A 216,773-nucleotide genomic window follows, 5' to 3' on the forward strand; every position below is an offset into this window, starting at 1 on the left:
CTCGGTCGCGTATTCCGTCAAAGTACGCGACCCCTGGCGTATGCCCACCAGCCTTTGCCCTGCCTCCAGCTCGGATGAGGGGATCTGTTCCACGGCAGGGCCGAACCCAGAGTCCCCCCCACGAAGACAAAAAAAAATCTCTGCTGGGTCCAGTACTGGCTGGTTCCTTTTGTCACGGATAGGCGAGGGAATGGACCCAAATGCAGAGTTAAAAAAACCCAAGAACTCCAAAAGGGAAATTCAGACTTTAATAACAAACTGAAGAACAAACGCAGATAACCAAAAAAATGCCTCGCAGGGCAAATCCCAAAAACAGAAAACAGAAAATCCAAAAATCACAAAAAAAGCCAAACAGGCAGGGCAGAAACCGGGGGACAAAAACAGGCACAGGGAAACACGGGCAAACTCTCAGGCAACACGGAGGCAGGAACACAGGCAGACACTCGGTGCAAAACACACACGGAAACACAAGCGAAAACACAAGGAACCAGCACCCGAGTCAGGGAAGAAGAAGACTTAAATAGACAAGACCCTAACGAGACACAGGAGGGCACAATGCACAATCAGACCACAGAGGGAAGGGATAACTAGACACAACTGAAAAACAATAATAGAATAATTGGAACCAATAAAACAATTAAACAGGGAGAAGGAACAAAACTACCGCCATCTGGCGGCCCAAAAAATGAAAAAGAGAAACAAAAAGACAGACATAAGGTGTAAGATCACATATATGTGATTAGAATGTTCATAACTGAACATTCTAATGTTGATGTAACAATCATTACTGGTAATTGAAAGCAATGGAGTTCTTGAAAAAAAAAACATTTAAAAAACCTATTCTGCAAAGTTAAAATTGCAGCAATTTTGAAATAGCAAATTAAATATTCATATTTCTTTCTTATGTACTGAGGGAAAATGAATGACATTGCAAAAATACATGCAATCTCCGGCTCCAATGCAAAGCGATTACAAATGTGAATTTAGCTTTATTTCGCTGTTCATAACTGACCATAGAGATACTGGATGCCTTCAATGTCATCTTGATGCAGGGAAAACTTCTCCACATAGCTGTACATGGGGAACATGAGGGCCTCCTGGACGGTGGAGTGGTCCAGACCCAAAGCGTGTCCAAACTCATGAGCTGCTACCAGGAACAAGCTGTAGCCTGAGGAACAGTCAGACAAACACACCGTCACGCATGAGTCACGTATCTTTAATGCACCTTTAATCTTGAGAGAATCTCGTGAAATCTTGGTAGAGGGATATTACCATTCAATCTGAGCGCAATCAAACAATTGGTGTGAGGAGTGACTTGTAAAAGTTATAAGGAAAGACTTCAGAAAGAAGTGGGGTACCTGATTTAGACAATGAAATTGATTAAAAAAAACGTAAAAAACAAAGTGAACTGGAGAGGGTATTTCAGTTTGAGTTCTGTCAGAAACCCGAGGGGGGCATAAGTGGAAGTGCGCTAATGCTACATGCTACATGGATTTCAGGAAGCTTCTCACTGTCTGTATGTGACGTAGCTGAGATGGACAGAACGGCCCGACGTCGTATGTTCTCAGAGCGTTTTGTGATTTGTGTTTCCCCGTGAGAAGGACAGGGCGGTGCCCGGCGCGCTCACCCTTGTCGGGGCAGAACCCCCACTTCTGGTCGCGGTCGTAGTCGCCCGTCGTCGCACACCACAGCTTCCCGTCTCTGCGGCCCTCGCTGGTGCAGGAGTCGTACGTGTTTCCCAGGAACTTAAAGGGGAACTGGCAGGGCTCTCCCTCAGAGTTTCCACCAATCACAGCCGTGTCTGCCATAGGGAGCGCATCACATTATTATTATTATTATTATTCATCCCTGGATTAAATATGCATTTGAAATACTTTAATTGTTTAGATGCTAGTTAAAATTGAAAAAAGCGTCAAAATTTTTTGTTACAAATGTTGGTAAAAATATTTTCTTTTTACTGTTGTCAAAAGGCTTACTCACATTTTTAAGTAATTATTAAACCCAGATCAGTTGTTTTTATAGCAAAAATATTTGTCTTGGCAGCCTCATCTAGGGATATTTTTAGAACACTTAGTCACAAGAATCACTAAATTCTGATTGTTTTATGCAGATTGCCTCAGGCACTGTTATCTGAAACCGCAACGTAATTTGTTCACACAACGGAATACTGTGGTGACTGACAGCTAATTTCAGTTCCACCCACTGTGAGGTTCATGAAGCCTCACTTTCCGAACACTACCATTAAGAAAAGGCTGACATTGACCTTGCCTTCCAAGCATATGACTGCACCCAAACCAAGCCAAGAAAATGTGCGCCACACCATTACGGAACTACTATTGTGTTCATGTGGTTACGTTCCCGCTGTCTACAAACAGTCCACACTAATCCTAACCTAACCCTAAACCTAACCCTAAACCCCAACCCTAAACCTGAACCCTAAACCCAAACCCGAACACTAAACCCGAACACTAAACCCGAACCCTAAACTCGAACCCTAAAACCCCAAACCCGAACACTAAACCCCAACCTAACCCGAACACTAAACCCAAATCCTAAACTCGAACCCTAACCCCAACCCTAAACCAGGCTAAACCCCAACCGAACCCGAAGCTAAACACCAAACCCCCTACCTAAACCCCAGCACTAAACCAGAACCCTAAACCAAACCCACAACCTCTAAACCAAACCTAAACCACTACACCTAACCCCAACTCTAAACCCGAACCCTAAACCCAAACCCTGAACCCTAAACCTGAACCCTAAACCCGAACCCTAAACCTAAACCCGAACCCTAAACTCGAACTCTAACCCCGAACCCGAAACCCCACCCCGTCTGCCCCGCAGCGCCCCCTCACCGCGGTTTGGGCAGAAGCCGTATTTCTTGTCCTGGTCGTAGTTCTTGGTGGTGGCACACCAGCGGTAGCCATCGCTGCGGCCCTCCGTGGTGCAGCTGTTGTAGGTCTCGCCCAGGAACACGAAGGGGAACACGCACGCAGCCCCGTCGCTGTTACCGTCAAACGTGTACAGCACTGAGGGAAAGGAGGGCAGGGAAGTGCATGTGTGGACGCAAACCCACCACAGACTCATCTAGAGTGTGTACAAGTACAGATTTCCCAGCTGCACAGGCATAATTCAGAAGGCCCAAGACTAAAACAACAGCAACGGAGAGGGAGAGAATCCTTTAAACTGAGAACATTAAAAACTTAAAATGAGCATTGAGTGATTGCATTACACGTTATTTAAGAAAATTAGTTCAAGTTCTGTTCGATTAACAGTAAAATTTCACATGCAAGAGGATGTGTTAATATCCAACACACTTTTTGCATTGCTACTTTTCTGTTACTTTCAGTGCATTTTGTGTCACTTTTGTGTTACAAATATACAATTTATGTCTTAGAAATGGAGACTTTTAACACTGACTGTACGGAAAGTAACACAAAATGTGTTGCCCTTGACTAGGAGGTGTGTTAAAGAAAAGTACACATTAGGAGTTGTTTTTAACACATTTGTTTTGAGAGTGCTGGATCTCTTAAAGCAAATTCATCAAGGGAGGGTTCTCTTCTGCTTTAAGCTCTGTTTCCCCAAAATTCAGCTGCAGACTCACGTTCGCTGGGGCAGAAGCCGTACTTCTCGTCTCTGTCGTAGTCCGCTGTGGTGGCACACCAGGGCAGGCCGCCAGAGCGCCCCTCGGTGGTGCAGGTGGAGTATGACTTCCCCTCGAACACGAACGGAAACTGACACATCGCACCCTCAGCGTTGCCATAGTACGTCTTCACCACTGTAAACAGGAGTCAATTTTTTCATAAATAAGTTTCAGCAGGTTTACATTTATGTCCTGTGAAAGATGTTTTTTTTTTATATTTCAGAAAAAATAAATGTTCTAAAATGTTTTTGAAATTGCCCCAAAAGTGCAAAACATTTACATTGGAATGGATTCTAATATTGGGTCATCACCAAGAAACATTTGCAAAGTTGCTCAATCATGAGGGCCTTGCTTGTGGATCCACCAGAGTCACGTGATGATGATTTGTGATGAGTCCGGCTTTGTATGTTCTCAATATTCTAATTCAGCTATATCCACATATGAGACTGGTAACCAGTTAGTTCACATGGACGCATGTGAACTCACTAACTGGCATGTCATAATTAAATATAAGAGAGCGTAAATAAAGATGCACATTGCTTGTTAAGGACAGTGCGATGAGTGTATCAGGAGCAGTATTCATGATGCTTCCTCACCCGGTCCTTTTCCAAGGGTCCAGAACTCATCGTCGTCAAAGTGGGCGTCGCCCTGAACCCCCTCCCCTGGAGGGTAGGCGTGGGCCAGCAGGCCGTCTTTGCCGTCAAATGGGTAGGGATCTCCGTGATCTGGAACAAAAACCGAAATCGCACGTCGCTCCCATCCTTTTACCTGCTGTGTAACTTCCCATCATGCACTGAACAGGCACTGAGTTTTTTATCGCAATCTCCCCTGAGGTTCAACATTAAAACTGTTTCTGTCTCTTTCTCAGACAGGGGGCTGATCTACGGTCAGTATTCAGCAGGGTTGGAGTTTCAGTTCCATTTCAGTTCTATACAGTCAATTCAGGAAATTAACTGAAATTCAGTTTGTGAACTGAAACTCACGGAATATTTTCTAAGGTGGGCTGCTGATTGGTTGGGCGCATTCAGGACTGTGATGTAGCCTCAGTATAAACTATGTGCACTCAGCTTGTTTGGGCATTGAACTAGAATTTTGCTTAACTCAGCTGACTGCACTGAAATGGTTTTGAAACTCAACCCTGGTGTCCAGAATGATTTGGCAAAGTCGTAATTGAACCTCAAACTTAAAAGCTGCCCCTGGAACAGCAGGTAGAGGCAGCTGTTAATCAGGTCCATTTGGGCAGCCCCTTAAGCACCAGGTCTTGGGCTCACCTGCTCTCCCGAAGGACACCATGATGTCAGCGGTCCCGTCATAGAGGCGGGTGAACGTCAGTGGGGTGACCTCACTCCACACCTTGAACGCTCGCGCAAAAGCATCATCGATCACGGAGCCTTCCATGTCCGGAGAATAGTTCAAGATCCTGCGGGACGCAACCATAGACAACGTTCAGTTAACCTGGAATGGACCATTTCTGAACAAGCACACAGTGTCCAGTTATTCTGGGAGAGATCGAATAAGTAAGTCCTAAACTTGTGTCACAGTGCATCTACCTTCTAACAGACTCCCTCAACCCCTCCTGAACTATAGCATGGGAACCACTGCAAAATTGGATCTGTAATATGATACAGGATCTATCAAAGGGATTAATGGGAGAATGGAACGTCAATTTGCCCAGTAGCACAACATCAGTAGAGTCACTGATGGACCAGGGAACAGATCCTGTATGTGATTGGACAGCCCTTCCTCTGCCGTCCCATACCCCCAGTACCTGTAAGTGATGTCGTTGTGGTCCCATTTGAGGTCACCCGCGAACGTCTGATAGTTGCGGATGTCAGGGACTCCACAGCGGGGCTGTTTCATGGCGGTGACTGTGGGCTGGTCCAGCTCTCCGGTCTCTTCCAGGCCTAACTGCTGCTGCAGCATCTTCAGAGCCTTGGACTTGGACATGGATGGCTCCAGGCCACTGCGGTGCTGAACATTCATGTAGCCAAACCGCCGTAGGTAGTCCTGAGAAGGACACAGTCATTTCCCTGGTCAGACAAATCGCTTTGACACTTTAAAGAGTAGGTATTTTGGAATGTTTTTTTTCTTTTTCTTCAAATAATAAGTCAGTGTTCTAGAACATTGCTTTCAATCCCCAGTAGTGATTGTTACATCAGTATTAGAATGTTAAGTTAAGAACATTCTAATCACACATTTGTGACCTTACATCAAAAAAATCATACAGTCATTTCTACTGTAATCTAATATAATCTGGTCCTCTCACATGTGATATACATAACTTTAATCGCATACAGCCAAATTCACTGAAATCTAATAAACTCTTATCATTATACAGTGAGATAAATATTTCTGTCTGATTGAGTCAAATTGACTATAATCAAATTTAATCCGGTCTAATTTAATAATAGCCTTTATCTAGGCAAATCATAAATCAGACCTGGGATAAATACTTTATTTGAAATATCTTAACCCTTTAGGCACTCATTACAATTCCTGCACATTAATGGCAATTTTAGATTGAACATTAAGGAAACTCAAGGATCAATGACAGTTTCTGCAAATTTTGTCAATGCCTCAATAGCTTACGTATTTCAAAGATGAATTTTACCAAGGTTTTCCGATAAGAACCTGCATCAAGTTCATGTCACTAAATGATTAAAACCAATATCTGATTAGACATTGGCTTTTTATTTTTTATAACTGAAAAACCAAATTAACTCTCAAACAGTTTCACACCTGCACGGAAATTCCAACAGCCTATATAAATTAATGTACATTTTTTTTTGCCCGCAGATTAACAGTCAACAAACAAATTAATCAAAAATAAGACACTAAACGACACCATAGCAACCACATGCAAACCCCAACAGAACATTATATGAGAGGAACTCACGTCCGCCAGCTCGGTGTCGGTCCTGTTCTTGAGTATGTCTCCAGGGAAGGTAACAAAGATGGATTTGAGGGGGAGACACCACCCTCCCAGGGCGCAGGTCCCCAAAACAAGGAGAGCGAGGACTGTGGATCTCATCCTGACTTCTTTGCCCCCAGTCTTCTTCGGTGGGATAATGCAAAGCTCTACTCGGGAGAGCAGAAACACTCTGAAAAGGATTTCACAGCAACACTATACAGCAGATACAGAACTCCTCACCCAGATATCTCAAGTTATCTGGAACTTAATAAAGATTTTATTTTTTCTGATGTTAAGGTTCTGTTTCTCTCCTTTGCTTCTGTTTTGGTGTGTTTCTGTCCTGGTCCTTCTGTGCTCTGTCCCTGCAGCTGTGAAGTCTGTATTTATGCGCTGTGAAATGTGTTAGTCACTTTGACACGCCCCCGTCTGTGTGTCTCACATCTCCACTCCTACTTGTGTCCTCTGGGGGTGGAAATCATATATGCTTACATACACAACCCCCCTTTTCAGTTTTGTTTAAGTTAAGGGAAGGGGGATTTTCTAAATGTCTGCCTTATTTGGTATGGTTCCTGGATCTGTTTTGGAAGGCAGTACTGAAATACCTCAATATGAAGTTGCAACACATCATACACAGATATCAAATTTCTGCTTCAAACAATTCAATAACATAGTTCTACTCTATAAACTTGCTGTGTATAAGAACAGTACTTTTTCTCCAGGTTAAGGGTTTAAATCAAGTGTATGTTTTTCTTCTTCTTTTTTTCACATAAAAGGTAAATACATTCCCTGTAGTGTGGATTTCAAAACTCACTCAGACTGGTATCATCTGGCATTTGGGCACAGATGATGACACAGCGATGGACTGTTGCCTCATTCCTGGATTATTGTAATTTATCAGATTGCAGCACTTCTGGGTTTCACCACACGGTGTTGTGCTTCAGAGGAGCACTTTTTTCTTTTCACTGTGTTCAAAAGTGTGCCAGGAAACTGTGGCAACGCGTAATCTGTGCGCGTATTTGTGTGCGCGCACATATCCATGCGTTTTGTGTATGCACAATTGCCCTGGTGCTGAGTGAGGGGAGAAAGCTGTGGACCCTTTATTCAGTAATTACATCGGGGTCCGTGCTATTCCCGCAATATTCAGAACAATGCTCAGTGAGATATTAATTTAACATTGTATCGTGGTAAGGTCAGTTTAAACGGTTCTTTCGTCCATCAGACACACACGCAAACGCAGAGGTGGCACCGCTAACCACTGGATTAAGAGGAAGCCACCGTAAGCGGAGCGGATAGTCAGTTTACTGAGCGCATGAATAAAATACTGCCAAGTGCATTTTTGAAAGCGTCCGATTGTAGCTCCCAATGTTTGTCAACATAGCGTCGTTTTGTAAGGTTAAAGGAAGCTACCTAACTAGGTGTCTATCCAGTTGTTAGACATTTATAACAACAGCGACTCTAATTCTGGATGGGAATTGTGTTTTGAAGACTAAATGGTATGATAGCTAGCGAACAATCACTATCAAATACAATACGTACATCATTGGCATTGCATTCGGTTACACCACCACCAGACTAGCCCAAAATGTTGGATATGCACTTTGACACAGATGTGCATTCAAAAGCTATGCATTGACGATGTAGTTAGAGAATGTTTCGTCTGCACCACGCACGTTATAAGGAGAGCTAGCAAGCTAGAAGTCGCTAATGATAGTTTATTGAAATGTGGCTAACTTTGCACTAAGTGACTTAAGCTCATTAGACCATGTACATTCTGCTAGCAAATGCTCATCAACAGCTGCAATGCAATCCACACACCACTGAGGGTGTGTGTAGCATCCTAAAAAGTAACATTATTAAATGTAAGCAACTAAAGATACACATTAAAGCCTTCAAAACCATTAATGTTAGCTTCATTAAAATCAATGTTGATGCCAATATGTGCGTGTATGTGTGCGTGTGTATATGTATGTCTCTATATGAAGGTGTTAGTGTAAAAAGCAGGTTTCATGTTTTGTCTTGCGTGGAATATTCGTTTATTTAAAAACAGCGGACATTGTGAGATTTACATAGCTTCACTCTTGCCAGTTTCCTTCACCCCCAGGCACGCGGATATTTCAGTAAATTCCAACAGTATGAGGGAGGGAAGCAGCCAAGCTTGGTTTCACCTAAATGTGGTCAGGTGTTAACTGATGTGGTTGGCAGGAATGTGGGAGTCTGCTGATGCTAAACTGCTTAAGATGTGGTCTGTGGTATATCGCTGTATGGTTTCCAATCTTACCTAAAAAGGAGAGGTATCAAAGTAGAATTCAAAAGAAGTGTCATTAGCATTTTGCTTTGTGTAATGCGTATGATAAAACAGCTTATTATATTTTCCCCACATCCCCTCCACTGAATGTGCAATAAATAAACCGGTCACAGGTTTAGCAACACGTTGTGTACACACCAATTATTCATAAACAACATCGAGATGCATCTTGAGCAAGGTACCTGAGCCATGTTCAGGGGAAAATGCAATCAAATGTGATTGTAACAGAGCTGGTCTTTGCTTTTAAGAATTAAAGTTTTTTTTTTTTTTTTAAAGACATTTGGCAAGTTAGACAAAAAGCAAACTCTACACAATGCCAGTCCATAAGGCTGCACCAAAAAATGCCTCTGCCGTTTCCTTCAAAATGGAGGGCCAACCCACCCCGCACACCAGGGCTGCCCTCTGGTTTGAAAGGCCATTTTGTCGGAATTAAGTTAATCTTTCAAAGATGGACAGTCTGTGAAGGCAAGGTATCTGAGGGTAGCTTATATTTGATAAGTTCCTCAGTTTACCTGACTAACAACATATAATTATTATTTTTTAGAACATATATGAGATTGTTGTTGTTGCCCAGATTAGTGTGATTGCCTTCAAAAATAAGAATACATCTGATGTTGCCTAAAATTCCAAAATTAATGTATCTTAGTAGCCAGCTGTCTGTAATGCCTACAGGTCAGAATAGCACTTATACATGCAAGTGTCATGGTTCTGTGTTTGTCTGGGTTTCCTTTTTTGGGCTGCCAGATGGCGGCACTTCAGTTTGTAGTTCTGTTCCTTTTCCTTGTTTAATTGTATTATTGTTTTCAATTATTCTATTGCTGTTTTTTGGTTCTCGTTTTCCCTTCCATATCTGTGGTCTGATTGTGCATTGTGCCCTCCTGTGTCTCGTTAGTGTCTTGTCTATTTAAGTTCTTTGCTTCCCTGACTCGGGTGCTGGTTCCTTGTGTTTCTGCATTCGTTTTCGCGTGTGTTGCTGCATGTGTTTTCGTGTGTGTTTCTGCATGTGTTTCCACCACTGTGTTTCTGCATGTGTTTCTGACTCCGTGTTCCACCCGCGCTCTGTCCTGTGTTCTGCCCTGCCCAAGTTTCTGTTCTGTGTTTTTTGGGATTTTAGGATTCTCTTCTGTTTTCTGTTTTTTGAAGTTTTACTTTGTGTTTTTTGAGAGTTTTTTGTGTTTTTTGCCCTGCGAGGCCTTTTGTTCCCTGCTTTTGTTCCTGATTTGAAAAGTAAAGTCTTCGTTTCTATTTACTGTTTGGAGTTTTTTCAGTTTTTTCCCCTCACTCTGCATTTGGGTCCTTACCCCCCGTTTCCGTGACAGCAAGTTCTACTTCCTGCCTTAAAATTCTGCCTCATAAGTTAGCAGTTTTGTGAAATAGAAGGAGCCTAGTTTTTAACCCTTGTCCAATAAATTGAAATGAACTGTGTAACTGGCTATAATCAATTTGTCTGTGAGACAAAAATTACATCACAAAAACAATTGACTGTTTAAGGTGGAAATGACAATGTACAAGCTGATACACAATTTAATACATTTGGATAGCTCTCAAGTAAAGAAATGCGGTGTCACAGAAAACAATAAAATAAAAACTTCAATCATTGATGAGGCCTGTGTCTGCACGCTGGTAAACCATCTCAGTATAGGACGGAAGCCCGGTGGTGCAGTGGGTAACACTGTCGCCTCACAGCAAGAAGGTTCTGGTTTTAAATCTAGCCTGGGCCTTTCTGTGTGGAGTTTGCATGTTCTCCCCATGTCCCCGGGAACTCGGGTTTCCTCCCACAGTCCAAAGACATGCAGGTAGGCTAATTGGAGACTCTAAATGGCTCCTAGGCATGCATGTGTGAGTGTGTGTGCGCCCTGCGATAGATTGGCGGCCTGTCCAGGTTAGGCTCCAGCACGACCCTCCCCAGGATAAGCAGGTATAGATGATGGATGGATGGAAGAAAAGTCTTCTGCAGTCATCCATGACCTCATCAAGAAATATAAATAAAATGTAATATAACAGAAATTATTTAACTAATTAAATCATTCAGAGCAGACGATAGCATGACATTTTTAAAAATGATATAGCCGTTCAGATCGACCCCTAGTACAATATTTGTGCTTCTGTCTAATATACATGATAATACTGAATGATATCAACCAGAGATAGCAATGATGATCAAAATGGCTCCATTAACACTGCAATGGTAATTTAGTTGTGTTTGACATTCTCAGTTGTTAACCGTGTCATTTCATGGTGAGTCACCCCTACGATCCCACAGTCGAAGAGGAAGATGACGTGAAACTATGCTTCTCATATTCTGTCACTAAATATACATTATCTTATTGTGATCTGCAAGCGTTGAAATAAAAATAACCCCCTAGTGTTAGACACTCTATCATTTGATGTGGATGCAACAGGTGTGAATGAATCATATGGATTCCCAAAAATAGGGGTATATCATTCTCTTCCTCTCCGCCTCAGCTGAGGTGTGGTGAGCGTTTGGGCGCAAAATGGTTGCCGTGAATCACCCAGGTGGCCGCTTCACATTGGAATTCCCCCCTTATCACATTTTTATTATAAGTATGTCTTTTAATCTTCCAATCGTATAATGAAGTATAGCTCTTTTGCAACACACAGTCAACATATTTTGATTGTACAGCTGTTTTATCGGGTATTCATCTTGTACCTCCACCAGTCAGTTTTTCTACCTGTGACACTTTGTTGTGTTGCTATGCTAAGAATTTTAAGTATTTATGGAATTATTTACACACAGGTTTCATCATGCCCAATCCAGCACTATCATCATCATCATCATCATCATCACTATAATCTTGGCCAACACTGATGCTCTGTCCCTGCAAGTGACTGTGTGTTTCTCATAATTTACTAATACAAGCTCTCTCTCTCTCTCTCTCTCTTCCATTTTCATACACACACAAACACACACACACACACACAGAAAACAGCAGGATGCTATATACAGGGAGCTAAATGAAAACATTCTGTTAGCTGTGCAACAGTAGAGCAATGACATTTCCTGACATCACCCCCTCAACTCATACTTCCTGTTGGCAAACGGAAGTATTAATTTTACACAGTGGTTCATTATAAATTACGTCACATTTTCACAAAACGTAAGTAATATTCAATTAATATTCAGGATGCCGATTGGTCAGTTCATCACATGGAAAAGCACATTCTCCTTGACTCTGCAGATTGATGGGTCATTCTTAGAATGTAATATCAAGCAAACACACACACAAAATTCTCCCAGGGGTCCAGTGTACTTCACACATCCTAGACCAGGCATTTCAACATAGAGGCCTATTTCACCGTCCAGCTATGGCTGGTGATGCAAGATGTTTGCGATGACCACACTTCCCTTGTTTTGTGTGGCTGACGCAATTCGTGTTGAACAGAAACATTATTTCTAAAATCACATGTAGGGTGTTGGGCCACCATATTGGGCCAATACATCCCGTATGCACCATGTCTATCATGTGTATTGTCCATTAGTATCTGGAAATCTGCGGTTGGAATATGACACCTTTCTTCATAAGAGCGACTCTTAGTTGATTAGTTGATGGAAGCAAAAAATGCTTCCCCAGGCATCATTCCAGAGTCCACCCTTAAATGTTTGATTTGGTTCAAGTCCATTGACTGAGAAGTTTATGCCAATGAATACGGTCACATAATTGGTGCAGGGAGGAATTGTCATCTAGAAAAGAAAGAAATACTCATGAGATGAAGTCGATCACGCTGCACCACAGTGTAGTACTGGGTGAATGAGGTTCCCTGAAACCCAAAATGGGGCAGGGCAGGATTGCTCTCAGCGAGTCACTGACTGAAACCAATCGGCGCATTCTGCTGTGAGAGAGCAAGAGCTTTCAATCAGTTCAGCCTAATAAATGCCTGACAGCTCGTTGTAGCTCATAATAAAACCCCACCCTCCCATCACCACCGTTTGACATCCACGCTGCATGAGCGCACCCGGACCCAGAACTCTTCCTTGCTGGAGCGCTTTTGGGTTTCCCCTGGTTTACCCAAAGCCTGTTTTTTTGCCCAGGCTTTGCACCGAGCTTTGCTGAGTTGTGTGTGTGATCTGGTCACCACAGAGTTCACGCAGGGCTTCCAGGAATCAAGGCAGCCCACATGAAAGAGCCCGAACACCATCCCGTCCGCACCGAGTGACCCCGGGCACGTCAGCGGGGTACGGCTGCGGCAGCTGCGGAGGGGGAAGGTGACTGGAGCGATCGCCCCCCACATTAAAGACGGAAATCTGCAGAAGAGGGCAGATTTTTTTCTCCCCTCTCTGCACTGAGGGCGCTTCTGAACACAGCCTGGAGGTCCCCTGTTTTCACTACCACTCCTCCCCCTCAGCTGTTTTCTCATCCCTCTCTCCTCTGCACTCCCCTATATGTGAAAAAGTGCAAAACAACAGTTCAGTACTTTATCACCAGTCCAATCAAAACTTGGCCCACTCAACTGCCTGGGCTGTCAGGGACTGAACCTAAACAGATGTCAGCTGAGTTTAAACTTAGCACCAAGAATGGTTTTTTAAAAATTAAACAGACATTTTTTAAAAATCCACAGTTTCACATCCTGCATGCCTAGCCCAGACCTGAAGATCCCAAAGGCCCTCACTAAGAGGTTGGCCCTTGCCACATTCCATTGTCTATGTTATGCTTCTGTTATGCTTTTGCTTTTTTGTGGTACTTTCTGTGTCCCCAAAATCCCTAATGTTATTAATAAATAAATGTTAAACAACACAGCTTCTGTGGTGATAGAGATTTGTATGAACTAAATTGTGATTTATCCCTGAAGCGTGACATGTATTTTACTTGCTGGACACCTGAGGTCTGTATCATGAAGCAGTATGATTACTGAGTTAGCTGGATAACTGAGCTAGCTGGATTACTGAGTTAGCTTGATCACTGAGTTAGCTGGATTATTGAGTTAGGTGGATAACTGAGCTAGCTGGATAACTGAGCTAGCTGGATTACTGAGTTAGCTGGATCACTGAGTTAGCTGGATTACTGAGTTAGCTGGATCACTGAGTTAGCTGGATCACTGAGCTAGCTGGATTACTGAGTTAGCTGGATTACTGAACTAGCTGGATTACTGAGTTAGCTGGATTACTGCATTAGCTGGATAACTGAGCTAGCTGGATAACTGAGCTAGCTGGATTACTGAGTTAGCTGGATAACTGAGCTAGCTGGATTACTGAGCTAGCTGGATTACTGAGTTAGCTGGATAACTGAGCTAGCTGGATTACTGAGCTAGCTGGATTACTGAGTTAGCTGGATAACTAAAATAGCTGGATTACTGAGTTAGCTGGATAACTGAGCTAGCTGGATTACTGAGCTAGCTGGATTACTGAGTTAGCTGGACAACTGAGCTAGCTGGATTACTGAGTTAGCTGGATAACTGAGCTAGCTGGATTACTGAGCTAGCTGGATAGCGGCACTGAGTAAAACCTGGAACCCTCCCACATCTTTACAGACATTTAGCAGACACTCTTATCCAGAGTGACTTACTCAATTTTTTACACAGCGTTTACATTGCATCCATTTATACAGCTGGATATATATAATGAAGCAACGCAGGTGAAGTACCTTGCTCAAGGGTACAACGGCAGTGTCCTGCCTGGAAATCGAACCTGTGACCTTTAGTGACCCAGTTCCTTACCGATTACACTACACTTGGAACATGGACTGAAGTAAAAAGATCTGTTCCAGGCCCCTGGATTAATTTGCACTGGACTAGCAGACAAGTGTTATTACCAAACCTTTCAACAGTTTGGGTACACATATAGGGCTTCATTCTGGCATGCAAATCCTTGGATGGTGTACCAGGCCCAGCCACCAACCAATCACACGCTTTCTTTCATCTTTTAGTATGACATGATATGTGACGTATCCATTGTGCACATTTCCTTTCCCGGTTTGTCTCCAGTGTTACGCACACCTCACACGCACCGTTAATTCTGCTGTTTTATTACAGTCCAGTGGCGGCTGCTGAGCTGATACTTGACAGGGTGGAGCATTTCCCCTTAAGCTGATGATTAGTCACAACCTATTTTAAATTGTTGTCCTTGATTACCAGTGCAGCGCCTGATTCACTAAATACCCAATGCCATCAGATATATTCTCCTCAATTAGGCTATTAGGCGAGTAATGAAATTTGTGCGCATTTTATCGACGTTACTTAAAATCGTGGATACATGTAGGCAGGCCGCAGCTATGAATTCTGAGGCCCTGGACAAAATATGTTGGGGGCACTGGGGCACTTACACCCATATCCTGCCCCCCCCCTCCACCCCTCACCCCCCCTCACCCCTACACCAAGATATGGGGTATCCCCATTTCGGTACAGAGCAGATTTAAAGTTGTGACATTCCGCATGTGAGAAAGTGCCACTGTGGATCAGGCTGGGTAATTGATAGGAAAAGTCCCACGGGAAGTGAGTCAGCAGAGTAACAGATCAAGGGAAGATGACTGACCAGTAGAGAACAGCTCACTGATGCTATTGGTGGAGTGGGGGAGGGGTGAGAGGGCCCGGTGATGAGGCTATGCTAGAAATCCCCAAAATGACTGGGTCTGTTACCACAAAAGCAGCCACCCACTACACTTCCCAGTCCCATGTAAATGGTAAATGGACTGTATTTATATAGCGCTTTTATCCAAAGCGCTTTACAATTCATGCCTCTCATTCACCCATTCACACACACACAAACGGTGAAAGGCTGCCATGCAAGGTACCAATCAGCTCATTGGGAGCAATTATGGGTTAGGTGTCTTGCTCAGGGACACTTCGACACACCCAGGGTGGGGGATCGAACTGGCAACCCTCCGACCGCCAGACAACCACTCTTACCTCCTGAGCTATGTCGCCCCATGTGACTGTTAACATTTGTTTTTCTTCACAGGTACATTTCAAACAACCACCGAAACAAAGAAAAAATTACTTGTGTTTGCTCTGTTAATGCAATATACTTGAGCCTGGATCCACTCGATGTGTATCTTAAGCTTATATATAAAAAAGTAGTACTAATTTAATTCTGAGTTTATAAAACTGCTGTTATATTGGTATGATGTTAGATAGATTACATTAGACCCACTTTGATCATTTTTTGCTTTTTCCTTTGGTGCGCTCAGTTCTAGCAATGGCTGAACTGAAAGAATGGTGTGTGAACACAACAACAAACACATGAATATTGTGGCAACCCATATTTAGAGAAACAGAGAGGGAATGCAGGATGTTTTTGCAATCAGACCATTCACAGAAGCTGTTTCGTCATTTCAGTGGATTCACATGGTCTCGTTAATAGACAACAATACCACAGAAGAAGAAGTTCTTCAGAATGCCGCAGATATCGTGTCAAAGATACAGTACCGAATAGGTTTCTACCATGGCTGTGTGGTTCCTGTATTATTCCGCAATCGGAAATGTTGAAAAACATCAACACACAGAAATTCTGCAATATCCAGGATGTATTTATGTGACTCTGTTGTTCTGTTTTATATTCATTTATCATAATATTTTGTATGCAATCAAAAAGCTATGCTAAAACACTGATCTTATAATTGCAGCATTTGGTTATATCCGAAGTGAATCAGGGATGCATGGCAATTTTTTTTTTTTTTTTTTGCATCTCAAGATCATGTCAGGTTAAAGCTCTGTGCTAAAGGTTAATATAAATAAACCTTTCCAAGGAAAACAGGGAAGTACTTTGCTTCTTGGTGAAATCATGTGGGTCTAAGTCATAAAAACGAAGTCCACAATAGACGACAGTAAGCATGAGAGTGAGTGTTTGTGCGCTTACAAAAATAGTCAGAGTAGGCATCCACATGCCCTCAGGTGCTGATTGGCAATAGCTCTCCTGTAGCACTGTGTGGTCTATAGTGCGTGAAATAGTCACAGGCTGTTCTGTAGTACTGTGTGGCCTATAATTTATAAAATAGTCACAGGCTCTCATGGAGTATTCTCTGTCTCATGGAGTATTCTCTATGGGGTATAAACTAGTCCCTGGATATCATGTAGTACTGTGTGGCATGTAGTGTGTAAAGTAGTCACAGGCTCTTGTGTATGTAGCATTGTGTGGCCTATAGGGTGTGAAACAGTCACAGGCTCTTGTGTATGTAGCATTGTGTGGCTATAGGGTATGAAATAGTCACAGGCTGTTGTGTATGTAGCATTGTGTGGCTATAGGGTATGAAACAGTCACAGGCTCTTGTGTATGTACCATTGTGTGGCCTGTAGGATGTGAAACAGTCATAGGCTCTTGTGCATGCAGCATTATGTGGCCTATAGGGTGTGCAATAGTCACAGGCTCTTGTGTGTGTAGTATTGTTTGGCCTATTGGGTGTGAAACAGTCATAGGCTCTTGTGTATGTAGCATTGTGTGGCCTATAGGGTGTGAAATATTATGTGACAGTTGTCACACTCCTTTTAATGTCCTAAAGTTATCAGGGCCTTCCCCTGACAATAGTAGTATTATTGGTTCCAGACCTCTGACTTAATCCAGATTTTTCAAACATGTATTGCCATGTTCCAGACAGATTTTATCTTCTGTTTATTCTGTATATTGTGATATCTGGCCCTTTTCCCACAACTACACCACAAGTATGAATTCTGTAAACATTCAACGCTCAATTACTCTATTACGCTTTTTGTTGAAAACAGCTTGGGTAAGGCCTTGCGGTACATTGCTCGCCTTTTCTGTTCTCTAAGTAAAACCTGCTCCCTTTCTGGGTCCTAGGGGCTCGTCGCTTGACTTTTAACCAACAGACAAGCACCACAATTCAATCAATGATTTTGTGAATTAAATTTGACACCATGAGACACTCTAGTCATCATTAAGCGATGCCGTTGGTCGTTCACTGAGAACGGTTGATATGAATGAAACGCGAATCGTGAATTTCTCGAGGGCATGGTTGGTACCTGGCGCCAAAAGCGGACGTCTGTGCGTGTGTCAGCCAGTGTGTCACCACGACACTCGTTCTGTGTTTGTTTGTGTGGGCTCCATCCCACGCTAATTTTTTCCAGCGAATGTGGGGCCTGCGCTGCCAATTTCGGGTTTTGGACAGGGAGACGTCAGCCTTTGGCCTCAATAATCCTCAAAAAGTCCCTCGTTGAGTAAGCAGGCCATGGTAACCTTTTGGAGAGGAGCACCATTGTGAGACACAATAACAAACGCGCAGCTGAAAGCTTGCTGCAGTCGACCCCACGCAAGGTTCCGAGGAACCGGGCTGCGGAATCACAGGGGTTCCTGTTCTGACCGTGTTTAGGGACTGATGTGGCACCGCGCTATTGGTTACAATGAGCCTGAACGGTGCACACGCAATAACAACTCTTCCGAAGGACTTCTGTTCAGCTGCATGGACGCACACTGACAATGGTACAAAGAACATATCCTTAGCCAGCCAAATTCAAATGAATGCTTAGCCCAGTGGTAACCAGCCCTGTTCCTGGAGGGAACCTGTTCCTCTAATTTGGCACACCCGACTCTACTAATTAGCAGCTCAAAGAGATCTATAGCTGTTGAATGAGGTGTACTGTGTTAGGGGTGGATTGAAAACCAACAGGACAGTAGATCTCCAGAAACAGGGTTGGTTACCACTGGCTTAGCCAATGAATTCAAATTTCTCCATTAGTTATGTTAAAGGCATGTAACTTGTCCTTTTAATCCATAACACAGACATTGTATTAATAATACACAGCTATAAGAACCACAGCATAATGCACAGAAATGAACCATATGTAGTAAAATGTTCATGTTAGTTTGACTCTATCAGAGTTTATATGGGTCCAATAGCGCTCAGAGTACACACTCGTTCAGAGTAATGTATTCTGAATCAGAGCTTTTGTAATGCTGAATGTTATCCAGTGTGCACATTCTACATAGGTCCATAAACAAATACCATAATAAGAGTACCCAGCAAAAAGGTCCAGATAATCCTTCTACTTTAAGGGTGAAACGTGTTGTTAAAAATATGAATTGCGTTTAGATGGAAGGAGGGCTTACGGAGTTCCTTTCTGTCTTTTCAGAATACACTGCATGACATGGTGCATCTCCGGGGCGGACGCCAGGCCACAGATGCATTTCCTGCCATGTGCGGTGTGTGTCAGTACTGGAAACCACAGCTCTGTGTGGGAAACGGAAATAAATTTGAGCAGAGGAGTTCTGCCCTAAATGGCCAGAATGGCTGTCCACCGCTCAGGCCATGCCGCGAAATTTCAGTGCGGCAGATTGCGTTAATTAATCGAGAATATCCAGAAATCCAGAAATCCCCGATCACAAGCATGGCCCGGGTGTGTGCAGAAGTTTCTGGAAATATATGTGTTGACATGGGGAAACTACCGCTCATGACCGACACACCAAATACTTCGCAGAAATTTAACAGGCTGCATATCTTCCAGAAACTCCGGTTTTCATGCAGTGCTGGTTGAGGAGAACAGGAGCACTGAACCATTGAGTTATTCGGCACATTTCATGACCAAGACCAGACTGACCAAGTTCTACAATGCCTTCCATAGGAATCACACTGTGGTATGAGACACATCAGTTAGCATGTACATGAGGCACTAACGTAGTGCTAAAGACGATCACTTGCCAAAGTAATAATGTATAACATTTTGTCATGCACAGTAGATAATGGCGCTAGCTAACTGGCAGCGCTAATTTCCAGATGACCTCCCAGTTATTTAAATCACTAATTTCGCACGGCTTTCCTGGTTGCACAGAAACACTCGTACGCCCAACGCCATTTTTACACCCTCCAGCTTCTGTCGTAAAACATCTGCCCTTAATTAAGACATGACGTCAAGCGCTAAACGATCGCGGCTCCGTGGATGTTTTTGGAGCCCAGGCCTATTTTAGGGGGCCGTTTCCAGGCTGGATACACTCTCTACGGCAGCCTGTGGAGGTACGGAGCGAATCACATCCCGCCTGTTTGTTTTTGCTCCTGTCTGTTACACCCCGCTCGGTGAGGTCACGACCCACGTCACGCCGGACCCAAAGAGCAGGTCTGATGCCACAGCCCTTGCCTGTGGTGAGCACGCAGTGGAGCGCAGCGAGGTTTGGGAGGTTTGGACGCACTTCTCCTCGGGTTGCCGGCCGGCTCTACATGATGATGTCAGACTCTAGTCTCATATTCTATCTGCTGATGGGCGACCGCCTGGGACAGAGGTGTGAGAAACCACGGCTGTGTGCCTGAAAATAGCATCACCGTTAAAGGGCAGAGTAGGGCGTCTGTAAAACAGGCTCCCGGAGGCAGAGCTAGCGCCCGGAGTGGCACGCTAACGTTGCGGTCCGGAGAGGTCTGCTTTCCAGGAGCATTTCCAATCCGTCCACGACTGATCACCAGGTCTGAGTCTAATACACTACACATACACTACTGATGTGTATGTCATATACACTACACATACACTACTACATATACATTATTGATGTGTATGTCATATACACTACACATACACTACTGATGTGTATGTCATATACACTACACATACAATACTACACATACACTACTGATGTTTAGGTCATATACACTACACACAATACTACACATACACTACTACACATACACTACTCATTTTTAGGCAAAATACACTACATATACACTACTACACATACACTACTGATGTTTAGGCCAAATACACTACATATACAGTACTACACATACACTACTGATGTTTAGGCCAAATACACTACATATATGCTACTATACATGCACTACACATACTCTATTACACATACACTACTGATGTGTACGTAATATACACGAAACATACACTACAACACATACACCACTGATGTGCATGTCATATACACTACACACAATACTACACATACACTACTGATGTGTAGTCATATACACTACACATACACTACTGCACATACACTACTGATGTGCAGGTCAAATACACTACACATACACTACAGATATGCATGTAATATACACTATGCATACACTACTGATGTGTATGTAATATACACTACACATCCTCAATTACACATACACTACTAATGTGTATGTCAAATACACCACACATACACTACTACACATACACTATTGATGTGCATGTCATATACACTACACATACAATACTACACATACACTACTGATGTTCAGGTCATATACACTACACATACACTACTGATGTTCAGGTCATATACACTACACATACACTACTGATGTTTAGGTCAAATACACTACATATACACTATGACGCATATACTACTGTGTAGTCAAATACACCACACATACACTACTACACATACACTACTGATGTGTATGTAATATACACTACATACAATACTACACATACACTACTGATGTTTAGGTCAAATACACTGCACATACTCTATTGCACATACACTACTGATGTGTACGTAATATACACTACACATACACTACAACACATACACCACTGATGTGCATGTCATATACACTACACACAATACTACACATACACTACTGATGTGTAGTCATATACACTACACATACACTGCTGATGTGCAGGTCAAATACACTACACATACACTACAGATGTGCATGTAATATACACTATGCATACACTACTGATGTGTATGTAATATACACTACACATCCTCAATTACACATACACTACTAATGTGTATGTCAAATACACCACACATACACTACTACACATACACTATTGATGTGCATGTCATATACACTACACATACAATACTACACATACACTACTGATGTTCAGGTCATATACACTACACATACACTACTGATGTTCAGGTCATATACACTACACATACAATACTGATGTTTAGGTCAAATACACTACATATACACTATGACGCATATACTACTGTGTAGTCAAATACACCACACATACACTACTACACATACACTACTGATGTGTATGTAATATACACTATATACAATACTACACATACACTACTGATGTTTACGTCAAATACACTACATATGCCCTATTACACATACCACTGATGTGTATGTCATATACACTACACACAGTACTACACATACACTACTGGTGTTTAGGCCAAATACACTACACTTACACTATTACACATACATGACTCAAACCCTACATGCCAGCCAGATCCCTCCGTTCTGCTACCTCAGGACGCCTAGCACCTCCCCCTCTTCGCACTTGCACTTCCAGAACACGTCTCCTGTCTGTTCTGGCCCCACGATGGTGGAATGACCTCCCCGTGGAGGTCAGAACAGCTGAGACACTGACCCATTTCAAACGACGACTGAAGACTCACCTCTTCAGGCTGCACCTCTCCCCATCCCTCCCTACCCCCCTGTAAATGACTGTAAGCTTAGGGTTGTAACTAGGCAGCTGTTTCGTAGGTGACTTAGGTGCATTAACTGTCTTAACTACTGCTTGTATTTTTTCCATAGACTGCGTTGTTGCCGTTCTCGTTGTTTAGTGTTAATCAGTTTAACCTTCAGGGTCCAAGTTGAACAATGCGGTTGTTTCCTGCACTTGGACCGGTACTTCTCTCTAGGGGTTTCGCTATACTTGTTCCTGGTTATGGTTATACACTTTGTTGTACGTCGCTCTGGATAAGAGCGTCTGCCAAATGCCTGTAATGTAATGTAATGTAATGACTGATGTGCAGGTAAAAAACACTACATATACACTACAGATGTGCATGTAATATACACTATGCATACACTACTGATGTGTATGTAATATACACTACACATCCTCAATTACACATACACTACTAATGTGTATGTCAAATACACCACACACCACACATACACTACTGATGCTTAGATCAAATACACTACATATACACTATCACACATACACTACTGATGTGCATGCCATATACACTACACTTACACTATTACACATACACTACTGATGTTTAGGTCATATACACTACACACAATACTACACATACACTACTGATGTTTAGATCAAATATACTACACATACACTACTACACATACAATACTGTGTAATCAAATACACCACACATACACTATTACACATACACTACTGATGTGTATGTCATATACGCTACACACACTCTATTACACATACACTACTGATGTTTATGCCAAAAACACTACACATACACTACTGATGTTTATGCCAAAAACACTACACATACACTACTGATGTGTATGTCATATACACTACACATACTCTATTACACATACACTACTGATACATGCACATACTCACCAGGCCTTGGTCATATACACTACACACAGCACTCCTTATACAATACTCTTCATCAGACCTGGGTCTAAAAGAATAGAGCAGAATAGAACAAAATACAGTAGAATAGGTTATTAGCCTCATCCCAGGATTCTTTTTTCCACATGTTTGTATGTTTTAGATAAATGGTTGTTAAAAACAAACACTAATTAATACCAGACCATGGGGAAAATACTGTATTTTAACTACATAATACTTTACACAGGAACATTGTTGTAGATTACAGAGAATATATCAATTTTCACCAATATTCAGAAATAAACAATTTTTCACGATTGTACATTTTTGATAATAACATGAGCAGTTGAAAAACATTCTCAGGAATCTGCTTGAGTGTTTTCAGGTCTTACTAGCATCAGTAGACTTGCACAATTGTTTCAGATGTGCTGTTAATATTTTATACATACTCGATGAACACACATCCTTTTTCACAACCTTTTGCCAATAAACAGGCAATGGGATGAGCACCATGTGACTCCCCTAATTTCTGTCCGAGCAAAAAGTGTTTTGAAACAACGTGGTGTCCTGGTAAACATTCCCATAAATGATACCACCCCTCATTTGTTTTGCACTGAACACATTTGTCCAGTGCTACCGCAGTTCCATTGCATGTTTTGTTTTGGTCAAACACAAGGAAATATTTTAGCATTGTTCTGTGCTGCAGAGCTGCACAATGTCACAAGAACATCCGCCGCAGTTTGGGTCCCACCTTGCTCGTTTCCTGTGTCTGAAAGAAGGCAAGAGCGAGAAACTGCGCCAGAACGCCAGGAAGCCTAAAACAGAACTTGGAAAGGAGGACCAGGCTCTTGTTCATAGTGGCAAACCGCAAGAACTGGCAAATGTGACCCCTGGGAGAAGATTATGGGCCAGGCACTGGCACAAGTGAACTGCCTCCACAGAACCTGTGGTCTGGGCATTTATTCATAAATCTCAGAGTAATCCATGCAACAAAACTGAGGCTAGATCAGCCTACATCCTCCAGAGACCAAGCAGAATAATAATAATAATAATATATATATATATATATATATATACAGTATATTTGGCATAATGCGAGTGTCTGAAAATACTCTCAAATATATATCTTTTTTATTGATTGGTCATTTTAACATACTGTAGATTTCATCATAGTAGCATATATGCTTCTTGAGATTATGACTAGAGACTCATGTCCCCTACAGGGGACAAACATGAATTGACGGGTCTTAGGAGGCAGCCCTGGGCCTGTATTCACAAAGCACATCACAGCAGGAGAGCTGATCCAGGGTCAGTTTTCCCCTTTCAGTATCCTGACCTCATCCATTATGAGCTAAAAGGCCAAACTGATCCTACAGTATATCATCACACCTACCCTGACATTCTTTATGAATACAGGCCCAGTTTTCCTTTATTGGCTAGTGTGTGTGTATAACAATTACATGCACCAGGAGACACATGGTAGTCACAAAGCATTTGAAAATGTACTCATTTTTTAAATTAATATTCTTCTTGAATGTAAAAAGTATTTTCAAGATTTTTTTTTCTAACGATCATGATTCGAGGGTGTTTTGGATCGCTGCTGAAAATACAATTAGTCATATTAGCCTTCCCCCAGAGTTTCCCAACATTCCTTTGTCTGTGTTACATTGTATGACATTATTAAAACATTTTGTTAGCTCTATAACTCTTAATTTATCCCTAAAAACCTCAGAGAAAGCAATCTGTTTTTTTTTTTTTAGATTCTTGTGTCATATGTGTGGCATTTTGCACAAATTTGTACTACATTAATCCTTAAGCTCTTCAGCAATGACGTGATTTCTATTTTGAATTTACGTGTGTGTTGACTGACAGGTTTTCATAGCATTGTCCTGTAGTCTTCATTAGTTTCATTAATGAATGCCAGACAGTTTTCCTCATTATTAAAGAAATGGCCCCAAATGAACTGAGGAGCATCAGCAGTAGAAGGGCACTCGTGCAACCCAGCCACTCATGGTTAGACTGCCGGGTACGGAGGAAAATGGGTATAGCAAATGGCTTGAACAAATATCATCCTTTGGATCAAGCAAATCCTTTCAAAGACTTTGACATGTCCATGGAATTTATGATGACATCACAAGTAATCCTTGGTTTAGACCCAAAATGTCTTACAGTGTTTTCTGGGATAATAAAATAGGGATCATGACGCCAGCTCACCCTGCAAGGATTTCTCAAGCAAGTAGCCACCAATCACCATCAGCGTTGTTCTATTTGTTGTGAGCAAGTTACTTTGTGATTGGTGAAGCTCTGCTCTGGTTTATATGTGAAAAGTGAAAACATTCAATGATGTCACAGCCTATCCCTACTTCATTATCCCCAAGTTTGTTCAGTAATTCCTCCCAAGACTGTTATTCAGTAATGATGTCACACATGATTGGCCGTCTCCTCAACGGTCGGTGGCAGGATTGAGCCCCCCCCCCACCCCCCCACCATTAAGAGTTATATCTCCACATTCATTCAAGCCTTATCAAAAAGAGGTGATTCAGGGATTCCCATCTCTGCACTAGCATTCTACATTAAACATACAAGTGTTCCAAATCAGAACGTTTGTTCCATTAGAACCACCTGATTCCAGGTCTGTTTCCCAGGGTTCCTGGTTGCCAGTGAAGTGAGCAAGTTATCCAGGGACCCTTTCGCCCCAACACTCCATGAGAGTCAGTGTGCTCCATGTCCATGTGAAAAAATCAGCACACTTTCCTACTATTGAGTATAAAACTTGTATACTATTTGTATGCGACTTGTGTTCTCAATAGTAGGCAAGTGTGCTGATTCGGATGCGGCCAATCTGTTTTAGCCCAACTCAGGCCTTCAATGTAAAGCCCAGGACTGTTTCACTAGAAGCAGCTGTAGAGTAAAGCCAAGCATTGTGTCCAGTTGGCAAAACCAGCATACAGGAAGTCTGAGGAGAGATTTATATAAAGTATTAATCATCAAATCGTTTCCCCCCCACATATAATTATTCACAGATTTTACATGTTTTCACGAAAATGTACCATTGTATATCAGTGTAATAACCAAAACAATAATTTTATTGGGTTTTGTTGTCATAGCCAAATTATGCAATTACCACAATTAACTCATCTACGGTGTTTGCGAAGAAAGAAAAGACATTATCATTTATTTGTCTAGACATGTTGACTGACTTAATGCCTTTATACGGTATATGTGTCATCCCATATTTTGTATTTGCCAAGTCAATGAATAACAGCATTTTTTATATGTTCTGCAATGTGTTCAGTGAAGGTAAACTGTAAGAATATGAGTGTAAACAGAGTGTGAGATTGTGCTGCATTCAATGGAAATGGTGAGTCAACGGATTCTGGTTTAAAAGCTATCCATACACAGAAGGTGTAGCCTATTTATTTATTAGAGTCTAGTTTCAGTTCCTCTCCATCTCTCTCACACATCCAGCTTCTGACATACTGTGAAAAATCTCATTTCCTGTCACGCATAAATACAAACTAGACAAATTATTTATTTGGACATTTGACCTTCACAGCCGGAACCGACATCCGGCATAGCAGCAACTACTCTTATCCGTTGTTCTGCTTTATCTAATAGATGTGAGGAATTCATCTGTGCCCAAAAGCTGCCTGCGTTACAACCCAAAGGTGTCTGCATTGTAACGCAAATGTAAGCATAGTACCGCCAAAATTGCTGCCAAACAAAAGAAAGAATATGTTATTTAACATTTAATATTCAATAAGTTTAATTACCCGTTGTCCCAAAGCATTCTAGTTAGTGACTCCAAAATGCACTATACTCCTTCCCATAAATCCAATATACTGCAATATACTGTAACTATTAGATATAGATTATATTGTGATATTATAACTTTGAAAACATAAGTACATTTCATATTCTCCCCCCTGTATCTCATGTTCATTTTCTAAAGACACCTTTATTGGGGGAACTAAATTATTATTTTAACTTAAAAAATTGAACTGAACTGGGTAAAGAGGCAATAATGTAGTGATAATGCACTAATTATGCCAATTTATCTTGTAAATATATAAACATCATGACACAAAAGCAGAGGTCAAAGTAGAAATGACTTTTATATCAAAAGGTATCAGAAATGTAAAATGAAGTACAGTAATAGCTGTATTGTTATTATAAAACTTTATTGACATTTTTTCTGGGCCATTTGACTGGAAAGTGACATAAGGATCTCTTTTCCTGGCATTACCCACAATTACCCACAATACTGAGGGGGTGAGCACCCTGGACATGACTGGCTGAGTGACCTACCTGAGCCCCGAGCATGCTGGGATACCACAATGCCCACATTAAGGGAGGCCCTGACTCTGCTCTGTTTGCTGCAGCTTCACACTGGCCAACCACGACGTCAATAGAGCGGTGTGCAAACAGGGAGAAAAAGCGATACACTGCATGAGCAAGAGCCACAGCCCCCTCCCTCCTCCCCCAGTCCTACATGGCCACTAGCAGGAACCACAGCCACCCCCCACACCCTCCTCCCCCCACCCTCCCCCCCTAGTCCCACATGGCCACTATCAGGAACCACAGACCGCCCCCCGACCCCCCTCCTCATTTGCTCATGGTTGCCAGCAGGAAGTGAATCTGCAAAGATCTTAGCAGCTGACCACACAATAACAACAGCTCGCATGCATAAACAGGGAGAACGAAATGAGCGCATTTTAAACGCTCTCAGTCTTTCCTTGTGTAAAAAGAGAAAGGACACAGAGTGGGTCGTAAAGGCAAATGAAACAAAGCCTCCCTCACGTGTAAATATGGCTATCCACCAAGAGCCACCTGGTCTAGGCGGGCTAGACTCTCAGCACCGAGAGACATAGAGGCTGGTCTAGGCAGGCTAGAGTCTCAGCACCGAGAGACATAGAGGCTGGTCTAGGCAGGATAGACTCTCAGCACCGAGAGACATAGAGGCTGGTCTAGGCAGGACTCAGACGAGACTAGAGCTGTCTACAGCCTGACTCAATCGAGAGACATAGAGGCTGGTCTAGGCAGGCTAGACTCTCAGCACTGAGAGACATAGAGGCTGGTCTAGGCAGGACTGACTCTCAGCAGGAGCTTGTGAAAGACTAGTCTTCTGAGACTTGGAAGACATGGAACTGGGCTGCCTTGACGTGATGATGGATCATCTCATGTGCATCTAGGGAGCACAGTGCCCAGCAGTGTCAACTCGGAGGGGCAGTGGGAGTATTTGGCATAAGATCTGTGGTTCTGGACCAGGATGTGCTGTCCAGAGCCTCTCTACTTCATTGAGATGGGAGGAGACCGGAGGAAAATGACGGAGCTCTTGATTGCCCAGATATTATTATTGGTACATTAACAAGTTTGCTGGGACAATGCCTTCATAACATTTTTTAAAGAGATGTTTCTTAGTTTGTTTTTGCCCTGAAGAAGTTCAGTTTTGGCAACTGCCAACAGTGTCTGATACCCATCCCAGTGTGCATTGGGTGAGAGGCAGGAATACACCCTGGACAGGCCACCACACCTTACACTCGCCATTCACTCACACACTCATACCTATTGGTAATTTGGAGTCTCCAATCAGCCAACCTGCATGTCTTTGGACTGTGGGAGGAAACCGGAGTACCCGCAGGAAACCGATGTGGGCACAGGGAGAACCGTTAAAAACCACGCTGCTGTTCAGAACAGACCACAGTGGGATGGTACACGGCCCAGGCCGGTGTCGAACCCTACACCTCCTTGCTGTGAGTTGACAGTGCTACCCACTGCACCACCGTGCCACCCTGCTGCCTTTCTGCTCTGATTGGTTAATATGTTATAACTTTTCTTGAAAATGTCCAATGCGCCTCTAGCTGACACAATTGTCTGCCAAGGCTGTACATTTATGTGCCTTCATATATCCATTCTATTGCTAAGATACGCTTGCATTGAAGTGTACATGTATGAAAACAGTAGATGCAGAGTACACCTTATTATGTTAAAAATGATATAATTTCACATTTCTCATTTCAAAGAACTTTGTTCAATGCAATAAGTGGAGTATACAGCTGTTTTTAAGACTGGACATCTAACAGAGACAAACACAAGTTATATGAGCAGTAAACCGCTGAAGTCTATGTTGTTGTTGTGAACAGACCGCGGTGAGATGGTGCAGAGCAGCCCAGAGGGAGAAGCTACATTATAAAAGCATCCAAAGTGTTTCGCCACAGAATTAATTTATGGCTATTGCACGGATTCCAGCACTCCATTGTTAGGGTAGTTACGTGCCATGTAAAGATCGTGCTGACAAAGTGGTTACCTAACAGTCAATGAATCATGGAGTGCAGGGTAGCGCTTTGTTGCTCAATATTAGTAGCTAGCGGGCTGTTCCCAGCATGGGTCTTACGGCCTCGTGGAGAATGTCTGTTTTTGTTTATAACACGGCACATGGCACAGACAACAGTCCTGTACACGACCAAGCATGCTAACTGCTATCGGTTAACGCCCTGGCACACATCATAACAGGCCTGAAGCAAATAATTATTTGAAATATTTCAACCCTTTCAACCCTAAAAACAATTGCTAAAGAAACATCTATTTTCACCAAAATGCAGAACAAGGTTCATAAGCTCAAAGTTTCATTTTTTACGATTCTACATTTTTAGAAACTTGTTTCATTGAAAAATTCCAAGGGCTCTGCATGGCAGCTTCACCAACGTCTAAATCTACTGAATTTAGTCTAAAATTAGACACACAAACTCTCCATGTGCGAGTATAGCTCTCTGACATGTACGTCATTCCAGGACAAAACTTTAAATTCCTTAAGAATGCTTAGGTGCACAATTTTGGAAGCTGACTTTGTGTGTGTATATTTCAAGTTTGAATAGGCTCCTTGGTTTTCAGGGTTATCATCATATTTTCATTTTGAGGCAACAAAATCTACATGTTTTCATTCAGAGAAAATAAAATCAACAATCTCTAAATCTATGCCGTGTTGGATGAATATAGCACTGGTACATCAGCTGCTTGTTGCTGGAAATTTTATGAGATTTAATGAGTAATCTTGAGTGAAAATATACAGCATTTCCATAGGCTTTCAATACTGAACAGGAGCTGCGAAACACACTTGATTTCTGTCACCCTACGCCTTCAATCAGGTTTTCCCTCCAGTGGGCCAAAAATAATCTGCTGCAGTCTACATTCGCTGATTTTAAAAAAAGGGCTCAATGTGTTGACAACGCAGGGCCCGAAAAGCCAAAGCTGGGAAAAGGAGAAATGGGAAAGAGGGAAATTCCCAAACTCTTGAAATATCAGGCAGCTGACAGCACTGGGGGTGGGGGTGGGGGGGGGGGGGGGGGGCGGGGGAGTGAGTCAGGGCATGCTCTGCTGTACGGATCTTGTTCAGACTCGTTAAAGTTGGCGATAGTAGGGCCCAGCGCTTATCTGCGTGTGTAGGGGCGCCCACGCTGTTTGCGGTCTGTCCTCTGATAGCCTCTGGAGCACAGCGGCTACGCAAACAAATCCATTCTGGAATGTGCCGGAATGGCGAAACAGGGCCCAAGGCTTCCTTTAATGACGGCCTTAACGTTCGTGATGGGTGAAGGCAGACACCCCTCGCCCACCTCTGGACTACAATTGCCTTTGTCTTTACAAAACTCACTCGGGAAATACCCCACTCCACACGCACACACACACACACACTCACACACCTGCCCTGCCCCCTCAGCTGCTTGCCCAAATCTTTCTTCATCGTATGTTCTTTGCACTCTGATTAATAAATGCAAATGCAGACGCATTAGTTATATCCGGTCTGCACCTGCCTGGGGCAAAGGTACGTGATTCATTGAAGGGGGTGCCCTGCAAAATTCGCCTTTAATGATTTATTGTATGGAGGTTTGATAGCCCCCTTTCCAGTGTGGCCCAAAGCCTTAGGAACTCAAGCCTGGAACCAAAGCGCTAGGGCTGTAGTTCTCCTAGCATTTCCACTGGGATTCAGCCAGGCTGCGGCAGCCCGGCTGTAACCATGGCGACCAATCTAGGTAGCTAGTTATGTTTCCAGTTTTGAGACATCAGCTAGCTAGCTTGCTGATTAGTTAGTGATAGCTAGAGTTTGTGGATGGGTAGACAGACAGCTGATGGGTTGTCTGAACATCAGAATATGTTGAAGTTGTGCGTAATGACTAGCGTAGCGTAGCGTAAGGTTTGCACAGCCGCCCCCCTGACCGTTGGAGAGGCCTTGTAGCGAGGCTTCAGTGTCTGGATAAGCCCTGTATAAGCCCAGCCCTGCACTGTGAAAAGGGCCCAGGAGCCCTGGAACTAAATTCAAGTGCTAGGTTTAGCGCACAGCGGGAAGGGGGCAAACGTGTGCCTCCTCCCTGGTAAGGGAAAAAACCTGTCGTGCTGATGTCCGTAACATGGATTTGGGATCCAATTGCCTGCTCTCACTTTGGGGTAATAGTTCCAAAATCATGAGCCTGTCTATGTGACTGCAGATGATAGGATTCATCTTCATTCTCAACCAAAAGGTCATCAAGCCCCAAAATCTTTGCTGTTTATCCCGGTGTGGCACAAAGTTTCTTAACCCAGCTCTCGATTGTATCCGTGAGACCAAACAGGTTGACTTCCCGACCTTGTGATTCTGCATTTAAACAAGTAAATTTCTCTGCCAATGAGTTGTTTCGTCTGCAAATAATATCCAGACTTCCTCTCGAAGAAGGCGACTCAACGCCCTGCCCCGCGATAGCCACCTTACCTCGTGTGTCATGAAGCAGCTGATTGTGCTCGGGGCCCGTTTCGTCTCACCGCATTCAGAATGTGCGTGAGCTTGTCGCGCAAGTCTTCACTGCATCATCAGGCACCTGTGTTAGACGCTGTGGCGTTTTTTTCCACACAATAAGCTCTTGTCAGCGAATAACACAGAGAGTAAAAACTGCGTTCGGGGCAACAGCCTGAACCACTGTAACCAACCCACTGTGTTTTCTGTCATCACACGAGCCCCATCAGTACAAATCCCCAAACGGCGCTGACAGTCCAGGCAATACCGAAAAGTAATATATTTAAACGTATGGTGGGGAAAAAAATCTATTTAAATATATTGTGTAATATATGAAAAAATGCATACATTAACATGTACATGTATTTCAATATATTTTTTAATGTATGTATAAAACTATTAACACTCTGTGTGTACGCATTTCAAAATATTACTATCGGCTATTATTATATTTGAATATATGTAAATATATGATGTAAAAATATATGTAATGTAATGAATAAAAAATAAAATATAAGCACAAAACAAGTAGTTCCTATATATTTCCATATGTCATTTTTCTATATGTGGTAGGCCATTTTCAGGAATCAAGTGTTGAAAATAGTTGCTCCGCATTTGCACAATCAGTTCAAGTTTTACAAAACAAAAGTCCTCCTGAAACTGTCCATGCAGTCAGTCATCTTGTTAAGTTAAATTAGCAAAATATTTGCTTTCCTTATCTTTAGCAATTACCTGGCGCATAGCATCCACAACCATGTTATTAATTCTTCTCAAAACTGTGTCGTTTGAGAGGGGTATTGGACTGAGCCGATCTGCAGGGCTTTCTCTCAATACAACAGAAACTACGTCCTTGGCACAGGGTAGGAAAAAGTTTTCCCCAACTGTGTGAGGTTCACTAGTCTTCATGATCCAACGAGTGATGACAACTGACGCCACTCGGCCCTGTTTGTTTGCTGTCGTTGCAGTTTTACGCAGCTTTCTGTCCTTGCGAAGCGTTTTGTTTTCTCTGAAAGAAATCAAGCGGTTTCGCTTGTAGCGCTTGTTCGGTTGGCAAGTGCCGTTGCAGTTCAGGCCTTGTGGCTTTGAGCCTCATTAGCTCGTCTGACGCATTGAGGTTTTGGGCCCTCTTCGTGCCCAGTCCGCGTAAAACCGTAGGCGAGGAAATTCAGGTCATAAATTCATTTATTACCTTTTGTTTTATTTGTACTGTCACGTTCTGCTGGTCTTTTGCCAGCATTTGCCTCACTCCCAGAACTACTATTGACTACAAATTTGACGGTTTTTGTTAATGTTCCTTTTGGCTCGCTAGCGTTACGTAATAAGTGTAACTGCAGTAAATGCAGGCGTCTAGTGCGAAAGTGATGAAATATGAAATATAATGAGTCAAAAAATGACAGATTGGTCAAAAAACATGCGTTTTATTGTTTTTCATTTAAAGAATGCAAAAATCACATATCACAAAATCACAAAAATTATCACATCTTTCCATTTTAAAACTTAAAAAAAATTTTTTTTTATTGACAACCAGGGACCTCAAAGGGACCCATAGTTAGGATTAGCTGGAGTGGGTTTTGTGACAGGCAGCAAGAATGACTGCAAGGAGAGTACCAGAAGACATTTGTAAATGAAAAGCAGTCAAAAAACAAAGTAAAAAAAAGCCTTTTCATGCTTTCAAGGCAAAATGAAAACAAGCTGAATTATTCTGTAAAATGTTTTCGGAGTGTGGCTACTGTGGAAATAGGCTGTACCTCGTAGTCTGTAGGGCAGACGACCACAGACAGCTGTGTTCCTCCCACGCGAGAGAGGAGGCATAATGTTTACGTGAAAACTGTTTACACGAGACAAACTTATCAGACGAACGTGGACGCCACAAACCTCAGAGTTTGTGAAACGGGCTTTGCTGCCAGTTCTGGCATCAACATGTGGCTCCAGCAGCACCCTCAGAGTGATTAACGCTGCCCAGTGATTTGATGCCACCTCGTCACCCTCACCCCCCCCCCCCACCCCCACCCCCCCAGCATTTGAGTGGATAACACTGGCCAGTGAGTCGATGTCGCCTCGTCCCCCCCCCAAAGAAGTCCGGAAAGTCCAGAGGAGTCAGGAGAAATTATTTCAACACTGTCAGCATTTCACTGTTAAAGGTCTGATGCCAAACATATGTTTTGAACTATGAAACTTTGGCCCTCTTGTGGTAGGTGTGCTGTATTGCAACAAAACACATCAACAATTTAATTAGTCGTGGGTGATGCCAGTTTTGCTGTTCTTTGTTATGGACATAATTATAATATATTTAGTTAAAAGGTTACAGTTATGTATAGTCACTGAGGTGTCAGTGATTTACCATTAGAATTCATGACACTAGTAAAACATAAACGCGACACATTATGAAAACAAAAACGGTAATCATTTGTGCATTAATGGTGTATAATACTAGAGTAAGGGATACAGATTCTAAATACCTGGCGGGGTTTCGTGAGCTTATGATTGCACTCACAGCCAGAAAGAAATCAAAGCAAATCAAAATAAAATCTAATCAAATTTTATTTATACAACACATTTCATAAAGAAAGCAATTCACTGTGCTTTACACAAGCAGTTTAGATTTTTTTAAAAGAAACAATAAACAAGCATGGAATAAATCAATACTTGAATTTACCCTGGTCTTTAAGCGGCACTCTATGGCATTATACATTCTACTTGTTTTTGCCACAAAATTTTGCTTATAATCACAGAGTCATGCTGGTGGCCCGCTAACACACTTACGGTGGGTGTGTTCTTCTGTCCCCCACCTCCGTTTCAGAGCGTCCATTCCTGGGTGAAACATCTTGGAGATGTTGCAGAAATCTGGAAATCCAAGCGGCCCCGCTTCCCGCCAAAGCCTTACAGGACTTACAGGATGCAGCGGGATGAGTTGGGACCTCTGGTCGTGACACACATGGGAATGTGGACACAGGCCCATTTGTGGTCTGGGGCTAAGCACAGGTGTACTGGAAACGCCAGCCCTGTTTGTTTGCCCGGCAAGTTCCTGTTTACATTTGTGCCGCAAGATGGTTGTTTTCTGTTACAAATCACTGCAGGATGAGCGTTCAGAAGCTAGTGGCTTATTTTTAGCCGCGCCCGGCTGTTTTCCTGCCCTGCGACGAACTCGGCGGCGGCGGCGAGGCTCGAGCCGTTAACCACATCCAGCGGAGCGAGTCAGCAGCGGAAAGTCAGAGAGGAAAAGCCCGGAGCGTCAGAAACACGCTTCAGCAAATGCTTCAGCAGCAACTTCAAAAGCCTTTAAATGTGTGTACGCAGGGTTCAAATTACGGGCGGGATTGGGGGGGGTCTGACCCCCATAATTAAGACTTGGACCCCCCCCAAAAGAGCAAAAAACAACAGGTTGGGGGTGTCGAAACATTTATATATCCTTCTTACCTGTAATCGTAAATATTACCATATATTTTCCATCAGTGGCCAGGGTTTCCCCCAGAAAAGTTGTTAGGCCCGGTATCTTTTGATGGGGGCCCGGCGCGGGCCAGCGACAGACTGATGGCAGGATTAAGGTAGGGCCCTATAGTTTATGTGATAACAGAATCACGGACGGAATCGCGGAATTGAAAATTTAAAAAAGCTATAACACAGATTCCATAGGGCCCTACATTAAGTCAGTGCTAAAAGCTGACTGGAGATTTAAAAATATGACTATGTAATGTGAATGTTGTTATAAATAAGTAATTTATTCAACACACATTTAAAAAAATCAACAACTATTTACAGCATAGCAGAGTCTTACAAAGAATCTGACAACAATACACAGTCTTGGAATGCTGTGTTTTCAACAACAAAAGAAATCAAAGTTTTTGCACTCTACAAAACACTTGTAGTCAAGTCCTCATTGGCTACTGAATCTTACAACAAGCCTTGGAATGCTGGGCACATTTATGGGAAGAGAGCCGGTTCCAACTTATCCTATTCATTGGAATCGTACGCCTCAGAGCTTGTTGATTCCGGTTATCGAAGCCCACGTTTTTACAACAGCTGCGCATTGCAAAACAATGACGTAACGTCTTGGAGGAGGCACGCACGCAGACAGCCTCTCTCAGGTGTTTGTTTTGGACGGCAGCTGTCACAACAAATTTGATCCAGGCTGCCAGCCTTGATACGTTCTGTTGCCATAAAGATTCTAAGACAGCTCAGCAATTTCTCTGGATTAGCGGGTTATTTTTTAGCCTGAAATGCGAACGAATTACTAGATGGCTACACATGTCATGAAACGTGCAAGTAGTTGGCTGTCTCCCTGGATATGAAGTAAATGTTTTTATCAATAAATAATAATAATAAATGCGATTTTATCCATGGAAATAGCTATACAAAAAGGCAAAATAAATGTCGTGGCTGCGATTGCTGTCGTAGATGTCAGAAGGAAATGTCACTGACAAAAAAAAGTTTGCTCTCTTTGCAGTGGTTTGGGCTGGAAACGAGCTGTAAGAGCGGGATATGCACAACACAGCCTACTGATTGACTACTGAATCTTACAACAACGTACAGCCTTGGAATGCTGGGCACATTTCAACAACAACAAAATATCTATGTTACTGACTGTTTGGCTAGCTAGCTAAGTTAGCTAAATGACCACGTTGTCGTGCACATCAATGTCATCAAGCTAACGTTATTAATAAACAAGTGAAGTCGTTATTTCGATGGCGATTAATAAGTCATGTAATGTTACAGTGTATCGAATATTACACTAATGCTATTAGTTTAACGTTACCTACACACTGCTTAAGTTAATATAAAAATAATGTACTTACTGACGAGATGAAGTGATAACGCAGCTCGTAACGAGGTTAATTAGCCTTCTAAATAAGAAATGGTGGCTTGCTAGGTAACGTTAGCTTGTGATAGTTGGAAGCGTCAAGTGTTGAACGTCACTACGCACATTGACAGTAAAGAACACTGATCTCAGACCTGCAGTTTTCGAATAGTGCGTTCATGTTTAAACCAACAGGTGTCGCTGGGGAGCTTTCCAACCGAGCCGCCCCACTGTAACTGTAGTTTAGAAAACATATTAAAAATACATAAAAAAATTTTTTTCTTAATTCCCCAATGCTTAGGCCCGGCGGGTGGTCAACTTAGGCCAGGCGGGCCGCCGGGCTTGCAATACACTGGCGGAAACCCTGGTGGCATCACTAGGGTTGGTCCCTAGTGACGCCATTGATGGGAAATATATTGTAATATTTTTTTTATCTTTCATCTGGAGTTGTCTGGTTTTACATGACAATCCGAGACCTGATTTCAATAATCAATGATAATCTAATTGTTAATTGTTTTTGCTGATAGATGGAATTTACAATAAAAACAATATATTAATAATTACAGTACATAAAGCAAATAGTTGTGGCACCAAGTTAAGCGTTTATAAACGGCCATTAAATATGCTTTCTTTTTTTATAATTTAATATAATTTCTGTAATATAAACACCGTAACACTATTTTAATAATAGTTTCATAATATTTTAATCATTTCTGCAATATAAACATTAAAACACTATTAATGTTTATATTAAACATTTTAACAATAGTTTAATAATACTATTTTGATGATTTCAGTAATAGAAACACTATTTTGGCTGTGAAACGTGAATCCGGTGTATATTGCAAGGAAACCAAGTTTTGAGGTTTTAGGTCCTCAGAGTGAACTGTGGTTGAGATCACATTTTACCATTCAGCTTTCAGTTCCTGAGGCTCCTTGCTGTCTTGCACGCAGCATGGCATATACAAGAACTCCGCAAGTTTTTATAATCAAGAGGTTGACCTCGACAGCCCAGCCTGATGCGTGACACTGCCGAGTGCTTGCTTGTCACTTGACAAATAAATTAGAAAGGATTTCAATTACAGTCTTTAATTTATTGGGTCTGGGCTACAAGGCCCATTACTAAATTAGAAACATCTTAAATATAGCCTTACTCAACACAGACATCAGTTTAATTTAATGCAATTAATCGCTTTCACTGAGCTCCTTAATGATAGCATGGGAAGGCTACAATTTTGTGTACGATGCTTTCAAACCCCTTGTAAAGGGATGTGGTGGATGGTGGAAGTTGTCCAAAACATTTGCTGATTCATTTGCTTTTAAATGAAAGCAGCACATGTGGCTGCCAGGGCCTATATAAAGCTCTATGTCAGTCAGCCCATGACAACCGTACATAGAATTTCTACTGTAGAGGGCAGTATAATATTTGTGATACTGCTCAATATCTTCAGGATAGAGAAATTTCCTCCCCTCTTAAAGACTATGTTTCATGAGAAATAATAATTGTTGCCACAGGTAGTTATTTGTAGCACAACACACCAGATAATTAGATTAAAACAACAACAACAACTGGTAATAAAGATTGCGCGTCTAATTAGGCTTTTACAGGTGATATTGTCACTGTTGATGTTACCCTTTCATTTTAAGGCTGAAGGTCATTTTACCCCCAAGCTTTACTAAGAATTATGCATGTGAAGCACAAAGCTCCATAAAGATCAGAGTCAAATGTGACTGGCTGCTGTTTAGCACTGTAAATCAGCCACAAGTAAAATATTCCTAGCCATGGAACAATTATTTTACTGCAACAGTACATAAAATTAAATACAAGGGACGGTTGTCTGGAATGATCTGTAGACAGGTAATAAAAGAAGTTTGATGATAAAGTTTGCTTATAAAATGTTGGGCAACCTTTTTCACAATGCTACTTAAACTATGAATGCTGATAAAGAAAGCAGCAAATAAAGAATTACCCTTTCATCTCTTCTTCTCCTTCTTTGGATCATCAGTTGTCTGCACCTGAACTGTGAATTGAATATAGACTTGAATATTAGTGAAAATAAATGGATGCTTTATTTAAAATGGATAATCTGCAGGCATTTTACTGGTGTCTAAAGGCTTAAAGTATTTCAGATAAGGCAATTGACCCTAGTCTGGCATGAGCCCTGCAGCTGAAGACATGTGAGCCCTGTAACCATTTCCCGCACTGAAAGCTTGACAGCCTTACAAAATTTCACGAAACTTAAATCTAATCAAGTGACTAGTGGGCTGCAGTATCGCAAGTGGGATCCAGTGACCAGTAGATACTTGGCAGGCCTCTCGGTGGTGCTGTTGTCAACCACGCAACCCTGAACGACTGCGCGCTACCACTAGACTCTCGGTGGATTTCTGGGCATTGCCTAAGGATGAGGCTGTGGGTGATCAATTACACTTTTTACAGCCCTATTTAAAAAGTGGAATCATATCTATCTTTCTATTCAGGTGAAAATAAATCACACTATTTAAAAAAAAAATGCAATTTATCATAAAGACTGAAGTTAAAAATATCTAAAAATTAATTGAGGCTCCATGCAAATTTTTCTAAAGTAAGTTTTTGTAGCATGCATAATGGCGGTGAGCAATCCATTTTCATGGTAGGACTAGATAACACCTATCGTGCCTATGCATGTGAACGGGAATCGCACCTATCGCGAGGCACTAAGTGTTATGAAACTGCTGAGACGTTACAGCATTCCTTTCGCTGTCGCAAAAGTGTTGTCTTCAGTTATCCTACTGAAACTAACGAGTGTCAGGGAAATGCAGTTTTTTTGCGGTCAGAAAAAGGTTTGACCTCACAAGGAGGAAATGGAGGAGTTGTGGGACGAGTTGGATTGAGAACGAACCTGCAACTTGGATGACGTGTAATGATGCATTTATACAAACGATGATTTCGTTAGGGCTAAATTGGCCATAGTTCTCTGTGGAACTGAGATTTTTCTTTAGCCTGCGTTTAGTTTAGAATGTGCTTTTATTTTTTTACGGTATGGGAATCATTGTTATCCACGTAGTGCTTCCGCCACAACAAAGCCCTGTTTCTGGTCAGTTTCTGTCTGGAGATGACATTATTTATGAGAAAACTGCAAACTGAGAGAGGCCAATTGTAGCCTATCAATAGCCCACTCACGTTGAACAACAGAAACTATAAACGACTGTTTTTTGCGGTCCCTCCGCCTTCCCCCCGTTATTTCTTCTTTAAAAAAAAACTCTGCTTGTGCCTATATGACTGCATCCATTTTATGTCGTCTTGGGAGCTAAACCAGCGCCTCTTGAGTGACGTGAGGACAGGGCTGGCGTGGAGCGGCCAGCTTCCTGTGGCTGGGGTGAGTCCACAGGTCTCTCTGTTTGGGTTAATGATGCTGCCTCGCATTTCGGCTTCTTTTCATACTCACGCACACACACACAGGCCCCTTGCTACACTATACCCACCTTTTGACAGCCAGCCACATCTTCGGACTAAGCTCGGAGAATGTCGTGTAATGTGTTTTACACGTTGTGACTGCATTGCATCGGCAATATCAGGTGTCAGAGTTAACCAGTCTGGAACCTGACGTCACTTTACAATGCACTTTAATTGAATCACTGTAATGTATCTGGAGAGATGTTTAATTAATCAAATCCATCCAAGAGTGAAAGAGGATCTTCTCTGGGCATGAGTAAATCTGTGCGTAATTGGCTGTGAGGCTCTACTGCCGCAGCTGAGCGTCTCAACAGCTCGTCCTCTCCTGATGAAATTGAGCTGATGATGGCAGGAGACCTTAACCTTTGGAACGAAGCCTCCGCAGACTACGTGCGTCACAAAACGCGCGTATTGATTTGATTTCTTAAACGGCATTTGTCATTATCATTGTTGCTGTCATTAATTTTCACTAATTCATTTTGATAAAATGTATTTGCCGCAGTATCTGGATGTTGGTGTGCCATTTTTTCAGTTTGGGCATCTGACCCTCAAAAAATCTCTGCACGTCTCCAGTCCACAGGTTTTTAATACGCTTGTTTCACCTGACCACGTTGAACATTAATGAATCCCTCAGGAATGTATTCCTCCTCCATCGCCTCCTGATCTTTGTGTGTCATCCTGTTTGTGGACTCTTCATCCATGTGAACATGCTCAGCTGGGTGTGAACTATGTTTTTATTCTACTGTGGCGTAATCGCGTCAAAATGTGTCACTGCATTTATTAAAGTCCCCAAAGCCCTTTGTTTCTCCAGCCGACTAACGTAATGGGCTGCATTTAGCAGATAACAGGAATATTGCACATGTGGTCTGTTCACAAACGAATATGTCATTAGGCAAGTGCATTAAACCTGACCTTGTAGAAATGTAGTATTTTTTTTACAAGACCAGTCACGTACTAGGCCTATATACACATTGGTCTGTTTCAAGCAAAATACTGTGTTTGGTCCTCAGACTGTCATATAGACTACATAACCTGAAGCCATTTGCACTTCCTCAAACAAAGCACCTAAATTTAGTCTCCTCTGAGTCCTGACATTTTTTTTCCCTGTGCATTAGCTATTATTAGTACACCATCCAGCGTTGTCCTCAATAGGAGATTTTTACTCTCCGATTCTGGCTGTAGACAGTACGTGCGCTCAATACATAATGTCGTGTGGTGTTTCTGATTAGTGACGTGACGTGCCACTAATGAAGTGTGAAGTAAATGGGAAATCGAAGGCCAGTGCAGAAAGTTTTACCCCGACAGACATGGGAGGAACTTGGAAGCTCGGAGGAACTTTGGGAAGGTCACGGTGACATTGTCTTTGCCTGCAGGCCAAGTCTAGGTGTGCTGCTATCACTTTCACAGCTAGCCCTGTGGCTATCTCGTTTGGACCGTAGCGTCGTCAGAGATTCGATGCCCCTACAGCAGGTCTCTTATAATGACCTCGCAGTGCCGCGGTTCTTTAAAACCCTCGGTCACGCTTCGCTTTCCTCTGGAAAGTTTAAAAATTTGCAGAGTGGCAAAGTAAAGAAACTTCTGGAAAAACAAAAGGGCTTTAAAGGTGTCTTGTTGACAGAAAATTAAAACTGTATTTTGTCCATTTGAAATTGGGCACTAGTGACTGCCCCCAGTCATAACTCTGAGAGGATGACGGGTGCCCCAACACCCCCCCCCGCCCCCCAGAAACCGCAGACAGAGATTAATGGTCCACACCTTATATAGCTGAGATTTTAATACATGAGTATGGGAATGGATATAACTAAATGAAGCATTTCAGTTTCACAATCTGTTAGATCTGGGTGAGAAAAGAGGGCTGTATCTTTAAGGATTTCATGCCAAATTCTGCTTTTATTATTATGTGCGTGACATTTCAGCAAAATTTTCTTAAAATATCTAGTGTTTTTTTTTTCAGAATATTTTTAGGTACCCCACAACATGGTAACTTAAATGAACGCAGGCTTCCCTTTTGATTCTCAAAATGCAAGCTGGATTTAGGATAAAGCCCTGCTCAGGGTGCGATCAAGAAGAACATTTGAGGGGAAAAGCCTAACCTGGCAACACTAATCCATTTAGAGCCCTTATCCTGTCAGAAAAAAAAGAAACGTTACCCTGCCTAACCAAAAATGAGCTACATTATATAGCTAATATAACGAGCTACATTAAGTTGGTCTGGCAGCAAAAACACTCCCTGTTCCTCCTTCATTGAGTTGTAGTTGTTTAAGTTACCCACCAGATGTAGTGGTTTTACAGGCTAGGCACATTGATGCAAGTCCCTTGGTGACTTAACAATATTGTGTTTCCAAAGAGGGCTAACCTTGTAAAACACAAAACTCTATTATTTGTGGTTGCCGTGTTGCTGTACATGTTGATTTAAACAAGATGAGAAGGACAAGATGCATTTCATCAGTTGTAGTCCCTGCACTGGTTGCCAGTCAGTTTTAGAACTGATTTTAACATTATTTTAATGGTTTATACATCTGTTTGTATGGCCTTGCACCCAGCTATCTCTGATCTGCTTTTAAAATATGCATCTACTAGGTTCCTCTGTTCTTCAGGGAGGGGCCTTTTAGTGGTTCTTAAGTTAAAACTATGACAACCTCATTGTGACACGCTATTCAGCAATTATGGACCTAGCCATTGGGCCAGCCTTCCAGAAGAATTGTAGGTAGAGATTATAAATGCTTTTAAACATGAACTTAAAACATGCCTTTCTAGAAAGGCTTCATTTGGTTTTTGGAATTTGGTTTCATTTTATTTTAGTCTACCCTGATTATTTCTTCTGATTATTATTATTGCATATTTCTTCTGATTATTGCACATTGTTAGACTGTGCTATAGTCTCTTCGTTGAATCACTCCTCACTCCAGACTGCTTGGACTTGCTTTCTGTTGTTTTATTCTATGTTGTATTTTATTCATGCTTATCTCATGTTTTATTATCAAGCCAGCAGCCATACCACCACACACTCTGCTCCTGCCGACTGGCTGAAGCTAAGCAAGTGTGGCCTTGGTTAGTACTTGGATGGGAGACCACCAGGGAATACAGAGTTGCTGCTGGAAGTGGTGTAGGTGGGCCAGCAGGGAGCAATCTTCCCTCTGGTCAAATAAAAACCCCAATGCCCCAGTGCAGTGACGGGGACACTGTGCTGTAGGAGATGCCGTGTTTCAGATGAGATGTTAAACCGAGGTCCCGACTCACTGTGGTCATTAAAGATCCCATGACACTTATCGTGTTTCACAGAAGGCTACCCCTTTTTGAGAACCTTCTGCTGAAATAGTTCTGACCCCCTCAGCATGCTCTGAAGAAAGAAGCTATTGATGCTTCATACTGTAGTTTGGGTATGTTGCAGATATAGTGCATACTACATGTGCATGTAGATTTCATATAAATGACCATGTGTTGCATTACTGAATAGATTCAGCCTTTATTCTCAACATTTTAATTCACTTTTCAAGTGTAACACACGGGTTCACAGCATTGTTAACAAGACAGAGACTTCTTTGTCCTGCCAAGAAAAAGCAACTTTATCCTCTCCAGCCTTTTTCTGTGTGTAATTAGCTTTTCCCTTCCTGGGATTGAGATTACCATAATGAGCTGTTTTCAGTTTTAAAACTCGGTAGGTTCTTATTACTATGGTGCTTTCATGTGGAGTGCCTTGCAGAAGATTAGGAGCCTGCTTTTTCTTTCCAAAAAATCTAATTATTTACCAATTATTTATTTTAATAAGTTCATTTTTTCCTGGTTTGTTTGCGGGATATCAGAAATCGCATTACTCTTTACTGTAATTTGGGGTGAGAGGATATGAGTTTCATTGTTTTACCACAGGCCAGAAAAAAAATCCAGAAATAAGATTATTTTAATGACTATTAACAGTGCTTTTAAATGCAGTCCCAGTTTTAGTTTGCATGTTGTGCGGGCTGTGTGACTAAAGGGAAAACTGTATCACCTGCAAGCATCCATTGGAGTGGATGCAGGACATGCACACTGCCCATGAGTGAGACAGCAGTTCCATCAGAGCTTTCGATGTGCTGTGATAGGTGTGTTGTGTGCTGCTGGGAGGCTCATCCTGTTAAGGCACTTGTTCTAGCTTGGGGGTACTGACCCCATGGGCCATGCCACCGATGGCTAAGGCTTGCAGGAAGTCACATGACTGGCTACAGGTTCACCCAGGGAGGGAGGGAAACCATTTTATGTCCCATCATGCACCAGTAAACCCCTCTGTTCAGTCGGATAGCCGCAGTCTGTCTGGACATGAAGTCTCTTCTGACTTGAACTGATGGACTGCAGAGTGAAAATAAGCAACTCTGGGTTCCCCCAGGCATTGATAGCGGATGTTCTGCACCTCCACTGGACTCATGAGCACCTCCGTTAAAACATCAGATAAAAGTCAGTAAATCCGCAGACACATCTCCATCAAAGTGGAAAAAAGGCGTGCTAGTGCTATTTAACAAAATTAGTTGTGTAGTCATGCTTGTCCGCCAGAGACAGAGATGGTGTTGCAGTGGGTAGCGTTGTTGCCTAATAGCAAGAAGGTCCTTAGTTAGAATTTCGACCGGATCTTCTCTGCGTGGAGTTTGCGTGTTCTCCCCATGTCCGCGTGGGTTTCTTCCGGGTACTCCGGTTTCCTCCCACAGTCCGAAGACATGTAGGTTGGTTCATACCCCAACGTATGAGTGTGTGAGTGAATGGTACGTGTGCCCTGCGATGGACTGGAAAACTGTCCAGGGTGTATTCTTGCCTCTCGCCCAATGCATGCTGGGATAGGCTCCAGCACCTCTGAGCAGGAATTAGCGGGCATGGGTAGGGGATGGACGGATGGATGTTTTCACCAAGCCAGGTGTAGGCTATGCCAGAATACCATGGCTCGCCACTTCACGTCCCTGCTTACCCTCTGGCGCGTTCCCCCTACGCCACTTTCCTGGAGAGGGGCACTTGCCTGTCGGCACTCCTAAACTGTACAAATGCATTCAAAATCGGGAATTCCAAAGATTTGGATAAAATATTAGTGAAATGTATGTGCTTTGAAGGCTCGTCTCTGTGAACCCAAAAACAAACAAAAAAAACCCCCAAGATTTGAAAGTTTCAAGGATTAGTTCTGAATTTCCGTTTCCATTAGTATTCATTCTATTTTGCAACTAAAGAGTGTTGATTCCTGGTTTCGTGAAAATTGACAGATGGTAATGAGCATTTTTTTCGAAGCATTTCTAAATGTGAAATGTTTGGTCTGAGTGCTTACTGAAATGGAGATGCTAATTTGCGGAAAGCCTCACCTGCACAGAGCTTATCATCGGCCATTTTCTGGAGCATCTGTTGCCTCTAGTATTTTGTTTCCAAAAACATTTATTTCATCGGTGCACCTTATTAAGCAGCTAGGAAAGGCTGTCAGAAACTCCATCTGTATAAACCTCTCCCACAGTATGAGGTAGGCTACAGCAGCTCACTTTAATGTATTATTGTATCAGATTATCCAAACTTTACCATTCTGAAGAACCATCCTCTGGAAAGAACAACCTTAGATTGGACTATAATATTAAATCACTATTTTAGTATTTTCCTGGTTGTCGTAGCATACTGGCCCCCATCGACATTTTTTCAGCCTCAGTGAATTTCCATTTGCATTGCTAATGGGGTGTTTAACCGGCACAGAACACTGGTTGTAATACTGCTATAATCAAAAGTAAGATTTCAGTTTCATTGGCCCACTGGTTAATAATAGGTAGGAAGATCTTGCACCAGCTGGTAGCAGCGTTTCACGCTGTCATGTCGCTGGCATACATTTAGCGTTTACATCACCGCGAGCACCGCCACACCCTGTCACCGCGCAAACATCGGATTTTCGGATTTTCTGGCTGTAGGGTCATCCGAGAGGACTGCGGATGGGGCACTGCACGCATCACTCATTCACGAAGCTGGAAAACGTGTGTACGTGTAGCAGAAAGACATTCAGTTGGAGCAGGGTTCGGTTGTCCTGCGCTTCATTATTAAAGGCAAGCGCTTTTTATCTTCAGAACATTCTGGCCGTAATCACGGCGCCATGCGCTGGAAGCAAATTAATTGCATCTCACTGAAACTTTAAAACCCCATCGTCACTAACAGCGTAAGAAAAAAACGGCGGGGGAAATGAAAGGGGGTTGTCTTATGAGAATAAAAGGATGCTGAAACATTGATGCCGCCTTGATTTTTTTATTATTTTTTTTCTTTCCACGGCAGCCTTCATGAATAATAAATCCGAAGGGAAAAATGGCTAGTTCGATTAATTTTCACAGGGTGGCATCTCCTCTGCGCAGTTGCGTATGAACGGCCTGCTATTATGAGGGCTGCACGCCTGTTTGATTTGTGGCCTAATTGCCTCGACTCAAAATACTCCTCCGTTCACAGAATCCCTCCGTTCTGCTCGGAACTCGAGCGCTGCGTTTTTTTATTCTTTTTACCGGCATTCAGCAGTAATAAACGGAACTTACGCAGAAGGGCGTTAAAGGCGAAATCAAATCAAGGCGACTCAGAGGAAAAAGACGGTCTGTGTATTTGGGTCCATTAAACTGCTCCTCTTCGCTCGAACCACTTAACGAAGTCCTGCTTCCGTGGATTTGTTCTCGCTCGACCGCGCTTGCTTTTGCCAACTACCCTGTGCGTGCTTTATAGTTCATGATCTTTCGCCATCTCTAAGCTATGCCCATGAAACGCACCTGCGTATGTTCACCCCACGTCGTTTGCTGTGTAAACGACAGTGTGCCTGACTGGACAATGCAGTCTGTCAGACTACAACACTAGGTTCGCAAGAACTTTGTCGTACACGTTCGCATGATCGCCTGTTCCGTCTCATCTGGTGTTCAGACGGATTGCCTCGTAAGAGTTAGAAATTATTATAATTTCGGTGCCAGCCAGTGAACTGTGCAGGCAGAACACCCATTTCCATTACGTTTTGAATATTAATATGCTGTGATTGCCTCGGTGCTGTATCCCATTTCTTCCTGAAGTGTAGCACGCATACATGCGCCCGTTAGTGCTTTAGAAGGTGCTAATCAGGAGATACAAATTTAATGTGACACTAATAGCACTCTCATCAGGCTCATAACCCTGGTGAAATTACAAGGCTGGTCCTCAGGACCTTATGAACACCAGGAGGCTTCAGTATAGCTGTTGACAGCAGTCCCACCAGCCTCTGGCTGTCCTCACTCTGAAGGGAATTAACCTGCAGTATTAAAGTCTGAGATGCCCGATTCATGGTTTCTGCAGGATCATGAGGCTGGGAGTGTGCTGTAACAGCAGCAGCAGTAATATCAGTAGCAGTACTAGCAGTAGTAGCAGTAATATCAGTAGCAGTAGCAGTAATATCACTATCAGGAACAGTAGCAGTAACATTAGTAGCAGCCATAGTAATATTGGTAGTAGTAGCAGCAGCAGTGGCAGTAATATCAGTAGCAGGAACAGTAGCAGTAATATCAGTAGCAACAGCAGTAATATCGGTAGTAGAAGCAGCAGCAGCAGTAGAAGAAGTAGCAGCAGAAGCAGTAATATCACTAGGAGGAACAGTAGCAGTAATATCAATAGCAGCAGCAGTAGTGTAGGTAGTAGCAGTAGCAGTAGGAATAATATCAGTAACAGCAGCAGTAGTTTCAGCAGCAGTAGCAGTAATATCACTAGGAGGAACAGTAGCAGTAATATCAGTAGCAGCAGCAGTAGTATGGGTAGTAACAGTAACAGTAGGAATAATATCAGTAGCTGCAGCAGCATTAGCAGTAATATCACTAGCAGGAACAGTAGCAGTAGAAGCAGTAATATCAGTAGCAGCAGCAGTAGTATGGGTAGTAGCAGTAGCAGTAGGAATAATATCAGTAGCAGCAGCAGTAGTATGGGTAGTAGCAGTAGAAGTGGGAATAATATCAGTAGCAGTAGCAGCAAGGCATCATGTTTGCATGCTGCTGCTCAGAGGCTGTGTAGTCTCTCACTTCCTGGTCAGCAGTCAGCAGCTGACTTGCTTCCAGGTGGTAGTTAGGCCAGAGTTCCTAGATAATCAACCTTTATTTAGTACTGAAAGACACACTGAAGGATCAGTGCCCTCTTTTTTGAGAGTGTCGAGATTACTGACAAAACACAAAAAAACACAAGCTATTTACAAAACACAAAAATTATATAATAAATAAGAAATTAGTCAGAGAGTTAGAATGGTAATGTAAGATTAATGAAAACATTCACAATTAAATGTATTTAGGTTTTTTTTTTTTTGTTGTTTTTTTAACGATGACTGCAGAGTTTCCATTGGTCTTTATTTCTTATGACCTGCTGGCTTTTCAATGGCTGGTATTGGGGGAATGAATGGGTTTCTGGTTTACAGCAGAAACCACAAAAAAAGTTACATGAAGTGGATTTTCTTGCTTTAAACCACAAACCCACCGATGGCCCTCTACTGTACCACTCTGCAGTCGGCTGGTTGTCAGAAACTTCTGAGTCAAAAATATCCTTTACGGCACACAAACACTGTCAAAAATGCTCTTTCACTGAAATTTTTTTTACATTAAAAAAAAAAAAAAACTAAAAAGCGAACTGTCCCTTTAAGGAAAATCAGTGCCCCAAATAACACCACATACCCATTCATTTAGAAATGAATAATCATTTGTGCTTGGGACCCTGTGCGTGGCGCTGTTCTGAAACATGAGTCCATCTCTGTCGTTGCCTGGGAAACTTGAGAGAATGAAGAGTCCCTTTTTTTACTGCATCGCAAGAGCGTGAGCTGTCAGTGTATTTGTGTCTTGTCTGCCAAATGCCTGTAATGTAATGTTTGCACTGTCAGTACTGAAAACCTAACATTACCATATGTTCATGACTGTTGCACCGATATGGTTGAACATAACGTTACCTTTATTAGCCGTAAAATTATTGCATCAACTTTACATAATTAACTTACGAGCTAGCATTACACAGATACCGTCTCACATGGATAGCTTGTGGATGTGCTAATGTTTCACAAAGACAATGTTTAACATTAATGCAGAAGGTGCATAAACCTTGTTAAAGCTGCACAGTAATGCCAGGTGTTCCTGTTTTTTTTTCATCCATTAGTAGTGCGTAAGAAATAAATGGCTGTCAACAACTCCCTGGCACTTTAAATGTAGGCTATTATCATGGAATTTAATTTGATTTAATATACTCCGCCAGGTTTCAAAAATTCTAAATCTGGCAACCCTACCACTAAGCCTGAAAAGAAATTATAGGGGAAGTGCATGTTTAGCCAGCACCAGCGGATCATAGATCCAGTCCATTTGTTCAGGGCGATGTCAGTTTATTGTGCCGTTTTCTAAAGCAGGCAGTTATATGAACCTGTCTCCAGGGACCAGTGGGTAGGCGATGCAGGAACAGGGAGTCTCTGTCTTCAGTGTGTTACCTGGCTTCTCTCATTTTAGTGCACAGAACTACAGTATCACTACGCAGAAATATCTGATGAAAGTGGAGATTAATGAGCAGCCACACAATCATTTCATTTTTGTTCTATTTATTTTTTTTTACCAGGGAGGCAGTGCTTACTGCAGCTGTCATAACGGCACGTTCCTGAATGTAAGCATTTCCTAACCCCGTCTGCATTACTCAGACCTTAACCCGAGGAATCGGACTGGATCTGTCATTGATTGGTAAATCCTAGGTGCTCAGCGAGCTCCGATTGGATTGGTTTGTTTTCAAAATGATGAATTTGCTTAGATGTGGTTTGAGAGTTTCCTGGGGTGCTTTGTGACCTCACAGAATTGTGCATGTATTTATACATGCATACATACATACATACATACACACACACATACATGCATATATACACAGTCAGTGGCCACATTATTAGGTATACCTGATCTTTCATGCAAATAGCCTACTCTACTGAATTATGTGGCTGCAACTCAATATAAAGCAAACAGACATGGTGAAGACATATAGTAGTTGTTTGGTAAGTCATTAGAAAGGCACGTGATCTAAGTGACTGTGGTATGATTGTTGGTGCCAGACGTGGTTGTTCCAGCATCTTAGAAACAGTTGTTCTCCTCGGACTTTCACACACTACAGTCTGTAGATTTTAATGAGAAGGGTGTGATTAACAAAAAACATTCAGTGAGTGGCAGTGCTGTGGGTGAAAACACACATTACAGAGGTTAGAGAAGAACTGGCAGACTCGTTCAAGTTAGCAGAATGGCCACAAATTTAAAAAAAATTAAAAAATCTGTTTACAACAGTGGCATGCAGAAGGACATTTCTGAATGTACAACGCGTTGAGCTTTGAAGCGGATGGGCTACAGCAGCAGAAGAACATGCTGGGTTCCAGTCCTGATAGCTAAGTACTGGAATATGAGGCTCCGTTGGGCATGGGCTCACCAAATCTAGACAATTGAACATTGGAAAAATGTTTTCTTGTCTTGTCCAACGAATCTCGATTTCTGCTGTGCTGTGCTGATGGCAGGGTCAGAATTTGACATAAACAGCATGAATCCATGGATCCATCCTGCCTTGTGTCAAGGGTGCAGGCTGCTGGTAGTGGTGGTGGTGTGATTGCGCGGGGAATGTTGTCTTTGCACACGTTAGGTTCCTTAATACAAATTATGCTTGGGTGTCAAGAACCGGTTTTGAATTAGAACTTGTTCCAAATTTCTAAGAACTGGGAATTAATTTAGAAAACATGTGATCCAAATTTACTTATCTAATCTTGAAAGCATAGTTTCAGTCACGTTTGTAAAATGAGTGCAATGCACTGAGCATTTGTGTGTGGGTAAGCTTCACAAGAAAAAGTAGCCGTACAGATACAGCAAAATGTAATCGCTGCAGTAAATATTATTAAATAGTATTTTGTGCAAAGGAGGAAGCCCCCTTTACTGCAACATTTACTGCAGCCTGATGTGAACCTTCAGTGTTGTACCGTTTTCGATGTCCCCAGTCCCCATCATAACACTAAATGACTTATATCTTAATGTTTATATGGCAAGACAAGGAATAGTATTTATGTTTCTCTTGGATGCAAGTTCACAGAGCAGTTCATCCCCAGAGAGCTCCTGGTAGGAAAACAAGGAAAAAATTTTTTTGCTCCTTTTTACCAAAATGAAGGAAAAGACACCTTAGCATGGCATTGTTGATAATTAACATTTTTGTAGCAGCCTAAATCTGCTAAGAATAAAGGTAGTTCTTGCCTTTGAAACATTTTTGTTTCTTCCTGATGATGATGCGATTCGGAACCAGGATTTGATAAGAATCTGATGCAATAAGCAAAATCGAAACCAGCATTGGAATTGATAAATTCCAAACTATTTTATTTATCGATTCATATTTTGTAAATAGCCATAGTTTTAATATTGGCTTGATATTTCCATAAATGTTCAGTCTAAAATATAAATCATATAGGCTACTGTACTATAATAATCTAGTAAATACCTTTTTAAGTGTGATGCTATAGATTAATAAACTTAAAAATGAGAACCAGCTGATCGGTATAACATGAAAAATGCACGTTATTTTAAAAGTCAGTAAAATCTATTTGGTGGCTTCTCAGATTATATGAAATACATTTTCTCATTTTAGCTGTCTGTTAAATATTTGACGGTTCCCCAAATCATATTTTCATAAATATTAAACTTGTTTTGTTTTATTTAATTGATCTATGGATTTTGCCCACAGGCTTGAAATTGTATTACCTCTCCTTAATAAAAGAGGGCTATAGCATTACTCAGTCAGGTTCACACAACAAAAATCTGGGTAACTTATAAATATTTATTAGTGACCCTAATTGGGGGTGTTGCAGGAGCGGAGTCGATAACCATCTGTATTATATAGCACTTCTAAAATGCCCTTAGTATCAAAAGCATCAGGTATTGAGTTCAATATAATTCCATTAATGTGCTGCATGTGCATTGCAAAGTAACACTCATTTAATTTTGTGTTGCTAAGGATAGTTTAACTAGGTGTTGTACTCCGAATTGGACTTCTTCAGCGGAGGAAGTATAGATTAACCAAAGCTCCAGCTGACCTGCCCAACAACCAAACTTTTCTCTGCCTTCTAGCTTTACATCCTCTAAAATCTCCTCCACCAATACAGAATTTAGGCCTATTGCTCAATATCTAACAGTTTTAACCTCCTGATTCCTCCTTCTCTCTATGCAGATGATTTTGTGGGCCGCTTCAGAATAAACGTTTGACATGTCCACCTGGATGTCCCCGTACTCCTCACCCCCCCCCCCCATCTCCTGTCATCTCGTTCTGCACACCCACTCTCCTACCCGTTCTGATCTGGGGTTTTCCTGCATAGAGAATCCTGCCTCCATCAAATTCTGTGCCGCCTCCACAAAAATCTGATTGGCGTCGGCACAAATGAACATCATAAATACAAGCGTTGCGCTCAGCGGATTTCGATCATTCGTACCTGCATTGCTCTGATGTGACTCCGTATCCTAATCAGCACAGTGCACCAGGAAAGCACCGTATGCACAGGGAGCAGGATCAGCCTTCACTGAGTTCGGTGTGTTTGGTCAGGCAGCCTAAATCCTGTTTTCATTCGCACCCAATAACATACAATATATTCAGAAAAGCTTCCTAAATTACATCCTATCAGTTTAATGTTTTCAGCTTTGCAGATATGGCCTGTAGAATAACCAATTCTTTTTTTTTAAATAAAGAGTTTGCGAGGCGGAGCGAGTCAAAAGACAGTACAGTCATCATCCGATCATTATGGGCTTTAAAAAAGTATAATTCACACAAATATCAAGATTTTTGATTTTGAGCCAGGAAAAACCCTGCTAAAACCCTGCTTTTCAGTAGTGTAAGAACTACATCACTACTGGAAAGTGAAAACAACGGAGGTCTAGAATGCTGGCTTTGCTGAATTTTATGAAGAGACATTCTAAAAAAAAAAAACTACTTTTCAAAGGGTTAGGCTGGATGTCTCCATCATTTGAAGCGTAACCTGGCAGGTTAAGGTGCTGTACATTTCCTCCAGCTTCTCCTCACTGTAAAACCTCCAGTATAGTCTAGGTGAGCTCACTAGGAGCTCTTCTACTGCAGAAAGCCTAGGGGTCACCCTAGATAACCAGCTGTCCTCCTCCTTGAAAGTAGGGGTAGTGAGTCAGGGCTGCATATTATTCCTTTACAGCATCCAAAGGTCCTACCCTTTCCTCGCTGCCTTCTCTGCTCAGCTCATTATACAGGCTCTGGTGCTCTCCAGGTCTGCGCTTTTGTCCTGGCCGGTCTTCCTACTTGTGGCACCAAACCACTGCAGCTAAGAATTCAGAATGCAGGCACACAATTGGTCTACAGTTGTCCCTAGCATGTCCTTTCACTGACCTGCTCATCTCACCTCACTGGCTGCCTTCTGCTGCTCACACAAAAACCTTGGACCTAGCTTACAAGGCAGTGAATGTGACAGCTCCACAATACTTCCAAACCATCTTCAAACCTTCACAAACTTGGACTGATTGGCTGTCCCCTCTATGTGTGGTCGCTTGTCCCACTCAAAATGTCTGTCTCTGCTGGTCCCACAGTGGGGAGATGAGCTTCCCATGGTGGCCAGATGGTGGAATTACTGGCTTTTGTCCAGTGCAGACTGAAGACCCATCTCTACAGATTGCATCTCTTCCCACCCTTAGCATTCTTAATTATTGTTAGGACTGTTTTAACATTCTTTATGCTTTCATATGGATGGTGGCTGAATGAACCTATCATTTCTATTATGGTTCAAGCTTGACATGCTGCACAAGCACATTTTTATTTGCATTGTGGCTAGTTGAGCCCAGCATTGTCAGTTGGCAAAATCTACTTCCTAGTATAGCAGTGGCATTTGCGTCAGCAGTTTGGTGAGTAAAATCATTCTGTATAGATTTCAGAAGGGTCAGGGATTTGGATGGTTTAGGTTTATTCAAAAGCATATCAGTTAATTTACTCTGACATAGTGCTGATTACGCTCCCGCAATGTTACGATCCCATTATTATTATTATTATTATTATTATTATTATTAATAATAATAATAATAATAATAATAATAATAATAATAATAATAATAATTAATCATAATAATTATATTAATACACTGTTGGTTGACTGAGCATGCTTTCTCTTTTTATTGCACCACCCCCTTAACACCCCCCCAATTACCCTAACCTGCATGTCTTTGGACTGTGGGAGCAAACCCACACAGACACAGGGAGAGCATGCACACTCTTCCTGTGAGGCAACGGTGATATCCACTGCTATACTGGCTGCCCACTATGTCCTGAAGCAGACATGCTCCTTGCATGGTACGCTTGCCTATACTGCGTTTCTGTGTTTTATCTGAACTAGGCCACTGAGTATGCAATGGACGGCTGCTGGCACTCAGACACATAAACATAAACACATAATAATTTCAGCTGCACAGTACGAACGAGCCTGCCTCTAATGTTTTGTAAATGAGTATGCCATTATTAAATCACGTACAGAAATGCCAGAAGTGGAATAAAAGCCAAATGTTCTGCTACCCAGCAATAAACCCAATACAAATAAAACTGTATTTTTCCACCTGTTCTCTGTATCGGAAATGGGTGTAGATCATTTAGGATGTGGAGTGGTAAAATCGAGTCCATAAAAGATGAGGAAAAATGGTTTCAAATACATAATAGTCTTAGAAGCTTTCTCCATAATTATAACCACCTACACAGGTTATTGTATCCTGAAAAGTTGGAATGACAAGTTTTTAAAAAAGAAAAAAAAAGAAATGGGTACTGGCGATGGGCACTGAAACTGGTGTGGAGGAAAATCCCTTCTTAGGTTCGGTGGGTGAGTCGGTGATGCAAGAATAAAGACTAGAACTTATGATTTCTTCTAATAACCTTTTTATTCTCTTCAATCAATAATCCTTTTCATGTACGTAGGCCTACGGGAGGTCTCCAGTACCATAAAGACACATAGAGAGCTCTCTTGCATTATGTTTTACATCCTTTTTATACAACCAGATCTCCTCCTACCCTGATGTATCTTCCCTTTAACATAACCAATCCCAGCCTAGGTCAAACCTATGTTTCATCAGTTAGTTTACCAATAACTATTATATAATCTTCCATTTTAATCAATAACAAATATTTCACTGCACACACTTACAGAGGAATGTAAATGCATGACTTGAATAACAAGTATTTGTCCTCATGGTTAACAATTGTTCCATCTTCCAGTTCCAAAGTACATGCACTTTACATGCATTCACTACATGCTGTAATCCAACTGAAATATTGACTCATATACACACCACCATGTTCTAACAAACTATGTTTATATCATTACCGTTGCCGTGATTACTTTGATTTTCATTCATTCATTTTAATAGAATATAATCTATACATTTACTAGATATAGCAAATCAGTTCTTTCTAGGTCAGTATCCTTTCTCTTCTCTTGCAACTCAAAGGTCTTCTGCACAAGACTGTTTCCCAACAGAAGTTACTTACAAAATTCCACTAAGTAAATGTTTACAATTTTCCCTCCTGCAACTGGGGTTCAAAGATTCTCTAGGTAGTATGCATCAGTGTACAAGGAGACCACTGTCTTTCCTTAATTACAAATTCTTAGACATAACACAGAATACCTATTGTTCTTCAGAGATCATCCCATAATCACATACATTTAAATATATTCTTGATCAGTACAATCTTTAATAAGAAGAAATGTAAAAACATTAAAAGAATGAAGAAAAACCATACTTCCACACTGGTTAGGTATTTTTAGGATTTTATTAAATCCAAATCTGATTCTTATTGAATCCGGTTCTTATCGAACCACGGTTCAGATTCTTACCTTATTTTTTGAGGAAGAAAAGAAGCCAAAACTTTTCAAAAGCAAAAAAGTACCTTTATGTTTTGCAGATTTAGGCTGTCTAATTTACATTGACAAATCCTAAATTGTCAATAATGACAAGGTGTCTTTTCCTTCATTTTCTAAAAAAATAAATAAATAAAAAATAGAGCAAAATAAAGAAAGATAATGGAGTTTCCCACAGCTTAGCCACGCTTTAGACTGTGTGCTCTGGTCAGCCAGTGGTCATGCTGGTGTGGTGATGCATGGTGTAACCAGGGAAGGACAGTAGAGTGTCAGGTCCTAGCAGTTGATTTAAAGGAACAGTCTAACTTTTTTGGCTTCATTACCCACAGTTAGACGATAAGATGGATGCCAATTTCATTCTTGTGCATCCAGTACAAAAATATCTAAAGCTAAAAAAATGTTATTCTCTATGAATGGCTGCAGTCAGAGCAACATTAGGGCTTTGAAGTGAAGTGATGGAAATAGCCCTTTCAGTGTCTCCAAAACTGCATTCATTACTCTGTATCTTGCGTGTAAGAATAAAAATAGAAAGAGGTGTTTACTAATGTTGGCGATAGTGAGAGTGGCAGAGGCAGCATACCTGGCAACCCCCAGTTCTGAATGTATCTTCCTCTAAATCAACTCCTGTGTTTTGTTGTTATTTTACTCGTTATACATATGTAAGGTGTAAGTGCAAAGAGCTTCACTTCACAGAGCTAACGTTGCTTCCATCAGCAGCAGTTCACAGCGGTAGCACAGTTAGCATGCAGCCCATAGATATCATCTAATATTTTTGTACTGGACACAAATGGATGAAATTGCAACCAATCTTATCATCTAACTATGGGTAGGATAGCCAAAAAGCAAATTTCCCAAAAGGTTATACTATTCCTTCAAACCTCTTTATAGACTTTTTTTAATGCTCAAATTTAAAGAATTCCACTTGTTTTGCGAACGTGACTGAAAATGTGCTTTCAGGATTCCATAAGTGAATTTGAGACTCACAATTCTTAAGGAAATCCCAGGTCTTGGAAATTCGGAACCAGTTCCAATTCAGAATCGGTCGTCGATACCCAACCCTAACTGGAAGTGACCCTAAAGACCGGTCCAAATTCACCTCCTAATCACTCCGCCTACACGCTAACGCTCATTTTGCTCGTTCACGAGAGTCGCCATCTTGTACACGGGTTGTCCCAAAACTGAGCGAGCCAAATTTCAGCGAGGGGTAGTGACCGTTCGACCCTCCGATAATCCCTCAATGATGAGGACATTAAAGTGCTGGCTTAAAAGCGAGCGCTGACCCAACATGCATTGCATTGCTTAATGCCATTACCAGAGTCGTTAAAGCACGACAGAGCTAACCACATTTGAATGCCATTTGACTGCCGTCTCAAGTCTTTTCTAAAGACGTGTCACAGTCATCTCTATGTTGCCTTATCAGCATATAAATGCTGTATGAAATTATACAAATTTTGTTGACTAAAGCCTACTGATAACACCTATCCAAACTGTGGTAATCATTATTTGTATTGCAAATGTGGCGGTTAAATGTCACTCACTGTCTCCACAACTGTTAAGTGATATTCTTTTAAGTGGTGACGATTTAGTATCGATAATAATTCATTCTTTGTAAATTCCGATCTGTAAATTCCGATCTGTAAATTCGGAATCGTTGGAACAGACCGAAAGCGCGTCCCACCCACGTGCTGCTTTTTAGGCCCCCTATCGCTTCGATGCCTGCACCTCGCTTGTGAGAGACCCTTATGTAAGTGGCACTTATAATTAAGCGCAGCTCGAAACAGTGGGGGAGTGATTAAGAGGTGAACTGCGACCGGGGGTAAGGGAACGTGAACGGGGAAGGGGGCACAGCAGAACAGGCAGGATTGTAGCATTTATTTTACCGATAAAAGATTAACCAGCTGCATCTGTGCAGGATTCCACCGTGAATAATTTACAGGAGGCTTTTAATGTTGATGTAGGTTTGGTAGGAAGACCTTCCATTCTCAGTGCGGGAGTCTACCGGATTTCATCCTGAGGTGTATTTCCGGTGGCTCTTTGGCAGGCAGGAGCAAAGCCGGTGTTGGTGACTTTTTCATGACAGACTAACCTTTACTGCAGCAGGTTGAAGGTTAGTCTTTCACTCACAACTTATTGCAATATGTTTCACGACTGACGATCTCACTGTTTTGTAATACATGGCACATGCACATGTAGGCTATGAGCTGATAAATGGCTTCCTTGCCAGTTCACAATATATGCTTAGCAACGTGTTTACTGGGTCTGCATAATAAAGCATAAATGAGGAAGAGCCCCGAGACACAGACATGCTCCCAATGTGAAAAGGGAAACTAGAGCCGCTACTGCACCTTTGCAGAAGATAAGGCACAGATATGTTCTACTGTGCCTTTGCAGAAGATAAGGCACAGATATGTTCTATTGTGTCTTTGCAGAAGATAAGGCACAGATATGTTCTATTGTGCCTTTGCAGAAGATAAGGCACAGAAATGTTCTATTGTGCCTTTGCAGAACATAAGGCACAGATATGTTCTATTGTGCCTTTGCAGAACATAAGGCACAGATATGTTCTATTGTGCTTGCAAACATAAGGCACAGATATGTTCTATTGTGCCTTTGCAGAAGATAAGGCACAGATATGTTCTATTGTGCCTTTGCAGAAGATAAGGCACAGATGTGTTCTATTGTGCCTTTGCAGAAGATAAGGCACAGATATGTTCTATTGTGCCTTTGCAGAAGATAAGGCACAGATATGTTCTATTGTGCCTTTGCAGAAGATAAGGCACAGATATGTTCTATTGTGCCTTTGCAGAACATAAGGCACAGATATGTTCTATTGTGCCTTTGCAGAAGATAAGGCACAGATATGTTTTATTGTGTCTTTGCAGAAGATAACGCACAGATATGTTTTATTGTGTCTTTGCAGAAGATAAGGCACAGATATGTTCTATTGTGCCTTTGCAGAAGATAAGGCACAGATATGTTTTATTGTGTCTTTGCAGAAGATAAGGCACAGATATGTTCTATTGTGCCTTTGCAGAAGATAAGGCACAGATATGTTCTATTGTGCCTTTGCAGAAGATAAGGCACAGATATGTTCTATTGTGCCTTTGCAGAAGATAAGGCACAGATATGTTCTATTGTGCCTTTGCAGAAGATAAGGCACAGATATGTTCTATTGTGCCTTTGCAGAAGATAAGGCACAGATATGTTTATGTGTGCTTTTGCTAGAAGATAAGGCACAGATATGTTCTATTGGGTCTTTGCAGAAGATAACGCACTGATATGTTCTATTGTGCCTTTGCAGAAGATAAGGCACAGATATGTTCTATTGGGTCTTTGCAGAAGATAACGCACAGATATGTTCTATTGTGCCTTTGCAGAAGATAAGGCACAGATATGTTCTATTGTGCCTTTGCAGAAGATAATGCACAGGTATGTTTTATTGTGTCTTTGCAGAAGATAATGCACAGATGACTCTATTGTGCCTTTTGGGCGAAGTAAGCCAGATAGTTCTATTTCACTTTGCAAAGATAAGGCACAGATATGTTCTATGTGGTCTTTGCAGAAATAAGCACGATATGTTCTATTGTGTCTTTGCAGAAGATAATGCACAGATATATTCTATTGTGCCTTTGCAGAAGATAAGGCACAGATATGTTCTATTGTGCCTTTGCAGAATATAAGGCACAGATATGTTCTATTGGGTCTTTGCAGAAGATAACGCACAGATATGTTCTATTGTGTCTTTGCAGAAGATAATGCACAGATATGTTTTATTGTGTCTTTGCAGAAGATAAAGCACAGGTATGTTCTGTTGTGAGGAAAACACTAGACATTAGACAATCATTGCAATCATTACATTAGACAAGTGTTGCTCACCTCAGGAGGACTGTTGTATGAGACTGTACTTGTAATGATTGTCCACCAGGGGCAGTAGACCACATATCCGAGTGCCTGAGTGGGGAGGGTAACCAGTATCAGGCTATGCATTTCAACAGCTTCTATAAAGATGTAATGAGTCTCTGGCCAGTTCAGCTTGTTCAGATTTTTCAGTTTAATGCCATTCACCTCATCGTATTCACTCACTCTCTCCTCCCCGCTTCTCTCTCTCTCTCTCTCTCTCTGTCTCAGATTAATAGCCACTGAATTCAAATACATTCCTCTCCTGGCTCGGAAAAATCTATACATTCTATCGACATACCGAGTAACATATATCACACTGAAATGGGTAATAAATGTTATTGTTGAGTTTTGCCATTTACGGGAAAATGGCCCGGGGTTTCTATATGCACTGGAGTGTTACAGGAAAGCAAAATGAGTCTGTCCTCCAGATACACAGAAATTAAATGTGTGCAGTCTGACCAGCGTTTTAAAGTGGAGCTGCTCATTTTGATTTCCTGCTTGCCTGGTGCCTATTTCTGTAATTCCTCCTTTTCTTCTCTGAACTCCACGTATCATTACGCCTTTATATGATATAAAACCATTTACAGTAAAATTACTGCAGAGCACGTTGCACTGGAAAGTTTACTGAGGTAATGAAGCAAATGACGTGGTCATTCAGTGATGATTAACATGTTATTTTTAGGGCTGTATCGAATGCCGTTTTTTGCCAGTCAAATTTTAGCCAACCTCTTTCGAACGAAGCTTCAAATGTCTGTGATGTGACGTCATCGTTTTGGCCTGTTGTTTCGGGATACTGTACTTTCTACTCAGTAATATGAATAAAGAGATGATGAATATGAGAAACTGCAAGTCACACTTTTGTAAGTTTAACACTCTTTAATAGACATTATTTATTAAACATAAGAGCATCAACATAAAGAATCCAGTGTCTGACATGCAATAAATGGCCTAATGAAAACCAACGTCTTATAAACCTATGGTCTATACTAAACGAAGTTGCAAACTATGCTTAAATTGTTTAGAAAAATAAATAAACTTCTTTATGCCTAATAGCAGAGATTGTTTAGTCAGAAAGGCCATCGGCTATCTTACCAAAATGAAAAGTCCTTAAAGCCTGATAATAAAGTAACGTTGCCACACTCATCTGTAGCTGTCAAATACAGTCCACGAATGCATAAGTCACGCATTAAGAATATATAGACTAAAAAAAATAACAGTCTGTGGACAAAAAAATAAGAACGAATACTCCTTCTGGGAAGGAGGTTATGCCTACTTTTGTTTATTCCTTCACTCGTTTAATGTTGTGGGCCAAGAACACACGTTTGTTTGACATTTTCTGGCATAACTGAGCTTAATTCTCGCTTTGCTGACAGTGAATCCTGCTTTAGAAAAAATCCGCTCGGTGTTGAGGTTGCTGGGATGCAAAGAAGGCATCTCGCTGCCACAGATAGTTTACATTTATTTGCGCAGTAGGCTAGGCTAAACTAAACTTACAATAACTAACAATATTGTATATTAATTTACTAAGATAGCCATTTTAAGAATTCAGAAATAAACTTACAGTTTTCAGATGGTTTCCCAAATTTGTTGTTGAGTGATATGGTACACAAGTTTTATCTTGCATATCTGCCACTTCGCTTTTTATCATCATCAGTGAGCTTAAAATGCTTCCAAACCAGGGATTTTTTGGACTTTTTTTTTTGTCCAGGACTGAAAATCACAAATGGACGTTATTCATAGTTTTTGCGCAAATTTATGACGCCTTGATGGAGAGCAACACGAGGCTTCCGTTACTGAAATTCAAAAAGTGCTAATGTGTTTATTGGCAAAATTGTTTATGTTAAATGATAATAAATCGTAGGCCGCTTTAACCTCTAAATTTATTTTATGACAGTACCAATAATCTTAAAACTGCAACTGAGCACTCATCCTAATAATTGAATGCTTATTTTCACAGTCGAATGCCAATTCAATGATCGAAGCTTTAAATTTTTCAGTACAGCCATAGTTATTTTACACACTAAATGCTTTACATGTAACATTGAATTTAAGAAATTAAACAAAGTACTGTAGATATCAAAGCAAACACATCTTGAGCCAGGTGCAAGCACTTTGTGGTCCATAGATTAAATACATATTCATCAACAGGTTGATTGTGTGCTGGAGGTTGAATGCATTTTTGGGGGAAAAACAGTATGGAGGGAAGGTGGACATTGAAACTCCTCATCCAGCGATTCAGGTCCAGTGCACAAGCATCAGGACTGGGGAGTCCGGGGAGCACATTAAAGGGGCAGTTCACCCAAAAATGAAATGAAGGTATGATTCCACTTGCCCAGATTACTGTCTATACATCCAGATATTTTCACTGAGATTTGATGTGCTTTCTAGAGTGCCACAAAAGTGGAGGTTCATTGTATCAGGGTGAAATGCAGTGGATATATAGAACACTTGTCAACTCTCAGCAAAACTATCTGGATGGATAGACAGTATTCTGGGTAAGTGGAAGCACAGTTAAATTTGTGGGTGAACTGCCCCTTTAAAAGGGAAAATACTGACGCTTCAGTTCCCTTGGGCAGTGATTCCATGGCCGCTGTTTTGGTGACAATAGTAGCACAAATGCACAGCTAGTGGAAGTACTCATTTTGGGCTGCACATATGGAACATTTGATATTTTGAAAATGAAAGTATTCATAATTTTAAACGTAAGCTGAAAACGTTTTAGTTGGGCTTTATCTGCTGTTCAATTATTGTCTGGGAACTTTTATTTATTTTATTTCGTTTTATTTTATTTTTTAAATTTATTTCAGAATTTTTATCTCAGATTTTATCAAATTTTGGTGTGTTTTATTGTTCTACCATTTATTCTTGCTTTACATTGTTTCTTGTCCATCACATTTGCATTTGTATGGAAAGCACTTTGACCTGCATTCACTGTGAAAGGTGCTATATAAATGAAGTTTGATTTGATTGATTGATTGATTGATTGATTTTTCCTCAGCCTGTAGTAGTAGTTTTGTGGTCAGCAATACATCCATTTGCATCTACATGGGTTGGCTGGCATGATGGGGGTTTGTCAATAAAAACACATGGATGCTGTGAAAGCCTGCTGTCTAATAATGTTTTCATTTTAACCCACCCAGACCACCTTTTCACGTTGGCCTATTGTTCCATTTTGGTGCCTGTGCACATGAACATTGAACACACAGGGAAAACAAACAGTCACACAATGCTGTTTGATGGATGTTGAGAAAGAGGGAAACATGTCTCTGCATGTCTCTGTCCAAGATACGAGTTTGTTAAATAAATATATTTGTGCACAGTAGAAAAGATAAAAAAGGAACAAAGTTATGGGCCTGCCCAGACAATTAATCTAATCATCTCTCTCTGCTTCCTGGAATGTAAAAATAAAAAGGTAATTTGGGTCCTGTAAAATCAGAGTCAGATCTCTGCTTAGTCAGTGTTTGCCATCTTCTTTTCAATCAAATGTGACTATTTCCCGACATAGCCTGGCAAGTAAATTTATTTTGGCCATTGAACTTGCCAAACTGTGATGAAACATGAAAGGTGTCAGACTTTGATTACATTTTGATTAAATCCTGTACTTGGGCGACCAGTTGAGGAAAATAAATCTGTCTCCCTGCCTCTGTTCCATTTCAGTTTGGTCATGATCAGAAACGTGAACAGTTATTAGTGGTGTCTCCTAACATGGTACCATCTACACTGTCTCCATTCCGTTACCCTGCATTGTTTTTCTTGCTTGGCAAGGCCTGCTTGGCCTGTAGGTGTCAGTGTTCTTGTGCTCTGGTGCCTAAAGCTTTATAATGTGAATCCCCTACAGAATGTACAACCTTAAACACGTTTCTTCACATCAACTCAGCCATTTCGAACACCTGGAATGTCAATCACAAACACAAAAATACATTATATTTGTTTACGTTCAGTTTTCAGTTCCTCTAGATGAGGGCATGTGAGTGGAAAGCAGCGTGCCACAGACATGAGAATAGCTCTTTCCAAACACGGAGACCCGCGATGAAACCATACTGCTTCAGCCAAGCGTCTCGTCCATGCCTGGGGACGTGAGCCGTCATCACACACGTTACCACAGCGGCGTTCTGGCTCGCATCCTGATCGACTGTAACTCTCGGAGTTTTGGCGTCGCTGTATTGCCATCTCCGAGGGTGTTTTTAGGGTCGAACGCGTTTCCTTTTCCCTCGAGCAGGTCGAAGTTCTGCCGTCGACAAGCGGCTCCTGGATCCCGCGGTGCTGCGGTGGCCGAATACTGCGATGGATTGACGAGGAGAGCTTACCGCTGACGATTTCCCAGGCAGCCTCCCCGCATGCGTCTCCATAAACGGACACATTTGCTCTTTCATGCGGCTGGGGGGCGAAATTAGCCGACATAAAAAGCACTGAAATAATGGAGGACAAAATAGGCGCCGGTAGCAACTAATGAGCTCAATTTAACAAAGAAGGTAATCACGCGGTGGGCCTGTTCAGCAGGAGCGGTGTTAATAGTGATCTAGTGGGTGCATGGCATGCTCCCGGGTGGCAGAATTGAAGTGTTTGCCGAGTATATATTTTTATTTTTTTTTTTTGCTGCCAAGCTAAATACAAATAGAACGGGTTAGCCCAGACCCAGGCCTAGAACGAGAGGAAGCAGGCCTCACTCTGACCCCTGAGGCGCAAAGCACGTTTACATCAGTGTGTGTTCTCTGTGGGTTTTATATTGTCATGTATGTTTTTGTCTCTAATGTGCTGCAGTGCTGCACACCAGTTTCTCTCTGGGATTTTGATAGGGTCTAAGTCTGAGTATTGTGGTCCTTGTGGTCAGATCCCTCAAAGAGTCTGGGGGCACGCAAATGGGAGTGCACTGAGGAAACTGGGAGGGTGGTACGTTCGGTAAAGCACAGAGTATGTTTATTTTCACACAGCGCTGCGACAAGCTGATCCATGCCACTGTTTCTTCCTCCTTCACCGCAACTTCTGCGCTTCGGTTGTGCTTCAGTCACGTCTTCTCACTGTCTCAAGCCAATGCTTTTTGCCCTTCTAATTTCCTTGATCGTCATCGGGCCAGTAAGTAAAAAGGGGTGTGGTCATGGTTGAGATTAGGGTCATCGCAGGCAGCCATTTCAAAATAAGGAAGTTGGTGGAAATTTTTCAATAAAAGTGTGATGTTCACACCAAGAAGTTTCACCCACATAAACCATGACCACTGTTATTACAGTTTTTTTTGATTGCCAAGACACATTTCTAGAAATTATGCTCAATTTCCCAAAACTCTAAACAAAAATGCATAACTGCACACTCATCTTCACAAACTTCAAGCTTCCATGTCAAAACCAAACTCTCCACTCAAAACCATCTAATATTACATCTAAACCAAACTTTGCCTTCAGACATCACGCAAAAGCCATCAAATACACATACACTACAAAATCGCCATTACACGCTGGTGAGATCAATTCAAAACACTACCGAAAAACCTGTTACTGCAATGAATAATGGTGCTTATGGTTTTCCCCCAGAACAACCTCTTTACATGATGAACACAATATAAAGACACAACACATGCAAAATTTTTAATTCCTCAATCTACTGTAGTAAAATATACTGAAATTGAGCGAAAAAGTAAATGTACTATAAAAAATATGCAACTGATACATAAAGAACGTAGAATACAGTAAAATAATTTCCATGGATTTACCAATATAAACCAATGAAAAAAAAACAGTTTGTACATAAAGAAAGAAATCATATTTATTCTGTCTCAGCATCCTGTCTCTGGTCTGGGTCAGGCCTGTATGTAAATTACCTACCTATTTTCCTCTCTGAAGGTCCGGATTATAGAGGCTACTGTGAAGCGGCTCAGATTCGGCTGCACTCTTTGCCCAGCTTCCCTCATTGACATCCGATGGAGACGGACATGGTCAACTAGAGTTGCACGGATCTCATCAGAAACTATTTATCACCTTGCCCTTCCTCTTCCTCTTCCTCCTCCTTCTCCTTCTCTACTTTGTCCTCTTCCTCTACCTTCAGGTCTTTGTGGATCCGTTGTTCCAAAACAAGTGAACTGACCTATGGCCCTTTTATCCCTCTATCCTGAGGTTCTGATTGGTGTGTGAATAATTTTGACTCTTAGTGTTTCCACCTGGGGAAATGTGTGTTAATTGGGTTCGAGCTGTGATGACTTGAGTTAATGATATTGAATGCCAGTGCTTTCTTAATGAGCACATGGTGCAGCCAGTGATATATGAAGGGATTTGTGTGTAGAGTTTTTCACAAAAAGTTCAACCAATCTGAATCATGTATGAAAACAGGGGAATAGTGTTCATAGTTTTGGGAAATGGGTCTGTCTTTTGGTAGATGGCGTCATGGTTTGGAATGTTTAGTTAATAGGCCCAGTTATAGTGTGTAAGCGATCAAGAAAAACTGTAATAACCTTGTGATGGTATTTCAACTCATATTATATCTATTTCAGATGTATCTAGTTACATTTTTTTAGCAATCAATTTTTCAATCACAGACGGCTGCTCATTGGTCCTTTTCAGAAACAGCAAAAAAGATTGACAATGACCCGGTAGCTGCCTGACACTGATAGAGGGAAGCAATCTCTAAACCCTTTAAGGTGTCACAAATATGCAATTAGAATGTTCTTAACTGAGCATTCTAACGCTGATGTAACAATCACCACTAGTAATCTAAAGCAATGGAGTTCTAGAACACTGATTTAGAATTTTGAAAAACATTCCATATAACCTACTCTTCAAAGGGTTAAATGCCTGGTTATGTCATTCTACTGTATCAGTCATATGATCTGTGATGCTCACCCTCCAAGGGGACCAAAATCGGTCTGAATCGCCTCACCACTGACAGGGAACTAGTAACGCAATGGTGAGAAGCAGAGATTCACTCAATTAAAGAAATGGATTTAGACCTCCTCATATATGCCTTCAGGGAAACATCAGTTTAGTAGCTGAATGGATTTGCTGAATTGCCAGAAAAGTTTGCAGATAAAAAAATTATTTTATAAAACAAGCCTTTTATAATACAAGTCTTACAATACAAGAATGGTTGTGACAGAAAAATGTTAATTGTATACATCAATTTTAAACATTATCAAATCCATTTGTAGGATTCAATATTTGCAGTTCTATAATTGTGCAATCACATAGTGAAATACAGTAAAATGACTCAACTTAATGTTTACTGTCCTGATTCACAAACTAGGTCGACAAATTTCCCAAATTTTTTGCACAGGGAATGCTGAAATAGAAGTCCATGTTAACTTGCTGCTTGAGTGCAAGAACATCACGTGATTTAAACAGCATTGAAAAAGAATAGTTAACATTGGTGCAGTACTCTGTTTTAAAATAATGAAAAATACATGAAAAGCATAGCATGTATTCACACTATCAGTGTGATCATTCTTTGATCCATAGAATCATGACAATAACTGACTGATCGATGATCAGTCAGTTATTGTCATGAATAGTGGCTGATCTTCACCAGCTACTTCATGCTTTGATTCCTGCCTATTCAGCAGTTCAACCAATTAGAAACTGTTTGTGAGTTTAGGTGTCTCAGACTGGGCACACTTGTGGTTTAAAAAAGAAGTTTTTTAAAGAGCTTCTTCTGGCAACATTACATTAGACTCCATCTAAGCAATTTAAAAAATCTCTAATGAATTCATGAATTTGTCATCTTGGTTTGATTACTCATTACTTGCATGCTTGTGCAGAAGAACAGTTCACATCACAGAACAGATGGCATTAATTACTGAAGGCCTACTAGTAATTTCCCCGCTATCTTTACTTCACACAGAAGCTCACCCCCCCGCCCCCACCCCCCCAGCTCTGTAATTGGTTAGCTCAGTTAAATGTTGCTTGCTGATGGTTGAGCAATCCTTACACAAGGCATATATTCCCCTTTACTGAATAAAATACTGCAATACATTGCACCCTACATTTGTATGTGTAGAATTATGAACTCCAATTATGTTTTCCGACACATTCCTACATACAGCGTTTCCCCTTGGACAGGGCGTCCCACCCTAACGAAGCACACCTCACTCAACAGTGAGAGGCCTCCTTAATTAGTAGAACCAGGTGTGTCAAACTAGGGTTGAAATGAAAACCTACAGGAAGGTAGATCTCCAGAAACAGGATTTTATTTTATTTTATTTTATTCCCAGCAGCGGCGCGTGTGTTTCGCGAGGGTTCCCAGGTTTACGGTGCAGCTCTGTGTGACACGCACGCGCACGCGCTCACACACACACACACACGCTCACACACACACACACAGCTGATTTATTCTTGGAACTTTAGCGGAGCTGTTTCGTGCCTCGGCTGATTCCCTGACGTCACGCCGGCGTCCTCTGCACGCGTACCACAAAGCCAGGCATCGCCAGTCACTCGTATGACGTTTACCACTCGCTACAGATGAGTCGGGGTGGCGAACAACACCACAAGAGACCAAGAACAAACCCCTGGAACAACTGACGACGACCGAAGACATCACATATTACAAGCAAAACGATTTACGCAAGATTCATGCCTGAATATGAACAATATGGCCAAAGATTGATGTTCTGCTGACAGTCGAAGGCAAAGATATTTCGCAAGATAATATAGGCCATAGCTTTACGTGTTATTCTGGGCCAATGGGCCCATTTGCCTCAAAGCTATAGCTTTAAAAATATTCTATCAGCGACGCCAGAAACTCAGCAGTGATGATGTGGTGTTGCCGCTGTGTAGCAGAAACACTGACAGTTCTGCTAAATAATACACTCAGTTGGTTATGGGTATCTCATTTGTTTTAATTGACATTAATGGTAAAAATATCAGAACAGCCTTCCTTTGCCAATGACAAATCAGGAATTCCAATATATTCGATTTCTATATCACACAGAAGGCGTGTAGTAGCATCTAGTGTAATGGGTACTGGGCTTTAAAGTTGTTGACTTGATTTCCAGATGGAGCACTTAACTTGAAGTGCTTCAGTACAAATACCAAGCTGAATTGTGAAAAAAATTAAGTGAATTGTCCAAAATTAAATGTTTATGTTGCTCTGGATAAGAGCATCTGCTAAATGTAAAAATGTTTTCTCATTTAAGAAGTATTTTACTCACTGGGGTGCATGGATGAGCCTAAGGCCTCAGATTGAATGCGGTTCATGCCAGTGTCGACTGGCCAGATAGTCCTTAGGGCAAATCACGATTGGCGATTTCATCACTCGGTATAGAAGTGTTCAGTCAGATAGTGTCCCGCGTTCATCACTAGCGACCCCTGCTGGTCGATCGGGTGCCCCTAGATTCCAATCAATGAAAGATTCCGTGCATGAAAGGTCGTCCTCCGACTCCACTCTGTGTGAGCTTAGCTGTTTTCTGCGTTCGACACCACGTTGACAGTTGACGCCACGTGTTTTGGAGGAGAACCGTGGGTGTCTACACGCTCCCGAATCGGCAGTGGGGTTTGCAGCATGAAGGCGGCTGCGGGTGCATGTGATTGGCCATTCCTAAATGGGCTGTGAATTGAACATGCTCAGCTCCACGTTTGGCACCAAATTTATAAAATGTAAATTGTGTAGTGTGCGTGGTGTGCAGTGGCTAGCACTGTCAACCCTCAGCAAGAAGGTCCTGGGTTAAAATCCCGGCCTGGGCCTTTCTTGTGTGGAGTTTGCATGTTCTCCCCGTGTCCGCGTGGGTTTCCTCTGGGTACGCTGGTTTCCTCCCACAGCCCAAAAACATGCAGGTAGGCTAATTGGAGACTCTAAAATAGCCCATAGGTATGAGTGTGTGAGTGAATAGTGTGTGTGCCCTGCGATGGATTGGTGGCCTGTCCTGGGTGTATTTCTGCCTCTCACCCAATGCTTGCTGGTATAGGCTCCAGCACCCCCTGGGACCCTGACCAGGATAGGTGGATGTATGGAATTTTGTAGTTTGAATCTTGTAACGGTTATAAACGGTATTAAACTTACACCTCTGAATTTAATTTTTTTTAAATTTCAACATTTTCAGTCAAAATTAGATACACATTTTTCCTTCATGAACAGTTTGCCAAGTTAATGTGTGTGTGTGTGTTTGTGTGTGCGTGTGCTTGCGTGCGTGTGTGTGTGTGTTTGTGTGTGCGTGTGCTTGCGTGCGTGTGTGTGTGTGTGCGTGCGTGCGTGTGCTTGCGTGCGTGTGTGTGTGGTTCAATCGATCCTGTTTAGCATAGATGTAGTGTAAAGTGTGCGCTGAGTCCCATGGGCTTAGCGCACAACGTGTCTCTGATCCTGAAGGAACACACAGACAGACAAGCCTGACAGGCTCACCTGACAGCTGCTTCACACTTTCAATTCAGGTGCAAAGGTCAGAAACTCACATTTGTGTGTGCGTGTGTGTGTGTGTGTTTTTGTGTATGTGTCTGTTTCTGTGTGTGTACGTGAGTGCGTGTCTGTGAGTGAGTGTGTAAGTGGTGTGCGTGCGTGTGATTGTGCTGTTCTTGTGCTGGTCACAGGTTCAATTCCCAGGTAGGACACTGCCGTTGTATTTAACCTGCATTGCTTCAGTATATATACAGTTGTATAAATGGATGCAAGGTAAATGGTGTGTAAAAAGTTGTGTAAGTCGCTAAGTTGGATAAGAGCATCTGCTAAGTGTGTGTATGTGTGTGTCTGTTTCTGTGTGTGTGTGTGTGTGTAGGAGCATGCCTGGAACAAATGCCAATGACACTAAAGCTCACTTGGTGGTACACTACTTGTATCACGTGAAGTTCTTTTGAGATTGCGCGTTACTATGACTACGCATGTAAATTCAGTGTGTACTGAGCTACTCCCACATTTCCATGAGCCACTGCGGCACTGACATGAAAGAGCATGCTGTGTGTGCGATGCGTAACTGCTAGGCTATGTGATGCACATTTTAATGAGCTATGAAGTAGTACCACCCTCACAGGTCTGTGGTAGCAGTAGACCCACAGCTGGGTCATATTAAACATTTCATGCGAATTTGTGCTCCATGGGCAATTATTCATAACAATGAAGATATGAACAGGGGAAATGACAGTAGCTTTGTGCAAATGCTGGACAGTGTCTTCTTTTAATGTGTTCAGCAATACTGGCTTGGTGTAGAGCACTGCTTCATAAACTTTTTAATATCAGGACCCAAATTAGAAATACTTTTTAATATCGGGATCCAAATTAGAAATAATTTTTAATATCAGGGAACAAATGAGAAATTTAGTACCTTTCAGGGACATACGCGTACTAGCTGAGCCCAGTGGACTACAGACTCGTCCCACAACCCATTTAAGTTTAGGAAACGGTGGTGTACAGACAAAGCTCAGCCCTGCTTTCAGACAACATTTTTTACGTAACTTTAAGCCCCAGTTTTAACTTCATGTTCGTTTCTGAAGGGAGAAATAATGGGGTCAAAACTCAGGGGAAATGCTGACTGAACTGAGAGCTGATGCAGTCGGCTAATTAAATGGCCACATTCCTTCGTAGCGCATCACTGAAAGCGCATTTAAACGTGCAGCTTCAAAGGCAAGCCTGCGGACGACGTTGGGAGAACCCGTAGTCATTATGTGTCTCTGCACATGCCGAGAGAGCTGGCTTTAGAAGCTGTATCAGATTTATTACACGCTTCAAATGCGGATAAATTGTTCCTGAGCCGCCTCCCCTGTGTGGAGCACGTTTCGACGCGGGGAGGTCTTAAACGATGCATCGCCCGTGCTGGCTGGAGACGCACAGGCTTACCCGGCTCAGATCTGTTACTCAGCCTGCTCTTCAGTCAGCGTTAACACGTTATGGGCGGCTAAGCGGCCCCAGACTCCGGCCCGACAGCAGAATTGTTCTTTACCGGTCGAATTAGGAGGCGATCAGTCCGTTTGCTGCATGGACAGAAAAACGGCACGGTTTATCAACTCTGCCGGGTTTCTTTTTGTCTTGTAAAAAAACTCCACTTTTAATTAAAATCGCTCCGAAAATTTTGAATGGGGAAATTAGCGGCTGGGGTCCAGCCCATCGTACGGTTGCCACTTGTTTATTGTTTATTGTAATGCCAGTGAATACGGTTAATATTTCAGAATGACATGCAGTTGAGGACTACACTGTTCAAAACACAGTGTTTCTGGAGTAGGAATGAAATCATCTCTAACACTGGTCAAATCTGGCAGGGCAGTTTGAAAGGAGTGGTCAGATTGGTGGTGGGGGTCACAGCCTGCGGACTCTGACGTGCTGTCATTTCAAGGATCGGGTTTGGGGTGCTCTGGTCCTGGAGGGCAGCTGAGCCTGACCTCAACCCTGCCAGAGCTCCCACCAAATTCAGCGCGACTCACCTGGATAAACAAATAAAAACAAAACCCTGTCATGGGGATCGGTGGAAGGTGATCAACACGTTGAAGTGTTACCATGCTGTTAGGCACCGGCTTCTCTCTGTGGAATCAAAGTCAGGACAATGCAGGAATTCAACACTCTCGACGAATACTTTACTAGAGAAAAGTAGAAATTTATTGAATGTCACGCCAGCCAGCCGGAAGATCACTGAAACACAAGTTCACAGTACAGCAATCTTCAACACACTGGTCATCTAGCCTGGCTTAAATACCCCCGGAAGCCTTGACTTGCACACTTCCATCCTATCTGTGTGGGCCTATCTCATTGTTCCAGAATTACATGTTTTTGTTCATCAACATCACATGCTAAGAATGTGGCCTGGTGATAAGTCTTGTCCTGCTTCTTAGCTGGAAGATTTCAGAGCTGAACAGAGTGACTTCGTTTGATTGACTTCAGTGATTAACCAGCCGTGTAAGAGGAACACACGTGACCTCCTGCACACGCGTGTGGTGTGGCTTGGGTACGAGGCGTCTGCTGAACCAAAACGTAACGGGACGAAAAGGCGACCTCCCCTCTGCGGTCAGGCACTTTATTCTCGGCTTCTTTCCGGGAGAAAAAAAAATGGCCGCCGCAACGCTGCTGCCACGGTAACAGCCCTTCGATTGGAAGGGCTGTCGAGCGCATGGCCGAAGAGGCGGATTAATGGTACGAAACCGTTCCCTGAGGTCCCGTAAGCGCTCGGTGTGGGCATTTTATCAGAGGAGCAACCAATCATGCGTCATTTTCCCCCCGCAGTGTTCCCGTCTGTGTCATTGGCCCGTTGCACAGAAGTCTCCCCTGGGCGAATGCCCACGGCCCAGTAAAAACGCGTTTCGTCCCCACTATGGGGCCTGCTGGCACCCAGAGCCTGAAGCGACTTTAAATGGCTTTGCCAGGTCATCGTACAAGAGGAGAACTTTAATCTGCAGTCAGGGATTGCAAGTTTATTTGCAATTTATATTTCAGTTCTGTGATTGTGACCCTGGAGAGTGGTTGGATTTAGAGGATTTTGTTGTTAATCAACACCTAATCGGTCCATTGAAGCAGTTTATTATAGTCTTACAGCTTACGCTCACCTTACCTGATTTCTCGGATCTGAGCTTGTTGCTGATTTTTAGAATAATTAAAATATATAATAACAGTAAACTGCGGCTCTCCAGGGCCATAGTTTGGGACCATAGATTTACACTTGCATGGAAAGCTATGGTGTTGTGAGCATGCTAGGTCCAGCCTTTATAGCAGGGGTGTGTGATCTTATCCAAAAAGGGCTTATGTGGGTGGAGGTTTTTGTTCTAGTCCAGCCCAACAACACCTTCTACTTATGGTCTTGATTGAAGACCACAAATAGTAGAATCGGGTATCTCACTGTTGGGCTAAAACAAAAACCTGCACCCACATCGGCCCTTTTTTGAATAGGATTGGACAGCCCCAGCTTTGCAAGCTGAAGTCGCCCAGCCGTTCTTTAGCAAGGAGAGCGAAACCAAGAGCCCACCGTCGCAGCACCATGCACGGAATACAGATTCCTCGAGATTACCACTGCCCCCGCATAAAGATATTCTGTCACCGGGGACAAATTGGAAATGGAGATTGCCAGTTTGTTTTTCCATTCAGAATGCGTCACCTGAGACTTCCAGCACGGCCAGGGGGAAATGAGACTGGAAGGCGCTCCGCGCATGCAGAGTCTGGGGGAGGTCGGGCGCCGTGCTGCTTTCCGTTAGGGATGCTTCCGTGAGCAGGGCTCCTGCCAGATGGCTTGTGAAGACCCGAACTCAGCCGCTTGCGTCCTGCGCCACGCACAGATGCCAGCGCTCAGGGGGCGCTTCCAGTTTATTTGGTTTTCAGACGGCTCGAGTTGGACACCTTACACTGCATGCTAGTGTCGTCTCCAGACCAACATTTTGATTTTGATACCGTTACCAGCTGGGCGATATACTGCAATGATAATTTTCGAATGCGATAACGGTCATCGCTGCCATGTGGTGTAAAGCCTTCCTTTTTGCCTTTTTTCTGTAATTATACCTGATGCGGTAGTAAACATCCTAACTTCAAAGGCCGCATGAAATTCTTTCAGAAAACAAGTGCGAATCCGCAATAGCTGCGACCGTACACACGCATGCATCCATGTGTGCATGCATCCACGCACACACCCTCACACAAACACACGCCCTCTTCTTTGGCTCATGACCAACCTTTCCACAAAATCTTATGCAAATCTGTGAATCCATTCGGGAGTTATGCGCCTTTTTGTGATAGGCCATGCCCATCGCCACGCCCCTTCTTGGTCAATACGCCTGAAAGTTACTCAGCACTACCTTCGGTCATGACCAATGTCCATGCCAAATTTCAGCCTCCTGGGGCGAAAACTGTGGCCGCTACGGGGTGGGACACTTTTGTGGACCAACCAACCGAGAGAGCGACTGACAGACAGAGCTATAGAGCTGCGGTCGCAGCTAAAAACTTCACCACTGTGACCTACTGGGTTATAATAAAGCGGCCAATCAGCAGCAAGGTTGTCCCGCTTCCTGGTGATCATGAGACTTTGTCAATCATATGACAGCTGCACGGCCTTACTGCTTCCATGTAATTTTTGCATTTAAGTCCATCATAAAAATAAAAAAAGTTCCGTATATGCGATAAAACAAGACTAATTGTTTGATTCACAGTGCGTACTAAACCAGCAGTCCCAGTGTGAGTGTGTACCGTTGAACCTCTCTTCAGTTCTTAAACGTACATTGTTTATTTCCCAGTGGATGGCAATAATTTCACTACAACAAAAAGCAGTGTCAGGGGCAGTTTCATATATACTCCACACATTTCCCCATGGACATTTGCATTTATTTCAGGAAGACCAGGGGGGGAATTCACAAAGCAGGATTCCTTGAGTTAGCTGGATATCCGTACTGAGTAATACCCGGAACCCTCTCAAATCTGGAACATGGACTGAAGTAAAAAATAAAAAAGCTGTTCCGGGTTTTACTCAGTGCCTTTACCCGGCTAACTCAGTAATATTGCTTCCTGAAATACCCCCCAATATAATATATATATAGAAATACACACAATGTCCTCACAATGCTGCTGCCATGTAGTTGCAAAGTCCTAACATTGACAGAACATTCCAGTAACGTTATGAGAATGTTTTGTTTCGGCTGTGTTTGAATGCCCCTCTCTGTCACGTGAAGCACTAGCTGAGTTTGCCACGGGAAGGCCTCTCCCTTTATGGCACCCATGGGGACACTGTCTTCAGAGGTTGCTAAGGGTGCCAACCAGTGCCAGCTTGCGCTACGTGTGCATGAAGTCCCGGACCACGTTGTTCACATACTCGTCTGCTCACTTCTTGTTCCGACTGGACGCTTAAAAGGTTTATTCACTAGGGGGCAGACCAAGGCTAATGCGGCAGCCTGGCTGTGTGCAGGAGGGCCGAAGAGAGGAGAAGGCAAGCAGCCCTGACTCTGAACCAGGGGACCAGGGTTTGGCAGTCCCCCTGAAGCTTGCTAACTCCAGTGGTTACCAGCGGTACTGCAGTTTATTACGCCTCTGGTGCTAAAATACAATACATTTCCCCATTGAAGCCTTTTCAAAACTATGACTTTACCCTGATGAAATTATACTATTTTGGACAGAACTTTTAAATTCTGTCATTTCTTCACACCAACTAATTACTCTCCAGGGACCATTTTTATCTGAGCCCCACAGAGCAAGATATAAGATTTTTTTCATTCCCATTCATCCCTTCACGTTTATGTACCCAGTGCACTTGCACATCTGCTGCCAAAAGCCCATAGTCAAACATGGCCTCCATGAACTGGCTTCATGCGCCAATGAGCAACTCCCATAGGAATCCATGGAACCGGTAAGAAGAAGCTGTCTGCTGCTCTTATACATCTCAATGGTGCATGCACACACACACTCTGCATATATTACATTATGAAATGCAGGGACCACTTGCTGTTGACCCTGGAGAGCAGCCGTGTCCGCCTTCAGCCCTCCCGAGGGCGACTCTGGTCCTGGAGTGACGCACGCGCTCTCAGCACCCGGGCTTTACAAGCTCTTCCAGTAACATCTGGACTAAATCTATTCAGTTATTCGTCAGTGGCTCCATTAAGAGGCAGTAAATTAGTGAGAGCTGGAAGAGACATCGGCTAGCAATCCTACTGGACCAGAGCAGATTAGCCCTGCTGTAACTGGCCTAAACATGCATAGCTTTACATCCAGATTGTATGCGCGTTGCAGCACTTGCGTGTGTGCTTTGTCGAGCAAAGGCTGGCTGTAGAAGTTTCTCATAAGGTTGACTACATTTGACATGCTAATAAATATGTATTTTGCTCATATTTCAATCCAAGCGCATCCCATAGTTTCAGTTTATATTAAATATGCTTCCGAAAATCGATAACTGTAACATTGTCATTGGTATAGAGTACACAAGATTAACAGGTTTTATTGATTTTATTGAAATTCGTTTTATATGGGTCACTGCAGTGACCAGGAGAAGTAATAATAAATAAATAAGACCTGTAATCTGAATTAGAGAAGACTTATTCACTGTTAACACACTGTGAATAATTTCACAACCAGTACACTGTCCCTTGTGCTTTTATCCATAGTTCAGATGAACTGATGTAGTATATTCGCAATCTTGGACAAATAAAACTGGAAAACCTGTTTCATTTATATGTACAAATTTATTTTTGCATTTCTCAGATAATATAGATTTTATAGACCTGAGTTTTTCCCTCTAGAAATCCAAAGTATCCCTGGCGTTATGGCTCTGTGGCTCACCTCTACCAATATAAGCTTTATATTGCATTACCCTGAAGAAATATGTTTTTCTGATTCTATTTTCAGTTGATATCAAAAGGCCAAAGTTGCAATGATTTCTCCCCAAAGTCATAGCTGAATCAAACTGATCTGGGTGTAAATTATGCTATATTGAAACAGCATAAACCCAGTCATATTCACCTGTGTATTGAAGCGTTATCCTTGTGACAAGCAGAGTATTGAGATTGAAAATTTGATGGATGAGAAACATGGCTGACCTGTATCATCATGACAAAATCTTGCATCCAACAAACATCAACAATCCATATTCAATTTCCACCCTGTCCAACACGGAATAGGTTCCTGTATTTTACATACCACGCGGTTGTCTGGAGGATAATTTATTCTTTACAATTTATTCCTGATGCGCATTAATAATTGTTTTTTTTGAGCCTAAAAATGCTGCATGTGCACAATGATTCACCCAGGTCTAGCTGCATCTGCCAGCGCGGTGGCCAAGACTCAGTGTGAGGTGTCGGGACGCCATTAAGCTCTCACGGTTCTGCCCAATCAGCGGCCTTGTTCACTGCCTGCCTTGCCCTCCCGACCAAATCCTGGAAATCCTCTGAGTATCGAGGAGAAGAACAGGCCATCAGAACTAATGAGTCTTCATTGCAGCTCTTCTCATATTTGCGTTATAGTGGATGTGACGTTTATTTGGCAGGCTTTAGTGTCTGCTCAAATAAGACCATCCCGAAATATTCCCAATTAAGTTTAAATCGTGCAATATAGAAAAGTTGGTCATACTGAAACGCTGTTCTACTTTTTTGACACATATGCCTGTTCGTACAGGAGGTGGCTAAGTACAGAGAAAAAAAGCGCTTGTTTTGTCTGCAGTTTTATATGCACCAGTTTTATCTATGAAGTAATAGTTCTTCCATTTAAGACAGGCTTGAGATGGCTGTCAGTGCTAGAATAAGGATCCGAGGTTGGCACTTGCCTGGGTCATCGGTGGCCCTTAAATTTGACTCGGTATTAAATGCATGGACAGTGTGGATGGTTCATTTTGGTCATCTCCTTGGGTTTACTTTGGTTTCATTTTATTCTGTGTTGTGCAAAAATCGTAGTTTGTATTGAGCACCTGCCATCTGGATTTAGAGAACAGGAGGACCCCTGGCTGTCAGATCAATGTCCCGTTTCTCTGTGGACGGAAGTGTCCATCCGGTGTTGTTCCTCCAGCTGTCTAAAGAAAGGAATTGAGCTTTTTTTTGGCTTGTGTAAGCATATAGGCTGTATTGCGTTGCGTGTAGTTTATTATCCCTGGGAGGATTCTCACAGTCTAGGAGAGTTTTACAGTCAGTGGTCTCTCTCTTTATGATTCAAGATACTTTGCACCCTCCATTTTCTGTCATTCTTAATTTGTTCCATCCTCGATATTTCTTGTTGTCTGAGAAAAAGGCACCCTTTCTTCATATTGTGTATGTGTGTGTGTGTAAATGTGTATAGCCTAGAAGAAAGATAAATTCCTTTCCTTTCCTTATTTACAGCCTTGTTAACCTGAAAGCATACCATAAAAGAAGAGCTGAAAGCTTCACGCCAGTGTGTGGCTGGGCCCCAAGCTCTGCTTTAGAATCCGGACCAGGCCAGTGCCGGTTGTTGCTGACACAGCCCTGCAGGGTGATGCATTAATTGTAGCGTCACCCGGGGAGGGAGAGGTTCAGTTTGGCAAAGATGAGCGTATCTCAGAGTAGCAGACCTCTGCTCAGTCAAGTGCCCATCGTCCACCTGTACCGGCTGCACGTGAAGTGTCCTCAGTCTCGCTAAATGTCTATGGGAGCTGGCAGGCTATGGAGTGTAAATAAGCATTTTCTATATGTGTAGTTAGTGGTGGGAATCACCAGGGATCTCACAATACGGTATTATCCTGACACCTGGGTCACGATACGACACTATTTTGATTCTTGGTGTTTTTTCCCATTACAGCCTATATGAGCAGCAGTTGTAGGCTATTTACTGTTTCAAACACTGTTGGAACACCGTAAACAGAACTGGTAAAAATGGCGACAGCGCTAAATTGTGGGGATGGGACCCCACCATGATGCGGTCTGAAGTGGTGCCTCTTCAGTCTGTGTTAGAAGATGACCAATGATTCTGCGTCTTTGGAAAGCAGGACATTTCAAAATCCGCATTTTACGCTAATTCACTTGCATTCTGATAAAAATGACTATTTTTGTTGTAATATTCCAACTCACAATAGTAACAAAAATTTTTTTTATGTAACAGAAAGCAGGATAAAATAAACTACAGTTGGCATTCTGATCAAAACCAATTTTTACCACAGGCCAATAATATTAAAAACCCTTGGAGTGACTTCGGTTTTAATTAACTTTTGTTCAAAAAGTTCATTAGAGCGTGACATCTCGTTTTCGACTTTTCATTCAATTGAAGCGCTTTCTCTTTCAATCTTGCAATTCTACCAATGGCTATGTAAATATTATGATCAATAAACAACACAAATGCCAGACGCTGAAAGATGATTGGCTAAAAGAAACAGGGAGTGATTATATCCTTGTGGTTCAAGTCTGGGTCATTGCCTGTTGTAACCTTAAAAAAAAAACAACCTCAGAATATCTTCGGTTATAGAATGCAATGCGATTTTTTCCCCTGCATTTTGGCTCTTTTTTGTGCTTAAAAAAACACAGAATGTTGTGTTAACGTGACCGCTGCTAACCGCTTCTGGAAGTTTGGTCCACCGCTGTGGGGCCAGAGCAGCAGCAGACGGGCACTGAGCCTGTGAGAAGCAGCCCAGCCGCACAGGCAGAGCCAGATGCACTGAGTCTGTGGGGAGCAGCGGCACAGGCAGAGTCAGACGCACTGAGCCTGTGGGGAGCAGCCGCACAGGCAGAGCAGAGCCAGACGCACTGAGTCTGTGGGGAGCAGCCGCACAGGCAGAGCCAGACGCACTGAGTCTGTGGGGAGCAGCTGCACAGGCAGAGCAGAGCCAGACGCACTGAGTCTGTGGGGAGCAGCTGCACAGGCAGAGCAGAGCCAGACGCACTGAGTCTGTGGGGAGCAGCCGCACAGGCAGAGCAGAACCAAACGCACTGAGTCTGTGGGGAGCAGCTGCACAGGCAGAGCAGAACCAGACGCACTGAGCCTGTGGGGAGCAGCCACACAGGCAGAGCCAGATGCACTGAGCCTGTGGGGAGCAGCCGCACAGGCAGAGCCAGACGCACTGAGTCTGTGGGGAGCAGCCGCACAGGCAGAGCAGAGCCAGGCGCACTGAGCCTGTGGGGAGCAGCCGCACAGGCAGAGCCAGACGCACTGAGTCTGTGGGGAGCAGCCACACAGGCATGCTTGTGGGGGAGCAGCGTTTGAAGATTGATCAGAGGCATGGTGAATCTGTTGCATTCGCTGCTTTGTGTGCCAGTACCAAGGCTTTAAACTTAATGCCCAAGTAATAGTAATGGTAATAGTAATGGCGAATAGTGAAGTGTGATGAGGAGGGGTTTGATATAATCTCACTTCGGAAGACTGTAGGCCAGGCAAATATTGCTTATTGTTATTGGTCCTAGAATTGTGTCCCTAATGTCAAACTTTTTTTTTTTTTTGCAATGACAAAGCAGTTACTTTTCTGAATGGCTTTGTTACTGGGTTGAATGGCTGTTTGCTTGGTTTCCAGTATCTGTATATCTTCACTATCCGAAGGTGAGCACTATCCAAAACTCTCGCACGGTTCAGAGTCTGTGTATATCTTGCAAATATGAGAGAGGTCTGACAAAAATATGCTTGTCAAACAGGCTTTCATTAGGATGACCTAAATGTTTGACCCAGCATGTAGTGAAAACTGATTTATGTGCATTGTTGTTTGCTGCCTGCTGTACTTTACTCTGAGTAGTATCGTCATTTATGTGTACCAATGTGGGCCTGTTAAGGAACCCAACTTTTTTAGCTGTCTAGCTGTAAGTAGAACAGTAGAACTGAAAATCCACTAGAGGTCATAAAAGGAAACTGAATTTAGGAATTTAAAATAAACAGAAATATAGAAATTCATTCATCAAATGGAAAAACTTAATAGCGCATACTGCTGGAAAGTGTTTATGAGACATATGAGTGTGCTTTCTCATTCATATAAGGTCATTTTTTTGCAGCAAGTAAAACAAGGTTTACTATATTGAGCCAGAACCTTATCAGTGTCTTTCCACAGTCTGTTTATAACTACTAGTTATGGCCTCATTTAACACTTCTGTGACTGGGTGGCAGTATTTATCAATGGAAAATCATCAAAAAAATTTGACTGCTTATGTAAGCGAGTCCAGCAATATACAATTTTTTCCAAGACTGGCCTTGAACCATGGAAATAATGGCCCAAAGTACCATTCTATTCTAATTTGAATCTATTCTGAATTTCTAACCGTTTGCGGTGAACACGTGCCACCGTTGCCATGGTTCAAGGCCACTCTTGGAATAATACGTTTGTGAGGTACGAGGGGACAATAGTCCAATGTCACATGGAGGGAGATGTCACTTAGGCTGCATTTCTTTCTGAGAAGTGCAGTATGAGAGAAAGAGGTTATTTATCACTTCAGTAATTGCTTTCTGTCTCCTAGCGTGTAATTGTCTTACCGCATATCTTCGACAGAACTGCGGTCCTGTTCTCCGAACCTCCGGAACCCTGAGATGGACACCTTAAAAAAGGGACATGATGCAGTGCCCCTGTTCATGCCCTAATGTGTCTTTGAGCCCCTGTTCTCTTGATTGATCACCATTCCTTCAAGACTAAATCAAAACGCGTCCTGTCAGCGTGTTAGATCAGGTTGTGCGTGCTAGATGGGAGAATTCATTGATGCAGGGGTTTGCATGCTCCATCCTAGGTACTCTCTGTGCGCATTGGTTTTGTTCTTCCCATGAATGCACTGCTGAATAGTAACGAGCTGTTAATTGTTCTTAATTAGACATTTAATGTCTGTCGATGAATGATTTTCTCCCTTTCAGCCAAATTATGTCAGAAATAGTTGTGTAATAGTATCCCATGAACCATAAACATTCAATTTTGACATCCCAGGTCTTTTAATCAGTCAGGTCATGTAATGCTTTCCTTCTTTTAATGTGCCCTATAAAAAATGATTCCTTTAGTGCGAGGTAAGGCCGCTACAATTATTAAGACAAAATCGACAGACATCAGGCGGACATTCAGTTTACTGCAGCTCTACGGGAAATATCAGCTCAAAGGAAAGAGCCAGCTTGTGCACAGACTGCATGCACACGTTCACTTTTCTGCTTTAAGCTTATTTTTTCCAAAGCATTTAAAAGTTAATAACATTCAATTCCATTTTATTTGCTCAGCATTTTTTTTTATTAAGAAAGCTGGTCTAGCCTTAAAGACACTGAAGAGAAGAACTCCAGTAAAAACTCAGGAATTTTTTATTTTTTTAAACAGTTAAAATGCAAATTTAATGCAATGCATATGTTACAGTACACACTAAGATGATCATTTCAGTTGTCAGTTGTCACTTTGTTTAATTGTTTTAGTTAAATAATAGATTATTTTAATATATAAGTTTGTATTTGAATATACAATGGTATAAAATATTCGAAGAAGAAAAGGTTACATTTGTTAACTGATTCAATTACAGACTGACAGGTGGAATCATTGCATTCCTAATTGCTTAATGTGGTCTCCTGGTCACTGAAACTAAGCCCTTTGTGAAAAATGAAGAGTTCATTTTTCTCAGAAGAGCAAATGGCGATGAGCCAAACCTGCATTATGTTGGAATAAGTGAAAGTGGAAACTTGTTTCTGTTTTGTACCCGGAGGAAACCCATACAGACACAGGGAGAACATGCAAACTCCACACAGAAAGGCCCAGGCCAGATTCGAACCCACAACCTTCTTCTGCACCACTGTGCTGCCATGATCATAATAACAATAATAATAATAATAATAATGCATCACTTGTACATGTATGTTATGACTGTGATAGCCTGGAACATTGGGCAAGATTTCGTACTGTAATTTAAATTGTGAGACTCAGATTTTCATCTTTACAATCAGTAAATTCCAACTAAAGAAAAAATTTAAGTAGTCAGTAATATAATTCTTTTTTTAAATAGCCATTCATCAATAAGATTGTGAAGGATAAAATTCCAAATATATTTTTTTGAGTTTGCCATTTAATCCTTTGGGGAATGTCTGCATCATACATCATCCATTTGATCCACTGGGCAGAAAATGGAAAGGCGTGGGAACACAAATTGCAGCAGCATTTCTGGATTCTGTCAAAAACTTGTGCGTGTTTTAGTGGCGGGCTAAGGGAACCTGTGATTTGAAGCGCAGGCTCCCCTCCCGTGTAAATGGGGACGTGAGGGGAGCTGGCTTGAGTTTGGGAACCCCTCCGGCCGCAGGGCTCCACAACCTCAAAGACCTGCTGAAGTGGCAAGAGTGACGCGTGACAAAGTGTTACAGTACCGCAGAAAATGGAGCCCTGCGAAATCACCAGCCTGTGACCCGTGCATGCCACACAGATCTGACCAATCACGGCTCAGAACCCCGGGTGACTGACTGACACCGTCGACTGCGTAGAGCACAGGAGCAGATCTGCAGCCCCTTATGCACCTGTCCTCAGCAAAGCCTGAAAGCTGACCTTCTTTGCCCTTCCCCCGTTACTATAGAAACTCCAAACGCCACGCTTCCCGATCCTCCGTGGAATATGTAGCCTGTAGACTGTTCTGGTGTCCAGTGGCAACCCACACAACTCAAATGAATGTCATTTCCCATTATTACCTATGTGGAGTACGGAAAACAGGCAGCCTGTTATTGCAGTGATCTGAAACCTCTTAATGATGTTGTAAGTGGATCCGGCTTCAGTAGACTGGAATGTTGTCGTATAAACTGGAGAACGCCTGGAGACATGGGGGGGGGGGGGGGGGTAGGAGGTGAGGTACCTGGCTCCCTTTCACATTGGCATGGCAGATGGTCTTTCAGTAACGAGAAGCAGATGGTTCTATACGCGAGTAAACTGAGCAAGCCCGTTTCAATCAGCAACCTTGAAAAGAAAACGCTCTGTGCCATTGCATAGTTATTCCATACAAATAACATTAATACTTTAATATATTTTACATTCAGAACAGTGGGGTGAGGGAACAGGAAAATAAAGGTGATCCCCCTTAAAAATACAGATTTATATCATTGGCAACCCCGACACTCTGGTATAGCAAAGGCCCTTACAGTGTACTTCTGCAGATAGGGTTCCATAGACTAGAGTGATGTTCACAACCAGCTAATGAACAATGGCCATCCTGGAGTGAAAGGCTTACATATTAAAATATTATAACTTTTACATTTTACTTGACAGCCTGGATGGACTGCGTGGCATATACATGAGCTTAATCATTCTAGAAGAATTCATGAAGGACTTAGTCTGTGTGCTTTGCACCCTGATATTCAGCAACAGTGCCACTGTACCCAAAGACACATATGAGGAACAGGAGTTCCGCTGCCGCCACAGATGCATCACAGAACATGAACATATCAGGACCAGGACAAACCATTTGGGCCATCGGTTCTGTAAGGTTAACCCACCACTGTCTCTTATATGAGAGGCCTGGCTTGTCTTCTTTACACCTACGCAGATTTATACACTGGCATATATTCATCTATGAAACACAAATTGTTTGTCATATTTCCTTCCTACCTCAGCTGTCAGCTAATTAGAAATTCACCTAATGATCACCTCCATTCTAGGGATACTTTTTAAAGTCCCTCTTTCCTCTACTGGATTTGGAAAGCTGAGAGATAGTTTGCACCTCATAGTTGGAACTATAAATAAAATAAATAAAAATACTTGACAAAATAATTTCTGTTGCTGATTTTAAACATGTAATTCCTGATTCGGTGGCTGAAGTATGCTCTTGTTTTTAACCGCTGCTCTGATTTTTAAATTACTGTTACTGTCTCATTCCCAATTTGATGTATGGAACTTGTTTGTCGACTGTCTTGTTGGGTAACTTTGTGTTTTATGTCAGGTGCCCTTTGCAAATGAGATTTCCTTCTCCATGGGGTTTTCCCCAGTTAAATAAAGGTTAAAGAAAGAAAGGTTGGACTCAATTCAGGAAATGAACTGAAATTGATTAACTGAAATTCTGTATTGGCTGAATTTAAATGGTACGGACCCCGAACCTGATAGACTCATCATTTTCCTACAGTGTCTACCCAGCGAGAGTCTAACAGTGTGGCAGAGCTGGACTTGAGCACCATAAGAGTTTGTGCTTCTTCTGCATGACCTGGATGTGACACTGTGCTGCTCTGTCATGCCCAGGTCATGTGACGGTTAGAGGGCCTTCACATTATCACACAAGTTTACGACCTGGTCAGTACAACATTCAGCTCTGTTTTATTGCCATACTGAAAAGCCCTCACCCGTTAAAACTTTTTAGCACCTTTGTAAAAATGTAAACATTAAGCTGAGGATAATGTCGATGATACAAGTTCAGACCGGCTTCTAAGCAAAAGATAAATAGTAATAATAAAGTTGGTTGTTAGACTTGGTTATGAAATGTTTTGTGTGCTGTGCTCAAGAGTTTAATGAGGCTGTAAAACTGCAATGTCACCTGTCTGCTCAGACCTGAGGAAGCTGCTTCAGAGCGAGTCATTCTCTTTCAGCAGTGTGACCCATTAGCACATCTGACCAGACTCCGCAATTCAATTCAGTTCAATTAAAAAAAAAAAAAACTTTATTTATCCCCAGGGGGCAATCAAGAAGTAGGCAAAGCACAGTATAACTAAGTTTAAAAAAATCTGTGAATGATTAAGAGTAAATGGACTGTTAAAATGAAGGTTCATTTTTGATTCCCCTATTTTTTGCGATCGCAATCCCCCTCTCCATGTATCACAGGTGTTGCTGACATACAGTAACATGTCCGGGAAAATAATGTCTTGAAAGCAGTAGGAGCCGTGGACCTCCCGGCAGAAACAGTTTTCTACTCTGTGTGAAGAATAACAATGAAAGATGAATAATGAAAATGACACACTGAGCGGCACATAAAATGTGCTCCAGAGAGAGACTTGGCAGAACCAATCAGGTTGCAGCGGGAGGCTAATCTCCAACCATATCATCCCTTCCCTGTCGCTCTAGAGAAGGGGTCTCAGTGGCTGCACATTTATTTATTTGTTTGTGGTTTCCTATCAATCAACCGCCTATATGGTCTCTGGAATGGTTACGGTGACTTAACCAAATCCCTGGAGTGGTGCAAGGCCGGGTGACACGCCAGGCCTCCAGGACTGCGTTTGACTCTCTGGCACACCAGGCCTCCAGGACTGCGTCGTGAGAGCGCTGCACAGGACTGCGTCGTGAGAGCGCTGCACAGGACTGCGTTTGGCTCTCTGACACACCAGGCCTCCAGGACTGCGTTTGACTCTCTGACACACCAGGCCTCCAGGACTGCGTTTGACTCTCTGACACACCAGGCCTCCAGGACTGCGTTTGACTCCCTGGCACACCAGGCCTCCAGGACTGCGTTTGACTCTCTGACACACCAGGCCTCCAGGACTGCGTCGTGAGAGCGCTGCACAGGACTGCGTTTGGCTCTCTGCTCTCTGGCATTCTGACAGCCTTGCACAGAGCTTTAAACTGGCACCAGGATTCGGCCTGGCTAATCTCAGCGGACAGGAGCAAGGAAGCGTACCGTCTTCCTGTGTTTCCCCAGAGAATCTCCATCTGTCATACGCAAAGGGCGGAGAAGGTACATCAGCTGATCATTGGCACGACCACTGAAGAAGCTTGGCTTGCCAAGAAATGAAGACGGTTCATTTAAAGGTTCTGGGGCAGCATACTGTGTGAAATAGCAAGCGTAGCTTCATTTCAGTTCACTGGTGCTGCTAAATGCAAACAATTTAACACCAGTCAGTCAGCACCCACAATCATATGCGTTTTGCCTGTTTTCTGTTTTTATGTGTTTTTTTTTTTTTTTTAATGATTATTTTCAGTATTGCAAGTTAACAATCTAGTTTCTCAAAAGAACTCCATGAAGAGCACAAGGTGAATGTTACACCTAAACCTTGAGTGAACACTGGATCGTTAGTTAGACTGCACCCCAAAGAGCAGCAATGGGGTAGGGTGCAGTTAGCACAAACAGGGTTGAGCTCCGTGGACAGTGAGCCACCATCTGCCCCCTGTCTTTGAGGAAGCAGGGTCGCGCGCGGCGTGAAATCCAACGGGTTGCCCTCTCGGGCTCACACTCACAGTCGGCCTAAACCAATCTTCGTCTCAGTAAATGGTTTCGTCGTCTCATTTATTTAAATACATCAGCTGGAGCGCGAGGCTGACCTCTGGGGAGCCAGACAAAACAAAACTAATCAAACACCCCCGCAGAGGCTCTGCACCTGGTGCGTTCAGACAAAACACCTGGCTTTGTTCCGAAATGCGTATTGATTTTCAGAAGGCAAAATTGAATAATAATAAGAAGGAAAACACAAAAAAGTAAAAAAATTTAAATTGTTCTGTGATGATACATATGGCAGGCAGCGAGTATCTGTCCCGCCTTCCCCCTTTGACGGGAGTCTTGAAGTGCTTCCGTGCGGAAGAGAAATTAGATCCTGTGAGAAATGAGATCAGTGTGACTCACTGCATTTTGATAGTGACCCAGCGATGGAAAGGATGACCCTCCTCCGCAGGACCGCGAGGTGCGGAATGTGGGGAAATGAGCAGCTGTTGGGGTCAGGGAGAAGGGCCCTGTCGGCAGTGGCAGAGCAATGCTGGTTTCACACTGAGGACACAGTCTCCCTGTCCCTCCCACTTTCTGTGTTCTTTTCTCCCGGTTTTTGAGTTCCAGATTTGTGCGGAAGTTTCGGCTCCTCGGTCAGATTGGGGGAGCCCGGACGGTTGCACGCTCTCCTCCGACACGCGTGATCCCGGCTGATGCTTCTCTCCACTCCACAGTCGATCCGCCGAGCTCACAGAATCAGCGAGTCCAAGGCTGGAAACATATGCTCGATCTAAATTACGCGAACGCAAGACTACCGTCACGTGTGTCCTGCGGTCGTTCAGAGTGGTCTTTGCGCAAGTCCTCAAAAATTAACGTTTCTGAAAGGTGCCATGCCCACGTGTGGGGTATTGTACAGGGGGCAGTGTACATTCCATGCCTGCTGGCATGGTTGTTGTAGTGCAGAAAGCCCAGAAGTAGCTGTCAACGTATTCTGCCCCCCAGTGGATATAGCTTTTAAATCATTTAAAGATAAGATATACTTTTATTGAACCCCGTGGGGTAATTTGTCTTCTGAATTTGACCCATCCGAGTTACTTAGGAGCAGTGGGCAGCCACAGTGCAGTGCCCGGGGACCAACTCCAGTTCTGAGGCCAGTGCCTTAGTCAAGGGCAACTGCAGGAGTGCACCTGCATGTCTTTGAATGTGGGAGGAAACCGGAGTACCCAAAGTAAACCCATGCAAACACGAGGAGAACATGCAAACTCCACGCAGAGAGGATCCGGTCAGACTCGGATTTGAACCCGGAAACCTCCTCCTTGCGAGACAACAGTGCTAACCACTATGCCACCGTGCCCAAGGCTCCAGGCAGACAAAGAGACAAAGAGTGAGCACACTCTGAGGTGGACCAAACCGAGGTCACCTGACTGACCTGAGGCTGCTGGGAGACGCAGCGTGTCAGAGGCGTCCCGCGGAATCGAATTACGCGTCTCCCCGTGGTCAGCCTGCCACGGCTGCCATTTGCGCTGTCTTAATTCAATACCAGGCCATGGAGCCCATTTACATACCTGAAGTTAACCTTGACAGGATGAGTCACCCAGCAGCCACGAGCCTCCTCAACTTTTACCCGACAAAGTGGCGGCGACTTCTCCCCCTCCCCAAGGGCGAAGCTCAGAATGCTAAAGCCTGGATTCTATTAACACCCGTCCTTAACGTTGACGTCGAAATAGTGTTAGGTTTTCTTCCCTTTCCGAGCAGTGTGCCGATTAAATGTTTAGAGGTTCATGAAGTTGCCAAACTATGTTTAGGAGAAATATTCATTGAGTCCAAGCCTAAATCTTTGATGTTTAAGTAGTAAAATTACATCAACCATAATTAAAGTGTTCAACACAAATTCCCCTCAAATTCCCAAGTAATGAAATGTAGCAAGCCAAAATTAATAAGAAACACGTTTGACTGGGTTTAATTTACGGGAGAATTTCATTTGGTCACTAGTACTACAGCAGTGCAAATATAGCACCAACTCTTACTACACTAATACCCCTTTCACACACAAAACCCGGGGTTGATATTGGATATTGAACACAGGTTCAACCCGCGTTTGGCCCATTCACTCCACACGATGGTCATGGGTATGTATGGGGCCTGGGTCCATACAGTTTACTTCTGTACACGTTCCATTGTTTCCTGCTAATACAGCATGCTAGCCGGCTGGCTAGCAGATACAATGTAGTTTGCCATTGCACTGGCTTAACCCACTATGTTAACTCCCGAACCAGTAGTCCAACGATGTGCTCCAAATCTTTTAAATGCTTTGTAAAATCTATTTCACAAGACATTTTAAGTAACTTATTATTTGTTATTTAATATTCTCTATTACACATTTAGCTGTGAAAACTGAGCAATTCTCTTCTTGCCTGAATCTAGGTAGTGAAAATGAACACAACTCCGGAGAAGCTCAGTTCTAATACACATTCACATGAGTACAGTTTCCATCATTTATATAAAAATTTTGGAACATCGTTTCTGCACGAGGGCTGACTTGGCGCACCGATTCAAGAAATTTGGGCGAGTAAAACGCATGACGCTATCGAGGGTGAGTCCGCTAACCGTTCTGCGCAGAGTAGCCCGTGTCCTCTCTTTCACACCAACGCTGAGCCGCATCAAACCCGGGTAAATCCCGGGTCACAGGCCCGGGTCGGATACCTTGAGCTGACTCTTTCACACCAACGGCGACGGCAGGTTTTACCCTGGTAAGGTCGCTAAGTCGGTGTGAAAGGTGTATACCGCTCGCGAAATCCCCCGTACGCGGTGCTTCTAGAACACGATGGATTCAGCCTGATGCCCTTTAATAGGCATGCTGTGAGGGCTTTACAGTGCCGTGTGGAGAAAATGATCCCAGCCAGAGAACATCCACTGCGGCGTGTACGTTCCGTATCGTAAAACTCGAGCACCGCGCAGGCGTGGAACGCCAGGCTGCCAGCTGGCTCGAGCAGGGCGCTCTTAGGAGAAAATGATTTTCTCTTTCTTCCAACTGCATTTTTTTTTTTTTTTCCGGTCTGAAAATATTTGGGTTGACGTGTCCGGATCCAATCTGCGACTCGGCATTCGGCTGAACAGCCTGCGCCAGCCCTCAGACTGTTCTGCTCTGGGCCTTGCTTTCCATTTTGCAAGCTCATCTTTATGCTAAGCTCACACAGGAAGTGTAACCTTGATTTTCCTTAAGTAGGATACAGAGCCAGGTGTCTTGCTTTTTTGTTTTATATCCTTCAAAGCTCTTAGTGAGCCGAGGCTGATTACAATGTGACCCCTGTCAGTTTTTTTTTTTTTTTGTAAGACCAGGGCTTTTGTCTCCCTGCAAAAAAGCCTTCCCCCTACAGTGCTGTTGCATTAACCCCTAAGTACTAGGGGTTAGTACCTACCGCACAGTGCTATTGCATTAACCCCTAAGTACTAGGGGTTAGTACCTACCGCACAGTGCTGTTGCATTAACCCCTAAGTACTAGGGGTATAAAAATTCACCAGTTTGAAACTATGGACCGATCCCAGAGTCTTAAGATGTCATTGATTCCAAAATGCCAAACTAGTACAAATTAAGAGGGAAACCAGGCCATAAAATCGATATGCTGGTCAAAAACCAACACATCTGTCAAAGTAATATGAACCCCACTTTCTTTAGTGTGGCCCTGTGAGTACATTGTTGTGTTATTTTTAAGCATAAATAGTGTTATTCCTTGATATATATTGGATAATGACCCCATCAGGGACAAGGGGAAGAGAATGAACAAACACCACTTTTAGCTAGCCACAGCTATTTCTAACCAGTCATACAAAAAACAAGAAAACTACTTGTTCATCTGAAATTTTTGGATTTGACAAATAAAAATGTGCATCTGTCCAGCTACATGCTGCAGCTAGCTCTGATGTGACTAAGTGAAATCTTTACTGCCTCTGTCAAGTAAACAGATGTGACCCATTCTCTGGAGCCACAAGACACAAAAATGGACCCCCAATGTGATTATAAGATAATGTATTGATGGGATGACAGTACATCTCGTATGGTAATAATATGCTGAAGGCAGTATGTGCTTGGCTCGGTTTTTTGCTGTACTGAATTCCCAGTGACCATAAAGTTTTCTCCCCTGGATTACGTAATGTTATGTTTCTTGAAATGTCACAGGCATCTTCCAGCCCCCTGCAAATGCCCTATGTCCTGATAATGTATAACAAATCACTCTAACGTACCTCTAATGTAGGGCAAGTCTCCAAGGAGGAAATGTAACATAATTCTAATCCTGGTACAAAAAACAAAAAAGAAACTGTGCAGAACAAAGCAATTTTCTGAGAGTATTTTCTCTCCTGTGGAGTAAGACGTAAGGGTTAATTTCCCCGGTAAAATGCACAGCTGCTTAATTCAGGGAAAAAAAGGGAATGATTGGAGAAGGTGCCTTTGAAGTCTCGCTTTCATCTCTTGTTGGGATGCATGTGAATAAGTGCTGTTTGAACAGGAGCCCCGAAAACCTGGTCTTTGATGCATTCTTTTTACACCTCCATTATCCCATGGGAATAACAGCTAACCAGCAATGTGTAACCGGGCAGGTTTGTGTGTACCACCTGGAATTTTAACGAAAGTAGACATCCACACTATGGAACTGGCTTTCGTATAAACATCTTTCCACACTCTTCATCTTGACAGACAGCCTTATCTCAGACAGTATGTACACTGCACACATTCAAAATGCACACCTGCTGCGATTACATGTAATCTTTTTTTGAAATAAGCGAAGCGTTGCATCGTTGAGGAGCATTACGCCACTATCACTGGGGTTGCCACTGATTGAGCTGTCGCTGTTCTGGCCCAATTTCTCTCTCGCAAAACCGCGTTTGCATCGCAGCGAAAGCACCGTCGTGAAACGCCCAACCGTCCGGCCGCAGTGCATTCAGATGTGTTCCCTGTGCGACTTGCTTGAAATTGATTGATCTGGTCTGCCTTGTGTAATTGATTCTACGTATCGTCAGCCTCACCACATGAAGCTGGCCTGTTGCCACGGGCCTGAATGAGCTAATTGTTTGGATCTGTGTTTGTGAGTTGTGATTGGCTAATTTTCTTTGAGCCTGCAGCCAATGAGTGCTGTGCTCTACTTGCATCTGCTTACATATTGCCGTCTAATTGCTTGTTATTATTCATTTTATGTTTGGAGAATCCTGTCTTCGGAGTTTGCCTGTTACAGACCAATCAATGCACTCCTCATAAGAGGAGTAAAAAGCACATTGAATGCCTGTTGCAGTAATGGCACTGGTGAAAGCTGTTCAGAAAAACGTTAGCCTTTGAGTTTTTGCCTTTTTTCATTTTTTCCCCTACTGATCCACAGAACCATGCTCACAGTAGATTATGTATAACATTTTTTCCACATCTGTTGTGTGTGCACAGTAAGGACTTTTTAATACTCATTGCTTGAGCACCACACCTTAATTTATGCATGTTTTAATGTTGTTCAGTAAATATTAAAACAAACGTGACTGCAAGATGCCAATTTAATGAGGTAACAGCCGTCTACTAGCAAATTAGATTTTTTTTTTTTCATCACAGCTCGAGCTGGATATTTTAATCCCCAGCAACTCTCTCTGACGTTTTCCTGAGGTGCAGGAGCGAGATCATGAAGGGGGTGAGTTTTCTCAAGGAGAAGATGCCTTTTACCAGTGTGGAGGCATCCGTGAAGGCACAGCACACCGCAGGGAGGAAGATTAATATCATCTCATAAGCAGAGTAATGGCAGGAGATCCTCCATTCTTGGGCCTCAGAGATTTATCTTTCCCACAATCGCCCTCATTCATCAGTTTCGCCAAAGCAATAAATAGTGCACTGTGAGGGTGGCAAGCCTCGCGAAGCAAAGTTTATCCAGTGGAATAGTTTGCCAACCATGTGCACGTTTCCCTGCAATACAGCTCGACAGGTAGCGAGCAAAAGAATGGAAAAGCCAATGTGATATAACTTAATAAGGTTGCTGAGCCGTTACATGTGTCTAGTATGGCCTGTACTTGCTGTGGTGCAGACCAGCGCCTAGTACTGTCTGGAATTCTGGAGAAGGAATCCTGCTGGAGTGTGGTGTCAGATATGTCTTCCAGCTGATGGGAGAGGAAGACTGTCTCAAGCATCTTTCCAGAACATCACATGAACGCTTGATTGGGCTCAGATCTGGTGACTGTCAAGGCCACAGCATATGGATAATGTCAGAGTCAGGCTCCTCAAATCATTGAGCAACTACTCATGCTTTGCGTGGTGGTGATGATGACTCAGCACCTTTGGACATCGACTTTGCCTAATGAGGGTAGGAATGCGCCCAAACCATGTCATGCCAGGTGGATTTGCTCAACGCCTCTACAGACTTACCAGAAACATTTACTGAACACTGTTGTGCTTCCCTGCTTTAAGTGCATATGTACACTGCAACCATACGTGTGTTTTTGAACAAGTATTTCAGCATCAATAAGGGCTGTGCTGACCAGTCTATAACAAAAGGAAAGTTTGAAGACAGACTTTACGTTGGCTGGAAAATACGCAAGTTAGCTCACAAGGATTACTAACATAAAACTCACTACTGTAAAATCAGTTTGGGTTAAACTGGCATTGATGTTGCTAACATTACTCACCTTGCCAGAGATTTTGTCCGTTAGAAGCTTTGCAAGAGAGATGGTCTGTACCTGTGGCAGCTGCATGGCTGACTGACATCAGCTACAAGTGTATACTGCTGGAGTAGCATGTGGAAAATTGAGGTGAAATAAGTCATATTAAGGAGAACAGTAAGTTGCCTTTTCGAGCCAACTTTATTATTATTCAATATGCTTTCTTCTCTCAGAATTGCAGCGGCAGTTGTGTTGTACCTCAATCATGAAAGAATCACAGAAGCCTGACAATGCGTGTTTTTGTATTGACAGGCAAGATTTTGGAATACTAAAATAATGCAATATAACACCACTTTCCTCTGCCACCATTGCTGTTATACTGTGGTTGTTGACAAAACCAGGGAATCTATTTACTCCCAAGGTGCAAGAAAAGTCGAAATGGGATTGGACTGGAATACACAGGCTTGTAGCCTGCTGGGAAAGTATTAAATTGATATTTCATGGGACAGTGACAGATTCATTTTCAATTAAGTCACTCAAGAACCGTGAATGCACTTGCTAAGTTCTTTCGATTTGGTCTGTTTTGTGTTTGCGACTACATTATCCCTCTGGAATGCAAAGAGGGTAGAATTAGTTTTTTCCCCCCTCCTTTTCTCATACAGGGCAATCATAAGTGTTTTTCTCAGGCTAAATTATCCATTACTATGAAATGGAACAAAAACATATGGAATACATGATGATACATGAGTGGGTACACATGCAGATTGAGTGATAGTTATGGATGTTAATGTGTTTATTACCTGCACACAAGTGGATAATGCAATTACAAGATGAATCACATTTATGCCAAATGATGCCTTGAGCTCCCACACAGCCATTCCCACAATGCACTGCTACAGATGAAATGGATGTTGTGTTCCTGTCCTGTTTTGATGTTACCCTGTCCGTGCAAATTCTCATTATAGTAAGAATTGCACATAAACACATGCAGCATTTCTACAAGGAACCTTTCAAGAGGTGTAATTATTTCTGGAGCTGCCAATCAATTTACCCTTGTCTTTGACTTGGCAGTGCAAAATGCAAGCGTCACTGTATGTGTGGTGGTGTTTGTGATGGGATGTACGTTTCCTGTGATTTATAAAGTTACAACTCAGTTTAAAGGCAACGAAAATGCGCCTCGTCAAGATAAAAACCAAAAGTAGGCTTTAATTTAGATTCAGAGGTAAAGACTAACATTGACTGAATCACTTGTGTGTGATGGTACAATGTTTCCCCAGACTTCCTAATGCTCTTTCGTGTTCACTCTGCTCCACTAAAATAATAATGACAAAAAACAGTCTTCATTTGAGAAGGTCAAGCTCTTGTCTTAAAAAAGCAGTGAAAAGCCTTGGCACCCATCTTGACTGAGGCTTGTTTTGTTTTTGTTTTTTTAAGCTGAGTGGGTTTGGAAATAGACCTTCTCGCAAACACTTGGCTGTGCTGATGGTTTTATTTTTGTTTCTCTCCAGGGCTGCATAATGAGTGTGCGGTACTGTCACTGCGTTCCAACGTGATTAAAGCACAAAAACGTGGGTCATTTGACAGCTTCTGAAAACGTTGTCTCTTCTTCACTGGTATGAAACAGGACGCCAAGTCTGAGAGAGTGCTGAGGTGTTTGAAGTTTTAAAGCAAAGTTGACCCAAAAGATTTGAGATGGGAATATCTTTTAACTGTTCACTTATTGCACAAACGGTGTTATACTGGACTCGGTGTAAGGGATAGTATGAACTCTTTGTTTTTTTGATTAACTGGAAGACAAACTCTGGCTGCCCTTTCTAAAAGGAGTATTGCAATTTCAAAAATGAAGAGGGATGGCTACACCGGCTAATAATATATTTTAAAAACTAGGGGCAATTTCTTTTTTAAATTACTCATGTTGAGCGAGCCAGCTAGCATGTGACATCTCGTTTTCGACTTCTCATTGAAATGAAGCGCTTTCTCTTTGCGTCTCGCAATGCTACCAACTGCTGTGTGAATATTATGAACGATAGACGATACGAACGTTAGATACTGAAAGATGATGGGCTCAAAGAAACAGACGTAATTATTTGGTTGCGATTCAAGTCTGGGTCATCGGCCATTGTAATTTTAAATTTTTTTAAAGACCTCATAATAACTGTGTTTATTCAATGCAGTGTATTTTCGCTGTTGTTTGGCTCCTTTTTTCCCCAGCATAACAAATGCAGGATCCTGTGTTAAAGGGACCACTGCTTATGTCTCTTTTTATAGCATTCTACACCTGCCATTGGTGCAAGTGAGTCTTTCACACTTTTACATTTCCCTCGCAGACCTTAATTGCCCTCTTAATGAATCTGAGGTGATTTTACACCGAAACGCTGACTGACCTAACAAGACCTCCCGTGTGAGCTTTGTGCTGAGCTCACCACACTGTGTATATAATTGTATTTTTCATTGCCTGTTTAGATAGTTGTCCTATATGTTGCAGCACAACTGTGAATTAAATTATGTTCAGACGTATGTTATATTTAAATGAATTAGAAATGGCGGATGGTGCGTAAAATGGCCTTTTCTTTTCACAGGCTGAAATATGCTGAGAGAGGGCTTTTCCCATGGCCCTCTCCCAATGTAAACGGTTTTGCACTGAACTGTGGTGAATGGAACTGAACTGTGGTGAATGGAACTGAACTGTGCTAAATGGAACTGAACTGTGGTGAATGGAACTGAACTGTGCTAAATGGAACTGAACTGTGGTGAATGGGACTGAACTGTGGTGAATGGAACTGAACTGTGGTGAATGAAACTGAACCATGCTAAATGAAACTGAACTGTGGTGAATGAAACTGAACTGTGGTGAATGGAACTGAACCGTGGTGAATGAAACTGAACCGTGGTGAATGAAACTGAACCATGCTAAATGAAACTGAACTGTGGTGAATGAAACTGAACTGTGGTGAATGGAACTGAACCGTGGTGAATGAAACTGAACCGTGGTGAATGGAACTGAACCGTGGTGAATGGAACTGAACCGTGGTGAATGGAACTGAACTGTGCTGAATGGAACTGAACTGTGCTGAATGAAACTGAACTGTGCTGAATGAAACTGAACTGTAGTGAATGGAACTGAACCGTGCTGAATGAAACTGAACTGTGGTGAATGGAACTGAACCGTGGTGAATGAAACTGAACTGTGGTGAATGGAACTGAACCGTGGTGAATGAAACTGAACCGTGGTGAATGGAACTGAACTGTGGTGAATGGAACTGAACTGTGCTGAATGGAACTGAACTGTGCTGAATGGAACTGAACTGTGCTGAATGAAACTGAACTGTGCTGAATGAAACTGAACTGTGGTGAATGGAACTGAACTGTGGTGAATGGAACTGAACTGTGCTGAATGAAACTGAACTGTGGTGAAAGAAACTGAACTGTGGTGAATGGAACTGAACCGTGGTGAATGAAACTGATCTGTGGTGAATGGAACTGAACCGTGGTGAATGAAACTGATCTGTGGTGAATGGAACTGAACCGTGGTGAATGGAACTGAACTGTGGTGAATGGAACTGAACCATGCTAAATGAAACTGAACTGTGGTGAATGGAACTGAACCGTGGTGAATGAAACTGATCTGTGGTGAATGGAACTGAACCGTGGTGAATGGAACTGAACTGTGGTGAATGGAACTGAACCATGCTAAATGAAACTGAACTGTGGTGAATGGAACTGAACTGTGGTGAATGGAACTGAACTGTGGTGAATGGAACTGAACCGTGGTGAATGGGACTGAACTGTGGTGAATGAAACTGAACTGTGGTGAATGGAACTGAACTGTGCTAAATGGAACTGAACCGTGGTGAATGGAACTGAACTGTGGTGAATGAAACTGAACTGTGGTGAATGGAACTGAACTGTGGTGAATGAAACGGGCTGTGAGCCAGTGCATCTGCATTCCAAATGAACGGGAGCTCTCGCTTCCCAAATTCTCCACACTCATTTACTTTCATGGGCATTTTCATCCATTTAAACTGCAACCTGGGCTCAGCACAGCCAGTAACACTGTGATTGCAGGTGATGAAAATGCTAAAATATATGCACGCAAGTGGAATTTAGCGCGTCCTGCATCAAACTCACGTGCACAATGAGCCGACAGCGAACAGCGGCGTTACCTCGGTACAGCGTTCGAAACCACGGTCTGCAGAAACCGCCGCTACTGGTCTTATAGCGTGTACCTCAAGCTAGCACTCTGGGGGCGGGAAAGAGTGCCAGATGACCTCACATCGCCCTCAGGAGAGTCCTCAGGAGTGCGATGTCTGGCAAGGGGAACGGAGATAGGAAGGAGCGGTGACCTCGGTTTCCCGGATACGAGCGCCAGGGCCTGGAGCTTAAAATTAGCCCCGGCGCTATGCCAATGCAAAAAAGTAGCCGAGACGTGGGCGTATGACGTAGGACTACCACTTCCTTTATCTGTGCTGTCTATACTCACACTCACAGACGCGCGCGTATGACGTAGGACTACCACTTCCTGTATCTGTGCTGTCTATACTCACACTCACAGACGTGCGCGTGTGACGTAGGACTACCACTTCCTGTATCTGTGCTGTCTATACTCACACTCACAGACGTGCGCGTGTGACGTAGGACTACCACTTCCTGTATCTGTGCTGTCTATACTCACACTCACAGACGTGCGCGTGTGACGTAGGACTACCACTTCCTGTATCTGTGCTGTCTATACTCACACTCACAGACGTGCGCGTATGACGTAGGACTACCACTTCCTGTATCTGTGCTGTCTATACTCACACTCACAGTCATTCTACAGAACAGGATTGTTTACTTCAAAGTTAAGACAAGATAAACACTCAAATAGGGGAAAGACTGTATGAATAATTAATGAAGTAAGCTTTTAGCTGTAACGTTTACTTAATTGTCATTTACGTTTAGGTAAATTCTCCCAAATAAAGGGCTTCAGAGTTCAGTTGTTCCTCCTCGTAATTAAAATCTCATCGACAAAACATAATTAACTTTACTCAGAGGGAACTGAACGCATTTCCCGCATTCTCTTCCTGTAATGTACGGCTCTGGATACTCGCGTGAATTATCACGCGTGCCAATCGATGCGTAAGTACACCCAGTAGTGGGCTCGTGTCCAAAGTCTATTACATTAAGAGGACCTTTAATATCGGAGTAATGTGTTCTCATTTTTGTGCAGCTTTATGACGCTCTCACAGTACTGTACTGCAGGGAGCCCCAGATGCTGATGCCTGCAGAAATATACCCCTGTAGGAAAGCTGGTGCGGGATGAAAATCAGCCAGTGAAAGTAGGCCTGTTTTTTTCAGAAGTGCTACCAGTCAGTGTTTTATATGTCACCATTTAAAAAAAAATCTTGCTCGTCAAACTGATCAAAGAGTCCAAACAGATGCAAAATTGAGATGTTTAAGTGAATTGTGTGTCTGAATGTTTGTGTGTTTGGTGTGTGTATGTGTTTGATGTGTGAACGTGGTCTGTGTCTGTAAATTTGAATTGTGAACATTGTGCCTGTGAATTTGAATTGTGAGAGTCTGGGTTTCTGTGTGTGTGTGTGTGTGTTTCTGTGTGTGTGTGTGTGTGTGTGTGTGTGTGTTTGTGTGTGTGTGTGTGTGTGTTTCTGTGTGTGTGTGTGTGTGTGTGTTTCCGTGTGTGTGTATGTGTGTGTGTTTTCGGTGTGTTTCTGTGTGTGTGTGAGTGTGTGTGTGTGTGTGTGTGTGTGTGTGTGTGTGTGTGTTTCTGTGTGTGTGTGTGTGTGTGTGTGTGTTTCTGTGTGTGTGTGTGTGTGTGTGTGTGTGTTTCTGTGTGTGTGTGAGAGTGTGAGTGTGAGTGAGTGAGTGTGAGTGTGAGTGTGTGTGTGTGTGTGTGTGTTTCTGTGTGTGTTTCTGTGTGTGTGTGTGTGTGTGTGTGTGTGTGTGTGTTTCTGTGTGTGTGTGTGTGTGTGTGCGTTTCTGTGTGTGTATGCGTGTGTGTGTATGTGTATGTGTGTGTGTGCGTGTGTGTGTGTGCGTGTGTGTTCCTTCAATACAATATGACTAAAGGCACATGCCGTGTGTTTTGGAATGTCTGTGCCAGCCTCTCCCTCCTCCTGTGCGTGTCCACTAAACCAGCTGGCCTAAAATTCCTTCAGCCATCCAAACATGACGCACAGAGACTTTCTTATCAGAGGACAGGGCGGGAACAGTAATGAGTGTACTGCCCAATGTGGAGCATTGAACCACAGATAGCGTACATGGACCAGACACTTAACGTATTCTTAATATTCAAACTTCTGTCACAGATTCTATTGACCATATATTCTGCTCCATGTTCTGAACATCAGACCTTCTGTCTACTAAAACTTCAGCACAGTATAATAATGCAGCATTGGCTGCCCAGTACTGTAATGTACTGTAGGATCGTAAAACTCACATTACCAGCCGGTACCCCCTGTGGAGGAGCTGGGTGTGGAGAGGTTGTGTAATCTGCGGTTCCTCTGTTCTCTTAAGCGTAGAGCTCTTTAGCCTGCCAGTGTTATCAGGGAGGTTGGCTAATGCCTCAACACTGTGCCAGTATGATACTGCTGGGCAGGGGGCACACCAGGGGATGGAGTGGAAGGATCTGCAATCAGGATGGAACACAAGCTCTGCTTTCTTTCTAGATTTTAAAGGGCTTTGGGTCATAATTCACCCCCTCCGCCTCCTCCCCCCGCATCCATCTGGTGTGTCCCCTGATCTTTAATACCCATCTGGATGATTTCCCTTTGAGCCACCCACTTATCCCGCATGTACTCAGGGATAAAAATACCCCCAGTCACTTCAGGGTGAGGACCAGCTAACGATGCTATTTGGCTAAGAGCGCCTCGGTTCACTGGGTTCGAGCATGTAGCGGCAGTGATAACGAAACGTTTTGTTTTTGTTTGTTTTATTTTTTTTCCCGGGACGCAGTCGTCGAATTCGTTACAAACCCACGCTAAGAAGAAACGGGGGCGAGCGTGCAGCGGGGGGGGGGGGGGCGAGGCGAGGCGGAATCCCACTGGTTCGGGCTACGCGTACGCTAGAGCAACAAAGGGAATTTCGTGTTGCGGCTCGGGCCGGATGAATTATGAAAGAAGCGGGAGAACAAACACTGTTACCCAGCTACCGTGACGCCGGATCGGCTGGAGGCTACGAATAACAAGCAGGGTTTGGGCACAATAAAAGAAAAGAATCTCCTTTCAAACGTCAGCGCGTGCGTTCACTAGTTAAGATAACCCTAATTTGTTCTATTTTGAGGATTTGGCACACGCCCATTGATCGGCTATTTGTTTCTTTTTCTTTCTTGTACCTTACTGAATCAATTTGCTTTGTGGCTGGCATAGCCTCCATGTGAATCAGTAAAATTAATTGTGTGCGGTTGTTGGGGGTTTGGCTCATCCTGTGCAGTTGTTTGGGGGTGTGCAGTTGTTGGGGGTTTGGCTCAACCTGTGCAGTTGTTTGGGGGTGTGCAGTTGTTTGGGGTTTGGCTTGTTCTGCGCAGTTGTTTGGGGGTTGTTGCTGAGTTGTTTGGGGTGTACTGGCTTTGTATCTGCGCAGTTGTTTGGGGTTTGGCTCGAGTCGTGTTTTTCATCGTTGTGAATTGGGGGACACCTCCTCCACAGCCCTCTGCTCGACTCACACTGTCAATGGCTGACCCGCATGCTCATTACCCATTCATGAGCCTCATTCTGCAGAGGGAGGCAGGCCAGGCATCCAAGAAGGGTACACAAACAGGAAGTGAGAATCCCGAGTGTACCTCTGTACTGCAGTCAAGCTCCAGTCCTTGCCGTGGCGTTCCAGGCTGGGGCGGAGCTAGGAATTCTGGGCCCCCTGAAAGAATATTGCTCTCTAACAATTTCCGCCCTTTTTTAATAAAACAAATATATTTTTTTTAGCTCTGCCCCCCCTCCCTCCAAGCTGTGGGCCCCTGGACTCACCACCTCTCACCCCACTAGTGATGGCCCTAGTTCTGGGTGTCGCGGCTGTGATGCTTCACGTGCTGCTCTGACCACTCCATGTATCACGTCATTTCAGTTCCCCTCCATCTGCTCTTTATTAGAATTTTGTTTATTGTAACGGTCCGTAATCTGATGGAATTTGACCGGTGTCTCAAACGGTCAGGTGATACTCCACCTGAAGTGTTTGACCCAGGTCTGGAGGGAAGTCGTGCCAAGCCGAGCCTTCACGGGCGGGGTAATCAGATACTGAGCCATTTGTCACCACAGCACAGCGGCCATCTTTAAGTGAAAGCAGATCGACTCGCTCCTTACAGAATAAGCAAAGATAAAAGACACGAAGGGGCTCTTATCTGCATCGCTGACAGAAATACAGATAGCACTGAGATGACTGGGCCCTTTGATGAATGGAAAATCATTCCGCGGGGACTGATTCTTATTTTAGCATTGGGCAGGATTTAGCTTCTTTCTGCTTATCATTATTTCCTCATTTGTGTTTGAGCGAGAGCTTCACTCCAGCACCTCTGTAATCATGATTTTCCATGCTCAAGGACCTCCAAGCTGGGGATCGGCACTTCATCGAGAAGCAAATTTGTCCATTTGTACAAAAAAAAAAAAAAAGATAAATCCTTCCAAAGATTTTATCAGTGAATGGTACATTTAAATGATAGTAAATTTAATTAATCGTTGTATAATTATGCAAATTATTCTTTATTATATGTAAAATTCATGGTGATATTTATAGCGGTGGCTTGAAAGTAGAGGTTGCGTTGACTGCTAGGTGATAATGTGTGTGATCTTTAGTGCTTCGGGGCCTTTGTCCCGTACCCATGATCCCATCTCAGCTCTCCTGTTCACAGTGGACTTTGCCCCCTTGCACTCCTCTGTCCCTCCCATTCACTTTGAGCTCCGCCCCCTCTCACACTGCTAGGCCAATGCAGTCTTGGCTTTACCCCCTTACAGACCCCACCTCTCCCATTCACTTTGAGCTCCGCCCCCTTACAGACCCTGTCCCTCCCATTCACTTTAAGCTCTGCCCCTCTCATACTGCTAGCCCAACACACTCTTAGCTCCGCCCCCTCACAGACCCCATCTCTCCCATTCCCTTCCTGCTCCGCCCCCTTAAAGACCCCGCCCCGCCCATTCACTTTAAGCCCCACCCCCTTACAGACCCCGCTTCTCACATTCACTTTAAGCTCCACCCCCTTACAGACCCCGCTTCTCGCATTCACTTTAAGCCCCACCCCCTTACAGACCCTTCGATTCACTCCATCCTTAAGCCGCTCACGCCCCCTTACAGACCACTCCCATTCACTTTAAGCCCCATCTTACCCCACCTCAGCCCATTCACTTTAAGCTTCGCGCTCCTCCTTTACCACCCACCTCTGTCTAGTCCACCACCTTGGCCACGCCCCCTTACATACCCCTGCCCTGCCCATTCACTCTCAGCTCTGCTGCGTCGTGCTTCCTTAATTAAGCGCTGAGCATTACTTATGCATGAGCACTTTTGTTGAACTTGGGGACTTGGAGATGTACTGCAGGTAGCGTTGCCCTGCTCTGACTCTTGTCTCCTGTTAGCCCCCTGATTAATGTTTAATGTGACATCAAAAGGCCGCTTATCCCCCGGCCACTTTATCCTCCGAGTCTGCCTTTGCCAGCGCATGCGTTTCACTCCTTCGGATCCTTATCGTCTGCAGTTTCTGCTGAGAGGGTGAAATTCGATTGGAAACCCGGGACCGATTCGCGCTCTGTTAAACATCGCGGCTCTCGCTGAATGTTTGCTTTAATTTCGGATCACCCGGGCGCAAGAAGCCCCTCAGCTTAGGAGCGAGCGTTTGCTTAACTTGACCACTGCCCCGGAACCACGATTAAACAGAAAGCCATTAAATTCATGTTCCTCTTTTACCCTTCAGGGGAAACCGCCTCCCCTCTTTGATGTTTTGTGAATCGCCTGTTGAACTTACATACATTACATCATTGCAGACGCTATCCAGCACTTAACAACTTACTGCTTTACTGTACATTAACAGCTGGAATACGAAATCAGGAAACCTTGGAAGGTACCCATGTCCTTACAGGGAAACACCTCGATTTGTGCCATTCCTACCCACTGTGCAGACATTAAGGGACATGGATGGGATAGTGCTGGAACCGGGCCCGGGGGGATGGGGGAGGGGGGGGGGGTAGGCACAAACAGACGAGGGTATCGTTCGGTCATGCGGTGGGAACAGGGTGACACATCCTTCTCTTTCTCCACAGTGAGATAAGGGCTTCAGGTCAGTTGGTCAGGAGAATAAATACAAGCCCGGGGCCATGAGCGTGAGAACAACCGCAAAAACACGGTCATAAAACTTGACCGACACCGTCGAAAGCAGGGCTGTTTGCAGTGAGTTGTTGTCAAGCAACCTGTCAGATTTTGTGATGACCAGGTGTGTGTGTGTCACTGCAAAGGGCGTGGGAGTGAGAACGTCCGGCCCTCGTTACGGTCGTAAACACCGACCGTTAGCGCAGATACGGCGAAGCACCGCTGTTTGCCGTTGTTGTCGAGCAGCCTGTCAGATGTTGTTGCGGCCAGGTGTGCGTGTGTACAGGTGTCGCCGCGCGCGTGATTCATCGCTGCTCGACGCGGCTCGTCAGCGGCCTGTTGATGCGTTTACGGCCGGCTCCGCTCTCCGCTTTTAATGACTGCGATAGTCACCAGGCTATATCTGGAGACGGGGTTTTGCCAGGACAGGCGCTGGGGGAACTGAGCGAGTCTTCTGGCCCCAGTGTCCATTTGGAATAAAAATAACGTGGCTCCTTCTAGTCCTTTATAGATTTTTTTTTGTTTGTATTTTATCGCCTGTTAGAAACAATTGTCTAACACAGCACGGCTTTTCTTATTCCCACTGTTTTTGTCTGAACAATGCAGTTCACTCGGGCACGAGAAAGCACAACTTTATAGTGAATTAATTATCTGTTTATTTTATCACGCAGGATGACTGCAAATAAATTCATCTGAAGTAAATCTTTGCAAATCCCTACAATATATTTGAGGTTCGTTACAGCCAGTATTATCTGGCTGGTGTGAAGGCCCATATCCTATCATGAACAGATAAAGTCATTCAGGGTAAGCACTGTAGTTAACCTGAGGTGACGTTGGAAACCTTAATCGCAGGTGCGTTTGCTCTTTTTGGACCCTTTTATATGATTGTTAATGACGTCCGTTTCCGTGATGCAGCTTTATATCCTATATTATTTCCTCACTTACATCTGTTTTCACTCTATGTGTTGTTCCATTAGTTGTCTCAAAGGTGTTTCTCCTTAAAACGAAAAAAAAATAGGAACTTTGAGTAAATATTCCAGCAGCCTAAATGTTTTGTGTTCATACTGTAATAGCATTTGGGAAATTAAATTTCAACGATGTAATAATTTTGAAAGGGGCGGTTTTTGCTGTGCACTATGCTTTGTTTTATTGTCAAAGCCCGTAAATCCAAAGAATCCCATGGCCTAGAGGTCAGGTCTATGAAGGGATGTAACCTTCTTCAATAACACCTGGATTTTTCTCAAGCATTCCGCGAATAAAAAGATGGGAAATGAGATTAGTCTCTTCGCCTGTTATTGATTGTACTGGTACTGGTATTGAATATCGCTGTCCTCAGCACATACTGCCCTATTGAGAGGGAGATTGCTAAAAAATAAATAAATAAATAAAAAATCTCCCCAAAATATTCACAACAAACACCATTCACACTTCTATTTTAAAGCTTTGGCCTGGAGTTTGTTCTGAGCTAAAAATGTGTTAATTTTTTTCACAAACAAATGCTTCTCACTTTTTTTTGTAACACACAAAAACATTCTTATAATGCTGGAACATAAAAACAGCAAAAATGTGTAATATGTTTTAAAAAATGAAATGCTCATATAAAGTTGTTAGCGAACAAGGTGGCAAGTCAGCAAAAGGCTAATTTCAGAAAGAAGTTCACACAAACACCGAAGTCAATCACAGTAAAGTGTTCAGTGTTAAATCAGCTCTTACAGAGTACATATGGTCCCCATTGGACTGATATGTACTGTACTCTGTTAGAGTTGAGTTAACACTGGACAATTTCCTGTGAAATCCGCAGCATGAACAGCAAAACGGGACAGTAGTTTCTCCAAACGTGTACTACCTTTCCAATGTGCTAGCACTTGTGCGGTCGGTCCTGTGATCTATATGGCACTAGTCACATTGTTACTGTCATAATTAGTTATCCAAAAGCCAGAACCCCAGCCACTTGAACAGTATGACAGCATGTTGAAGCAGCTGCTCTACGGCTGAATGAAGGTCCTTGACCTGAATTGTTTTTGTAAACGTATCCGACTGAGTGAAAGGATAATGTATAAAATGCAAGCACCAGTGCGCAAGTGTGTAATATCATCCCCTTGGCTTCCATACAGAGAATCTGTCTGTGAACATCACTGCTGTGTCCACTCTACTGGCTTTTACACATTAAGGTGGCTCAGCCTTAAGATGGTGTTCATGTGGAAACAAGCCTCTTCCCATGCACTGTTTTCAAGACAATATTGGTAAATGAACGAGATGTAGCACTTAAAGCAGCTTGGCAGCCTGTTGGCAGTGGAAGCTTGTTATGGCTGCGATGCCTGAAACTCGGATAATGGATGCAGCACTCTCTCGACATTAGCAAAGATGCATCGCTAGTGTGGGTTTTCCTGACGTTTTACACATTTGTGTTCAATGCTAAGTACCTAAACATGCTGTCAGTGTGGCATTGCGAAGGAATGTGGCTGAAAGCATCAGGCCTGTGTTCTATGAAATAAAATCAATTTTATTTGTGCAGTGATTTTTACAGGAAACTGTCACAAAGACTCTTTACAGAGTAGCGGAAAAAGAGCAAAAACCAGGCCTGAACCCCCAAATAGCAAGCACATGAGGTCAAAATGAACCCCCCAGTGGGGTGAAAAAACCCTCAAACAGTAGCAAGAAAAAACTCCCCGATGGGGAGAAATCTCGGGGGGGGGGGAGCCCATCCTCCACTGGCTGGCCTGGTGTAAAAGTAGCAGTCAAAATAGCTTTGACTTACAAATGCAGGTGTGATGTTCTTCCATGCACGACAGATGTCTGTGAGTACAACTTCTGCCTCACATATAAATTAGGGTGAATCTATGCCTTTGGAAGTGTTCACGTATCAGTAAGTTTGCGATGGGACGCCATACGTCGACGCATTTCTGATGCTGTGTTTTATAGCAGCTATTTGAAAATAGGGAGTGGAAAGCAGAGATTAAGATTCATTAATTTTCTGTGCTGTCAAATACGGTGAAGTGGCACTGAGGGGACAGGTTCCCAGCTAACGCTAAATGCTCTCACAGCGTTTCTGGAATGTTATGACAACGTTATTCCATAGGCAGGATCGTACCTCAGTCACTCTTTCGTTTTTATAAATAGACAGACATGCAAAACTCAGACACACACACCAGCAGAGTTTCACTATGTAGACATAGATCAGGAACAGGTAGTTATGTGAGTGTTTACGTTTCCCAGTGGATTTTGTATATCAAAGCACCAAATGGAAATCCAAAAGATTATTATACTTCATTTTGATGTACGTATCTTTACCCAGTGCCTCAACTTAAATGTTTAAAATCAGTGAAAGCCATGTATTAGTGTAGTAGTACAATGAAGTAGTATTTAATTTAATTTAATTTAATTTAATGCCTTATTGTTATTTATTTATTTCTATGTGCATTCTTTTTGGAAAATTGTTAATAAGGACCAAAATAGATTACTACTACTACTACTACTACTAGTATATGATTGGCCATCTCAATTTCGCTAACAGGATTTTGGATGGAGGTCTCAGAGGACCTGCATGAAAGCATACCCAAATGTTGCATCTTGAGCCTGAACCATTTGGTGAGAAGTCCAATGTCAGAATTCAATTCAAGTACCCCCTACTCCCCCCATCTCCCTGTGTGGGAAGATGGGTGATCACCAAAATGAATGGAGGCTATTGTGCTGTACCCGAGAAACATAATGCATGCATTTTAATATGCCACTTGTGCATCATTCTTCACATTTTTACAGTTGGTGCTCGCTGTATAAAGCAGGCTGCCTCTCTCCTCCTCTCCTCTCCTTTTATTGCAGTGTGGATTCATGGTCACCCTATCTGAACCCAAGGCCTGAGCCAAAATGGCACAGTTCTGTTCTCTCTTCCTCTCTCTCTCTTTCCCTCAGTCTCCCTCTCTCTGTTTCTCTCTCTTTTACTCACAGTTTTCCCTTTTCTCTCTCTCTGTCTCTGTCTTATTCTTCCTTTCTCTATCTCTCTCTCTGTCTCTCTCTCCCTTCCTCACTGTCTTCCTCTCTCTCTCTCCCTCTCTCTCTTCTAATTCAATTCAATTCAATTTGCTTTATTGGCATGAAATATATACAGTAAATATTGCCAAAGCACTACATTAAAAAAAACACACACATACACACAAATACAGGAATTCCAAATAGAAGGAGAAAAGAGAGAGAGAAAAAGCAATAGACTATTTATACTAGGATTTAGTTAACTGTAATTATATTTACAAGTTGAACAGATAACACATTGTACCTTTTACCTGGGTAGTTTCTCGCTGTCCCTCAGGTTGTGACAGGCTGAAACATATTCTGCTGCGAGTGGGGCTGTTGACCCTTCTCCCAGAACTATTTTCAGCTTTTCTGTGTTTGTCAAGGAAGGAAATGATTTTATAATTTTAGAAAATTTGTTGAAATATCTTTTCCTTATTTCAGAATATTTTTCACAGTCTAGGAGGAAGTGTATCTCTGCCTCCACCTCTCCTGTCTTACAGTGACCACATAAACGTTCCTCTTTGGGCAACCATGACTTTTTGTCTACCTTTTTCAATTGTTAAGGTGTGGTCACTGAGCCTGTACTCTCTACTCAGGATCTGTCTCTGCTTCATATCTCTGACAGAGAAGAGATATTCTGCCTGTGTGTATTCTGTTTGGTACTGGTCTTCGAATATTCCAAATATATGTTTTTGATTTGTTTTATAGTTTGGTTAACTCTAATTGGCGATTGTGAAGCAGTGCTGATCTGAAGCTGGTTTGTGTTAGTACTGGTTAGTTTAGTTTAGGTTCAGAACCAGCTGACTCTCTCTCTCTCTCTCTCTCTCCCTCTCTCTCCCTTACTCACAGTTTTCTCTTCTCTCTCTCTCTCTCTCTCTCTCTCTCTCTCTCTCTCTATGAATGAAATCAGTAATGAAAATATACACATGGAAGGAGAAGTACAACAGCCACTGGCCAAGTCCATCTCCAGCCCCACCTAGCATGGAGGATATGACAACATAGACATCTCCGCAAGTCCATACTGAATGCTGTCTGTAAGCTGTAGTCTGTTGGGGAACTTATTGTACAGCACTAAGATTAAACAGTCTAAATATATTAATGTTTACATGCATATTCTGGAAGCATGTGGGTGTTAAATAGAACAATGGCCATGAGTGCAAGCTCAAAAGCCAGTTCACTTGTCAGTTGTGTTTGAAAGTCTGACAGCATGAACAAATTCATTAGGCTATTCAATCCAGCGAGGTCCTGCACAAATGTCAATGTACTACATAAATATGCATAGAGGATCGCCATGAAGAATGACACATAAAATGATTTTAAATTGACTTGTCGCATTTGCATTTTCATTTGAATATTCTCTTAACCACCCAGTAATTTTTCTATAAATCATTTTTAAAAGACCCATTTATTCAGAGAAAACAAGGTTAGAAAATGTCCCAGCCTTTACGCTGTGTAATTTTGTAGTTCTGACTGATGGATAAGTTAGTGCTCTTGTACTTACTCGACTGCCCACTCACCCCAAGTACCCGATTTTGGCTATCTAGCTACCTAACATGGCTAGCTGAATAGCTAGAGATAACGTTACTTACAGGTCCAACAGAAAACATGGCAACCCAAATACAGGTTAAAGTGCACATATATGACGAAAGTGCATACAGATAGAGATTGCCTGTGCATCATAGATATGCCTTAACATGGTTATTTTATGAACTTTTCAAAGTAAAAATCTTGCATAGTATGTCTTTCATGACCCCATTGAATCCGGACCTAAGTTTTCCCTCTCATCTCGAAGCCTCTCTCTTCACTGGGACATCGGGGCTTTGTCTAGTCCATAGGGAAGACAGCCCCCCGCTGACCTATAGGTGGCGACATAGCTCAGGAGGTAAGAGCGGTTGTCTGGCAGTCGGAGGGTTGCCGGTTCGATCCCCGCCCTGGGCGTGTCGAAGTGTCCCCGAGCAAGACACCTAACCCCTAACTGCTCTGGTGAGCGAGAGGCATCAGTTGTAAAGCGCTTTGGATAAAAGCGCTATATAGCCTAAATGCAGTCCATTTACCATTTAGTGTGTGATGGAGAGAGAATTCCTTCGTGAGGTTAACAAAAGAGAATGGATGTGTTGCGTTGGCCATGGTACTTGATGAGGCAGCTTCCTGCTCATTTCTCTGTAGAACGGCATTTTCCAAGGACCTGCGGTCCATTTCACTGCAGCCGCTGAGCGATGTTCTGAACACGCCGCTATTTTATAAAATGCTGTTTCTGAATTTCTTTTGATCTGTGCATCTGGGTTTAGCCCACAGGTTGAAATAAGCCAACTTCTGTGAAATTTGAGCTTCCTTGGCTATTTGCCACTTCTTTCCGGAAAGCTATAGTTAGTCTGTCTTTGCTGATCTATACCTACCTGAGTAGTATTTATATAGCTGGCAGTTCTTACCAGGAGGAGCTGTACAAAGAATTTTGTTTCCAAAAATTGAATGCTGTTGTAAAGGTATTGTAGTTGTATCCAAATGGAAATATATGTTCATGCACACTTCACATGAAAGAATGGAAATTATGCTGGATTTGTGTAATAATTTTTTAAAATCAGTTTAACCGACACTAGTGTTGGCCTAATAGGTTATGTAATAACACTTTATTGATAATTGATGATACATTGTGATATCATGATATTATTTTTAAAAAAATTAAATGAGCATAGATCATTCAATTTTTCATAATCGTGCATTGGTCCTATTTGCTTTGAGTGTGATCGTGCACTATGGGAATGGGCTTGGTTTGACTCAACGGTGACAGGTCGTCTGGATAAGTGCTGTTAATTAGCTTGCATAATTCATAACTGTGTACATCATGGTGAGAAGCTGTGATGGGGGTGGCGACTGGAGAACACAGGCCTAAATCATTATGATTTATGAGCCGCTGGTCAGGGCGGTCTGACATAGCTGTGCGCACCAGGGGTTAATGGCTTAATTACAGGGCGCTGGTGCTGCAGAGTATGTTAAAATTAGGAAGAGTGCGTTCAGTCACGCTGTATTTATTTATCTCCCTATCATTGTGTGGGCCAATGCCGCTTTCAATTCTGGCAATTCCCTCGTCACGCAACACGTCAAAGTGAATTAGGAACATGAAACGTGCATCTCATTTTTCTCATTCTCCCTCTCTATCTCTGTCTCTCTCTGTCTCTCTCGCTCCCTCACTGTCTTCCCCCCTCTCTCTATCTCTCTCTCTCTCTCTCATTTTCACATCTCTCTCTCGCTCATAAATAAAGTCAGCACATGCCATTCCAGCACTAAAGGGCTGGCTGGGTCGTTTGGTTGAGGCTGAATGAGCCCCACAGTCTCGGCTGGAATCCGGGCCGTGCCAGTGCCGACCGCGTGCGGTATCTCCCCAGCGCGACGCACCATCGCCAAGCTTCCGTCCGCGTTTCACAGCTATTTTACCCCCCCGCCGGTCGATTGGGTGCCAGTGGGCCGCATGTGAAAGCCGCATGTGAAAGGTCTTCCTCCCTATGAAAGGTCTTCCTCCGGCTCCGCTCTGTGTGAAAGGTCTTCCTCCCTATGAAAGGTCTTCCTCCGGCTCCGCTCTGTGTGAAAGGTCTTCCTCCCTATGATAGGTCTTCCTCCGTCTCCGCTCTCTGTGAAAAGTCTTCCTCCCTATGAAAGGTCTTCCTCCGTCTCCGCTCTGTGTGAAAGGTCTTCCTCCCTATGAAAGGTCTTCCTCCGTCTCCGCTCTGTGTGAAAGGTCTTCCTCACTATGAAAGGTCTTCCTCCGTCTCCGCTCTGTGTAAAAGGTCTTCCTCCCTATGATAGGTCTTCCTCCGCCTCCGCTCTGTGTGAAAGGTCTTCCTCCCTATGATAGGTCTTCCTCCGCCTCCGCTCTGTGTGAGCTTAGCTGGAGTTTGCGGTGTGAAAAGAAGCAGCTGGTGACACCATGTGTCTTGGAGAACCGCAGCTGTCTACACTCTCCCGAATCGACAGTGGGCTTCGCGCATGAACGGTGGTTTGCAGATAATTTGACATTCCAAATTATGGAGGGAAGAGGATACGTACAGCCCCATGTCCTGCCAAATTATTTTTTTTAAATTAAGTTTCAAAAACAATAATTACAAAAAAGACCACAGCACAAAACATGGTTGTCCTCATACCTCTTTTTTACTCCTGAGGAGAAAGCATAAAATAAATAATAAAATAATAAATAATAAAAGTACAAGTAAAATACTAACAGAGGTGGCCTCATTTCCTCAATAAAGAAACCATCGACAAACTGCAATGCAATTCTGCTGGGACTACATACAGCAGAGCTGGAAGAGTCGCTTTGAGCTTCATCTTGTGCTTTACATGAATGTTTCTTTTTTAAATATTTATATGTTCCGCGAACAGTGTTTTCACTCAGTCCGTATACCCAGGCACTGTTCAAACCTCACATCCTTGTAGGGCTGCAGGTTTTCGTAGTTTCCATTCGATCAGCAGCAGACCGGGGCCTTAGAAATGACGTGTGTGGACTCTTGAACGAATCGGCTCCTCAAATGTATTCAGTTGTGAAATGCAGAGAAAGCCAGCAGACAGTGTGGCCCTCAGGACTGGAGTCTATCACCACTGATTTACAGTGGCCCTAACAGAGGAGAAAAGCGTTTTTTGCTGCTTGGAGGCGGAGCCAGGGATCCTTCCTGTAATGAAAGAGCGGTGCAGGGCTTCATCCTGACGCCTCAGCGAGCAGTACTCTTTTGAGCACTGTCCCATGACAGGACAGTGCACTGTGTGCCGTGGAGTTTGATGAGGCGGGCTGAGTTATAGACCACGGTGGCCAAGGGTTAAACACTGTGTCTAATGCCTTATAAAAACACTGTTATTCCTAATGGACAAGGTGATAAAATGCCATGTTGCAATCATTCACCAGGGTCCTTATAAACATGAGAACAAGGCGGCTTTGCCCTTAGTCTTTCCAGGTCTGTACCCTTGTGCTACGCATCAGAACAGTGAACAGTGAGCAGTTGCAGTGACAGGCAGGATAAGTTCTTTGCAGATTGGGAGTAAAGGGTATCATTTTATTTCTGTGACTGACTACTTGCATTTTATTTTCAGGTTCACTTATTTGAAATGGAACTATAATCACAGTGATTTTGTATGATTCTATTAGATACAATAATATATGTGTGTTTTGGTATGTATATAATATTTGTGTGTGTGTGTGTGTGTGTATGGGGGTGAACTGTACAAATTGAAGAAAAAATAAGTATTTAAAGCTCCAAATAAACAAACAATAAGCAATTACAAGCAACAATATTTATCCCCCCTTAACTACCCAGGTAGGGAAGAGTGAACTGTTCATCTCTGCGAAGAAAATAAGGAGAGACTCAGAGGGTCAAGGGTATTAGGAAGGCTTAATAAATAGATAAATTGCTAATCATCTAACAGCAGTTAATTTTGTGCTATTTTGAGGATTAAGGAGCCCTCCTTGATTGTAGAGCATGCTACTCCCTGCTGAAATTGCTCATTGACATTGAGGGAAAAAAAAGTGTCCATTAAGTCATATTTACTGGGTCTTGTACAGCTGACTTCACCCAGACTTTGTTAACAAAGTTATTTACGTAACTTTGTTAACGAAGTCTGGGTGAATTCAGCTGGGGAACAGGAGGCGCTCAGCCACTGTGAGTCACAGATATCTGCAGGGATGAAGACCAGGTTTCCAACCTTCCTGAGAGACGTCGCTCATCAAAGTGAAAATAAAATGCGCTATGAGGCCAGCGCGTGTGCGGTTCGGTTACAAGGGAGCGGACGCGATGGCACAATGGTGAGTGTTCACTGCAAATGATGCTAAGTCTGAGAGAAAGATCGGGGTTTTCTCAGGGGGTAATCAGAAGGCGGCTTCTCTACCCCATAGAAAGATTCCCAATGGGTTTTTCAGAAATGTAACCTTATAGCCATTTCAATTCTGACTCAAGGCAGCATTTTTAGGCAGGAAGTAGAGCTCGCTTGTGGGCATTGCAGAATGCAGCTTGTTAAGGTGCCTTAATTCGGCAATTTTGACGACCTTATTTTTTAAAGTCTCTCAAATCATTGAGACAGTCAGAAATGTGCCTTTTCCATTAAAATGATGGTGGATGAACCAATGCAAAGGAGTTCAAAAGGGAAGTATATGAAGTGGCAAATAAATGATAATGGTGGCTGTTGCACAGCCTGTCTCCTTGTCTCTGAAGGATGCTGGGAACTTTAGGTCTGAGTGTTCTGGAGCTATGTTTCTAGTGTTTTTGTGCATGCGCGTGTATGTGTGTGTGTGTGTGTGTGTGCACGCGTGTGCGTGTGCATGTGTGTGTGTGTGCATGCGGTGTGTGTTTTGTTCCTGAGCCGACTGCTGAAATCATTAAAAATAATCACATTTCCTACCCGAGTAATCTCAATTGGTCACACCTTTAGTAGACATGCTGCAGGTAGACTCACAGACTGCGCATTATGGCTGTCTGCCAGTCTCCTCAGGCAGCCCAGTGCTTGTTCGACGTGTGAATCTCAGTTTGGACACAAGCTCTAAGGAACGTGCATGCAGACAGCGTGGTTCTGTGAATTAAACTGCAGAACAGGTCGTAAACACTGGCACCGACAAACACAAATACACCCATGCGCAATCTGACGGACACTGATGGCAGCCTCCATACGTGCTCGTCTGAATGAACCTGTTTGCAGACATTAGAGGAAAACGCTCTAAAATTAGAACAGACTGACGCCGAGCGTGTGATGTGTGAGTAATCTGAGGCAGATTGCCGATTTGCCTCATCTTGAGAGAGCTGTTAAACATTCACTGTCAAATGTGCCTCTTATATTTATATAACCAGTTTAATTTTTCATTTTATTTTTTAAAACTTGTGCTTTCCTTAACTTGACTAGGCATTTTAAATATAGAGTGTTGTTACAAATGTGCGGAAATAGATCAAAATTACACACATTACATATAATACCAATAACAATATATACAGTATATATATATACATTTTATTATCAAGGGTCAATAAACTCAATCTTGCACGGCCATGCTCAAAAATGCTCCCACGTAACTGCCCTTTCCCTCACCACCAATGTGTGGCTACTTGATAGGAGTACAACCTGTGTGAGCTGTGACATAGAGGAGACCATAGATATTCTGTTGGAGGAGTATGGCACCACTCTTTCATGAGAAAGTCAATCATTTCATGTAGTAGGCTAGGTGGAACTGGGTTTTCTTTTTGTCTCAGACATTGGTTCTACAAATGCAGGACTGAGTTCTGGTGACTGCAATGGCAATAAAGACATATGGAGAATGCCAGTGTTCCTCAAACCATTGTATGACTTCTCGTACCCTGTGGGTGAGGAACTGGCTTTAACCTGGTGTGTGAACGATTATGTGCCGGCCTTCCTTGCCTTCTAAGTGTGAGTGCAGCCGAACCGCACCAGGGAAACGTGTTGCACACTGCAGAATGGCTAGAACACTTTTGGAACGGTTTGCTTGGAGAGAGAGAGAGAGAGGGAGAGAGAGACAGAGATAGAGAAAGGAAGACTAAGAGGGAGAGAGAGAGAGAGAGAAACAGAGAGAGGGAGGGAGAGATATAAATGAGATGCGCGTTTCATGTTCTTAATTCACTTTGATGTGTTGCGTGATGATTTCTTTTCTCTGTCAATTGTGGCTCATTACGGAGCGCGGTGTGGAGGAGGCCGCGCGTGCCTGAGAGTAACCGCACCCTTTAAGGGCCTGCGGACGCATAGCAGGTCGCAGTTAGCCGCCATCGCGCGTAGCGGACGCATAGCAGGTCGCAGTTAGCCGCCATCGCGCGTAGCGGACGCATAGCAGATCGCAGTTAGCCGCCATCGCGCGTAGCATACACATAACAGGTCGCAGTTAGCCGCCATCGCGCGTAGCAGACGCATAGCAGGTTGCAGTTAGCCGCCATCGCGCGTAGCGGACGCATAGCAGGTCGCAGTTAGCCGCCATCGCTCGTAGCGGACGCATAGCAGGTCGCAGTTAGCCGCCATTGTGCGTAGCGGGCGCATAGCAGGTTGCAGTTAGCTGCCATTGTGCGTAGCGGGCGCATAGCAGGTTGCAGTTAGCTGCCAACGCGCGTAGCAGACACATAGCAGGTCGCAGTTAGCCGCCATCGCGTGTAGCGGACGCATAGCAGGTCGCAGTTAGCCGCCATCGCGCGTAGCGGACGCATAGCAGGTCGCAGTTAGCCGCCATCGCGCGTAGCAGACGCATAGCAGGTTGCAGTTAGCCGCCATCGCGCGTAGCGGACGCATAGCAGGTCGCAGTTAGCTGCCATCGCGCGTAGCAGACGCATAGCAGGTTGCAGTTAGCCGCCATCGCGCGTAGTGGACGCATAGCAGGTCGCATAGCAGGTCGCAGTTAGCCGCCATCGCGCGTAGCGGATTACCTGTTACAGACGCCCGTTCGGTTCATTTGAAGTGTTTGAATAAAACAGCGTGTCCCGGCATTGCCATCGTTTCCCAAACGAGGCACGGGGGGGGATCAGACCATGTTTCACTTTATGTTTTTTGCTGTGTGTTTTTCTTCTGATGGCGCGCGGCGGCGGCAGGCGCGTCTTCCGATTGCGGTTCCTCGCCGCGTGAGTCTCCGAAAACAGCGGCGAGACCTGACCGCGAAACCGTCTGGTGAATTATCGGCTGTGTCGGCTGTGGATCCGTAATGGGTTTGCATGTTGCGTTCCGCTGTGTCGCTTCTCTCTGAGTAGGCCTTGGATGCGGCAGGCTCACAGCAAGGAGTGCACTCCCGGGAGGCGTGATTACCCTGCGGGGGGAGGGGGGGAGGGATAGAGCTGCGTCCCGGCCCCCCTCTTCGCAGTTTGGCAGCGGCCTCCTCAAAACTGCAATGTCTAAAGTAAGGGCGGGGCAATTCCGTTCCTGTGTATGCATGTTTTTGTTTCCACCAATTACCCTGGCTAAATGAGCCAATTGGCCGTGTTCAGCAACACTGGTTCACTCGTAGATTAGATCACAGGAACATGTTTCATTCAGGGACACGAAAACAGTCTTCGTCGGCCGTTCATGCGCTTATTAAGACTCTCAGATGATGTAAAAATTAAGGGCTAATTGAGTAATTAAGGCATGAAGTTGGCATGAAAATATACGGCCCTCGTTGCCCACCTCTGGTGTAAAGGGAGCCCATGAAACAGTTATTAAATGTTACGCTGTAAGCATATCGACAAACCGAGAAACACTCACATTCCCACAGTCCTGAAATATGTGCTTGGGTCCTGTGGCAAAATTACAAGTATTTTTTTTCCCTCATTTAAATTTGGAGATAGCCACTAGCCTTCAAACGCGTTTACTGAAAACCGTTTCCGCCGGCGTTAACTGAATTTAGCGATCTCTGAAAAGGGGCGACTGCCTTCCCTTACAGAGGGCGGAGCTGACTGAGTGGCGGGCGCTCGGGTTGTTTTGTTGGCTGAGCGGGACGCGTCCGAGCGAGCGTGTCCCACTTCCGCGACCGAGGGAGGCTGGGGACTGGTTCGTACTGAGGCCTCTCTGCCCTCTCCTCCTGCAATAGCCAATAAACACCGCTTTCCACCCGCAGCTGAGGTAACTACCCCTCCCAAAGACCGTCATCTGGTGTGGTGTTTCTGTTCAAACGCAAAATGACACGACGCGCAGGAAAATCACTCAATGCACAAAACAGCCGAAATAGAAAAACATGGACAGGAACAGAAAAACAGGGACCGGAATTGAAACCTCAGTACGATGACATTGCAGATTTTGTGATAAAGGTTCCTGATGCAGTGCATCACGACATAGAGCACATCGGTCCACCCTTTTGGCGTGTTTACATTGGTGTAGTACAGTGAAGCCAAGAGTATGCAGGTTTTCATTCCGACCAATCACTGCATCCGCTGATTTCACTAACTAGCACACCTTCAATCAGAGATGAGGGAACTAATTAGTGAAATCAGCAGGTGTAGTGATTAGTTGGAAAAAAACATCTGTATACTCTCAGACCTCCATGACAAGTGTGAGTCGAATTATTGAGAGAAACTAATAATTCTGATAGTGATCTTTATTGGAAAGAACATTATTATATGTTATAAACAAAACTTTTATACTAATTAACCATTGCATTAGTATAAAATAATATAGGCTAATTTCCCAATTTTTTGATCATACAGTATAGCTCTTTACTGTACCAGTGCTTTTATATCTATATCAATTGTGGCAATAATTCTGGATTTGTGTGTGTATCCAAACAGTAACACATTTCTGGTTTTGTTTTAGTTTTATTTAAACTTCATTAATTCAAATAGAAGCCACTTGAGTTATTCAAGGGAAATGTGTTCCAAGTGGAAATGTTAATAGTCTTCTCAGGTTATAAATAATTACCATCTGCAGCAAAGGCATTTGTAAAGTAGTCATCCCTCCAGGCAGTTTGTAATAATCCTGACTAAATGGTCACATTAATGTAGCTTCTTTTTTAAAGGAAGCAGCTTTGTGCGGCCTTGTACACTCACTAGGCTGAAACCGGAGTATTAAAGGTTAGTGGAAATAAGACGTGTTTGCTTGAGACCGGTGGCATTTTGGTCTTAATAAGGCTCACCGTTGCTCTGACAGAGAGATCTGGTTTGAGTCCAGGTTTTTCCCCGGAGGCAAAGCATGATCGATCCAAGAAAATAACAAATGGCTCCCCCCCACCATGTTGCAGAGATGAGAATTCCAGAGTAACGCGCTTTATCCAGTGCGCTGTGCAGAAAACTCGCATCCATTTGTTCTTGTTTTCTGGGTCAAACCCCCTGCCTGGGTACGGGCCAGCACCATCCCCTCGGGCATTAGAGCCCGTGGCACTGGTGGTCCGTTTACCCCTCCGTAACAGCTGTCCCAGAATGCACAGCATCAGAGGCAGCACTGTGCAGGGCTCACGGTTCCAGCACCAGCCGGGCCTGGGTCACACGGCTCATACAAGTCCTCCAACGTCCCTGCAAACGGTGAAATAAACGTGTTCTCGCCGATGTCAGTGCTGCGTGCTTCGGCTGGCGATGTGTTCTCTAGGGTCTGCTGCAGTTGTTCTCATTTGACCAGCCTCTAAAGGGTTGAAGTATTTGAAATCCATGTTTTGCTCCTCTTTGTCTCAACCTCCTCTTTATCTGGTGCAACTTCCAAAGATGCTATTTTTCAACGTGTCTTAAAAAGAGCAGAGAGAACTTGACCTAATATAATTTAATGGCTAATTAATGTACTGACTCCAGAATGAAAGAACTGACACATTACTTCCCCCCAACCTCGGCTCGCTGGGACTGTGTAAAGATAATGAATTCAGGAGATTGTTTTTCCTTTTTAGAATGGTGCCCTGCTTTTTCAGCCATGGTACACCGGTCCTGTGTGAACGCAATCTCTACCAGGGGATCCGCTGATTAATGAAACTCATTTCTTTTACAGTAGCCAGAGATCCACATGATCATTACGCAAACACGCGTGATGTTCATCAGAGAATACGCCGGTCACGTTGTTTGCCGGGTTATTCTTCCTGGCCCAGAGGACAGGTGTGCAAAGAGGGCCCATCTGTTTTGGGACTTCATACCAACTTCGGGCCTTAATTGTTTAATCAACCCCTGTTGTTTATTTGATCGGACATGTTCTTTATGAAGGTATGCACATGTATCCTTTGTGAAAAAGTTTTACTAGGGGGTACCAGCATCGTGGTCCAGTATAGAGGGGTACCAGAAATGTGCTCCCGTACAGTATAGGGGGTAGCATCATTGTGGTCTAGTACAGCATAAGGGGTAACCAGCATTGTGATACCGTATAGGGGGTACCATTACTGTAGTCCAGTGCAGAATATTGGGGTACCAGCATTGTGGTACATTATAGAGGGATACCAGCATTGTGGTACCAGCATTGTGGTTATGGTCTAGTACATATAGGGGGTACCGGAATTGTAATCCAGTGTAGTACAGGGGGTAGCAGGATTGTAGTCCACTACAGTATGGGGGGTACCAGCATTGTGGTCCAGTACTGTATGGGGGGTACCAGCATTGATGTCAAGTACTATATCGAGGGGGTACCAGCATTCTGGTCCAGTACAGTATATGGGGTACCAGCATTGTGGTCCAGTACTGTATAGGTGCGTATCAGCATTGTGGTGCAGTACAGTATCGGGGGTGGGTACCAGCATTGTGGTCCAGTACAGTGTGGGGGGTACCAGCATTGTGGTCCAATACAGTATAGGGGGGTACCAGCATTGTGGTCCGGTACTGTATTAGGGGGTACCAGCATTGTGGTGAAGTAAAGTATGGGGGGTACCAGCATTGTGGTCCAGTACAGTATAGGGGTGAACCAATACAGTTGTTCAGAAAATAAGCAATATAGCCATTTATGTAATTAAGGAAAATATTTGGTCGGAACCAAAAATAGAAAATTCACGCACACCCTGCTGAGAGGGAGTGCTGCAGCTGTGACCCATGGCATCCCATTACACAGCTTAAATGGAGTTAATGTGTGAAATTAAATGGACGGTCCACTTCCTGGAGTGTGTCTTCCTGGAGTTTTTTTTCTATTTCAGAGATTGTGGTTTTGATTGGCCCAGACATTTCTTGTGTACAATGAATGATATTTTAGATACTTACAGCAGTTTGGCTGGCTTTACAAAGGCTATCAGGGCTTTTAAGGTTTCACGGTGTAAAGCAAAGAAAATGACTAAATTCAAGAAACTCCAAAGTAGGTTGTAGAGCGACGTGCAGCCTCACTCGTGTGCTATGTTGCAGAGGGCTGTGTAATAGCTGTTCAGTGTGCTTTCTCTGAGAACGAACGCGGACATAAGCCGCGATCCTTTCCCCTCTCCCACCCCTGACCCGCCCCCGCCCCTGCCCCCATCCCTGCACCACCCACCCCCGCTCCAGTCCCCGCACTGCCTCCGGCCCAGCCCCCGCCCCCATCCGCGTTCCCATCCCTGACCCGCCCCCGTTCCCATTCCCCTTCCCAAAGCAGTTGCTTCATAAGCGAAAGCATAAATAAAGACAACACTTTCAGGCGGATTCTTTATGGCCAATTTAAAAAAGTAGCCAACCTTAAGGGCCTCAGATGGTCAAATCCCTGACTGAGTTCTTGCATTTTCACATTTTCTCTGGTAAATCTCCGCTGTCGGTACGAGTTCCCTTATCTCCAAAAGGCCTGTAAACCAAGCGTAGAGATCAGTACGCCCAGCCCCGTCGGGCTCTGGATGCAAAATGCCCGAGAGAGCCATCGCTTTGATAAGAGTCTGATCTGAAGATGTCGCTGGTCTCTTTGCATTTCTATGTTACCCCTTCCTTTGCCCTGAAGGTAGACGGGTCTGTCGTGTTCTCCGTTCGACTGACAGGTCAGGCGTCTAACTTCTTTTGCATATGTTGGTTTGCATAAGGCAGTTCTGCACAATAAAGTTCTTTCTTGATGCCTTGTGAGGTAATGCACGTGTTTATTACGTTTCTGGAAACGTGAGATGCAGTTTGTGTGTACACCTGTACAACGCATGTATCTTTTTCTAAAGCTGTAGACACTGTGTTTGACTCGTCTTTTAAGGGATGAAACTAATTTCACCAAGCTATGAACAATATGACGGTCAAATGAAATTACCCCTGGACCTTGGCCTCATAAAGAGAAATATCGCCCTGGAATGACTCAGTGTGAAATGGAAACAGCAGCCCCTCTTTCTAATCTGATTTAAGGAGATGTACTTTCATCTGGAACAAAGGGCAAGGTAGAGACAGTGGTGTCATTTTCTGTTGATATTGAGTGCCAGGTTGTTGATTCAAGGCGATTTGTATTCGAGGGAGAGGCTTTATGATGTGCTGTCCTTGTGCTTTGCCACGTCAGATGCTTTGCAGCTGAGACGACGAGACCTTGACTGCGGACAGCCCGAATGTTTCTGACAGAAACGATTCTTCCATTCACAAATATCATTTATTGTTTATGGGTTTTTGAAGGAGGATTTGAGGGGTTCATTTAATGGCTTAAGGTCTGGCTGCTTCTCCTGCTTCAGATCTTGCTTGAAGCCGTAGGCCTGCTATTGGGGCAACGGTGCGGGGCGGTTAGGGAAGCGGGCTAGCAGCTCGGAGGGTTCGATTCCCGAGCGGGGAACTGGCGTCATGCCGTTGCGCAAGGCGCAGGATCTGAACCGCTTTAGTGAACTGTGAAATATTCGGCAGCACGAAGGGATTGCACGCACAGCAACATCCGAAGTCCCTCAGGATGCGGGCGCCTGCTACACACTTTAACTGCTGTGTCGTCGTGTCAAATGCGCACGGCCGTCTTTCTCCGCCAACTGACTCCCAGCTCAGGCGGTTGTTCCCGGGGCCAGGTCAGTTAGGATTAGTGCGAGGCCCTGGCTGTCGTATCGGCTGCTGCGCGAGTTAGAGAAGAGCCCTCCTGGGTTTCTACCGTACCCCCCCGGACCTCTGAAACGGTACCGCCTCAGGCGATAAAGCACGCCGTTATTACTGAATAATGCTAACGCATGCACTCCCCTGCATTACCACTGTAGGGGACGGACTGAGGAACTGTACAGGAAAAGGCAGCTCCGTTTGCAGGGAGACAAACGGTTAATGCGCACAGACAACAGAGGTGACCTTCAGGACATTTTCAGGTCTGCCTGTGTTCTTTTTTGACCTGAGCCTGAATCACATCATTTTGCTCTGAAACCCTTTGAAAGCATTGGATGGAAGAGCCATGCATGGCCTGCTCATCTCTCCTGTCCTGAGCGGTGTGTGTGAGAGTGAGCGAGAGAGAGTGTGTGTCTGTGTGTGAGATTGAGTGTGTATGTGTGTGTATGTATGAGATTGAGAGTGTGTGTGTGTGAGATTGAGTGTGTGTGTGTGTTAGATGTGAGAGTGTGTGTGAGAGTGAGTGAGAGAGTGCGTGTGTGTGTGAGATTGAGTGTGCGTGTGTGTATGAGTGTGAGAGTGTGTATGTGTGTGAGACTGAGTGTGTGTGTGTGTGTGTGAGTATGTATGAGGTTGAGAGAGTGTGTGTGTGTGTGTGGATGTGTGTGTGTATGTATGAGATTGTGTGTGTGTGCGTGTGTGTGTGTGTGAGATTGAGCGTGTGTGTGTGTGTGTGTGAGATTGAGAGTGTGTGTGATTGCTCCGATGAGCCCTTTGGAATAGCCATCTTTACTTATGTAAATGTAATGAGCACACGCTGGTGTTTGCCCTCGCTGCTGTGACCGGGGCTCGTGGAGGACTGGGGCGGTGGCGGACTCAAACCCTCGCTGCTGTGACCGGGGCTCGTGGAGGACTGGGGCGGTGGCGGACTCAAACCCTCGCTGCTGTGACCGGGGCTCGTGGAGGACTGGGGCGGGGCGGCGGGGCCCTGGCGGACTCAAACACTTCAGAGCGCGCTGAAGCAGGCCTGAGAGGCGTCTGACTGCCCTGTCCCTCAGCGCACAGGGAGGGAAGCTTCCGGAAGCACCGGCTGGCTTCGGCAGGAGTTAACCACCCTTTCCCTGAGGTGAACCTACAGCGATATCCTCACTGTTCTCATGGTCATATTTCAGTGATTTCCTCAATGATTTGCACTGAAGCAGTCATTTCCAACTGTTGTGCACACCCATTTGGAATTGGGCCATCTCTGTTTCAGAAGTGTCTACAGATTTCTTGAGTATTTTCAGCAGGTCAGAGGTGTGGAGCCTTTTTGTATATATGCTTACAGGTGCAGTTTGTCAGTTTACAGAGACTAGCAAGAGAAACCAGGAATTTTAGGGGAAAAAAGCCTCCACCACCTCCCACCCCTCCCCTCAGCTCTTCCTCCCAAGCCCCTCCTTCCTGCACACACACTGTCTTACATCGAGGTACTGGATAGAGTACCATGACCCATTCTATCATAGTCAATATGGCCAATTTATATTTCATATAAATTGATGTTTATGTCGTCTTATTTTAGCATAACAATAGCCTGGCGTTCATAAACTGTATGTCTAAGTGCCAAATTCAGTGTAAAAAATAGGTTTGAAAAATACAGCTTTTAAACATAAAATGACAGAGTGTTTCGCATCCTTTGGAATCTAACTTCTTAAGCCAGCTGCTTTTGCGGCTACAAACATTTTTCACTCGAAAAATGTCGTGGCTTTCATGATCTGAATAAGAGTTTCATTTGACTACTGAAAACATAGATACTGTCGTGTCACCAGTCACATGTAACAACTACTTTATGTCTTGGCTTTCATAATCTGTATGTCTCAATGTCAAATTGAGTGTGAAACACAGTTTTTAAAGGTTTTAAATGTAAGATGACAAAGGCAGTACTGGAGTTGCATTTCTTAATGTTAGTCTAGCTACCTCTGCTCTTTATTTATTTATGTATTTATTTATTTTCATTTGTTTTCATTTATTTATTTTTTTGAGAGGCTTACATAAGTGTTCGCATTTATGCAACTCAATTTCTATTTTGGTACAGCATCATGTGTTTCATGGTGGAACTTTTCCAGGTGGATAAAACAAACAGGGAAAAACAACTGAGCCAACTGGTCTGGAAAATGACTCCCTGGCCCCTTAAGAGATAATAAAGCTGAAGTCCTGGAAACGTATGACAGGCTTGCTGCAGTCTACACCTTCGCCGAGCCTCGAAGGCCATGGTATGACTCTTCCGTCCAGTCTACAGACAGAGAGTGAGTGCAGGCCAGTAATGGCCATCTACCTCTGCATGATCCACATCCAGAACCATGTGACTGAGACACAGGATTGAAGCACGGAGATCTCTTATAATGGGAGGCTGCTTCTGATGGACCCCTGTCACATAAGCCATGTTACAGGACAATAAGAACACTTCTTTCAGTTCTAAAGATTGACCTTTGACCCATCAACCACTAGGAACCTATAATATTGAAAAGAATGCTTCCTAAAACAAAAGAACACTTGGCCTGGAGACTCTAACTTGTTATCTTTCTCCAAACCTCTGTCTAACGGGATTCACACATGGTTGTGTCGAAGAAGCTAATCTCGTTCGGTTCACTTAGGAAGAGGTCTAAGGTTAACGCCGAACCGATGTCGCATGTATCCGTGGTTACCGCTACGCCTGTAAATTCAATTGAGGACGTTGTCAGGGCGAGAACGTTCTCTTCTTCCCCCCAGCAACTGCTGCGTGAGCATCCGTTATTGACGCCAGTTGCGGTTAAAGGTAACATAACAGAGTGCTCGGAGCTTAGTTGTGCTGAGAAAGCAAGCGAGCAAGAGTCTGTTCATCAATTTGTGAGAAAAAAAAAGAAGAGCGGAAACCAGAGGCTGCAGCCGTAAAGGGCAGGGAACCGGAGGAAGATCTCTGCTGACCTGCGATTCTGACTCCAGATTAACGGCCTGAGCAGGCCCGGCTCCTGCTGAGCCGAAAGGAAATGTCCGACAGGGTCCCCAGCCGCGCTTCAGTCTCCCTGGATGATGTTCCTTATTAAAAGCAACACTGTACCTCCTAATGCTTTTCTCACTTCGAAGTCTGTTGCTCAGTCCTGTGAGACGGTCCACAGGCGGGAAATAAAAGAAAACTGACACCTTGGTTATCCGTGGGCCGCTCTCAGCTAACATCCCATAGGAAAGCAAAATCCAAGAAGAGATCTCATAATTGTTTCTTTCATTTCTCCTAGACACAAAATGAGCTATTTTTAATACTAAGGTGAGACCAAAGGCTTTTTCTCCTACTTCTCAATTTCAACTCAGGAGAAAAAACCACATATAATCTCACTTACGTCTTACTCTGATCAAAACAAGAGATCTCTAAATGATCTTAAATAAGTCTATAATTTAATTCTCCTGAACATGGGACCATGAGATCAGAGAAAGAGCTCAAAGAAAACTCAGTTATGACTCCTAGGATCTCATGATTCTTCTCAAATAGTGACTTCTTCTTCTAGACTACTTCATAGTGACCTCATGAGAAACAGCTGCATCTCAGTTCAATATCCATTCGTCTTACTGAAGTCTCAAATTCATCCTCTCATTATCTCATCTTTTCTCCTAAGAGACAATTCAGATTGAAGTGATCTCAAAAAGATATACAATTGAGATCTTATTACTTTCTTAAGTGTTAAAGAAAAGACTATCCTGAGCAAAAGGTTTTGTCCTCTGGGGTCCCTCTCCCCGTCCCTGGGCTTCTGGGAAATCACCCGCACTAAGCGACAAATCTCAGAGGCCGAAGCGGTCGCCAGCCTCCGCCTGTCCTCAGCTGGTTCTGTCCTCAGCTGTTTTTCCCGAAACCCTTTACGCCCCTGTGGAAGTGTGTCATCGAAGGCAAGGTTCCAGGCTTTGCATGCACAAGAGCGTTTGCTACGGAGAGGCTCGTAGTGCGCGAGGGCCCGTTGATTCAGTGGCGGCGGCGTTGCAATTCTGTTATGGATCAGGAACTGAGCCTGTGATTCCAAGATGGCGGCTTTGATTCCCTGATGGGGCGCTGCTTCCGTAGCCTTGAGCAAAGTGCTTAACCTGAATTGCTTCTGTGAGAACATTCAGATGTATAAATTAATTGTATGGAAAAATTTTATCCTGGGCAAGATCATTGGCAAGAGTCATTATTTTAAGGAATGAAAAGGCTATCCTGGGCTAGCCTGCAGTGGTCCTCTGTCCTTCTTCTGAGATTCACCCGCACTAGGACAACTAGAGGCCTAGGGTGCCAGTGGTATCAGCTGTTGTAGCTGTCAAACACCTTCACATGACTGGTCTGAAAGAAGGTTCAGCTTGCATTACAGGGTGTATGCCAAGGACCCGAATGATTAGAAAAAGTCAGAGTAAGTGCACTTCAGTAAGAGTAATCTAGAGTTAGAGAGCTGCATATTATAAAAAGGTGCTTTTCCTAAAGCTGTAATTTTGAATGTGGCTATTTGCAAAAGTGCCTTTCGGTTGCACATATCTTCCACATGTCGCACAGCACCACTACATTACAGGCATTTAGCAGACGCTCTTATCCAGAGCAGCTTACACAACGTATCCATTTATACAGCTGGATACATACTGAAACAATGCTGGTTAAGTACCTTGCTCAAGGGTACAATGGCAGTGCCCTACCCTGATATTGAACCATGACCTTTCGGTTACAAGCCCCGTTCCTTACCCACTGTGCTACACTGCCACCCGCTCGGCTGTTCTGCTGTATTTTCTTTAGAAGCAGTGAAAATATTATCCATAAATAAGCTGCAAACAAGCCTGGATAGGTCGTGAATGGCCCTGCCACAGCGCTGCAAAGTTCCTCTGTGTCTACAGCTGCTGCTGTGTGTAATTTATAGATGCGAGCCGCCCGTTCCTGTGACTCCAGGTCCCTGTTCTCCCTCTCTCGATGGAGCCGGGGAGGGCTTACCAGAACAGCGGAGAGAGGGTATTAGTTTTGAGTCCTCACTGACGAGCTGTGAGAGAAAGAGCAGGTGTGCAGTCGATCACAGGGGAATAGAGACATACGCCGCACGGTTCATTCCCTCTGCCATCCACTGTTCTGGTGTCGTCCGTAAGCCCAGCGGGGGGGATCCTCCACTGACCTTTGACCTTTCCCCCCGGATCTGTCGGTGAAAAGCCGTCTCCCAGCGCGCGAGAAGGACACGTTATCGATGGTCGCAGTCAGCGTTTCCGTACGCATTTCTCTCTGTCAGCGTTCCTGTAAATCTCTCCACAATGGTTTCAACTGACTTTTTTTTTTTTTTTTTTCAAATTGCAGATTTGATAGATATAGGAAAGTTTTTTATATCATCTACCATTTGCCCCCAAACTCCCCCCTGATATCCGTACCTCAGACTCACTCACCTCCTTCAAATCTCGACTTAAAACCCACCTCTTTTCCTTAGCCTTCCCTTGATGTCTGTCTTCCCCCTTTGTCCATCACACCCCCTCCTCCCACCACTGCACCACTGGTCCCACTGCATTTTCTGCATTGTATGTGTTTTTATTGTATATATATTTTTTTTTTTGTATTCCCTGTGTTGTAAAGCATCTTTGAGTCTGTGAAAAGTGCTATATAAAATAAATGTATTATTATTATTATTATTATTATTATTATTATTATTATTCTCATTTATAATTTATTAAGGGCTAATTCCCTCTCTGACAGCGCATCTCCAGAATCGTGCAAGCTCTTTCCTGTTATGGGGGCAGTTTTTTTCCAGGTTCGAGGTGCTAATTACCTCCCTGTTAGGTAGGGAAGCTACACAGTGTGATGGTTAGTGATTGATGGATGCAATCTGGGCCTGCCGTGTCTTTATCTTGACGAAAAGACTTGGGCAAGAATTGGCTTACTGCCTGAAGTGAACACTCTGGGGAATGGAGTGGGAACTCATTTTGAAAAATGGGTCACTTCGCCAGGAACCACTTATCACTGCGCAATGTGTGACTGCTCTGCTTCTGTTTCTAATCCAGGACCTCAGTCTCTCTGTCTGTCTGTCTGTCTGTCTGTCTGACAATCATTAGAAATATTTCCTGTACAGAGCAGCGTTGTGTAGAATAAATCTGGAAATAAATATTTGTGAAGTGTTAACTTCATAGATGCTGAGTACAGTCCTGTAGAATTCCTGAGAGTTTTCAATAAAAGTTACAAACCAAAGTGTAATCGCATAGAAGAATGGTTATGAACATATATGTGAAAATACAGTAATATATGTATATATCTGATTGGTTCATAGCCGTGGTATATTAACCATATACCACGGCTATGACGCCTAATTCCTTTGCACAATTCAGTATCACTCCACGTCTGAGAAAAAAAAATGTTAGCCTAACAAACTACGATAGATAGTTAGTGTGTACTTTGCATAGCAACCGCCTTGCACTATGTGCAGGCAGCCAGGAGGGCCTATTTTATTTTGAACATTATTATTTATTAATAAAAACTATTTAAATTGGAGTGTGTCTATTAATTTCATATTGCCATACTTGGTGACCATTTTATACTGCTCACTTCAGGAGTTATTGCTTAAATATATATATATACACACTCACCGGCCACTTCATTAGGTGACAGGAGTGGTACCCGGTGTGGTCTTCTGCTGCTGTAGCCCATCTGCTTCAAGGTTTGATGTGGTGTGCGTTCAGAGATGCTCTTCTGCATACCTCAGTTGTAACGAGTGGTTATTTGAGTTACTGTTGCCTTTCTATCAGCTCGAACCAGTCTGGCCATTCTCCTCTGACCTCTGCCATCAACAAGGCATTTTCGCCCAGAGAACTGCCGCTCACTGGATATTTTCTCTTTTTCGGGCCATTCTCTGTAAATCCTAGAGATGGTTGTGCGTGAAAATCCCAGTAGATCAGCAGTTTCTGAAATACTCAAACCAGTCGTCTGGCACCAACAACCATGCTACGTTCACAGTCCCTTAAATCACCTTTCTTCCCCATTCTGATGCTTGGTTTGAACTTCAGCAGATTGTCTTGACCATGTCTACATGCCTAAATGCATTGAGTTGCTGCCACGTGATTGGCTGATTAGATATTTGCGTTAACAGGTGCAGTTTACAGTTGAACAGGTGTACCTATTGTACCTATGTGGCCAGTGAGTGTATATATATATATATATATATATATGTGTGTGTGCGTGTGTGTGTGTGTGTGTATGCATGTTTTACCAGTATATAAAGAGTTAAATTATTTCAAATAATTTTATGACCCAGGATCTGGTGTGGGTGGGGCAATTGCATTTAGTGCAATTTGCAGGTCAGATTTCCTGTGTTAGGTCCAGAGGAAGCACTCTGAAATCGTGTGCCAAAAGTTATTATTTTAATGTAAGCGCTATGCAAAGAGATTCTTTTTTGAATTCCCCCTTTCACTCTCTCTCCATTGTCCTGTGCCCCTGGTCCTTTGTGTCAAAACAGGAGGCATGATGAAATTAAAAGTGTTAGGCATGAGCTGCCAAGCTTGGTTATTATTCAGAACTCACTCTAGCTTCAGCTGAAGCCAAAAGAGCGCTCAGGGAACCTGCTGTGTGTGCCTTCCAACCTCTTGGCAGCTGCCATGTTTGAAAGCTTTATAAATAAAGGCAGCAAATAACATTTGGACTTTAACTCACATACTCATATTAACTAGCATGCTAACAGTAGCTAATATAGCTGGGCAGGCAGCAGCTTGCACACTAATGTTAGTTTAGCTAAAAGATCACGAGCAATTCAGATAGCAGATGGAGTACATCGATCTGCTAAACAAATGATTTTTTCTGGTTAAACGATGCATTTCTGTACATTTTTTGGGGGAACTTTTGTGGATAGTGGCCACATTAATGGTAGAATATTTAGTAGTAAACATCCAAACCTAAGAGGCTGAGTGAAATGTTTCTGGGGAGAACACGGCACCACTGCCAATCATCAGCAAGGCCTTGCAGCTTCCCTGTGCTTGAGTAAAAAGAAACGCATCACATGATTAAATGGAAGCTGTACGACCTTGCTGCCGATTGGCTGTCGTATCAACGCTCGGCATGGTAACAGTAGGGTAACCTCACGTGGTTAAATGGAATCTGTATGACCTTGCTCCTGATTAGGCTGTCTTATCAACTCTCAGCAGGGGAACAGTGGTGACGTTTTTCCCCCAGAAGCACTTCACATGGTCTCTGGAGTTCGGGGGTTGAAGAGCGCATCAGGTATAACTGAAGAAAAAAAAAGATGAAAAGAAATACACCACTTCATGGCGATTATTGCAAGAGTGCGACCGTTATTGCATTTGAAGATTATCGTCGCCCAATATCACCCAGCCCTAAGTGTAGTTGCCGATGTATTGTCCATCTCTAGTTCATTCTCTGGGTTTTGCAAACCATTGTGATATTTCATTCAATAAGTGTTTGCTTCTAAGGCTGTTGGCTTATAGGTGAAACATTCAGAGGCTTGTCAAGCTTTGTTGGCCAATTTATTGAGAAGGATTGTTGCACAAGCTGCCTCAGTATATTAAAATGCTTCTTTCCCACAGCACAGCTTTCCGTATTCACCGCATGCAGTCTCAGAAAAGATCAACTCGTATCCCGTGCGGGTGGGAAGTCACATGACGGGGGCTGCACTCTCGAACGCGGGTCAGCCAGGTCGTGGGCTACTTGGAATTAATAAAGCACACCGGCCCATACCTCCATGATCAGCCAAGGCTACCATTTAGTGAGGCTGTTTGCAATACAAACACTTCTATTATAAAACTACTTTAAATGTTCCTGGTTAATTGTAATTGTGGTGCTCATTTAGTTTGTCAGTTGGTATTGACGGACTGGAGACCCGTACCAAAAACAGGCCCGTTTTAGAAAGAGTCCTTTCCTGGATCCGCACTCGTAGCAGTCTCTGCAGGGAGAAAAACCCTCTGGAGCTGCTGCTTGGATTTACCGTCCGAGGGAAACAGGTTTTTGCTCAGTTTAATTTAATCGATTGTCTCAGACACGCTAAGTAAATAACAGATGCAATTGTGGCGAAGACTAAATGCTATGCTTGGTATTTTTAAACTGAGCTCGAATAGAGGTCTATTTAACCTTGTAAAATATAATGCTAATCATGTTGTCTTTTGACCTTATACTGTACATGTATGTATCTATGTATGTACAGTATATATGTATGTATGTTTCTGTATGTGTATGATTATCTTTAAGTGTCATGTAGTATTTCTTCCTGTGCTATGTCAAGCATATTGCTTGTCTTGAAAGCTACTATGATATTATGCACTTCTAGTGTATTTATAATTGGATTAATTTTTTCCTCCTGTATTTTTCCTTCCTGCTTGTTGTCTGTAGTTTCTGGTGCCAGAATGCTGCTGCTGGACAGGCATAAGATACACCAGTTGCATTGTGGGTACAGCTCACTCTGCCAATATGTGCTCATTGGCTGCATTCCAGAGCTAGCCCTCAAGCCCTCTGCAGGAGCTGCCACTACACATGTCATAATATCAGCAGCCAATCACCTCAGGGCATGAGGGAACCTGGGGCTAATGAGTGGGAGAAAGAAAACACGTCGCTGTGCTTTGGGACGTGCTTTAAAATCACGATCGGTCGAACACCACAGCCCTAGCCTTGGTGAAATTAGCACATGTACGTGCCTCTAAACGTTGCCGGGGATTAGCAGTCTTGGTGCATATGAATTTACCCACACCGCATTCCCATTTTGGTCGTAAAAGCCCAGTTGTTCCATTATCACCGCAGTTTGTTAGCCTAATAGAGATGTGGTATGGTGTGTCAGCAGGGTATGAATGTTGCATCAGCAGATATGTTAAAACGAGCCAGTCGGGAGTGCAGCCAGTGTCGTTATCTGTTATTATTCTCAATACCTCTGTTGATGAAGTCCACACACTGATTTAAGAATACGACCTTTTTTTTTTTTTTTTTTACATTTTATTTTTACTTCACACTGACACGCATTTCATATACAAGAAATATACTTTTATTGTGAATGTACTCATTTACATTTAGGCCTTTATAACAAATCCAGGGCGACTTGCATAAGATCATATTTATTAGGGTCACAATCGTACGTAGACGTTGTACATACATAAACCCACACCAGTGTGTGCAAGAGGGACACTGAGAATGCAGAGCTTCAAACAGCAAATGGGTTTGAGTATTAAGTTTTCAGTGTAACATAGGTGTGGGTAGTAAAATTGTGATAAGTGTTCATGTTCAGCGTTAGGGATCCAATTCAGACTCTGAACATTTCCACACCTCCTTAAGCTTTTTTTTTTGTTTGTTTGTTTGTTTAATTTCTTGCTAGGTCAAAGTTCAGTGTGTTTTCTAAACAGGTAATCAGCATAGTGTTGTGCACCTGCTAACTGTATCTCTGATATTGGACATTGATATCGGCGCTTGCGAACGCATTTTCCAGTGCAATGCAAACACGCATGCTGATGTTCAAAAAGGCCTTCTGCCTTGGACAGGAGTGTGGATTTACTGCACACTTGTCTGTACATGCCCAAGGAAACAACAGAAATAATGATAATAACTTTATTTATATAGCGCCTTTCAAGCAATGCAGCACAAAGTACTTCACAAACAGATAAAAAGAAGAAAAATAAAAACATTAGGTAATATACAGTGCAAAATTTTTTTGTTTTTTTTTTGTTTGAGAGACTTAAAATAAGACTGTGATCCAGCAGTTCTAATGTTTAGGAGACAGAACTCATATTAGCAAACCACTGAAGGTAAATAACTTCAGTTATCAATTTAATTCACTCTGTGATCCGTTAGATCAGAACTGTAGACATAAGCAAAGATGTTCACAGGGGATGGATGGGGAGGATTAACCTGTTTTTTAAGGTTCTATTTTTTGTTTTAGGTTGTTTTTAGCCAAACAATAATGCAGACCTCAGCACACAGGTGAATTTGAGGGCCAATGGCTTTTCAGAGTAAGTGTCCCCACTGTTTCACCAGCCCTTCTTCCACTTTGGCAGTTTACCATGTCAGTGGTCAAAAGTAAAGACAGCAATCTAAAGTAATGTTGTCTCTAATCAATGGCTCTGAATCTGGGTAATGGACTGATCCAGACTGAAGGGGTTTCTGAGGGCTGGCTTATGACATTCAGCCAATCGGGTATTAGTCTCCGCCCACTGGCTTTGACGGGTGTTGTTGGCAGATTGAATTATTTATCAGTGCACACATATACCAACAGAAATAATTAAATGAAGGAATAATCAAATGAATATGGAAATAAACAATTAAATGAGGACAAAAATAATCAAATGTGGAAAGTTTTTTGCATTGAATTATTTATGGTGACATTTCGCTGTTTATTTACTTAATTAATGTTGACATTTTCCTCCATGCCATTACTCTTGTGTTATTTTTTTTTTTTTAAAACATGACTAATGTTCATTGTTCAGTTCTTCTGTGTTAAGGGGCTAATGGGTTAATATGTTTCTAACTTTGAACTGTGCTTCCATGTAAAAACCATTCACCTCATTACGCGCAATAAGTTTTCCAGTAGCCATTTTCTTTAAATGGTGCTTATATCAGACTAAAAGGTAAGAGCAGAATCATGCATGTGGTATATTCACACATCAAATCAACCAGGCCATGATTACAAGCATTGCAGAACAAAGATAAAACACGATTTTCTAAAATCTGGCCAGCTTACGAAGAATTACATTGCTCCACCTCTTCAGAAGGTGCCATTTCCCATCATGCTTCAGTTTTATAGGTTAACTGATCCTGCAGGGGGGAAATCCAACTTCCTTTTAGGTAAAGGGTTGGGCATGTTTAAAATATATCTGAAACTCATCGCATTTTACTCACATCCTGCTATTAGCCCAATCCGCCTGCCCAATCACTTCTAGTACCCATTTCCCACCAAGGTTGCTGTTCCCACACTCTCAGAACGGAAGTTAAAACAGAACGTGTCATTTTTGACGCATGTCCATGTCTAGTTAAGCACAACACATTTTGTGTTTCTTTCAACCAGACCTGGGTCAAATACATATTTGTTTTGGATTCAAATACTTTTCTGTGCTCTATTGATCTTTCCTGGTGTAACTGAACCAGCCAATATGACCAGAAGGCGGGGTTTGCACTTTTTGAAAGTATTTAATTTGTTACAATACACCAGACAAGATCAGTAAATCATAGAAAAGTATTTGAATTCAAAACAAATATGCTTTTGACTCAGGTCTGCTTTCAACACAGTCGGTGTTGAATGTCTCCCTTTGTAAATGAATTGTGTATTTGTAACACTAAAGTGGCGACTTTGAAGCAAAGTGTGCTGAAAGTAACACAACAGTCGTAACAAAAGAAGGGTGTTGCAATGATGAACACATCATTTTTTGAGAGGGCATTTACACTGCATTCGCTCCCTGAGAGCAGCTGGCAGCGTGAGAGAACACGGGTATTCACCCGAGTCGCCTGAGCAACCGCACTAACGCAGCATCGCTGAGGCTCGGCCACCGGTTAACTGCGCCAACCGCCAAACCGAAATACAAATCCGCAACCGTACAAAATGGCATCCATAGCGAGGCCTAAAAAACGAGGAACGTAAAACCACGGGAGTACAGTAATGACCTGAGATAAGGTATAACGGACAGTGAGACGGTCATTTCAAAACAAGCCCTGGCAGGGTGGTGTGACCCCCATGGAAAGCAGAGAGGTCTTGATCACCCCAAAGGGGGTTATTTTGAAACAATTTACGCTCGCTCGGTGTACATTATCCGCGTTCTGCCAGGCCTACGTGCTCAAGAACGCATCTGCTACAAAATCATATTTGCATGGATTTCATAATGCATATATTTGTACATTTCTAGCCTCTGACTCAAAAATAGTTTCAATAACACTGACCTTTAGCGTCCTAGCGACCACAAACAAGCTGGCTCATGCCTTTAATTTTGCGTCACTCACACCATTTACAAATTTAAATTGGACATTTCTATTCATTGTGAAGTCTTGTTAACAGTGTGGGGGGGAGGGGAATTTTTGCAATGTTGATGGCAAGGTTTGAAGTGCAAGCTGTTTAAGCTGCAATTTTCTGTCCTTCTTTTCAAAGCTTTTTTCCCATATTGCCTTGTCCATTGGTTCCCAGTCCAGTTCCTAAAGATCTACCATCCTGTTGGTTTTCAATCTAAACCTAACAAAACACATCTCATTCAGCAGCTAGTGATCTCCTTGAGCTGCTAATCAGCATCAGGCTAATCAGAGTCAGGTGTGCCAAATTAGGGTTGAAATGCGAACCTACAGGATGGTAGATCTCCAGGAACAGAGTTGGTTACCACTGGCTTAGTTAATGGTAAACATTAGTGACCTAACGAGAGAGCACATTCTGATACAGAGGTCATCACACAGAAATACTGACTGATTTTTCAAAGGGCTTTTTTCTCCCTCCTGCATCTGGATGTGTAAAGACACACGCCTGACTGTTCACAAGTTCAGTTCTACAAACTGGATCCATTCGCTGCCTCCAGCGATTGCATCATCCGTGGCACAATGCAGGATGGAGGGGCGGGGTATTATTACGCCTTTTCAAATCAAGCTGCTATGAACTGGCCCCGTTTTCTGCACTTCGGTGGATGAAAGCAAGCGGGAACCTTTTAATCAAGCGGCAGTTGGGTGCGACGCATCCGTCCATCCAGTTCCGTCGGGGGGAAGGGGGCCGGGGCGAGGGCGTCTGCTAATCGGGAGCGCCGCTTTCGCCGACGCGCGGGAGGGATCGAACGCGACCTCGTTAAGGCTCCGGAGGTTCGCGTCCTCGCGAATCTTCCGCTTTCCCCTCGTCGGTTTTCCAGCAGCGACTCCTGAAGCGGCAGCAGCCGCAGACTCCGACGGCCGGGTTTGACTGGCGGCCCAACGGCACCTCGCAGGGCGAAATAACCACCCGGCACTTCAAAGGGCCCTCGGACGCACCTATTACACGGACGGCGATACGCCTTCGCCGGGTCCTGAAGCTACGCGCGTGACCTACTTCTCACCGCGCTCCTCTCCTCTCCTCTGGCGCCCAGCGTCCCGGCTGCAGAGAGAGGCATTCACAGCTGGAGGAGACTTCCATTGCACACCAAACCCCAGATTCTTTTTTTTTTGGACATGATCAAGATCTAGAGTCGCCGAACACCAGCCATGGGTTCCCCTCTTTGGGCTGTGAGCAACAGCAGAGAGGTTTGGGGCATTTGTACAAAAAAAAAATATATATGTGTCTATTTTATTCCTCCACAGATCCCCCGTGCAGAAACTCCCCCTCCCCCTCTTCGCCTTTCTCTCTTCCTCTTTTCTCCCTAATTAGAGCCTCCTCTGCTTCACGCCCATGCTGCCAAAAGACTTGAGAGTATGAAGCACGTTTCAAAGAGATTTCACGCTGGCATGCAGGAAAGGATCGTGAAACCAGGGTACATGTACATATTAAGTACTTGGTTGTGCCAGCAGAATTCAGTATCATTGCATACCGAGCAGGGATCTCAAAGTCCAATTTTTGCACGTTTAACTCCAGTCCTGGAAGACACCATTTTCTGCTGGTTTAACTCCAGTCTTGTTCGACCTTTTTGTGGCTTATTTTCAATTTCAGGAGATGTAGGCTTTGGAAATGAGGTGTGTGGATCTCTAGCCAATCACTGACTTCAATTAAGTATTTATGTGCTGAAGTCCATTAAAAAACAAGAGACACTGCGGCTCTCCAGGACTGGAATTTGAGATCCCTAGATTCAATCAACATTTGTTTTGTACCTTGTAAAATATTTATTTCAAAATGGATTTTTTACTTCATTCATTTTTGGATTGTTGGAGATTTGTTCTGTGAAGAAAAAATTTAAGACACATTTCTTTTAAATCCAGGCATATATTGTAATTATGCATCAATATCTATTGTATATATTGGTGTGTCGTGACAACATTTACCTAGTGTAGAAAAGAGAAGGTGACCAAGAACATGCACATTCCATCACATGCATAATGGGCTACATTCTGAATAAGATTTGTACTGGTAGTGCACTGATGGATGGGTCTTCTTGTGCATTATATGTTATGCACTGTATACAGAACACCCATTTGTACCTCTCAACAACAACAAAAAAATTGTGAACTGTGACCATTCGGTCCTGATAAATGACAAACGACACAGATGAAATCAGAGAATAAAGAATTTGCTGCACATGGTGCCTGACATAAACCCAGGCGAAGAGAAACGGAACAAAATGGAGGATGGCGCTGTCTTATGGGGCTGTTCATGGCAGCCGGTTCATCATCGTAACGAAACGGCTTCAGTCGCTCTTCTGTTTCTCAGTGTTGTCACCCTGGCAGAGTTGTGCACCATCCGATTTAGCAAAAAGGACGTGTCAATATCCAACACACTTTTTGTGTTGCTGCTTTTGTGTTACAAATACACAATTTATGCGTTACAAAGGGAGACTTTTTAATACATGCTGTGTCGAAAGTAACCCAAAAGGTGTTGTCCTTAACTAGACCATGGGAGATGCGTTAAAAATGCGTTTGTGTTATTTTTTAACACATCTGTCCCGAGAGTGTGTCTTTCTAACAATAGTCCTGTAATGGACACCGGCAGTGTTTTAGCCAGGCCCGAGACTCTTAATAGCGACAAACTACCTTCCTGCCCGAGCAGCGCTTTTTCTCCCGCCGTCGACATCGCGGGCTATTAATAGCGACGGCCTGGCGGTTTCATTGCTTGTGAAGTGAAACGTATGGGAGGGAGGAGGGCTCGCCGCGGGCGCTGGCAAGCGCGCTCGGTCTGCCCCAGGCTCTTTACTGGAAACGCGGGAGCGCTGCACGCTTCTGTCCGTGCCTCGGAGACAAAATTAGAAACAGCTCTTCTCAGTAATACGTTTCCTACATTTTCCTTTTACCTTTTATTCAGAAGTTACACATTTTTATGTAATACATACATAATATCATATAAGAATATAAATATATACTATAATTCATACTCATATTGTGAGAATAAGAGAATAAGTGAGAATAGGCAATAGTCTACAAAAAAAATTATTCAGACCTAAAGCTGAATTAATTTTAAATGCCATTAGATGTTCTTGAACTTGCACTGGGGGTTTGCGCTGAAGAGAGAGCATATAAACGCTCTGTACATTAATAAGAAAGAAAATGGCCCTTCTGGACTTTGGTAGCTAACCGTTTTTTTTTTCTTTGCACCTATAAAAATGCAGAATGAGTTTTTTAAAGGCTATTTATGGCGTATGGATAGAAGCGACAACCAAAACCCGTTTAGATTTGAGGAAATGCGCACTTCCGTTTTCAGCACTTTGGCAGTGACGCTAGACTGGGCCGTTTTAACCGCGTTTAGCCGCGAGAAGCAACGCAGCGCCGTTGGGGAACAGTGAGGCGCCGGTTCTGACTGCCCTGTCGTCTGTCGCCGGCGGGGTTCGGCATGCGCCCCCTCCCGCGGAGCGCCGTTAATTAGGGCGCGGGGGGGGCGCCATGCCGGCAAACTCGGCCCTCGGTTCCGATTTAGCCTCCGCCGAAGCAAAAGCTTGCGGGTCTGTGCCAAAGCGCCGGTTTCCACGGTCTCCACGGTTTCCACGGTTTCCACGGTCTCCACGGTTTCCACGGTGCTGCCGAGGTACCCGGCGATATTCCCCCGCAAGTCCACTGACCCTCCCTCTTCCTCTGGCCGGGACTCTCGTCCACAGCCATGACTGCATGTGTTTTAGGAGCAACAATACGAGCTACAGGGACGCAGTGTATATGCAGGCAATATCATCCAGTTGGAAAGAGTGCAAAAAAAAAACATGGAATGCTAATTGCTTAAGCGTACATAAGGTGTGCTACAATTATCCCTTAAGAGCAAAACCCCTACTGTGCCATACTAACTTGCTCAACCTCGTATTATACATGTTATGATGCAATATTGTCATTCATGCATACTTACTTGCAATAGGTTTTGTTATTAATGAGCAGTTTTTCAGCACCTTGTGCATGCTTAATTCTGAAGGTTGGTCAGAGATGCCAGTAACAGAAGTAACAGAAGAGGAAGTAGAAGCATTGTGGTGTAGCTGGACCAATGTCCTGAGAGTAAGGCTCTGCCGTATGGCAGATGGTGAGTTGTGGACCCTTGCAAAGCCGACCGACATTGACTGTGTAGCATGCTAAGAGATTGCCCTCTGACACATCTATGACACATGGGATGAAATTGATATATAATGCCAATGTAACAATTTGTCATTACAAGTGAAATAAGACAGTATTGTGCACATAATTCCATGTATGGAATATGTAATTATGTCAGCATGTACTATGTAATGGTTTACATTTTTAAAAGGCTATACTGTTTTCAAGAAACTGTTATAGCAGGGAAATAACATGCTTATGACAAAATGATGTTTATCTACGATGCAGAGTTCTGGGAAAAATTGTCATTGTGAAACTTGCATTTACTGACTTTAAAAATCAACTCTAGTCATCGACGTTAGTTGCAATTTTAGTGTCTACAGAGGGATATTTAAGTTCACAGCCATGTAGATATTTTATCCTTTTTTTTCAGGGGCATTTCAACTTTGTCCTTAATGCTCAGGTTTCCCGGATCTCATCAATCCTTCCTGGCAGTTTGCACCTGTACAAAAATGCCATCTCCATCAAAAAAAGGGGTTTTTGGGAGACTTCTGTGTTCTGAGAGAGTCCTTTGAAGTAAGTAGCTGGTAGTGTCCGTTCGACCTCATCATCCTCTGCATTTCCCCGCCGTAAAGCGAGATCTCTCATTACAGCGCACTGGAGTACCCATCGGATCAGAACAGCAAAGTTATATTCCCCGCCAGACACCCCACATTACAGGGACTGCAGTGGAGCTTGGCTGGAGTCACTGGCGAAGGGAAGAAAAAAAATGGAGTTCCATTTTTTTAATGTGTTTTTAAGAGGAGAGTGAGTGGCTTTTACAGCCAGATTTTGCAAAGGCAAAGCAAAACAAACACATTGCAGTTCCACAGATATTAATTCCAAGCATGCTTTTGTGCTACCGCTGCAGAGATGCTGAATAAGTCCCAGTATATGAAATTATGCTAAACAATTAAACAGAATCTTTGGAGAACAAAGCACATCAAAGCTTCAGTCGGAATGTTATCAAAAATATGGACCATTTATTGCATGATTTTGTTACATGATTACATTTAAATTATGTGTGTTGCAAAAATGGACATTTAGAATGATAGCGGTAGTAATTTAGCTACAACGATAAAATGACAGTTGCTGCGTATGATGCCTGATTAATTTCACACTACGGTACAATGTAGGAGAAGCGTGTGCGCTATTTTAGACCTCTAAAGTGATTAGCTGGGACCCAAACTGTCAGTGTTAGTGATTTCAGGTTATCTGTTGTATCACACTACCTCATCCAGTTAAAACTGTGATCTGCAGTCATGTGACCCTTTTTGCATGACTCCTTCTTCGCTTTTCTGTGTTACGTTATTTGTAATTGCATCTTTATTTTGCGTTATCTGCAGATGCTGCTGTCTTTGCTAGCTATGTCATAGTCAGGCTGACAGACACAATAAACACACAAAACTGTGTTTTACTAAAGCATTATTTTCTTTCTTTCAATTTTACTTCCGTGGTGGAAGAAGTCTAGGATCCCACTGAGAGAGAAGCAAACATGTTTTTGCTGAAAAGAATATTTATTTAAATGAAATATTTTAGCATGAGCAAAAATATGAGACGGATTGAATTGGCAGTAAATCAAGAGGATAAGCTGTAGTTACAAGTTCCCTTGAAAAATATGTTGCCAGGTTTGCAGATGTATCCCCCCCTTCTACAATTATTTTCCTTTTCCCTCCCAAATGTGTTATTTCCACCTGTGCCTCTGGACTAGCTGTGCCCCTCTTCTCACCCACACACTGGGAGCACTGCAGGAAAAGCACATACACAGAATCTTTACCCTACTAACTGAACCCCCCCACCCCTCCCATCCCGACACTAGGCCGATTAAACACTGTCTCCCGCAGCTCGGTGTCTCCCACAGTCACTGTTACAGTGTTGGGTCCCAGCCACAGTCACTGTTACAGTGTTGGGTCCCAGCCACAGTCACTGTTACGGTGTTGGGTCCCAGCCACAGTCACTGTTACGTGTTGGGTCCCAGCCACAGTCACTGTTAAGTGTTGGGTCCCACCACAGTCACTGTTACGTGTTGGGTCCCAGCCACAGTCACTGTTACGGTGTTGGGTCCCAGCCACAGTCACTGTTATGGTGTTGGGTCCCAGTCACTGTTACAGTGTTGGGTCCCAGCCACAGTCACTGTTACAGTGTTGGGTCCCAGCCACAGTCACTGTTACGGTGTTGGGTCCCAGCCACAGTCACTGTTATGGTGTTGGGTCCCAGTCACTGTTACAGTGTTGGGTCCCAGCCACAGTCACTGTTACAGTGTTGGGTCCCAGCCACAGTCACTGTTACGGTGTTGGGTCCCAGCCACAGTCACTGTTACAGTGTTGGGTCCCAGCCACAGTCACTGTTACGGTGTTGGGTCCCAGCCACAGTCACTGTTATGGTGTTGGGTCCCAGCCACAGTCACTGTTATGGTGTTGGGTCCCAGCCACAGTCACTGTTATGGTGTTGGGTCCCAGCCACAGTCACTGTTATGGTGTTGGGTCCCAGCCACAGTCACTGTTACGATGTTGGGTCCCAGGAACTAATCATACGCTTACTTCTTCTCCAGGGGTGACTCCACATTACAGGGCGTTCATGTGCTAATATGCTAACATGCTAACTCCGCTTCATCAGCACTGGCAAGGTCAGGACCCAGCTCCAGGGCTAATGCTTAAGCTGTAGGCCTCAACTGCTTCCATTTACAAACTTGGGAGTATTTTTTTTCAAAATGATAAATGGCTCACTGATTCATCAGAACATTGGTGCCAATTAGGATGACCCCTCTTAGGTCTTTAATCCTGGTTTCAAGCGAGCTGCCACCAGTCATAATTTAAGGCTTCCTGATTCTGCCGCTGAGAGAGAGGGAGGGGAGTGAAGAAGGCGGCGTCTTTGCAGTCGTCCCTGTCAAATGCTCGTTCGTCCCAGTCTCATTCCTGCACGACCCCATAGTCAGATGTCACGCTGTTGACGTGAAAGGGCAAAAGGCGAGCTTGTTACTGACCATTCAACTTCAAAAGTGACAGCTTGTGTAAGAAGCGACCTAACTGCCGTCCAATTTTCCCCCAAGTGGAATTTCATATATACTTTCTGGGGGCTGTATCTGGGGAGCTACCCCTGTTGTATGTGAATATCATCAGTAAGTGAGAGTCTTCAGAAACTGCAGAAAGTAGCCATGGTTTCACGCCTTTGGAGTCAGGACCATCACAGTAACATAATTATAATTTAGCACACTGTATTTCACTGTGCTAACTTCACTTAAGGAGGACTAGTTAAATACACATTACCTGTGAGAGTCAATATCAACTGTCAGTTTACTCAAAGCTACTGAAAGCTACCTACCAGCTTACTCTAGTTATAGTGTAGACATTACATTAGCTATCAGGCTAACATCAGCTGGATAGGTTGTTGAATCTGATCTATATATGTTAATATGATTCTGTCAGGTTAGCAAGTGAACTAATAAATTGGGGGGGGGGGGGGGGGGGGCAATCAACAGGACGCTTGTGACCCTGCAACAGTAATCACCTTTTCCTCTGAGAAGAAGTTGCAAGCCTACGCCAATCAAATTAGCTGGCAACGAGTTATGTGGAAACAGTTGTAGCTGTTTGTGTTTCAGATGAAAAATGACTGCACAAATGATGTTTTGGATTATTTGGTGGGCACGACTGAACAGTCCCTAGAGACTGTTGGGGACCTGTGCCCCTCGTTCTCTCTTTACCGCCCGCCTGTGGTTTGAGGAGAGTGACGCGCGGCGTGATCCATATGTCTCGGACTGCTCAGTCACATGACCTGAAAAGCAGCTGAGCACGTGCCACACCTCAGCGCAGGTAGACTGACTGTCCTTTGGAAGATTGGGGTCATATTCCTCCTGAAGAAGCTATGCCACAGCGCTTATGGGCCACACTTAGCCCAACGCCCTATTACTCTGGACCCAATAAAAATAATCATTCTAAAAGCATATTTTGGTACTCTGCTCATATACGGTCTCATGCTTGCGCTGCTACCAAATGCCTTAGTCTCTGAGTGCTACTAATTAGCTTCCTGAGAAGCCTGGAAATCAATTTTCTTTTTAATTAAACCAGAAATTAGCATGAGACACGAGCTGCTCTGCGGGAAGGGGGGATGAATCCAGGTGCTCATTTTGCGGGCGGTGCAAATCTACTGTGACCGTCGAACGTGAGATTTCCAAGCTTCCGCTCCTGAAAATTGGGTCGACGGTGGATAGACCGAACACAGCCCCCGTCCCGTGATGCACCACTTCATGAATAATGTAATGTTGTCTCCTCTCTTGCTTGTGTGTTCTTCGCAGTGAGGAATGCAGCCGTGCTCTAAACTGTCACTTCCTGGTAAAAGTTCTGAGGAGCACGCCTACCGTTCATTGGTGTGGGACTGTTGACAGGGCTGGAGGAGTCTGTCTCCCTGGTGCATTCTGGGAGATGCGGTTTGAGTGCTTTAGCGTGTACATTTTTGTACTGGGTATTCCTGCCTGATTGCCTGAGTGGTGAGCTTATGAGCAGAACAGATACACAGTTTGTTCCGCTGATTCGTCTTCTTAACTGCCCTTGATGTGCACTTGTTTCGCCATGATGGGAGAAACGCCATTTCACCATCCAGTAGTATTGCCTACTCGACAGCTGGTTTTGAGAGGAGAATTTTCAGTGTTGAGTTTTTTTTTCTTCCTAAATAGATACATTTCTAAATATATATTTGCTTTTCGGAAATTAGCAGATACTTTATCAAGAGCAACTTACTCAACTTTTAAAAAATATAAAATGTATTTAATTAGCTAGCTATTTACAGAGGATATTCAGGTATACAATTGTAGTGCCCTACCTAGGAATCGAACCTGCAACCTCTGAGTCCTGTTCTCCAGTCACTATGCTACTCTGCCTCATTGATGTATTCTTGATCAGGCTCAGTCATTCACTAAGTTGCTCTATAGCGAAAGGCACAGTGCTTTGGATGGTATTCAGTCCACATGCTTTGTCTGACCTTAGCTTAGTGCAAAAAAATTAAGGAAGCATCACTTTATATAGTTGCTAGCAATGTTTGCCCTATTCTTTTTATTTTTTTATTATTATTATTTTTTCAAGCTCAAACAGCTGTGTGAATGCAATGTATTAAAAGTCCTGTCACATGTACCTACACAAACAGTTCACTTGCAGCTGAATGCTCAATTAACTGTGGTGGCCTTCGCTGCTCTACAGTCAGTCCTCTTGCTTTACCAGAGCATGCACTGCCAGTTCTACTTATACTCTGCGAATAGCTGCGTAGATTCACATTATTCACATCCACCATGACAGTAGCACTACAGGTTATGCAAAATTAAACAAATTCAAAAATGATTTTACATTCAACAATTTTATATTAAAAGTTGGAAATCAAGATACCTTTCCTATGTGATAGTAATGAATTGATTTGGTTTTCACCACACAGGCTGAAGAGAACACAGGCCAGGTAAGGTCTCAATGTCTGTATCTCTTTTCTTAAGATTTGGGGGTGGATCATAACGGGGGTTTCTTCTTCCTAGAATGTTATTACTGTAATGTTGACTTGAATGTTCAGTCTGGGCAGACTGGTGTTCCAGTTTATCTGAAATGAGGCAGTAAACAGGAAGTGGTTTGATTACAGGATTTTGGTATTACAGGTTTTCTTGACCATTGTATTCCTTTTGTCAGTTCACTTGACCACTAAACTAAATTAGTCACATAAAATAAACAGATTGAGATGTCATTAAATGTAACATCAAATACTATTTATGACCCAGAGTAAATTCAAGGAGAAACGTTTACTTTGTGAAGAAGAAACCCATCAACACTTTTCATGGCTTTTATTTGCGGGCAAGAGTCTGTCGGTGCAAGGTTTTTTTTGGGCTCAAATTTGCCTATGAAATTTGAGTGTGCAAATCGTTGTGCTCGGATTATACCACACAGGCTGGTGGGAGATGCCCAGCCACGCAGCACCGGATTGGCTGGCTGTCAGCAGGCTGTCATACAGTCAGCAGGGCATCAGCCTTACCCTACCGACTTCCCGCCCACCTGCTCGTACCCCAGCATGGGTGTGTGGGCGGGGCTTCAGGCCTCAGAGCAGCAGTACAGAACACATTCACTCATTCATTCATTCATCGCTCCCGTTTGGAGAGCTTTTGATTGGTTGTTTTGTGGTGACCCCCCCCCCTCCCCCCGGCTGAGCTTGCACCCCCCGTTGCTCGCCACCGCGTACACGCGTCTGAGGGAGGTTGAGACGGTGGCGTCTTCCTTCCCTGCAGAAACATGCTATGGCCCTGTCTGCCTGTCTGCCTGCTGGCCACCCGAACCCACAGATCACCCACGCTCATCCGCTTCTGTCTGCGCCCAATTCAACAGCCCACATTAGCTGTGCTCTCCAGAGTTTATACTACAGGGTAAAATAGTTCTTTTTTATGATTCCATTATGTGGTGTACCTTTTTTTTTCAATTTCATATCTATGCCTACTATTTCCTTTCCGTCAGATTCGATGTATGTTGCCTCGCCTCAGTGGAAGCAAGTTTAATACTTAACGCGCTATCCTCCAAATATTTTTAATTCATATAAGCGTTACTTTGGCTGTGCATATTTTTTTAAATAGTAAAAAAAAACAAACGAACCGACTCATTGGTAGCATCGGCAGGTGCGAGGCTGAGCCCTACTGTTCTGTTCCTGGGCTGGTTCAGGCCTTCTTTAATGGGGCCGTGCGTGTGGCAGCGTTCCAGGTAGGAGCTTTTCGATTGGTTTTTTAATTGATTTATTCTGGGAAGCACATGTCGACGAGTGCCTGAAAGCAGGAGAGATCACCGCAGGTTGGATTTAATCAGCATTTGTACTTAACTCACAATGAAATGCGCGCACAGTAAAACGTTCAGCGATAAATGAGCCCGGAGTGGACTCATAAATTCTGTTAGAGTTCAAATAACACTGGACATTTTACTTTGTGTGTTTTTCTTCAAATTGCACTAGGTGAAAATTAACACAGAATACATTTTCCATCCAATTTGCATAGATTATCAGATGTTCAAGAAGTAGACATTTAGCTTTGCCGGAAGGCTCACGTTAGCAAAGGAAAATCAGATCAATCTGGAAGTTTTGCCACAAATTGTACTTAGTGGTTCCAGTAAAGGTCAAGAGTTGTGCATAAGATGTATTCATTTGAAAATTAAAGCTGAGCATGAGTGGTGATTGATAGATGAGTGAGAAAGTTCGGTCAGAAACCTCCATTGCTTGGCCTCAGCAATCACATACTCATGCATTTCCATAATCAACCACTCGCATACACACAACACATTTTCTCATACCCATCCAATCACATGCACACTTCACCTTTGTGTGAGTGCCTTTTTTAAACAGTCAGACTTTTCCATTGCTGCTGATTTGCATGCTTCACCGCTCACCCTCCACCACCCCAGCTACCACCTGTTGTTTGATCTGCTTCTAGGTACTGGGCGGGGGGGGGGGTGTTCTGGTATTACTCCTGTTTCGTAGGGGAGATCCTGTTCCTGTATCCTGTTCCCTGATAGATAGGGTAGTGCACACTGGTGCGTGTGCTGCAGTATCTGGAGCAGAGACATTATGCGCCAAACCAAAAATGCACTTACGTATTCATTGAAATATTTCATCTAAATATGTGAGTTGTCCTGACTGAAATGAGTAAATAAATAAGAGATGTCAGATCACCTGTCCGTCCACCTCCATGCTACTGTCCTAATTTAACACAGCCAGCAGTGCTGTGCAGCTTCAGAGTGTGTTCAGCAACCGCAGAAAACTGGACTGAACATGGACTGAGCACAGCTTTCCTGCAGCAGGGTGACAGCTGCTCAAACTTATTCTTTATTGTAAGTGGGCATAATGCAACTCTCCAATGCACTTTTTAGCTCACAGTGTTCAGTACACTGGAGAGCTCACAGTGCTCAGTGTATTAGAGAACTCACAATGTTCAGTGCATTGGAGAGCTCACATATTGGAAAGTTCCCTGTGCAATAGAACTGTGCAGAAGAGGTTATAGTGCTCATGGGAAATAGGATATTCTCAGTAGTTCTACTTCAAGAAGATAACATCACTTCCTTTGCCAGTAAATTACACATTCAAAATGGTAACTAACTGGCATCTTTCACTTTTTTTGCTGTAATTGAACACAGTTTAAAGAAACCAAACATTTGCCACAGACAATGCTACCCATCTGCTACATGCGTGTACAGTATGTATGCATTCACGTGTGCATGCATGTGTGTTATATCTCGCAGAGCTAAAGACAGAAAGCTCCATTGTGCCTCTGGTATGTCTAATCCACTGAGGAGCTTAGGCAGGATATGGGGAATACCAGGTTATGGAAGATGCACTTTGTTTCGTTCCCGGCTGTCTGAAACTCCGTGTCCCGCTGTTTTGTTTTATGAATATTTGATGCAAACGCTTGATTGAATGAGCTTTGCTCTCTCTCGGATAGGCAGAAGATGGAAGGGTGCTGTACTGTTCCTGTTTTACATGACGTTCTCATTCTGTAGCGCGCTGCAATGCCTTAACAGTGCTGGAAACAAATAAAGATCTCACAGCATTCAAACAGCTCGTTCGCAGCACAGGCCTCGAGTCATAAGCAGTTTAATTCCAGTAGGAAGTATTTACATTCTGCACTCTAACCTGAATGTACGTACAGTAGGCTCCTGGGCCTGGCCTCTGGTGAAAGGCTTTCATTGTGAGTGTACATGACCCTGGTTTTAACTCACCCGTCAAAAGCACTCCCGGGCACTCGCTGTAGGCTAGATAAACCCGAGTCTGTTATCTCGCTCGGGTTGCTCAGTTTGAAACAGCCCCCCCCCCCCCCCCCCCCTCACAGCCCGTAACTAAGTAACAGAAAATGGAGCTTCTTCAGAGCCCTAACAAGCTGAAATCCCCCTTCTGCACTGACCCTGAAATCCTTAATGTGCTCCCTCCGTCTGTTTACAGGACAAGCTTTCTCCGGATGGCTCGTAGCAACCTGCAACACAAGCCCGGCGAGCAGCAATGCACTGATGATTAATGTTGGGCAGGTAGGCCATAAATTTGTCACGTAATACATTGGTATTACAAATGAAGGTTATCATGCAAAACAATGCTTGATTAGTCTCGGGAGAGTTGGAGAAGGAGGGTCCTATCTGTTTCGGGATTTCACGCCAACTTCTCTTTTTAATTATTCCAATCATTGGTGTGACCTGATACTATAGCTGCATTTCATGATAAGCTCGCAGTTGACATTGAATAACAGTTTTTCTGTTCCAATGCTTTTTTGTAATTCAGTGGTTCTCAATTTCAGACTTTGGCGACCCCTGCGTATGCTGGTTTTTGTTCCAACCACAACTGCAATCCCAAAATTATAACAAGCAAAATTTTTTGTAGTTATGCTTTTCATATATTTGAGGGACTGTTTATCCTCTTAAGCCGCATCATGTCAGAAATAGCTATGCATGCAAAGTTGAATAAAAGTCCCATTCACATTGTGCTACAGTATATTACATTATTACATAAAGACACATTAAACTCAGGTGAGTCAACTGGCTTCCAGTTGGTGAAGTGGTGGACACATGACCACTAAAACTAACAGTTTGGTAGATAATGAAGATTTCAAAGACAAAGCAAACGATAAAGAGCCCAACCTACCTTGTCTTAACAAGTTTAAGGAATTATTATGAAATAATTTAAATGCATTTGTTCAACAATCTTAATTGAGAACAAGCTTGGTGGGAATGAAAATCAGCATACAGTACACAGTGGTTCCCCAGCACTGAATTTGAGAACCACTGTCCTATGTCAGTGATCCAGTGCCCTACACAGCTAACTGACCCAGGGGTAATTGTTTGGACCAAGAACCTAGATTACGTAAACTGGTCTGGAGAGTGAACTTGGAACTGAGTTTCTGCCTGTTGAGTTATGGATTTATGGCTTCATATCTAGGGATAAGAACTAGTCTTGGAGCAGCAAGACGCAGCAAAGGAACAACCTACAACGTCAATCAACATCACTCGTGGCAACGCCAAAATATCTGGAGTCTTCAGAAGACATTTATTTTTTTCAACAGAATAATTGCAATCAAAAAAATAGTGTGAATAAAATTTTTTTAAAGTACACCCATCTAAAGTAATCTATTTGTACCTTCCACAATGACTCGCATACTATAGTTGGTTTACAAAAACTGCAAGAAATATAAGACAGAAGGAATTTAATTAATTGAAATGTCTTATTTTGTATTCTTTTAATATAGGGAGTGAACACAAAATTCAGGTGGCCTGTTCCAACAGTCACAGGTTCTGGTGGTTCCGTTAGGGTGTGGGGAACAATTTATTGAATTTTACTGAGGGCTCATTTTCATCCCACGATAAGGCATTACTTTCCTGCACAGATCAGTGTCTTTCAAGATTATAATGTCCATCCACAGAGCACAAGCTGACGCAGTTTTCATCTTTAATGTAATATTTTCTAATTGGCACTACCCATTCAAAACTTCCATTCCTACTTTTGAACTACTTTGCCATAATAATCATGCTTATCTGATGTGCAGGGAAAATCACATTTGAATTTTGCCACTTCTTCAATATACAGCTGAAGCGTTAATGACATTGTTAGATCAAACGTACATCTTCTAAAAATAAGCTAGGGATGGTTTATTGAAGAAACATGCAGCGGGAAATGAAACCTAATTCAGTCAGTCAAACATAAATGTGCTGGTTAGGAGTGCTATAGGCTGTCAGGAACATTAAACAGGGACTTCAGTGAGGAATTATGGTCTTTGTTGGAAATGCGATTGCATGGTGTTCATGCTGTGAGCATTTGGCCACACAATGACTGCGTGATGCTTTAGCTTGTAGGCATGCTTTTCACATCGCAGTTGTGATCCCCATATGTTCTATAAGTAGGTTCCTTTTATATAAACGATTAAAGCGTTGCCTATAAATGTAGTATATCCAAACTTGAGTGAAAGGGTAGCTGAGAGGAGAATGTTTGACTATGCTCTTCAAAAGCTTAGATATGCCGTTGCATGAAATGTCATAATAATGGAAAGAGATTAAAACAGGCCAGACTAGTACGAGGCCTTTCATAATGGTTAGTGTATGACAATGCAAGTACTACAGTCTCTAAGAAGCATGTTTCCAATCACATTTTGCATGGGGAAAACTTTCAATTAACTTCAGTGAAAAGGCCATTGAATTTGATCACCGAAATTACATGTAAAAAGCCACTGTTTCTTTTCTCTTCCGAGAGCATGTATTGAGAATTCTGTGATCATCTAAATTAATTTGCCAAACTGTTTCAGAAGAGAACTTCCTGGCTATTATTTGTAAGCATGTTCCAGCACTACAGCACAGGGATTACTTGTGCAGTGTTCTTATGTATCCCCACGCTCACCAGATATTTGTAAATAAATACTAAATAATAGTCGAGATTATAGAACAAATTACTCAACAGACATTTAGTTATATAATCTTAACCATTGGAAGTTCAAGCTACCTTCTGTGGAAGGAGAAATGTTTCAAGTTGATGCATTTCTGAAAATTCATTGAAGGGCGTGGCAAAAGCAATGGTGCAGAAACAGATGATGTGTAACTGTAAAATAGCACCAGAAACTCCTGTAGATAAGAAGTAGGGACAACCGACGGTCCATAGGAGTGCATGGGTCATGAAATCTGTGATGTCATAGACAAAGTGATGTTAATGGAGACTGCTTCTTCATCAGTCTTGGTTGTTGGGTTTCAGAAGGTTTTTTTTAATCAATTTGACCCTTAATTATTTAATTGGGTTAAAGATTTGGTTTATTAGTCACATTCCCCCGAGGCTGTTAAAGATTTAATTATTTTCAGATACCAGAGAAAGCTGTAGGGTTTAGCTCAATTGTAATGGCTGTACAAAATAAGTATTGTACCTTATCAAACTTGTGTTTTGCAGTTGTTCCAATGACCATGATATGCACTTTTGTACTTCGCTTTGGATAAAAGCGTCTGCTAAATAAATGTAATGTACTGTAAATGGTGTTTCAGGAATACAGGCTCTTCAAAAGCTAACTGATGAAATGGCATTAATTAATGTCTGCCCTTAAGCTTTGTGCTGTAGTAATCCGATTTGCTTTTGGGTGCTTTTTTCCCAAAAACCATCTGTTTGTCAGATTCGATTTTCTCATGTTTGTTGAACCAAAATATTTTTTCCTAATGCAGCATTATTTTTCTATCAGAGTATGTTTTATAAGTCAATCTTCTCTTACGCTATATTTCAGAATTGCAGGAACACCACTGCAGGAGTTATTGTCAGCCTTTCACGTAACATTTTTAGATTTTTTTTTAGATCTCTTTATATGCTCTTCATGCAGGTTGGTATTTCCAGAAGCAATTCGGGTTCAGGTGGACTGCATGGTGTCCTCGAAACGTATCCAGGTAACAAATCCCCACTCGACAATTCAAAATGGCGCCAAGCTGGGCAGTCATGCCAAAGGTAGTAAAACTGTCATGTGGTGACGGTGTGGGTTATGTAGACGACACTATTGGTTACACCCATCCATTATATAACCTGCTTATTCCTGGTCAGGGTCATGGGGGTCTGGAGCCTATCCCAGCATGCATTGGGCAGGAGGCAGGAACACTCCCTAGACTGGTCACCAATCCATCACAGGCTGCTGATTACAGTGAAATACAATTTTTTTTACCCTGAAAAAATTGCTAGAATTTGAATACTTGGTTTGGTTACTTGACCACAAACAGTAATTTGCGTTTGAACAAAACATTTAAACACCATCACCGACAGGAAGGTGTCTGTTTTTTTTTTTTTTGGCTCTCTCCATTCAATTTAGATCAGTGTTGGGTAATTGTGTTTTAGCCAGTACTCTGTTTATATAAGTTAATGTATCTTTATTTACCCTGCTGTGAAACTTTATGTACACCAGTTGTGTGCACTCTTACCATTTGAAGAGCCACAGGGTCTATTGTCTTTGTTTTCACCTTAGAATTAGTGACCAATTCAGCCTCGAGAAACTCGGTTAGGTGGGGGTAGCCGACAGCTGTAATTAGTCAGTTACATCAGGGGTGGGGAATCTCGCCTGCCGAGGGCCGTTTCTGTCTCTGGATTTTATGGTGCCTTCAGCTCTTATTTAGTCAGCTAAAACGCCAAATCGCATAGATGATTGGTTTAAGGTTTTTGATATGATCACCAATTTCAGGTGCAGACTGCTCTTGTGTAATATTATCAAACTTTTTACCGTGCTCTAATCTACAAATGAGCAGCATTGCTGTATAAAGCTAATTAGCTCATTGAGCCTGCCAGGGTAATTGTTGGAAACAAAAGCCACTAACAAGTACTGCCCGCCGTGTGACAACAAAAAGACTAAATTCCCCGTTGCTCCGAACGAACAAAAGTGAATGCCTCTGCTATAGAATGTCTTTATCAGTGTTCTGTTGCTGTTTGCCAGATCAGTTTTGCCAGCAGTTTTTTTTTATGGCCACTATATGAAAGCATTTTTAGTATCAATGGGATTCCATAGGAGGGATGGTTATCATTGTACAATGCGGAGGAGAAAACATGACGTTGGGTCACAGCTGTAGTGGGCTGATAGTGGGGTGCTGTGTCTGCAATGCCTGATAGATCCCTTATTACATTTCTGTTATATCCTTTCTACTGCTAACCTTACACCAGGCTGGCCAGTGGAGGATGGGCTCCCTCTCTATAGCCGGGTTCCTCCAGAGATTTGTTCCCATCGGGGAGTTTTTTCTTACTACCATTTGAGCGTTTTTTCTCCCCATTGGGTAGTCTTTTTTACCTCATGTGCTTGCTATTTGGGGGTTCAGGTCTGGTTTTTGCTCTTTTTTCTGCTACTCTGCAATAAAGTGTATTTATGACAGTTTCCTGTAAAAAGCGCTACATATATTTGATTTGATTTAAGAAAGGCTGTTTAACAGAACTTTCCTCGATTTCCTTTTAAAATTGGAAACTATAAATGTATTGTTATTAATAATATATAATTAGGCATTATAGTATCATTGATGGGGAATCAGCTTGTAACTGCGGTTGCAGGTTTGAATCCCAAGGGGGGCACTGCTGGTGCATCCTGGAGAAAGGTGCTTAAACTGCAAATATACTTCAGTATATATGCAGCTGTGAAGCCGCTAAAAAGAATGAATGTTAACATGTCACCTGCCTTCCAATGGATAAACCTAAATGTAAATAATAATGCTATTCCCATCCACAGTACTGAGAGGAGAGATTTCTTAGTGTGAGTGTGCGCACGTATGTATGTGTAAGTGTGTCTGTGCATTATGTCTGTGTGTGTGTATGTGTGTGTATGCGTGTGTGTGTGCGTGTGTGTGTGTGTGTGTATGTGCGTGTGTGTATGTGTGTGTGTGTATGTGTGTGTGTGTGTGTGTGTGTGTGTGTGTGTGTGTGTGTGCGTGTGTGTATGTGCGTGTGTGCGTGCGCCATTCAGTTGAAAGCTGGAACACAGCATGTTAGGTAGGTACTGCGTTGCTCCGCCCTACCCCTGCCCTGCTACTACCCCACCCCACCCTGCCCTGCCATTACCCCGCAACATCCTGCCATTTGCCCTGCCCCATCCTACCCTGCCACATGACATGACACATGACACCCTTAGCCTGTGGCTGTCCTCCGTCTCCTGACCTCAGACGCAGCGAACGGCGCCGAGCGTCATCCTGGACTCCTGCTGCACAGCAGCCCCAGTGAGAAGCTTCCAGAAACAGAGGTGCACAGCCACCAAGCCGTCCCCTTCCCCAGGGCTGTGTTCAAGTGGCGTTTCATAACCTGGAACGGCGTTGCGCTGAACATTCAACTCTGTTACTTATTCTGCTAATAGAGCCGCTCTGTGCGGGTATATCAGCAGTATAAGAATCATGGATGTGTCAAATACTGTATGTAAATATGTGACTTTACTGTATGTAAATATGTAAATATGTGACTTGTGGGTACGCCTCTGGCACACCCACAGAACGGAGGCAAACATATCTTAGGGACTGTTACGAAGTGTTCCCAACCGGGTGCAAATCAGTTATGTTTTGCCCCCTGTTCCGTTTTGAACACAGCCCAAAGACAGCGACTCGTCCTTCTCCCTGGGCAATGTAGTGTCTGGGACGAGTGGGAATGAACCTACTCACACGAAGAACTGCTCATGAACGGGAAGTCTTTTTTTAGGCCGGGGACGCTCAATGCCTCTGCTCTAGTTGATTCACTGCTCCAGAATTTGGCTTAGGCAACTGCTAAGATTGGCTGGTGACCTAACTTTACGTTGAAAACTTGGCAACACTTGTAAAAAAAAAAAAAAAAATGTAAAAAAACTGGTAACATATGCAATCACAAATGAAGCACCATGACAGGCTATTCATGGTCTATTTTCCCCTGTGCTTGTTTGAATTTTAAGGACAGTTGGAGTCAGCAGAAGAACATATTCTTAGCTGACAAAGTGAGAGATAGGGTGTATTTACATTACGGGGTGCAGGCACACCCAGAGGCGTCTGGGAGGTACGCGAGGCCTTGTCCTGATGCACTACATACAGCAGCTACTGGACGGGCCCAGAGTCGGGTGTTGTGTCTGGAGTATCCTACTGGACGGGCCCCAGAGTGGGGTGTTGTATCTGGAGTATCCGACTGGACGGGCCCCAGAGTGGGGTGTTGTATCTGGAGCAGCTACTGGACAGGCCCCAGAGATGGGTGTTGTATCTGGAGTATCCTACTGGACGGGCCCCAGAGTGGGGTGTTGTATCTGGAGTATCTGACTGGACGGGCCCCAGAGTGGGGTGTTGTATCTGGAGTATCGGACTGGACGGGCCCCAGAGTGGGGTGTTGTATCTGGAGTATCTGACTGGACGGGCCCCAGAGTGGGGTGTTGTATCTGGAGTATCTGACTGGACGGGCCCCAGAGTCAGGTGTCGTATCTGGAGCAGCTAATGGACGGGCCCCAGAGTCGGGTGTTTTATCTGATTTGGGTGTTGTATTTGGAGCATACTACTGCTGGTTGCCTCACAGGGCGGCACGTGTGACAGCCCAAATAGAGACTGTCCAATGATGCTTTAGTAGCAGCTGCTTTCCTCCTCTGACATGGAGAGCTAGCATGGGGCCAGGCAGCTACAGTGTTCCGGAGTATTCCGTGTCTGTTTCCCCGTGCTTCCACAGGCTCCTCCTAAAACTATAAGCCAGCATACGTTGGGCACACACTTCTATCCTACATTCCTTGAGTGTTCTCCCAAATCATCCAGCCAGTTCCACAGAAAAAATATTCACCTGATATTAAATTCCTCCATGAATCTGTCAAGCTTTCATCTGCTGGGTTAGTGAGCGGCTGCGTAGATTGTGTTGTCCCACATCTGTGCTGCCAGGCCCGTAGTCTCCATAGTTTATCAAGGCCAGTTGGCAATGCGGTGTGTTATTTATAATGAGGCCTGCTCACTGGAGTGGAGTGGAGTGGAGTGCGCTCTTATTTAAGACTGTAGGTTAAACATAAAAACAGGCTCGTAATATATTTTCACACTAAATGGTATCATTAATAAAAACACTGAGGGTTTTTAATATCATATATCATTGTGTATTGGGTGGCCACCGGTTAAATTATCTAATACCTATTATAAGTCAGAAAACATGCATGCACACACACACACACCCACACACACACACACACACACACACACACACACACACACACAACCTACTGTATTGTTGTATTTGCATGGTTGATTCAATGATAACCATTCGGTTAAGGAGACAAATTGCATTCTTGTTTCCTATATAATCCGGTCGATGGATACTGAAAATTATTCTGGCAGGTCTATAAAGGAAAATATAAATTCGAATAAATATTTATTCTCCTTTTAGTATGTTTCCTCTTGTTATAAGTGCTGTGCCAGATATTAACTATTACACAATAATTATTATACACTGATATCTATAATTACTCATTAGTGTGCTGTTTATTTTCGCAGCGCTTTCTCAACTGACAACGCAGGTCCTCTATAACTGTCCAAGCATTCATGACGCTTGCTTTTGAGTGCGGGCGAGAAGGGGGGTAGGGGGCAGGTTTAGACTGTTTTTCAAGTCAACATGAAAACTTGCAGAAACCCTTTAGTTTCCCAGCGTATTTTATGAGTATAATCAATGCTTTGCCAAAATTTGTTTTGGCAGGTAAGTGATCCTGCCGCGATTCGTGTCTTCAATGCCAAACTGTTGTGTTCGTCACGACAGCACCTGTCGTGCCAGGAATTCGGCTCTGTTTGTGTGATCGCCCCAGGCGTCAGCTTTGATCTCAGCGTGATCCTTCTTCGGTTAAAATAACTTAAAGGCAAGAGACCGCAAAGCATATTAATTCAGTTAGCCTACTGAATGCACTTTTATTATTATTATTATTATTATTATCCAGCAAATGAGATATAAACGTTATGATTTAAACACATTTAATGTTAAAATTCCTGTCTTTCGGGAACTTGTTTTCCAGGCGTACAAAATAGCATAATAAAACAATTTATCGCAGAGCTTATCATAAAACGTCATACAACATGAATTTAAAGTTGTGTGTCTGGGAAGGATTGCACAACGCAGAACGGGCGCGCGCTGGAGAAAGTCATGTGATTTCATAAAACGTCTAATCATGACCAACAATAGCTCAAGAATCTGTGCTGAGGTACAGCCCAAGACGCCTTTGGGACGGTCCTGCGTTACATTTCCTTTTTTCCTTTGCGAAAAACAACGGATGGGACAATAGGCTATTGCACACACGTGAGTGGCACTCGAATACAATACAACACTGGACGTCTTCAATAACGACACACCAGATGACCAGAAAGCAAATTATTTGGGATGGGAAAAAAGAAATGAATAAACAAGAAACGAATGAATGAAAAGAGCACCGACAGCTATTTTAGGTCACCGCATTGCCTGTAGCCTATAATCATATAACGTAAAACACTGTGCGGTACTTATTGTATATGGTAAACCTTTGTATTGGATCGTTTCTTGCTTTCCTGTATATACAGCTTTGGAAACAGTGAAAGTGATGGATTCCAATAACAATGGATTTTGATGATTGAAAGGCAAGCTGGTGGAATCAGTCCTGCGCTCGAGGGGGTATTTTGCGCTCCGGATATACAGTGAAAAGGGAACAAAAAAGGTGGAGAAGATGCTTGCTTACCATTCCAGAAAAGAAGTTCATCTTTCATTTTTCCTGGATTCTTGACACGACCGGAGAGATAATTGTTATTGTAGAATATTGATATCAATATGCTAAATTTACACTATGACTGGATGTGCGAAAGAACTGTTTTACTATCGTGGAAACGGTTGATATAGGTGGACGTATTCAGCCGAAATATCAGAAAGAATCAGTTTCTCTCGCTTTTCAGAAACCTTGTTTTTTTTTTGTTTTGTTTTTTTTCCTTTCTTTTTTTAAAATTTTGGTGCCTGTTCAGGTTACAGGAACACTACCGCAAAGATGCCGGGAGTTCTCTCGCCAGCCCAAGCGCTCTACATTGGGATGGAGGTGGCGATTGCAGTTTCCTCCGTCCTGGGCAACGTGATGGTGGTCTGGGCGGTAAAAATTAACCGGTCTCTCAGGGACACAACATTTTGCTTTATAGTGTCTCTGGCTCTGGCTGACATCGCGGTGGGCGCTCTCGTCATACCTCTGGCCATAACGATCAGTATCGGACTCCAGACGCATTTCTATAGCTGCCTGCTAGTGGCGTGCACAGTGCTGGTACTGACGCAAAGTTCAATCCTTGCTCTCCTGGCCATCGCTATTGACCGGTACCTAAGGGTCAAGATACCAACCAGGTAAAGTAAGACCCATTTACTTGTGCCCTGCAACTTTTACACCTCTCCTGTTACACTACAGCAATGCTGTAACTTTAATATTTGACTGCTACTTCTGATAAGTGCACTTATAATGGTGATGATGATGGTTGGGACAATGTCGATAAATATTCAAATAATAATAACAACAATGATAATAATGATTATTATTATTGTTGTTGTTGTTGTTGTTATAGAATCCAGTATAGCACGGTGGTTAGTGATCTGGAGTAACCGCTAAGGTTGTAGGTTTTATTGCCGGACCCCCCTGTGGAAGGAATCGGTTCAGTACGTATCGCAGTGAATAAATGGACTGTGTTAAAAATGAGTTTAAGACGTGCTAGTCACTCTGGATAAAAGTGTATGCTAACTGCCCGAAATGTATATTGCTCTCAGTTGTTATAATAGTGACTGCAGTATGTAGCATGTGTGAACGCTGCTTAAACTCCCTACCACTGCTTGCGCTGCATTTTTCCTGCCCAAAGCATGGACTGTTGCATTTGCCAGTGATAATTTGACAGCATACGTACCCGCTCTGTGAGGCATTGCAGGTCTTATGAACCACAGTCATCTTCATACAGTAGCATCCTATAAATTATTGTAATGCCTGCTGCACCGGCATTACAATAATTTATATGGGTTCTGCATTACATATAGGCCTGCTGGATGCATATCTAAGATCAACGGATAGATTGATTTGGGTAAATATGCAATCCCAATTGTGCTGGTTCTTATGAGATATCTGAGTGTACCAGAGAGAACAGCAGATATATATATATATATATAATATTATTATATAATATTATATATATATATATATATATATAAACACACTTTTGATAACATCATTTTATCCTTTGGCTTTCATTGTTCATTGTGCTCCCGTATATGCACATGACATCTGAGAGAAATGCTGAAGAGTATGGCATTAAGGGCCAACTGCACTGCATCTGCTTCAGGCCACTTCGAAGCCCTGCTCTCTAACAACTGGAGTGTCTGTGTCTAATATTAAAGAGACAAGAGTCTTTCCACTTTAGTTACAGCTCAGTGCCATAGTTGTCTCTGCTCCAGGCCGAGACCCCTGCAAAGATCATTGCAGCTGGCCTGAAATCACTGCTGTTTTCTTCTGTTATTATTTCTGTTTGGAGCAGAGTGTTGTTTGTACTAACCTCTGTCACACCGGTCTCTTAAAGACATAGCGCACTCAAAAAATCATTGACATGTTTTCATAATTAAAATGGCACATCATACCCTCCCATATGGAGGAGTAAATGGAGTATTTGGGGGGTAAGGGGGTGCAGTGGGGGGGAAACATAGTAAAATGGCGGGACAGAAAATCAGAATTAGAGTGCTCAATTTAAAAAAAGACAGCGTTTAAAGAACCAGAACGTTAGCTCTTGTTAATCAATCTTAGTAGTTTTGGTAAATGTTGGATTAGTACTGATGGCTTACCAAGCATTTGCAGTGGTAAAATGAAAAGAGTATTTGTATTAATGTATTCACTACACTCAACCCATTCACCTCAGCTGTGTTCTCTGTGCTGAGACACATCCCTGTGGATCGATTCTTCGTCCTGAGATACATCCTTGTGGATTGAAACATTGGCGTACGTGTGTGTGTGTCTCCATGTAAAATCAATTTCACGGGACCCCAAGAGTTGTGTGCAGAGTAGTGTTAAATAATTCATGGAGCCTGAAACCTGAAAAAAATAAAAAAGGGTAAACAAAGTAGAGATGTAGCCTGCAAAATCAAAACTCAGTACAGCATTCCCCACCCCTCTGCCAGCTGCTCTGCCAAATCCAAGGTATGTGCCTGGGCCTAGGGTTGCCAGATTTAGAATTAGTCAAAACCTGACAACATGCACAGCTGGAAGCGTAATCGCAAACAAGGTCAGCAGCTGTTGGACCAAACCAACACCGAGGGGCCATTGTATCGAACTGGGGAGTCAGTGACACCCCAATTCATTAGAAACTAAGGCAAAATATCTTCTTATTGCTCTGACCGGACATTACATTGTCCAGTTGGGAACACAAATCGGACCTGTACAAGTTATTTGAAAACCAGACCTTTCGATTGAAAACTGGACATCTGGCAACCCTACCTGTGACAGTCCTACTGTCCCGTCACTGTTGTGTCTGATATGAGCGGCGGTGCCTCCTTCTAAGTGTTCCCATGTACTGCTGTGATCTGCCAGCTGAACTGCCACAGCTGGCACGGCCCAAGTGCTGTTTCCCAATCAACAGGGGGCGCTATTGAGCTGAGATGTAGGGGATCCCCCCGTGTGGTGACTCTCACCTCCTATAGAGACTGCTTCCTTCTGCATTCCAGCCTGTACCTGGTTTCTCTGCCACAGCAGGGCTTATGTCACTTTTATGAGAGGTTATCATACTTAAATAACTAATCCCCTTCAGGATCAGGTTCAGTTTTTAACCACAATGAATCAAGCCAGCTTTCTTAATGAAGCACATGGAGGCGATTTATTAAAGCTAAACGTATCTATAAGCACACTGTTTTGTGTGGAGATTAAGTGGAGTCTCTTACGCAAGTAGCAGGTTACATTTAGGTGGGGTGGTGAGTGAGTATTTTCAATGATCCCTACTCATAAAATCCTTTCAAAAGCAATGTATTGCTGACCCAACATATTGAGCTAAATTATTCACAGGTCATTCCATTTTTCAGTTCAAACTGTATTATTTTTTAGTTTCCATTCATGTAGACACCAGGATGTGCATATTGTTGGGCTATGACAACAGGACTGCATTTGCCACTGCGCCAATAGTGGACCGACACTGCAGAAGAGGTTGTTATGTCCTGCGCGTGTCTGCAGTAGCTTTCTGGTTCTAACAATAGCTTCTTCTGAGCTTGAAAGCTTTCACAGGGAACTGCACAGGAGTGAATCTCAGCTCTCAACTCCGCTCTTTATTGACTTCTATTTTTATATCTCATAAATTTCAACCTCCAGCTTTATTCTAAAAAGGAAAGAAATGTGTTCTGTTTGGCAAGATACTCGCTGCAGTGCTAATGTTTCTTGGACAGCTGGTTTGACAACATGATCTCAGTTTTTATAAGTAATTAAAAATATATATGATCTATATATAAACAAGCACGTGCTAGGCACACCAAGCGTGTTCGTCTTGGCTGGTATCCGGTGGGGATGGAGGATGGATCGTTCTTGAACAGCTGTTATCTTTGTGCAAACCCAATTTACTGAGTATGAATTAGTCATACACCTACATAAATGTACTAGTGGTTTTTTCTTGTGTGATTACAGAGGTGTGAACATAGGCTAGCTCAGATGCACCACATGCAGAAGGCTTCTGAAATGCATGGGCTGTCCTTTAAGGTGAAGGGAATGTATATACTGTAGATGGAAAGGTGGACATGTTTTTCTCAATCCTCAAGAAATATGAGAGTTGAAAGTGCAAAACTGCGTACAGCCAGGCCACCTGTGTTTCTAAAAAAAAAAAAACATTAGGTAGAGAAGAATTCAGTTAATATATGTGCATTTATTGAATAACAAACAGAACTTTTTTTCAATTTCTACCTACTACCTACACAAAAAGATTATTTTTACTTAAAATGTTCATATACACAACTTTCCTCGAAATAGCTTCCTTTGGCTTCAACTACAATTATACAATTTATTGGAGGTCTATCACATCATTTTGCAAAGTGGGAGGTGGAAGGGTGGGAGAGAGAAGGGGGGGGGGCAGTTAAATTGACTGAAATCTTATTTACCCTAAGTTTTTTTTAAACCAAAAGTACCCTAATAGTATAACTAAAACACTGAAGTTGCCAGAGATATGATGAGCAAGGAGGAGTTAGGGTTACGGTTGAGGGCCAAGTTAACATATTGTGGGAAGAAGGTTATTTCCAGTAAGAAATTACAAAGAAGCTTAAGATTTCCAGGTGAACAGTTCAGTACACACCCAGAAGGGTCCAGCTGACGGGGTAACTTTTTTCATTAAATAAATGTAATAATTATTTAAAAATGTGCAGTTTCCCTTTGTCTAATATTACTTGTTTCTAAAGATCTGAAACCATTTAGTGTGATAGATATGCAATACTAGAGGAAATCAGGAAGGGGGCAAATGCTTTTTCAGGACCCTGTAGTTGATTCAGTTCAGGACATTAATTGAAATTCAATAAATCAGATAGAAAAATGCCGATAATGTTCTATAGGGTTTTTCCCGATTAATGAATAGCATTTCGATTAATCTTCTGAATTGAATCTCCCATACTGACTGGATATGAAGCTGATCGCAATAGTAATACAGTATATGCTCAGAATCATTCATCTATTGTCATTAAGGCTTCATGTTTCAGAATTGATAAGCCTCATGCTGTAACTAACAGTTTATTGGGCCAGTCTCTTTTTTAAATGACTGCTCTGGTGTACTGATTATCAGTGGTTAATGAATATTAGCACATTCAGAATGAATGATTGGAAGCTAGCATTACTGTTATCACCTGTGAAGCATCTGAAACATTTATTGTACCACCTGTAACCAATCAAAAGGTTTTCTTCGGTTGTTGCCACTTCCTGTTATGGAATAATCCACCAGAACCATTTCATCTGCCCCAAAGAGACCAAATGAGGTCATACTGTACGTTCGATTTCGACAGTTGGGTATTAAGCCTGCCTGGACTTGACCAATTACAGTGGACTCTCAGTGCAGTGATAATTTTGGTCTGTTGCCACCTTGTTGGAGTTCTAGTGGGGCTCTTAATGGGGAATTTCTAAAGAGCATTAATCTAGGCACTGTCTTGTTTTGCTTCTTCAGACTGTTTTCTGCGTGTCCTCTCCTAATTGCGCTCTCATGTGTTACGCTAACTCTCTCTCACTGAGCAGTCTGTGCAGTACATACAGAATACCAATGGGAATATTATCAAATGTATCAGAATTACCTGAGGGGGGAAAAAAAAGAAGTTTAAAAGCAATATGTCATTGTCCGTGAGGACAAAGGACACCGGACACACTTGCCAAAGTGGCAGTTCTCCAGCAACTCTTCATGATAAATTATGTCCAGCTTTTTATTTCTGCACCTGAGTAATAGGCCGCTGAAAAGGTGAATAGATTTCATTTTCTTTTGTGTTTGGAGAACAATGGAGACCTTCCGATAGCACCTACTGTCACTGTCACTGAGTTTCAAGTGCTGGTGGCTAACGCATTTAAACCGTACAATACCATGCAGCTTGCCACCTTTTTTTTTCTTCCCCAGATTGTTTTACGGTCCAGCGTCATTGATGTCATGTTCTGTTGACATCCCTTTTGTTGCGTATGAACTGTCTTTTCCAGGTGTTCAACATTAGGCACATGATCTGTCTTAATTATTAGCCCGGGTTCTATGGACGATCTGCCCTTTTGGACACGTTTCTTGATAAGCTTGATGAATGACAACTGATAACAGTTTATGTCCCTGTATTAAACATTTCGCTGTTGTCTGATCTGCAAGCGGGCCAGTATTTGCGTTCATAACAGATGAGTTAACTAAGGCAGGGTAACTGAGAAGACACGCTCACCAGCCTAACAGTACTGGGAATGCCCACCCCTGATTTAAGATGTATTTGCCTTTTTTCTCCGAAGGCCCCCCGAAGCATTCTACTAAACCTGAACGATTGGGTGTGCAGCGGGTCACTTTCGAAACCCTTCGAACGGAAAGTGTCTGCCCTTGCTGTCCCGTTGAGTTCTGTCTAAATTTTACAGCAAGGCCCTCGTCAATTTCCTTGCTGTTAGACAGATTCTCGCGTCGCCCGAGCTGCGTTTGCCGGTCACACTTAGCTGCGCTGTGTTCAGCTGTCGGATGCAGTTTGCTCGCTCGTCCTGGAACACTCGCGCGCGTCGCTCCCCGGTTCCCTCCGGCGCGGGAGAGAGGAACCGTCGGCGGTACGCAGGCCTCACAGGCCTTCACTGAGGAGAGGTTTTCCCGCAGATTGGATCATACAACGATGGAGTGGCTGTTTTGATTGCGTCGCGAATCAGCCATTATGCTAAGCGTTTCAAAGGTCGCTTTCCTCACCGACAGCATTCCCCTGTTTGCACAGTCAGAAAACTGCGCTGTGCGAACAGAATGATAAAGAACATGTCAACACCTGGATTCATGGCTGAATGCTCTCTTGATATATTAGTGTTTTGATGAGAAATATAATTTCCCTCTGGCTATTGATTAGGGTCATTTCAATGCATTTTTGCTAATCCTACCTGGCAGCACAGTTACATTATCAGGTTTGAGCTTGAATAAGAGGACTACAGCCTCTAAAGTGCCCCTTTAGGGATATGGAAAAATGTTCTACCACTGGAATGAGGAATAGGATTTCTGTTTACAGGCAGCCCAGTCTATTCCCAAGGCTGCCTTGCACGCCATAATATAATCAGTAATGTACATGGTAGCCTTTCACCTTGCGGCAGGTCATGGGTACATTGATTGGTCAGTGAAACCAATCATAGCATTAGTATGCACATTGATTGGCCAGTAAATACCTGTCATATCATTAGTAGGCACGTTGATTGGCCAGTAAATACCTGTCATAGCATTAGTATGCTCGTTGATTGGCCAGTAAATACCTGTCATAGCATTAGTATGCACATTGATTGGCCAGTAAATACCTGTCATAGCATTAGTATGCACGTTGATTGGCAAATGATACGCGCCAGAGCATTAGTATGCATGCTGATTGGCCGATGATACCCGTCAGAGCATTAGTATGCACATTAATTCACTGGAGAAAGCAGTCAGTGCATTACTATGCAGTGTAGATTAGAATGCATTGTGGATGCACTGTAAATCCATGAATTTTTGGGGATCAAGACTTTGAATTGCTGGTGGTCTTTTCAATACTTTCACGTGTATTTTAGTAAAATGTTTTTATCAGCTATCTTGAAATACTGTATATATATATCAATATAAATAATATATATATTTTAATGTATTAATATTTATTATTCATACATGTTATATCTTAACCATTGTGTTTTGTTTACTTATTACTCTGGGTCAAATATACCCAGGACATCATTAGGATTTAAAGACAATACGGAACTAAAGCACGTACAAATATTATATATTAGCTTTATCTCAATTCCAAACAATATGACCAATATATATGGGCCATTACAAGATATATTGCTGCCATTTACCACTGCTAGGTCATATCTAAGAATGAAAGTGTCATTCAATGATAAACATAATGTGATTTATATTTAATCCACAATAATGAAGGCATGGGGGGCATCAATCATATTTATCTGTGAAGATGAAACAAGGATCATGCAGTAGATTGATATTTATTGTTTCAAACTGACATTCTCAATAATTTTTCATCTTACTATATTAGGTAAAACACATAAAGCAAATGTTGAACAAAAAATAGAAGAGCAAAACAAGAACCAAATTTACTCTGGTTTAGTCACTGTTTAAGAAATACCTCTCTCAAATGTGTCATTATTTTAGAATGGGTCAATTTAGTGAAGACTAAACACAATATAATATAATGGGCAAAATGAAAGAACTGGACAAGGATAGTTTGGATTTTATTTTTTTAGTATAAGTAGTACTGTTTATTTAAAACCTTTTAGCACCCTATTGGACCTGAATTATTTCACTAAATACCCAGCTGTGTAAATGGGTGAAATAATTAAAGAGCTTCTGAAAACCTTTTGCTGGGACTATTTCTTGGCCACAGGCTGAAATGTATTAAACAACAGTTCTTGAATAAAAAAGTGAATAAAAAAAGAAAATAAACTATGTAGTGTAGCGTTTTTAAAAAGGCTGTCCTAAAAGTTTCAGGTTCACTTTTTTCCAGACTGTTCTCTCTATAGTTAATGATGACTGTAAAAAAACTGCTGCTTCGCAAAATGCCCCTCCCCTCCCATGATTATAGGTCAATACAGAGGTCATGAATGTCAGGCCTCTACAGACCACTTACACTGTGTGTTTATACCCTAAGAGTAACTCATACATCTTATTCACAAGTACAGTTCCTGGGAGCGTATAATTCAAAACCTGATTGTTTACTGAGTAAATACATCACCAGCACTAAAATGTGCCATATTGCCAGCAGCTCTTTCTTGGAAGAGCAATTAATCTTTTTTTTTTGGCTAAAAACCAGCGATGAGAGCACAGTGATGAAGAGGTAAAAAGAGATCACGGTAATATTCAAGGCCTGGTTTTGCAGATGGGAGTTTTGGTGTAGTGCATATTTTTCAAAAGTACCACAAGTTAACTGCGTGTGATAATCATTGTATTGAGTTGTGTGTGCTTGGGATAAACCAGATGATACAACTGGAAATGCTGTATGCTTGAAGTGCGGAAAAAAGTAATCAAAAAACATCTAAAGAAAATTGTCGCACCTTTATGAATTTCATGCTGTAGTTCGATTGAGTTCCCTTTTAAAATGCCATCCGCCCCAACAATAAAATATAGGATCGCCTTCCCTGCCACTAATCCTCACCCCCCATTTTGTGCTATGCAGGAATACTAATCCATAATCATTAGCTTGGGTCTGTTCTGCTCTGTACATCACTCTGTACGTTGGACCAAGTTTTTCGTGTTTTGTTCATGCATTTACGGATGACTAACGTGATTAGGCATGGTTCTGTGCTCGTCTCGGACAAAAACCGCGGAAGACGGCTGAGATTCGACGGGTCGGGGGACCTTTCGGCCGGCGAAGCTGTGACCGTTAGGAGTCCGCTGAGAACTGCTCTCTCAATCCACACACACGCAGCAGACAGCGTATTTACCAGACCTCCTCCAGTAATCACACTGCTGCCTCAGACACATTCTCAATCCACACACACACAGCAGACAGCGTATTTACCAGATCTCCTCCAGTAATCACACTGCTGCCTCAGACACATTCTCAATCCACACACACACAGCAGGCAGCGTGTTTACCAGATCTCCTCCAGTAATCACACTGCTGCCTCAGACACGTTCTCAATCCACACACACACAGCAGACTGCGTATTTACCAGACCTCCTCCAGTAATCACACTGCTGCCTCAGACACATTCTCAATCCACACACACACACAGCAGACAGCGTATTTACCAGATCTCCTCCAGTAATCACAATGCTGCCTCAGACACATTCTCAATCCACACACACACAGCAGACAGCGTATTTACCAGATCTCCTCCAGCAATCACACCGCTGCCTCAGACACATTCTCAATCCACACACACACAGCAGACAGCGTATTTACCAGACCTCCTCCAGTAATCACACTGCTGCCTCAGACACATTCTCAATCCACACACACACAGCAGACAGCGTATTTACCAGACCTCCTCCAGTAATCACACTGCTGCCTCAGACACATTCTCAATCCACACACACACAGCAGACAGCGTATTTACCAGATCTCCTCCAGTAATCACACTGCTGCCTCGGACACATTCCCAGCTGCCCAAAGTGCTTTCAAAGCAAGAAACTTGTTTCCCTTGTATGGATTTTCCATTGATTCTCATTACCTGCCTTAGTGTTTCAGCCATATTTGTTTCAGAGAGGATGGATTCCTAGATGCCGATCATTTCATTTGCATACCCGTAAATAAACTGTTTGGGTCTGTGGAAATTAGTAGCCTGTTCTGTTGGTGCCTTAAGCTGTACAAGCACCAGGGTACCCACGCATACTGGAAAACCTGGAATTTTTTGATGCAGCTAGGAAAAGTCATGGAAAAGACATGGAAAAGACATGGAAAAAGAGCAAAGTGGGCAAATGTCCCGTAAAATGGTCAGTTGTCCTGTAAAATATTTTTTGTATGACTTTATAGGCCGAAATCACAGGCGCCCAAGTCCACGATCGCGATCCCCCAGCCTATATATTAGGGGTGTTGGTCGCATAAAATGTCCTGGAAAATAACGTCTTGAAAACAGTGGGAACCCTGAAGCAATGTTTGTTGGTCTTTGTCTCGTATAACTGTCATAACAAGCCAGGTGATTCAAGGTTTGATGTGACATTTTTTTTCCCACGTCCTCCAGAGAACATATAGTGGAATGACTAGTCCTGTTCAGAAGGCACTGCTGCTATGAATTCTTTTTTGCATGTGTTGCCAAAGTTTGCAAATTCTTTGGAAGGAAGTAATGTTGGCTCGCACCAACAGTCTGTTAGAACAGTATCATAGAGGCTACTGACTAATCATGAGCTAGATCATGCTGTCTGTACCGTACTGTATTATTCTTTCACTATAATTCGTTAGCTATTGTTCATATAGTTAATTGCATCATCTGTTGGGGGAAAAAAGCTATTCAAAGAAAACTGTACGATGGATGCTGTGCATTTATACCACTGATCCTTTGATCCCCCTTGATTTGTCTAGGAAAGCCAATATGAAGAATGCAAATACGGATTTCCTCGGTGACAGTTATTATGGGATGGATGATAATTGAGAAAACCGGCTTCTTTCCCTCCAGTTCATGTGAAATACAATCTCGGTGCTATTCAGTAAGACCAGACCCAGGGTTTGGATCTATCTTTTTACATCGAGAGAGAGAGAGAGAGAGAGAGAGAAGAGAGATGGTTTTGGGGGGGGGGGTTGTGCTGCCTCTGGAACCTCGTTGAGCCTCTGACTGAGACATTCGGGGGATTCGGCCGGAGCGTTAAAGGATGCTGCAGCACAGAGGCGGAGGGATAGCCGAGAGCCAACAGCCCTCCCGCTGCAGCAGGCTGCTGGTAATGAGCCAGCGAAGGGAAGGCCCGGGCTGGGTGTAAACGCCCCAGGCATCAGGCCTCCCGCTGCAGCAGGCTGCTGGTAATGAGCCAGCGAAGGGAAGGCCTGGGCTGGGTGTAACGCCCCAAGCATCAGGCCTCCCGCTGCAGCAGGCTGCTGGTAATGAGTCAGCGAAGGGAAGGCCCGGGCTGGGTGTAAACGCCCCAGGCATCAGCCCTCCCGCTGCAGCAGGCTGCTGTTAATGAGCCAGCGAAGGGAAGGCCTGGGCTGGGTGTAAACGCCCCAGGCATCAGGTCTCCTGCATGCAGGCTGCTGGTAATGAGCCAGCGAAGGGAAGGCCTGGGCTGGGTGTAAACGCCCCAGGCATCAGGCCTCCCGCTGCAGCAGGCTGCTGGTAATGAGCCAGTGAAGGGAAGGCCTGGGCTGGGTGTAAACGCCCCAGGTCTCCTGCATGCGGGCCGGCTGCACTGCCTGCATACCAACCCAACACCCGCTGCGCCGGGCGTGCGCTAGCAAAATGCTAACGCGTGTGGAAGCTTCCGACTTCCTTTCAAAGATCCTGATCTTACTCTGCGATTGTGAACACTTTTCGAGGGCCCGTCCATCTCTGTGTGTACAGGGAGCAGAGTCAAGTTGAAATTTTGAATTTGTTTCCTCTCAGCACGATGTCAGAAACCAGCTGTGAGATTTGACAGTCGCTTGAGTCATCATTATGGATATCATGATGAGTTTTCAAGAATAATAATACTACCGGCCTGTGTAGTTAATTTTGAATGAATTTGGGTGTCAGTTTTTGTTATGTTAAGCCCTTGTATACCCATTTTCTAATAAATGAACGAAAAGCTGCAGAAATATTTGATATCTGAGTTCAGCTGTCAGTGAAGCTCCGGTTCCCCTTCATACGGGCCGCAATTTCCGCACGCAGCTCGTCATTCGCTAACCAAACGTACTGAACGTGTAGAAGCTTCCGGCTTTCTTTAAAAAAAATGGACATCTTGCTCTGCAGTTGTAGCCTCTTTTCGAGGAGCAGTCTGTCTCTGCGTGTAACGGGAGAGTCGGGTTCGCGTCTTTAATTAGCTTCCCCGCAGTTCTCTTTCTCCCCGGTTTGGAGTCGCTAATTGTGCCTCTCGAGTCGGCGCTGTACCGCCCGCTCTCAGCTGTGGCGGGCGTGGCGGGAGTGCAGCTGAGGCGTGTGCACTGCTCCCGTTTCCCTGTACAGCACGCGACTTGCGGTGCTGGAGGAGGAGAGCCTGGTCTCCACTGACCACAGCTGGTAGTTCTGTGGGTAATGCGCTGGTCATGTGACCCTGGCTGACTCCCTGCAGCGTTGCCCCCCACTGCAGGCCCCCAGTCAGCTCATTACATACCCCATAGGCCTAATGTCTCTCACCTCAGGAGAGACACCCACACAGTGGGGACCGGTCTCACACTCACATGCCTGGTTCCCAGAATCCAGTGCAAGCCAGTGAAAGCTACCGCGCTGGGTGTGCAGCATCGTAGGTGGCAAATGTGTCATTTTAAAGGGGAAGCTCGTAAAGTTGTATTTCTGGACCCCCACCTCTTCCAGTGCAGAGTTTGTAAATTTGCAAAATGTCACATTGGGATTTTGAAAATGAGAGACTTATGAAAACACAAGCTTAAACGAGTTGCCCAAACCAGGTTTTCCAGAACTGTGGGCAAGGAACCACTGGGGAGTCAAAAGAGAGGTTCAGGTGGGTTGTGAGATTTTCTTTTGGGGGGATGGGGGGTTATTGTATACTATGCACTACCCATATTTACTGAAACCAGGCAAATGAAAAGCTGTTCTGCCTTACTTGTTGTTTTGACATTAAAACATTTTAATCCCATTTGAACTACAGAGCCCAGCATGCACCTTGGGAATCCCTACTCTAGACTACAGAGCCCAGTATGGGCTAACTCAGTCTCAATTTTGAACACATCAGCACCTTTGCATTGCATCTTCCCTGCCACATGAAGGTTGAGAGTTCAATCCCCAGCTGAGTCCACAGTTTCCACAAAATGTCACCCCTGGCCTCTCTGCCACACAGTCAACAGGATTAGGGCCGGGTAGCAGCTCCACGGCTGAATGGCCTCCCGCCCAGGGGATTCTTTTGTGCATCAGCTTCAGGGAACAAAAATGGAGCAACTGAACAGAACTAGGCATTTATTTTTCTCAATGTAAAAACCTGCCTGCGATTTGACTCTTCTACACTGTTGAGTGTGGTGAGTGTGAGGACTTGATATGCATTTGTTTGGATTCGGTGTCATTGCACATGACCAGTTCTTTTATCTGTTTCTTATAAGAGGACTCTGCTGTGTTTTGTAAATCTAACGAATAATGATGGCTAGAGGCTTGCATAACATTGTTGAGCAAGGCCAAAAGCATTTCCTTGGCAGTACTGCAACTCCAAACAGAAGGTTAAGTAGAAGCGGTTAAGGGGTTAAGTATTGTTAGCCTGCAGCGTAGATGTTTGCCATCCAGTTTCCCAGTTAAATTTGAATTAAATGAACAGTAAAATCTGAGGAAAAACATGTTTTCAATGTACAAAAATGGCAAGTAACTCACACATACAAAGCACTGTCTATAAGTCATTAAGGCAAACTGGCAAAATCTAGGCCTACTGCTAAAAGTATTGATATACTTTTAGGGAAACCCTGAAAAGTGTCAAACTCTTCGTGTATAGGTATGGGGCATGCTGCCACACCAAAGCCGCAACTTGGCAGGATGGCATACCTGACATCCCAATATAGCCTTGGGGTGAACTAAATGTAAAAAAAAAAATGAAATCATAAAACAATGTTCACACAGTGACACAGGAGTTAATACTTAAGCCTTCATGGTGCGGAAGAACAGGTTTTGAGTATTTAGCAGACCGTGAGTATTGGCCAGAGACTTGCTGCAGAGGAGAGGGAGCTGCAAGTTGATTGTGTGTGGCGTTCAGTGAGGAACAAAACAATCTAAACCGGCTGCCAGTAGAGCAAAATTTGACATTCAAAACCCCTGACAGGAGCATTGGCTGTGTGTGGAAATGCATCTCATGGGTGTTAACATGTGACGACTGTAGTCCCTGAGGTCTTCAGACGTCTCTGGTGGGTGAGTCGGTGGGTTTTATAAATTGGTAAGCAGTATCGATTCATCCTCAAGCAAGAGCAAAAACACTAAAGCTGAATTAATATTTTTTAAAAACCTGACACACACACACACACACACACAGAATACAGGAAAATGTTATATTTGTATATATTACACCCTTTGTATTACTTTATTAATAAATATGTTGTGCCAGTACTGTTGAAATCACACAAAATATACAAATGTCTTCATGAAGATATTTTCCTGTCAAAAATAAGCATTAACATCAGTGACAAATATTTACCCTGATCCCCTTTGACATTATTGCATAACCTGTGGCATTTAAAGCTGGTTGAAATTGATCTTACAATGTTACTCCTAATTCATTTATGCCTATTGAGTTTGAAGAAATGTCTCAAGCAGGGAGCAGTCATTATTCAGACCTGATTGTCACTGACCCACAGCGGTAAGAGACAAATCTTGGGAATCAGAATTCATTAAGGCAGGCAGATGACACAGTACCCACCCACTTCCCTAAATATGGCACAGGGTTGTCTCGGATGCTGCTGCTTTCTGGAAGTTAGGCCGTCTTCTTGGGAGCGGTAGGAGGAAAGCTGTAATCAAAGCGACGCATAATTCAGCTGACTGTTCAATGGATGAGCCTATATAAAGGCTGTTAGAAACCCAAGGGATTCAGCTCTCTGGTTTTTTTCAAAAGGAGAGGCACGGTCAGCCCTCATCCTGTGTGTGTGTGTGTGTACATGTGTGTGTGTGTGTGAGTGTGTATGAGTGTTGGTGTGTGTGCGTGTGTGCATGGGTGTGAGTGTGTGTGTGTGCGAGTGTGTGTGTGGGCCAGTGTGAGTGTGTGTATGTGTGTGCATGTGTACGTGTGTGTGTGTGTGTCGGTGTGTGTGTGTGTGTGCATGGGTGTGAGTGTGTGTGTGTGTGTGTGTGCGAGTGTGTGTGTGAGCATGTGCGTGTGTGTGTTTTTGCTTTATTCAGACAGGTAAATAACTGAGATTGACAGATGGAGAAGGGAACACACCTGAGACTGTGTCATAGCAGGGATAAAACCACCGGTTGTGAGGGGGGTTAGGGTTAGGGGGGAATCGCATGCGGGCGAGTCGGGTATCCTACGGACTGCGCCAGGTGTCTCGCTAGTGTTCTCATCTGTCAATTAGTCTGTCGGCTGATTTGATGTTTTGCAGCTTGGTATTGAGAGTCAGTCCAGACAGCATCAACAGATTGCTTCTAGATTACAATCTCTAACACTGGGCTCAAATCTGGGTCAAATATGTATTTAAAGATACTTACTTGCATGTATGTAAAGGCTCTTGCAGGTCCATGAGAATTTTCAGTGAAGCATTGCACTAAATTTTCCAAAAATGAAGCATGAAATCACATCAAATAAGAACTGAGCAATGGTGTTAGAAAAAAAATACATTTGATTACAGTTTTTAAAACTCTGAAGACAAATCCCTTTTGACTGCATTGTAAATACAGAAGACAGTATTCCAGAGGGTTGGGGGTACAGGTTGCTTAGAGTTCTGCACCAGCTGCAGGTCCAGACCATTCTGTCCATGGACCACTGCCAATGGCGACACAAAATTCCACACCGGTCCACCTGTGCTTATGTAATATAAAGCCTTTTAAATGACTGTCTCACACAGGCCTGGACTTGTGTTGACTCATTGACTGACTGGGCCTCGTCTCTGCTTTTGTTCCCGCAGCTACAAGCGGGTGGTGACGCGGCGGCGGGCTGGGGCGGCGGTGGTGGCCTGCTGGACCGTGGCCTTCGTCGTGGGCCTGACGCCCATGCTGGGCTGGAACAACCTGCGGCGGCTGCAGGAGAACGGCTCCATCGGGCCCGACCTGGTCATCACCTGCCAGTTCGAGACGGTCATCAGCATGGAGTACATGGTCTACTTCAACTTTTTCGGCTGGGTGCTGCCGCCGCTCGTCCTCATGGTGCTCATCTACGCCGAGATCTTCTACATGATCCACGGGCAGCTCAACAAGAAGGTGAGCGCCAGCCACACAGACCCCAACAAGTACTACGACAAGGAGCTGAAGCTGGCCAAGTCGCTGGCGCTGGTGCTCTTCCTCTTCGCCCTCAGCTGGCTTCCTCTACACATCCTCAACTGCATCACGCTCTTCTGTCCAACCTGCAACAAGCCCATGTTCCTCATCTACATCGCCATCCTGCTCACCCACGGCAACTCCGCCGTCAACCCCGTGGTCTACGCCTTCCGCATCAAGAAGTTCCGCAGCGCCTTCCTCAAGATCTGGAAGCAGTACTTCTGCTGCAAGGACACGGTCGGCCTGCCAACCCAGCCCAGTGAGAGGATGGACAGCCACATCGAGCCGCCGAGGCCGGAGAAACAGAAGCAGAAGCAGAAGGAGGAGCAGGAGATGGAGCAGAACACCATCTGACCCAGGCGCATCGGGTGGGTGGGGGACTGAGAGGCAGAAATGCAGGAATTTCCCAGAATTCCCTACCCATCCTCTCAAAAGAGCAATGGTAGCTCTTCAACTGTTAACGTATGTTAACCAGTGCCATACTGTGTGTGACCCCCTTGGCAGTGACCAAGAGTGACTCTTATGCCAGTCAGGATGTTGTGGAACGCACACCTGATTCCTGAGCCTGGAGCTCACTGATTGGCTGAGGGACTGTGGGGCGGTTTTGAGCACAAAAGAGGGAAGAACAAAAATGAACGTTGCCTCAGCACACTGTCACTTGAGGCATAAGGAAGATTCTTTTTGCCTAAAAGGCACTGTACCTTCTTTCTCAAGGAATTTTGAAGAACGGAACAGTATCAGAAATTAAAGCTACCTTTTGAGACAATCTGAATCAATGTACGTATGCTGTTATTGTATTTCCATCTCATTTTTGGCTGTTGACTTTTCCATTTCTACTTTTTCCAGAAATAAATGGATAAAGTCTCACGGTATAAAAACCCTTACCGAATGATAGTTCAACTGTTTTGGAGGATCCATCAAGCAATTCACTATGTAAATGAGAGGAAAGGGGAATATTTAAACTCTGCAACACCTGGAGTACTTTTCGTTGTTCATCATCGTCATGTCCCAGATCTCAACATGCAGCTGCAGCACAGGGTTGCTGCGATACAGAAAAAAGAGAGAGACGAGGAGGCGTTGGCGCTGACACCAGGAGTTTTCTAATCCCTCGGTCCAGCTCTGCGGCAGTTCAGTGCTGACCCAACCCGGCATGGGGTAAGGGACAGACAGGCCCCAGGGACCAGGCTGCTGTCTCACTGAAGGCTTCTTTAAGATTCCCGTCACGTGACCAGAAGTGTAGCCGGCAGGAACTGCGGGGGTTAAACTGGTGGAAAGAGGCTTTAGAGCCCGCACGTCCATCTTTCTAAGTGACGGAGAAAATCAGAGAAGCACATAAGGGCCTCACACATTTCCTCCTGCAGGCTGTCTGTTGGATACCAGCAGTCCAGAGTGGGACGTCCTTGGCCTTAAAATAATTTGTGGAAGAGGGTTTCAGGTCCTCCTGGACGAGGGCAAGACCCCTACGCGATAGGATTCCACCTGCTGGATGGAAGGGTGCTTTTATTTCTCCACATAACAGAACATCACATACCAACAGCTTCTTTCGTCGCAATGTTTCTACGGGGGCCCCTCTGTGGAGACGCAGAGGCTTGATTACAGGAAGGTAAAACCTTGCCTATATTTTTGTAACGGTCCGCTGTATTTTACGTCACGTGAATGTATCGAGAGGTGATGGAGACGGCTGTGTTCAGTCGGCTTGGGCCTCCCCAGGGCGCTGGATAATGGGCTGACAATCTCTCAGTGAAACTGGATGATGAAAACTTGCGGAGCTTTTTAAGATAATTATTACCCATTCAATATCCATGGGGGGGGGGGACTCACTCAACATAACATGCCCTGATGAAACCAGATGATCTCATTATGAATTGGGACCTTGGCTTTTTCTGCGGTTCTCTCTGTGATGAAGAGCACAGACTAAGTATCCATTAACGTGTCACGACAGCAACCGTGCAGCTTGTTAAGGAAAACGCGCTCTCAAGTGGCTTCACAGTACGCTGTTCGTGCCTCTGTCTTGCTCACTGGCTCAGCACTAAGAGCTGAGCTCAATAAATAAATATTGTTAGAAAGTCATTTTGCATTAAGCCCTAATGTTGGCCAGTATATTGTGTGCATTTGTTTGTTTGCTGTAATGAGCTAGATGCACTGAATTCTCAGTCTAGGGTGAATATAAGTATGGCACAAGCTCAGTACACTTTTGTGCTTGGACCAGACTGTATACCTAATGGTGTCTGCTCTTGGTTCTGGACAGAAATCGTAGTCAGTGCAGTTAAATAAGTGAATCAACTTCTCATCAAGCTCAAATTTGAGTCACTAAGTCCAGAGCTGGAAAGAACAGGAAAAGAGCATATCTCCAATGGACGTCACAGCTTCATATCTTGTTAAACAAGGACACAGTTCCTTTCTACTGTACATACAGTGCCACACGTAAACTACATGTAGAATATTGATTGAAAATTACATCAATAAGACCATTGCTAAGATCATATCTGTGTCTGTCCTTAATTCTGACCCATAATTTAATAGTTTCGGTTTTTGTTTTCTTCACAAATTGGCAAATTGATTTTGCTGATGGTTGAACTCCCAAAACTGTTTGTGAAGGAACAAAATGCACAATTATGCAGAATCATAATGTCAAAATGAAGGACAAATGATAACTGAATCCAGGCCTGTATCCTATGGGTCTATAGAAGGAATTAAATTATTAATGTACTGTATTTATGAGTTGGAGTGCCGATCTAGGATCAGTTTGGCCCTGTCCATGTCCTACCCCTATCCATTATAAGGTGAAAGGTTAAACTGATCCTGAATCAGAACTTCTCCTAACAAGTCTGGTCTCAGACAGTTGGATACGTTATTCCCCTGGTCTTAACTGACTGGATTTTTCAAGGATGCTGTACTTTTTCTTAGCACAGCCCCGTGTTCATCAGAGGTGGTGTTCTGGTGGATAAAGGCCGGAAGCCTCGTGACGCCTTACTTGGTGATTGCACGTAGCAGGCCCATCCAGGGCTTACCGTTTGAAGCTACCTACTGTAAATAAATAATTCAGCGTATGGTGAGGTGTGAGAGAAGCCAGTGCTGCAGCCTCTGAGACCAGCGGCACTCGAGCAGGACAAATGGATTCGAAACGTAGGCCAAAAAAAAGCAAATGTCTGTGGCTTTGCCTTTTTCACCGGCTTCAAATGAGCCCAGTCTGGTGAAAAAAAACCAGGCACGGCAACATTTGGCTACATTCGGCGGGTGTCGGCGATCCACAGATAAATTACCTCAGAAGTTTCTGCCATTTGCTATTCACCTCACCGTTGTCATTGTAAACGCGAGTGGATAATGTCAGTCTTCAGAAACCCTTGAAAATATTACTCGATAATTTGGGACTTAAGTTATAAGGCAGAACATATCGAGTGTCCAGTGAAAATATTGACCTGTCTTTCAGAATTTTGATAGCTCAAACTGCAGCCAGGTGCCAGCAATGAATCAGCAAAATAATTCCAGAAATCTAAATAATGGAATACTCAGTCAAGGCTGAGCGTGTGTTTCAGTGTGGTCGGAGTCCTACTGTAATTACTGATGGAATGTTTGGAAAATGTTATTTATAAATTCATGGATATAGTTTATCACATTAAAACTCAACATAAGAACTATTTTTTTTCCATAGTACATTTATTTAAGGTTAACTTAATATTGTAATCACAATTATGCTGATTTGCTGAAAGAAGGTTCTGTTTAACCTCTCTGTTTCAAGGTGCCGGAGAGACACCGGAAGACTAACCAGCTATTTGCCATCCGGCACCCAGCTCAGTGCCAAAAGACACATGTGGACTCATCCTCTAAAGAGAGCTGTCTAATATACTGCCTGCTTTCAGTGTGTCCAATGGGGAAAAGGCTCAAAGACAGCACGGACATTCACAGTACACTACCCTAGGGTGATCTCCATCCACCCATGGATGCATGCATACACACGCATATGCGCACACACATGCGCATGTACACGCACACACACACACACACACACACACTTCCGTACACATGTATATACCTGCACACCCATGCATACACTTACACTCATATGGTTGAGGGTGTTTAGAAGTGACTGTTAGTTTGCTTCAGGCTGATGTTCCTGTGGGGTTGCTCCTGGTCGGTGTGCTATATATCCAAAGGGAAATATAGATAAGCTCAACAGGAGAATGCACTGCAGTTGTAGTATGATGATGCCAGTAACTGTTACTTTAACACCTTCTATCCATCCCTTTTAAGAATACTTTGTTAAAGATACCCTGCGACAAAAAATTAAATAAAAATTCTGCAATGTGTGAAAATAGAGTCTGTATATTTGAAGATATATAATTCTTTGCAGGAACCCTCATCTGTTTGACTCTTAAGACTTCGGCTATGCAAACACAGAAATCTGAGTTACCTGCAGTGGTCCCCTCTGTAAAAATGAATACTATAAGAAAACGCAGCAGGTATTATTCTTGTCCTTAAGATTAAGACCTGACAAGTGGGCATCCATCATTGGCCCCTTGGAAATCAACACCAAGTTTAATGAGCATGGAAATCTACTCTGTCAGAGAACAGAATTCAGAACTTTGCTTTTATCCTCTGGCATCACCACCCAGGACAAAGTCCAATCATCAGTGGGTGGACACTAAACCAAAATCTGTTTCAGGGCAAAGACCCTAGAGATAAGGAGAGCATACACCAAGTCTTTTCTTACTTTCTTTTTTGGCTGCACCGCAACAACGGGGCCAGCCCTACAAACGCGAATGTCTGTGACTGACTGAGTGACTGCGTGAGTGATGAAGTTACACCATTGGTCGGCCGGATCACGTGTGTTAGGTCCAGCCATATACTAGGTTTACTGTTGTTTGACACTGGAAAATGTTTGCACTCTTGTCTATTAGTCCCTATATCCCACTGTGAATTCTCTCACAGACCTTGTGCTCCTTACTTCCTCCAATAGCAGTGACTCTAGCCCTTATCTAGTGCTAATCATCGTAGTACTGAGTCACTTGAGTTTATAACCCCAGTTCTGAGCTCCTCGCATTCTCCAGAAGCGCTTATCACAGATCAGTGCTAATCGCTTGCTTTTATAACCGGCCCTGAACTCCACACAGCCTCCCAGAGGCACCCATTTCAGGGTGCTACTGATCGGCTGAGTGCGTAACCAGCCCCATTCTCCGCGCGGGGGGGTGGGGGCGGGGGGTGGGGGTTTAACGCTGTTGGCGCCGTGTAAGGGGGTCGGGAGTCAAACGGCTCGTGTCTGTGGAGTGCGGAGCGCGGAGAGCTCAGCAGTACTCTGCCGCTGGACCAGAATGCATTTGGTTCCACGAGGCCCCCAAAGGGTTGCCAGTAGCGCACATGCGACAAGCCATTCGCTCAACCGCGAAGGGGGACTCTTCAGCATAATCCTGCATCGCAAGCGCAGTGTGGAGGACCAGGGGGGGAGGGGAAAACATTGGGTTACGTTGCCAAGGAAACCACGTCTGCTTCCACAACGCTGGTGCTTCAAAGCGGTTCTGTGTCACCCTCTAGTGGTCAGGATGTAGAGATACGCCGCTACATTGAGTCAACACTGGGACGAAAAGTATCACCACAATGCTTGAGTCATGAATCAGTGGTGTTCTGGTGATTTACTGCAAGTACAGGTTTTTACAATGCTTACAATGTTTAACCAAATTCAGATAAAATGTATTTTTACTATTAGTTGAAAAAGTAAAAAAAAAAAAAAAAATCTAACAGAAAATGAATACTTATTACAGATACATTTTTGAATTATTCCATAATGGTACAATGTATCACTGGTGAAAAGGGTTGAGCTTTCAAGGCCAGATTTATGTTTTTAGGACCTTCTAAATAAATATGCAAAATTTACGTTTGGAAAACATGTTCCAGTCTGAAGTGTACTATAGAGGGTTAAAATAATGAAGAAAAGCAACACGCATATGCTAGCCATAGATTAAAAGCACATGAAAGGTTATATTTAGCATATACTAGGGCTTCATATTTCATGTGCAATATCTTCTGCTTTTATTTCCATGGTGGCAGCCTTGGATTTCTGCAGGCTTTTTTACAGTCAGCTGGTTGACAGTCAACTGGAGGGCTGGTGTGTATGCAGGCTTTTGTCCCCACAAGTCACCCTGGTTGACAGAAAACTGGAGGGCTGGTGTGTGTGCAGGCTTTTGTCCCCACAAATCACCCTGGTTGACAGAAAACTGGAGGGCTGGTGTGTGTGCAGGCTTTTGTCCCCACAAGTCACCCTGGTTGACAGAAAACTGGAGGGCTGGTGTGTGTGCAGGCTTTTGTCCCCACAAGTCACCCTGGTTGACAGAAAACTGGAGGGCTGGTGTGTGTGCAGGCTTTTGTCCCCACAAGTCACCCTGGTTGACAGAGCAAAGTAGCTCTAGGCACCAAGGTCAGTTCATTCATACAGCAGATCACAGAAAAAAAGAAAAAAAAACATTTAATATTTAACATAAGATACACAATGTGTATCTTATGTTATTCACAAGCTTATTGGCACATGAAGTATCAGGTCACACATATTACTGGATAATTAAATAATTAAGACCAGAAGTTGGTGTGAAATCCAGACACTTGGGGGAGGGTGGGTCGTTGCTATATATAGCAACATTTCAAAACATTGTGCAGAGGGTCCACATAAATTTATACAATTATGATATTGTTTCAATCTCATTTACACATATAGTAAATAGTAAAGGCTGAATCCCTTCTATCTTAACGTCTAAAAGAACAACTCATTGACAAATGCATACATAAAGATAACCCTGTAATAAATGTCACTTTGAAGGTTGGATATGGTACATTTAATAGGTAGCAATGAAGGTGGGAAGAGCAGAGCTCAGTGCAGTCTCTATGTGTATGCAAATGCACAATGTTTTAGGAAATCCTAGGAGAGTTAAAGTAATACTTTGCAGTGGCTCAACTTTAATCATTTGGCTTTAGCTCAGCCTGATTCATCTCCCCCTGCTGTGCTATGCATACAGATCAATCAGGTTCATCCCATATGAGTAACTCCTGAGTTCAGAAACCAATGTAATCTAGTCACTAAAACTGTCACTGTATTCTAGTTGTCCACCCTAACCCTTTGCTTTACAAACCACTATAACCAAAATCACAAAAACTTAAAACATGCATTACTCCTGTACTCAGCATTTATTCACTTATATTTCAGCAGACAACAGAAAGTGCTAGTTCTCTTTTACCCATCCATGAACCAAAGTGAAATCTAAGCAAACGGGTGCATGCATTCATATGAGAGAAGGAAGCCGGAGGACAGCCAGGGTCATCCCATTCACCTGGGTGGCGGATGGAACAAGCCGGGCAGCAAGTGGACGATGTGAAGTCAACGATCTCTCAGCGCCTTGGAGTCATCCTCGCCCGGTAGCTTGCCTTTGACCCGTGTGTGTCCCCTGCCCCCCTCCCGCTCCAGCCCTCTACACTGGGAGCAGACCCCTGGGTGTGTCCCCTGCCCCCCACCCGCTCCAGCCCTCTACACTGGGAGCAGACCCCTGTGTGTGTCCCCTGCCCCCTCCGCTCCAGCCCTCTACACATGAGCAGACACAGGTGTGTCCCTGCCCTCCTCCGCTCAGCCTCTAATGGAGAGAACCTGGAGGACCCATGCCCCCACCCGCTCCAGCCCCTACACGGGCAGCAGACCGATGTGATGTCCCCTGCCCCCCTCCCGCTCCAGCCCTCTACACTGGGAGCAGACCCCTGTGTGTGTCCCCTGCCCCCCTCCCGCTCCAGCCCTTTACACTGGGAGCAGACACCTGGGTGGGCCACACTCAGAAAAAAAATCTTGAGGATACAGGTGCTACAACTTCCGAAACGGCACGATGCCTAAAAGGTGCCTGTCCTGAACCCGTTGTCTACCTTCTTTCAAATAAAGAGCAAACGACGACATTAAAGAACATCTTTTTTTATTGCAAAGGCAAAACCAATTATTTTAATTCTTTAGGGTAAAATACAACCACTTTAGACAGTTTCACTTTTGGCATTTTGACCAAGTTTAACACCAGCTAGCTAACAGTACCTGCTGTCACTGACTTGGTCGACAAATGAGCATAAAGTTAACTTTGGTCCGGTAGGTACCAGTCGTATGAGAACCAGTGCCATAGTGCTACTGGTTTTCGGTACCAAACCCCGCTCAGGAACTCTCCGAATGAGCCACCCAGTCACACATGTTTCATTCTGTACCCCGAGGGTCGAACCCGAGGCTCGGTGAACCAATACTACTTTAATACGCAATCCTCTGGAAGAAATGGTATCGTCGTGCATGGTCACATATCAAAGGCATGTTCAGCAGTTTCTCTGGAAGAAACGGCTGAGAAAAGCAGCAGCATTTTTGTAACCCGTCCCTTATCTGTAGATGAGCAGGAACACTGTATTCAGTAGACATTTAGAGATGGGCAGTGTAAAGAAAATGAAATCATTTCCGTACACGCCTCCATTCTCCTAGTCTGTCCCAAGTTCGCGGACACAAGAGAGCTGTATTTCCGACCTTGGAAATGCGAGCTTTCAAGAAGTCGGCGGTTGAGAATCGAACCGCAACCGAGCCACTGCTGACTGTAGTCAGCAACCCAGCAGGGCAGTGCACAACTGACAGTGGGTCTAGTGTTCCCTGGGCAGAGTTACAGTCAGCAAACAGTAACCCAGCAGGGCAGTGCACAACTGACAGTAGGTCTAGTGTTCCCTGGAGAGAGTTACAGTCAGCAAACAGTAACCCAGCAGGGCAGTGCACAACTGACAGTAGGTCTAGTGTTCCCTGGAGAGAGTTACAGTCAGCAAACAGTAAGCCAGCAGGGCAGTGCACAACTGACAGTGGGCCTAGTGTTCCCTGGGCAGAGAGAGTTGAAGTTACCAAACTGCTCTCTGCCTCGCCACGTACTGGGGCTCTTTCCAATCGCTTATTCTACCACTTTCATCCTTTCCTCACATCCTTTCCTCGCTTCCTTACCTCCACCGAACAAAGGACGCGAGGAAAGGATGCCAGGACAGAGGAATCGAGGGAGTGTGCATCAGGCAAATGGAAGGTCCTTGCTCTGTGTCCGTCTGAAGCCACGTCAATTACAGATGGGGAGAGGTGGATCGTTTGTATGTCACGTTCCAAAAAAAATACTTCCACAAAGTATTCGCTCGTTTGTCCTCATTGAAGCATACTTCGGGAGCCTCCTAGCTCCTCGCTCCTTCAAAAAGCATTTAATGGGTCGGAATGACCTTAAATATGACAGACCTCGATTGACTTCCGGGTCGGTGAAGGACCGAGGAAACAAGGATGGATAAAATAAGCAACTGGAATGAGCTCCTGGAATCTCCACTGGCCAAATTGGGTGCCTGTGGCTAACTTGCATTTGTTCCATGAGCAGCGTTGTTCTATGTAATGACTGCGCAGCTAGCTGGGGGGGTATGCAGTGACTGCGCAGCTCAGCTGGAGGGGTACAGAGCGAAGCCGCGGCTCGAAGCTGGAAACGGGCTGGCGTTGCTCCATCTTCCAAAATGATGGAGGACCTTTCAGCAGGGAGGGAGGAGCTTACAAATATGACTGGGATCATTATAAATGACGACAAAAACAAATAAAAAAACAAGGGGATTAAAACAACGCGTAAATAAAATCAGTCCCGAGATGATTTCATCTTCACTTGATTGTGCAAGCAGGACTCCGGGTTGTGAGGGTGCCACATTTCCCTTTCGTACGTCACACGGTCTTTCCACTGAAATTTCTTTATTCAGACGCAACTCTGTCCTAAAAGCCAAAACAAAAACAAAGATGAACTTGTCAATGGTGTATGATACGAATGTAATAATGTCAAAAGTATACCATCTTTCTATCGCCAAAAAGTAAATCCATTTCACAGGGAAATGTGCATCAGCATACTGCGGGCACTGTGACTGACTGCTGCACTTCCGTGTAACACGACGGTGGAGATGGACGTGTTTGTTTGTGAAATACAAAACACAACCGGGAGGCTTTGAACAACACTTCTGGCCTGTCGGTCATTACTTTTCAGTTGCAACAGAACAGTTTCCTGATCAGTTCTGGTGAGCCGCCTTTGCCTTGCTAGTGACACATGATGACATATCGTGACAGGTTTCATCGTGACAGGTTTCCAAGAAGCATGAGGGAGAAATGAGAACAGCTATCAAAGTGCAGAAAGCAGTTAAATTAAAATATATTTTCAGAAATATTCAGTACAAGAAATAATTCATTCAGCTCTACATTTTGATAAGGAACGTCTTGTTGAAGGTTCACATGGTCTGGGAGTGTTTTTTTGGTGTCTTATGAACAGTAAAACAGTAAAAGAATTTTGCATAACTATGCGTCTCAGGTCTGTGGCCAACAAGGATTGGGGTCAATTTCATTTTCAGTTCAGCCAATTCACAAAAAAACAAAATGTAGAGAAAAATCGTCATAGAATGTTATAAGATTTTTTAAAATTCATTAAAGGATTTTAGGTTCATTTTGTGAACTGACTGATGTGAAAGTTGAATTGGCCTGCTGCAACCCAATTTTGGAGCACCACATTAAACTAACACATGATATGTACGCTTTTTTTCCCTGTCCATCTATAGTGTCACTACTGGCTTACAGGCTGTCAATGAGGACACAACTTACCGCGCTGGTACCAAAATAACTTGCATCTCCAAAAGGACAACTTTTCAGAAATGAGAAAAGCTACGACAATGGATTTTAGTTTAGACAACCATAATTTAACGTTAGAAATAATAAACTGGGTCACTGAGGGCTGTGAATGATCAATTCCTATGCTGGATGTATCACTAGCAAGCAAACAAACATCAGCCAGCGAGCTAATTTAAGGGTACAGTATGTTAGCAAGTTAGCTGGCTAGGTAGATTATCTTCTTTCATGTTAATTTCTGATATGATATCTGCTGCAAATAATCTGATGGGAATAGCAAAAGAGAGAACGTATATGTTGAATGAATGTGCAAATTTAATTTAATGTTAGATCTTTGGAGATTGAGCTGGGCAGATTTTCATGGTCAGACGTTTGACAGTTATGAAATATCACAGGAAGCATGAAATGAACGCAGGATTTGGCCACTAGATCCTGCCTAATGGTCCACCTCTCCAGAAGAAAGCCTTGGGTAAAACACTATTGAGTATTAATGTACAGAGATTGACACAGCGCAGTGTTTTTACATAAACAACCAGACACAGAAGCACACATTTCAGCAATACGTGCACACAGGGACTATACACTGAGAGTGTGATTAGTGTGAAGGGCAAGAATCCCCATGGAACAGGATATCTATGCTCATGCCTTATGGTAAGTTTAACCTTTTCATTGGATAAGGACAATCTTGCAGGGGAAGTTCACCATAAAATCAATTTTGTGGCAAATTGATGTGTCTGGCAAGAAATGTGGCAAAATACTGCACATACCTATCTGTTTTTCCATATTTTGGGTGAGAGCAGCCACTCTCAGTAGAGACTCATTGAGTGACTCCACAATCACAGTCTGCAGTAGCAGCACATAGCTTAGTCACAGGCATGTTTTAGATGTAATGTATGACACAGCTGGTAAGATGTTTTTAACTTAGAGTAGCTGGAGGGAACAATAAAATACAATAATGTTGAATCAGAGTTTATTTTCCCCATTAGGCAAAATCAGAGGGAAAATGAAGGGATGAGTCTTCTTTAACATGAGTAACTCATTACTGGATGGTACGTTACAACTGGGTAGCGGTGTGGTTAGCGGCTTCGTTCCAAGAAATACGTACTCCGCCTTCTAGCGAAAGACGACGAAAAAAAGGGAGAAGAAAAAAAAAGAGTGAGTCATCGCACGTCGAAAGAAATGAGCGCACATGATTTCCCAGAAATCCACCAATCCGTTAGCCCTCAGAGATTTCAGTGCCACTCCAGAAAAAACAGCGCACGAATCAGGCAAAATTCGGATGAAATGCCACTTCCTGCGATGAGCCATCGTGCAAGCTTACCGCCAAAACCGGCGTCTGTATGAATCAAATTCTTACGCTGTGATTCTGCTTTTCTAATACGTTAGTTAATTTCATGGCATAGGCTTTGTCTGGAGGAAGAAAAAAAAAATGTTCCCGTCCCAGCCCAGAGTATTGTTTTATATTCAACAAATTTAAGAAACCAGATATACTGCAGGTCTAATTATGACTGAGAGATTTGTATGTGACAACTGTTGCCAAGAACTGCATGATTTAAGAGCTTTCATTACACCCCTTATCCCGCGAACTGAACAAACAGCTGTTGACCAATTAGTCATATAAACAAAAGAGCTGGTTGTACAGAAGATTAGTACTTGTATTAATGTTTTGAGTGAAACATTACCTTCACAATCAATCAAATTGAGCCTACCTACTGTACGATAATATATGTATGCCCCTTAATACGTGCAACTTAAAAGCATTCCATGCAGGATTTTACCTTGAAAATATTATAAAGTAACTACGCCAAGGCATATCTATGATGCACAGGCAATTTCAGTCTTTATGCACTTTTGCACCATTATTTATGTTTGCGATTCCAAAATGTCCCGGACATTTTTGGGCTTGGCACTCTTCTCTGTGTGGGGAGGAGTGGGTGTGGCTACAGAGCCTGTGGTTTGGGATCAGATCTCAGTGGAGTGTTAGCTAGCTAAATGCAGCAATGGCCCAGACGCAAAAAGACAAGCCAACAGGACTTGTTCAATATACGTAGAGGTAAACCTTAGAATTACTTTTCCTCCATGATGTCACAGCTGCAGTTCGCTGAGAGGATTAAAAGCGACACATCTGGTTCTAGACCAGAATCTCCAGTTTTCAAATCATTTGTGCATGCCCGGCTTGTGTTCCCACAGCTGATGGAAAAAATTTACCAGTAGTTTCTTTCGCATGTCAGTGTGACTCCAGCCAGTACTCGGGGGGGGGGGGGTAAGTGGGACAGACTTGAACACAGAGGTAGAGACTTATTTGATTGTAAAAACCACAGCAAGGCTAAAGCATTCTGCATAGAATGCTTTAAACCCATCAGTCAAAAACTAAAACCTGTATATGCAATGCTATATGTACAGTAGGGGATTTTCATATTTTGTGTCCCCATTCACAGTAAAGAGTTTAATTTTAGAACAGAAATCCTTTTTCCCAAATGACTTGCATGCAGTGCTTTTGCAGACTCACTCCACCCTTGCTTTGTGCCTAGCAGTGACTCATGCATTAACTTGCCTGTACAGGTCTTCGATTCGCTGCCCAGTTTCACAACAAACTGCTACCTCACAGCCAGTCAACTTTTAAGATAAAATGTACGTCACTACCTCGTCATGAATAAACCGCGCGTGTTACACAGTCTTGTGATCTTTGAAACGGTCCAAATTCACGTCACCATCTCTACAACACGCAAGGCACACGTGTTCGTGATTCAGAAATTCAAAGCAATGCAAATACACACCGGCTGTGATCAGAGATCTATCATCTCTACAGAGGCCGCACCTAAGATGGGTTAACAACTGTGACACAAAGCGGAGTCATTCTTTCTGTTCCGTATGTCATACTGCTGACTAACATCTTGGGTGACTTACAATGAGTTCTTTATAATAACACAAACACACCATACCAGTATAAATCGACTAAGCATTATCTATAAATGGAAATACAGCTAATGAGACAACTCTACAGTTGAGGCCAAAAGTTTACATACACTTAGGCTAAAGTCACAACTCCACACATTTCATGTTACCATACATTTCCTGTGTTAAGTCAACTAGGGTATCTATTTTATTTCCATAAGAGGTCATTTCAAAATAATAGCTAAGAGACATATTTATTTCAGCTTTTATGTACTATATCAAAAGTTTACATACACTTTGTTAGTATTTGGTGGCATTGCCTTTTAATTGCGTACCTTAAATCAAACGCTTGGGGTAGCCTTCCACAAGCTTCTCACAATACTTTCCCAGAATTTTTGCCCATTCCTCCTGACAGAACTGGTGTAACTCAGTCAGGTTTGTGGGCCTCCTTGCTCGGACACACTTTTTCAGTTCAGTCCACAAATTTTCTATGGGATTCAGGTAAGGGCTTTGTGATGGCCACTCCAATACTTTCACTTTGTTATCTTTAAGCCATTTTGTTACAACTTTGCAGGAATGCTTAGGATCATTGTCCTGCTGAAAGACCCAGTTGCGACCAAGTTTTAACTTTATAGCTGATGTCTTGAAATGTTGCTTCAGTATTTCTAGATAATCATCCTTTCTCATGATGCCATCTATTTCCTGAAGTGCACCAGTCCCTTTTCCCCACAACATGATTCTGCCACCCCCATGCTTCACAGTTAGGATGGTGTTCTTCGAATTAAAAGCCTCACTTTTTCCTCCATATATAGTGCTGATAATTATGGCCAAATGGTTCAATTTTTGTTTCATCTGAGAACACTCCTCCAAAAGGCTAGGTCTTAGTCCTGGTGATCACCTGCAAACTTCATTCTGGCTTTTTTATGCCGGTCTTCAGGGTAGGGTCTTCCCTGCGTGATCTTTCAGGCAATGGCGATGTAGGATTCTCTTAATGGTGGATGTTGATACTTTGGTACCCGATGCCTCCAATTCCTTCACCAGTTCCTTTGTTGTTGTCTTGGGGTTCAGTTGAACCTTTCGGACCAAAGTTCATTCAGCCCTGGGAGTTAATTTGTGGCTCCGTCCTGAACGATGCAGTGTCTGTGATTTTCATATTTGCATAAAATTGTTTGTACAGATGCTCGTGGTACCTTCAGTTGTTTTGAAATTGCTCCTAAGGAGGAATTTGACTTTTTTTTCCTGAGGTCTTGGCAGAGTTGCTTGGATTTTCCAATGGTTTCAAGGGCAAAAAGGCAGTGGCTCTAAAGGTAGGCCCTTAAATACAGCCACATGTGCCAATCAAATCCCAATTAACTCCTAATTATGACAATTGGCCAATCAGAAGCTTCTAAAAAGTCATTACATCAATTTCTGGAATCTTCCAGACTGTTTAAAGAGACAGTCAACTTGGTGTATGTAAAATGTTGACCCACTGGAATTCTGATATAGTGAATTAAAACTGAAATAAATCTGTCTCTAATCGATTGTTTTAAAATTACCTTTGATGTGAACAAAGTAGATGCCCTTATTGACTTGCCAAAAGAACTGTATGGCAACATGAAATGTGCGGAGTGAAAAACTGAGTCTGAATATCTTTAGCCCAGGCGTATGCAAACTTTTGGCCTCAACTGTAAAATGGTGCAGGATACTCACCCAGCCACCCTGCTGGGAAACCCACAGGGTTACACGGGTGTTGAGGAAGGTTGCCATGACACCCTGGATGGATGGTATCATGCGTGGGCAGTTCCTCTTCACGTACAGTCCAAGCATGACTGTGGCTCTAAGCAGATGTTTCTCCATTGCCACTTCCCCTCTTTCCGACATCCACGTATGGCACAACATTTCTGCGGTCTTTCTGAAGACCGCCTCCACCTACAACAGATTCCGCAAGTGCTTGTGATCTGGTCCGTGCTTTAAACAATATGGACTGTGCAGAAAGGCTGTTACGATTTACATTTCAGTTTAGTAATTTAACAGTCGCTTACAAAAGAGCATCCAGAAATGTGACAACTAAGATACTGGTGGAACAGAATATTTTCTTTTTTAAAAAACAAAACTCATAGTAGGTCCTCTGACCTTTGTATGGCAATGTGTGCTATAAATCAGAATGTAATGTGTTCTGTGAGGATTACTGTATTTCCATACCTGCATTTGCGAAGAACTTTTTAAGGCATTCTTAAACTGGTGGATCACCTGCTCGTCAAGTTCATCACCCACCTCTCGAAGTTTATCAGCAATTATAACGGGGTCAAATGAATCATCTGCAAAAAATGTTTAACCATCATAAAGATTTTATTTTAGACTAATCAAGGAGGCTGCATATTAAAACAGTGGGATGGCAGGTATGCCATCCTGTCAAGTTACACCTTGGCGGGGCGGCATGCCCCATACCTATACAGCACTGAGAGTTTGGCACTTTTCAGGGTTCCCCACAGAAATAACCACAATGACCACAGATTCACAGCCCTTAAAAACATTAATTTCTGTACCTTCTGACCCCAATTCAACAGACAGAATTCATAAACAACTTCACACGTCCACACAATAAAGCCCCAAATTTTGGGGATTTTGCGAGTCTGATTACATCATCATAAATGCTGCACGCCCACAAAGAATATCTCTCTCTACTGGACATATTTTAGACATATATAGAAGTGTATTGGTTTAAAAGAGCAAAGCTTTACAGTTCCTGTGTCTAATTTACTAGCAGCTGACCGGGCAGTGCGTCTACCTATGACACATTGGGATGAGTGACAGGCCGGGTTCAAATCTCGCTCAAGAAAACCTCTCATTCATTACACAGCATTGCGGGGTAAGTAAAGATAAAACATATCAACTATAGCTTCTGCATCCGTATAATCTTTGCCAGAAACTCATTCATATTTCTGAAATACAAATTAATTACGCCCACACTTCAAACGGTTCGACTTTCAGCATTTTGACGTTCGCTACCTTTGCTAACAAGATGACAGACCGAGTGTATGACGAGTACAGACGGCTGTGAAATTATGCACTAAAAGAAATTAGTGTTGCACTTCAGTCCGGTACGTCGCATAGCACAAGATAATGACTTCTTCATGGCGGGAATATTGATCTTCTTAAAAAGTGACAATGTCAAATGCACTGCTCTACCGTTTCTACTGTTCGATACTTTGTTAATAGGCTACTGTAGCTTCCCTACAACACAACATTTATAAATTAATGTTAGCTAGCCCTATCTATCCTCTATCGATATACAAACAATTAGCCTATGTACAATACAGGTCTGTCATGTACAATAGCCCATTAGAAACGCTTCCATTTAAAATATGACATACGTTTATTTGTCATTCATGGTAAACTAAAAAGGATTGAATCCATGCAATCTACACACAATACCCCATGATGACAAAGCGAAAACAGGTTTAGAAATTTTTTGTAAATTTATTCATGATAAAAAATGGAAATATCACATTTACATAGGTATTCAGACCCTTTACTCAGTACTTTGTTGAGGCACCTTTGGCAGCAATTACAGCCTCAAGTCTTCTTGGGTATGACATTACAAGCTTGGCACACCTGTATTTGGGATATTTCTCCCATTCTTTTCTGCAGATCCTCTCAAGTTCTGTCCGGTTTGATGGGGAGCGTTGCTGCACAGCTATTTTCAGGTCTCTCCAGAGAAGTTTGATCGGATTCTCGTCCGGGCTCTGGCTGGGCCACTCAAGGACATTCACAGACTTGTCTCGAAGCCACTCCTGCGTTGTCTTGACTGTGTGCTTTGGGTCGTTGTCCTGTTGGAAGGTGAACCTTTCGCCCCAGTCTGAGGTCCTGAGCGCTCTGCCGCAGATTTTCATCAAGGATCTCTCTTTACTTTGCTCAGTTCATCTTTCCCTCGATCCTGACAAGTCTTCCAGTTCCTGCCGCTGAAAAACATCCCCACAGCATGATGCCGCCACCACCATGCTTCACCGTAGGGATGGTACTGGCCAGGTGATGAGCGGCGCCTGGTTTCCTCCAGACATGACATTTGGCACTGTGGCCAAAGAGTTCAATCTTGGTTTCATCAGACCACAGAATCTTGTTTCTCATGGTCTGAGAGTCCTTTAGGTGCCTTTGGCAAACTCCAAGCAGGCTGTCATGTGCCTTTGACTGAGGAGTGGCTTCCATCTGGCCACTCTACCATTAAGGCCTGATTGGTGGAGTGCTGCATAGATGATTGTCCTTCTGGAAGGTTCTCCCATCCCCACAGAAGAACTCTGGAGCTCTGTCAGAGTGGCTGTCGGGTTCTTAGTCACCTCCCTGACCAAGGCCCTTCTCCCCTAATTGCTCAGTTTGGCCAGGCGACCAGCTCTAGGAAGAGTACTGGTGGTTCCAAACTTCTTCCATTTACGAATTATCGAGGCCACCGTGTTCTTCAGGATCTTCAATGCCGCAGAACATTTTTTGTACCCTTCCCCAGATCTGTACCTCGACACAATCCTGTCTCTGAGGTCTACAGACAATTCCTTCAACTTCATGGCTTTTTGCTCTGACATGCACTGTCAAATGTGGGACCTTCTATAGACAGGCGTGTGCCTTTCCAAATCATGTCCAATCAATTGAATTTACCACAGGTGGACTCCAAACAAGTTTTAATATATCTCAAGTATAATCAATGAAAACAGGATGCACTGAGTTCAATTTTGAGTTTCATAACAAAGGGTCTGAATACTTGTGTAAATGTGATATATTTTTTTTATTTTTAATAAATTTGCAAAAATGTCTAAAAACCTGTTTTCACTTTGTCATTATGTGATATTGTGTGTAGACTGATGGGAATAAAAATGAATTTAATCATTTTAAAAATAAGACTGTCACGTAACAAAATGTGCCAAAGGTGCAGCGGTCTGAATGCTTTCCGGAGGGACTGTAACTTGGCGCAATTTTGATAACAATACTTTTAATGACAAGCCTAGATTTGAAGTAATGACTTAGACAGTGCTTTGTATGTGTGAGTCACTTGACATTTTTGTACAATGAAAACGTGTTTTTCATCAGATACTGCAGACACAAACACTAAAAAACCTTCCAGCAAATTCCATGCCATTTTTTCTTCCACACTATCAAAAAAAAAAAAAAACAAGACATTTTAAAGCTTCTATTGGCTTTGTAAAACAATTAAAATGAGGCTTTTATGTGTACAACCACAACATTAATTATAAAGCGTATGATACACGTGCAGTGTAAGGGCTGTTGTTGTTTTTTAGTTTGTTTTTTGGCAGAGTGTTCACTCAAATCACTTCCTCCTAGGTAGGGCTGCTGGTTTTCTGTAAGTGGTAAATCCCCAAAACAAACACTGTTCTTTGGCCAGACTCACTGATGAACCACTGGTAAAATATTTAGGCTATCTAAAAGTATGCCTGACTCCTGACTGGCCACACCTGACTTGATAACAAAAACATTATATTATTACTTAATCCCACTGAGTCACCAAAAACACCAAATGTTTTTGGTGACTCAAACAATAACGATACAACAACCATTTTTTGCAAGTATTAGAGTGAAGTATTACTTGTTGCTCAATCAACTCTATTTGAATCATACAATCAATCAATCAGCCTTTATTTATAGAGCACATTTCATACAAATTTTCAACACAATGTGTTGCAAAATATTAATTAAATATACAATGTATTATTTTTTCATTTCTATATTAAAGTGAAAAACAATTAAATATTAAAATGAAAATATAAAATGTGAATAAGCAATATAAAGAGCAGAATAAAGGAATCAATTAAAAGCCAAATGTTTTTAGCTGTTTTTTTGTTTTGTTTTGTTTTTTTTAAATGGCCCGCTGAATTCTAATGCTTTCTGGGGGAGTGTTCCAGAGTTTTGGTGCTTTGTAGCAGAAGGCACTCTCAAAACTTTTTGTGTTTAACCACAGGTGCGTTGAGCAAACCTGTTGGGGACAATCTGAGTGCTCTAGTTGGGGCATAAGACGACAGGAAATCTTGGATATAAAAAGGTGCTAAATCCGTAATAGCTTTATAGACAAGTAACAAGACTTCAAAATCGATTCTACAAGAAACAATGTAAAGCAGCAAGGATGTTTGTAATATGTTCTCTTTCGTTACTTTTCATTAGAATTATCGCAACAGCGTTCTGAATAACTCGGAGTCTATCAATAGACTTGGGCAGGCGGGTAAAAAGTGCACTGCAAAAGTCCAAACTATGCCGTATTAATATGCCGTATCAATATGTATCAATTTTTCGCCGTCTTGCTGAGTTAATAAAACATAGCCATTACTTTGGCTATCTGAACAAATGCAGACTTAGTCACATTGTCTATGTGGGATTTAAAGTGTAGCCTACTCTGAAATCTAAAATAACTACCAGGTTTCTGACTTCAGATTGTGTTTGTTGAGCCTGACTGTCCATCTTTGTTAGCAGCTTGTCTCTTTTTGACTTAGGACCGACTACAAGTACCTCTGTCTTATCTTCATTTCGTTTTTAAAAGTTTTTGTTCATCCATTCATTTGTGTTAGATTGCTTGCAGTCTGTCTGTCTCTCTCGTGGCATTTTGATCGGCCGTCTTAACAGAAACGCGTATCTTCGTCTCATCAGCGTAACAATGCAATTTCACATCGGTATGACGGATGACCTTAGCTACCTAAAGGAAGCCTATGGGAACATTTATCTATATTGATGTTTTATTTATTCGTCTAATGTTTGACTATTTTAAGCTAGACATTTTCGCTTACATGTAATTATTTTAATTAATTCAGTCTCCTGGGATATATTCATATTGATACATGCCACCCACTGTTAAATTCGCATTTAAATACATTTTCCCAAAAAGTGTGATAATGCTGCTGACTTCACAGCTAGCGTGTATTTATATTAATCGGACAATATCTGACAAGTCAACGTTTTTGGTTAGATTTTTTTCCTAAATGTCGGAACGTTTTCTGGCTGGCCACATACTTAGCGGTCTACTAACACAGCTTAAATTGAACCAATCTGTATAAAATGTAGGCTACATGCTCTGTAGAATGTCGATATGGCATACCACAGTCTACAGCATATAGTCAGTGCTGCCATTTTTTATGATCAGATTATATTAAAGTTTAAACTTTGATTTTAGGTGTTAGCTAGCGTTCTTTCTCACCGTCGTCGTCTGGGCAGTCCGTCTCGATATCTTGACTTGTCTTGTCGCTGTTTTCTGGAGATTGGTCAAAAAGACAATGGATAATTTCATACGTTTGTTGCTGTATGTCCTTTGGTGCCATAGTAGCGTATCTTTGGCAGCTTGCAAGTAAACGGCGGCAAACGCTGGTGAAGTTATTTAACCAATAACGTTAGGTGAATATGAGCCCACAAGCGCTACACAAAATGACAAGCTTTCCTTTCGCTTGCCGGTAACAGCGAGGTAGCTACCCGGCTTCTGTCAAGTATTTCCTGGTCTGATGGCGTATGCTCCTGTTTTTATACAGTCTATGGTATGCACTTAGCTAGATACTAGGTTCGACTAACCCAGTACCCACCGAAGAGTAGGCTCGTCACCAAACCAAACGCGAGTTTCCCTAAAAAATACGCGAATGTTTTACGCGAATGTTTTACAGACATGTCCTGACAGTCTTGAAACATGTCTTGTTTTGTAATGGTTGCCAGATTTTTAATCCCCATAGATATCATTACATTTTACAAGAGTTTATAGACTTCAAAAATGAAGTGTTTGAAAATGTGACGGCCTGAACAATTAAATTAGCCTAATCATATGGGAATGTCAAATTTACAATGCAAATATACGTAACGATGCACTAGTGTTATATAAATCTACTTTTTCTCAGAACTGAATTATTTTCACGTAATTCATTCAATTACACATGAGCCATTTATGATGTGAGGAACTGTCTTGTGACAAGGTTGGGGAAACATCCAATGTCTCCCATTCGAAAACTGAATATTAATTCCTCTGAATAATGTTAGTACTATTATCTCCTGAATATACCCATGGTAGGGATGGTTCAGTTACTAGATAAGTATTTCTGAATTTCTTTTGGACATTTTAGATGCAGAAGCTTCTCACATCCTGTTGGCCTTATACAATGTCTGGTATAGTGCTTGTCCAGGTTTCTAGTTTAAATAAAGAAAAAAACCTCAAGTAACTCCAAACCAGCCTATACGGTGATGTTTTGTCTCGAGTTGTACACGTTCACAAATTCATTTTTAAAGAATTTTCTGACAATTTAAAACTGAAATATTAGTTTTTAAATGGTGCTCATACGTTTTACATTGTCTCAGGTTGCATTTGCCATAGCCTATATGTGGAAATATACTTCTTCTTACTATTTTTATTACTATGCGGGAAATAGGGTATATGCATATATCTCTAGGGTGGCACGGTTGTGAATCTCAGCGTTGCGTGGAGTTTGCCTGTTCTCCCCATGTCTGTGTGGATTTTCTCCAACAGTCCAAAGACTTGCAGATTGACTCTAAATTGCCCATAGGTGTGAGTGAATGGTGTGTACACCCTGCAATATATTGCCGAACTGTCCAGGGCGTTTTCCGGCCTCTTTCCCAATGCATGCGGGGAAAGCTCCAGCACCCCCCGCGGCCCTGACCAGGAATAAGTGGGTACAATGATAGATGGATGGATGGATGGATGGATGGATGGACGGACATACACCTCTGGAGGGACAACGTCGCTCCTCATTTGTTTGTTTGTCCGTGCCTGTAATTTCCCCTATACCAACCATTATCTCAAATTTATGTAGCCTATACATCAACAGTATCCTTTATCACACAAAAAACGTGTTGAAATCCTACTCAAACTGAAATAGCCTAATATATATATAATCCAGAAAGCGCACAAATAAATTTATCTCTGCTCTTCTGAATTCATGCGCTGTTTTGTGAATCTGGCAACCCCACTGTGAGGACACGTGTTGTGACAGTTTCCTCATTGGACAATGAGTATGCCAATGTTGAACGTAACTCTTGAAGGCGTGGAAAACAGGGAAAGGAGTGGAATGCGAGAAGCCTGGTTGCTAATGAGCAAGATTTCAAGCAGTTTGTAGCCAGTAGGAGAGAAAAACCAGACATTGTGTGTATTCAAGAGTCCTGGTTAAAGTCTAACTTGGATTTTGTTTTATATGGCTATGTGGCAGTGAGGCGAGATAGGACGGAGGGGGGAGGAGGAGGATGTGTCACTTTTGTAAAGCAAGGCGTCCCTTACAGAGTAATAGGTATAGGTAATGAGCAAGAGTATGTGGTAGTAAAAGTGTGGGCAGAAAGGAAAGAGTTAGTGATTGTGAATTACTATAATCCATGCAAAAGGCTAGAGTTAAGCAAGCTTGAGGAGATAGAAGGGCAAAATGGTAGTAGCACGGTTTGGTGTGGTGATTTTAATGGACATAACATATTATGAGGGAGTGACAGAACAGATGCTAATGGTCAGGTGATAGAAGAGTTGTTAGATGAAAAGAACTTAGTATGTTTAAATGATGGCAGTAGTACAAGAATAGATGTTAATTCAGGGAGAGAGGCTGTGCTTGATCTTACACTTGTGTCAAACAACATAGCAGCAGTGTGTGATTGGACAGTGTATCAAGAAGGTACTATAGGGAGTGATCATTACGCAGTCTGGTGTAAGATAAATATTGCTGTCTCATTGACCATAGAAACACAGGTGGGAAATGGATCCTGGGAAAGCTGATTGGAGAAATTTCTGGAAGGAAGTGATAGATATTAAGTCAGGTTAATGATAGAATGGACATAGAGTCACTTGACAGCAAATAAAACAAGGCATAATGACAGCTGCATTCGAATCCATTTCTAAAAGTAAAGGTAGTATGAGAAGAAAGTGTACCATGGTGGATGATAAGTGTAAGGAAGCAGCGAGAATAGAAATAGGGCGTTAACTAGTCAAAAGAACTCATAATTTTCAACATATGATTCAGTACAAGCAGGCCCAGGCAGTAGTAAGGAGGATAATAAGACAGACAAAAGGACACATTGGAGAAAGTACTGTGTACAATTGGAACACAACTCAGGTGGGAGAAGTATGGGGATGATAAAAAGATGGGAGGGGACAGGAGGGAGTGGAGTTATCCGGCTCTGACCGATGGAAATGAGACTGCAGTAACAAATAAAGAAAAGGCAGAGTTATTGGCAAATACGTTTGTTAGGGTACATAGCTCCAATAATTTATCAGTAGAAGGAAGAAGAGGCAAAGAGAAAACAAAGTCTGAAAATATGGAGGCTTTATGCAGAAAGGATAGTAATGATGATGGACAAAATGTACCTTTGAGCATGGAAGAATTAAAAAGGGCACTAGATAAAACAGGAAAGACAGCACCGGGTAAAGATGAGATATGTTATAGCATGTTAAAACATCTGAGTGTAGGAAGTCTGGGGAAATTGTTGTCACTGTATAATAAAGTGTGGGAAGAGGGGAGAATGCCAAGGAGCTGGAAGGAGGCGATAATTATTCCAATAAGGAAACCTGGAAAAGATGCCAGCAGGCCTGGAAACAATAGACCAATTGCCTTGACATCTCACATTTGTAAGTTAATGGAACGTATGATAAATGAGAGGTTGATGTATTTTTTGGAAAAAGGAGGTATGGTGGCGTCGTATCAAAGTGGATTCAGGAGAGGAAGGAATACTATGGATCCAATGTTGTGTCTGGAGAATGAAATAAGGAAAGCGCAAGTAAATAAATAAAAAAAATATGGACAGTGGCTGCAGTGTTTTTTGATGTTGAGAAAGCGTATGATATGCCATGGAGAGAGGGACTTCTAATCAAACTGCACGTAATGGGAGTCGGAGGGAAAATGTTTAATTGGGTTATGGACTTTTTAGATGGAAGGACTATTCAGGTGAAGATAGGGTCAGAGTTATCAACCAAATATGTTGTGGAAAACGGGACACCTCAGGGAAGTGTAGTAAGTCCAACTTTATTTTCCATCATGATAAACGACATATTTATGAATATCCCTATGGATATGGGGAAGTCGTTGTTTGCAGATGACGGGGCTTTGTGGAAAAGAGGGAGAAATGTTGAACACATAGTGAAGAAAGGGCAAGATGCAATTAATCAAGTTGAAAAGTGGGGAACAAAGTGGGGAGTTAAATTTTCAGTTGAAAAAACAAAATCTATGCTTTTTACAAGAAAGAAACTCAGGGAATGCAATTTGAAATTGTATGGAAATAATTTAGAGAAAGTTGTGAGTTTTTTGGGAGTATATTTTGATATGAGGTTAACATGGAGGGAGCATATTAGATATGTTGTTAGTAAATGTAAAAAAGTGATAAATGTCATGAGGTGTCTTGCAGGATTGGAGTGGGGAGCTGATATAGCATCTCTGAAATATATTTATGTAGCCTTAATTAGATCAAGATTAGACTATGGAAGTATCATATATGGATCAGCAGCAAAATCTGTGCTGGCGGACCTAGACGTTATACAAGCTCGGGCTTTACGAGTGTGTTTAGGAGCAGTTAAAACTTCCCCAGTGTGTGCACTCCAAGTGGAAGCAGGTGAAATGCCACTGTGGTTGCGTCGGAAACAGCTGGTGGCTAACTACTGGGTTAATCTAAGGGGGCATGGAGATAGTCATCCAACAAAAAGGGCACTGCAGACAAGCTGGGAGAAGGAGAGGATGGAAAAAACAAATTTTGGATGGGCAGGAGATCAAGTGGCAAGAGATATGGGAGTATATGATAAAGAGTTTGGCGAAACTGTGGTGTGGTCTGTTATACCTGTCTGGGAGTTAGAAAGTGTGGGGGAAGATCTGGAATTACTTAAGATTAAGCATAGTAATAAGAATGCTGACTTAGTGCATATTATAACTATAGGGACTGTAAGTATAAAGGCAGTGTTCAGATTTTTACAGATGGATCAAAGGATCCGCAGACAGATGCGACAGGGGCTGCAGTTGCTGTGCCTAGTTACCAAGTGGGAATTAGCAAGAGAACATCGGATTGATCGAAGTGTGTATGTTGTTGAATTGTTTGCCATATTGATGGCATTAGAATGGGCTGAACGGGGTAGGGTTAACAAAATAGTAATATGTAGTGATTCTGTGTCGGCCATTGCAAGTATTAAGACAGGTACAGCCAGAAATCACCAGGATCTGCTGTATGAAATCTTGTTTGCCAATTCAAGAGTGGTTAGGCAAGGGGAAAATGTTACATTCATGTGGGTCCCAGCACATTCAGATATCCCGGGAAACGAGAGAGCAGATACGTTGGCAAAAGAAGTAGTCAAAAAGGGAAGTGTTGAAATCAATATCAAGTTATCAAAATCAGAGGGAAAGGGCATTGTGTGGGGAAATATCAATAAAGAATGGCAGCAGCACTGGGATCAGGAGAGAAGGGGGAGACATTTACATCTGATACAAAATAGAGTAGGCAGTGTAAGAAAGAGGGGAGGAAACAGAAGAGAGGAGGTTGTAATATCAAGATTAAAAATAGGACACAGTAATTTATGCAGCACACTTCATGTTATAGGTAAACATCCAACCAGTCTTTGTGAAATCTGTCAGGTACCAGAAACGGTAACACGTTATCATTAACTGCAATAAATATAGGTCGGAAAGGAAGGATATGATGGAGGAGATGGGAAGATTGGGGATAACAGGAGCAGGATTGAGGAATGTACTGGAGTGTGGTGCTAGTGGGCAGGGGAGGAGATGTTTTGTTAACTACCTTCGGTGAACGGGACTGTTAATGAAAGTGTGACAGTCAATAAACTGTAGGAGTTAACTTACTCCGAAAGATGGCAGTAATGCAACTTTCAAGGATACGAGACCGGTAAACAACACCGAAGAAGAAGAAGAACAGGGAAAGGAAAAAATGGCGGTAGAGTACATGGGAATAGGTTTTCGTTAAGTGAAATTTTGAATAATTCAGATAATTGAATAGATAAGAAGACATTATATAACGATCAACGTTGACTTCAAATTGGAATTCGTTTTTGGTTGCCTTTTTTATTTCCTTTTTTTATCCACGACACGATGTTGCTAGTTTTACTTAGCTTTCGAATTTATTGTTGCAAAGCTGACGTTAGATAGGTTTAATTAGTTTAGCTAATTAAAGGATGGTCAGTGTCAGCTAGCGATGTATCGTTATTCAGAAAACGTATTGTCAGCTGACGTTAGTTAATGAGCGATTTTGTTTGAACAAGCCATGCGATGCACTTATGCCACTGTTTAATGTTTAGATTTAGCGTTTTGAAGTAGCCAACGCAAGTTAACCAGCATGCTAGCCCAAACGACTTTAACCACATAGTTAACGAATACGTCCGCGGAATTTCTAACGTTTTCAAAAGCGAATGTGTCGCTGTGTTTGTCGTGTCGTAAATTGGTGAACTAAATTGGCGGTAGAAAGTCATTCAGCTTAGCAGCCGCTACACTGAACTATGAATGTCGCTAACCAGTTGTGTTAGTTTGCTACTGTTTCACTATACTTAGAAACTTGCAATGACCAAGTAGCGTATTCCTGGTACACACACAAAACACGCGTCGGTAGCTACCTATAGCGGCCGGTGTCTGGTTTGCAGGCAGTGCTAAAGTTATTTATTTCTTTTTTATGTTGCTAAAGCTAAGTATCACTTTGGAAGTAAGTTAGCTGAGGCCTGTGCCACAACGATGAACGGGAAACTTATACCTTTCACACCCCTAGCAGTAGACTTCTGGCAGGTGCGTAAATGCAGCCACGTCCGCCTGTTCTTCCTGTCGCATATGCACAGTGACCATACCGTGGGCCTGACCTCCACTTGGAGCCGACCAATATACTGCTCTCCCACCACAGCTAAGCTTCTTCAACTAAAACTGCAGGTAGATGCTAATTTACATTTTTGTAACATACATGGGCATCATTTGGGACATATTGAGGCGTTACAATGCACCTCGCTAAGAATGCATTGGAATGTGTACCAATTAATGTTAACCCAGTGTTTTACCCTGTTGTGTTTGGGCTTACATAAAAAAATGTATTCGAAAAATCATGCATCATTTAAGAGGAATTAATTGAAATGTTTATCGGTAATTTAAAAGCAACTTTACAATTTCATCATTAAGAGAACAATGCGGTTGCAGGTCTGCTGGATTTGGCTCCAAGTGTGTGATGCATTGTAGGAATGGCCGGCTTTCTCCGACCGGTGCTTCTGTTCTGTCGTCCCGCTCTGAAGGTGAAGCAGAAATGGATCCACCCTTTGGAGGTAGGCGGTGCCCACATGCTTCCGCTGGATGACATCGGCAAAGAGACGATGACGGTGTCCCTGATCGACGCCAACCACTGTCCCGGGTCGGTCATGTTCCTCTTCGAAGGTTACTTCGGCACCATTCTCTATACGGGTAAGCGTGGGGAACAGTCTCATTTGATGCACCTGAATGGGACAAACCAATATCGTGTTGCAACGAGACCCACCATTTTCTCTTTCAAAGCCTGGGCCATGTCTGAATGGGTGCACTTGCCTGCTACTGAGTATGCAAGTTGCATACGTGTTGTATAGTAGGCAAGCGTGCTGATTCCGTCATGGCCTTGGAGGGATTTTAACGTATTTTTTAATTGTTATCCTCCTGGGGTACTCAAATGGCACATCACAATTATACAACGTAGTACAGTGGTAACCAACCCTGTTCCCATCCTGTAGGTTTTCATTCTAACCCTAAATTAGCACACTTGATTCTTCTGATTAGCAGCTCAACAAAGATCTCTAGCTGTTGAGTGAGGTGTGCTTTAAGGTTGGAGTGAAGACCTGCGGGATGGTAAAGCTCCAGGAACAGGGTTGGGTACCGCTGATGCAGTGTCTAATTGGGATGTGTATAAAAACAAATAGGAATCAGCAGGAATGCCCCAGTACCATTTACAGGCTCAACCCAACTGAACTCTTCTCTCCCTACAGTTTAAATTAAATGTTTTAGAAAGCGCGGGCGGGCTGATGCCTTTGGGCCTGTGCCGTATCTCCGCAGGGGACTTCCGCTACACCCCGGCGATGCTGAGGGAGCCGTGTCTCCAGGCGGGGACGCACGTGGACGTGCTCTACCTGGACAACACCAACTGCGACCCCGCCCGCGCCCTCCCGTCCCGCCAGAGAGCCACCCAGCAGATCATAGAGCTCATCCGCGCTCACCCTGGGCACGAGGTGGTCATCGGTGAGACCCCCCCCCCCCGCGTCGCCACACAACGCCGACGACAATACAGTTCTGTTCCTCGTAGCTTCACCGAATAGCCGTCTTTTGTTTGGTGCTGTTCGTATTGTGATTATGCCCTACGCATGGTAGGTCAGCGTGGTTAAAGGATAACACCAGTAATTTTCATTTTTTTCAGAGTCATCAACATGTCCTATGAAAATACTAGAATGGAAAATGTTTCTGTCCGAACTCTCCGTACTTTTTGACGTGCTCCTACCCCATTTAGTGTTCAGCCAGGAATTAAAAGCCATTAATTTCAGTAGTGCACCGATGTCATTACACACAGCTCAGAAAGACATTTTCAGTTTTAGGAAATGCAACCTATTGTGGAAAACATGGCCTGTGTAGTTTTTACTAAGTTTACTTCAGAAATTTACTTCAATTAGACTCTTTTCAGTGTTTTGGTGTCGCCCCAAACTGCTTCTCCGCTGAAAAATCAATGGCTGTGTATGTACTAAGTTGTTTCAGTAAAAAGTACACATTATTGGTTCTTTTCATAGGATGTGTTGACAATACTGAAACAAAGAAAATGACCAGTGTTATCCATTAAGGGCATCTTGTAGCTGATTTAATCGTAATTAAAATGAGAGAAAATAAAGAAATTATTGTAATATTTACTCTTAGCCTTGTAGTCAAACATTTTATTATGATTATTAGTACCTTTCTACATCAAATGTTTTATTTTGTGAAATAGTGAAGGCTGGTGTCAGTAAATTAGTCTCATCAGTGCATGAAATTAGGGATGTGAATTCTAAAAATCACCAGCCATTTTCAACATTTCTTCCACTGCATTAACTTCAACAATACAACACAGCCTGGTTGGTTACCTGCCTAAGAGGCTGCTTGAGTAGAAAATGTTAATGTCATACCCCGAGTCTCATAGTTACTTAGCGGCTCTTTCCAGGCCTGTACAGGCTGGGTAAGGAGTCTCTGCTGGTGGAGCTGGCCCTGGAGTTCCGGACGTGGGTGGAGGTGAGCCCTGAGCGGATGGAGACTTTGATGGCGCTGGAGCTGCCTGACGTCTTCACCACGGAGCCCGGGGCCGGTCGCATCCGGGCCGTGGACAGGTCCGAGGTGCGCGCCACAAACCTGGCGGCCTGGAACCGCAGGCGCCCGACCCTGGCCATCCTGCCCACCAGCCGCCCCCCGCAGTCCTTCCACCCCGACCTGCACGTGGTGCCCTACTCCGACCACTCCTCCTACCAGGAGCTGGAGGACTTTGTCTCCGCCCTGCGCCCCGCCTCCCTCGTCCCCATCGTGGGGGCCCACGCCCCCTGCTTCTCGGCCCTCCTCAGCCCCCGGAAGAAGCGGCGGCCCGTGCTGGTGCCCGAGTCGGTCCAGCGCTACATGGCCGTGCCGCGCCACAGGGAGCTGGAGCCCAGGTCCGGATCCACCCCTCCGGCCTGCCCGGCCTGGTTCCAGACCCGGTGCTCCACCCCCCGTGGGGTGGTGTTCGAGTCACCGAGCCGGGAAGACCGGCCCCCCAGGACGGGGCGGCGGACGGGGTTCCGGAGCCTGGAGCTGCAGGAGGCGGAGCCTCCGGAGCCCGCCTCGCCCGGGGAAACGGACGGTCGCTACGGCGTGGAGGAGCCAGACGACGACTCTTCAGAACCGGCGCCGAGGGTCCGGCTGCCCTTCTCTGACTGCGGGAGGTCCCCGGGCGGGGCTTGGAGTGGTGAAGGTCCCGGGACGACCGCGGCGGGGGCAGAGAGGGCGGGGGAACGCCTCTACCCCGACGTCACGGCAGAGCTAAGGCGGGTCATCGCCGTTTCGCTAAAGCCAAGGAACCTGAGCGCGCCTGTTCCGGAAAAATCTCTCCGCCTCTGCCCCTTAAAGAGGAGTCAGTCATCTGTCGAGGAGCCCGACTCGACCACCGATACCATCGCCAAAAAAGCTAAAGGTGATACAGGCACCGACTGCTCTCCCACAATCCGTCTGTGCCCCTTTAAGCCCAGCTCCAGCTCTGATGTGGTCTGCTATCCCACAATCCCTCAGCAGCTCACTGACGCCAGCTCCAGTACTGACGTGTGCCTCAGTGACCTCCTAGCCGGGTTCCCACTTGTGCCAAAAAACCACCACCAGCGGGGTCCTGATGACTTCTACGAGGTCATGGAGAGGGCCCTCGCTCGATTCCCACCGAAAGAGCCAGCAAGGGCGTGCTTTTAGAAGTGCTCTTCAGTTTCCATTACAGACTGTCAGTGCGGGCAGCGGGTGTCTTAATTATGAGATGGCCTGGCATGTAAGACTATGACTTTAATTAAAAGTCTTTCTGTTAAGAGTATCGAAACTGGCAAGGTACTGAATGAAGGGAACTCTTGCTTGTTTGAAGGGTTCTGACGCACTGAAGTGCCGAGTGTGTATTTATGCACACGTTGGGTCCAGAAGACCTGTATCAGGTGTGTTCTGCTCCATTCCTGGAGGGCGTGCCTGCATCCTGATGGTAAATCCAATAAGTCACTCTGGGTTCATTTTCAGAACTGTCGTATACACCAGTAGTGGTTCGCTCCTGTGTCACACTTTGTCACCAAGGATACCTGTGTAGTCTGGAGCTGCACTATATCTCGTGACCAGATCTCAATCTCATGATCAACAATGGCTGATCAAATATGTAGTCTGGCTAAAAAAGCAATTGAGAGCAGATCACCACGATACCCCAAAACTGATTGACCCTTACTGAGCAGCTATGAGGTGTTGAGGTATAGGCAGGAGAGTAGTACCTCAGAGGTGCAAATGGTTTGGGGATGGGGGCTTTCCCACTCATTTGGCTGTGTGAGAGTCTTATAGAGGAACAAAGTGATTGGCTAAAAAGTGCTAGAAGGGTACATTGGGGAAAACGTTCGAAAGTTGAAAGCAAGCTGGGGATGTTCTTGTCATAAAAGACATTGAAAGGAGAGCAGTGATCTGCACAGGCACCCTTTGACCACCCAGCTGAAGTTTCTGATTTTGTCATTTCCTAATCGAACTCCGTCAGCCTGTTAAGAAACGCCCCTCGTCTCCACATTTTTTTGGAAATGGGAAGCGACTCATTTTAGTTTAAAGCTAACTTTTTTTTGTGTAAATGAGGAGCTGGAAAAATGCAACTGGTTATGCTTCTTCCAGGTTCACATACTGTTCAGTCGACCGTTCAGTTCGTAAGTTTACTATATTATGGAAACGCTCGTTCGGCACCCATGACCAGAAAAGTTTTCCTCAACACATTAGAGTTTTTTTTTTTTTGCCTATGAAGCTTCATATTCATGTTGCCAAATGTTTTTTATGAAGATTATTCTTTACTTGAGAAATATGTTCTTACCATTTGCCGTTAGCATCTGTGCTGACCCACACCATGTGCATTGTTTCTCATTAATAGTGAACCCTTTATTTTCACACAGTGGGTCTCAGACTTGGTCCCGTGTCTGCCTGTTTTTGTTCTAACTTTTTAATTGGACACGTCATTTGATACATTTCTCTCTGATTGGATTGTAGCCTGTCACATGACCTTAGTGGGGTGGCAGTTACTGAAAATCTGGCCACCTGGCCACTGAAACTAAACCGCGTGTGGAAAATAGAGTTAAGACACAGAAAATGGCCAAAATGAATGTAAAAATCTCCATACACAGGAGAACACCTGATCTAGCACACCCGTGTTATTGTTTGAACCATGACCAGTAACGTTTGGGGACCGTGTGTTTTGTAAGTTTTTGTATCGTTGCCTTGAATTCTTCTGCAATGTTAATAAGTTTTATTAAAGAAAAAGGTTTTGTTTTGTTTCTGTACCTCGGTTTCTCCTTGAACAAGGTTTCCGGCTGAAATTCCGTGCCAGATCATTTTGGAAATTGAATTTTGACTTGTCTGGTGTATTCTTTATTTGGTCACCACCAACCAATATTTTAATAATATTCTTAAAATAATTTACAGAGAATGCCTGCTGTACAGTTGAACAGAGCGTATCTGTGTAGCTGCTCATTTTTACCACTAGGGTGCACCAGGAACCAGAATTATAAACTGCTGGATTCACTTTCCAAATTTAATGGTGCATTATTTCAGTTACAGTGTGCTGTAGCATTTTTATGTGAAATGAAGGATGTGTTTTAAATGTGGAAGTTTGTGTAGGGACATTTGGAAGTTTGCGATGTAAAGCCTGGATTTACCATCGGTCCACGGTCTCATTCTCCTCCCTCTGTCTCAGTGCACAACCCCCCAGTCTGTGCTTGCAATCTCCCCCTGGTCTGTGATCTCTATCAAACCTCTTTAAATGTAACCCTTTTAACTCTTTATGTTGGGGGTCCCCTGGAGGGGGGGTCCCTGCATTGGAAACTGTTGAAAGCCCTGATTCAAAGATTCAAAACAAGAGCATACCCTTCATTTTACCCCAGACCAGCTTCATTGGCTGCATTTGTAAAAACTCAGAACGTTTTTGAAGCACGGTATACAAACGACAGATTTTCCCGTCACATAAATAATACAAATTGCATAATGTTCAAAAGTATTTGAAATCTGTAATTGAAATACTGCTCGTCCCTTTGTGCTAAATTGTGGAAATGAGACCTAAATGCGAAACGTCCACCGGGGCAGGAAACTAACTTCTTCGTCCGCCGTCCTCAGTGGCTGACCCACCGCAAAATCCCCCAGCTAGTTTCCCCTTCATACCAGTTTAGAATAGGGCAGGACCTCCGAGTGATGGGTTGGTTCCCTGCCAAAGTGGCTGGTAGAGTGGACCCACTTACCAGCCACAGATGAACCGCACCGGCATTTGGCTGGTGGCTGGTGTTGCAGTAATTCCCCACTCTTCTGTCCAGCTCTAAAGTAGTCCCTCTACCCAGGTCCTGGAAGGTTGCTGGGTGAGCAGATTCTCGCTGTTACCCAGCACTCCATTGATAAATCAGAAAATCAAATCTTCTTAATAGGTGTATGTAGTGTGCTGTACTCCAGTTATAATATATCAGAACCATGTTGCTGTTTGACATCAAAGTGAGAAATTGGGCAGGCTTTATAACCAATAGGAGCTTGCGAGTGAACTCATGAACGGAACAATTATCTAGGAATTGTATGCCTAATACTGTATTAGGTTGTTTTAATTATTTTTATAAAATTACTCACCCATTTTGTTTCAGGCCTAATAACTCAACAGGCCTGACAACACAATCGTGCTCTAAATTGTGTTACCGGGTAAAAACGGTAATAAGCAGCAATTTATTCATCCTATCAACTGGCACCACACAGCCCTGCAGTGAGGAGTAAGGCTGTGATTCTGTGGGTCCAGCACGTTCTCATAAAAAATAACGACTGGGCTTCAGATATATCAGAGAAAGTAGTTATATGACATCATGAATTAATCTGCATATTTCAGTGTCTTAAGTACATTCATTTCATATATATACTCATTCATTATGTTCCCATTGCTCATGAGAGGCAGCTGATTGGCAGCTCTCTCTCACTCCTCTTAACTCAATTATGGCACCAATAACTGCCAAATGGTTTTTTTCAAAATCTCAGTCAAGGGTACAGTATTTACTCGGTTAATGTAAGGCAGTGCAAGCCTGGCACACAAAATTGTACATAGTGGCAAAGAGTTTGCAGTTGAAATGTATCAGTTTACTGGGGACATGCAAAATAAATCATATTTACCTCGTACAGTCAATGTAGCAGAGCTGCCAATCAGAGAGTGTACAGATGCTGCCCTTGTAAGTTCTCCTCTGCAGGTGTACAGTCCAGCATGTGACTGATCAGCAGAGAGGATTGTGTATGTGTCTTCATTTACACTGCTGGAGTCAGCCTTGACTACAGGAAGCTCCAGTCCATCTCTGTACCATTTATACATCCACTCTGCAGAGCTGCCCTGAATTACACACCTCAGAGTCACTGTTTCAGTGGGGAAGACCTCTGTCCATCCAGACTGCACGGTTAGATGTGTTTGAGGTAATACTGTAAATCACAATTTTTAATTATAAACTGAAAGTATCATGAAACACTCCTCATAATTTTAGTAAATTATTAATAAATAAATCAAAGCCATATTCGACTAGTGTAAAAAACTATTGTAATAATTCTCACCAGATATTTCTAAAGTCAGAGGATCACTGTGGTCTGAGTAAAAAGGTTTTCTTCCTCTTGCAGCTCTACAGCGGTACTCTCCACTGTGGGCCAGAGCAGCAGAGCTGATGGTGAAACTAGACCCATCAGTCCTGCTGCTGTCAGTGTTGGGCACAGTGTGTCTCAGTACGTCTTTGTACCAGAGATACTCCCAGCCAGCAGGATCTCCCCCAAACCCACAGCTCAGGGTGACTCTCTCTCCTGTGTACAGCTCTCCACTGGGGGGATTCTGGGTAATAACAGGCCTTGGCTTTTCCCCTGATAAAGGTAAAATATGTGCTCAGTCTCATTTCTTAGCATTCATAAACATTGACAGTCTTCATCACATAGAAGATCATATGGGTAAAAACTGAAGAAAACCTCCCAAACTCACCAGACACATTTAACACAAGTGATCCAGGGGAAGACTGGATCACAGGGCTTTGTCCTCGTTCACCCTGACACAGGTACTCTCCACTGTCTGACTCCCTTACAGAGTGCAGGATGTGCTTTTGTTGGCTTTCAGTATTGCGAGCATAGAGGCTCTCTAATCTTCCCTGGGTGTTTCTGCTCCATGAATATCTCCAGCCAGACCCTTTCCTGATTTCACAAGCTAAGCTAACAGTTTCTCCTGTGAACATCACTGAGGCTGGGGGATCTGTGACTATGACAGCCTGAGGACGATCAGCTGAAATGGAGATAAGAACATTGAAGAGATGTTATTTTAACGTTTTATTTCATGTCATTTTTTGAAGCAAATATCTAAAAACACAGAACCACTATTTGAGGGGAGTAATTTTCCACCACACTACTCACCAGAGACTGTTATTGTATGGATGTTACTGAAAGCTCGCTCATTTCCTTTTACAGCTTCACACTGATACATTCCACTCTGTCTCTCTCTCACATCACTTAGGACCAACACAGACACAGAGCCGTTACTACTGGAGGCTGGAAGTTGTGCTAGAGGCCCCTGACCGTGTCTGGTCCACACAAATGTCCATCCCTCAGATTCAATAACCTGACAGCTGAGAGTAATTGTCTCTCCTCGGAACACATCTGGCCATGGAGGATTAGCAGTCAGATGAACAGCAGGACCTGACTGTGCAGCTGAAACAGTTATAAAAAACAGAATCAAACTGTTTTACAATGCAAGGTTTGGTTTGATACGTTGTACCAATGAAAAATATGCATTCAGCTTTTAAATTTAAATTTAAATGAACTACATTACATTTCCAAAATGTAAATTTTCCCTATATGTATCCTAAACAACTTTGAGTCTGTCAGAAAGAATGAGTTTTGGAGAGTTGTCATGATCTTTATGAATTCTGGTTTATAAATGCTTTGCATGTTCCACAAATCAAATGCATGGTTATTATGTCCCTGTCAAAACATAGATCTGAGGAACTTAATATCTATACCTTTGTGTACACCAAAAACCACCAATGCTGTGGCATCTGAAACAGGAAGAAAGAAAAGTAGATGTCTGATCCAGTGTGAATGAATGTTAGTATACAATGGTTTTATTACACTCTCAGTAAAAAACGGTCCTTTGGCTTATGGAACCCTCTATGGTTGGTGTGAAAAATGTGAAAGCTCCTAGATTGAAACATTTTGCCTGACAAAGAACTCTTGAACTAGTCGGGGTCCCTCCATGGAGACGCAGAAGACCCTTTTTGAACCCTTTTTTCTGAGAGTGTATTTTCACATTAAAAACACCAATCCTTTTTTTTTTTGCAATGCTGTATAATGTTGTCCAATTTTTCGGTAGCTAAATGTTCTTGATAGTATGTTATTTTCACTCACTCTATCTTTCATGCGGTATGCTAACTTTATAAGCTCACACCAGTTCAGCGATGAATGAAGTGTGATTGTTCAGACACAAGAGACAGTCACACGTTTGAAAGTATGTGTTGCATGTTTTCATAAAGTTAATTGTGAAGAACTATGCCACTTTCAAAGTATTGTGCAGTCAAACTTACAGATTAGCAGTCACAATAATACTCAGCAAGACTTCTGCCCATAACAGGAATTATACATTTATTCAGATTTTCCACAACATAACTGTTTTTGTAATGTCTCACATACTATACGTATTACGCATTGTAATCATAATTCATATGTTACCAGATAATTATTGCTTGAAATTGTTTATTAAAATTCTTCTACTTACAAAGCAGAAAGAACATGGTGTCCGGCTTCATACTGATTACTAATACTGTGTAAATGCCCCACTAGAAACCACGAGGACGTTTTTGTTCACCTCAGTTTCCACAACCCTTTGCAAAGAGGAAATGCAACAGGCACAGCAGTGACACAGCTGAAACAAATGCAGTGCCTGCATGTAGTTATTGTCTCTTGGGGCCCCTTAGAAAATGCAGAAATTCATTTAAAATTGGTGTGATATATAGCCGAACATTGCAGGCATATTCTCCCTACCAAAACAGCTGCCCTCTTAGGAAGGTAGAAAGATAATTGTTTATTGCTCCAGTGATTCGTTTGCAGACAGTAGGGGAGTGTGGGGTGGGGGGGGGGGGGTCTCTTTGATTGCAGCTCTCAGGCTCTGGAAATATACTATTTTGAATATTAGAACAATTCTGTCACTGTCCTTTTTTAAAATGTAAAAATAATTTTTTTATGAACTCACTTTTAATGCCTTTTTATTCTTAGTTCATTTTTTTCCTTTTACCTTTAGAAATGGATTTATTTGCTCTGATGTTTTTGTTCATTATTGTAAACTGAAATTGTAAGCATTTTGTGGCCCAGCTGGGGGCGGAGCTGGCAATTGGAAGGGGGTGGAGCCACCGGAATGGAAATACCGGCCTTCCACTACAGCTCCCCTCATGGCCTTACAATATATATATATATATAGCGAGAGTAGATACTCATCTTAAACAGATACCAGTAAAACCGTCTTGTACCTCACAGGCAAGGTGATATGTGTGCTTCCAAATAGAAAGATGCTACAATGACAAAATATCAAAGGCAATAACAGGAAAACCAGCACAACTCTGCTCCAGATGATATGAATGCATTACATATAATATTACAGGCATTTTGCAGATGCTCTTATCCAGAGCAACTTACACAGCTTTTCTGTATACAGTAGCATTTACATCCAATTATACAGCTGGATATACACTGAAGCAACGCAGGTTAAGTACTTTGCTCAAGGGTATGACGGCAGTGTCCTACCCAAGAATCAAACCTGTGAACTTTAGGTTGGAAGACCAGTTCCTTACCCGTTACCCTTTACCTTTGTTTTATTTTATTTTTGCATTGCCTTCATTATTTTTACATAGAACACATGAGCACATCCTCAAAGCAGGCTTTTTACTCCCTTTCTTTTGTGTGTTACAATTTGCCACTATTGTTTAGTTTTCTGTGTTGGTACTTTTCTGTTATAGGTTGCAGGTGGTCACGCAGTTTTCTTGTTTAAGACATTTTTAGATGGTTAGGCCAGAAAGTCACCTGTGGTTTCTTTTAAATTAGAGTAGTCTAGCTCTGGTCTGTTTTCTGCTTGAACCATCCTGTTCAGCCTACATATGGTAATGTGTTTTGTTTTGTTGTCTCATTGTTTGTAATAAATATTTATTTTTTATTAATTTTTATTATTTTATTATATGTATTATTTATTATTTTTTGTATATAGATTTTGACTCCTTGTTGTTATGTTTTAGTCCATGGTTATTGGAACTTCGATTGGCTTTTGGGACGTAACAGTGTCCTACTGGGGAATCGAACCAAGGACCTTTACGTTACAAGACCAACTTCGCATCCATTGTACTACTCTGCTGCCCCAATTATTTTCAGGAGCCATCTTGATTGCTCTGCTCTTAATAGTCATTCTGAGACCACGCATTCAAACATGTCCTCTCCTCAAGGATACGTATGCCAATTCACTGCTTCTTTTCACACCGCAGTGCATGAGCTGGGCTTGCACTGGTATGAGCTGGAAGAAAAAGCTTCTTGTGCAGCTTGTGTTTGTGTTTGTGTGCGTGTGTATGTGTGCACGCATGCGCTTGTGTGTGTGTGTGTGTGAGAGAGAGAGAAACAGACAGATAAACACTGTAATGTCATATATTTTTATATGTAGTTCAAGGTGACTATAGTCAACAACAATTGACACAAAAGTGATGTTAAACACTGTTAGCACTCAGCACTGTTTTTACAGACCCAAACTCTGTTAGGGACCGTTCTCACGGCTCTCTTTCCGAAGTGGTTGCTCAGGTAATGTGTTAATTTATTTTTATTGTGACACTATCAGTGAGATACACCAGCAGCAGATCTCAAAAACGGCAGCGGTGAAACGATTAAAGGCCGTGTGGTCGGGCACTGTCGCATCTAGCTACCAAGCGGCAAACGGGTGCAGAGTGACAGAGGATATGGGTTTTTTATTTTGTTTGTTTTTTTTTTATTTTCAAAATCTTCCATCACAAGTTTCCTAGTTTTCGCCTAATACCTATTAATAGAGGCAGCTGTGATGACCACAGCGTAGGCAATGCACTTATCTGATGTCTAAAGCAAGAATGAAGCCTCATGACACATTTCTGTGCTTTCCATTTTGTAAGTAATCTTTTTGTTTACTGTTGCACTGCTATCTCTTTCTCCATTTGATGTTTGTAACTGATTTGTTGTTTGTCTAATGTCTTGTGTAACTTCATAACTTTGTGTTTTATGTCAGGTCCCCCTTGCATAAGAGATTTCGATCTCAATGGGGTTTTTCCTGGTTAAATAAAGAAATCTACATTTCATGTGAATATGTAGATGTGGTGAAATAAATGAAAGAATACATGTATGGTTAAGACTGACTAAAGTGACATTATTATGATTTTATATATTATGCCTTGAATCTTACTGATCATGATATGATAGGTCATGCAGTGCTTCCATATACATGCAGACCTAACATACGTGATCCAGCCGACCAATGGTGTAACTTCATCACTCACTCAGTCACTCACTCAGGCACAGACATTCGCATTTGTAGGGCTGGCCCCGCTGTTGCAGTCCAGCCAATAAATGAAAGAATACATCAGTGGTGGCTGGTGACTCAAAAAATTGGCGAGGACAGGAAGAAAACCAATCCATGGCATCATGTTATTTTACACTATTTGGCTACTTATCTCTACTTTCTTATGTTCAAGTTATGTTATGATGTTATGTTCAAATGTAGCAATAATCCAACAAGCAACCTAATGCAAACTTACTATACAACTAAGGTAAGTAATGCACCTGAGGTGTATCCCCACCTTCCATAAGGAACAAATATCATATTATTGGGATGGCAGGTATGCCATCCCGCCAAGTTATGCCTTGGCGGGGGCATGCCCCATACCTATACAGCACCGAGAGTTTGGCACTTGTCAGGGTTCCCCACAGAAATAACCAGAACAGCCACAGACACTCAGCCCTTAAAAACATTAAATTCTGTACATTCTGACCCCATTTCAACAGACATATTTCATAAACAACTTCACATGTCCACACAATAAAGCCCCAAACTAAGGGGATTTTGCGTTTTCTCCTTCTTCTTCTTCCTCTTCTTCTTCTTCTTCTCTTTCTTCTTTTTCTTCTTCTCATTCTTATTTTTCCTGCCGCCTATCCCCCGAACAACATGTCTCCCCATTGGACATTTTACTGACACCAGCCAAATCTTCACCTACACGACCCAATCAAAAACTTGCATACACACGCAAAATACTCATACCTTTTTACTCTGAAACATTTCTAATCTACACAGCTAGTCCACTTGTGGCCTAGTGGGCAAGGTTACAGTCTTGGGATCATAGGGTCTCAAGTTCAAGCCCAGCTAGGAACATGTATCTTTAACCTGCTTTTACCCTCACTAATAATTGTCTACTACTTCTCAATTATTGCTTTTGCACCATATCTACCCGCCGTTCACCAAACGTATGACATCATCACCCTGTGCCAAGAATCTCGGAGTGGTGATGGACAACAGGCTGTCCCTCTCCAAGAACATCGCAGCAGTAAGCCGGGCATGCAGATTTTTCCTGTATAACATCTGCAGAATCCGCCCCTTTCTCACCACCTACTCAACCCAGCTCCTGGTCCAAGCAATGGTTCTATCCCGCCTGGACTACTGCAACTCTCTTCTGGCTGGACTACCGGCATTTGCCACCAGACCCCTGCAACTCATTCAGAATGCTGCGGCTCGTCTGGTCTTCAACCTCCCCAGACACTCCCACGTCACTCCCCTGCTCACTACCCTCCACTGGCTGCCTGTTATAGCTCGCATCAAATTTAAAACATTGGTCCTAGCATACCAGGCAGTCAAGGGATCAGCCCCAGCATACCTCCACAAGATATTCAAACCCTACATGCCAGCCAGATCCCTCCGTTCTGCTACCTCAGGACGCCTAGCACCTCCCCCTCTTCGCACCTGCACTTCCAGAACATGTCTCCTGTCTGTTCTGGCCCCACGATGGTGGAATGACCTCCCTGTGGAGGTCAGAACAGCTGAGACACTGACCCATTTCAAAAGACCCACCTCTTCAGGCTGCACCTCTCCCCATCCCTCCCTACCCCCCTGTAAATGACTGTAAGCTTAGGGTTGTAACTAGGCAGCTGTTTCGTAGGTGACTTAGGTGCATTAACTGTCTTAACTACTGCTTGTATTTTTTCCATAGACTGCGTTGTTGCCGTTCTCGTTGTTTAGTGTTAATCAGTTTAACCTTCAGGGTCCAAGTTGAACTATGCGGTTGTTCCCTGCACTTGGACCGGTACTTCTCTCTAGGGGTTTCGTCATACTTGTTCCTGGTTATGGTTATACACTTTGTTGTACGTCGCTCTGGATAAGAGCGTCTGCCAAATGCCTGTAATGTAATGTAATGTATACACTGCATTATGATGTACCGTCTGCACGTTCAATTATTAACCGGCTGCAATATTGCATATTGCATTTCTACTAACTATATTTCTTCACTTGACTACCGTACAAAACCTTCTTATCAGCAAACGCCACGTTTCTACATTCATGTTACCTCGCCCTGTTCTCTATCTAGCCACATACAAACAATTACTACGTATGTACGTTCTGCAACTCCCCATTAAAACATTACATTTAAAATCATGACTCACTTTTAATTATAACTAATACTACTGAACATGAGAAAAGCACATCAGTGCAATAGATTTCACATGTTACTTAACCCTCTACCCTCTAAGCACTTTGAGCATTTTGAAAAGTGCTATATAAATGTAATTAATTATTATTATTATTATTATTACTTTAACAACTAATACTTTATACAGACTGTTATATAAGCAAACTAAACTCGCTCATGGTCACTTCATTTACATCGCACTATAGTCTGTGATCATGTCAACCTTCACCTACATGCCCATTCTGCTAAAATCATATTGTTTCAACTACGCAATTTCATAATTTCTCCTCATTTCTCTCACACTGTTGTTATTTTCTCATATGCAAAGCCTGCTGGGACATTTGCGTCGGCTCCTATTCTCCACTATCAGGTTTTCCGGTTCTAGCTTAGCAGAACAGCGAAGAGGATTCCTACCTGCAGATAAGCCTATCAAAATGCCTTATAAACCTTACAAACACTAAAAGTGCATCTCCACGAAATAACAGACAACGGAGCAGGACAGAAGGGTACACAAGTTGCGACCTAGGGAGCTCTAATTTTACGGGCTTGCTGATTCTGTCGTCAATCAAGGCTTGTTGGATGGCCGTCAAATCCGTAAGTGGGCTACATACACTGGCCATATTTCACCTGCGTTTCTGATGCGTTTACACTTATGCCACCGCACCCTTTGTTACAGCCAATGTTTTACATATATAGCAAACCGAAACTGCTAAACGGTACACGCTCATCAGACTACAAATTCACACAAGGATAGCCATAATCCACAACCATTTCTTACAGGGTCACTTCACATTTCTCACTCTCATAATAAA

General features: G+C 43.2%; 5 protein-coding genes and 1 long non-coding RNA gene across 15 annotated transcripts in view; 3 read left to right on the forward strand and 3 right to left on the reverse strand.

Annotated features, from left to right (window-relative positions):
• Window positions 1-7,023, reverse strand: part of LOC135234927 (matrix metalloproteinase-9-like) — a 91,929-nt gene extending 84,906 nt beyond the window's left edge. For 3 of the 7 annotated variants that reach the window (XM_064300052.1, XM_064300047.1, XM_064300048.1), the window contains exons 1-8: window positions 6,540-7,023; window positions 5,412-5,650; window positions 4,915-5,063; window positions 4,240-4,368; window positions 3,605-3,778; window positions 2,856-3,029; window positions 1,628-1,801; window positions 1,013-1,168 (exon numbers count right to left, since the gene is read on the reverse strand). In XM_064300052.1, the coding sequence (XP_064156122.1) occupies window positions 1,013-1,168; window positions 1,628-1,801; window positions 2,856-3,029; window positions 3,605-3,778; window positions 4,240-4,368; window positions 4,915-5,063; window positions 5,412-5,650; window positions 6,540-6,674 (1,330 nt within the window). In that variant the 5' untranslated portion in view covers window positions 6,675-7,023. Of the gene's footprint in view, window positions 1-249; window positions 671-1,012; window positions 1,169-1,627; window positions 1,802-2,855; window positions 3,030-3,604; window positions 3,779-4,239; window positions 4,369-4,914; window positions 5,064-5,411; window positions 5,651-6,539 lie in introns of those variants that run through there. The other 4 variants (XM_064300049.1, XM_064300051.1, XM_064300053.1 and 1 more) reach the window with 3 other exon arrangements.
• Window positions 7,024-39,354: 32,331 nt separating this feature from the next.
• Window positions 39,355-155,174, forward strand: LOC135234933 (uncharacterized). 2 transcript variants are annotated; one of them, XR_010324244.1, is made up of 5 exons: window positions 39,355-39,967; window positions 148,354-148,436; window positions 151,742-151,805; window positions 154,041-154,243; window positions 154,455-155,174. It is a non-coding gene; the product is annotated as an uncharacterized LOC135234933 (long non-coding RNA). The 2 variants fall into 2 exon arrangements; XR_010324243.1 differs by having other exon boundaries at window positions 154,041-155,174.
• A 1,694-nt stretch (window positions 155,175-156,868) lies between these two features.
• Window positions 156,869-177,903, forward strand: adora1b (adenosine A1 receptor b). Of its 2 annotated transcripts, XR_010324242.1 has the most exons (3): window positions 156,869-158,187; window positions 173,680-175,631; window positions 177,768-177,903. XR_010324242.1 is itself a non-coding variant. In XM_064300069.1 (2 exons), the coding sequence occupies exons 1-2, from the start codon at window positions 157,847-157,849 to the stop codon at window positions 174,380-174,382; spliced, it is 1,044 nt and encodes a 347-aa protein (XP_064156139.1). In that variant the 5' UTR covers window positions 156,869-157,846; the 3' UTR covers window positions 174,383-177,666. The 2 variants fall into 2 exon arrangements, 1 of the variants encoding a protein (XP_064156139.1); XM_064300069.1 differs by lacking the exon at window positions 177,768-177,903 and having other exon boundaries at window positions 173,680-177,666.
• Window positions 177,904-181,948: 4,045 nt separating this feature from the next.
• On the reverse strand, window positions 181,949-195,224 carry LOC135234938 (uncharacterized). 2 transcript variants are annotated; one of them, XM_064300073.1, is made up of 4 exons: window positions 194,746-195,213; window positions 189,762-189,877; window positions 189,270-189,488; window positions 181,949-183,788 (listed from the first exon to the last, which is right to left on the reverse strand). In XM_064300073.1, the coding sequence occupies exons 1-4, from the start codon at window positions 194,864-194,866 to the stop codon at window positions 183,768-183,770; spliced, it is 477 nt and encodes a 158-aa protein (XP_064156143.1). In that variant the 5' UTR covers window positions 194,867-195,213; the 3' UTR covers window positions 181,949-183,767. The 2 variants fall into 2 exon arrangements, with proteins under 2 accessions (XP_064156143.1, XP_064156142.1); XM_064300072.1 differs by lacking the exon at window positions 181,949-183,788 and adding an exon at window positions 185,628-185,795 and having other exon boundaries at window positions 194,746-195,224.
• Window positions 195,225-200,400: 5,176 nt separating this feature from the next.
• dclre1b (DNA cross-link repair 1B) lies at window positions 200,401-206,535 on the forward strand. The gene is made up of 4 exons (XM_064300071.1): window positions 200,401-201,421; window positions 201,775-201,940; window positions 202,559-202,741; window positions 203,685-206,535. The coding sequence occupies exons 1-4, from the start codon at window positions 201,233-201,235 to the stop codon at window positions 204,944-204,946; spliced, it is 1,800 nt and encodes a 599-aa protein (XP_064156141.1). The 5' UTR covers window positions 200,401-201,232; the 3' UTR covers window positions 204,947-206,535.
• Window positions 206,536-208,417: 1,882 nt separating this feature from the next.
• Window positions 208,418-211,149, reverse strand: LOC135235091 (Fc receptor-like protein 5). Its single transcript, XM_064300286.1, has 6 exons — window positions 211,005-211,149; window positions 210,253-210,288; window positions 209,648-209,941; window positions 209,226-209,519; window positions 208,814-209,110; window positions 208,418-208,455 (listed from the first exon to the last, which is right to left on the reverse strand). Exons 1-6 carry the CDS (start codon window positions 211,033-211,035, stop codon window positions 208,418-208,420), a joined length of 990 nt encoding a protein of 329 aa, XP_064156356.1. The 5' UTR covers window positions 211,036-211,149.
• Window positions 211,150-216,773: the final 5,624 nt, after the last annotated feature.

The sequence above is a fragment of the Anguilla rostrata genome, chromosome 11, assembly GCF_018555375.3.
Source record: "Anguilla rostrata isolate EN2019 chromosome 11, ASM1855537v3, whole genome shotgun sequence".
Classification (NCBI taxonomy): Eukaryota; Metazoa; Chordata; class Actinopteri; order Anguilliformes; family Anguillidae; genus Anguilla; species Anguilla rostrata.

Bases quoted from the DNA above. Each gene is read 5' to 3' on its own strand.
- adora1b (XM_064300069.1), top strand. From the start codon at position 157,847: ATGCCGGGAGTTCTCTCGCCAGCCCAAGCGCTCTACATTGGGATGGAG. The intron at 158,188-173,679 runs GTAAAGTAAGAC...TTGTTCCCGCAG, and splicing joins AGGGTCAAGATACCAACCAG to CTACAAGCGGGTGGTGACGC.
- LOC135234938 (XM_064300072.1), bottom strand. From the start codon at position 194,866: ATGGCACCAAAGGACATACAGCAACAAACGTATGAAATTATCCATTGT. The intron at 189,878-194,745 runs GTGAGAAAGAAC...CATTTTTTGCAG, and splicing joins GGACTGCCCAGACGACGACG to ATGATTCATTTGACCCCGTT. The intron at 185,796-189,269 runs GTGAGTATCCTG...GTCTTTCGCTAG, and splicing joins TTTCCCAGCAGGGTGGCTGG to AAGGCGGAGTACGTATTTCT.
- dclre1b (XM_064300071.1), top strand. From the start codon at position 201,233: ATGAACGGGAAACTTATACCTTTCACACCCCTAGCAGTAGACTTCTGG. The intron at 201,941-202,558 runs GTAAGCGTGGGG...GTATCTCCGCAG, and splicing joins CGGCACCATTCTCTATACGG to GGGACTTCCGCTACACCCCG. The intron at 202,742-203,684 runs GTGAGACCCCCC...GGCTCTTTCCAG, and splicing joins TGGGCACGAGGTGGTCATCG to GCCTGTACAGGCTGGGTAAG.
- LOC135235091 (XM_064300286.1), bottom strand. From the start codon at position 211,035: ATGAAGCCGGACACCATGTTCTTTCTGCTTT. The intron at 210,289-211,004 runs GTAAGTAGAAGA...TTCCTGTTTCAG, and splicing joins CACCATGTTCTTTCTGCTTT to ATGCCACAGCATTGGTGGTT. The intron at 209,111-209,225 runs GTGAGTTTGGGA...TACCTTTATCAG, and splicing joins ACTTGTGTTAAATGTGTCTG to GGGAAAAGCCAAGGCCTGTT.